The sequence below is a fragment of the Lepidochelys olivacea genome, assembly GCF_965140295.1.
Source record: "Lepidochelys olivacea isolate rLepOli2 genome assembly, chromosome: 6".
Classification (NCBI taxonomy): Eukaryota; Metazoa; Chordata; order Testudines; family Cheloniidae; genus Lepidochelys; species Lepidochelys olivacea.
The window spans coordinates 75,414,508-75,702,865 of NC_140416.1; the positions used below are offsets into that span (position 1 = coordinate 75,414,508).

Below are 288,358 nucleotides of genomic sequence, written 5' to 3' on the forward strand. Positions count from 1 at the left end.
TTTCTACCCCCATCTTAACGTGTATTGACTTAGGAAGTTGCAATCTCTCTAGCACAGTCCTGTAGAGGAGAATAGATGGTTTGTTAGATACATTTTACAGCTAAAAGAAAAGGAGTACTTGTGGCACCTTAGAGACTAACCAATTTATTTGAGCATAAGCTTTCGTGAGCTACAGCTCACTTCATCGGATGCATTCAGTGGGCTCACAAAAGCTTATGCTCAAATAAATTGGTTAGTCTCTAAGGTGCAACAAGTACTCCTTTTCTTTTTGCAAATACAGACTAACACGGCTGCTACTCTGAAACCTGTCATTATTTTTCAGCAAGTGACTCTCAGGAGTTTAGATAGATTACTCAGCAGATCATTAATATTTTGCTGTAAAGTCAGAGTAGGGAGTTGAGATCAAAGTGGACACAGCTGAAATCAAGAGCTAGTTAGTCCCTCACTGTCAATGAAATAACTAACAAGTGGGCATTTTGCTGAAGTGAATAATCTTAAACTAAGGAAAATGATTTACACTTAAGCCAATAGCAGTGATGCAGAGACTATGAGTCCTAAAGGAAATTATTTTGCCAAAAGCTCTCTCTTGAGCAAAAAAATTTTAAAAATTTATTTAATCCTTTGAATGGCTTCTCAGCCTATTCTGTGTCCTGAGTTTTAATGAAGGGAAATAAAAAAATCTTAAACGTTACTTGCAGAACAAGAAACACAGAGTTTGAACATAATGAGCATCATCCACGGAAGAGGAAGCTAAGACTTAGTGTAGCAGCACTTTAAAGGTGAAAAGCAGCATAAGGACAAGGAAGGATGAATTCCAAGCGGTCTTGTGACAAAAGGTTAGCAGTTTACAAACAAATCTGAAATGAATTCTGACAACTATTTTTATTACAGCAGCACCTAGAAGACCCAACTGACAAGGGAGTCCCAGTGTGCCAGGGCAGGGGTGAGCAAGCTTTTTGGCCTGAGGGCCACATCGAGTTTTGGAAATTGTATGGAGGACTGGTTAGGGGAGGCTGTGCCTTCCCAAACAGCCAGGCATGGCCCAGCCCCCGCCCTGCTTCTTGCCCCCGATGCCTCCCCCCAGCCTCCTGACCCATCCAACACCCCCTGTTCCCTGACAGACCCCCTGTGACCCCTATCCCATCCAACCCCCCTGCTCTCTGTCCCTGATGACCCCTGGAACCCCCACCCCGACTGCCCCCCGCCACCCCATCCAATCTTCCCTCCCCTTCCTGACTGCTCCCCCAGGAACCCCTGCCCCTATTCAACCCCCTTGATCTCCCCAACCACCTATCCACACCCCTACCCCCTGTCCACCACCCTGAACTCCCCTGCCCTCTACCCAACCCTCTCACTCCCTGCCCCCTTACCGTGCTGCCTGGAGCACCGGTGTCTGGTGGCGCTACAGCCATTCCACCCAGCTGGAGCCAGCCATGCACTGCGCAGCACCAAGCACCGGCTCAGGCCGGGCTCTGCAGCTGCGCTGCCCCAGGAGCTCGCTGCTCCGCCACCCAGAGCATTGCTCTGGCAGATCAGTGAGCTGAGACTGAAGGGGAGGGGGAGCAGCGGGGGAGGGGCCGGAAGCTAGCCTCCTGGGCCAGGAGCTCAGGGGTTGGGTAGGAGGGTCCCGCGGGCTGGATGTGGCCCACGGGCCATAGTTTGCCCACCTCTGTGCTAGGCACTTTATACACATACATATTGTAAGAGACAATCCCTGTCCTGCCCTTACAACCTAAACAGACAACACAGGCAAAGGCCAAGAGATCAGAAGTATTATGATCCCTATTTTAAAGAAGAGGCACTGCCCAAAGTCACACTAGAAGACTATGGCAGAGTCAGGAATTGAACCCAGACCTCCTGAGGCCCATTCTAGTACCTTAAGTACAAGATCACGCTAGCTCTCTATGCTACAGTCATCACAACACTGAAATAAAAGGGCAATTTTTCTGCCAAGTGAATTGACCCTCACCCACCTACTCCCAAAGTGAAGTAAGATGGAGTCTGGGAAGACCCATCATGAAATAAACCTCAACAGCCATTATAGTCTTAACAAGGCTTCTTGAAATAATCCCCATTTAACACTATTAAGCATCTACAGGTGCTGAGCCAAACTTCATTAATTAAACATACAAATGTTTCTATTATGAAAAAAATATATTTTTTCTTTAAAGCAATAATGGCCTCACACCCAGTTGCTTGCTGTTGATCTTTAGATTTAAAAGCAAAACATGGAGCTACCGCTAAGGCATGAATAAATTACACAAAAGCAGCAGACTCTCCTTTAATGGGCCCATTTATGAATAGTGCTGAAAACCTGCAGTGCTGATGGGAGTGGTGGGTGCTCAGCACCTTTTAAGATCAAGCCCTATGTCTGAGTGTATGAGCTTCATTGAATTCTTATTTTGAGGAAGAGACAGAATGGTATCTCCTTTACTTTCTCCCTGTGAACTCCTATGGACTTTAATGGGAGCATTGTGTTTAAATACCCCATATAACGACACTTTATGCTTTGAGAAAATGCAGTATTAGATTGGTACATTTTATATTTCCATTTTATATTTGAAAACTATGAAGTAGTATAAAGGCTAGTAAGTTTCTGTTACATACCTTCCCACAGTAAAGCTACCTGGCCAGCGCCATATGCTTGATTTGCTTCAAGGAGATTTGTTTCTGAATGGAGATGAAATCCACATTTACAAGTTAATCAGAGATAAAGCATGCAGTAGCATCTTTTCCATGCATTCTCTCCTGCTTTCTTTTTAAATGTACATTTAAAACTGGAATTTATCCATACAATGCCAGTGTACAGACTTTGTACCTTACACCTGTAGAGTGAAGTGCTGAACAATATGTGCATTACAGATAAAAATAAGTTCACCCACAGCATGGAGACTAAGGCTGAGATTCTGTGCTGCACTGTCAGTAGTGAGTTTGCATGAGAAGGCATAGCCCAGCGGGTAAGTGTGCACAAGCCCACCTTTGCTCCTAAAATTCCATCCTGCTCCATGGGCCAAACTAGCCCTCAGCGTAAGTTATAATGACCAGTAGCCAATGTGTATAATTTACAGCAGCCTCCCGAAGTCTGCATGTGAACTGCCCCACAGTCTAGTATGGCCAGAATCCCCATAATGCCACATGCTATGGGCCCACCCCAATCTGGCCCCTGCATGGGGAGGAAGGGGACAGCATACTCTGCATCTGTACCGAGAGGAAACCTCATCCAGATTCCTTTCACAATGTTGACAGCCCTTATACACCACTGAAGTGACATATAGTGAGCCATAGCTGTGGCAGAATCCCTCCCCATGTTCTTTCATACATTACTCTTTGTCAGTGGTGTGGTCTAGTTCAAACCAGGCAGGATCTTGCAATGGGAGAGGCATATAACTGGCAGCGTGGAATAGGTATTTCTAAGATACTTATCTCCTTGGTATCTCACACTTAATGTAACTGATTAAAAACATTCTTGCACATTAAGCCAGGTGTGATATACAGCGTTTGCCATTAAAAAGTTGTTTTCAACAATTACCTCACAGCTTTCGCCTGTTCTTAAGATATGAAATAGTTATGGGAGCTGCATAAAACATGGATTTTTTTAAAATGGCAATGCCAACAATACCAGGGCCAAACACAGTAAGAGTGATAGCAAAACAAAATGAAATAGTGCTTCAACTGTTGTGACATGGCAATTACCAAAAAAGAAAAGAAGAGAACCTGACCACTATATTTACACGCACACCCTCTTTCAACATGAGAAGGCAAAACAGTATGGCTACCCTACAAGTAGTTCCTGAGAAATGCATCTTCACAAGCTTATATCTGCAGTGATTTAAACCATCTATTTCCATAAAAGGACTGAGGCTTACTTTCTGGGCCAAGGGCCAGCTTTTTAGAAGTATTTAGGTGATGCTCTTCTCAGCGTTGTAAGGCCCAAGTCCCACTGATTTTCAGCTTTTTAAGGGTATAAAGGAACCCCACAACTGAAAGAATAACCTACTAGGATTTTCAAAATGCCTATGTTAGGGGGCTTATTCCTTCACCCACTTACTTCCCTGGTCCTTCTCGCATGAACAGAGAGCAACAATACCCGAAGTCCAAAGGTGCAAACAATTCGATGTTTATTGGGGTGAACTTCCAGCAAGCATGATTCCAGTTTCCTTCCTTAGTATCCTCCTTCCCAGCTCTGACATCACAGAGCCTTACACCTGTGTCCCTGTTCCCATTCCTACCCTTAGCCAAACGTGATTCCAACTTCCTTACTCCCATTCCCTGTTCCCATCTCCCCTTTAGCAAAACATGATTCCAATTTTCTTACCCCCATTCCCTGTTCCCATCTCCCCCTTTAGCAAAACATGATTCCAATTTCCTTACCCCCATTCCCTGCCCCCCCCCCCACACACACCCTCACTTCCTGATTGACTGCAGACTATATAGTAAAACTTGAGTTTGGCTTAGCTATACCTTAACCAATCATTTTCCTGAAATTTAACTGACCAATCCTAACATATTGTAACATGATTATGTAACCAATTATATCCCACCACCTTAATTAGTTTACACCCAGCAAAATTAATTATACAGCAGACAGGAATAATCACAGACAGAGATTATACAGACAAACAATAGCAAAGTGGGAACTAGAATGACAAAACAATACAGAAGTAAGGATTTCACATCCCAGTATTGATAAGTGAGTTCTTGCCAGACAGGATGCTATCAAACTAAGTTTCCTTTTACATCTTCTAGGCACTTCGCTTTCTCTGGAGGTGATAGGCACTATCAGGACGGGATTGTATTCCTAACAGCCCAATAGCACTTTATTTCAATGTGACTAGTTTGGAATGTGAGGATGTGACCATTCACTTCCCAGCTTATGGTTGCCTCTTGCTTAGCCAAAGGCCTTAATCTAAGAACAGGGCCTCAGACTGTCACAGTAAGAGAAGGACCTTACACTGGCAGACAGTGATTTTGATTCTTTCTTTTATACCGCTAACTAGCCAAGTGATAAGAATACACCTAAATTCTTAAAGTACAGGCCTTTGCAGACAGGCCTGATTATCTATATCCTAACTTCCATTGCTTTCAATGAGACTTAGATACCAGTATGGTTGTAATGGGACACTACCCTTGAGCTTCCCTCCTTGTGGCCCCAGCAAGCTCTGCAGATGTGTTGCCCTCAGCACCCATTTGGCATCTTTCAATCAATTACCCAAACCACATTAGCACAAAACGCATGGCCCCTTCATGAGGCTTGGTTTATTTAACCCTTTCTGCAGGGTAACTCACTTCTTTAGTTGCTTAAATTCATACCCACTCTGGATTCATATAAGAGCTATTGGAGATTTTCTTGCCTGCAGTTCAGGCATCCCCAGAGTAGGGCTTCTGAAGTCACTCTGTCTCTCCCCAAGGCAGGAGTCTCTAGCTCTCTCCCACAGCCCTGGGGTGCGCTTCCAAAAATCATTAATTCTCTCCTTAAATAAGGAGTCCCAAGACACCCCTCCTGAGTTCTGGATTATAATTTAGGCCAATTGTAGAGCCTCAGACCAATTCTCCTGCAGTTGGTCCTTTTCCTCAATCAGTCTTTTCACCCTCTGGCTAGGAAAGTTTGTCTGACAGACCTTTCACAGTGCTATCTCCCCCATCATGAGAAAGTCTCTGAGCTCCTTGCCACACCTAGCTTGCTAGAATTCCACTTCCAGTCAGCCAGCCATAAGCAACAGGTTTCCAGTCTGGGCCTCGGGATCTCTGGCTCCTGAAGTCAGGTGCTGGAGCCTCCACCAAGCATCCTTCCTCCTTGGTGGTCAGCCAAGAATGAGCTGGGCTGCTCCCTTTTATACTTGAGCAGCAGTTGGAGCATGCCCAGCATGGTCTGAGGGGTGGGACTTCCTCCCACCCATCATGTGCGATTTACCCTATCTCATCCAGTGTGGGGTATGCACACCCTGTCACACTATCCATCCCCATAATTTAGCATAACATACACAAAACACACCACAAACACTTCAGCATGTTGAATTGTGCATTAAATACACTGCATTACATTTAATACTGGGGTTTTAATTTCTCTGAAAGAAACATCATTCAAGAAAGACAAACTACAGCTAGTAGAAAGTGAGATCCTAAATTATAGTCAAGCAACATTACAGAGAAAAAGATACTTCCTTAAAATGGGGAGTTTAGAGCTCACAAATGGACAGAAGACACACCAACAGTGCCCCTGAGAAATGTGGGTCATTCGGCTGTATAAAAGCCTCTTGTTAACAAAGCCCTAGATGCTACTCCTGATTCTCAATAGGGTTGTAACATCCTGGTAAGAGTTCAGCAGTTTTTAAACTGAAAATTACACCAGCTGATGGAAATTCTGCTGAATGTGTTAAGTGGATTTTACTCACCGGTGCAGGCAACCTTTAAATACAATTAGGTATAACTGAGTTTGGAGCTACCCTCAGAAGAGAGAGGTAATTATTAGGACAGATGAGTATTGAAAGAAGGAACCCTGAGTATGCTTTGGCTGAGGAGAAGCCTTACATGGGATAAAGTAACTATGGGAGCATCCAAATCTGAAGAGAAGGTTTATGTCTACACTACAACTTATGTCAGCAAAACAGATCTCTCTCAGGGATGTGAATAAACCACCCCCTTGAGCGACAAGTTCAATCGACATAACCACCGGTGTGCACAGTACTGTGTCAGTGGGAAAGCTTCTCACATGGACATAATTTCTGCCATTCACTGAGGTGGTTTTATTAAGTCGACGGGAGAGCTCTCTCTTGACAGCATAGAGCATCTTCACCAGATGCCCTGCAGCGGTGCAACTTCATCAGTACAGTTGCACCACTGTACATGTAGACAAGCCCTTTAGACAGATTTCATAGGACTAGTTTGTCAGCATCTTGTTAATAAACAAGCCCCCAGGTGTGGGTGATATCTTATTTTGACTGTATGTGTTGCTTGCTGTGGGGATGCCATCCACTCACAGTCCCGTCTTGAAACATAACTCAAAGCCTGATGGAAATTGAGGGGTTTAATTATATAAATGAAAGATAGAGGAGGCCTATTAAGTCATCTTGTTAATCCCTGATCAACCCAGAATGTTTTCCTACAGTGTATTTTTCTAGTACTTTATCTCATCTAACTTTAAATATCTCTTGGGAAGGAGCTTCCACCGCTTTCCTGAGCCTTGAAAAATTATTTTACAGAAATTGTGAGTTAAAACAGCCATCAGAATGAAGATGTACTGCCTCCTTAAACTAAAGATAGACTGTATATTACATTCAAGTTGACACCAAAATACATTAGAATATAATGGAAAACAATAAGGCAGCAATTAATTTACTAAAACCATGTATGCTGAAGTATCTTATTCTATATGTATGTCTGGCTCATAATTACTAATGATAAAAGCATAACAGAGCGATCATACAAAATGCATAAGCAACTTTCAAATGTAGAAGAGACAGACCAAATGGCTCCCACCCTATTGCTTGTGGATGCCCTTCAACCAAACCACAACATTTACTTAACCATGAAAATTTAGAGACTGCAAATGAAATAGTCTAAATTATCAACCCCATTCCCCTTTTCTGAATTTCATCTTAATGTTCCTTTACTGTGGGGTTTTTCAAGTAGTGACGTATCTGTGTGGGTCAGTTATCTTTGTTCCCATGGACAATTAAGAATTTAGTTAAGGAAGAAGGTAACATCTATGCTGGGAATTACATAACTAGAGATGGGTGCAAGACACACAATTGAGATTTGGACCCAGATACACATTAACATTAGGGATGTTTGGATTTAAGATTTGGTTCAGGACAATATAAATATAGGATCCATTTGCAAACACAAATCTAGCACCTGATTTGGATTTCCAATCCCCACTCTCCCTGGAAAGTTTGGTGCTACATGAAGCCAGAGTTTTGATTTGATCTATACTGTCTATCTGGCAGTTCTAGAGGGTATAACATGAAAAGTACACTATTTGAGCAAGAGCAAACTAGGTTTCCATGACTTACCCACCTACGCTGAAGAAATGCATAAAAGCAGTCACTCCTCTCATGTTAAAAGCTTAAATCTAATTAACAGAGGTCTCAGACTTTCTGTTTGGTCAGAATTAAGAAGATTTCCGAGGGATTCCTTTATCTCTTTCTGAACATGAAGTGACATTGCCTTGCAGACTTTTGCTGATGAAAGGATTAACAGCAAAAGGTTTAATTTGTGATAATTGAAAAAGTTAAGGAAGAAGGCTGGATCAATACATCAGTATTTTCTTGTGTAAGAAGAGACTACTGGATTGAAGTGAGTGAATATTGTAAGGAGACACCCTTTCCTCCCCCTTTCTACTGCCACAGGAGCTTAATGAGTTCATTGGCCTAATCACAACTCTAGAATCCTAATATTCCTAATCAAATCCCTTGTTATTAGATAGCAATGACTGATACCAGAAGTGACTGAAAATTTGCTTTGTTTCCTCCCTTGCTATGCTAGAGACAATAATCTACAAGAACTGAGTCTTTAGAAAGATACATTGCCAGACAAATTGCATGGCAATGTTCATGCCACACCAAAATTGGTGGTATGATCCACAGAGCATACATGCAAGAACAAACAGGTATGGACCATTGTCAGGGATGCAGAAACTATTCTTGGTTCACAGTTCTTTCACCTCAGAAAGTATGTGTGGTCAAATAGGTTGATTCTTTACACTGATGGTTCTAAAGATCTATACAATGGAACCTATGTAAAATGGAGCCTCTATAAAATACATGTTTCTGATGGGGCTGTGAGGTGGAATGACAACAGTGGTATAGTTTGCTCACTATGGAAACAAGAGATTGTCTCTTTGGATAGTGTTAACCTTTCACTTTTAAGACACAATTAAGAACATTTTCAATTTTAATTCTTATTCTTTGCAACAACAAATTTATCTATAATGGTCTTCACTTTCCTACTGAGGTACGCAGGGAACTGGCCAACATAAGACATGATTAAGACATTTGACAATGTCAAGACAGTTGGTAAACTGTGGTCACAGCACATTACATTCATAATTATTTCACAGTTCCCTTGTGCTCCCCCTGTTGTACTCACCTACTCTCTCATTTTATGATTAGATTGTAAGCTCGTTAGGAGCTGGAGACATCCTTTATGTTATATGTTTGCACAGTGCTAGTAAAATGGGGTTGGGTACTTTGAGCATAATGGCAATACACATAATTAATTAGCTAGGAGTCTGATGTTAGAATTGGTAGCCTAAGTCATCTTCAGAGAGACCTCATAATTTAAGAGATATGCTAGTCCCTGGATCCCTAAATTGGAGAGTTTGAAGTTTGCCCCAATTGTGTCTTTTTTTTTCTTTCTTTTTTTTTTTTAACTATACCATCTCAATGGCCAACCTTTTCCTAAATGAAACCTTAAATTTTGGAGAACAAGGTGGCAGCATGTAAGAAGTTCTAGTACATTGCACTACCAGATATCAGCCCAGTCCAAACTGTACTGTACATTTACTGCCAGATATTGTATTCAAAAGCATGCAAAATGTGAAGAGTTTTACAAGCCAACATCAAAATCCAGTTATAGAAGAGGTAAAGATTGTCCTGACTTTAATTTGCTAGCAAACAAGCACCCTGGCTTGGGTGACATTCTGATATTATAAGGGAACATGGCTCCTTCTGTGGGTGATAGTTAAATCATTGATTTCTTTACATTCAAGGGATGTACAAGTACATTGTCATTACTGGTTTTCTGTTCGTTGTAATTCTTGCAGTGTAGTCTGATAGTTTAATGAACTGCTTCTGATGAGAAGTGTTTATTGAACCACTACCTTCATTTCCAAGTAAACCCTTGTAGAATAGTTCAAATCTGCTCATTATTCTTCCGTGGCTCATACCCTGATAATCACCTTCAGGTCTATTAAAAGCCATTAACTGGTGTTCTACAATGAACAGTGTCCAAGAATTATGGAAAGACACTGCAAACAGGAAAGTTGGCTGAATTGTGTAGTCTATTTCTGTCCTATATACAAAGAATGGGCAAGATTTGGGGAAGAGAGCACTGTGATGCAGTGCCCAGCTCCACAAGTGATCCCTATGCAGGAGCATGTGGCAGGGAACAGGGACTGGGGTGAAGAACTGCAGTGGCAGATCCACTACACCATAGAGCAGTGGTTTTTAAACTTTTTTTCTGGGGACCCAGTTGAAGAAAATTGTTGATGCCCACGACCCAACGGAGCTGGGGATGAGGGGTTTGGGGTGTGGGAGGGGCTTAGGGCTGGGGCAGAGGATTGGGGTGCAGGGGTGAGGGCTGCAGAATGGGGCCAGGAATGAGAGGGTCAGGGCTGGGGCAGGGGCTTGGGGTCCGGGAGGGGGTCAGGGCTCTGGGCTGGGGGTGCAGGCTCTGGAGTGGGGTCGGGAATGAGGGATTTGGGGTACAGGAAGGGGTTCCAGGTTTGGGGGGGCTCAGGGCTGGGACAGGGGATTGGGGTTCAGGGTTGGGGCACGGACTTACCTCCGGTGGCTCCCAGTCAGCGGCGCAGCCAGGGTGCAGAGGCAGGCTTCCTGCCTGTCCTGGCACCACAGACCGCGCTGTGCCCCAGAAGCGGCCAGCAACAGGTCTGGCTCCTAGGTGGAGGTGCTCAAGTGGCTTCGCGTGACTCTCATTGGCTTCCCAACCAATGACAGTGTGGAGCAGGTGCTCAGGTCGGGGGCAGCGCGTGGAGCCCTGTGGCCCCCTTGCCTAGAAGCCAGACCCGCTGCTGGCTGCTTCCGGGGTGCAGCATGGTGTCAAAACAGGTAGATACTAGCCTGCCTTAGCTGGGCAGCACCGCCAACAGGACTTTTAACGTCCCAGTCAGCGGTTCTGACCAGAGCAACCCAATGCCGACATTCTGCAAGCCAGTACTGGGTCGCAACCTGAACTTTGAAAAACACTGCCATAGAGTGTCTATTTCTACCACCAGCACAGAGGGTTTGCACTAGATGGGAGGATCCTCACTTCTCCACGGCTTTCAGGGTGCCTTTTCCACAACAGATCTCCTAGTACCCCACACAGCTACTCAGAATGGGTGTTGGGGATGGGATCTGCACCCTAGAGTAAAAACAAGTGAAACTGCTTGAACAAAATAGCAGCTTGTTCTGATTTACGCAACTCAAATTATACAAACTGTGTTGCCGATAATGTTCCAATACAAAAACCTGAAGGCCAGAAAACTTACGCTGTACCATTCAGAAACAACCAGTGAAGCTAGCTAGCCATGCCGGGATATGTGCTGTACCCTCTGAAAGGGCCTTACAATGGAAGGTTTAATTTCTTCCACAGTTTCCTCTGGGGCAGGCGAACTTTCTTTGTCCTTTGCCCCCATTGGACTGTGTCAAAATGGCATCACAGATCTCTAAGGTAACAAGTCATAAATCAGTCTGGGTAGAGCTAGATTTGGATTTCAAAAATTAAAAGCCAATGGGTCAGCCAACCTGATTACCCAAACAGCCAACAATATTTTCAAATTAGTTAACTGTGGGTAAAGAGGATTTGTCCTATTAATGAAACCTGAATTGTGAAAGCTACTCAGGCCTCGTCTACACTACTGGGGTAAGTCAACCTAAGTTATGCTATTCTAATAATGTAGCTGGAGTGACATAGCTTATGTCAACTTACTGTGGTGTCTACACCATGCTGCATCGATGGGAGACACCCTCCCATCAACTTACCTTACTCCTCTTGTTCCGGTAGAGTACCGGAGTCAACTGGAAAGCGCTCTGCAATCAATTTAGCTGTTCTTCACTAGACCTGCTAAATCGACCCCTGCTACATCAATCACAGCAGCGCCAATCCCCGGTAAGTGTAGACATGGCCACAGTTTAAGTGATATGAACAAGAAATAAGCATTGGGTAAGAAAGGAGAGAGACTTGGCAAAATACACTTTCAAAACATCCATACACGCGAATAACATCATTGTGCTATTGTCAGCATCAGTTCCCACATAACAAGCTAATAATCCTTGCAATGAAGTGGATCTCGTGGCAAAATGTTTATCAACGGGTGATGACTCATAGGTTTGAGTGTGGCCCAGATGCAGGTTACACTTTTACTTCCTAACTGAGTTTAGACAGGTTGGGTTATTCATATGAAGAAATGTCTTTCATGGAATAGCCTGCTGCAGGGGAAGTTGCATTTGTTAGAGAATTCCATGAGGGTTACATTTTGATTGCGCAGTGTTTATGGGGGAAGTGTCAGGACCAGTCAACGTTTCTGCAGTGTTTATATGGATTAAAGATCAGAGCTGTGAGACTCCCCTGTGAAAAATCTTAAAAGACAATTCTGCTTTTATAGTACACAAGCAGCAGGTGGGTTGCAAGTGATGATACTTCAACATTTTTAGAAAAAGTGTAAGAATTGTCTTGGGATTCCCCATTTATTCAAATCAACCTCATTCCATGCACTTTCAACTAATCTTATGCTCCTAACTCCATTGGGTGCTTTCGAAAATCTCCCATTACATTTTGCCTTGTGACAGGCACAGGCATGCATTTCATACACAGTACGGAACAGCATGTCTCCATTTCTATGCTAAAGATAGCAGGGACAAACTGTGGCCATTAAATACAATGTGAACTGCTCAGATACTTAGTGGGTAAAATCCATATCACATAGTGCACTCTGAAAGAATGACAGTTTAGTCCTGGTGCCATCATTCAGGGTGAGGGACTGGTAAGCCCAGTAACGGGGAAAGTGTCCAGTTATTGAAGTAAGAAGAACTCTACAGGGTGAGTACCAGGAAAGAAGAAAACAACGGAGGCCAAACAAGCCAAAAACAACCTTACATATTACTGTGCCACATGAAAATGGAGCAGACAGACAGTGAACAACTAAAGCACACATTCTCAGCGTTCTCTTTCTCCCTCTCTTTTTTTCTCCGTGTGCTAATGAAGAGTTTGCTTTATAGGAGGAAGAATTGGGAAGAGGGGAGGTTTTTAATCTAATATTTATCTAATGAGTTATGATAATTAATACTAATACTTCTGTGATGCTGTCCTCATGAAAGGATGCTAGGAGTTATGAAACTGTGGCTGGCAGATAAATGGTACCTGCCTCAGCCATCGGTCTTACAAATGATCCTGTATGTACAGCTATTATTTCCAGACAGATGCTGGCAGCTCTGCAATTGTTCACGGCTCAGTGAAGAATAGTAGCTGTCAAGAGGTTTGAGTGTGTTACAACTTTTAACAGACCTGTTTTCAGCTTGTCTGAAATGCTGAAGAATGGCACATGGAAACAACAACAGAAATGAACGCAAGGCTTATTGCTGAATAGAGATGGCATATTTACTATTTTTTGCTGTGCTGTGAATAAGTATTGCAAGGCAGGTTTCTGTGTCCTTTTGGCTGAAAACAGCATGGAAAATCAGGACAAGAATAGGGCACACGGGTGAAAAGAAGTGGTGTGTACATACGATACACACATCTCTGTGGACTAATATTTAGAGCACTTCATCCTCCCATTGTCCTAATTTACAGTAAAAGGAGATGGGATGCCTTCAGATAGCACTCTATTTTAAACCCACAAGGAGTGAACGGAACTTAATTAACCTTTAATGTGAGTTTGCGTGTAGTGGATAATAGGCCACCATCTATCACAATGGTAACATTTTAACAAATGAGCCCCATATTTTGGGTATGTGTATCTTAAAACTTACCAAAGACATGTTATAGTTAATAAAGATAAAAGATTTCTGAATGAAAAATTCTCACTGGATAATACAGTTTTGTCAAAATTGTAATTTTCTACAGGAAAGTGTCAGTTTTGAATTGTTTTCATGAAAAGAATTAAATGCAAAAATTCAAAGAGACTTAAAATTTAAAAGTTGTTTTGAAGTGTCAATTTGAATAGAAAAAAATCATTCTGACATGTTGAAACATTTGGTCAAATATGTGGAAATCTTCCATTTTGAGATTCCTGATTTGAAACTTCTCCGAATTTTCTATTTGGTGAACTTTTTTTGACATTTTGTTCAGATTTGGAATGGAAAATAATTTGCAACTGTTCAATTTTTCCTTGAAAGAAAATCCCCGTTTTCCAATAGCTCTAATATTGAATAGTGCTAATATGACCAGAGAGTTGAGCAGCTACTCTATCATTTTGTTGTTCCTTTGAAAAGCACGATGGTGAACTTTAGCCATCCATATGCAGCATATAGCTGCAGTTTCATTTTCCACTTAGAACCCTTCTCTGTCTGCCTCTCTGTATCCTCCCAGTCTCCCTTGCTAAGAGTCTCACTTTCATGGCTTTCCCACCAATATTTCAGAATTCTTGGCCTTTCCTAGCTCTAATACAGAAGACAACCATGTGACAGTTTTTCTGTGAAGCAATCCCTTTATACCTATCCAATTCAGAGTCTTATTAGTTTAGTTACTGTGCAAACATACACTAAATGACAATCCCTGCCCCAAAGAGCTTATGATCGAAAAGACAAGACATAACAGGTGGATGAAAGAAGCAGGCGGGAAGGTGCAGAGTAGTTAAAATAATAGGATGTTACTGCCTGTGTGTATGCAATTTCTAGCCAGTCAATAGCAGTTATCACAGCTCATCACAAACCTAGCCATGATCATATTAATTTGCCTATTCAAAACTGTTGCTCTTTGTGGCTACAGAGCAAGTCACAGGGTGGAAGCAGATGAAAGGAACCAATGCAATCAGAGACATGTACAGTGACACACACACACACAAATGCAGCCCTTTCAGATGATGTGTAAAATCAAAGTCCAGAGCAACTGGAGCTATTAAAGACCCAATGGAAGAGAAGGATCAGTACTTTTACTGATCTGTGATATTTCTGGGCTGGTAATTCTGTGTGTGTGTGTGTATACACACTTACTTTTCAGTTACTTATCTGAGTAGCATTATCTTACCAGGGATAAAACTTTCTTCCACCTGTGGGCAGTGGGAGCTCCACAAGAAGTTAAAACACATTGTTAGAAACTAGAGCCACAGATACCACAGGGGAGATATATTCTCCTGTCTGCATAATTATATCAGCTACATAAACAAATTAAAACTTGTAGCATTGTGGGAAAAAAAAAAGCTCTCTAATTTAATTTTTTTCACAGGGCAAGACCAGCAGAAGAGGCAGGTGGAAGAATCCACATATTATTTTGAAACAAGGATGCTCCCTACAGGATGCTGTTTTAGCTGACTAGACATTTTGTTTCTCCTTGGAACATTAATGAATATTTTCCAGATATCAAATTGGCTTCCATCAGCAAGTAGCTAAGGGGAGAGGCAGAAATAGAGAGAACAGGTTCAGAACCAAACAAAAAGGTTGATGGGAGTAACTCAGAGGAGGGAGGCTCAGAAAAGAAGAGCAAAGCAAAATGCGAGATCTAGACATAGGATTTTAGAATAAATAAACTTGTGACGGGAGGATGGATTTAATGGTTTAGGGGTGGGGGTTGAGAAAGAAAGATAAGTAGAGCAGAGCAACAATAGAGAGAACAGCAAAAAGGAATTGGAGAACACAAAGGGAAGACAAAGTATTCCTTTTAAGGAGAGCTTGAAATCTATTAAAAATAGTTTTGTTATAATTTCTAAGACACTACCTTGAAGATTTGATCCTGGCATCTAATGCTTTTGGTTTACAGTGAGAAAAGATGCAAATACATTTAAGTATAAGGTCCCATTGCAGGCTGTGGTCATTCACACCCACCCTCTGCAGGCTGAATGTAGACACTAGCCCAGTCAGAGCTGTGCCTCTCTTTCATTTTTCTTCTATTACTGCACTGACTTTTTTGTATTTCATTACCCCATTGCTCGTTTGTTAACATTACAGATAATTCTGCCCATACTCCTTAAAGCTTGGTCAATCCCTACTTCTCCACACTTGCTTCTTCAGGCATTCCATCAACTTTTCCTGGGTGTAAGCCTCAATTTTTCCCCAGCAGTCAACTGGAAATATCCACCAATCACAGGATCGGCCTAGTCTTTTGTTATTTAAATCTCTGCCCTCTCTGGGCCTATCCTCTTTCCAGAAGGGTTTTCAAGCAGCTTCCTGCTGTTCTCTTTCTGGCCCTGTCTCAGGATTCAGCTTTCCACAGAGCCTGTCCACAAGCTCAGCCCTTGCCTATGTTGCCCATCTGTAGCTTCCCCCTTTTCCTGTATACATCTCCCTACTAATCCTCTGAGTCAGGTGTGTCCTTGACCCTCATTAAAGCCAACCTCAGAGCACCTGACTGGTTATCAAGACAGCTGGATTCACTTATTTTAAAGGGGCCAGCCACCCTGTGATGGGTCCCAAAGACATATGCTCATATGGTTGTGTGATATGGCGGTTTGATTGACACCACACAATTGTATATTTTGTTTAGGCCAGAGATTTTAAAACCTTCCCCTTCTCCAAATCTGTACCTACCTCTTCCAACCTTCCAGATACAACTCTCTGTCCTGGTAGCAAGGAATTAGCCTGTGGACTGGCTCACTCAACTTCTCCCTGTAGTTTGGGAGAGATATGGGGGACACTATTGGAATTCATTTGCAAATTGGATACTATTAATTTAGGCTTAAATAGAGACTGGGAGTGGCTAAGTCATTATGCAAGGTAGCCTGTTTCCTCTTGTTTTTTCCTACCCCCCCCCCAGATGTTCTGGTTTAACTTGGATTTAAACTTGAGGAGTGGTCAGTTTGGATGAGCTATTACCAGCAGGAGAGTGAATTTGTGTGTGTATGGGGGTGGGGGGGATGTGAGAAAACCTGGATTTGTGCAGGAAGTAGCCCAACTTGATTGTCATGCACATTGTGTAAAGAGTTGTCACTTTGGATGGGCTATCACCAGCAGGAGAGTGAATTTGTGTGGGGGGGTGGAGGGTGAGAAAACCTGGATTTGTGCTGGAAATGGCCCACCTGATGATCACTTTAGATAAGCTATTACCAGCAGGACAGTGGGGTGGGAGTAGGTATTGTTTCATATTCTCTGTGTATATATAAAGCCTGCTGCAGTTTCCACGATATGCATCTGAGGAAGTGAGCTGTAGCTCACGAAAGCTTATGCTCCAATAAATTGGTTAGTATCTAAGGTGCCACAAGTACTCCTTTTCTATATTCAGACAGAGATTACTCTGGAAACATGGGCCCAGATCCTCCAGACCAGCAGAGCTATGTTTGGCATCTGACCACGGGAGGAAAAAAATCTGACTTTTAGCCACCTTTGTGGCTCCTTGATCATGGTGCAAATCCTGTCTACCCAGAGTGCCACATGGCTGATTGCACAAATTTGGATCCTGGTCACATCCCTCTTACCTTGGCCATGCTCCCTACAGCAGTAGCCGAGAAGTGAATAGCATAAGAGCCACTATTTAGACCCTGCAGCACTGGGAGAATGCCCAGGCAGCCAGTTTACAAGGTTTGAAACTTTGGGTAGCACATATACAAATGTACAAATAGTACATATGAGGTACATTAAAGGTGCATTACTTGTCTCCACATCTCATAAATTGTGTGGGCCAGGTCAGTCTTGCGAAACAGCCAGCAATCATGGGGGGTTCTCTTAATTAATAATCACAAAACAGCCAGTAACTCAGGGCTCAGGCAGAGTTATAGGCACTATATACAACTAAATGCTGCACAAATGCATGCAAACATGATTAGACATTCCCTCTTTAGACCCATTAGACTTTCACACAGATGAAACAAACATTAAAACAAACAAAATTTCAGTTTTGTGAACTTGCTCCATGAGATATGTATATATTTTCATATACAAACTAACATTGGCTCTTTGCTTACTGTTTCCAAAGGATGAGAGCTACAATAACAGCCATTAAAACCATCTCTTCCAAAAAGCAGTATACATTTTTTCCCCTCTAAATGGAGGCCCCAGTCTGGGAGGCTGTCAGAGCAGCCCTAATGTGTGTTATTTAGAAAATAGAAATGGAAAGAAAGAGGGTGGAAAAGCATTAAATGTGTTACATAATAAAATGCAAACATGAGGAAAATGGCTTCTTCAGACTTCCATGCTGTGAGGGGTTGTGCTTCATTCAGCACTTTCTGAAAATGAGTTAAATTTTTAGTGAATTTGGGGGTAGATGGGATGCTGAATTTATGGAAACTCTCAATGGACATAGTGCTCCTGTCTGTAGTTATGTCCTTATCCTGCAGGGTGCTGAGTGCTTCTTAGAGATGCTGATCCTCAGTTCCATTGACTTTAATTTGAGTTAAGGGACTCAATACCTGGCAGGATGGGATCCTTAGGATAACTGGAAGTTCATGTCTATTCTCTACTTGCCACTGTAACTTTGCAGATTTAGATTGTATCATTATTCATATTGGAACTTAATACTTAAAAGGATACTGTGAGGTTAATAAGCATGTTTAAAAAACTGCTTACCTGTCTTAACCTTAGTGATTATCAGGATCACTTCCCCCCCTCCCTTTGCTTTACTGAAAATTGGTAAAACCTAATATTTTTCCAGTCTTTTATTGCCAGTTTAGAAAATTGTTAGTGCTACAGTAAGTTTTTTTGCCGATTCCATTAACTCCCTACAAGTTTTATGTAGGTCAGTTGGGCTGCATAATGGGTTTAAGTTTTCCACATTATAAAACCTTATTAATGTATTGAAAAATATCTCGTTAGATATATTCTTTACTTCCTAATTGTATATATTTGTTTTTCTTTTACACAAATTTGAAAAAATGCATTTCAATAATCTCAACCATGTGAATAACTAATTTCATCCCTGTTTACATGTATTCATTAGCAGTTTCCTTTCTAGTACTACTTTTTCTGCTGAAAATTACACAAAAGACCTTCGTATTCCTCTTGAAAGTATCTTCCTACAAGAACTTGAACCTTGGCCCTCCAATTAAAAATTAGATGCTCTACTAACTGTGCTCCTATTAAATTATAGGTTTCAATTAAAAACTTCCATTGGATCACTACAGATGAAAATGTAATTCTCTTTTATACAGTGAAAAGCAATTAGGAAACTGACCACAAGTTTCTTCTGTCCAGTGCTTAATCATCATTATAAATGCACTAGAAGTGACTAATAAAGAATAACTAGTATATGGTACAAAGTTGATATATTTATCAATATTTACGGTATACATCAGTCACACTCCAGTATCCGGGGTACCACTGTATTTCATTCAGCAACAATTGAAATTTGGTGGCATTTGGCTGTAGGACATTTTTATGGCACAACTGCAGTGAAGAGATATACCAAAGCACGATCCATAACAAAAAGAACCACGGCTTTATTTCATAGACAATGAAATCTTTACTGAGGAAACAAAGAAAATTCTTGTCCTTATATATTTTTGAACCTTATAGGCATCATCATAATTAGTATAACAGATGAAAGAAGACACTTTTCTCAATTATATATTATAACCAGTGATTAGGAAAGGTTTTGTCTCATACAATATATTCTTTCATGAAGATCAAAGTTTCAGACAATCCGTCAACATGATGGATTTCATTTAAAATGCTTCACAGTATGCATGAGGTGCATTGCAGAATCATAAAAACAGTCTACATTTCAATAGCATAAATATATGCTCAGGATAGTAAAGATGTAATTGCATTATTAGCCAAATTAATGTAGCATAGTGCAGAATGATACCAATAATATAAAAATGCTTTCACCATCAGATGTTGCATATCCATCAGCAATCCATTTCTTCTGGTAGAAGAGAAGGTTACTTACCTATAGCTGGAGGTTCTTTGAGATGTGTGGTCCCTATTTGTATTCCAATTGTGCATGCACATGCCAGAGCCAGGTTTTTGTAGCAGCGTGTGCTGATGTGCACATGTTGTGCATCCCCTCTTACTCCCAGCCAAAGTTATAAGGGGCTGTGTGGGTCGATGCTGCTCCAGTGACCCTCTTACTGCCGAGTATGCCAGTCTGCAGCAGAGGGGATGGAGGGCAGGTATTGGAATACAAATAGGGACTATGCATCTCAAAGAACCTCTAGTTACAGGTAAGTAGCCCTCTCTTCTTCGAGTGATAGTCCCTTTATGTATTCCAATGTGCATGAATAGTGAGCAGTAATCAGCATGGAGATGGGTGCAAGGATGCAGGAGGAAATGCAGTCTGTAATATGGTGCAGCCCACGGAAGCATCTGCAGCCACCCGTTGGGTGATGGCATAATGAGAGATGAAAGTGTGAATGGAGCATCATGTCGCTGCTTGACAGGTGTCTTGCCATGAGACGTCTGCTAGGTATGCTGATGTGGTAGCTTGCACTCATGTAGAGTGCACTGGGATTGTATCTGGCAGCTGTATGTTGGAGAGAGTGTAGCATGTCCGGATGCACCCAGAGACCCATTTCGAGATCCGTTGGGAGGAGAGCGCTTTACTTTGCACTGGTCTGCAATTGATACAAACAATTTTGGTGATGCCTGAAAGGCATGGGTCTCCTGGGGATAGACGGCTAGTGCACGATGGATGTTGAAGGAGTGAAGGATCTTGTCCACATTGGAAGAGTGTGGCTCCAGACAGAAGACTAAGGGAGGCAAATGAACTGATTGAAGTGGAACTCCAACTCCACCTTCTGGAGGACCTCAGGATGCAGCCATAAGGAGACTTTGTCCTTGTAGAACATGGTTTGGGGGGGGGGGTCAGCCATCATGGCTGCCAGTTTGCTGACCTAGCTAGCGGAAGTAATGGCCACCAAGAACAGAACCTTCATAGAACGATGGGAGAAGCAGCACATTGCCAGCAGCTCAAAGGGTGGCTTCATGAGAGCAGATAGGACGAAATTAAGGTCCCACAGGGGTATGGACCAGAGTATTGGGGGAAAGGTATTGAGGAGACCTCTCATGAAGCAGATGGTGGTAGGGTGGATAAACACTGAGGTGCCATCCACTGAGTGGAGGAAGGCACTAAGTGCTGCCAGGTGGACCCAGATAAAGCTTAGGGTGAGGTTCGACATTTTGAGCTCGAGGCGGTAATTAAGGATGATGGGAATGAAAATATCACCGAGGTGAGGTGGAGGTGGTGATGGTGAGCTCGAGCAGTGAAATGTTTCCATTTAGCTTTGTAGGAGGCCCTGGTGGATGCCCTCCTGCTTTGAGTAAGGATGTGGAGCAAGCTTTGCCTACCTTCGAGTTCCATCCAAAAAATGTGAAGTGAAGCAGGCCTGGATTGGGATGCCAGACTCGTCCCCGCTGTTGCATGAGGACGTCTGGGATTATCTGAGGCAGAGAGGTGCGGAGTGTCTGAAGAGGTCTGGCAACCAAAACTGACGCGGCCAGTATGGGAACCTGGTCTCATCAAATCTTGCAGTAGACTTGTAGTAGAAAGATAAGGGGGGGGAAAAGGCATAGCAGAGGTCTCCTGTCCAGGACAGGAGAAGCACATAGTTTTGGGGGTCCTGCCTCAGGGTTTCCCTGGAGCAATAAAGAGGCAACTTGCAGTTCTTGCAAGTGGTGAAAAGATCCCAACATAGGGTGACCCAGATTCAGAAGAGGTAGCGGAAAGTGGGGTTGTGTAGTTCCCACTTGTGGTCGAGATGGAGAGCTCTACTGAGTGCATCAGCTATGGAATTTTGGGTGCCCGGTAGGTACATGGCCTGGAGTATGACACGATGGTGGATGCACTGGTTCCAAAGGTGTATGGACTCCACACAGAGAGATGGAAATTTGGTGCCCCCTTGTTTGTTGATGTAGACGACTGCTGTGATATTGTCCAAGAGGAGCTGCATGTGCTGTGATTGGATCAGATGAAGAAATGCTTGGCAGGCTAGCTGAACTGTTTGGAGCTCCAGAACACTGATGTGCAGTCTGGCCTCTCATGGCACCCTGAGTTGTGAGACTGTGTAGGTGTGCCCCCCAGTCCACAAGAGAGGCATCTGTTGTGATGGTGATGTGTGGGGTGGTGGAGATGAAAGGGTTACTGACCATAACATTGGAAGGGTGGGTCCACCAGGTGAGGGGGGCCTGAACTGTCTGGGGAATCATGACCCTGGCCATAAGATGGTCTCTGTGGGGACTGTAAACAGAAAGGAGCCAGAGCTGTAGGCAATGCGTGTGTAAATGTGCATGTGGAGTCACGAATGTGCAGGCTGCCATATGGTCAAGGAGGGAGAGGCAATGGTGGACTGTGGTGCATGCTGGAGGTTCATCATGAGGGCCATCAGCATTGTGAAGCAGTCTGGTGGGAGGTATTTAGTAGGCGGAGGTCTAGAATGGGGTGGCACCCTCTGCCCTTCTTGGAGATGAGGAAGTATGGAGAATAGAAGCCTCTGCCCACATAGGGAAGTGCCAGGGTCTCTATAGCATCCTTGGCAAGAAAAGCTTCAGCCTCTTGTTGGAGAAGGCATTGATGTGTAGGGTCCCCTGGAAATGTCTGGGAAAGGGGTGGGGAAGGGGCTGTGCAGGGGAAACTAAAGAAATTCCATGGAGTATCTGTAGTGGATGATCTCCACTACCCAATAGTGGTGATCTTGCCCCTATTGTGGGGAAACAGGGCAAGATAGCCCCCAAAGACGACATGTGGGGCCCCGGGTGGCAATGGGGAGGGTTCGCAGAGCTCCACCGACATTTCAAAACTGTGCCTTGCATTGTTGGTAGATGAGGTCAAGGAAGCGGCACAGATTGTGGGTTACTGATGCCGGGGTCTACATAGGGGTTCCTGGTGCCTGTGGTAGTACGGTGGGTAGGGCATATACAGCTGAAAGTGACATTGTTGGCGTTGTTGTTTGCGGTGTGGGGCTGGGGTATAGAAACCCCGAAAGCGCAGTGTGGCCCTCGAGTCCTTTAACAAATGACGAGACTCATCAGTCTAAGAATAAAATAATTTGTCCTTGTTAAAAGGGAGGTCCTCTATGGTCATTTGAGAGAAGCCAGAGAACTGCAGTCAGGAGTCATGGTGCATGACAATGCCCGTCACAAGTGAGCACGAGGATGTGTCATCCACATCGACTGCCACTTGGAGGCAGACCTTGGCTAGGAAGCGCCCTTCATTCACCAGTGTCTGGAAGTGTTTTAGCTGGTATGGGAGTAGCTTGTCTTTGATCTCTGCCAGCTGGATGGAAGTGTTAAAATCATATTTGACCAGCCAAGCCTGGTAGTTGGTGATGTGAAATTGCAAATTTCACCAAAAGGTGTAGCCTTTTCGCCGCCCAGTCTGTTGGTATGCCCCCTCCATGGCCATGTGCACCACCAGGGACCTGGAGGGTGGGTGGGAAAACAAAAAGTCCGCCCCTTTAGCTTGCACAAAGTAGCACCATTATGCTTGTGTTCGCGTGGGGATACAGGAGGTCGGGATGTGCCACATTGCTTGTGTGGACTGGAGGATGGCATCATTAATGGGGATTGCCATCCTTGAGGGTCCCTGGGCTGGAGGATGTTTAGCAGCTGGTGCTGTTGATCTTGCACCTCTTCTAGTGGTGGTTTGTTGCCACCCTTTGTAATAGGTCCTGTGGTCAACAGTGGGAGACATGGAGGCAGGAATAAGCACTTCATACAGAAAGCAGGAAGCGGCTGTAGGGACTGGCAGAACCAGCAGTACCAGCTTGACCTCTACCCAGTGGCATTGGAACAATTTTTATAGTGGGGGTGCTGAAAGCCGCTAAACCCTGTACATGCAAAGTACTCCACTTAGGAAGGAACAATCAGTTGCATACATACAAAATGGGAAATGACTGCCGAGGAAGGAGTATTGTGGAAAGGGATCGGGGGTCATAGTGGATCACAAGCTAAATATGAGTCAACAGTGTAACACTGTTGCAAAAAAAGCAAACATCATTCTGGGATGTATTAGCAGGAGTATTGTAAGCAAGACACGAGAAGTAATTCTTCCGCTCTGCTCCGTGCTGATTAGGCCTCAACTGGAGTATTGTGTTCAGTTCTGGGTGCCACATTTCAGGAAAGATGTGGACAAATTGGAGAAGGTACAGAGAAGAGCAACAAAAATGATTAATGGTCTAGAAAACATGACTTATGAGGGAAGATTGAAAAATTGGGTTTGTTGAGTCTGGAGAAGAGAAGACTGAGAGGGGACATGATAACAGTTTTCAAGTACATAAACTATTGTTACAAGGAGGAGGGAGAAAAAATTGTTCTTCTTAACCTCGGAGGATAGGACAAGAAGCAATGGGCTTAAATTACAGCTAGGGCGGTTTAGGTTGGACATTAGGAAAAACTTCCTAACTGTCAGAGTGGTTAAACACTGGAATAAATTGCCTAGGGAGGTTGTGGAATCTCCATCATTGGGGATTTTTAAGAGCCGGCTGGACAAACACCTGACAGGGATGGCCTAGACAATACTTAGTCCTGCCTTGAGTGCAAGGGACTGGACTAGATGACCTCTTGCGGTCGCTTCTAGTTCTATGATTCTATGATGGAAACCAATTCAAGTCAGGGGGTGCGGCAGCACCCCCAGCATCACAAGTTCCAGCACCCCTGCCTCTGCCACCTCTTAAGGGCCCGTTGGTGCCAGTGGAGGAGCTGGGAAAGACTGGTAGGAGGCCTGAAAGGGTGGGTACCGAGGGCGGTATGGGTCCCAGGATGTCCAACATGGCCAACGGGGAGGGATCTGGGGGTGCTGCGGGCCCCGGGGTATCAGTATCACACCATCAATGCCATGTTATAAGCGGCCAGATAAGGTGGGGGGAGTGGAAGTGATATTTCCGTCTGAACACAGGGGAGAAGGTGGGCTCCATTTCAGAAAACTCCTTAGAGTCCAATGATGTCTCCAGAAGCGGGGGAGCCAGCAGCACAGACCACGGTGTGCTGTTGGTATGGTCTTCTCCGGCAGGAGCAGCTCGTCTGGCAGAGTGGGGCTGGAGAGCAACAGCAAAGATGGGTAGGACAGCCCCAGTTCCTGTGTGGACAGAAGGGGCTCCAGATGGCTGGAGGGTCCAGGGAGTGTCCTTGGAGGCAGCTGAAGACCGAGGTGGAGTCCACAGAGCCGGCTGCAGCGAAGGCTGTGGAAGCAGCGGTGGGACTGGCGGTGCACATGCAGGGGATGGCACAGATCAAGCAGGAACCAGGTCCCACGATGGTGCTCTTGGATCCTTTTTCCTCTTTGCCTGAGGTACCAGTGCAGTGGTGTCAGCACGCGACATCTCACCTGACCTGAAATGGCTCAGGTAGGAAATGCTGCTCTTAGAAGCAGCCCTTGATAAGGACTTGCTTCTATGCCCATGAGAGTGCTTCCTACTCTCGTGCCTGAGCTTGTTCGGGACTGCTGGATCCGAGTTGCGGGAGGTGCTTGGAGGAGCACTCACTGCTGGCGATGGCCAGTGCACTGTCGGTTCCAATGGTCCAGGATCCGAGTGTGTGCATGGCCTCATAGCCTCCTCCTGAGGTGAAGTTCTCATGCTTCTCAAGTCCACAGTGGGAAACCTTACAGATGGCACAGTAAGCAGCGATATTGGCTTCCCTGAGGCAGCGAGACAACATTGGTGCTCATTGTTCACAGGAAATGAGTGAGAGTACGAAACACAGTACTTGAACCCAGAACTGTGGGGCATAGTCTGGGGGTGGGGGGAGGGGAAGGGAAGGAGGAGGAAAAGCAGGGGAACTGGGGAAAACTATCACTAAGTAGGTAACCTCTGGAAAGGTTCGTAATTGGTTGGCTTCTTCCTCATAGATCACTAGATTGGAATTCCCTTCCAGTAAGTATCTATGACTTTCTCAAAGGAGATGGTGTGAGTTACCCTTTCACAGTATTATCCATTTAGATACAACTTATTATTTTAAACTTCATTTTGAATGGATGTAAATTTTACTTGATTTTACTTTTCCACTGAATATAGGTATGCAGCTATATTAGCAAATAAAGAGATTTTCCTAGTTGGGTATTGATAAATGTAAAATTTTTAATTAAAAAATAAGGGGGGGGAAGGTAACTGATTCTGATACATATTGATTAATACCTTATTCCTCAAGTAGCTTCACTGAAATCAATGGAATGATTTGCATTGAGCAGTATCTTTCCCCTCAAGTGTGAGAGAAACTGGCTTTAAAGAGTGTTTATTATGTAATACAATCATACTTGTACAGTAATAGTCAGTCACGTGAAGGAGAGAGTAAATGTTCTGCAACAAAACTGAAGTGAAATAGAAACATGGACTTCTCTGAGCAGTGCAACATTTAGGCAGAAAATTATCTTACATTTGTGTTCATGTGCTCAATAGCAGTTTTTATGCAGCAGAAGAATGCTTAAGCCTAGAATGGCACAAAAATATTTTCAAATAGTTTTCACTGTTTTTTCCAGTAGACCACCATATTCTTTTGAGAGCAAACTATTGATCATAGTACAGAGAAAACTTGGATTTTTCTTTTTAATTAGTAAACAACCACCTCTTTTCTAGAAGAAAGGAGAAAAGAACAAAACAAAAACCAACCCCCCCATCTCCACTACAAAAAACAACACACCAAATAATCCAGGACATTTTTTTCTTTTGTTACAGTTAAAATGTTTAATGACAAAAGTAGGGTTTGCAACAATCAATCAACAGAGCAGGTCCCACTTTTTTCAAAATGGCACAAAATTATTTTTACATTTTTGAGAACTTCTGAGGAATTAATTACAACATATATCTGCAAGTATGGATTTTGGCATATAATAGCAAAACCTACCTTTAAGATCACTTGTTTAGAGAGCACATTTTGTTAATATTGTCACGTGAATGCACTATTTTTGCTAGCCACAAAAGTAGCCTTTAAGACAGATTTTGCAGTACACCAGTCTCAAGTCCAACAATACATGATCTTTATTCTTTGCAGAACTTTAAAAAGGTAATGTAATAAGGAAACTACTGATCTTGTTACATTTTACAAATACATTCTTTAATATGAAACATTAACCTGAATTACTGTATATTTTATGTACACAAATATCTAATACTAGTGTTGTATACTACAGCTAAGTTCCAGGAGGGAAGTGTAATGTTGTAAAGTTTATCTGCGGTATGGGATGTCAGCACACTTTCTTGAAATCTTCTTAACTGCCATTACATCTAGTAGTTTACTGAATACCAGGAATGTAACAGAATGCAAATAAATCTCTTTTCCTTTCTTGAATGCAGTGAGTTATTTAAACTCAACTATGAAAACCAGTTAATGGTACTAAAACATACATATTAAAGAACAACAGGTTAACCTGTGAAAAAGGGATCTGGAATTTAGCAGTGTGCCTGTGACCTGATCTGCCCAGGAGATGTTTAAACCTGTAGCCTCCTCAAGCACCATGGATTTTTACCTGAACTGAAATAACTCATCCTCCTCAAGTATATCTGATCTAGGGTTTAAACGTCTCTTCTAAATTATTTATAACCTTTGAGTAAAAGCTAGGTAGCAACAATTCAAATCCTATTCTCTCTCTTCTTTAGTAGAACTACTTTTATGGTTGTAGTTCTCACTACTGAATTTTCATTAGCATATGACTCGTTTTCATACTGACTACTCATGACCTCAATTTCATCAGGTAGCAAAATCCTTGAGAGTACAGTTTAAAAAAAAAAAAAAAAAAGTAAGAATAGCTGTGGGGCTATAAAATTGCAGTGTAGACATTTGGGATCAGGCTGGAGCCTAGTCTCTGGGTTCGTGCCTGCTTGTGGTGTCCCAGGGCTCAGGCTCCAGACCGAGCTTGAAAGTCTACACTGCAGCTGTATAACCCCACAACCTGAGCCCTGCAAACGTGAGTCAGCTGACATGGGCCAGCTGCAAACATTTTATTGCAGGTTAAACGTACTCTAAGAGAGGGGAATGGATAAAGACATCTGCTTTGCTGTCAGAACTGTACTGTACATCTGAAAAAGATTCTAATGACACATTTAAAAAAACCCCAGAACTAACCTTACGTTTTGTTTTGTTTAATTCCCAATATGAGACTGCTTTTTTCCTTGCTGGTCTCTAGTAAGAGCCCTATTTATTAAAATGTTTCCTATTGTGCTTGTGACGCTACAGATTCTTTCAAGGCAAGCATTAGTCATAAGTAGCTCAAGTGGTGCTTGGGGCCTCACGCTTTAGTGGCCCTGTTCTGACTTGCAGCTTATGTCTGGCCAAATTCTTTCCCAGCTGGCAGCTTGGGATGTGACAGTTCTCAAGGTTGTCCTTGATGTGATCCTACAGTGCTAAACAGATGACAAACATGCTCCCTCCTCTAAACAACTTCCACTATGCAATTAAAAAACTTCGTACAAAATAGCATAATTAAAAATATACAATTACATACTATACATTTCATTAGATGACTTCTGTAGGTTGACTTAGAATTTCTTCACAAGTAAATTCAATCCCCTTTTTGTAATATCGATATTTCCAAGAGTTATTATTTCCTTCTTAGTTACTTTTCTCTTTCTTCCCTCCACCCCACACACTACCTTATTATTAGATTCTAAGCTCTTTAAAATGTAATTAATAATGCAAAATCTTATTCTGCATTGACAATGAATACTACGGTATATTCAGATTACACTGGCTGTCTGGCCCATCAGTAAGAAGGGAACAGAAAATGTTGAAGATGCATGCAGCTTAGGACCAATGTACTACAGCTGAAGGCTGAAAGCTCAGCTAGCATTTTATGTTTGCGTACTCTTGGTAAAATCAAGTATAACTTCTTGTACTGGCTTCACATTTTAATCCTATGAATAAATAACTTGAGAATTTCTGAAGGAAAATGAGGGAAACAGATGTCTGTTAAGGAAGACAATAGATCAAAAATAGTTTAGTTAATCAATCTGCAATGGAAAGGTATTTTTCCAGGCTATTTGATGTTAACAATATTTTCTGTGTAAAGTTTATGAAAAACTGGTAGCTTGGAAAGTTTGTTTTCAAACTTTCATTTATAAAGGCCCTATTCAGAGAAATCATAGTTAAAAAGAAACCACGCAAAGACTGCTAAATTCCAGACTGTGGTAATGGGGCACAACCATTTTGTGTGTACAGATTTAAATATCAGATTTTTCTTAGATCTTAAAATCTCAAGGTTACATTCTTTATATTTTATTATACAATCCAAAAATCAATCTGGAAAGTACAACAGGATGTTTTCAAAAGGCAGCATGGATAGCAGGGTCACATCTGAAAGTCAAATGTGCACTTCTGAATGCTGGTACAAAAATTCCTACTGAGTGGCAGAAATGATCAGGTCTGCTGTTTCACATAACAAATCAGTCTGCTTTCCACTACAGGATTATCATCTGGGATGCATAATTCCAACGTTCAAATTCCACTAGCATTATACAAAAGGGAAAAAATATGTAACCATTGTTTGGGATTTTATTTCTTTACAGGAACACCTCTTGTAGCCAATTTAATACTTCTTCCTGTGTGACACCAGAAAAAATAAGATGGTGCTTATCTTGATCAGTTTCTCATTTGGTCCAGTTTCCATGTTTTTAAAAAACACCTACAATAACTTAAATACAAAATAAAGGTTGGAGATACAGCAGCATTGCTTAGTGAAATTACCATAAAAATGTGGGAATGCAACATTTTTCCTGTATGTTAACTGGTTAACGCATCTTCACTGAGTTGGAAGGATAAAGCAGGTGAAAGTTTGGATCTCAGTAAAAACTGCTGAAACCTAGCTTTTCAGTTCCTCTTGGGAAGATCTCTGTGTTAGGCAGTATCTCAACATTTGTGCTTCATGGCAAGCTGAAAAAGAACGAGAGAGAAAAAGTTACACTATTTGCAATTATAGCCATTCCTGGCTAAAGCAACTAATCTGGATTAGAGATGGGCTGTACATGGAATCCTCCAAATAAACTATTTTCCAGTGGAAAGGTTGTTGAAAGCCAGACCTGAAACGAGATCCAAGTTTTGGCCCAGATTAGCCTTTCCTTGTTCTCCATTCTCCTATTCAGTGGGGAAGGGATTTGGCTGCTTTCATAGAACCAGCTCTATGGGGGCTCCATGCATCAGTTCTCTGTGAAGGAGCAGAGACTCACTAGTCTGAGCTGGGGGTCACACACATTTCTCCTCCAATCCAATAGAGGTTTCCTGTAAAAGACCACTAAGGCCTGAGGCTTAACTAGTCAAAACAAATTAGTCTTTTGGTCAAGCTGTTTCACAGATATATGTACTCAGAGGTGAACGCAAGCTGGCAAGAGCCGGTACGCCATGCCATACCAGACCAGCTTCCCCAGGCTGGCGATTTAAAGGGCCTGGGGCTCCAGGCAGCGGCTGGAGCCCCGGGCCCTTTAAATTGCCACCACGGCCCAGCTGCAAGAGCCCCTGGGTAGCAGAGGCAGCTCGGGCGGTGATTTAAAGTGCCCACAGAGATGGAGGAGTTTTTTTTTGTTTGTTTTTAAATGAAGTAGCAATTTACTGGAAAATGTTCATAAGAAAGCAGTGTCAATGGCCACTATCTTTTCTGGAAGCATCATGAATAATCATTTAGGAGAAGTACATTTCTTTAAGTGGCTTAGATAGCAAGCTCTTGCTATCTAGTATCAATAGTTCCAGGTTCCCAACTAGACTACGGACATACGAGACGGAGCCCCGGGGGGTTTGGGGCTCACAGTATGGAAAAGGGGATCCCTTGGCATTAAAAAGGTTGAGAACCAATCAGCTAGAGCTACTTTACAGGTGAGAAACAGTAAAAAAACAAAACAAAAATCTATTAGTTCCACCAGTAATTTGTCTTCTGACATAGACTTTGAACAGGTGACTAAGCTGTACTTTAAGATTCCAGAAAGATTATTCCAATTCCTTATACCCCAATATTCACACAATCTTATTTCTTAAATTAATTTGACATGTAAGTATAATAATGATTAGTCGTATAAATATATAGCTGTGAAATACGCCAGTATGTAGTCATAGCATATTAATGGTGAAATTAATTACAAAGTTTAAAATAATACAAATATGTGAGCCATTTCTTTGAAATGGCGCCTACGCCTAGAGAATGCTGCCAGGAAAAGCATCCTAAATGGAGACTTTAATTGGCTGCAACAAATGTTTGCAAATGTTAATTTGGTGCTTGTTTCTTCTAAAGTTAATGAACAGTGATGTTCATTATCAGTATTCTGCCAAAGAAGCATTATTTTACCATTAAAACACTGCATAATTAGATTCCTACTTTTCTCATTTGTTTTGCAATACTGAAATATGCAGGAATTTAAAAAAAAATCACTTAATTCTTTATAACAATGACTCAGCCCTGTGTATTGATTGTCCAACTATTCCGAAGTGTTTAATAATTAAACATGAACAAAAAATGACAAATTTACTTCTCCATTACATAAAAGCCCATCGGAAACAAACCCAAGAACTTTTTGCCAATTAGAAAAAACCAAAGCAATCGAGCATCTACCAGCCAGTAGGTCACCTGGGTTAGCTGCTCTACACATTACCACCAGACCACGTGAAGTGATGAGATTATCTGCAGAATTTTCATAAGCATCTTTCCTGTTCTTTGTGGGGAATTTTAATTCACTCATAACCTTTACTTATTTTAAAGCAAGTTCTGCTTCAGTATAATTAATATGGAAAGAAAGCTGGTTACAGATAACTGATTTGGGTCACGCAGTGCAACTGCTATTAGAGCAGCTTGTGAGGGTGCCTTTTTCTAAGCAGGGGCATTCTCCCGTGACCAGTGGCTTTCCTTCATGCTCTCCCTCAATAGCAGCCAAGCTATTTCTTCTCGTTGCCACCCAAAATGCCAGCAGCAGATATCTATGACCCAAGATATGCTGCAGAACTGGAGGACTAATGCATTTGTCCAATACCCAAGAAAAGATTTGGGGTAGTAGTTCAGTGCCGGAGCTCTGCCCTTTACAGAAAAAGCAGAAGTGAAAAATGATCAACCCATTTTATTTAACTGAAATCACTAATTTATTCTGGGAAGAGGCTTCATTTATTTACCTTCTTGAATGTGAACCAGAAGCACTTTTTCTCTGCTTTGCCTTAATTAAAAAGAAAATAAATTCTATTGTAAATAACCCCGTCATTTATCAAGTTCGCCAACTCCCTAACCATCACCCACCAAACATCTGTGTCACTGTCAAGACATGCCACTGACAGCCAGGACATTTAGCAAAGCACAGTGGATCATATTAATTCAAGCACGAGGTCTTCCATGATGTGTATCACTCAGTAAAGCTTGAGCAGCACAAACTTTTAGCCATCTAATTCCAGCATTACTTCCAAACAGGGATCAAACAGACAGCCTTTGCAGAAGATGCATTTAGCTACAATAGTGGGTGAAAGCAAGTGAAAATGAGGATTGGAAGTTCTCCAGAATTTTTTTTTCTGGCAAAGCTTTGTGTTGTGGGTGACTTTCCCTTCTACCTCTCTCTCTCTCTCGCACAACACACACACACTCTTTCTTCTAGCTTTGAATATCATACTAGTATCTTTGAGCTGTGTAATACCAAGCATACTGTCCGCACACAAAAGAAAAATATTTAACGTGAATCTATATTGCATGTTTTAGTTCTGTGATTCCCAGAATGGGATTTTCCTTATGGGGCCTGTGGGAAACAAATACAGCTGCCTTTTTGTCCACAGTAGGTCTTCATTTGTGGATTTGACAAAGTTCTAAGCAAACAGGACACGAAATCACTTAAATTACAAGATATTGTAGTGCTTTGAGAAATATTTTTAGCTCTTTAAAATGATTGTTCACGTGTTTAGCAGACATTTTAATATTATACGTACACATACAGTCTTCATGTACTAGTGAAACCTGTTTACACCTTCATATAAGTGGACCAGAAATGTCAAGGTAGTTGTGGGTAGAAGTCAAGGGAAGGTGTAGTGGAAAGCATGTGGTGATATTTTAATGGGGGAGTGTAAGATAAGGGGTTGCTTATCAAAGAAGGCCCTTTACTGCAGGTTTTACTGTACTAAGCAAATACAACATAGACTGCAGGTGTAGCTCCTGAGAATAGTTTTGAGAGGCTAGAAATTCTACAGTATTCCTGGGCAATAAATGGTATTTTAAAAATAGAACAGTAGGAGCCACTAGGATATGACTGAGTGATATTGCCTTGCTCCTAAGCCTGACAGCTCTGTTTTTCTAATACACATTCGAATGCAAAGTGCACCATCACTCACTATAGGAACTACAGAACTGCCAGTTTCTGTTTGCTCCTTCACTTCTCCCTTGCTCAGTTCCTTGCTATTGGTCCCATTCAGCCTTTATTTTGTTTTGTTCTATTCTACAACATCCTGACAACTTTGGTTGGAGGCTGCCGTAAACATAAATGTATTAATTTTAAAATGATTAACCTATGCTATTCCAAACTCTTCCACTCCAAACACTGAAGGAAACTATGGAGATGGTGGGCTTGAAAGAAAGAAAAGCTTCTGAGAAGCTATTACAAGATTTTTTGTGACAAGAGATTTCAGACTCTCCCTTCTCTGGTTAAACCTATGCTGCTTCCTCTCCCTTGCCGCAGACAATTTTCCCTATTCAGATCAGGAATAACATTTGCAACACCAACCAGGCTATTTGAAATTCCATTATACACTTTGTATTGACTTTTTAGGCATTCATCTAATAATGTAGGCTATTCAATACTGCATCCAGTGTGCTAAAATGCTGATTAACAACTACCACAAACAACACTTGCTCAATGCATTGTCATTGAGTTGCTAAATTTAGTCTAAGAAACATGCAACTATTCATGTACAAAGACCATTAAATAATAAAACAATCCTGAACCAGGTTGCAGTGAACTAAAAAGCCCAACAATTATCAGGTCTGTATCTGATCTGAGAACATGAACTTATGGAAAAGTGAAATGCTGGAAACTTAACACTATCCGCAACAGGATTTTCATGGTATATTTTCAGGTGTCTGTGCCTTAACTCCCTTCTAAAAAAGTGAATGCTTTTTTTTTTTTTAAAATCAAGGAACTCCTTCTGGACCCAGGTTACTGTGTGCACTGGATTATTTGAGTTTATTTCCAAGAACTGAAGCCCAGAAAGCTGCAGTATATAACCAAATCATTTGACTGTGATGGGGTTTATAATGTCACTTAGTGTTACCTGTCACAATGTGTTCAAGTAAGCTTGTAGGGATATCCATCAGTTGATGAATGGCGGTAAGAGCTGCCAAGAGTTGTGGGGCCAAAAAATAGCTGTACATATCTGAAAGGGCTGATCACAATTCCTGCTTTAAGACAGTTCATATTTTAAGTTTCATAAGGAAGTGGTTGCATTTAATTTATGTTTGTATTGCACTGCATTTAATTTATGTTTGTATGTGTTTATTGTGTTTTTAACATATAACAAAGATACTTAGTTATCTGGATATGAACTTTTTATATTTTGTATACACCTACATAAACAAACAAAAAATAATGGCCCTGATTTTCTCAAATGGCTAGTGATTTTTGGTACCCAACTTCAGACCTGAAAAAGGCCTGATTTCAGAAAGTGCTGAGCACCTACCTTCTGAAAAACAAGCCACCTCTTTAAGGGGTCTCAAATTCGGCACCGCAAAATGATGAGTAAGTGAAAAATTGACTTTTTTTTTGTATTTCATTGCACACTTTCAATGAGTGATAAGGACAGATGGATACATCACTGCAGGTTCTGTGCTATTTTCATTAAAATGGGCTGCAACTGAAATCATATACTGACTTATCATATTGTTGTCCAGTTATCTGAAATAGGGTGGTAAGGACCGACAAATTCCGGGAGGGTAATCACTTTTGTTCGAGGCCACGGTGACAGTTTTAATGTGAATTGTCATGGTGAACTGTTGAAGTCTCCATTCAAAGACCATTTGTGCCCTTTAATGTAAACCATTTCCAATAATATTTTCCCCTGCTTGTTTCTCTATGTGGCAAATATCAGGGCTTCAACCCCCTCTTTCTTCCAGAGGATTTTGGGAAGACTTGCAGGAACTGGGTAGTGATGCCCTGCCTGAGAGGATGAATTCTGAACTGCAGCTCTCCATTTTCTAAGTGAGGGCTGTTGCAATTCCCTGGTGCCCACAGCTAGGGGCAGAGAAAACAGGAGCCCAGATTTCAGCCTCCTGACACACTATCATCCAGGTCACCCAAACATACGGTACATCTTAAATTCCCAGTGTCTCAATTTGACATATACGCCTACAACAAGGACAACTGCAAACACCTCATACTACTAGTGCTATAGAAATAAATAAAATAAGCAGGGGGTTGGACTAGATGACCTCCTGAGGTCCCTTCCAACCTTGATATTCTATGAAAATAACTAACAACTTCTCATAATGGGCCCCTTCTTTCCCTCCCAAATTCATCTAATTCCCCTGCTACCAAATGTCTGTTCTTCCTCCCTTTCATTCTATTTTCCTCTAAGGCTGTGTCCTACACTGTGCAATTGATGGGTTGGAGAAGAGTGTGAAGGACAGCACAGCTCCTGGCTGTTTCCTGTTCTCTTTCATCTTAGCAGTTACGCTGCTGCTGCTGCCTACCCAGACTCTACTGTTCCTACTGCCGCAATTGAATGTGAAGTACTACTGGCATCTAACCACTGCATACATAGTAGGTTTAAAAAAAAAAAAAAAAAAAAAAAAGGATATACTGTAGTACAACAAGAAAAGGAGGACTTGTGGCACCTTAGAGACTAACACATTTATTTGAGCATAAGCTTTCGTGAGCTACAGCTCACTTCATCAGCATGCTCAGTGGGCCACCATGGAGCTTGCCCTTAGGGAAGCTTCTTTTCCACCATTTTGGATTCCACATATGATGGTAAGTCTGTCGGACATCTCAGTGCGAGAGTTGAGGGATCACTGGCAAAAAAGATGGAAGTCAGGCCAAATATTTATAATATCAATCTCGATCTCTCTCTTTTTTGAAAGCATGTGAATGCATGCATTGTGGGGTGTGTGAGAGACACGGGGGGGGGGGGGGGACCAATCACACCTATTAGATCCCCTCACAGAATTCTATATGGCAGTTTGAATTGGAGTGGGCTAAGACTTACAGTAGTCACTTTCCTTTATCCGCTTCCAACACAATAAAAATGAGTAGCAGTCAGTATCTGCCAGGGGGAAGGACTGCCGCTGGTGAGTCTTGACCGCTGCCTTCAATAATGCTTGCTAACTGGCACAAAGACAAATCTATTTCTATGGAAGTGGATTCAATGTTCGTGAACTCTGCCAGCTCCTGAGCGAGCAATAAACCAATTTTAGAATTTCAAAACACAGTTCGATGCAGGCACCCGTGCAACTCAACCCTGAAAAAGCACTTGGGGGAAGGAGGGGGCTAGTAACTCCTCTTGAACAGTAGAGACTCTTCCATAAATCTAGGCCATAAATTCCATGTTTCTGAAGCATATACATGGATTTTATTCTGACAAGTAACTTACTGTATTACTCTACAGAGTATATTATTAGGTAGTATTGACATCTGGAACACAGACACCCTCCAATCCCTGTGCTTTTGGAAGGCATTTCTAAATGCAGAAAGCCTCCTTTACACTGCAGCTTAGTATCAATTTCTACCCCACTCCCTTGCAACAGTATTTCTAAGGTCGCTTTCGATTCTGGTAATGAACACACAGTAGTTACCATGCTAGTATCAATCATATGACTTCTGCACACTTTCATCCCTGGCACATAATGTACTTTGTGAGATGCTGCAGTATCTTCAGTATCAAATGCTTAGCAATGGTAGAGTAGATGCCCTGTTTAAGAGAACCAGCTCAACTACAGTCACTCTTTAAGAAAAAAAGATGAGGATGAGAATGAAATAGATTACAACATGTACACTGCAATTCAAGACACATTTTGGGACACTATGAGGAATACACATTTTCCAGAATTATGCTAATATGGCTAATGATACTCATGCACAAACAAGGAACTAAATGAAATTGGGCAAATTTGGCAACACATTTTATCATATTTAGTACAAAGGTGAACCAAAATTTGCAAAATGAAACGAGTCAAAACTGATGTGGGAGGAAAAATTCTGGGTTCCTGAAGGGTTCTTACTATACACTAATGTATAGAAATGAAAATCTAAACATCTATCTAGACAGGATAGGTGCATTTGCTTATTAAAATAAACCAACCTTCTCTTCAAACTGCAAGTTCTGTAAAAGTTTTAATTATTTTGGAAAATTACCCTCCAACATTGGATGCTGCTGCAGTCTCAGGTAGTCCCTTTCTCTTTCTCTCATGTGCCTTGGCCACTAGTTGCAGTCATATCTTACCACCCTGTGACATCCTAGAAGAACTTTTGAATGTATTTTACGCCCCGATAGCTAGATGTGAATACAACAGCTAGACCGGGAGCCGGAGAAACTGCCAGATCAGAGAATTAGACCAGAAACTGCCAGATTAACAAATGTGTACTCTTCAGCAGCGACTCTCCATCATCTACAAACAGCACAGGGTCTCTGTAGGCAGCACTATAAGAGATAAGCCCTTTCTAGTTTGCAGGGAAATCATATTTCCAGCAACAAGCAGTCATTTTTTAAAATCAGAATGAAAACTTATTCTTTTCCCATCTCAGTTTTAGACTGAAATATGAAAGAGACTAAAAGATATTGCTGAGATACCATTTGCAACTCCTCTGATGTTCACCTTATCATAAAATGGACATTGAGATTATAAAATCAGTTCCTTTTTCAATTGCTCATCAACAAAGTAACCCTCGTACTATAGCAACTAATATTGGTTACTCTCAGGATAAATCTCGGGACATCAGCTTGAAAGATGTGTGCATGGAATGGGGATGAAATAAATACTTAAACATTTTTGTTTCGATTTTGTAACATGGAAGTTACAACTAGTCAAGGGAAGCATTAGAACACCAGCTCTATTGCATAGGAGAGAGAAATTATAAACCAGAATTTCCCTGTCATTGAGGGACAGTTGTGAGACAAAGGAATTACACACTTGTGAATCTTGGTGATCAATTGAAAAGTTCCCAGCAACTTGTACCTCCTGCAGAGGAGGGTCAACAAACATGAAACACCATTTTGAGCTACTGTGATCCCCATTCCACTAAGAATCTTACCTTGTGTGCAGTTTCTGCAAACTGCTGGGCACTGTTTTTCATATCCTCTGTCTTTTCTTCTGCCCGACCTAACCTTTCGCCACGCTCATTCAAAGCCTGACTTGCCTTCTGTACTGCACTGGTCACACTGTCTGCTGCTGAATGAAGTATGCTGTTTCCTGAAATGCCAGATGTATCATTAGCAACCCAATGTTAACACACAGTGCAGAATAAAAAAAATGTGAAAACATTATCAGATTTTTCTTCTAAGTATTAAAAGAAGTTATTTACACCCCTTAATTTACTCACTCTAGAATAGCATGTCTGATAATCCATCCCAACTACATGACATCTAGTTACATGAATCCTTAGCTAATCTGGGTTTGGTTGTCTTAAACCTGACCACCAACATGATTTTGTCCTGAACCATATCATTAACAGATTATGACCAAACCACATTAAAACAATATAATTTAGGAACATAAGAAAGCGTAACTATGACTGATAGCTAAATGAACATGGTGTGCTACTGCTAGTGGCATGTTATCTTTTAAATTACGGTACTGTATGACGGTAGTTCATCTCAGGATACTACCTGACTAAGTCAATGGAACTGTTCACAGAAATTCACCACACTAATGTAACAGCTCATCTTAAAATTCTATACAATATCTCTATTATGTAAGGTTATCTAATGCTGTACTCCTTGAGAGGCTAGAGTCTTGCAACTCTGAACAACACTTCCTCCTGGATCCCCTTGTCACCATATCAAGTTTATTATATTCAGAATAATGAATTTATCATCTTTCCTCCAAATCGCTGTCTGCTTTCTCCCTTCTTTACACTCTTTGCAGCTCCATGCCTTCATTATGCCCTAGGTGCATAACCTCATTGTGATTCTTCTCTCTTTTCTTCATAGCCAGGCTTTCATTACATCCTGTTGCTTTCCCCCCTTTCTCACCACCAAGAACTGTATTCTCCCTCTTTATGCTTATTGCTAAAACCCTCAGCCAAACCTGGCCATCTGTCATCTCACCTCTCCATAGAAAATGGTGCTGCTGCAGTCATCTTTTATCTGTTTGATCATGTCTTCTTCCCACCATGTCTTATCACAGCAAATTCAAGCATCACATTTATGGTTCTGCCCAGACTCATTCCATCTGCAGTCTCTGGGCTCATTTCTTCCTCGTCCCCATCTTCTCTGATTTAGCTCTGTTTACTGCCCCCTCCCCCGTTTCCTTTCTTATGTATAACTTTTCACTCTCTCATGCGATTCCGTAATCTTGAAACAGCCTTTCATTTCTTGTCCACCTACCACCTCTATCTCCAAATCTTTAAAACTCCAGGCATTCTACCTTGGTTTCCTCAATACAGGGTTCTATGCCCTCATGAACATACTAATTGCTTGTGTTGTGTATGCATTATACTACAAATATTATCTTCCCATTTAAAGCCACAATACGATACCTGTAGATTTCATACTCTTAATAGATTGTCATAAATTCATGATTAAAAGCTAACTATTTAACTTTTTAATGTAACAAACTAATAAGGATTGGGTATTTCCCATTTCTATCTGTTGATATAATAATCTTGGTGGCTTTCATCAGAGAGACTCAAAATGTTTTAAAATCTATTTCAGAAGATAAGTAATTTGCCTAAGTCACGCAGCAAGCTGCTGACAGTCAGGAATTGAATCTAGATATAACTCCTACTTTTCTGCTTTAACCACTAGATAAGCTATCAGTCTGGTGGAAATTAACTATTTGAAAAACTGCTTGGCTAATTTCCAAAACTACCCTTTGCCCAGTAGTTTGGGAGGACAGATACATAAAGATATCTAGGGCTGGAAATTGGTAGAGGGGGAGAGAAACTGTTTTTCAGGAAGACTCCTTCAGGACATTGAGAATACTTTGGCGGTAAGAGTTATCCGATTTCACAGAGCAGTTGTTTGCTTCAATATTTCTCAGAAATTCTTGTTTAGCTGATAATTTTCTTGTGTAAAACTGATTGTATTGCTTTTTCATGAGAGCTTATTTTGGCTTTTGCTCAGGTGGCTTGTCCTATAAACACATGTACCGGGCAATATGCCAAAGGAAATAACCTCCCTTTTTACATAGGTGTGGTCAGCAGCATTCCAACCTCTTGTACTATTTAGTGTTGGTTTTTAGGATGACGTTTTCAAAAGCACTCAGTTTTGGGCTAACTCTGCTCCCACTGAAGTGAACAGTATTGACTTCAATGGGAGCAGAATTAGACTACCATGGAGTGCTTTTGAAAAATCCAAACCCTAGTGTTTGGAAATGGTTCATTAGGATGGATATTTTGCTGGTATTGTATTATTGTCAATCTAAAAATGTAGCACACCTAGAAATTCTTCAAAATATTTTCAGAGAGAGAGGTCAAAATTCCGTATTTAATACTTTTCAGCAGAGAACAATATGACTCTGATTTTGTCAGCAGGCAAAAGTAATTAGGTTATTTCTCTTCTTATGTTCTTATGGCATTGTATTGTCTCCAGGTGCTATTTTGTTACATTTTGCTGTATTCAGTGACCTGCAGAGGCAGCTATTATTTGACTGCCTTTGGTGCCTAGTTTCTGGCTATTGGTTCCATTTGAACTGCAGTTTATTTGGAAGTTTAGCATGGATCTCAAAATAAATGTATTTTAAAGCTAGTGACCAGATAGCTGAAATAGCCGATGATAATGCAGGCTCCCGTTCCCTTCATAGCAAAGGGTTATTGGAGGTGTGTGACAGGAAAGCTTTTCCGTCACACTGGCTCTAGGAGTATTAATACTCACAACTCTCTCCCCCCTCCACGTCCCACCCCAAGTATTAAAGTGCTGTTAGGAAGAAAACCAACATGATTGAAAGTCCCCATAAAATTCAGCTCCGCAATTGAGGATATGCCTGAACTGTGCATGCCCAGAGTTAATATCTAATGCTGTCAATCAGCCAGTATTTACAAGTGCTAAATAATTTTAAAAAAATAGCAAAAAAGACAGTCCATGCTTCTATTCTGTTCTCTGGGAAGAGGGTGGTCCCTTAACTTTGTCCCCACCTAGTTTTCACTGAAAGATAAAGTGGCTGAAATGTGAGCCATCTTCTCCCATTCTGTACAGAAGACTATGCAGCACTCATATTTAATCGCTCTTTTTGGCACCATTGAAAGTTATCCATTCCAAATATATAAGGCACCCTTTCATATCTTTGAAAAGCATAGCCTCAAAATCCCCACAACCGTAAGATTATCTACTCCTTTTCTTTTTTACCCCAGAGGAAAAAGCCTGCATGAATCTTGGATGTCAGCATAACCATGCACTATCAGACTAGTGCAGTGGATTAGTTGAGGTGTGTAGCTGAGGGCCTGTGACTGGGAATACCTTGCCTGCAGCTCCACGATGTTTAAATCTGAGTGCATGTGTGATCACTTTAGATAAGCTATTACCAGCAGGAGAGTGGGATGGGAGGAGGTATTGTTTCATGGTCTCTGTGTATATAATGTCTTCTGCAGTTTCCACAGTATGCATCCGATGAAGTGAGCTGTAGCTCACGAAAGCTCATGCTCAAATAAATTGGTTAGTCTCTAAGGTGCCACAAGTACTCCTTTTCTTTTTGTGTTATCACAGATGCTGCATGGTCACAACTTTCAGGTAAAACACAAAGAGGGGCAAGTTTCCATTGGGGTCCAAAACAGAGCTTTTTTTAAATAACCACCAATGTCCCATGTACCAGGTGACTAGTCTGACCTAAATTCCGCATCAAAGCTTCTAGGTTCTGTGGCCCAGTAAAACAGGTTGCTGTAGATGGAACTAGAGAATGTCTTACTAATTTTTCTTTTTAAAAAATATTACCTGTTTTACCATTCTGAGAAGGGCAGACACACAATTTTATCTAGCTCAACTGCATACTAGAAGATAAAATGAAAAAAACATGTATGTTTTTTAACTAAATTATGTCAACGAAATGTGTGTGTGTTAAACCCAATTATTTCAGCCTGAAAAACAGAAAAGGATAATGAGCTAATTCTCTTCTTCAGTTTAATTTCACTGTACATGAAAGCACAAGCAGATCCAAATTTAGTGCCTAAAAAATTACTGAAGCAAGTGGCTTAATAAGATGGCTTTTAATGAAGCTTTTCCTATTGACGATGGCCTCTCTCATTATCGCAGTTCTCTACTCACAAGAAGTCAACCTGCACTTTTACAAATAAATCAATATCCACAAATAAATTGGCAATCCAATTTGTTTAGCACAGATCTAGACATTTCATTTCTTAATTCCTTGTAGTGTGATATAAACCAGAGAAATAAAACCCCTCTCCATCCCTCAGCAACTTCTATTAGCATTTCTAAATGATATGCAAAATGTATCATGATCCTAATGAACAGCACTGGTACAAGGACACAAACCCCCCTCCCGTGTGACTGCTTTAGGCCGTTTATCAAACATAAGAAAAGTAAGCTCTTAACACATCATACACACAGAAAAATACATATACAGATGTTGTCTTCATAATGATCAGCATAGGAGTCAGTCTGTCAGATCAAGAGACTAATTGGTCTCCAGCGATATAATTTTTGCTTGTTTGCATGATCTGTTTTAACACATTCATAAAACGTTAATAACATTCTCTATTAGCCATGTCATGAAACACTTCAGTCTGACTTACCCACGGGTTTTAACTGTGTGTCAATTATATTACTTACAGGGATTGCTTTGTAAAGAATTACAGTTCATTTTTAATTGTGTGTACATTATCAAAAACATTTTAACGATTCCTGTCTGTTTTGAGGAGGAAATGTGTGCAGTTAGCTATTTAGATAGAAGAAATGACTTTGTCACACTAGTAAAACATATCTGAGTTTAAAAGAAAAGCATTTTAGGTCATTTTAAAGAGGCATTTATAGCTCCCTCTGAACCCTGTAAAACTGGACTCATGCTAATTAATAAGGCTTCTTTACAGATATAATTTACTCTTGGCTCTGCAACTCATGAATAAAGCTGCTGTTCCAAACTCTCAGAGAGAGAACATTTATACCACATCAACATATATTCCATATATATCCATCCATCTATATATTTTTAATATATATATATATACACACACACACACACCCCCTAAACATTTCTGTGTATATATATGTAATACTGGCCCCACGAAATCAAAGGGATTTCAACCTTGCATGTGTTTTTTTTTCTTGGAAATTCTGTAGTTTATAATGAGCCTGCTCCTCAGATTACTTGAAGTGACACTCAACAGTTTAAAATATAACACTATTAAGACATCAGCCGCCACATAAAACATTAAGTATCAAATGTGAAATTAAAGTGATATGGGTTGGGAAAGAAGCTGACCAATCCAAACGTGAAATATCTTTGTAGGGAAGAGGAATGTTTTCAACTGCTTTTTGTAAGTGGAAAGCATGATCTGAGGATGCAAGGAAGCCACTTCCACACACTGTAGGAATCGAGCGTTCTCCTGTCCACAAGAGGTGCAGTAGCAGGGCTCCTGCTGGAGCGTAGAAACAGTGTATTTATACATGAAGAGCAAATATTTAAGCAGTTAGAAAGGGTAGACCAAGAAAACCATAGTGTTAAATGTACAGCATGCAGAATACTTTCTCTGGGCTTCTGTTGGTACTTGGACATGATTTGATTTCAGTGATAGGACGTCAACAAGTGTGAAACTATGGCATGGATATTACTGACAATAGGTTATATTTGAGAGTATTGACCAGTGCTAAAAGTTCTTTCCAACATTTCCCAACATTCTTTGCAACTGGAACAATTTGATTTGTCTTTCTCCTATGTAGTATCTGAGGGTCTGTATTTTCACTTGACTGTTTTCCACTTCTGTAATTTGGTTCCTCTCTCGCTCTCTCACACACATACAGTAGGTTAGTCAGGTCCCATTAAAAATGCCATTAAAACTTTTGCCAGTAAAGTAATGTCAGTGAGAGGTTTGACTTTGCAAGACATTTTTAAACTGGCAAAAACCCTAGCGTAGATTCAGTTATATTGCCAAAAATAGTGCTTGTGTCAGTATAAACCAGTATATATTGTTAATTTGGGGAACGGGTATAAGCTATACTGGCAGAAAAACTCTTTTGCCGGCATAAACTGTGTCTACACAAGGAGGATGCGTCAGTATAGCTATATCAGCAAACCTTTTCTAGGATTAACTAGGCCAAAAAGACCAAAATGTAGTTAAAATAAATGACTCATAAAAATTATATTTCTTCACCTTCTGTTGTCTACATAACATTCTGGAAATATGCAATGAGAAAAAGCTTTGGTCTCCATGAGTAAGAGTCTATTGTGTGGAAAGACTTGTGACTAAATGAAGAACCACATAACATGTAAAGGAATGCATTGCCAACAGAAAAAAAACCAAACAGCTACCACTTAGAAGTCAGTAGCTAAAGTTGTTCAAGACACACAAAACTTCTGATAACTAAATGTTCTTTCAGGTTTAAGCTCTTAAAGGGCGATAGGATCAACATATATTATATCGGCAAATTTGGCCAAACTCACTGTACTCATTTACACTGGTAAAACCCAGGTTGAGAATATGTTGGTTTGTAGTTCAGACAAGTCCAAACCTTCCTATGGGTGCTTATTAATGCAACTAATAGTGGTGGTGGTGGTGGTGGTGGTAACAAGTAAATCAATTTGGAAAAATTTGCAACATGGTGCATCTCCAAATTTCAACTTTAGAGCTGTAGAAATATTTGCTCTTGTGAAAGAATTTTTTTAAAGCAGTTTCAAAAACACCGTCAAAAAGTTCTGGCTTTTCAATGAAAAACATATGTTTTCCTAAGGAAGAAGCAAAGTCAAAGGTTGTTTTCCATAAACCAAAAGTCATCTGAGAGCTTTTCCTCTTTTCAGTCTCAGAATTGACCTCTCAAATCTTAAGCCAAAAAATATTGCACATGTTGCAGGGGCAAGGGAGGAGAGAGGATTTTTTTTGGCACTATTTTCACAAAATTTCACTTCTCTAGCTCTATGACCTAGAAAACACCCATGAAACAAAACTGTACCTATTATACAAAAGTATACACACACTTTGGACAAAGACTAATGAGAGAAATGAAAGATAAAGTGAAGCAAAATAATAGAACCAATCTTATGATCAGTTTCAATACAAATGCTTTTATAATATAATAAACTGAATGTGTCAATCAGTGGATTTTTAAAAAAAATGGCCGCCATATAGCACAGGTATTGAAAGTAAGAAGTCTACGTTAGTATTGAATATGTTGATAATTAAGGTGTCAGGCCCATAAAAGGGTCTAATTGTCAAGTGTCTCATTCACTATTTTCCCTTGCTTGTAGAACTATTTTATACAATAAATTTAGTGTTGTTCAGCACAACTGCAAGACAAAGTTAATTGTCTCATCACGACACACACATTCATTCTGGCTGTCTTTTCATAGTACACTAGATCACAAGGGCATAGAAATATAAAACAAGCAACTACCTATGTTTAAGGCAACTTATGTCACATTGACAACTCCATGCCGATGGTCTTGGTACAGCAATAGGTGATAACTAATCAAACTCTCAGTAGATCAGATTATTTTTCATTTAGTGACTACTCTTATGTCAATGCACCAGAGAATTATGTAACAACAGTTCAGTACGGTTAATAGCAGAGCTAGGCAAATAAGTGATTTTTCATTTTGGTAGGTGATCAGGAAAAAAATAAAATAAAATTCATTTGGGGTTGACCAGAAATAATATTTTTGATTTTTCTTGCCAAAACAAAATACTTAACACATTGTTGAGGATGAAATGATGTCTTTCTTTCAACCAGAAATGAAACATTGTTCAGGTGTGTTTTTTTTTTTTTTTTTTTATGTTTTTAACTTCAGTACCGGGCAAAATGGTTGAAACTGTACTAAAGAACAGAATTGTCAGATGCATAGATGAAAATGATTGATTGGGGAAGAGTCAACATGGTTTTTGTAAAGGGAAATCATGCTTCACCAATCTACTAGAATTCTTTGAGGGTGTCAATAAACATGTGAACAAAGGTGATCCAGTGGATATAGTGTACTTAGATTTTCAGAAAGCCTTTGACGAGGTCCCTCACCAAAGGCTCTTAAGCAAAGTAAGATGTCATGGGATAAGAGGGAAGGTCCATTCATGGATCAGTAACTGGTTAAAAGACAGGAAACAAAGGGTAGGAATAAATGGTCAGTTTTCAGAATGGAGAGATGAAAATAGTGGAGTCCCCCAGGGGTCTGTACTGGGACCAGTCCTATTCAACATATTCATAAATGTCTGGAAAAAGAGGTAAACAGTGAGGTGGCAAAATCTGCAGAGGATACAAAACTTCTCAAGATTGCAGTTTGCTTTGTACTAAACTAAGGGTTACACAGGGATCTCACAAAACTGGGTAAGTGGGTGACTGGGCAACAAAATGGCAGATGAAATTCAGTGTTGATAAATGCAAAATAATGCACATTGGAAAATATAATCCCAACTACACCTATAAAATGCTGGGGTCAAAATGAGCTGTTCCCACTCAAGAAAGATCTTGGAGTCACTGTGGACAGTTCTCTGCAACCATCCACTGCATGTGCAGTGGCAAGAAAGTGAACAGAATGCAGGGAACCATTAAGAAAAGGGATAGATAATAGGACAGAGAATATCATATTGTCTCTCTATAAATCCATGGCACGCCCACACCTTGAATACTGCGTGCAGATGTGGTCGCCCCATCTCAAAAAAGATATATTGGAATTGGAAAACGTTCAGCAAAGGGCAACAACAATGATTAGGACTATGGAACAGCTTTTGTATGAGAAGAAATTAATAAGACTGGGACTTTTCAGCTTGGAAAAGAGACGACTAAGGGAGGATAGGAGAAGGGTCTATAAAATCATGATGGGTGTGAAGAAAGTAAATAAGGAAGTGTTATTTACTCCTTCTGAGAACACAAGAACTTGGGATCACCAAATGAAATTTAATAGGCAGCAGATTTAAAACAAACATAAAGAAGTATTTCCTCACACGGCGCACAGTCAACCTGTGGAACTCTTTGCCAGAGGATGTTGTGAAGGCCAAGACTATAAAAGGGTTAAAAGAAGAACTAGATAAATTCATGGAGGATAGCCTCTGCTTGCCAGAAGCTGGGAATGGGTGACAGGGGATGGAACACTTGATAATTACCTGTTCTGTTTTTTCCCTCTGAAACATCGGGCATTGGCCACTGTCAGAAGACAGGATACCGACCCAGTATGACTGTTCATATGTTCTTAAGTTAAATCTAGCTAAACTTCAAACAGCATTTCAAAAGAAAAAGTTTAAATCTTTTGTTTTGAAAATATTGAAATGAAACATTTTGACTTTTTCAGAATTCCCTCCTCCTTTTTTTGGGCCAAAATTATTTGCTATATTCAGAGTCAACACCAAACTACATTTTCTGGCCAATTAACTATTTGCCCACAAAAATGAGACCAGCTTTCTTTTAATAGAAGTACTGCATATAAATCCTCACAGTTATAGATCAAAATTCTGATTATAAACAGTAGCTATTACAAACATAAAAATATCAGAGGAGTTTGGAACCAGTATAATAATTTAGAGTGAAAAATCTATATTTAAGGCCTCTGCTACAGAGGGGAAGGTTGGTCATTTGTGGTAAAGTCACTGAACTGGGACTCAGGAGATCTACGTTCAGTTTCCAGCTCTGTCATAGATTTCCTAATTAAACTGTAACCTCATTCAGTCAGGGACTATTTATTATGATGTATTTGTATGGTGCCTAGCAAAATGGGGCCTTGTACTTAGTGGGTGGTCTCTAGTCTCTAACAGAATGCAAATAATTAAAGGAGCCAAAAAAAACTGAGGGAAAAGAATAAAAGGTAGGATGATAGTTCTGAATGTGTTCTGGAGGCATGATCTTGTAATTACTCATGTGCAACTAACTCATGCCACAAATGTAGATTTGTGGCATGAGTTAGTTGCACGTGAGTAATTACAAGTTAGTTGCATGTGAGTAATTACTCCGCAGGTTTTAACTGAAGGAACTTGAGCTAGGCCAGATGATATTATTGCTGGAATATGAATAGCTCAGGAAAATAGAAACTGAATTCAGAAAGTTACTGGACTATTATAATATACAAATTCTCATGTTTCACAATTTGAAAGGCCCTTTCAAAATAAAGAATATACCAGTGTGTTTTAATAATTGTATACCGATTCCAAGAGGGAGTTAATTGGTTTGGAAATAATTGTGCTGCCTAACTGCTTTTGAAGCTTTAACCAGCTTGTCTGGTTAATAGAAACTCTGCAGGAATTTGACCTGGTGGTATACGGTGAAAGTTCACATTTTCTTACAATATCTAAAAGGTGACAATTTCATATTCAATTCAATCAGTCATTTTATGAAAAACAAAAAAAGTACAATTTCACAGCAGTTCTAAGAGTTCTGACTTATTAATGGGTCATTTGTGAAGAGGTGCCTGGTATTTCTGAATGCTAAGCCAAAGAAAAAAGTTTGATTATAATATTTACATAGGGTCTGATTTCTTCTCCCATTTATACCAATATGAATCAGGCATAACAGCACTGAAGTTAGTCAGGTTACATAGGGTATACAATCATAAGAGAGAAAGATCTGGCTCATATTATTTATATATTTGAATATCATCTACCACTTGGCACCTTTCTCTGTTACAACTGTGATTCCATTTACTGTCATATTTAAAGTTTAGATGTTTAAGCTGAGCTCTGCATATGATAGAACTTAAACACCTGTACTTCAAGACAGCCCTCCATGCCCGTGGAGCAGAAGCCAGCATCTACCCTATAGAACATCCAAAATGTCTTTGAATATAGTGGCAAACCTGCTATTTCTCTACTTTTGGTTGCGACTGCTAGGCTGGGTAAAGGAAAGAATTAATATTAGCTTTATATTTCAGTAGAATTTATTAATGTAAACAGTTAAATTTATATGTCCACATTATCATTTAATAATTCAGTTTCAATTTAATTAATCTAGCTGAAGACTGTATCTAGAGAGGTAACACAGTACTGAACAGGTAGAATTTGGAAAGAAGCCCATTGTTTGATCGCTTTGGGACACTCTGCATTAACCTGATAATTTTTTTAAAAATCAGATTATGACTTTTTTTTTTAAAAGGTTTTTCCAGTTTTCTTGCTTCTGTGTTATCCAATTTAAAAAGAAAGAGCTTTGATGTATCGCCAACAAAATTAAATACACTGTGAATTCATTTGGTCTTTACAAATCTTCTTTGGCAAAAGATTTGGAACTGTAGTCATATTTTCTTTTAATGTCTTTGATAGAGTGGTGTCATTTGAGACTTTATTTGCCATTCATCAAAACTGTATGCTTCATTTCTGAAGAACTCATGTCAACGGCTACATTTTAGACAAAGATGCCTCCTTCTGTGGGCAGCAAACTAATTCTATTTTGAATGGGGAACAGTTTATTTTTTGGTACAAGTATTGGAAATGCCATCTTGTTAACTAAAGGCTAGTCCACACTAGAAGCAGTATATCAGCGCTGTAGTACATCTGGTGAAGATGCTCTATGCCAACAGGAGAGAGCTCTCCCGTCGGCATTATAACTCCACCGCTGTGAGAAGCGGTGGCTATGTCGGTGGTAGAAGCTTAGGTCGGTGTAACTTACGTCGCTTGGGCAGAGGGGTTTCCACAACTCTTAGCGACGTATATTATATCGACATAAATGGTAGTGTAGACAAGCCCTGAGTATCAGCAAACATTTTAAAGAAAAACATGGTAGATTTCATATAACCCTACTACCCTTCCTAAAAGGTACGTGCTCCCACTTGTCAAACAGTATGCAGTCTAGGAATCTTCCTGGACTACTCTCACACCTTCACTCAAATTGTAATGGCAGTAAACCCCACCTTTAGCTGACTAAGGAGACTATATCCCATACTATCAGATAAACACACTTGAGCATAGTAGTCCATGGGTTAATGGGAAATAAGGATCCAAATCCCCTAATGTGGCTTGGAAAACTCAACTTTTAGACTTGAAAATCAAGACTATGAGCTGGCCCAAATACTAACTCAAAGACAGTCTCTCCTCTTATGACTTAGACTTCTGAGACAACTGCTATCTTGGGGGATGCTGAAACACTCAACAGAAGGATTAGACTATGAGGAGCTGAAGACAGAGTCTTTTCAATGGACTACAATTGGCTAGGGAATCCTTTTTACTAGAGCTGAGGATGACCAGACATTCAGGCAAAATGCAGAGTGCTACTGCCTTCCCATAATGCTATACTGACATTAAAAAAATTACTTATTTGTCTGCTTTCTGAATAGGGATGAAAAGAGTAAAAGTGGAAGAACAAGATCTGTGAAGTCCCTAAGAAGTCATCTTTGCTAGTGAAAAGATAGAGAAAATTGGAATACCGCCTCACTGGGATTCAGGCAGCGTTGCAAGTTCTTCAAGTGTAGTATCAACTACTGCACAATTCCAAATTACTTAAAGTAGGTAAATTTCTAAACATGCTAAAGTGGATGCATTTAAAATACAAAATGTTTGTGGTAACTGGATGTTGTATTTTTAGTTCAACAGCATTGTGACTGCTGGAGGAAAGTCACGTAGTTAAGGTTTGAGTTAATATACTTTCCATTGCACTGCTAAAATCACATCCACAGGTAGTTTAGTAAGACAGCAGATAGGAAAGGGGAGAAAGAAAAGATCACATCAAGATTTTCTGCATACAAAATCTGAGGAAGGAAGTAATATGAGAGAGAGAGAGATGCAAAGACAGTATATATTGTGGATGTTCTCTAATGCTGTCTACATGAATCTTTGTGAAGAGACTGATTCATTTGACCAGTTTAAAGTCATTTCAAATGTTGAAAAAACAGATTCAATGCATACCTGACGCTTCCTTTCTGAACACTGTATTCTGCTGCCCACGTACCACAGATGTATACCTGTATGCATTACTCCTATTTAAGTATTTCCATTTTAACTCACTTGACATCAGACTGTTCCATGAAATCTGAAAGAGTTCTGTAGGTATCATTGTGCCAAATTTCAAACACTTCCCTAATGTTCACATAAAAACCCCAACTATAAAGAACAAATTAATCTTCATTATTATTATTTGAATTGTGGTACTAACCCAAGGCACCAGACAGGATTGCAATCCCACTTTATTAGATGCAATACAAATATGTAAGAATACACACCTCTTATTACAATCTAAAGGCTGTTCCTGCAAAGATTTATACCCATGCTTACCTCTATGCCCTGCAGGTAGTTCCTTTAACTTTTGGATCTATGCAGCACCAGGGCCTAATTTGTTCAGTTAAAAATGAATTTTCCTTGGTGATGATTTAGGCTTTACTGCACAGCTGAATATTGTGGTATTTACCAATAAAGAGCTGCACTATGAATTGGAGGGAGTCTCACCTCTCTGAACCTGTCCTGAAATCATATGAAACTATTTAACAATTGTAATTATTAATTACATTATTGTAATTAAAGTTAATAAAGATGCATATTTGCAACGTGGTTCAAAGAACTAAAGCTGGGCAGAGAATAGTAATTTTGTTTCAGTGAGGATATTGAGATTTCAAAATTTGGTTCGGTTCCACTTCAGAATGAATCCCTAACACCTGAAATTCTCTGCAATATGTAATTACTATTCTCCACTCTCTCTATTGGAGCCCAGACTCTGAGGCAGTTTGCCTGGTGGGCTTCCCTAGAGCTGAGTATGATCTATGATTCTATGAGTACCCTGGAAGGCCTGGGAGTCTGGCCGCTGAGGAGCTAGAAGCCCAGAATACTGGGGTGCTGAGGAGGGAGGTGGGCAAGCTGGCAGGAAATCACACACCACTGGTTTCTGGTGGAATTTCACAGACACATGACACCATGAAACATTTCAATTTCAACAAATCGGCAAATCCCAACGATCAAATGCGTAATCAAAAATGTTATGACGAATTCTGACAAACAATTTTAACTTTTGCGTTTCCTGAGTACTAAACCATGCAACTATAACATTCTGTTACTATAGTGTTTGTATGGAATTGTATGGGAGAGGACAGAAGGATTGGCGTAAAGCAAGGAATTACTAAAACTAGATGTTTCATAGATAAAAGTGAAAATTTACATGAGTGTAATTAAGCCTTTTTACTGCCAAGATGTGCCTTTCTCAGGCATATGCACTTCCAGCTGCCAGCACTATACATTTCATCATGACAGGTTTCAGAGGAGCAGCCGTGTTAGTCTGTATTCGCAAAAAGAAAAGGAGGACTTGTGGCACCTTAGAGACTAACCAGTTTATTTGAGCATATGCTTTCGTGAGCTAAGGTGCCACTAGTACTACATTTCATCATGTCATCAGCCTATTGGCATTAGCTTTAAAAAATGGTGTGATCGCTTCACCTTGTAGATATTTTAAATCCTCTAGCTCATGAACATTTGAACTAATATGTTAGTTACAGTAGTTATGCTGGTATGTTTGATTTAGTAATTTTCTATTTTTTTGGTAATCCAATGTTTTATTTATATTGAAGTTGTAGAAGAACATCTATGACGAAAGCAGATAACTGAAGGGACACAACTGAAGGATTGATTTTATTTGCAATGGGACTTTTGTTCCCACTTACTTAATTTTGAAAATCCTAACCAATATGTATTTGAAAACAAACAAGTTGGGATAACTTTAGACTCTTCATTTGCATTTATTCTTGGGAAATAGTAAAAGGTTATAACTAAGTACAGCCTAAACTGTCAGGAACAGATTTATACCTTTACTTATTCCCAATCCAACATTTACATTTTTTAGATGCATCTAACCATCATGTTTGGTTAAGAAATAAGAGCTAACTACTATAAGTGCAAAGAGCAAAAACAATCCAGACTATCAGATCTAGATTTCCCCCCATCTGACGGCCTATATAATTATTCTTTCATCATCACTGGTAAGCTGTATTACTTACTGTATATAATTTTAAATTAGTTAACCAGGTTAGTGAAAGCAGATGATACAGTTCTAGCAAAGTCAGCTCCAAGGACTGGACATTATTTATTTATATGCTGTAAATATTTACACTTACACACACGTATTTATCCAGAAACACAGCCAGATATATGTTCAACCTCTGAATATGAAGATAAGGTACATGTATAAATCACTAGACACAAGCTTCAGAAAGAAGGAAATTGCAACATTCAGGGCCACTTTGCAATTCCACTGAAATAATAATAGCCACTGTAGAAGAGTCAGTCTTTGCTACCATACCAGAAATGCATCACTCCACAAAATCAAACCAGTCTTGTGACCACTTGTGACAGGAACAGAAACAAGATCTGCTGACATATTCTTGACCAGAGGCCAACCTGAAGGCAGCTTTGGTAATTTCCCAGGAGCCTGAGTTCTGTACCTAATTTGTACAAAATGCAATATCCCACAGCTGCCTAAAAGGGAGATTTTAAAGGGTAAAAGGTCAGTGAGGTGCCCAACTCCCACTGAAAGCAGTGCAGCTATATGCTCTTGCCTTTGAAAGTCTCCCTCAGCATCTTAATTCCAGAACGATGATCCACAGACTACAGGCCTCAGCGAGTAATGCTGAATTTTGTTCTGAGCAAAAAATATATGTCAAAGAAAGGTAGAGCAGTATCACATCACCTCTGCAATGCAGTGAACTCTAGAAAGGCTGGTAGTAGCAGGCAGACAGACAGTTTACAGTACACTACTCAACAGCAGGCAAAATAGAAGCTTGCTACAGGACACTCAGGCAAATCCTCCTCTTGTGAAAAGTGTCATGGAATTGTTGATGTCCACAAAGCGCCAGTTTCGTCTCAGTTTTTAATGACTCATTAGAAAGCCCTCACGCACATTAATTTCATAGACCTCAATGGAATGATAAAGGGCCGATTAAATCCTAGGATTCTAACCTATGATTGCAGGAAGATTAGGTATTTCAAAACAGACATACACAGATTAATTATTAACATTACAAACAAATATTTCCAACCTCCGTAAGTCAACCCTCCCTCTTACAAAGGAGTGCTGCGCTTGTATTTCTTCTTGAAATGGTCGTTACCTGAGTTATGTTTTCTAGATTGCTACATCCCTTTTACTCAAGACTTTTCACTTCCAATACAATGTAACTGTTAGTGACAACACTTGACAAGGACTAAGTTCTCCAAATGCTAGTTGGATGGTGGTGGTTTGTTTTTTTAAACATTCAGCTGTCACGTGTCATCTTAGGTCTATTTGCTGCATTTCACCAGCTTATGTGATATTTTTCAATAAATAATAAAATTACTGACATAATGAAGCAGTAGCAAAGGGCTTGTGAGCTTATGTGCATCACTTATTGAAGTCCTTTATTTAAAAAAAGTATAGGTGTCAAACAGAATCTTAGAGAAATATTATTTCTATTCATGCAAATTTTATATGCTAATTCTCTCCTGTGGTATTAATGAAGAATTCTAATATGACATTTAGATAGTGTGCTTGCAAACAAAACATTTCCAGTATGCCAATTCTCAGTTGGAAGGAATGCTGAAGGGATGTTTCAGTGCTCTAATTATTGGTTTGAAATACTCAGCCTCCCTCAAGCCATACATTTGAATCTGAGCATTATTGACTCATCTCTTCATCCATGCAAGATGCATAAATTAAGTTCCATGCAGTTTATTGTGAGGTTCCTTAATAATGGAGCACTATTATCTCTGCCATTAAATATCCCATAGGCATTTCAAAAGTAGAGGTATGCCCCGGGATAGTCAACAATTTACCTCACACGGTCTCACTCTTGAGCAGTGTTAACCTGGCTGCTGCCCTACACTCCAGAACGGATTCATACCATTAACACTTCCCCACTACGGCTCAGCAAAAACATCTGAATTTCCAGTAGGTGGGATCACTTGGAGGGAGCACTTGAAAAATGAAAGGAAAGGAGGAAAAAAAGGCCAGCAAATGAAACGTGTCCTGACCTAGGATTTCTGATTCTGATGCACTTCTGATTCTGTGACAGATAGGAGGCATTATCTCCAGAAGAGCCAGTTCTACGTTGGGAAGTGCCACAAGTGTCATAGTAAGTTGAATCACCTGACAAAGTAATAGTAATTAAACCCAACCACACCTTTTTGAGTTAGGTGAGGCATGTTCCCCCCACCACAAATAGTATCCATTTTGAAGTGGATCATAGCTCCTATTTAATAGCACCTAGCAATTCTGACTACAACAGAGAAAAATGTAGCACAGGAAACGAAGAAAAATATTGTACCCAATTGTAACTCTAGGGGAATTTTAGACAGACAGAATGTAATAACCTATGTTGATATTTAGCCCAACACTTGTGGAAAAAGAAAGAAAAGAGTTGGAGTATTATAGTCCCTTAAAACGTGATCCCCTACCTTTCACAATTCATTCCCTCAATGTTATAATTTTTACCTGTTTTGGCTGAATCCTATAATAATAAAATATTAATTTCAGGAATTTAGAAGCTTTTAATGCTGTAACAGCAAGTTTTACACAGTCCAATTTGCCATTTCATTGTTTTGGACTCCATTAAATTTAGATTTACATAAGACTTCCTTTTATATCTGTAATCCTCCACTTAAAACCAAAAATGCTAGGTTTACGGCATTTACAAGCAATTTAAGGTTGCTTGTCTTCACAGGAGATAATAGTTTATTTGATCTCTGCTGGTGGATAATAATTTTCACATCCTCAATAGATTAAAACTATCAAAATTGTCAGGATTAAAAATCTAACCTCCTGAATCACAACAATTCTATTAAAAAATAAAAGCCCTACTGTACCATGAATAAGGGTTGCAGCACTGATAACATCCCAGTTTCTCAGCTGGGCAACATCATCAGCAAACAACCCAGGGAAATGAGGCTCACTGATTGCCAGCAAACTTCAGTGCTGCTGTCTGCTTTGTTGTTGTTTTGTTCTATAAATATAGAGCTGCTAGCCATGGCAGCTTCCTTTAAAAAGGAATTTGTGTTTAGGCACTAATTTGTGATTTCCTCCACTATGACAGCCTGATGGGGAGTACACTCCATTTCCTCAATACTTGTTTTAGTCTAATATTCAGCCAAATTTCCAGACCAAATTAAAATTAAAGACAAGATTTACAAAACACATTATTGTGCCTATAATCACCAATAACCATGATTCCAGCACTCAGAGTTACACTGATGGGACACATACACAAACATTCTTCACTCTTGATACCAGTTCCTTAAAACCATACAGATAAGGTGGCAGTCCCTCACTGCATTGGCTATGTGTAATACAGTACCAGGGAGATACTGATCATACTGTTCTTTCCACCTCACTGTATTACATCCACAGGAAGGGAGGTACAGTAAGTACCAGAGTGACATAGAGGGTACATGTGTACACTGTAGCTGGAGGTGTAATTTCAATCTTGGGTAGATATACATGTGCTAGCTTTGACTGAGTTAGCATGCAAAAAACAGCAGTAAAGCCACAGCGGTCTGGGCAGCTACATGGGCTAGACACCCAAGACAATCCATCTGGCACCCTAGGTATCTACTCAGGAGGTTATCCCATCTCACCACCTATGCCACAGCCTCTACACTGCTATTTTTAATGCACTAGTTCAGTCAAAGACAGTGCATGCACGACTACCCAAACTGGAAATTATACCTCCAGCTGCAGCGTAGATGTACTCTGAGGTCAATGTAGCAGTGATTGAGCAGAAACTGAGTTAAATCAACACTTGAGAGAACTTTGGGTAGGAAGATGCAGAAAACAAACACACCAACCATCTTTTAAAAGGCATAGTTTTAGTACTTCCCCTTTTTTAAAAAAGTAGAGAACATCAATTACACGGGTGGACAAAAAAACTGAGTAGAAATGCTCTACAGAAGAAACAAGCAACAACAAAAAGGTTTTGCCAAAGGTAAGTAATAAAAAAGCCAGGAAGTTATTTCAGGCCAGATCCTTGTTCTGAATCCATCTAATTTGCACTAATCTGACACGAGAAAGGTGATGGCACAGCACAATCCACAATGGGTTGTAAAATTGATATAGCTGGCTTACACCAGCACAGAGTATGTGTCGGGGAGGTTGTGACCCCAAGAGTACCCAAATGACAAATGGGACACTGTCATATTTACCCGCAAAGGTGGCATGTAATATATTCCTGGAGAACTAACAATGCACTGACCATTACTATTTTGGCAGGATGTACATAACCCATGAAGACCTTTATAGATGTGCTGGAAATAGGTGACTAAAATGCATTTAAACCAGGCAGGTCAGGGGGAGTTGGTCAACAGGTTTTCTCCAGACAAAAGAATGAGGCCAACCCCTCAGAGTAGGAGTGGCCGAATTCAGTGGGTTACTTATTTGAATTGGAGGTTGCAGGAAGAGATAATTTACATCATAAAAGTTACCACTGGGGGAGGAACCAGCATGGGGAAAAGGAACTTTCCACACCCAGCTGGGGAAAAGGAACTTTAATTGGGGAGAATACATTTCTAACGGTTTACTGGACAATAAAGAAAAGGGGAGTGAACTCCTAAGATATTCAACACTTGAGGGAAAAAAGGAACTAGCATTTTAATTCTGCAAAGGTGGATCTTCACTGGAACAGCCAGTCACAATGCAGAAGTTGCTGTAAGTAGGGAAACCTTCTTGAACAAGAACCATAGCTGCTTAAGTTAAGTTTTAGCCTTATAAATTGTTTTACTTGTTATTTGTAACCATTTTTATCTTTATTTTTCTTACTTGGTGTTACTTAAACCTATGGCCATTTTTGTTAAGAAACTTGTTTTACTTTTACCATAAAGCAACTCATTGCTTTGTTTGAAGTGGAGAGTTTGTCACCCGCCAGTTGGATTAATATGTGGCTGGGTATTGTCTCTTTAAAGGAGCAGGCAACTTAACAACCTCTGAGTGTGTTCAGGGACAGGGCTGGACACTGTAGAGAGATGTGTCTGAGGAACTCGGGAGTTGGAGTTCACTGATTGTTACCTGCTTCTGGACAGGCAGAGTTTAATGGCAAGTCAGAAAAGCTGGTGTGTCAGGGAGCTGAGGCATAATTTAGCATCAGCAATGCTCCACTTGCTGAGGCTGAAAGGGATAAACACGGTGGCTCACAATTCTGGGAAGCCCATCAGGTTGTCACTGATGTGTCTGGGTCAGCTGAATGGCCTAGATAGGCCTGTTACTGCTGGCATAAGTTAAACATGATTTAAGGCTGCTCTAATTTACATTAGGGCTGAACTGGCCAGGGGCTCCCTGTAGGACTGGGGAGCAGAAAGGTGGCAGAAATCCTCCCATACCCCTCTCTCTAAGGGTGTGTTGAGTGATGCTAAGATGCACCTGAGGATCTACTACTTTATCTTGAAGCTTTTAAGTATTACATACAAGGGAGAACAATAAAACCAGAGAAACCTAAAACATCACACAGTGCCCTTAGAAATGCCCTATCATGCAATCGAGAATATATTAGTTTAAAAGTTATACTGTCCCAAGTCACCGGAATATCACCTTTTCAAAATCACAACTTTTAATCAGGAAAGTAATTCTGTAATTGGAAAAAAGTATAATACAAGCAACAGGCAACGTGCTGGACAGTGCTGGAGAAGAGTATGCAGTACATGCTGCTTCTTCCTGTTACTGAAGGACACTACCCTCATCAAATAAAGGAGCATCCAGATATACGTAGCTCAAGGTCTTACAAGCAGTAACCTCTCTATGTTGTTAACATACTCTTTTTGCATCTTACCTTTCAAAAGAAATGTTAACGTATCATCTTATTAGTGTAGACACCCTCAGAAGCGCAAGTTTACTGTAATGGAAACACAACACAAGGCAGACAACACCAGCAATGGTAAATTGTAAAAGGCTGTGAGGACAAAGCATGAAAATCATTAGGATGGAGCTAGGAAGCTGGTTCTGCTAGAGAATGCATAATATGCAGAAATGTACAAGATCAAGGGTTTCGATTCCATGTAATTGTGGTTTTTTAAACATAAAGCTTGTGTATTATTGTGTGGATGTTATTAACGTGCGTCAAGCAGAGCCAAATGAGGAACCAGAGCACGAGGTGGTATTTAGCCACTTGCTATAATGGGCGTAATGACTCAAGGAGACATGGCTTTGCAATGCAAATCTATTTGTGCTCTAATTCAATGGAGGTGAACGGGCCTTATTTTACAATGCTGTCCCATTGCCCACAATCCCTTGGCTTGTTAGACACACACAAATTGACCCATTTAGATCATCCTGACTGTCCTCCCAACTCACTTAACTTTGAGACTAATGGAGTCAATTGACAAGTCTTATACAGTAGCTGCATCCCCTCCTCATTAATTCTCCACTTGGAATCAAGTTCACCAACTTAAGCAATACTAGCAAAAAGGCTGTGAAGTTGCTTTTATTTCTCCATCACAGTACTCATCTATCACAGATAATGAAGCACAAAAGCCAGTTAACAACATGCCCAATAAAACAGGAGATCAGATTGATTGGAGGCGACATCTTAGCCATGAGGCTGATTCAGGCTTTGTAAAAATGGAACAGGGATAGCTTTAAAAAAAGCCCTAAGTACTGGAAGTCATTAGTCCAGAAACATCACTTGTAGTCAAATCTACTTTCTAGGGCGTATTCACTCTTTCCATTAATTTGCATTTTCGTTAAATACATTTGGTATTAGTCAGGGGATCCTATGTTGTCCACTCAACCCAACTTGCCTTTCATTTTATGCACCTTGAGGGTAAGTGCTCAGTGCTCAATAGTCTGACTCAACATGTGGGAAAGTCACAATGGGGCAGATCATGAAGATTCCATCCTCCCTTTTATTAAGGGTACTAAGCATTTGCTATGGTCAGATCAACAAGGACTGCCTGTTCAAATCCGGTAACTCCGAAGCCACTGGCAAACCATCACACTTGTGAGATGCTACCTTTTGGAGCTAGAGAATAACTTCAAAGTGTCCATGCTATTGAATACTTAATTTTCAATTCTGCAGCGTTTACTGATAGAATATTGAATTAGCTGGCACTCGTCCAATTTTCTTTTGTTGAACATTAAATTTTTTGAACAATTTCCAATGTTTAAATACTGGTCTTCCAACTCACTTCTGGGAACGGCTGATGGTATATGCAAGCTAGCAAGAAGAGAAACTCAAAGGGCAAGCAGCTGGGATACAAAGCAGAAGGGAAAGTGAAGCTTAACAGAGACCATTTCTGTCCCTTGGAATGTTTATTCTGAATTGGGTGTTTTAAGATATCAAGGTAACATATCTGTTTTTGAGTCTTCTACCTCAATTACCACAGAGATAATTTTGCTTGTGAAAGGAATTGTAAAATATCCATCTTTTATGACTGACTCTGTTTACATAAACAAATTATGTATTAATGGTGATTTATTATTTCTTTTCAACTCCTGTTCAATAGGTCAGTGACATACACTGACAGCATGATCAACAGTTCACAAAGCATTATGAGAATACGAAATTCAGGTCATGCAGCTTAATTACTCAAGTAATTAAAACAGAGCTAGCCAATACATACAATAAGTTACTTAAAATGTAATAACTTGTGGGCTACAAAATCCACAAGGACTGCAAGTTGTAATATGTAATTAGGAACACCAATAAATACACTATCCAAAAGAAATAAATTATCATTCATATATAATTTTTTTGCATAAACGTAGAGTCCATTCGTAAAAGATGGATATTTTACTATTCCTTTCAAAAGAAAAAATATCTATATGGCAATGAAGGCAGAAAGACTAAAAAAGCCATCACTGTGGCACCAGATGGTAGAATTATAGATAGTGAATCATTTTTATGCATGTCAAAATGGAAAATGTCACCACTGATTAATTTCTTTTCATTATACAAAAAGAAAAGGAGTCCTCGTGGCACCTTAGAGACTAACCAATTTATTTGAGCATAAGCTTTCATGAGCTACAGCTCACTTCATCGGATGTATACTGCAGAAGTGAAGAAACAGACCGATAGAGCCAGAAGAGTTCCCAGAAGTCACCCACTACAGGACAGGCACAACAAAGAAAACAACTTCGTTGGGCCTGTCCTGTAGTGGGTGACAAAAAAAAAAAAAAAAAAGGGCGTTCTGTTTTCTTTGTTGAGCCTGTCCTGTAGTGGGTGACTTCTGGGAACCCTTCTGGCTCTATCAGTCTGTTTCTTCACTTCTGCAGTATGCATCCGATGAAGTGAGCTGTAGCTCATGAAAGCTTATGCTCAAATAAATTGGTTAGTCTCTAAGGTGCCACAAGTACTCTTTTTCTTTTTGCAAATACAGACTAACACGGCTGTTACTCTGAAACCTTTTCATTATACAGTGAGGACTTGGAGTCCAATACACTGAAACTAGAACTCATCCTTTGGAAATGCAACAGTTACAAGACCACAGGCAATTCAAACTCAGTGGTCACCGTACTTCAGTCAGAAATATAAAAGGGACAAATATGTTTACCACCTTCAACCCTCACTACTTCTAAAGTGACTACTCACATATATAAGGAAAGCAGGATTTGGCTTGAAGTTTGAAATGATAGTTCTGGAGACAGACTGTGATTACTCTGAATGGAACTGAAGTGACTGAATACTTAGCGTGACGCACACAAGACATCTTGGTGACAATACACCTGACAGTCTTCAGCAATGCATTTCAAATGAGCTATGCACTGTATAATTTTCTAACAAGATGAACCTGTAGTACAGGCTTTTCCAACATCCATTGCTAATTAACACTTTACTCTAGTGGCCTTGTTTCAAGCAATTCAGAAACAGACAAAGAAAGGGCTTTTGATACAGAAAGGCTGGGTTTAAACTGACTCAGGGACTTCTTTCTGATACAGCAAATAGGCAGGACCATCTGTCCAAAGGTGTGTGCGCGCGAGGGTGTGGGAGGGAGGAAGTGGAAGGGTTGGACAGTTTGATTAGGGCCCCGTAAGACTGATGGGTGACCTCTGATGAGCCTTACCATGTGTACAGGAGCTTTTATTGTTTGCTCTGTAATACCTTTACTTTAACAATAAATGTGCTTTCTTAGAAAGAGCTGTGTGGTAGCTTGTAACTACCAGCAATACACTATATGTAGCCACTGAAGAGAAAACAAAGAACAGGTGCTGGCCTTCAGGCAGACTGGCTTGCTGGGGATATCACAGCATAAGGCAGTGAGCTGTAGAGCCTTAAAAACATCTGGTCAGAACGGAATGGGACAAGAGTCCCTGCCCAGAGACAGGTGGCAGCTGGAGACCTGACTGGACACTCCTGTAATGGACCATGGAGGGGGAAATACAGGTTCAATTGCCTCTGCCACCGTTTCAGAGTAACAAAAACCCCACAAATGGAAAAAGGAACCTATGGGATAGGGAATGGTGTTACTGAGAGAGAGGTGTTTAGCCTTTGGGTACAACTGAGCATCCAGATGATGAAGATTTCCCAGATAAAGATTTTGATTGTTCCCCTGCTATCCCGTCCATGCCTTTTGCTTACCCCTTTTGTCACCGTCCAGAAGTAAGTAACTTTAATTCTGACAGTGCTGTAGTGAATTTGAACTTTCAAAGCTATAATACAGTGGATTAGACAGCAATAAGTAGATTACAAAAAGCTTTATGGAGGACCAGACTGTGGCTGGTCCTCTACGGCTACACACACCAAGGGGCCATTGGAACAGAGTCTTCACAAGGTGGCTGGGTAGCAGCACAGGCCTCCCAGACAACAGTTTCATACCCTGTTAATTTAAAAAGCACACTACTTCATTTTCCATTATTTTGAAATGTTCCATAAATGTTAGTGTGTGTGTAATTTCCTGTTTTTAAAAAAGTGAACTCCTCCCCCACCCCCAAATTCCACCATATGGCATCATATTGACACCCACATGGTTCATCAGCAGGGTTGGAACCTTTTCTTCCCCGTTTCTTCTGACCAGTTTATACCCCAATCCTGTCTCTTTACCACCTGTGGCTCCTTGTCCCTCTGTACTCACCTAGCCAGTTGCAGTCTCTACACCTCAGGCTTCTCCTTCCAGTCCCAGCCTCCTTGCTCAGCAAGTCCTAGTCTCACTGCTCCAGACTCCTCATCCCAGTACCAGTCTTACAGGAGGCTTCCAGTCTCCTTGTCCACCCACTCCCAGGTCCTTATCCCCAGTCTCCTTGCCCAACCCGTCCCAATTCTCCCTCCACATCTAGACGCTTCATCAGGTCAGTCTGCCCCCCCTTCATCTCCTTTCCCCCATCCTGCCCGTTCTCATTCCCAGCATCCGTGCCCAACTGTAATTCAGAATTCAAAGATTTGATGCAGAGCTATCCAAGGTCAGGGAATACAGTTAGTGTCTCATTTCCTGGTTATTGTCTTCAAAGAAAATACTCTAATCCTACAAAAGTTCAGGTGCCAGATGAAAGGAAAGATTAAGGAATCGGAATTGGTGTATCCAAGTTCCTATAAAATCAGAAGGGTCTCAGGGCCACTATGCTGGAGGAGATTCTGCCTGACTCAGTCAAAACTCCTGCTGGGCTTCCCTTGGAGCATGACCTCTCTGTGCTCCTCCAGTGCAGGGCCATAAGGACACAATTTATTCTGCAAGTTAAAATTTTGCTAGAGGAGAAGTGGAAATGGGATTTCAGGGTAAACACTAACTCCTCAATCAGCTGTTTTCTTTTCACTTTACAACTTTCTAGTCAACAGAATAAATAAATATCTTTTTCCTCACACTACATGAATCGTGAGTTGTCACCTCCATTGCAGAAATACTGACATTTCTCTCCTGTTTTAGTACATTCAACTCAAACAATGTTCAGTAGGCATATCAGACTATCCACTTGTATTATGCACTAGATTAACACTGAGTAATAAACTCAAAGTACTGCACACTGTGCAATTAACTCTGACTAATAAACTGCTGGTGGCTGCACTATTGAGAAGAGAGATGTGAGGCTTATACACTCTGCCACAGGGATGAATACCACTTTCAGGAAAGGAAAATTCAGTATCCATAATACTTCAGAGCTGTTAGAGGAAGCCATGAATAAATACCTGTCCCCCTGTGCAGAATGCACCTTGGCACTCATCAGCTAAGTTTTACAAATCTGAGTATGTGAATAAAATAAATAACTTGCCCTGTTCAGACTCACTCTAGTACACAGTAACAATTAGGTGAAGAATTTATTTTTTCTTGGCTAAACTGGCAGCAATTTCTATTTGGTAAAGCCAAACAGAACATCAGCTACCAATGAGGAAGATTTAAAAGATTTTTTCAAATCTCAAAACACACACTAAGGCGTGACTGAGTCAGGGCAGTCATATTTTCACTTTTTTCAGTCACCCACCACTATTTTTAATATAATACACTTTTAGCACTGTTATAATGATTACTGGATCCATAAATGTTTGTTGCTCCTGTTTTCATCAGAATATACTGCAAATATGATTAACTTTATGCTTTTGCCTAGGACCATGGACTGGCTGATAGCTTACAAACTGGCTTCTAGCTCATGTTTATTTTTCTAGGCTGTTCACCGATTTCTCTCACAATAGATGACAAAAGCATCTCTTCAAACAAGGACTTTGTTATACACCAAAACCTACACGACTGCCACTTATTACATCATAATCAACAACATAATTCAACTTCAACTCATATTTCTAGAAAGATAGTTAGAAGGAAACACACAGTGAAACAAAATACACAGCAGTATATGTCAAAGGTTTCCTAATTCCCATATCCAGTACAGACTGAACAAGAGCTCAGGGGCAAAACCTAACAAAATAATTATGGAATTTATTTATTATTTTAAAGGGAAATGAGTCAACAGGAACGTAGGAATTGCCAAAATGGATCAGAGTAGAGGTCTATCTAGTCCTGTAGTCTGTGTCTTATAGTCAGCAGTACCAGCTGTTTCACAGGAAGAAATGCTGCAGTAGACAGTCATGGAATAACCTGTCCCAAAGACAGTTACCTGAGAAACCCTAATAGTTTCTTTATGCCCTGAAACACAAGGGTTTATATCCCTTCCAAAGGTTTAGTTTATATTTTATATAGTTATTATTTCACCTCTGGATATTCTTGTTATCCATATAATTCTCGAATCCTTTTTGAATCCTCTTTTCCTCCATGATATATTGTTGCAACGAGTTCCACAGTCCACCCGTACGTTGTGTAAACAATTTTTTCTTATTAATTTTTACAATGCTGCATTTCTAGTTAATTGAATGTACCCTTGTTTTTTGCATTAACAAGTACATATCATGCTTAAAAAATGGAATATGGGACATTAGTTTTTTGGGGGGTTTTTTGGGTTGGTTACAGATGTCTATGTTCTTCATAGGGTGCTCCTCCATTCACCAGTACAAGCAATATAAACATTAAAATATACATACATTTAACAGACATTTATTATATAGTTCTACCCTTCTAAAGGTTTATGAAAGTTAACTTTTTATCCAGAAAAAAAAAAAAAAGTGCCTTGGCTAAGTTAGCAAGAATGAAGAGGCATATTGTTAACCCTCATCAAAACATCATTCAGGAAACTGCTCTGCTATTAAGCCCAGAGATCAGACCCCAAGTCAAAACGACAGGTTAAACTAGGATGTGGGCAATAAACATAACTATGGAAACAGCCAATCTTTTTTTGCTCCCCTCCATTCCACTTGTTTTTAAATACTGAGACTGATCAGAGAACATGCTGACCACGCAACTGCCTCCAATGTCACTAGGGGCTTGACTACACAGCAAGTTACTGTGCTGCAAGCCAGAGCTTGAATCTACAGTGCATCAGTTTGTTGTGCAATAATGTCCTGTGTGGACATTGTTACAATGAGTGGAAGGCACAGCGTGCTTACAGAGTTGGTCCAATAAAAGATATTACCTTACCTGTTTTGTCACTCTAACTTTGCCATGCATTGCTATTTACAATCTGATACAAATTGTGCTCTGTGCACATCAAAACAAAGAGCAATTTTGTAAGTCATGAAGGTGACACCCCACTGATTTATTGTTACCAAGACACCGTTACAAAATTATGGGATAATATTATGGAACTATCTGTTTTATGGCTTAAATTCTGTATATATTAAAGCAGTTTACCTTCCTCTCTTTCATTATGAATGTCCCTTTTGACTTAATCTTTTTCTACAATTTTTACAAGAACAAACATACTGTTTAATTGATTGCCCTAGCATGTGTTTGTTTTAGGAAGGCAATTCTGAGATTTGATTATGTTCACCACTTTCCAGGAGAAAGCTTGGTCCCACTCTCATGCATTTGATCTCAGCACATGAGCCATCGGCTTCAGAAAAATAAAACCCAGCAAATTTTGAAAAGTTTTATCTGTTGATTTATATGAGGTCCTTAAATCAAAGAATGGTGAAGTTGATTTATCTTGACATGCATAGGTAGTGAAGAAAAATCACCATATTTTAAAAAAATGCTCTTTGGCAATACACCTTCTATTGCTTTTTGTTTCCATCTCAACTTTCACAGTAGTCATTATTATCCCCAGAGTAAGCAACTGCAACTCATGGCACAAAAAAGCACTTCTGAAAAGTACTCAAATTACTTCTTGCTCACAACACTGCACTCTAGGTAGCAGAAATGGAAATAAATTCAAAGAATTTGGCAGCTTTATATTACTTGCCTATTTATCACTGCATCAAGGGTAACACACTATTGATAAAAGAAGTACTTAGAGACTAACAAATTTATTTGAGCATAAGCTTTTGTGAGCTACAGCTCACTTCACTGCATCCGATTAATTAAGGTGCCACAACTACTCCTTTTCTTTTTGCGGATACAGACTAACACGGCTGCTACTCTGAAACCTGACACTATTGATAGTTTTTCCATTAGGATAAAAACCTCATACCACCATTTTAAAATCTGAATTAATTATCCAGATTTATGGTGTTTCAACTTTATTCTCCTTCTTTTCCTTGCTATTAATGGACATTTAAGTTTCCTCTAAGATCAAACCATTTATTTTAATTGTTCTCTTTTGTTTTAGGAAGATTCATGCTTACTTTCACTGTATATAAGTATAGCACTAAAGCAGTTATCTTAAGAATTACTTGTTGAATAATACTATCACTATCTTTATCCTATTTTCGATATATTAAGTTCATTAATGTGAGAGTATGTTCTTATATGCACCACAACTGCTGTGACAAAAGGACGGAGATATTATGTCCAGTAAAAATTAGTTTTCTGTTTATTTTATCTTTTAGCTTGAGAACGCCTGGAAGCTAGCAATAATCAAATCTTAAGAATAGAATAGTTCAAATTCGTTATTTAAAATGCAGTCATTGTGTAGTTTTATTCTTAAAAATGACTTTGTAAAACATTTGAGAGACAAGGTGGGTGAGGTAATATCTTTTATTGGACCAACTTCTGTTGGTGAGAGAGACAAAGCTTTTGAGCGTACACAGAGCTCTTCTTCAGGTCTGGGAAACATACTCAGGGCTTGGCTACACTTGCACATGTAGAGTGCTGGGAGTTAAACCAGCCTTTGGAGTGCTGCAAGCGCACTGACATGTGACACTGACACCGGGGTGTTTCAGCCAAGGTGCAGCAAACTTTATGCTTCTCCTGGAGGTGGATTACCAAGAGCGCTCCAGCTGCAGAATCCAGGCGCTCTACGTGCCTTGCCAGTGTGGACATCTCAGGAGCTAGGGCACCTGGGGCTGCTTTAATGCGCTCTAACTTGAAAGTGTAGCCAAGCCCTCAGTGTCACCTGAAATGTGTTAACTACTTTTGCTAAACAAACAATCTCTTTCATCTTGACTCTGCAGCTGGAGTGCTCCTGGTAATCCACTTCCCGCTGAGCCCCTCTAATTGTCCTGGTATCTAGCTGCTCAAAATCAGCAGCCGTATGATCTGCCTCAGCATACTACCCCTGGGAAAACTTTTCCTCCTTTGCTTCACAGATATTATGTGGAGCACAATAGGCTGTTATGAGCATCATAATATTTTCCTCTAGATCTACCCTGCCAAAAAGACAGCACCAGCTACCTTTTAATCTGCCAAAGGTACATTCAATGGTCACTCGTCACCTGCTGAGCCTGTTGTTGAAACACTGCTTGCTGCTGTCTAGGTTCTCAGTTTTCAGAGTAGCAGCCGTGTTAGTCTGTATTTGCAAAAAGAAAAGGAGTACAAGTGGCATCCGATGAAGTGAGCTGTAGCTCACGAAAGCTTATGCTCAAATAAATGGGTTAGTCTCTAAGGTGCTACTAGTACTCTTTTTCTTTCTAGGTTCTCAGTGTAAGGCTTCATAAGCCACAGGAACAAGAGGTGGGGGGGGGGGTCTCCTAGGATCACTATGGGCCTTTGTACATCCCCCAGTGGAATCTTCTGGAAGTCCCAGCATGCAGCTTTCTATAAAGTCCAGTGTTCCATCATGAACTTCCCCTGACCAACCCACACTGATGTCAGTGAAATGGCCCAGGAGATCCACCAGAGCCTGTAAGACCATGGAGAAGTAGCCCTTTTGGTTGATGTACTCCGTCGCAAGATGATCTGGGGCCAAAATTGGGGCGTGTGCGCCAGCTATCACCTCGCTGCATTTAGGGAATCACATTGCTGCAAAGTCATCAGTTATTTCCTGCACATTACCGAGAGTCATAGTCCTTCGTAGCAGGAGGCGATTAATGACCCTGGACAGTTGCATCACCACTTTCCAACTCCAAAGTGATTCACGACTGACCGGTAGCAGTCTGGATTTGCCAGCTACCACATAGCAATTGTCAGTAGCTTTTCCACTGTGAGGGCAGCTCTCATTCTGGTGTCCTTGCACCGTAGTGCTGGGGTGAGGTCCACGCACAATTCTAGGAAGATGGCTTTGCACATCCAGAAGTTCTGCAGCCACTGCTCATCATCCCATACCTGCATCACAATCTGATTCCACCTCTCAATGCTCGTTTCCCAAGCCTTGTATCGATGGTCCACTATATGCAGCTGCTTCATGAATGCCAACAGCAATATTGAATTGTTTCTTTCCATTGCACACAGCAGGGCAGGCTGCAGAGATTCATTTTGTTTTCCAGCTCCTGAAATACTGCAGAGTCAGCTGAACTGTGTTCATAATGCTCATCACCAGACTAGTCAGCAGTTCAGGATCCATGCTTTCAGGCAGAGATGGCAGGCACACAGTTTACAAAGGGCTGTTAAAAACTATACGAAAAGAAGTTGGAAGGCCATGGAATGATGGGATAGAAAGAACTGCATCATGGGACAGTGAGCATGCTGCCATGATGCACTGCGATTCATTTCCAGTGGCAGAGGGTGGTAAGTTGCATAGTGGGATAGCTACCCATGACGCAACGCTCTCTCTGTCAATGCAAGAGCACCGACTGAGGAAGTGCTCCGCTGACACAATGAGCATTGTGCACAACCGATGTAATTAAAGAGGCATATGGTTGTTGATGTAACTTAAATCGACTTTAGTATGTAGTGTAGACAAGGCCTTAGTTTCCCAGACCTGAAGAAAAGAGCTCTGTGCAAGCTTGAAAGCTTTTCTCGCTAACAGAAGTTGGTCCAATAAAAGATATTACCTCACCCACATTGTCTCTGTAATACCTTGGACACAGCTACAACAACTTTGTAAAATAGGTTATTGGGAAGCCCTATGTATATCTTGTCTAAATCATTCCTGCATCAAATTTGGTTATTTTACAAGTAAAAATGGGTTATTATTTTCTAATTGCCAGGCCTGCAAACTCAGCCTGTGCTATAATGGTCAAGCTGCTGTTCTTGGCTCTCATCCCACCATTATCACTTATGCAGCTGGAACTTGAGGCCTGATCCAAAGCCCATCAGTGTCAACGGAGAGACTCTTACTGCCATTTGTTAACAATTCCACTGAAAATACTTTAGCAAAACTAGAATCCAGCTCACTCTCCCATGGCTGCTAGAGAATTAAACTCTCGGATAAGGTGCCATTTTTACAATCGCTCTTCTGACCATAACTACATTTTAAAGTGAAGGTATTTTTGATGTACTTCTACCTAGAGACCATGCTACTCCTATTTTGTTATAAATTGGTAATAAATAAAATCTTAATGGAATGCGTCCATCACATATAAAGGTGTGGAGTTTCCTTCTTATTAGTATTAAGCTCCAACTGTAGCAAGATACCAAACTATAGTTATTAATATTTGTATACCTTTTTGTAAGAGTTCACTTATGAGTGGAAATCCACAAACAATTAAATATGGGCTGTGTCTTAAAGTCAGGAAAATAGCATGCAAGGAAGATGCAACGTTAAACACAAATCAAGTATTTTAGGGAGAGAGGATATTGAGGAAATCATATTGCTTAATGCCATCAAAAAACATTATTGACTAAAGGGGGAGGGGGGAGGGAATCGTCAGGCTTATGCACTAATGCAAAAGAGCCCATTATTTTTTCCTACCCCCTATTCTGTAACTTCTAGTTCTTTCCCCTTCATTCCCTCAGGAGTGCCTCTGGTAGCAGCTGAATAGGAAAGATTTAGAAAGAAGAATTACTGAGAATTTTTGCTTTAAAGTAATATGACAGGAATTACATTTTAGTATTATATTGTCAACTGCTAGCAATACTGCTGGGCAAACATTTTATCTTGCATGCAAGGTTTGTTTCCCCAACATACAGCCTCAAGACGGCAAAGCCAAAGGTAAATGTTCACAGCGTTGCTTGTGTTTTCAAATAAGACCCAACTGGCTCACGTTTAAATGTCACAATGAACCTGAAGGCAGACCAGTTTTTACATATAAATATGTTTAAGATTAGCCCACAAGACTAGCAGAAGCACCATATTGTGCTATTTGTGCATAGCTAATCTGAGACAATATATAGCTGATGAAAATCAAAGGACTCATTATCACTATTACAGTGGCAAATTATTCTCTGAGGAGAAAGAACTGGATATTCCATAAGTAACTCCTGCCAGCTGTCCTGGAGCAAAGGTTATAGAAGCCAAAGATGCAATATTTTGTAAGAATAAAGGTAACAGCTGAGCTGGTGAAGCTGCTTTTTTAATTCAGCTGGCAGAGAGATTGCTTTGAGACCACAGTGTGTAGCATGCAGGCTGCAGTAGAAAGTCCCAGATCATCATCAGTACCATGTATCAGGGGGAGGGATAGCTCAGTGGTTTGAGCATTGGTAAACCCAGGGTTGTGAGTTCAATCCTTGAGGGGGCCATTTAGGGATCTGGGGCAAAAATTGGGAATTGGTCCTGCTTTGAGCAGGGGGTTGGACTAGATGACCTCCTGAGGTCCCTTCCAACCCTGATATTCTATGATTCCATCATCACTCTGCTGTCACTGGAATTACTATATTTTGCAGTTCTCATATTTATCCACAGGTGGCAGCAACTGTTTGCTCTTAGAAGGGCAGTTGCAGTCTTGATTGAAATAGTTCAAATCTAACAGGGAGCTCTCAAAAATATAGCCAAGAATCATAAGGGTCAAATTTGTTTCTAATGTAAGCCCAATGTTTATAGGAATTAATTTGGCCTAATGTGTTCGCCAATAATTTAGATCATAATAGCACTGTGAATGAAGATACCAGACTTTGCCTTTAAAGGAAACATATGTTGGGCTTGATTCTGATCTCACAGCGGTTTTTTTGTTTTTGTATTTGTATTTATTTAGGAAGTTTTAACAAGTTTACAAACCCTTTGCATGTAAATATCAGAAACAAGACAATCATTACAGCTGTTTTTGTTTAAAGAACAAATGAAGTAAAAATCTTAAATGAACCAAACTGTGCCATAGAATCTCTATGGATAGTAATTCCAAGCTTGAATAATAAGAATATAGCAGTAGGGATATGTTACTGACCACCTGACCAGGATGGTGATAGTGACTGTGAAATGCTCAGGGAGATTAGAGAGGCTATTAAAATAAAAAAAAAAACCCTCAATAATAATGGAGGATTTCAACTATTGTCTGGGTATATATCACCTCAGGACAGGATGCAGAGATAAAGTTTCTTGAAACTTAAATGACTGCTTCTTGGAGCAGCTAGTCCTGGAACCCACAAGAGGAGAGGTATTTTTTTATTTAGTCCTCAGTGGAGCACAGGATCAGATCCAAGAGGTGAATATAGCTGTACTGCTTGGTAATAGTGACCATAATATAATTAAATTTAACATCCCTGTGAGGGGGAAAACACCCAACACCATAGCATTTAATTTCAGAAAGGGGAATTACATAAAAATGAGGAGGTTAGTTAAAGAGAAATAAAAAGGTACAGCATCAAAAGTAAAATACCTGCAAGCTGCATGGAAACTTTTTAAAGACACCATAATAGATGCTCAACTTAAATGTATATCCCAAATTAAAAAAACATAGTAAGAGAACCAAAAAAGAGCCACCATGGCTAAACAACAAAGTAAAAAGCACTGAGAGGCAAAAAGGCATCCTTTAAAAAGTGGAAGTTAAATCTTAGTGAGGAAAATAGAAAGGAGCATAAACTCTGGCAAATGAAATGTAAAAATATAATGAGGAAGGCCAAAAAAGAATTTGAAGAAAGCTAGCCAAAGACTCAAAAAGTAATAGTAAAAAAAATTTTAAGCACATCAGAAGAAAGAAGCCTGCTAAACAACCATTGGGGCCACTGGATGACTGAAATGCTAAAGGAACACGCAAGGATGATAAGGCCATTGCAGAGAAACTAAAATAATTCTTTGAATCGGTCTTCACGGTTGAGGATGTGAGGGAGATTCCCAAACCTGAGCCATTCTTTTTAGGTGATAAATCTGAGGAACTGTCCCAGATTGAGGTATCATTAGAGGTGGTTTTGGAACAAACTGATAAACTAAACGATAAAAAGTCACGAGGACCAGATAGTATTCACCCAAGAGTTCTGAAGGAACTCAAATACAGGGGTGAAAGTAACTTAACAGACTTACCGGTACACAGGGTAGCCGGGGTCCTGGGCTAGGTGGTGGGGTGGGGGTGGCTCTGGGCCCCTGGATGGGGGAGGGGTCGAGTGCCTCGGGCATAAGGGGGAGGGGCCAGACTCTTCCAGCCAGCTCTTCAGCGCTGCCTGGCCCGCACCACTCGGGGATCCGGCGGCAATTTAAAGGGCTCAGGGTGCCGGCTGCTGCCAGGAGCCCTGGGCCCTTTTAAATCACCGAGCCTTGGGGCAGCTTCCCTTTTGCTCCCGTACCCCACCTCCACCCATCAGGCGCCCTGCCAGTACGGTCGACTGTATACTGGCAGCCACTTTCTTACTGGTATGCTGGGCTGGACTGCACCAGCTTACTTTCATCTCTGCTCAAATGTGAAATAGCAGGACTACTAACTGTAGTCTGTAACCTATCATTTAAATCAGCTTCTGTACCAAATGACTACAATGTGACACCAATACTTAAAAAGGGCTCCAGACGTGACCCCGGCAATTACAGGCCAGTAAGCCTGACATCAGTACCAGGCAAACTGGTTGAAACTATAGTAAAGAACAAAATTGTCAGACACATAGGTGAACATAATTTGTTGGGGAATAGTCAACATGGTTTTTGTAAAGGGAAATCATGCCTCACCAATCTACTAGAATTCTTTGAGGGGGTCAACAAACATGTGGACAAGTCTATTTAGATTTTCAGAAAGCCTTTGACAAGGTCCCTCACCAAAGGCTCTTAAGCAAAGTAAGGAGTCATGGGATAAGAGGGACGGTCCACTCATGGATCAGTAACTGGTAAAAAGACGAAGTGTTGGAATAAATGGTCAGTTTTCAGAATGGAGACAGGTAAATAGTAGTGTCCCCCAGGGGTCTGTACTGGGCCCAGTCCTATTTAATATTCATAAATGATCTGGAAAAAGGGGTAAACAGTGAGGTGGCAAAATTTGCAGATGATACTCAAGGTAGTTAAGTCCGAGGCAGACTGTGAAGAGCTACAAAGAATCTCTCAAAAACTGGGTGACTGGGCAATAAAATGGCAGATGAAATTCAATGTTGAAAAATGCAAAGTAATGCACACTGGAGAATATAATCTCAACTATACATATAAAATGATGGGATCTAAATTAGCTGTTACCACTCAAGAAAGATCTTGGAGTCATTGTGGACAGTTCTTTGAAAACATCCACTCAACGTGCAGAAAAAGTTCAGAAAAGGGCAACAAAAAAGATTAGGAGTATGGAATGGCTTCTGTATGAGGACAGATTTATAAACTGTGACTTTTCAGCTTGGAAAAGAGACGAATAAGGGGGGATATGATAGAGGTCTATAAAATCATGACTGGTGTGGAGAAAGTAAATAAGGAAATGTTATTTATTACTTCTCATAACACAAGAACAAGGGGCCCCCAAATGAAATTAATAGGCAGCAGGTTTAAAAACAAACAAAAGGAAGTATTTCTTCACACAACACACATTCAAACTGTGGAACTCCTTGCCAGGGGATGTTGTGAAGGCCAAGACCATAACAGGATTCAAAAAAGAACTTGATATATTCATGGAGAATAGGTCCATCAATGGCTATTAGCCAAGATGGACAGGGATGGTGTCCCTAGGCTCTGTTTGCGAGAAACTGGGAATAGGTGACAGGGGATGGATTACTTGATGATTACCTATTCTGTTCATTCCCTCTTGGGCACCTGGCATTGGCCACTGTCAGAAGACAGGATGCTGGGCTAGATGGACTTTTGGTCTGACCCTGTATGGCTTTTCTTTTTTTTTTTTTTTTTTTTTTAAACAAAGACATTATATGGGAATATAGTCATCAGATCTTTATATTTAACATGGGTTATTACACCTATAATTTGTCATTTCTTGGCAGGTGGTCAACGAAGAGTCTGGGTTAGAGTGCCACTCTGCTTTGAGCTGACTGGCTTGATAATACAAATAGGGTGGAAAGCCAGTCCATCCTATTTGATTGATCTGTACAAAGTATTCACATTCACTCTTGGTCTTTTCTAATCCCATATAAATTCCAACATCATCCTCATTATTCCTGCTAGGTTTTTATCTAAGATAATCACAGAAATATCATACCAAGATGGGAGGGGTTGCAAGTGATTTGGAGCATAGGATTAAAATTCAAAATGATATGGACAAACTGGAAAAACGGTTTGAAATAAATAGGAAGAAATTCAATGACAAATGGAAAGTACTCCATTCAGGAAGGAGCAATCAGTTGCACATATACAAAATGGGAAATGACTGCCTAGGAAGGAGTACTGTGGAAAGTGGTCTTAATGGGTCATAAAAGGGTCATAGTAGATCACAAGCTAAATGAGAGTCAACAGAGTAACACTGTTGCAAAAACAAAAGCAAACATCATTCTGGGATGTATTAGCAGGAGTGTTTTAAGCAAGACATAAGAATTAATTCTTCCTCTCTACTCCACACTGATTAGGCCTCAACTGTAGTATCTTGTGCAGTTCTGGAAGTCACATTTCAGGAAAGATGTGGACAAACTGGAGAAAGTCCAGAGAAGAGCAACAGAAACGATTAAAGTCTAGAAACAATGACGTATGAGGAAAGACAGGAAAAAATTGGCTTTGTTTAGTCTGGAAAAGAGAAGACTGAAGGGGGACATAACAGCTTTCATAGAATCATAGAATCTCAGGATTGGAAGGGACCTCAGGAGGTCATCTAGTCCAACCCCCTGCTCAAAGCAGGACCAATCCCCAATTTATGCCACAAATCCCTAAATGGCCCCCTCAAGGATTGAACTCACAACCCTGGGTTTAGCAGGCCAATGCTCAAACCACTGAGCTATCCCTCCCCCCTTCAAGTACATAAAAGGTTGTTACAAGGAGGAGAGAGAAAAAATGTTCTCCTTAACCTCTGAGGATAGGACAAGAAGCAATTGGCTTAAATTGCAGCACGGGCAATTCAGGTTGGACATAGGATTTTTTCCCTAAACTGTCAGGGTAGTTAAGCGGTGGAATAAATTGTCTAGGGAGGTTGTGGAATCTCTGCCATTGGAGATTTTTAAGAGCAGGTTAGACAAACACCTGTCAGGGATTGTTTAGATGAATGGTGGGCAACCTGCGGGCCTCACACGGTCCATCAGGGTAATCTGATGCCGGGCTGCCAGACAGTTTGTTTACATTTGCATGGACACCCGCAGCTCCCAGCATGTCCCTGCAGCCCATGCCACTTCCCACAGCTCCCATTGGCTGGGAATGGTGAACCACGGCCACTGGGAGCTGCAGGAGGACATTTATGTACAAATGTAAACAGATGGTCTGGCAGCCTGCCAATGGACTACCCTGATGGGCCGCGTGCTGCCCACAGGCCGCCCACCACTGGTCTAGATAATACTTAGTGCTGCCTTGAGTGCAAAGGGTCTAGACTAGAGGACCTCTCAAGGTCCCTTCCAGTCCTATGATTTTGAAACAAAAGAGATATCCTTGGTAGAATGTTCATGGTGACTGTGGATATTCTTCCCAGTCAAGAAATTGCATATTTCCCACAGCACTACAGATCTTTTTTCATTTGCTGAAGTAGTAGTTTGACATTTAAGTCAGAGAGCTCTTCTAGGGTGTTTGAGATTTGAACTTCCAGGTATCTTCTAGAATTTGTTGCCCATTTGGAGTGAATTTTCAGAGTCAGGCAAATATATAGCTAGCATTTCAGATTTGGCACAATTTTACATTAAATGCAGACATCTGCCCAAAGATCAGGATTTCTTTACAGACTAACTTTAGGGAAATATTTGGTTTAGATAAAAATAATATTACAGCATCTGCATATAATGCTGTTTTCTGATGTGTTCCTGAGATGAATCCATTGTTCCTTATACTCTGTGCAAAAGGTTTCAAAACTAGTGCAAAAAGGTAAAGGAGACATTGGACATCCCTGCTTAGTCCCTCTGTGTAATTCAAACAGGAGAGATTAACCCCATTAACTTGCACAGCTTTGTGTCTAGTGATGACAAAAGAAATTGATCTTTTTATGATCTGGCATTATGAATGATTCCAAGTACTCTCTGAATATTGGCTGATATTTTTCCATCAGTGAATCCAGTTTGATCTAGAATTACATAAGCTGAGAGCATAGACTGCAATTGGCTAGCTAATATTTTTGCTAAAATCTTTGTCCTGATTCAGCAGTGATTATGGGTCTATAGGAACTGCAAAGTAAGGTCTTTTCCATGTTTAGGGAGACAATCACAGTAGCTTCTTTCATAGGTTGTGGAAGTTCCTCCCCTCACAGGATAGTGTTGAAGATACCTCTCAAGGGATCCACTCATAATTCCTTAAAAAGAAAAGGAGTACTTGTGGCACCTTAGAGAGACTAAGGAATTTATTTGAGGATAAGCTTTCGTGAGCTACAGCTCACTTCATCAGATGCATACTGTGGAAAATACAGAAGATGTTTGTTTTTATACACACAAATCATGAAAATATGGGTGTTTATCACTACAAAAGGCTTTCTCTCCCCCCACCCCACTCTCCTGCTGGTAATAGCTTATGTAAAGTGATCACTCTCCTTACAATGTATATGATAATCAAGGTGGGCCATCTCCAGCACAAATCCAGGTTTACTACTCTCCCCCCCCACCCAGGAATCTATCCTTGCAACAAAGCCCGTTGCCAACTCTGCCCACATATCTATTCAGGGGACACCATCACAGGGCCTAATCACATCAGCCACACTATCAGAGGCTCGTTCACCTGCACATCTACCAATGTGATATATGCCATCATGTGCCAGCAATGCCCCTCTGCCACGTACATTGGGCAAACTGGACAGTCTCTACGTAAAAGAATAAATGGACACAAATCAGATGTCAAGAATTATAACATTCATAAACCAGTCGGAGAACACTTCAATCTCTCTGGTCACGCGATTACAGACATGAAAGTTGCGATATTACAACAGAAAAACTTCATATCCAGACTCCAGCAAGAGACTGCTGAATTGGAATTCATTTGCAAATTGGATACAATTAACTTAGGCTTGATTAGAGACTGGGAGTGGCTAAGTCATTATGCAAGATAACCTATTTCCCATTGTTTTCCTAACTCCTCCCCCCCCCCCCAAGACGTTCTTGTTAAACCCTGGATTTGTGCTGGAAATGGCCCACCTTGATTATCATACACATTGTAAGGAGAGTGATCACTTTAGATAAGCTATTACCAACAGGAGAGTGGGTTTGTTTGGGGGGCGGGGGAGAAAACCTGGATTTGTGCTGTAAATGGCCCACCTTGATTACAATACACATTGTAAGGAGAGTGATCACTTTACATAAGCTATTACAAGCAGGAGAGTGGGGTGGGGGGAGAGAAAACCTTTTGTAGTGATAAACATCCATTTTTTCATGGTCTGTGTGTATAAAAACATCTTCTATATTTTCCACAGTATGCATCCAATGAAGTGAGCTGTAGCTCACGAAAGCTTATGCTTAAATAAATTGGTTAGTCTCTAAGGTGCCACAAGTACTCCTTTTCTTTTTGTGAATACAGACTAACACGGCTGTTACTCTCAAACCTGTCATAATTCCTTGAATACCTTGTCAAATTCATCAGGAAAGCTGTCAGGTCCTGCAGTTTTACCACTTTTCATACTTGCTATTGCCTCTAGGATTTCTAGTTCTCATAGAATCATAGAATATCAGGGTTGGAAGGGACCTCAGGAGGTCATCTAGTCCAACCCCCTGCTCAAAGCAGGACCGATCCCCAATTAAATCATCCCCACCAGGGCTTTGTCAAGCCTGACCTTAAAAACTTCTAAGGAAGGAGATTCTACCACCTCCCTAAGTAACGCATTCCAGTGTTTCACCACCCTCTTAGTGAAAAAGTTTTTCCTAATATCCAACCTAAACCTCCCCCACTGCAACTTGAGACCATTACTCCTTGTCCTGTCCTCTTCTACCACTGAGAATAGTCTAGAACCATCCTCTCTGGAACCACCTCTCAGGTAGTTGAAAGCAGCTATCAAATCCCCCCTCATTCTTCTCTTCTGCAGACTAAACAATCCCAGTTCCCTCAGCCTCTCCTCATAAGTCATGTGTTCCAGACCCCTAATCATTTTTGTTGCCCTTCGCTGGACTCTCTCCAATTTTTCCACATCTTTCTTGTAATGTGGGGCCCAAAACTGGACACAGTACTCTAGATGAGGCCTCACCAATGTCGAATAGAGGGGAACGATCACATCCCTCGATCTGCTGGCTATGCCCCTACTTATACATCCCAAAATGCCACTGGCCTTCTTGGCAACAAGGGCACACTGTTGACTCATAGCCAGCTTCTCGTCCACTGTCACCCCTAGGTCCTTTTCCGCAGAACTGCTGCCTAGCCATTCGGTCCCTAGTCTGTAGCGGTGCATTCGATTCTTCCGTCCTAAGTGCAGGACCCTGCACTTATCCTTGTTTGAACCTCATCAGATTCCTTTTGGCCCAATCCTCCCATTTGTCTAGGTCCCTCTGTATCCTATCCCTACCTGCCACCGTATCTACCACTCCTCCTAGTTTAGTATCATCCGCAAATTTGCTGAGAGTGCAATCCACACCATCCTCCAGATCATTTATGAAGATATTAACAAAACCGGTCTCAGGACTGAGCCTTGGGGCACTCCACTTGATACCGGCTGCCATCTAGACATGGAGCCATTGATCACTACCCGTTGAGTCCGACAATCTAGCCAACTTTCTACCCACCTTATAGTGCATTCATCCAGCCCATACTTCTGTTCTGTTATTTCTTTATCTAAAGTTTCTTTATCAAGTTTACTTATCTCTGGCCAGCCTGCTACTTCCAGATATTTTGAATAACTTCAGAGCTTGGAATGTCTAAGTTATAAAAGTTGTTATAATACACAGCAAAAGTAGCACATATTTCATAAGGGTGTGTAACTATCTTTTGTGCTGACTGTTCCTAACTGGTGGAATAATCTCACAGCAGTTTTACAGAGCCACAGCAAAAAGATGGAGCTCACTGATCTACAAGATAAGTTTGGAAGAAAATTTGTTTATTTTAAAAAATGACATTAACAAAACTACTATTTTCTTCCATAGCAAAATATTGATAACAAATGTTTAACCACACACTTTTTTCAAGATCCTGCACCAAATGACAGATTATTAGAATTGCAGACTTTGCTAGGTAGAAGTGGGCAAAATCAATATTTTTGTGAGGTGTCAGAACACATTATAGGACTATATAGTCTCTTCTGCTGTTAACTCCCAACAAAACTGCATAATTATTGCCTTCAGAGACACTAAGAACCAGCTTAATGAAAAATCTATCTTCCTAAGAAAAGGATTGTTTGAAATCACTCAGCTGGGAATATTTAAATGACTGCTACAAGGTTGCTTGGAATTTAATGCAATACATATTGTGATGGTGTTACTTAAGATAAGCTTCTGCAGATATGCAAAAGATGAATTTTGACACCAAACACCTATTTTCTTCCTTGCTAACACAATGTAGGTCATAGGTAAAATCTGATGTACCATCAGCAAATGTAGACTCAAGATATCACTGCAGGGAGAGGGGAACAACCAAATTCACTCTATCGGCAAAATAGCTAATGGCACAAGTGCCTGCGTCAATTGCGGTTCGCAGCTTTCTCTGGAAAGAACAGAATGAAGTGACACATTTTTTGTCCATTTCATTTCTGCCCACCTGGTACAGACTAGCAGTGGCAACACTTGCCTTAATTTTGTTTAATTCTCCTCAGCTGCTACTTGGCAAGGCTATAACCAGCAGCAAAGGCACTGGAGCTATCCGAAGACTGCAGATTCAGAAAAACGGTATTGCACTGGTTCAGTCACACTGGTAAATGGAATGTTCAAGCCTACTGTGATGACCTTTGTCCTCTCTCATTCTTAACAGCTCAAGTGAGGGGGAGACTATTTCACAGTTTAAATGACCATATCATTTGCAGAACATTGTCAGTTAGCAATACAGAAATAATGCCACCTTCTTTGTTACCTTCACCATTAAATCAACATCAACATCTGTTACAAAATGGAAGGAGTACTACCCCTGTTTAAAGCAGGGGTGGAGGTGTCCCCCCTCAACCAATTGGCGCCTTTTAACCTGTTGCATCAATGTCTGAATACATGGGAAGGGTCTGTGGTCTGTGATTCAGGCCCCAGCCCTAGTGATCAGGGTGACCAGAGATGGGGTGGAAGGGTCAGTTTGCTCCAGGCCTGCCGTTTCAGCGGGCCCCCAAACTGAGTGGCATTGTGACCCAGCATGTAGGGTTACAGTGCCACTCAAGGTTGGTGGTCCCTCTGTTGTGTTCTGGTGTGTCGTAACTCTCTGTTGTGACAGAGGGGCCATAGGGGCAAATATGAGTGGCACTGCAACCCTGTATGCCAGGTTGCAATGTCCGGAGAGGAGAGCTGGGCCAAGCCCCATAGAACAGGAGCCAAGCCACCACTACAGGGTGATTACAGTGGAGGTTTGTTCTCCAACTCCCAGCCCTGGGCCACCCTTACTTGTGGATGCATGGGGAGGGGGCCTCATTTTCAGATTTTGCCCCAGGCCCCACAAAACTTCTGTGCGGCTCTGCTAGCAATGCCAACTGACTCTGCCTGCCTCAAAAACTTGTTCAGTAACATGTGGATGGTGCTGCTGCAGTCTGAGAGAGAGAGAAAGTGGGTTTTTTGAGGTGAGGGCATTTTTGTGTGCAAAATATACACATCTCTTTCACCAGCTCTACTTAACATATTTACACCAGATACTAATGAGACACTTGCATTTCATCTTCAATTGTTCTTGTTATTTGATAAAATGTATGTTAATACATATTTCTAATGTAATCAAATGAAAAAAAAAATAACCAGCCAGCATTAGACTTTAAACAACAGACTTTATCCCTGAAGGAACCGTATACTCCATACAGTAAGCCAAAAATCCCCAATTTTATATGACAGCTTTCTACCAGTTAAGCCAAAACTCATCTGTGCCCTTTTCCTAATAATACCGACTTCATTTAGGTTTTCATAAAGATCTCGGCACTTGTGGTAAAACTGTGCTTTTAAAACTTCAGTAGATTAAGATGTACCTTTATGTATACATACACAAACTACAATTTTGTAATTATACTGTATATTGTTTTATATATAAATTGTTAATGTTACATTAAGGTTATGGAACTGAATGCTCAAACTCAGGAAATACAGATGCTAAATTTGAAAATTTAATTACCTTCCCATCCAGTGGTGCTTACATATTACATATGGCCCCTAATTATGAGATTTGATGGTATTTTAAAAATATTTCCCAACAGTCCTACAATAATAATGGATACAGTTTGTTGGTGAGGGATTGGCACAGGATTTCCTATTGTCAGGTGGTGTTGAGAGGCAATGATCATTTGGGTTTTTTAGCCACACTGTTAGCATAGTTGTTATTATTATGTGTTTCTGGTAGCAACTACAACTTGTTAGGCACGGTACAAACACAAAAAGGAGGTACAGCCTTGCCACAAAGAGCTCGTACTCTAAAATGAGAAAGCGCTGATAAGGGAAAAGGGAACAACAGGTAATCAGGTCGAGAGATTTGCCAGTCCTGGGGCTGACTGAGAGCGGGAGCCTCTCCATGTAGGGGCCCCCTGAGGAAGGGCTCAGAATGTCATCCTTGGGTGGCTGACAGTGGGAGCGCTGAGCAGGGCTGGCTGACAGCAGGAACCTCTCCTCGTGATGGCCGTGGCTCCTGCTGTCAGCCCTGGGGTGGCAGCAGGAGGCATAGCCACCTGGGGCTGATAGCAGGAACCCTGGGAATCACTGACAGCAGGCACCACAGCTGCCACAGCGATTTCTAAGTAAAATTAATCCTGATTCATGATCTAGGGATAGAACTTTCAAATGTGAGTTGTCAGGATTAATTTTACTTCGAAATCACATCTCTCACGATTAATTCGCGAGAGTTGGCACGTCTGCATTCAGGAACAGATGTCACAACAGGCTGTTATGTGGGGTTGGACGAAGTGAAACAGCTCAGAAGACAGAGAGATGTGAGTCATCGGCAGAGAACTGGCAGTTGAAGCCACGTGAGCCCATGAGATTGCTTTACGAAAGGGCATAAAGGAAGAAGAGCAACAGAAATGAAAATCACCTCCAAATAGTAGAAGAAAAGCAGAGGGAGAACCCATCAACAGACACACACAAGAAAATGTCAGAGGTAGAAGGAAAATAAGGAGAGAATGGTATAATGAAAACTCAGGGAGGATAAGGTGCTAAGAAGACGGAATGATCATCTGGAGACGATAAGATTAAATTAGCAAAGAATTTGAGACCACAGGTGGGAAAGGAGTGTTCAGTGAATTTAGAGGTGAAGGGGAATAAGATTCACTGGGAAAGGCAGGTGGGAGTCAAGCAATGGCTTTGAGGATGAACGATGATAAGAATATGCTCTGCTTGTATGTGGAAGGAGACAAAGGCCAGTGAGGAGGTGGCAGTAAGAATGTAACAAGATAGTATTTGGGATCTGGTTGAGAACATCTGTGTCTGTTTACCTTCCTGGGGGAGGTATAAATCAGGTTATGCCTTTGTTTCACAGTTTGGAAGACTCAGCAAGAAAGAGATCAGAAGAGTTAATCACTCAGGAAACAGACTGAATAGCTTAATTAGACTTAATTTGAGTGACAAGTAAATTTTCCTTAATTTCTTCAAGCAAAAGCACATTAGAGAATTGCTGCAGAGACTTATAAAACAAAGTGCTGCAGAACGAACATAAGAAATTCCAGCCTGTAGGATTAGATAAAACCAAACCTGTCAGAGGATTCTGATAGTTCCCCAGGTTTCCACCCGTAGAATCTTAAGTGGAAGAACTGGGAATCTTCCCATCAAATGCTCTTTCCACTGTTTGGACAAAGGGAAGAGTAGACAAACCCATATAAGGTTTCAGTAGATGTTTTATAGGCAATGAATGATTCCGAGTTCATAGTTACTTTAAGCAACACACTTTAATAGTATTATATAGGAATTATGGGAGGTAGCATGAAATGGAGTAAGATGTTGGACTGATTTTCAGAATGGACTTCTGAAAGACAAGACCCAATTTCAGAATGCCTACTTGGAAACTGAGTAGAATAAGCATTTGTGATATAAGCAGCTTTTGGAAAAGCTTTTGGAGGTAATACAGAGAGTAGACTTTCTACTGGCACTTTATGAATGGCTAAAAAAGTTTCTGAGGGAGGTGACCCAGATGGCTGAACTGGATGAATAAAAGTGGAAAGACAAATTAGGCATTAATGTTCTTTTAGTTAACCAGTCTTCGCAAGAAGAGCTCCAAGTGTTGTGTCCAAGAGCTACTCACCATCAAAACAAATAGTTGGAAGACTGTTGTGGCTCTTGACAGAGAAGTATCGTAAGGCTTTTGAAGATGGGAGCTTCATTTAACTTCCAATCTTGGCACATTCAGATCCATTACTTCCAAAGAATTAATGTGTGGACAAAAGTACAGTTGGACACATACCAACTCAAAGAGTTAAACATTTGTCAGGTGCAGTGAATACCTGTGTTAATACCTGTGAACACCTGTGTTATTAGCTGGTGAAAAATGAGACATTGCTTGGCAAACTCACACTTCATCATCTTTTCTGATCTCACCTCTATGCACTGGGTCTTTTCTACTACTAAAAAGTATTGCAGAATTATTCATCATGTACTCAATCTTCAAGCAATTATTTTTGTGTGTGGAAACTAAAAGAAAGAATTTGGATTGTTTTGAGATAGTCAGGAATCCATCTGCCAGATCCATTGGGTAATACCCAGAAACTCTGTAAAGTAAGACGTGTACAGAGTCCTGGGAGAAGTAATGTCTCAGTCTTGTGCTAAGAAAAGTGACAAGGAGAAGAGGAGGCCTCAAACCTTTCAGACATAGTGCTCCTTTGATTCAGGTGTATTGCTTGTGAAAAATCTAGAATTGGCAAGAATCCTGTTGTGTATACTGAAGCCACCAGGAAACACTCATGAGTGAGTGAACACTAATGGAAACAAATTTGTGCTAAAAAGAATGAACCTTGGCAAATGAAATTCAGCAATGCCAAACAGAACCATCATATTGAGAGGTCACTCAAGAAATGACTTCATCTGTTCCTATGGACATGTTACCATTAAAAAAATTGCCTACTTATTAGTATTATGGGCAACTTTTTTGGATATCGGTGACATATAAATCAATGTGCAATGGCAGGCAAACATATAAAGTTTTCATTGAATGAATGTATCAAGGATATGCAGTATGACCTGAAATACTATCGGAGCCCAGAATTCTCGATCTGAATCACACATGAAGACAATCCACTTATATTATGGATATTCTGCCACTTTCATTACAGATTCTGCTGATGAACAAAAAAAAGTGTGTCTATGCTTCAGGAATGTGTAAAAGATGCCAAACATGAAGAAGTGAAAACTCAATTATTGGAATTGTATGTAACACTAAGGAGGAAGCAAAGGATTCACTGAATACAAAATTGAGACTGGATGAGACTCTGTAGTTGTCCCTAAAAAATACAAGGGATAATTAAGACCCTAGAGCAAGAGATGTTAGATAAGACAGTAACTGAGCCATCTCAGTTACTATATCCAACAGTCATGTTAGGCCCAACGTTTTTAACTATAAGCAACATTTTTGTATTCTCAGAAGCTCAATTTATGTACTAAAAGAGATGCAACAGATTCTTGAATCTCTGAAATGAGTTTGACTGTTTGGTACCTTAGATCTGACATTAGTACACGTGCAAATTGAAACAGATCAGAAAAGTAAGGTGGAGACTGTATTTACCATGTGACAATTTTTCTAATCCCCAAAAAGCACCTTTAGGACTGGAGAATGCACTTAGCAGATATCAGAGGGTCAGGGATGAAGTAGTAGTGGAGGTGAAGGAAAAAAGTACTGTATTAATATGTATATCTAGATCAGTGGTTCTCAAAGCCAGTCTGCCACTTGTTCAGGGAAAGCCCCTGGTGGGCCGGGCCGGCTTGTTTACCTGCTGCATCCGCAGGTTCGGCTGATTGCGGCTCCCACTGGCCGCGGTTTGCCTCTCCAGGCCAATGCGGGCTGCGGGAAGGGTGGCCAGCACATCCCTCGGCCTGCGCCACCTCCCACAGCCCCCATTGGCCTGCAGCGGCGAACTGCGGCCAGTGGGAGCTGCGATCGGCCGAACCTGCGGACATGGCAGGTAAACAAACCGGCCTGCCAGGGGCTTTCCCTGAAGAAGCGGCGGACCGGCTTTGAGAACCACTGATCTAGATGACAGTTCACTCATCTACCATGGCACAACACTTGTAGGCTATACAGATGATTTTTAGCAAGTTAAAAGAGATGTATTTGACCCTTCATGCCACACAAATGTAAGTTTCTTCACTGGAAAATAAAGTCCTTGGGACACTAGTAGTGGGAGCCTTACTTTAGAAAAAGCTCCACATACCTGTCATCATTTTAACACACAATTTTGAACAACACTTTTTTGAGCAGGTCAAAATGACATGTTGTGATAAACAATTCTGCCCTAGATTATATTAGCACTCTCAACATTGCTACCACTGCTGGATCAGCATCAGGGTTAGCAGCAGTAAAAAGTTTTGCAAAAGAACAAACACTAGTGCAGAAAATGCCATTGTGAGTCAACAAGGTTTGTAGTGGATATTGAAAAGATACTGGTGTCGGGAGTCCCTGGGTAGTCTGAAGCTGGCACAGCCAGCCTTATGCCACCCTCTCCCATCACCAGCATAAAAGAGGCATAAAGAAAGGGGGGAGGCATGGCCAAAGCATAATGCATGGCAGTGATCTCCAGGCACTGCAATGATCCCTTGGGCAATTAGTTAAAAAAGCTCTGGGTTTGCTCTTGCCACAGTTAAATGCAGCAGCCTTGTGGACCAGAGATGTGGAATAAACCCACCTCCCTGTATAACTTGGGTTTCACACCTAACACAACTCAGTCAGACCAGAGGACTGGGGCTCCAATATTTTGTCTTATACTTTCCAGTGATCTATGCAATTTTTTTGAGAGATCAAATATATGCTTATATAGTTGCCATAAGAAATTACAAAAAAAGAGCCAGCAATTATTGGGAGAGCTTTCTGCTCTCTGAAGCAGCAATTCTCTAACACGTCTTAGAAAGGTGCTAACATTAATAATGCTGGTGCACAAACAGAGATTTTTGGCATTATAGAGTACTGAATGGGAGTGGTTATTGTTTAACAACAGTTATTCTAATTTAGCTCTTTCAGAAGGGGGGGGGGAAATCAATGTTTGCTAAATGGAAAAGAACAAAATCAGTGCGGAAAGGAATTACTTTTTCAAGCTTTTAAGTTGGTATTTTGAAGAACTGAGACAAAATGGGGAAAAATGGGACAGTGTTCTTACATCTCACGCATCTTAAAGCGAAATAAATTAAAACCTTGGGGGGTGGGGATGGGCAGGAAGGTTTTTCCAATAAAGTTACAACTCCACTTCCTTAGAGACCAAACTACTCAGTGCCACAGTTGAATGGTTGTCTATTCTACTGAGCAAACCAGCTCTTTAGGATGACTGATGTCAGCTCATAACCCAGTGAGTAGTGTTATGAGTAATTCCATCAGAAAGAACATTTCTATGGCAACTAGACATGGTTCTCTCTCTTTTGTGCAAATATATGCAACAGTTTTTACTTACAGAATCCAAAAAAAACCCACTTAGACATCACTTCGTATGTTCAAAACAATGCAGACACATTAACACAACCGTGTATTCAGTCTACATTATAAAAACAATATAAAACAGATTGAAATACTTCTGGGGATTGAACATAAATTAATCTCCCTTTACTTACCTCCCATAATTTTAGACTGGCAGTTGATAAATTCTGGCTTCTTGTCTGTAAGGTAACGCTGACAAGTGTGGTGAAGAATCTGAAAGAATGTGGATTTTTCGGAAGCCGTGCTTGCTACCCATTGGTCAAAAGCATTTTCAAATAGTAAATCAAATTCTGGAGAATCCTAGAAGAAAAATAACATTTGAATCACTGGTACTATATTTTAAAACTGATTAAAAAGGTACAGTGACTCGAGTGAAATCCCTGCAAGTTGCATGGACACTTTTCAAAGACACCATAATAGAGGCCCAACTTAAATGTATACCCCAAATTAAAAAAACATAGTAAAAGAACTAAAAAAGAGCCACCGTGGCTTAACAATCATGTAAAAGGAGTGAGAGATAAAAAGGCATCTTTTAAAAAGCAGAAGTCAAATTCTAGTGAGGTAAATAGAAAGGAGCATAAACATTCCCAAATCAAATGTAAAAATGTAATAAGAAAAGCGAAAAAGGAGTTTGAAGACTAGCTAGCCAAAAACTCAAAAGGTAATAACAAAATGTGTTTTAAGTACAACAGAAGCAGGAAGCCTGCTAAACAACCAGTGGGGCCCCTGGACAATCGAGATTCAAAAGGAGCACTTAAAGATGATAAAGTCATCGTGGAGAAACTAAATGAATTTTTGCTTCAGTCTTCACAGCTGAGGATGTTAGGGAGATTCCCAAACCTGAGCTGTCCTTTGTAGGGGACAAATCTTTGCAGGTTACAAATTGTCACAGATTGAAGTGTCCTTAGAGGAGGTTTTGGAATTAATTGATAAATTTAAGAGTAACAAATCTCCGGGACGAGATGGCATTCAACCAAGAGTTCTGAAAGAACTCAAATGTGAAATTGTGGAACTATTAACTATGGTTTGTAACCTATCCTTTAAATCAACTTCTGTGTCCAATGACTGGAAGATAGCTAATGTAACGCCAACATTTAAAAAGGGCTCTAGAGGTGATCCCACCAATTCTAGACCGGCAAGTCTAACGTCAGTACCATGCAAATTAGTTGAAACAATAGCAAAGAATAAAATTGTCAGACACATAGAAGAACATAAATTGTTGGACAAAAGTCAACATGGTTTCTGTAAAGGGAAATCATGTCTTACTAATCTATTAGAGTTCTTTGAAGGGGTCAACAAACATGTGGATAAGGGGGATTCAGTGGACATAGGGTAGATTTCCAGAAAGCCTTTGACAAGGTCCCTCACCAAAGGCTCTTACGTAAATTAAGTTGTCATGGAATAAGAGGGAAGATCCTTCCATGGATTGAGAACTGGTTAAAAGACAGGGAACAAAGGGTAGGAATAAATGGTAAATTTTCAGAATGGAGAGGGGTAACTAGTCGTGTTCCCCAAGGGTCAGTGCAAGGACCAGTCCTATTCAACTTATTCATAAATGATCTGGAGAAAGGGGTAAACAGTGAGGTGGCAAATTTTGCAGACAGTACTAAACTGCTCAAGATAGTTAAGACCATAGCAGACTGTGAAGAACTTCAAAAAGATCTCACAAAACTAAGTGATTGGGCAACAAAATGCAAATGAAATTTAATGTGGATAAATGTAAAGTAATGCACATTGGAAAAAATAACCCCAACTATACATACAATATGATGCGGGCTAATTTAGCTACAACTAATCAGGAAAGAGATCTTCGAGTCATCGTGGATAGTTCTCTGGAGACATCCATGCAGTGTGAAGCGGTTTAAAAGAGAACTAGTTAAATTCATGGAGGTTAAGTCCATTAATGGCTATTAGCCAGGATGCGTAAGGAATGGTGTCCCTAGTCTCTGTTTGTCAGAGGGTGGAGATGGATGGCAGGAGAGAGATCACTTGATCATTACCTATTAGGTTCACGCCCTCTAGGGCACCTTGCATTGGCCACTGTCGGCAGACAGGATACTGGGCTGATGGACCTTTGGTCGGACCCAGTATGGCCATTCTTATGTTCTTATGAAGATTACTTGTAGCAATGCACAGTTTTAATAAAGCTATGTAAAATAAATTAATTTAAATGACAGACATCCACTTTTATAGCTGGTCTGAAATTCTTTTTTCCTGAAGAAATTTTTGATGAAAATGAAAAGAATGTTTCTTAACGGAAATTGCAGGGGTATAGTCAAGTTTTCAATAAAAACTCAAAACTGAAACATTTCAGCGAAAAATTAGAGTTGTAATTCCTCATGGGTGTCTAGTGTGCTCTTTCTCCTCTATGAGTGGACTACAGTATACCACCCATAATGCAACACACTCCCCTTTTCGGAAGGGGGAGCTGGCAACATGGATTCTCTGGTTGTGATGCATTATGGGAGATTACTCCAAATGGACATTCTAAGCCATTGAGGAGAATAGGGACACAAGAAGCAAACTACAAGTCATAGTTTGGGTAGGTTGTCATGTTTCCTAAGAGGCTGCAGGGCTGATTCAACTTTGGCAGCGGGCAGTCAGTGAACAAAATACAGCCACATTCCAAACAAACACTGAGCCAACTGCAAAAAGAAACAGACTCTGATCATGTGATTTGCTTCCTTCATCTGACAATCTAGGACAATCCATCCATATCAAAGACAGGATATCATATATGCACTGATGTACAGCAATGAGCTACAACAGGACATGTGTTAGGCCATTGGTACAGGCTTCAGCTATGTTTAGTCTTTTGCCTACAAAGTGCTCCAGTAATTTAATAATGCATGCCCTGGCACGTCTTATTATTAGAGCATGTCTGATTATATTGAAAATTAAATAGAGAAGTTTATTGCACTTAGGATGACCAGATAGCAAGTGTGAAAAATCAGGACAGAGGGTGGGGGGTAATAGGCACCTATGTAAGAAAAAAGCCCCAATTATCTGGACTGTCCCTATAAAATCGAGTCATCTGGTCATCCTCATTGAACTGCATTCTTCCACTAAGAAAAACAGTTCCTGGTAGAAGGAAAAGAGAAAATGGTATTGTGTTTTCCATCCTTGTCAGAATATATTTAACAGTAAGGTTCCGAGTGGTTAAATGTTTCCAGACTGCTGCTGACAGGACAGCTTAGCACTTTTGGGCAGGGGCGGTCTGTTTCAAATGGACTTTTCCCTCTCCTTCCCCCTTATATTCTCTCCATACATCACCCCTACAATGAAACAGCAGCCTCCATTATCTTTTCCCTCTCCACGCACTTAGTAGAACGGGTGTATGGATTTTTTTTTTAATTTTCTTTTTCAGTAATGAGGTCCCAGATGTGCACTGAAAGGAACTGGTACACAGGTGCATCATCATTAAAAAAGATCATATGACCAATCAGAATGTGACATTAGACAATCTAGGAACTTAGCCATACTCAATGAGCATGTTTCATTGTATAATGAATTTGTTTTACTTTATACTACATAATGTTTATGACCACAAGATGTGATTTAAATCCCCAACTCCTAATGCTGCATACGTTAATTTCTAGCTGGTGCTTAAAAAGGTTTTATCTTTAACTAGCTTGTCCTTTGCAAATCTGTCTGGTGCACTTAACACAGATAGAAATTCTGAAAGAAGAAAGACCCAGATAATAAAAAAAACAGTGTTATGTTGAATTACATTCATGTACCACTTTAAAGACTGCATCTTTGCTCTTTGGGACTGTGACATTACCTGATTAAAATATAACCGTATAGATCATTGTTGCAACCACTGTTATATATTTGCAGCAAATCTTGAACAAAGGTTGTCAAACGAGGTGTCTATGAAAAGGTTATGATTTGCTGGTTATGATTATGCTATCTATATGCTTGTATCATTTTTGTATTTGAAGTTATAATTATTGGCTCTATACCTGGATTTCAAATATTTGCTCCTGGGGTAATGCCCAGCACATCTTGGAGGGACTATTCAAATTGAGTGGCTCATCGAAAGAATGTTTAACTGACAGTGGACCATGGGAGACGTCTATCTACACTTAATGGAGTTTCCTGCTGTGACTAGGCAAAATTCATGGACATGTGACTTGCCCATGTGACTCCAACCTCCATTTTATTGCTGTAATTTTCCACAGTAAGAACAATGGAAGGCCCTCCACATGGGAAAAGCTATAAAAGGCCCTGACAACACCTGTTCTGTCTTCAGAACTGCTTCTTATCTCTGGAGGAACTTTGCTATAAACTGAAGCTCTGAACAAAGGACTGAATGACCCATCAAAGCTGTGGATGTACTCCAGAGACTTGACTTAAGCCAGCAGTTTATACCATCACTGCTACAAGCCTGAACCAAGAACTTTGCCATTACTGTATGTAATTGATTCCTTAAACCAATTTTAACTCTCACCTTTCTTTCTTTTTATAAATAAACCTTTAGATTTTAGATACTAAAGGATTGGCATCAGTGTAATTTTTGGGTAAGATCTAAGTTATATATTAACCTTGGTGTGTGGCTGGTCCTTTGGGATCGGAAGAACCTATTATTTGATGAGATTGTAATGAACCACTCATCTAAATCCAGTGTTTTTGGTGGTGATATAAGAACTGGAATGCCTGAGGAAACTGCCTTAATGTTTTCTTGTTAGTTAGTGTGGTGAAACAGAAGTTTACTTTTGTGGCTGGTTTGGTATATCTTATAAAATAACCACCACTGGTTTTGGGTTGTGTTTGCCCTATTTTTCAGCAGTTCGTCCTAAATTTAGCATCCTCAGTTGTGACCCATTAAGGCACGGTTTCAGGGACAATGGACAGTCTACAGAGATTGCAAATTTGTTGGATTAAGGGGGAGCCCGTAAGGAAGCATTGTACCAGGAAAGAGAGAAAGGTCTGTGACCTCTGCAAGGAAGAGATTCAGTTGGCATTTATAGGCATAGCCAGTTCCAGGAACCCTCCTTCCATACTCTCTCCACAGGTATTGGTCTATTTTATTGGAGGAAGCATCTAGGGATAGATTTTCAGGTTCTATATTGGATGCAGCTCCATGATGGACTGAAGGCCACCAAGAGTAGGCTGAGAAATGTGTTCTTCATAGGGGTAAGAACAAAGGGGCTCTTCTTTCCTTTTGAAAAAGGGGAAGAGAGAAGAGGAGAAAGACAGGACCAGATATGTAGGAGTGAAGGAACGCAACAGGAGTGAGCTTATTCTGCTCAATCTTCACCTTAAAATCGGGAGAAAACATATACTGCTCCATAGGATAGTCAAGAGTTAGCACTTAAACCTGGGCACTTGAGAATACTTGCTTATACATCAGCATGCAAAGCTGGAAACTGTCCAAGATTTTTTGTGAGGAAGAACCCAGGAAGAAGGGGTAACAGTCATGATAGGGCCCCTTCCACCTGCAATTCGGATAGCAGTAGAATGGCCTTGATCCTCAACAATAGAAGCAAAAATCCTAACAAAGTTACTTTCTCCTGAAGTACAACATACTCACCCGATTAGAGTCTATGCCATTAACCTGGCAAAGCTGCTCAAGCATCCACTGTGATCTCCTTACAAAAGACGTGGAACCTTCGAACTGTTTGACTTTTGTAATAGACGCCTGGGAGGGTTTCTTGTTTGTCACTGAACACATAAAAGAAAGCAAAAAAGTATAAATACACACATGCGTGCACGTGCACACGCACACACACACACCCCCCCCACACAAAAACACATTTATGTACGGCATAGCATTAGCAAAGAAGCGTCATTTACAGAACTTAGGATAAAACAACTCAACACTACCTCAATGCTACCTGTCAGGAAGGCACTACTTTCCACAGCCTCAAGTATAAGGGAGGAAAAGGATAACCACAAGGACTGTAAAGCACTTTGCGATCCACTGATGAAAAGTACTATATATCAAAATATTAACCAGAAATCATCATTTTGGAGCAAGCACACAAAGTAACAGTGACCTGGCATATTAATAAAAAAGCAATGGATGCCTTACAACTAAAACAACAGGAAATGAAAAATAAATTTTGAGAAAAAGGGAGTGTGCAGAATGCCAGGAAACACAGAGACAACCTAGAAAAGCACACAGCAGAATGACATGGAAAACTTGGATCACCATGTCTGTGCAAAGACCAGGAGAAAATGTGAGTGAGTGGTTCTGAGTGAATGTGCTTCACTTGTGGCATAGAAACTGCGCTGAGGATGGAGAATGTAAGTTTTCTTCTTTTCAAAAAATAAATATGACTTGTATATTTGATTCAAAAACTGTTCCCTTTGTTGTAAGTAACCTTTAATGTATGTGCATTTACATTTACTTACTACAATTACAGCATTTTAAAGTTATTAATTAATTACTGCCTCACAGTCTTCCTATACATTAGCTAATCTACTGTTAAGATTACTAATGGTAGATCATTAGTATAACTTAAAGATGGGGCTTAAATACTACCTGCCTTATTCACTGATGGATTTTGCACATTAGTAAAGCCAGCACGATTTGGCCCTCAATACTGAACTTTGTATATGTTAAATGATAAAAAAAACCTCCTTTTGAAATTCAAGATGAGAAAATTTGCATTCATATTACAACACCGCAAGCTTTAGATTATACGTTGGTCCTTCTGAGCATACATCCCCAGACATTCAAAACTCACCAAGTCGGGCCTTGAAATATTATGAGATAGACTTAAAAATCATCAGATTAGAAAGACAGACAGACAGACAGAAAGAAAGATTTTAGGTTCCTTGCACTGTATTTGCCTTCTCGTATCGAAGACTTTAGGGCACATTTGCTTCATATTTGCGTGCTTTTCTACAGAACCATAAGAGCCAGACTACTATTTTTTTTTTAAAGTGAAAGCTGAGCTTCTCATGAAATAACATGACTCCTAGAGCTGACACTTAAAGACAGACACCAAATATAGTTTGGTTTTGTATTAAAAATATCATATACTATAGTTTCATGAACTGCAAGTTTTTTATTTTCTGGTTCCCTATAGTACTTAAGGGATGCTGGTCATTGAAGTCCACATGCCCTTGGTACCTGCCAATCAATGTCAGCTTTCCCTGGTTAGGGGGCTTCAGCTGGTGAATCTCAGCACTTCTAATAAGCACTGGGATAGGAAAGTGGGCAATGGGGAAGCATTCATGGAAGGCAGAGATGTACAGAAGCAGAAATCTTTCTTTTCCACCCACCAAGAGTCCAAAACTTAAAAGATTGTTCAAGACAAAAACTGCCTAAACCTTATTAACAGATATGAAATTTCATTGTTCAACACCATATACTCCTGTAAGCAAATTCTCTTGCTCTAGCATATCACATTAGCTCCTGTAATGGAAATATTCAAAATCTCCAAAGAGATGGGGACAAAGTTATTTCTATTCCAGTGTATCCTTGTTACAATGTTCTGTGACACCACAGTGATAAATTTACTTCCTTGAGTCTCTAAACATAAATATCAAACAGTGTGCTCTACAGGAGATGGACAGCAAGCCAAAACCTTGCCATATACATAACCTATTTCCAGTCTTCAATTTTAACCAATAAATTGGACAAGCAACAAAATTTAGCATGCTAGAAAGGGAACTATGAGTATTTGATTGGCATTTTTATTAACTGTGTTCCCAACATTTACACATCGTTCTTTACTTTTTAACTCCTGTGCCATGGGCTATATTTCCATCCAGGATCTTCACCTGCTTTAGGCTCTGGCTTTCACACTGGTATACAGAATATGCCAGTGAACATCTGTAAAATTGTCTCTAATTCATTGCATTACTGGCTGGTCTTTTGGTGATTTTTCCTGAGTGAACTCCAAGTGGAAATTACAGAGACCCTCTTTTGAGATACATATGATGTGACAAAAATCATTGTTTCCTCTCTGATGCCATGTCAGGATACATATTCCTTATTGGTAAAACAAGTACGATACTTCTCAGGTCCAGAGGCATTACGAAGTTTCTTATAAGCCTTTATGCTGTTAAATGCTTCCGAAAACACAACCAAAAAGTTATAGATCTGTGTCCTTGTTACCAGTTAAATATTCTTATTCCTATACCCTTTCACTGGCTTGTTGCCCATGCCTTGGCCTATACACTCATTCATTTCTTCCTCCTCTTGTATTTTTGAGACAGTGAAGCAGCAAGATTGTAAATTCTTCAAATAGCCATGTGCTGTTTGCCCACCTTCACTTGTCCTTTAATGTTACTGTGGACTTTCATGTCAGTGATTGATACACAACCCTACAGAGTCTGCCAGTAGTCCCTAACATAACAACCTACACTGATTTAATATGCTCAACATTTAAAAAGTTTAGTTACTTATTTACAGTATATAGTCAAAACACATAGTAAACTATATATAATAATGACAGGTTTCAGAGTAGCAGCCGTGTTAGTCTGTATTCAGAAAAAGAAAAGGCGTACTTGTGGCACCTTAGAAACTAACAAATTTATTTGAGCATAAGCTTTTGTGAGCTACAGCTCACTTCATGGGATGAATGCATCAGATGAAGTGAGCTGTAGCTCATGAAAGCTCATGCTCAAATAAATTGGTTAGTCTCTAAGGTGCCACAAGTACTCCTTTTCTTTTTGTGTATACATAATAATGACAGCACTGTCCATTTCCCTGGATATTTCATAAACTTAATTGAATTTTGCACTAAAAAAAGGAAGTAATACAGGCAAAATACAGTTTGATATTTATTCTAGCACAGAACTCCCTAAATTCTCTCGCTTGTTCAAATAAATAGGTTCCATATACTTCAGAATAAAACAGAGATCATGTAAATAAAAACCAAGCTCAACTGTAACAAACAATATACTGACTATACTCCAAAAACATTAAGAGTGGTGGGAACATACCACATTAGACTGCCGTTGCACTTAAAAAATATAGAAAACCATGCAACTTAAACAAACACACTATCCTCAGTGTTTTGAAATGTGCTTAAAAGATTAAAGCTAACTTTCAAAAACAGGAAAAAAGGCTTCCTGTATTAGACTCACTCCCTAAACACATAAAGGAGATGTCTTTTTTGTTGATGTAGATCATATATATTTTTGACCTCTCAATAAGAAATTTAGGAACCATCTTACAGTTTTTAAATAACTATATGAATACTTTGTTATATCTTATTCCTGTCTTCTACTTCATATTTCTGTTGCCTTATGTTGTCTTCACTCACTTGAAAGTGCATTATATTATTATCCCTGCATTTCTCACAACGCTATTTTGTAAATTCACTGTGCTGGACAATCTGGTTATTTAATAACACTGTGTTATTACTGTTTTCCCCTTGTCCTCTGGATTACCTATATTTCTAAAATCCTTTTACCCCCTAGTGTGCCTGAAGCAGAAACTGTGAAGTTTAGGGAGACTTGCTGTGTTTTTTGCTTTCAGATGTTGACATTTAAATCTCTCACTTTTTGATACAGTATATAAAGCAGCATGTGAAATTGCAGAAGTATGCATTTTAAATCAGATCTTCTATAAACATACTACTGAATAACTGAACAATACCAAAAAGTTTTGTAAAGAACCAAAGCTTTGGTCAGGCAGTTTCTACTAGTACACAATACTTAAAAAACAAAAAACAAAAAAAACCCAATACCCCAAACCCTGTCTTCCACTGCCTCCACAACCATCAGATAAAGGGTTTACATCTACATTCATTAGTTGTTAGGGAAAAAAATAAAGTCATTTACCTTTACTATAACATTGTCACAAATCAATGTATCTGGTTATAAAAAGACATGGCTTTGCTGGTGCATTTGAGTAACAAATGAAGACCTTTATCATATGAAAAGTTCTAGTCTTTTGTGTAAATCTCAGATTTACACACACACACACACACACACACCCCTATTGTTTCCTAGTTACAGGAGAGATTCAGTACAATAACAGAAAATCCATTTCTACGAGAATAAGGACAGGCCAAAACCCCACCACCTATATGCTTCCCAAGGCATACAGACAAGGAAACCCAGGCAGACCCATCATATCTGGCCACGGTACTCTTATTAAAGTAATATCAGGACCCACAGAAACCATTCTCAAACTGCTCACCACACAAAGGACCAACTTCTTCTAAGACAAAACTGGTTTCCTCCACAAACTCTGCAACATTGACAATCTACCTCAAAACACCATTCTTGCCACCGTGAATGTCACTATCCTATACACCAACATCTCTCACAATGACAACATGGCTACCTGCTTCAAATATTTACAAGACAATGGACAGACAACTTAAACTCCCTCATAGACTTCCACCACTTCCACTGCAACAACCACCACCCATCCATTAAATTCCCTCTAGAACACTTCCACACTAGCATCAACTTCCTGAACACCATGATCAGCTTCAGCAATCAGCTTACAGACAACTACATACAAGAAACCCATGGATCACCACACCTATCTTCATAGATCCAATAACCACCCCAAACACACCAAGAAATCGGTTATCTATGGCCAGGCACTCAGATACCACAGAATATTCTCCGAGGAGAACATAGAGGATACACACGTTAACACCACTAAAAACCACCTTCCCCAAACAAGGATGCTCCACCAGAGAAGTAGATGGCATCATGGAATGGGCCACCCAAATACCCTGAGAAAACCTGCTTCAGCACAGAAATAAACCCCCCTCTGATCACACACCCCTAGTTGTTACCTACCGCACCACACTGGAATCCATAAAGGGTATCAAACAACTACAACCCATACTCATCCTGAAAGAAATCTTTCCTGAACCCCCTCTTCTGGCCTTCAAACAAGCCCCGAACCTCTCTAAGCTCATTATCAGAAGCAAGCTCCCCCAGACTAGGGGACACCAACTCAAAAGTGGCACCAGACCCTGCCAGAACAACAGATGCAAAACCTGCAGACACCTCTCCACTGCTCCAATGATTAACACCCCCCACAACATACCTTTCAAGATCTATGGCTCCTACACTTGCCTAACACAACATATGGTGTACCTCATCCAGTGCACTAACTGCCCCAATAACAAGGAGGTTGGTGAAGCCAGAAAATCACTACAACAATCCAGAATGAACACACACAGGACAAAAGACAAAAACATCATGTCACCTATAGGTGTACACTTTTCACAAAGTGATCATTCTCTATCTGATCTATCAGTCCTCATGCTCAAAGGAAACCTGCACAACACATTCATGAGCCAGAGAGCTTAAAATTCATAACTTTGCTAGGCCCTAAAAATCATGGTCTTAAGAAATAGACAGGATTTATGTCTTATTATAACAATCTGTGACCTATTAACTTACCTTCTTTTCCTATGACAACAGGGGTGTTAACTGACCACTTCACCTTGAATGGTCCCTTATAAGTCGTTAGCGCATATTCTATTAAACTTATCTGTCCAATCTTGTATTTAGCTATGACACCGAGTAAGTTTCCCAGACTTGAAGAACTCTGTGTAGCTTGAAACCTTGTCTCTCTCACCAACAGAATTCCGTCCAATAAAAAGATATTACCTCATCCACCTTATCTCTATAATATACACACACACACACACAGACATCACTTTTCCTTAAGGTATAGTAAGGCCCAGATTTAGCATTATATTTAAGCACTATGGTCCACTTTTGAAGAGCAGCACTTCTACTTCCATAGATCAGAGCCTTAGTACATGAACACTATTCTAAATCCTCATTCACAATATGAGCCAAAAGCTGTCATGGTACATCAACCGTAAAAACAATGTTCCATAAAAAACATTAGACTCTTTTAAAATCTGATGACAGACTACTTTGATTTATATTCATTTAAAAAAAAAAACCAAAACAAAAAACGTGTTGCCTGAATCAACAAAAAAAGATAGTTGGCATAACACTGGAATCTTGTTGATGCTGTTCATTCAGCTGATGTAAGCCAATATTAAATATTAGAAAAAATGAAATCCTTGGAAACAGTTCAGGACAGAAGTAGTGATACTAAACATCCATTCTGAAGTGCTGATGTTACAGGTGATACAGTACTGTATGAAAGAGGGAGATTATTTGATCTACTACTACCCTAGATGGGGTTTCCAGCTCAGACGAGAAAAAAAAGTTTGGAAAGTGTGTTCCATAGGTCAGTAACACATGCGATTGACAAACGAGTCATTTGAAGTTCATCAGTATGAAACAACTTCAGTAAGCTGAGCCTCTGCAGAAGAAAGGGGACAAAACAAACCTCCATAGGACAGTCCTAGATTCAGGAGAACATTTCTATACCAATTTAGCAGAGCATTCATATCACTCCATTCATAAGGTTGTGGATTGATGGATTCATGGTCATTAAACGTAGAGTAATCAAAAAGACAGGTTCCAAACATCGATATTTGGGCAGGTCTTGCTAGTAGGAAACAAGATCTATAAGTGGTGGGAAAACCCACCAAAAAATTCCATGCCAGCTCCTTACCCTTCTCATGTTGGTTGATCTCTTCAATCAACCTCTTTACACCACTTTTTGTAGTAGGCTATGCTGTGGAGACATGAGTGTTCGAAGATACAGCTCATTAATGTTAGTTACTCTTTGTTTAAAAACCCTTTATTTCGTAGAAATTCAATTTTATCTTAATTGGCATGATACTCTTGGAATACTAGCTGTTCTCTCTTTGGGTCCCATTGACCTTGAACTGTCACATTTGATTGAACAGATCTAGTTATTATTTCTCCTTGCGTGTGTTAGCAGTTAAGACAAATTCTAAGCTAGAACTTCCAGAATGCCCAAAAACAATCTTCCTGTCTCCCACCAAATGTATTTAAAAACAACTTGAAAATTTCCTTTAGAGCATGACAGCTTGACAGTGTTATGACAGACATTACACAAACGTATTGGCAGATAGGAGTGGCATGCTGACTACCTACTCATTACGTTGTTTTGCAAACTAGAGCATAAGAACGGCCATACTGGGTCAGACCAAAGGTCCATCGAGCCCAGGATCCTGTCTTCTGACTGTGGCCAATGCCAGGTGCCCCAGAGGGAATGAACAGAACAAGTTTTCATCAAGAGATCCATCCCCTGTCGCCCATTCCCAGCTTCTGGCAAACAGAGGGCAGGGACACCATACAGAGGCTAGGGACACTAGCAGAGCTTTCACACAAGCTACAGAGTGGGTATGAACTTCGCCAGCATCCTGTAAGTCTTGGTTTTTTTTAAAATCAGTAAAAATAAGTAAAAAATCATTTTGTTTCTGTTCCTTGCTCAGACAGATACAAATAAATATATTAACTCATTTTGTCCTTATTTCTCTAAGCATGTCCAATGCTTTCTGTAGTTTAAACATCAGCATTCTATGCTATGGCATGAGAAGTTTGGGCTGAGGGTAACCTCAAGGAATGGTGACATGCTATGGAACTCTGAACTAGGTTAATATACATCACGAAATAGCAGAAATGTATTATGGAAAGGCGACAGTCATTCCATAGTTAAAGACTGTGCTAGCTTCTTGGCATTAGCCTGAATTTCGGCATCAATCACATGATGAAAAATAAGCCACAGTATCAAATGTAAGAAGGTTGCATAGGTTTAAGAGACTTGCATCCAAGAAAAATATTGTTTCAAAACCAGATCAGAGACAGCGGTAGAAATATATAGATCAGATCTAGCTTCTTCATATTGTGCCAAAGTCTTGTAAATTGTTATGACAATTTGACACAAACTGAAACAGAAACCTCTTCTAATTCTGGCTCTGAAGCTGTAAATGCAAACCTCCTCGCCACACACAAAATTAAAGTGGTGCAGATATGAGGCTCCAGTTTTGACCCATGTGTCATTTAGAACAATTTTATTTATTTCTTCTGTTTTCTGAACTGTAACTGCCTGATTTGAAGCTGCTTGTAATAATTTATGAATAATACAGTCTGTTTGAGGTATTGTGTTGTTTACTGTATGCACAAATTGAGTTAATTCACTAACACGTTTGTCAGGAAATGCACCCAGAAATGCGGGGGAGGAGGGGAGGAGAAGAGAGATCCTGGTATTCACTTCTCTACAATCACTTCAGGGAAAATACAGAGCTATCACTTTTAAAGTTCACCTTGACACCCTGCTGAGCCACCCAAACCAGTGTAACAAGACTCAGGAGACACAGGAGATGACAAAGGACTTTGGATAAAAAGGCAAGCCCCCGCAAGGACAGGAGCAGAGACACTATTGGGGAACCGACTGACATCCAGACCCCAGATGTCAGGGTAAAACATATCTGCCTAAGTCTTTAGGAAAGACAGACACACATATAGACTGTTTAATGTTTTATAAACCTCTTATGCCTTGCCTTGTTCCGACTGTTAAGATTAAATGACGCTTTGTTTTAAGGAAGACTGGTGTCACTCTATTCACAAGCTCCTGAAGGGAAGAACGCAATGGAATCTGCTAGGTAAGCATGGCTGGCACACATTGTAACGTAGCACCCAGTCTGAGAGTGGGAGAATAGCGGGATTCCACCGTATGGAGATAAAGGCAAGAGGCCTCATACTTGAAGGGGTATACTCAGATCTGAGACAAGCAAACAATGATGCAACTAGCCCTGTATAAGCACCTATTTCCCAAATTGGAACCACAAAATAATGCAAAAGCACTACTCCATGAATATATCTATCTATCTCAGACTACCCCCACCACAGCAGCCTTAGAAAAAAAAAGAGAAAATTGGGTTCATTAAATCCTGGCTCTGGGGGACCAAACATTTTTTAACTGGACCAATTTTGAAATACAGGTTGTTGTTGTGGAGGTTTTTATATTTTTATTTTTTTAAAATCTGCTTTTGAGGTCTTGATTTAGGATTGATGCATTTAGCTATGTAAGTCTTTACTTTGGAATAACAGATCTTCATTTAAAATTCATTTTATTTTTTATTCAAAATACACTGTATGTAAAGTTCAAATGTACTGACTGCTGAAGATTAACAGCAGGCAGTATGAAACTCTAAAATCCTTTAGCTAATCAGAAATTCTATAACAAATGGCTTGATTGCCTCATCGCAATACAACTGGAAATTCTATGCATTTATAAAATGCTGAATACATCAAATAACTGCTGATGCAAGGAATTAGTGTATAAAGCCTTGGAGCAGTTATAAAGGAAGTGATTGCTACAATTGTTTATATTTTAACAAAAAAGAATTTTAGCTTTAACTGTGAATGCAGGAAAAGTTGCCCACACTGCTTAGACTGGTTTCGGAGTAACAGCCGTGTTAGTCTGTATTCGCAGAAAGAAAAGGAGGGAGTACTTGTGGCACCTTAGAGACTAACCAATTTATTTGAGCATAAGCTTTCGTGAGCTACAGCTTATGCTCAAATAAATTGGTTAGTCTCTAAGGTGCCACAAGTACTCCTTTTCTTACTGCTTAGACTATTTTTTATTTTATTTTTAAATCTAGAAGATTTTTTTTTAAAAAACCCTATACTGAAAACAATGGGGATGGATGCCACTACAAGAAATAAAACAGACTTTAAATTAGTTTTATGAAAATTATGTTAAAAGTGACTGAAGATGGGAAATTTGTCACTGTCCACGGAAATGTACTGCGTGGTTGTTAAGAGTGTGGTTAAAAGAATACCACTAACTTGGCATTTCCTTGCTTTTAAGGTTTTTAGCTGGGGTAGCGTCACGCCTAGCCAACCTTAATTCCTTGTAAAAGCTTATTTATGGAATCACAGACAGGTTAGAATAGCAATTTTGTCTAAAGAAAGAAGAGACATGAGCAATGAGTGGTTACTGTAGGAGAGTTATAAAACCTTATGTACTATAATTCACTGTGGAGATATGTACAGTATTTAAAACATGTTTAATAATTATGAAAATCGAAGTGTACATTCTTAATATGGATTTTTTTTTCAGTTGGACACCTTAATTTCCCCTCACAAAATGAAATGAATTAGGGTTGACTTTTCTTTGATTTATGAGTATACAAAGCATCAAATATAAAAAAAGGTAAACATTTAAATTCTGATATTTTAGGGAGAACATTTGTAAAATATACAAGTAAATTTCCTTTCATTTTAACAATAGGGGATTTTTATGGCTCAGTATAAAAAAAAGAATCACACACCGGAAACAGATTGACAATAGACAGGCTGATAACTTTAGTTTTCACATTATAGAATCCCTCTATAATTCTTTCTTAATTGTAAGAGTGCTGCTCCTTACAAATATCATTAAATAAACTAGGAAGACAATACTCCTACAGGCTTTCAGGTCCCACCATGTGTAGCACAAGTACATAATACAGATTCCAGTCCCAAATTTTATTTATCCTTACTTGCCTCCCTCTCTTTCCCAACCCCTCGAAAAGAAAATAGATAATTTAAAGAGAGGTGTGAATTTCTGTGTGTCCTAAATGTTGATGATCCAGGTTCTAGTGAAATTCGTAGTCCAAAAATGGTTAGCAGTATCCTGGATATATATGTGTATCTTCAGTTCATAGTCAGAATTAACACATCAGGCTTCATAACACGGTGTTTAATACCTGATACAGTCTGTATCTGGGAGCTATATCTTGCAATGGTGGTAGCAGCAGGGGAGAAAAAAATATTTTTCTAATAGGCTTTTTTAATCTCTGATTTGAAGATTTAAATTAAATCACTGATGTTATGAATGGGTGCTGGAAGACTTAAACTGCAGCTTTGTATCCTTAAATACAAGGGAACTCAGTACTCAAAAGCTGCCTTTTCCACTCCCTTTCCCCAAACTTTTATGTCAATGCAACCAATTCAAATGAAGTCGGGTCCAATCCCAGAGGAATATATAATATTTTACAAACTTTCAAAGACAATGCATCAATTGAAATGCTAACTTTCAAGTTCTCAAAACGTATGGGATGAATTATATATACACAATATTGCCATTCACTAAAGGGAGCTGTGGTTTTTGACCTTCAAACAAAGTATCTTTTTTGTTCGGCTGTCCAATTTCCACTCAATTCCACACCACTTTCTGAGTCCACTTTTATATTCAGAAGGAGAAAATGGAAAAAAAGTGACCATGCTGAAATGGTACAGAAGTTTCAGAGACCCTATGACAAATCCTTTCTTGTAAAGATTATAAAGTACACAGTCTGTAAGAAGAAAAGATGCCCCCGACAGGGATTTCATAAAGGTTTCAATTCTTCTTTGAGATTCTTAAATCATTTTTAGTACATGAACTCTCAGAAAAGAGATGCACCTTTATTCCTCTAAAAGGGAGGAAGAACTCTCCTGTCTTCTCTCAGTTATATAGCTATCCTGGAGCAGCGTTTCCCAAACTTTCAAAAGCTAAGTCACCCTAATTCAGGAAAATAAAACCTCCTTCAAACTGCATAATACTAGCAAGGCAGCATGGGACAACTTGCAGCGTCACTGCCCAAAGGGGCCATGTGAAGGGTTCGGTCACAGAGACCCCCTTGGGACTGTCACCTGATGTGCTGAGACTACCTCTGAGCCCATTTTCTCTGCCAGTTTGGGGCTCCAGAACCCTGCCTTGTTGAGCCAGACACTCAAGCCTGCTGCAACACAGACCCAGGGTCTGAACCACACCCCCAAAGCTGCAGATTTAACTGGGAGGACGGGAGGGGGTAGTGTGGATGCTACTTTTCCTACTCTGAACTATGCTATACCAGGTACCTATCAGAAGGTCGCAGTACCAACACAGGGTCAGCATCATCCAACCAAGGCTTGCTGATGCAAATATGGTCACATTAAAATCTAGGTATCATTACCTTGATGCAGTTCTACATTAAATCCATAATCTTCATATAACCAAAAGACTTGAACAGACTTTGACTTTGGTTTCCAGGTAGTATTGGTTATCTTTAGCCCCAGTCCTGAAGTCAAGGGTTTGCCATGGAGGCCCAACAGCCAAACCATGTGTTGTAAGTTCCAGGATCAGAGCCTCAATCAATACTGATTTAGCACGTCAGAATATATTGCCAGAACAATGCCAACTGGTCTGCAGAAGATTTTTTTTCAGCTTCCAGAATTGTATAGGTTAAAGTTTTAAGAAACAAAGGACTAAAACATAATCTTCTGTCATACGGATGAGTGATAATCAACAAAGGAATGAAAGCTACCCCACAGATGCATACTTAATCACAGTACTGTTCAAACAATCACAGTACAATTCAAACAATAGATTAAACTCCCCTCCAAACACAGCTGGACAAGCTCCTTTTATTTATATATAAAAAGAGGAAGGATATTCTAGAAATAAAATCTGAACATTATTCTTTAGAAGGAACACTAAAAACAGAAAACCATGAATACAGAGTAGTAGATTGCAATATGGGATTCAAATTATGCAACCTTATTTTCTTCTTTTCTCTTTCTAATTCTGCAGCTTTTACAATAGTGGACTATGTATGAATCAATAAAAGATGTTTTCTTAAAAAACCCCCACACATGAACTAAGACCAATAGTGAGAGCTACACCACCAGATTAGTTCAAGGAAAGTAATGAAGCATTCTCTTCTGACATTAGGAACTAGGATTTTCTCTCACACACACTTACACACAATGTAGCAGTATATTAAGTAAAAAGTTCAAGACTATTAGCAATGTGGGTAATTGGCTAGGAGGGAGGGAAAGCACAATTACATTTTTGAACTCTTCTAAATTTGAATGTCACAGAGTAGCAAACACTGAAGTGCATCTGGGAAAAGACTCCTCTTACAAGGTTCACTATTCTACTGAAAACAGTTAAGCTCCCTGTGTAAACTAGCCATGAATAGGACAGAAGTAAAAGCCTGCAAATTTCAGTAGTGTTAACACAATTTTAATTATAGTATTACTCATGCCTAAACATCTGATCTTCTGCTCCTTCATCATCTTCTTTCCAGACATACTAAACCCATAAAAAAATGCAGAAATTGGGCTAGTTTTTGGCTTGTTGCTTCTTTATTTTGATCAGCTCCCGACAAGCAAGGGCAAGGGGGGAGAGAGTCAGGGGTGCACAGAAGGCCCACCACAATCCCAGACTGCACGCCTGGGGAATCTAGTCATATAAAGTGTTAGGGTTTAGGGATTGGCTTGTTTTGAAATGGGATTAGATTGATTTTTGTTTTATTGTGAAAGTCGGGGTGCTTATTTACCGTGAAATCTGGCAACTGTGCTTCTTTCCCAAATACCTAATTTAAGTAATTTTAAATTTAGTTTTAGAGTGGTTCACACATACATCCCTTTCTTTCATGCATTTTGTCTGGAAATTTTACGTGTATGTGGAGATGATCTGTCCCAAAAAGCTACCAGTCTGGTGAATTACTCTCTTTCATGCACAGAAACTACAATTCTGTAATGCATGAACTAATGACATATTATATCAATCATAGTATTAGCATATACAACAAAAAGCATGCACATAACACACAAAGATGAAGAACAGTCCAATCACTGGGACATGAGCATGGCACTTGGGAAATTAGTTTCCCTCCCCCACCACCAGCTTCCAGTGGAGCCTTGAGTAGGATGCCGAGTTTCTCTGTGCCTCATTCCCCCCCGCACCCCATATCTGTAAAATGGGAATAGTAGTACTACCCTACCTCCCAGGATGTTAAAAGTATAAATATATTAATGATTGTGAAGCACTCAGGCTATGGTAGTGGGGGCTCTATTATAGGTGGCACAGGTAGTAATACCTATATTTAAGTTTGCCCAATACTTTCTATTATTAGATCCTTGAAGTGGGGTAGCTGCTCCACTCTGGCATGGAATGGCTTAAAGCAAGCCAAAGAGGCTCCACAGAGCCCCAGCCAATCCTGGAAAGGCTTACTGGGAGCCAATCAAGTGGAGGCTTGAAAGCAGCGAATCAGGGCCAGGCTGCTCCCTATAAGAAGGCTGCAGGGCAGAGAGGAGTGGAGTCTCTCCCTGGAGGGCAAAGGTAGAAGAACTGGTTCTTAGATAGAGAAGCACCTAAGACAGAGCAGGGCTGGGCAGGGTCAGTAGAGGCTGGAAGAGCCCTAGGCTGATGACTTCAAGACTGGGGCCCTGACACAAGGGGACAGAGAAGGTGCTGTGGCTATGGGAAAGTGCCCTAGGGAAGCAGGCAGTAGAGGAGAGTTGGAGGAGGACAGTAAGTGGCTGCTGCTAGAGGGTCCCTGGGTTGGGGCCCAGAGTAGCAGGTGGGCCCCCCTGACTTTTCTTTCCCCCTCGGGGCCTAGAGTAGTAGGTGGGCCCCCCCCCCACTTTTCTTTCTCCCCCCGCCAGTGATGAGAATAAGTGAATAAGCCAGGCTGCAGTCTGCCCTAGGAGGAAGGGGCTAGACTGAGGCCTGCAGTGAGCCACTGAGATGAGTAATAGAACCAGAAGCTGCCGGTCCCCTGGAATGGGGGGAGAGCCAGCAGAGCAGGCACAGCTGGAGGGCAGTGTCCAGAAGCGGACGCCGTGGTCTGGAAGTGACGTGGGTCCGACTGTGACGACGGTAGAGCCCAAGTGAGTAATGGTGGGCGAGACACCAATAGCGAAGGCGCGCCTATTTTCAGTTCTTTATAAAAGTTTGTGAATAACCACGTGGGATGAAAGTAAAGAGAAATGGTTTTCAGACCCAAAATGTAATAATTAGCTTAACTGTTTACATACCAGAAACACTCTAACTGTTCTACCGCTGATGATGAATATCTCCTAAACACAGCTCATGATGGGAAAAGGAAAATTAAATAAATTGTGGCACAACTTTAAATGTAAAAGAAACAAAATAGAAATTGCTGAACTCACTTGCAGATTGGATGCATGAAATTAAAGCATCCTGTATCTCCAGTGAAGTCTCATGACTATGGTGGGATCTTGGAGACACGTCAGCATTCAAAAAGCAGAATGACTTTGTTTTTCACCACTACCAGAATGTGAGCACAAGACTCAATTATGCAACCCATTGTTTTCTTTTTTTGTTTTAATTCTGCTATTGCTATGAGAAGTACAAAACTTAAGTAACTGTTTACAGATAGAACTCTGCATTTCAGTTTAAGAATAAATTAAGTTCGTTTTATTGGCAGAGTGAAAGTTTGACAATTAAACAGAGCCACATTCCTAATTGAACTTGGCAGGTCATTTTGTGTTGTGTTTAAACAGAATAGCTGAGGTAATTAAAATGAGTTTTTATGAAACTACTTGTAGTCATTTATTTGAATGAATTGTTAAATTGCTAAAAAACATCAATATTAATGACAGGTTTCAGAGTAGCAGCCATGTTAGTCTGTATTCACAAAAAGAAAAGGCGTACTTGTGGCACCTTAGAGACTAAGAGCTGTAGCTCACGAAAGCTTATGCTCAAATAGATTTGTTAGTCTCTAAGGTGCCACAAGTACTCCTTTTCTTTTATCAATATTAATGTTAGTTAATATTTGTGCTAATATTTTAATACTTTGTTGTAGTTTTGTATTTTAAAACACTGGTTTTACAGCATCATGTATATATGTTTATATGTCCTTAGAATGCCTCTCTACTATGCTAATTCTTAGTCATTTTTGGGAATGTAGCTTCCTGTTCTCACAGAGCTATTAACGAGGTCCAAAAAAAAAAAAAAAAGTGAAATTTGGTATCCTATGCATCAAAACAGTTTTATTCAGCATTCCATAGCTGAGCATTCTAGGCCCCACTGTTCATTTAGGAAATGCTATTGTACATTATTATTTTTCTATTTTGCAAGATTTTGTGGGTTTTTTCTTTTTACAGGAGTATTGTCAACAAGACATCTACTCATTTGTAAATAGTTCATAAAAAGATACTTGCCATTCTACACTTACTTCTGAATCTCCATTACAATTTTGTTTTGTGGTAAAAGCAGTTTCTATGTTTAAAAGACCCACAGAAACAAGAAAGGAATATTGTGAAACTGACTGGCGTGTAAAGTGGCCTCCCGAGTCCAGCAAACAGATATCCACTGTGGAGATATCAGTGTGTTCATCAGTCCAGGCAACAGGTACAACAGGCATGAGGATCACCCAAGTCTCTGAATGTGACCAGAAGACCCAGCATAAAGGAAATAGACAGATATTCTGTGGCTGCCCTGATAGCAGACTCTAGTTTTATGATCATTTTCTGGAATAGAAAGTCTCTTCTCTCTGGTATTGACATTTGCCCCCAGGACAATCAGTCTCCGTTGTGATTATAATATCAGGAAGCTCTTTTCCCTATTCATGATCAGCCCCAAGGTTTGGATCAACTGCACGTGACTGCTCTGGAAGTTTCCTGGAAGGTTTTTGTTCAGATGAGCCAGTTGGCCAGGTAGACCACATGAATTCCAAAGAGCTACTATCATGTACCAACATCCTCCTGGCATTTATATAGGACACTACTGTAGCCTTCCTTTTCCTGGGTTTATCAGCTTGTAAAGCCGAATATTTACAGTAGTCTTCAATAAATAGCGGTAGATCTACTATACATGCAGCTTAAAATAAAATCTTGTCAATAGCTTCACTTCTTGGTTTGCTGGGTTGGTTTTATTATTAACCTGCAAAGATCTCATTGAATAGGTCTTAAAACAGATTTATTTAGTAGAAAAGCTTTGATGGTTTTACTACGAAGTACAGATTTCTTCCCCACACCAACCCCAATCCCCACCCCAACCCCCCTGCCCAGTTTTCTCCTTATGCTTTTCAACTTGCTAGGTTCACTACTTCCTACTGGGTAAAATCGAGAGCCAGCTGTTTATATAATAAAAGAATGTACGTTAACCAAGCAGTTTGTCCCCACCCTAGATTCCCCTCCTTCCCCAAGTTGTTTTTTTAAAATCTGGTTTAGCTCAGGATATTTGAGCAAAGTAACAGAACACACAGTTTTTATCAATAGCCTTTCTAGAATATTCTGGGGGCTCTGTCATTTTGGAGTAATTGCAGTATGTACAATATGGTTTAATGTCACCAAAAACCTCTTTCCCTTTCTTCCATCCGGAGTATATTTTACAACTGATGGGGAAAAATTGTATAAAAGAATTGAGGGCAGTTTCCAGACACAACGCACACAAGCTGCATCTGCCAAAATCTAAACATTCTCTCCACATCCCTTCCCAAGAGTTCAAATAATAAACATCCCACCACAATGGTATCTGTCTGATTTGGCACCTACTGTATCTGTACCATTAAGCTAGGCATGTCAATCTTTCATTCCCATTTCCATAACCCTTCCAGATAAAGTATGAGATTAGCATAAATGTATATTCCCAAACTAAGATTTGCTTAGCTTTTCTTTGATCTACAGTGATTTTTTAAATATTTTTTGGGGTGGGGGGCGGGGAGACAAGAATTCTTCTCGTTTCCTGTAACATTCCTCTTATGCCTTATATAATCAAAAACACCATGCTATAAATCAAATCTTGTTTCCTTTTTAGCTAGGCCTCAAAGTTAAAAACTGTGGTTAGTCATCAGATCAAAATCACATGCTATTTTCCTGAAAGGAAAAGCTGAATAAAGCAGTTTTCACTGGCCTTCGTAACAAGAGAGTTGGTTTTGCTCAGAATGCTATTTACAAATATCGATGCAAGAAAAATGTAAAAAAAACCCCTGAGATTACTGATTATGAAAATCAGCATGTGAAATGTCTCTCACTCTTAAAATGTGCATGTATCATACTGTTGGGCTTCTTTGAAAACTATCACAAAGCACACACAGAATGTGACCTATTTTTCTTCTGCAGATTTTCCTTCCCTTAATAATTGTTCTGAAAACAGACACTTCTGAACCCAATCTCACAAGGACCTTAGTACCTTGCAGAATCAGGCAGTATGAACTCTCAAAGGTAGGCAACAACTAGTCCTTGTGGAGCTATTTGAATAAATTTATGACATCCAGTGTGCCATACATATTCTAGTCTTTCCAGATTATTGACAAATAACTCAACTTATTATATTAATTTTCTAAAATGCTTGAAGGGGGAAAATATATCAAAGTATTACAAACTCACAGATGGTATAAATTATTTCACACACATTATATTGCTCTTATATGTATTATACTAATTGCACTGCAATTAAAAGATCATGGGGGGAAATCCATACATTGCTAATTTACTTCGTTTACCATTTTTCTGCATAGCTACATAACTGACACAGATAAAAAAACAGATATTGAAATGGAAGACTTGAAGCAGTCTGATAAAACTAGCTTTGTCATTAACCTTTAATAGATTAGTGTGGCCTTTCCAAAACAGCTTATTTCCTAGTCGCCACCTCCTTCTTCTATGCCGACATCCAAGCTCAATGTCCAGGTTCCGTAACCAGAGAATGGCCTCTGTTTCAAGGCATTGTAAATCGCCCTCCAGCTGTCGAGGGCTCTCTTCTACCACATGAGTTATCTGCAACGCTACCCCACAGTCACAGCATGCACAGGAAACTATGTCAATCTGGTGTTTAGTTGTCGCAACTCTGGACCAGCCGAAGTGTGGCCTGTTGAGCCTGTCTAGGATCTATGATCAAGTGGACAAGGAGGCAGTGCAGTGATGGACTCCTGAATTTACGTAGTGCGTTAGACTCTCTTTCCCACCGATGCATCCATTGTATAAGAAAGTAGTTTTAAACTCTCTGGAAGTGCTGACCATCTATGCATGGTAAAAGGCCAGCAGCGCTCTTGTCCAGGATTGCATGAGCTGCCATACCAAAGGAGTGTCGAGAGATCAGCCTGGGAATGGGCGACAGGGGATGGATCACTTGATGATTACCTGTTTTGTTGATCCCCTCTGGGGCACCTGGCATTGGCCACTGTTGGAAGACAGGATACTGGGCTAGACGGACCTTTGGTCTGACCCAGTATGGCTGTTATGTTCTCTCCAACTTGTAGGATGAGGTTTCAGTTACTAATAATTTCCTGGATGAACCAAACCACACCATTGGCCTACAAGGAATAACTTGCAGCAGCTTGGCAATTAGTCTGATGAGCCACACAGTGTTATGGGCTGCCATCAATAAGGACTGCACCAAATTTATTTCCTAGCAATTCCCCTTGGATGCTACTTGCACACAATTGCAAATGCTTGGAGGGACATTCAAAATCTCACATTCAATCGAATATACAACTACCCTTTCATAAGATAAATATGATTTTCTACAACTTGTCACAAAAAAATTACTCAAGATCTTGGTGCTTAGATGCATTTCGACTGAAGTCCCAATAAAACTCTCATTCCCAGACCAACAGTCTGCCTCTAACCTGTTGTGTCTCTCTGTCCTGTTATTTTGATCTCAAAACTGTATACCCCCCTCTCCCCCACCAACCCCATTCAGCATTTGCCACTTGCTTATTTACTCAAGGATAACAAACTTGCTAGATTAGTTTCTTCACATTCATACAACAAAAAAGTCTTTTGCCTTTGAGTAGAAAAGCTAAACTCTCTGCGGCTTACAAATATTGTGCTTTACTCTCTGCACTTCTAAAACAGAGACAGCGTCTTAATGAGCAACATCTCACAGCTTTTGCTGAACAGTAAAAATATTTAATAAAAATAATTAAGACTAGCATTTAGTCATGTATAGTTAAAATAATCCCATTTCAAGCTAATTTAGAGTTTAAGGCTTAATATTCATGACATCCAGTGGACTCCTAGGAGGCTAGCTTAAAGATGTTTTTTTTTTTTCTTAATCATATATCAACATCAGAAGTTTTGCCTATGGAAAACTGTTTAAAATTTATACCAGGAAGATCTCTACAGATTACAAGTGGAATTTGGCAAAAATCCTATACCAGTCAAACAGATGTGCCTCCTTAAGCACACAGGACGCTAAGACCTATCTCACCAGCACTGTGAAAACAATCCTTGACCTTTATAGCAGCAAGAGGTCTCAGGGCAGGAAGAGACTAAGGAAAATAAGCTAGATGCTCCAGTTAATTAGGCAATGCATCACATTAAAAGTACTAGCATTGGGTGAATAATGGAGTTTTTGGTTCACTACTAGCACAGCCATTCTGACAAAAAAAAAAAATTAATTTCAGGTCACACAGAATCCAAAAATTCTGAAAATAATTCAGTGAATTGAAGAAGTCAGCAATAATTTTGTATTGGGTTGACTGCAACATTTAATTCGACACAAAACTAATGGTTTGGTTTCTACGCTCTTTTTAACACAATGGTCTTCTGCAATGAAGGGATATTTGAATCTGGGTCTCCCACATGCCAAGGCAGTGCCCTAATCACAGGGCTAACAACTGAAAGATGACAGGTTTCAGAGTAGCAGCCGTGTTAGTCTCTATTCTCAAAAAGCAAAGGTGGACTTGTGGCACCTTTAGAGACTAACCTCTTTATTTGAGTATGAGCTTTCGTGAGCTACAGCTCACTTCATCGGATACATCCGATGAAGTGAGCTGTAGCTCACGAAAGCTCATGCTCAAATAAATTGGTTAGTCTCTAAGGTGCCACAAGTCCTCCTTTGCTTTTAACTGAAAGATGGGAAACCCTTCCCCTCTTCCCTGTTTTGTGAGCGTCGCCTAAGGGCTTGTCTACATAGTGGGGTAATGTGCTCTATGGGGGTATGATTCCTAAAGCACACTAACATGTTGCACATTAACTGGTCCACGTAGACCCTGCTGGTAAGCATTAAACGTTCCCCAGTATGCTTTAACTTAGTACTCTCTCAAACAACACTATGTTAAAGCACATCAGCAGGTTCTCTACAGACCAATTAATGTGCAACAAGTTAGTGTACTTGAGAAATAACACTCCTATAGAGTGCATTATCACAACATGTAGACAAGCCATAAGTCCCCGAAAAATCTGCTTTACCAAAACTATTACAAGAATTAGTGTTAAAATTGTGAATAGTTTTGGGTTGACTGAAACTACATTCTTCAGTGAATAAACTATTCATTTAAAAATTTTTGCCCAGCTCTAAAAGGTAGTGCATTAGGACACTCTGATGGTGTCCGATCCTGTTCTGTTGAAGTCAATGGAAGCTTTACCGCTGAATACATTGGGCCCTGGGACCAAACCTGTGAAGATCTTTACTGACTACAAATGTGTAGGAAGATGGTTTTATGAATTACCAGACAGGCAGCACTTTCAGCAATAGATCCTAGGGCACTGGATCTGTAGAAATGGTGCTATCTCTTGAACTGCCAAAATAACTCCCTACAGCACTTAATGCCAGTGTTTCATGGAGGTCTCCTATCCAAGCACTGGCCTGGCTTGATCATAATTAACTAGTAATGTCTAATAATCTCAATTCAAGGCTGAATTGCTGCAACTTTATACCATGTAATTAAAACTGTAAGTTGGGTATAGAGGTTAGGGGTCTTGGTCAGGAATGGGTGGGTGAGGTTCTGTGGCCTGCAATGTTCAGGTGGTCAGACTAGATCATCACAATGGTCCCTTCTGACCTTAAAGTCTATGAATCTATATTTGAGAGAAATTTTATTTCATTTGTAATTTTAGACGATAAAGATGGGCCACAGTGGATCAGATGTCAAGATTTTATCTTTCAAAAAGATCTTATCCTTCAGAATGTCATCTCACAACATTTGAAGTACATCTAGTAGTATTATAGTATACGTACCTTTTTTTGAAAACATACATTTAACATAATGGTCAGTCCCAAATATAACACACCTCTCTTCCATGTGCACCATGGTATAACAGTGCAGTTTAGATTCAGATCATAGTCTGTCTCTGAGAGACAGAAAGAATTTAAATAAATAAATAGGCCAGTTAAAATAACGCACTGTGGCATAGTGTAACTAAGAATTGTAGGGGATGGCTCGGTCACTGAGTTGGCCTTTCCTTTTTTATGCCCTCTTCCATCCAACAATCTATGGTCTCTTTCCTTCTCCTTCCCTCTGTTCGTCCTCTGATTTTTAGCTCCTCATTTCAAGCTCCTCATTATTCCTTCATTCATCCCCTTTCCCTCAGGTTACTTATACACTCTACTCCTTATCCCTAGATCAGGCATCATCTCCTCATCCTTCATCTGTCAACCCTCCTTCAGATTCATGATTTGTTCAGCCAGTTCTTCCCCCCCTCTTGTAAATGGTTTCCCCCTTCTATTTGTTTGGTTGCTCATCTTTTCTCCCTTCTCCTGGTATACTTCAGTTTAAGGCCTGTCTTCTATTCACAGTGTGGAAACATAGCTCTTATAACTCTCATTCTGTTAAAGCTGCTTCTCAGCATCTTAGGTACTTAAGTCCTTCCAACTGCCAAATGGCAATATGACAAGAGGAGAGTACTAATTGGAACTTCTGCAAGAATGGACACATTGTCTGGGACCTGGAAGCATAGTGCTTCCACACCAAATAATGGAGGTACAGTTTTTGTGGTTTTGTATGGCAAGAAGTGAGGAATAGCATGCTTATTTAAACTTCAAGAGAATTTTAGGCAGGTAGAATACAAAAATAGACTCTCTGTCTAGCTTAATGTCTAACTCAACAAGTGCCGCTGGATCTTTGGTGAACATAAGTGCTCAAGTGGTGAGGGATCTGTCTTGCATCTCTGCATCTCATAGGAAAAACAGTCACTAGCAGCACAGTGCCGCCTCATAACAATGCAATCTAGAGAATCATTCGCACAACTTCCAAGAGCATGGTCAAAGTATTGACCAGGCCAGATTCTGCTTAGATTGTACATAAGAACATAGGATCTGAAAAGGTCACAGTCTAGACCATACCACAGTATTAAGACCACCAAATTATCTGACCAACAGTTTAGATGGAAAGCGGATTATTTTAGCTTTATATATTCTCTACCTACCGTAACACAAGACTGCCTGTGAAAATTAATGTAAGCAAACTTCAATATCGCTGGATGAAAGACAGTATATAAGGACTACTTACGTAAAAGTAAATCAAGAGCCTAACGTGGTAACATGAAAGAAAGTAATACCATGATTAAGTCCCTGATTGAGCAAGACACCTAAGCACATGCCTACCTCTAAGCATGTGAGTAAATGTGTTGCACGTGGCTAAGTATCTTGCTGAAGAGGGACCTAAATAATCAACTGGGAAAATGTAAATAATATAGCCAGGTATAAAACTTTTGTTCTTTTCACGGATACATAGTCAGTTAATTAGAGATTTCAGTTTTCAAAAAGCAACTGCTCATATTTTGAAGGAATGAGAAATTATTCATGTAGTTTAATACATTGGGCCTATATAAACTAAATTTCAATTTATGCCATTTGACAGTGTCTATTTAAAATTACCTGGCTTGAATATTTAGTTTGTATTTCTTTGCATTACTTCCCTAACTCATCATTCAACTGTATAAGAGTGATGTTTCTAAACGTGCTTCCCCCTGCCCATAATTGATTTATTACCATCACACAACACTGACCTTGTTTAACTTCATCTGAAAAAGATGCAGATATTTAGAGTAACTAGAATTTGATTTAGCCTTCTTCTCTACAGAGTAATATCAGTATATACTTAAGTATTCTACCAATCCTCTTTCATACACTAAAAACAACAAAAAGCTGTACCACACAATATCTAGCATGACAGAGTGTAACACCAACAGAGCCTGTCATGGGCGGGATCAAACCTGGGACCTCTGGAGCTTAGTGCATGAGCCTCTACTGCATGATCTAAAAGCCAACTGGCTGTTAGCTAAGGCTGTAGAGCAGACTCAATCTCTCTCTCTTTCTACGTGGTCTTGGTGTGATGGGTTACAAGAGCACACTCAGATATTTGAGGTTTGGAGGAAAACACATTTTAAACTATTGAATGCTATTTGTTTTAAGTAAAATGTTGGCTAAACTAGGATAGTCACTAAACATCCTATTTTATTTTTTAAAATGTTTAATTTAAAAAAAACCAACATCTAATCACAAAACAGATTACGTTTGATTTCTGTAAATTTACACTACAACCTGGTTTTGTTCCTACTCTTCTGATTTATTAAAATGGAAAATCCATACTGTTTAACAGCCCTGTGATGGGATCCCTCAGGCCTTCTATGCTCCCCTCCTTAAGGAAACCCACTGAGGTGAGGCTACCAAGAAGATTAGGTTATGTCTACACTTGAGCTGAAATTTATACCTTCTGCTTGAAGTGTAGGTACACCCTTAGTCTTCCAGAGGCCTAGAATGGCCAGGAGAAGACACTGACTAATTGACAGACAGCAGGCTAGTTAGTTATGAAGGCTTGCCTGCTTCCTCTGAGGGGGAGCTCGGGGAAAGCTGGGGCAGGACAGGAGCTCCTCAATGCCAGCCCACAACCAGGGACTGGTTAGGGACTCATCTTAAAGTCCCGTGAGCAAGAAGGTGAGTCTAGACTAGATGCGATAAATCGATCCCCACTGAATTGATCGCTGCCCGCTGATCTGGTGGGTAGTGAAGATATACCCTAACTCTGCTGCAGGCCCTGATTCCTGACAGTGCAACATCTAGTTGCAGAGCTGCCCATAGTGTAGCCTATTTTGCATCCCACCTTCCAAATTTTAATCAGTACATTAATCAGTGTAGTTATAATGGACTCTTATTTTGGTACAGTAAGACATTAGCTTACTTATTTTGGCACTATAAGCCAACACATGTGCCACCAATGGCAGATGTATCATAGTTTCAGAAACAGTATTGCAAACAAATAATCCAAACCTACTGTCAATATGGAATCTGGGTGTGGACCAAGAACCCCGCACCCAACTGGAAACAAAATTGTTGATGCAAATTCATTCTGTTTATGTAGACTTTAACCCTGTTATCTAAGAGTTTCAAGTAGACATTCTGCACTGCAGCATGTGTTGTGTAGACCCAGGGAAGCTTCACGGTGCGTTAGGACATTACTGGTGAACCAGATACAGTGTGAGCTAACTTTGGTTTATGTTGTGATTTAACCTGCTTTTAAATTTCCCCAATAAACTCAACCGCTTAAAGCTCATTTCTTCTAAGAGTATCTTCCTGACACATTTAAAAAGAATTCCATCACTAGAAGATTTGGTTTATATCATCCCTTAAAATAGACAAAGATATGGGGAATGCTTATATTCCAGTTTTTGCTAAGTTTAGTAAACAAACTTGTAGTTTATAGGGGTTGGGAGAAGGGAAGGGGATGAGGAAGAACTGTGACCTCAACCACCAACTTGTTTGAAAAATGTGTCTTCATATCAATTAAGACAAATCATCTAAGACATTCTTATTTTTCAGCAACTAGATTAACACAACATATGGTTGTTAACCTTGCTGCTTTTTAGAAAGCAATACAATGCATGATACTGTACTTTCAGGAGTGTAATTCACATGACAAGTCTAACCTGAAAGAGCCTGGTAACTTTTATAAAACTAACTCCATGCATTTTAACTCCATGAAAATTTGAAAGTCGTGTCCACTGGCCTCTGCATGTGCCCTGCCTCACTCTGTTCTTCTGTCTGAGGCAATAAAGGGCAGGGAGGACGGACCATGTCTTCAGTTCCTTCTCTACCATGAATTCACCAATCCACAGCAGAGAGAAAGGCGGGTGGAAAGTGGAATATAGACAGGGATCACATATCTAAAAGAACCTCCAGTTACAGGTAAGTAACCTCCCCTTCTTCTTTGAGTGATGGTCCCTATTGTATTCCACTGATGGTGATTGACAAACAGTACTTAAGTTGGAGGAGAGTGTGAGGATGAGGATGGAATGGTTGTGAGGAGAGCTGCCGTACCAAAGGAGGCATCTGCCGCAAAGGCCTGCACTACCGTGTACCGAACTCCTTGTGGCCACTCTACATACGTCTACAAGTGGAACATCCTGAAGGGAGGCTATGATTGAAGCCTGAGCTCTCGTGGAATGAGCCGACACTCTTGTTGGGCGAGGCAGTCCTGACAGTTGGTAGCAAAGTTTAATGCAACCATAAATCCATTTGGAGATTTTCTGGGTGGAGATGGCTTGTCCCCCGAGTCTCTCCACTATGACAGAATAGTCTAGGGCACTGCCTGAGTGGTTTCGTTCTGTGCAGGTAGAAGTCCGGAACTCGCCATACATTGAGGGAATGGAGTCTACGTTCTTCTGCAAAAGTGTGTGGTTTGCGGGGGGAAAAAAACAGGTAAGTGAATGGATTGATGGATGTGAAACTGGGAGACCACCTTTGGCAAAATTTTGGGGTGTAGACATAGGGAGACTATCCATGTGGAAAACCGTGAAAGGTGGGTCTGCCATCATAGCTCCAAGCTCGCCAACCTGTCTCGCAGCAGTAACTGCAACCAGGAAGGCAACTTTCAGGGAAAAGAAGGAGCAGGAAGCTAATGGAACAAAGGGTGACCTTGTCAGCATAGAGACAACTAGAATCAGGTCTCGTTGTCCGGTGGAAGGGTCCCCTCATGCATTGGGAAGGTTCTGAGTGACAGCATTGTGCCCAGGGTCTCAATGTGGCCAATAGGTCAGATCCGACAGAGATTGTGGGAGGTCCCCATGGCATAGAGTACCATTGACTTTGTGGTGGTTTGGGCACAGACAGAGGGGTTTCCATGGTGCATAAGAGTGCTAAGCCAAAGCTGGTTCTTCTCCCGGTTCTGAGTTGTCAGAGAAGAAGGTAGATCCTGTTTCTAATGGTGGTACCACCACAGCCGGTGGAAGAGAGTGTAGATTATCAGTGTGGAAGGTGAAAGGCCCCGTCCATTGGTGGAGATATAATCTCTCTAGAAGTGAAAGGGCTCAATGCAGCTGGGGGAGAGAATCTGGCTCTGGGAAGGCAAAGACCTCATGGGGAGCAGGTATGGCTCTTGATCCTTCCAGTAAGAGAGCACTCTCTCCCTGCCGGTCATATGAACAGGCACCAGGGTCTTTCCTGGTGCAGGAGAGTCCCGAGCCTTGTGGGGTGCCGGAGATGGTAGTACTGATGGATGAGTGCCCAGAACCACTGGATCCCATTGTTTGAGTGTCTTTTTCTCATTCCTGAGAGACTTAGATCATGCTTCGACCCCTTGGGCCGAGATGTTGGAAGTAGAGTTAAACTTTTTGATCTGGAGGAAGACTTAGTCCCGTGCTTATGGGAGTTCTTCCTTACCTTCCAACTAGGCCCTGTGGGGTCATTCCACCAGCACCGGAATCAGATGTAGTAGCAGAAGGCATGCTCCTCGTGGAATCAGGCCAATGTACGGGGGGCAGCGGGAGGATGTCCCTGGCCTGGGTCTGATATGGTCACATGGAGAGTTCCATGAGATGTTTCCAGAGATGAAATGCCTGGTCTTCTTGGGTGTGGCAGGGGAAGAACTGACAACTACTGTACTGTGCTGAGATGTAAGCTTCTCCCAGGCAATAGAGGCAGCATCAGTGGTCATCACTGATTAAGAAGAATCATGGGCAGGAGGCACAGAGTTTGAAGCCTGGAGTCCTGGGCTTAGTCCAGTACCTGCACATGGGTACCAGGGGAAGGGAGGGTGAAACCCCCCAAGTCTATCTAAAACAACCGAGGCTAGTAACTATTAAGAACTTCTTAAAAATAAAAAGTAATAAACTTGTAAACTACTGTAAAAACTGTTTAAAAACTATGTACATTTATCGTTTCTAGAAGGTGCAAGGCGAGATCCGGACCATGTGGCAGTGAGAAGGAATTGAAGATGCGGTTGGTCCGTCCTGCCCTTTATTGCCTCAGACGGAAGCACAAGGTGAGCCACGGTGCATGTGCAGACCAATGGACACTACTTTCAAATTTTCCAACTCCAGATGCATGGCACACATGCATAACCCTCAGTAAAATACAACAGGGACCATCACTTAAAGAAGAATGACTGCTTATGACAAAACACTGCATGTTGATGAAGGTACTTGGTAGGTATCAATACATGTACAAATCTCTACAGTCTGAACTTCTGCCTACACAGTGGAATGACAAAACATTGTTTTTGAGAAATAGTCCATTCCTACCTTTAAAAAAAAACAAAAAAACAAACCCAACCCTCCCCCTTTTCCTTTAATCTAAACTGCTTATTTATTGTAGATTTAGCATTCAGTGGTTTGAAACATTAATGGGTTTATACTTCAAGTTATTACAATTCTTTTTTCTTTCCTCATTCAGCAAACAGAGCTTATTAAATCATTGCTGGAGGCACTTGACATGAGACTGGAGAACAGTGAAAATTTGCTCATGCGAAAAGTTTTACTGAACCCAAATTGTTTCTGATTTGCCACTGCTTTCTGGCAGTAATGGTTGAAAAAGCACACTACTGGGATGATGAATCTAAATTCAGTTTACCAGATTTTGTTTTTGTGTGACTTGAACTCACAGGCTGGGGGTAGCCCAGCTTTAAAAATTAGCCATTTCGTTCCTCTTGTAATAATAAAGTAAGCTATCAAGAGCTACTGCTTTCATCTGAATTATCGATGAATGTGAAGCATAGATTTTAGAACAGTACATAATGTACATATTTCCCTGCCCTCACGTTCTGTTCTTTCCAGCTTACGAGCAAAGTGGTGAAAGAATTGCTGAAAGTTAAAAGAATTAAACTAGATCATGCTATTCTGATGATATTGTTATAGGAGGTTGTCTATTCACAGCTACCATGAAACATTCACAGCTACCACGAAACCCACCATGAACAAATTTGTCAAACAACATACAGTGGATACATGTTTAAAACTATCATCAGGAGGACAACACATCATCACTGCCATCTCCACACACTACTGTTTATAAAGGTAGTCACATGCTAGCCAAGTCACAGAGTACTCCTCATATTAAACATGGATAGCTTTGTGTTTAAAAAAAGAGAGAAAAAGGAAAAAAAAAAAGCCTTTTTCAAAGGGATGTTAGTATTAAGATAGCGGTTCCCAGAACTGAGGCAAAAAATGATTTTTATATAAACCACTGTGAAAGCCTGTAAATTTCATTTTAAAAAACACTCTAGGAACTTAAATCCTTTTAAGAAAAGCTGCTTTTACTGTCAATATAAAAGCACTGAAGACTGGTTATTTTTCCACGCTGTTGAGAGAAAAAATGTACTATAAAGCCCATATTGCAGATTCCCACGAGCAATATAGGGAGCTTCTCCTAGAACATCTCTGCTTCTGATTATCTTAACTAAATATAAACTTGCTAAAACTTTTAACTCAGAGTAAGTCTGGAGATACATTGAACGTGGCCTCGAAGGGCTCCCCCAGAACCTGCAGGTTACAGGGGCTGAAAACCATCTCCTCCTAACTGGAGGTTAAAAACAGATTAGACAAACACCTGACAGGGATGGTCTAGGTTTACTTGGTCTTGTCACAGCATGGGGGGCTGGGTTAGATGACCTCTGGATACCCCCTCCAGCCATACATTTCTATGATTCTATGAACCTCAATCCCTCCTTATAAGAGTAATCTGCAGGAAAATGCTGGAAGATTCACTTCTAAATTCTCCCTCTGCCCGCAGAGCACCACAATTAGGTTTTTCATTGCAGTTACATAGGTGGCTTAAATGAACTCATTTCTGTGTTTTCCTATTACCTTTCCTATTTAAAAAATAAAAGAAAAAAAGTGAGTCAGTATGCAGACTCCCACACTACAATACTGTAGTCATGTCCCTGTTAGCGAATTCCATGTGTTCTGATGTATCTATTTATTTTACTATGGTCACACCCACTTTTCACCAATCCTGGTTTCCTTTCGTAAGAATTGAAATTAAGGCATTATTGCTTGTACGGAGGAGCTCCTTCCTCTTAGTGCACATTCTTGAAGAGTGGTGGGCTTGGAAGGGCACATGTTCATCCTTAGGACTGCAGATGTACTATGTGAGGACCAACATGAAATCTGGGGCATGTCGGCAATCAAATGGACCTTTTTCGAGGGAATGAAAATAGGAATTTAAAAAGATATATACCGAATAGCTGAAGTGAAAATGAAAAACCTGTACCCTCCTGTGACGCTGGCAGACCAGGTGTAGACCCAGGCTAGTTTATTTATGTATTAGTATAGATCAAAGTGATTGTTAAATTTTTAAAAGTTTATTTGGTGTTTAAACTTCAAGAAAACTAGTGGGATGTTACTTGCATTGTTTTCACTTATCTGTATCCCATTATAATGTAGTAGCAAACGTTTAAATTGTGTATATCCCTGTAACTAAATAACCCATCAAACAGGAAAGAAGACTTCTGGAATGCAAATGAAGAACTTTAACAGAAAAGTTCTAAATTTCAAAGCAAGCAGTTATTGTGTGTGAGGATCAGATGCAATCTTCATTCTCTGTCATCAAGGGAAAATCCCCTGTAAGTAGTGACACTGTCAGCATGCCTTCTGTGAGACAAAGCAGTGGTGAGCTGGAGCCGGTTTGCTAGAACCGGTTGTTAAATTTAGAAGCCCTTTTAGAACTGGTTGTTCCACGAGGGACAAGTGGTTCTAAAAGGGCTTCTAAATGTAACCGGCCAAAAGTGGCGCCTTAGGCACCGACTCCATATGTGCTCCAGCCCTGGAGAACCCAAGGGGAAAATTTGGTGGGTGCAGAGCACCCACGGACAGCTCCCCCCCCACGCCCCACCCCCGGCCCCAGCTCACCTCCGCTCCGCCTCCTCCCCTGAACGTGCCGCCCCGCTCTGCTTCTCTGCCCCCACAGGCTTCCCGTGAATCAGCTGTTCACGCGGGAAGCCGGGGCAGGCTGAGAAGCAGGCGGCGGCTTCCCACTCAGTCCCAGGGAGGTGGAGGTGAGCTGGGGCTGGGGGGCGCAAGGAGGGTCGCCCACGCCGCAACAGGTAACCCGACGGGGGGGGGGGGCGGCAGGGGAACCGCTCCCCGCCCCAGCTTACCTCCGCCACCCTCAGCCTGAGTGGGAAGCCGCGGCCTTCTGCTCAGCCCTCCAGGCTTCCCGCCGAACAGCTGATTCGTGGGAAGCTGGGGGGGGGGGGGGCACGGAGAAGCAGAGCAGGGCAGCACATTCAGCGGAGGAGGAGGAGCGGAGTGGAGGTGAGCTGGGGCTGGGGAGCTGCCGAAATTTTACCTGTGGATGCTCCAGCCCCAGAGCACCCAGGGAGTCAGCGCCTAAGGCGCCACGTTTGATGTGATCAGTGGGGGAGCAGCTGCTCCTCCCAGCTATGCTCCCCTACCCCTAGGAGCCAGAGGGACCTGCCAGATGCTTCCTGGGAGCTGCCCCAGGTAAGCACCACTGGGACTCCCCACCTCACCCTCCGGCAGGTGGCTCTTAGGGGTGGGTACCCACTACGGTCCGGTCCGCCAGGGGCTTTCCCTGAACAAGCAGTGGACCGGCTTTGAGAACCACTGCCCTAGACCATTCCTGACAGGTGTTTGTCTAACCTGTCCTTAAAAGTCTCTAATTCGGGGCTGGGGAGTTGCCGAAATTTTACCTGTGTGGTGCTCCAGCCCCAGAGCACCCAGGGAGTCAGCGCCTAAGGCGCCACGTTTGATGTGATCAGTGGGGGAGCAGCTGCTCCTCCCAGCTATGCTCCCCTACCCCTAGGAGCCAGAGGGACCTGCCAGAAATTTTACCTGTGTGGTGCTCCAGCCCCAGAGCACCCAGGGAGTCAGCGCCTAAGGCGCCACGTTTGATGTGATCAGTGGGGGAGCAGCTGCTCCTCCCAGCTATGCTCCCCTACCCCTAGGAGCCAGAGGGACCTGCCAGATGCTTCCTGGGAGCTGCCCCAGGTAAGCACCACCGGGACTCCCCACCTCACCCTCCGGCAGGTGGCTCTTAGGGGTGGGTACCCACTACGGTCCGGCCCGCCAGGGGCTTTCCCTGAACAAGTGGTGGACCGGCTTTGAGAACCACTGCCCTAGACCATTCCTGACAGGTGTTTGTCTAACCTGTCCTTAAAAGTCTCTAATTATGGGGATTCCACAACACCCTGGGTAATCCACCCACTTTCCAAGCAATTTCCTACTTATAAGAAAAAATACCCAGGAGTCTAATCAGCTCTTTAAGAGGAGGAAGAGGAGGTTGGAGACACAGGATGGGGCAAGAGTATAAGAATAGTGCAGGAAAATATAACTGTACATAAGTTCCCAGTGAGTAATTTTTGCTTGTTATAATTTTGCTTCTCTCCAATTTACTCATTCTCTTCAAAGTGAGGACACCTAAAGGAGGTGGGATACCTCCTTACATAGCAATTTTGCCACTATCCCTCTTGTGGCGACTATACCATTTAGCCCAGGAATGGTCCTTCACAAAAGTTACACAGTTTGTAATTCCACAGCAACCAGGATGTCAATGCAAACAGCAGGGCCACTTTTGATAGTAGTGGGCTACAATCCTCATTTGTTTGACATACACCACTGCTCCATAGCTATTGTGGAACTATGATGTGAAGGCCACAGAGGAAGGATTTCCAAGATGCAGCTCTACATGAATCAGCATGAGTTCCAAAAGGCAGATACAGAGACAGGAAACATTCCACTCCACTGTACCATCCATGAAAAGTGCTTTCTACCATCTGCTGGTCAGGAGACTCTGTCTCACCCTGGTGCATGACAACATGGCTTTATTTATTTGTGCCTTCACCATCTCATAGTTGACTACAGCAATACAATATACCTGGTAAAAAGCCTTCAACATTTAGAAAACTCCAGTGGGTACAGAATGCTGTAACATGTCTCCTCATATCTCCTCAGCAACATAGGCTACCTCAGACACATCACACCTCTCCTCTGCTCCCTACACTGGCTTCTCATCAAACAACTAATCAAGTTGAAGGTCCAGGTCTTATCTTGAAGGTGCTCAATGTATCTAAAAGATTGACTAAAGGTCTAGGATGAAGACCATGGCTGGCAGCTTCGCTCCTCTGGAACAATGGAACTCTCTCAATAAGGATAAAGTTTATCTGTATGAGAGACAGAGCTTCCTCAGGGGCTAGTCTGAGACTGTAGAAAGAACTCCCCCTGGAACAAAGGACCCTCACAAACCTCACCACCCCCCACTCCAAGTGCAAGAATTTATTTGAACTTGCCTTTTCTTATATATATATATATACACACACACACACACACACACACACACACACAGGGTAGTAACCCCAGGACGAACAGCTACAAAAAGGGAGGGGTAGTAATTAGTCCCAGGGGATTAAAAGGCCTCTCCCTGTCCACCCAGGAGAACCATGGGGAAATAAGTTTCAGCTGGAAAGGGGGTTGTTAGGGAGCTAATTAGGTTCAGCTGGCTCAAACTGCTGGAGACCTTTTTAAACCCTCCCGGCGTGGTGGTGGGGGGGGTTATAGAGTGAGAGAAGAAGGGAAGCTGCCAGTAGGCTAAGGGCAGCAAGACACCAAACCCTTCCAGGAAGGGAGGCTGCACTCCCTCCCCAGAAGGGAAGGAAAGCAAGCACAAGGGACTGATCAGGGAAAGGAATAACCGGACCCTGTGCTACCTGTAAGGATTTGCCTTGCCCAAGCCAGTGTCTCCAAGGCTAAAAGGTACTGAGTCTGCTGAGGAGAACAAGGTACTTTGCCACAATAGCAACATGTATATACAAAAAAATAGTACCAAAACAAGACACTTTACTGCACACACTTCTCCCTCAGAGTGTGCAGAGATATGACTGTACACACAGACAATAGGCATACACCACGGGCTTGCTACAAAATGTCCCCTACATTTCATTTTTATCCTTATTTTTCTTCCAAAGAAAATCTAGTGCTTCACTTGTTTCTCCTAAATGAAATGACAGCCAATCACCTCTGCCTTCACTAGCATACTGTGCACTCTATACAGGTCCAAAATCTGTAGGAAGGCATGATATAGCAGGCTCTCCTCCTCTTTTGCCCCCTGCCAACAGCTGCTCTGGCTCTGCAGTGGTCTGCCTCGGCTCATGACTCAGCCCTCCAGCCAGGTCATGCTCAGTCCCACCCCTTCTGGGGTAACAAAGTCTAACAAAAACAAAATGTCTGAGCCCTCCAATCGGTGACCACCCTGGATTCTGGGCCTACTGGTCTACATACCCTTTTCTCAGGGGTTCTAGTAGTCTATATACCCTTCTCAGAGGCTTCATACAATCTTACCAGTGGCTCATTGGGGAAACTCAGGCCCACCCTCTACACTAGTTTTCAGAACTTGGACCCTAGGGCAGGCAGTCATGGTTGACTCCACCAGACTTCTTGCTGCCACCTCCCTGGATTTCCTCCTAGCTAGCATTTCCTGGGCTTTCTACTTGCACTGTAAGAGACTTCCTGTTCCTTATAGGTTTCTTCGCTTCCTCCTACCAGGAGACTGACTACAGAGTTTCCCCCTCTCTCCCTACAGCCCCCTTCTGCTCCAAACATTCTGTTTATAGCACCAGCCAGTCCCTCCCGAGCCAGCTTTCATTTATTAGGGCTGGCCCACCTCCCAGTGCAACCAGGTGGGCTGAGTCCTCTGACTCCTGTTAACCCCTTTGTTCACCTATGAAAAGAATAGCGAGGTATGGAATGAGAGGACTTTCAGAATCTTAAGTGTATGGGCACTAGTAATTTGCATTCTTGTTTTTTTGGACTAAAACAAAAAACTCAGAAAACATACAATAAAACACACATCAAACCAATCACTAGAACCTCAAAAGGTGGGATGTTCAAGTATGGGCAACTTGAACAATAAAATTAGCTTATAAGAACATAAGAATGTCCATATTGGGTCAGACCAACGGTCCATCTAGCCCAATATCCTGTCTACCGACAGTGGCCAATGCCAGGTACCCCAGAGGGAGTGAACCTAACAGGTAATGATCTACTGATCTGTCATAAATACAAAGGGAAGGGTAAACACCTTTAAATCTCTCCTGGCCAGAGGAAAAACCCTTTCACCTGTAAAGGGTTAAGAAGCTAGGATAACCTCGCTGGCACCTGACCAAAATGACCAATGAGGAGACAAGATATTTTCAAAGCTGGAGCTGGGGGGAGAAACAAAGGCTCTCTCGGTCTGTCTGTGTTGCTTTTGCCGGGACCAGAGCAGGAATGCAGGTGAGAACTCCTGTAAAGGGCTAATAAGCAATCTAGTTAGATGTGCGTTAGATTCTCTTTTGTTTAATGGCTGATAAAATAAGTTGCGCTGAATGGAATGTATATTCCTGTTTTTGTGACTTTTTGTAACTTAAGGTTTTGCCTAGAGGGATTCTCTATGTGTAATGTAATGGTCTCAAGTTGCAGTGGGGGAGGTTTAGGTTGGATATTAGGAAAAAAACTTTTTCACTAGGAGGGCGGTGAAACACTGGAATGTGTTACCTAGGGAGGTGGTAGAATCTCCTTCCTTAGAAGTTTTTAAGGTCAGGCTTGACTAAGCCCTGGCTGGGATGATTTAATTGAGGATTGGGTCCTGCTTTGAGCAGGGGGTTGGACTAGATGACCTCCTGAGGTCCCTTCCAACCTTGATATTCTATGATTCTATGTTTTGAATCTGATAACCCTGTAAGGTATTTACCATCCTGATTTTACAGAGGTGATTCTTTTACTTTTTCTTCAATTAAAATTCTTCTTTTAAGAACCTGATTGCTTTTTCATTGTTCTTAAGATCCAAGGGTTTGGGTCTGTGTTCACCTATGCAAATTGGTGAGGATTTTTATCAAGCCTTCCCCAGGAAAGGAAGTGTAGGGTTTGGGAGGATTTTGGGGGGGCGGGAAAGACGTTTCCAAGTGGGCTCTTTCCCTATTATATATTTGTTAGACGCTTGGTGGTGTCAGCAATAAAGTCCAAGGGCAAAAGGTAAAATAGTTTCTACCTTGGGGAAGTTTTACCCTAAGCTGGTAAAAAATAAGCTTAGGGGGTTTTTCATGCAGGTCCCCACACCTGTACCCTAGAGTTCAGAGTGGGGAAGGAACCTTGACATGATCTCTCTCCTGCCATCCATCTCCACCCTCTGACAAACAGAGGCTAGGGACACCATTTCTTACTCATCCTGGCTAATAGCTATTAATGGACTTAACCTCCATGAATTTATCCAGTTCTCTTTTAAACCCTGTTATAGTCCTAGCCTTCACAACCTCCTCAGGCAAGGAGTTCCACAGGTTGACTGTGCGCTGAGTGAAGAAGAACTTCCTTTTATTTGTTCTAAACCTGCTGCCCATCAATTTAATTTGGTGGCCCCCTACTTATATTATGGGAACAAGTAAATAACTTTTCCTTATTCACTTTCTCCACACCAATCATTATTTTATATACCTCTGTCATACTCTCCCCCCGTCTCCTCTTTTCCAAGGTGAAAAGTCCTAGCCTCTTTAATCTCTCATCATATGGGACCCGTTCCAAACCCCTAATCATTTCAGTTGCTCTTCTCTGAACCTTTTCAAATGTCAATATATCTTTTTTGAGATGAGGGGGACCGCATCTGTACGCAGTATTCAAGATGTGGGAGTACCATGGATTTATATAAGGACAGTAAGATATTCTCCGTCTTTTTTAATGATTCCTAACATCCTGTTTGCTTTTTTGACTGCCGCTGCACACTGCGTGAATGTCTTCAGAGAACTATCTACGATGACTCCAAGATCTTCCTCCTGATTAGTTGTAGTTAAATTAGCCCCCATCATATTGTATGTATAATTGGGGTTATTTTTTCCAATGTGCATTACTTTACATTTATCCACATTAAATTTCATTTGCCATTTTGTTGCCCAATCACTTAGTTTTGTGAGATCTTTTTGAAGTTCTTCACAGTCTGCTTTGGTCTTAACTATCTTGAGCAGTTTAGTATCATCTGCAAACTTTGCCACCATGCTGTTTACCTCTTTCTCCAGATCATTTATGAATAAGTTGAATAGGACTGGTCCTAGGACTTACCCTTGGGGAATACCACTAGTTACCCCTCTCCATTCTGAAAATTTACCATTTATTTCTATCCTTTGTTCCCTGTCTTTTTACCAGTTCTCAATCCATGGAAGGATCTTCCCTCTTATCCCATGACAACTTAATTTACATAAGAGCCTTTGATGAGGGCCTTGTCAAAGATTTCTGGAAATCTAAGTACACTATGTCCTCTGGATCCCCCTTGTCCACATGTTTGTTGACCCCTTCAAAGAACTCTACTAGATTAGTAAGACATGATCTCCCGTTACAGAAACCATGTTGACTTTTGCCCAACAATTTATGTTCTTCTATGTGTCTGACAATTTTATTCTTTACTATTGTTTCAACTAATTTGCCTGGTACAGACGTTAGACTTACTGGTCTGTAATTGCCGGATCACCTCTAGATCCCTTCTTAAATATTGGTGTTACATTAGCTATCTTCTAGTCATTGGGTACAGTAGCTGATTTAAAGGACAGGTTACAAACTATAGTTAAGAGTTCCGCAGTTTCGCAATTATCTTTTTGATATCACTGTCAACTTAAGGGAAATAAGTCTATTGTTCTGTTTCTAATACCACTATAAATTAAATAATTACTTATGCTGTTTTCCCTTGAATATCCCCTGGTCTGAAGAATGAAAATCAAGTTTCATCTTTAATATATTTCACTTTCAGGTTTCTCTGGACTGCAACGTTTGTGCTACAAACACTACAAAATATTTCTGTTTAAAATTATTTCCACTGAGATTATTTTATTTTAAAAATAATGTATGGACACCTTCATTGATCTTCAGTTTATTTTAAAAAAATTCTAAATTTGGGGGCAAATTTTTGTTAGCTGTGTCCCTTTAAAGATATAAAAAGAAGAGAAAACTTAAAAAGGCCAATCTAAACTTTATTCCTGGAAATGACTTGGTATGTTGACTCATTCTTAACTAAAATAGGGGGTTGGACTAGATGACCAATACACTACAGAAACGGGGGCATCTCATAAAAATACTTGTGTTGATTTGAGATATGTCTGGAAATAGCCACAACCGTTTAAAAATGAAAATTAAGTTAGATTTTTAAAAATCTTTCAATAATTATGTTAAGATAACTTTAGCTAAAGAAAATTGTTCATTTGCAGGAATAATTTAAGTTGACTCTGTCCTTTCAAAGACACAAAGTATATTTACCTTTTAAAATGATCCTATATTTGAACATACCCCCTTTCAATCCTGGTGATGTATTTTTCTTTTGAGGTAACTTATTTTAAACTAAAATAAGTTACTAGGATATGTTTCTCTGCATTTACACGACTTCTTCTCCACTCCACTGAAGGACTGTTCAGATACTTTCCTTTGTTTATTCATTCTCAGGTGGTGTAAATATATTTATTTGTTTTCTTTTTTGTAATTCACTTATAGGTGATTTATACTGAAAGGCTACATTACTGTAGCTAAAATCATAACTGAAAACAATGGGCTACAATCGAGAGAGAAAACTGATATGGCAGCCAGTAAACACATTTTTAGAAGTCTCATTAGTGCATCCCACCCAAAATGAGATGCAGAGTACAAAAGATCAACTGAAAAAAAAAAAAAAGCAGCATCTGTCTGGTTTGTACAGAGTTTAACTTATTGTGATGCTTCCCCCAGGTGTACCCAGGGTTGTGTGGCAGCTCAGCACCACATACCCTTAGCATGAAGCAGTTTTGTTTATGACTGTTGTGGATCAGCTCCCTTAAACCACCAGCCTCTGGCAACACAAGCACTGCCTTCCTGGCCCCTGCAGGCCTTGCGTCCTCTGTGTAGGTTAGTGATAAGCATACACCAACCCCCAAGCTCTCAGAGTGTTCCCATGTAGTGTTCATCCCCTTATCCACTGAGCACTCTACAGAGTTACCAGGCCTCCTGTTTCCAAAGGAACTTCAGCTTGTAAGATTCAACTCAGGAGCACCACTTTGCTTAACACCGCAATGCTTAGATTATATATATACATACACACACGTTTATTATCAAAGAACAAAGATACAGGTGATAAGAATATTGGAAACAAATGTTCACATATGAAACAAAACTAACACATGTTTTTTAGAGACTAAACTTTACTAACAAGTTACCCAGATGAGACTGTATTCAGAAAAAAGAAAAGGAGTACTTGTGGCACCTTAGAGACTAATTTCAGGTTTCAGAGTAGCAGCCGCGTTAGTCTGTATGTGCAAAAAGAACAGGAGTACTTGTGGCACCTTAGAGACTAACCAATTTATTTGAGCATAAGCTTTTGTGAGCTACAGCTCACTTCATCAGATGTATGCAGTGGAAAATACAGTGGGGAGATTTTATATACACAGAGAACATGAAACAATGGGTATTACCATACCTGATCACTCTCCTCACAGTGTGTAAAGTGAACTATTACCAGCAGGAGAGAAAAAAAAAAAAACCTTTTGTAGTGATAATCAAGGTGGGCCATTTCCAGCAGTTGACAAGAACGTGTGAGGAACAGTGGGGGGCGGGGGGGGGGAGAATAAACATGGGGAAATAGTTTTACTTTGTGTAATGACACATCCACTCCCAGTCTTTATTCAAGTCTAATTTAATGGTGTCCAGTTTGCAAATTCATTCCAATTCAGCAGTCTCTTGTTGGAGTCTGTTTTTGAAGTATTGAAGAATTGCAACTTTTAAGTCTATAATTGAGTGACCAGATAGATTGAAGTGTTCTCCGACTGGGTTTTTGAATGTTATAATTCTTGACTGAAACCTGTATTCAGATAGTAACATCGTACACATCTGAGGAAAGCTACTCCCCACAAAAAAATATACACACGCAAAAAACCCCAAAAACCAAACTCACACTCCAGGTTGCAAGAAAATGGACAGATATAACAGCATTTTGTTAAGAATGCTGACACAATTTTCTATAGCAGTCAGATATCAGATCAATAGATACCTTAGAATGATATAAAAGCTCAAAGACAACTATCCTATAGCGACAGATACATCTGTATGTGTGTATACTGAGAGACTGATCAATTTAGTATCTGCGACACAGGAACACATTTTCCCCCCTACTGAACACTACATCTCCCATGGTGGCTGATAGGAGACATAATGTGGGGACACTATGTCTGGTCTCCACAATTCAAGAAATATGTTGATAAACTGGAGAGGGTTCAGAGAAGAACGAAATGAATGATTCAAGGATTAGAAGGACCCAAGGAGCTCACTCTATTTAGCTGAACAAAGAAAAGGTTATGGGATGGCATGATCACAGTCTATAAGTACCAACATGGAGAACAAAACTTGAGCATGGGCTCTTCAGTCCAGCAGAGAAAGCTATAACATGATCCAATGGCTAGAAAACTAGACAAATTCAGACTGGAAACAAGTTGCAAACTTTTAACAATAAAAGTAATTAACCATTGGAACAATTTACCAATTAATCGGCAATTTTTAAATCGAGATTGGATGTTCTTCTAAAAGATACATTCTAGGAATTATTTTGGGGAAGTTCTATGGCCTGTGTTACACAGGAGGTCAGATTAGATTACCACAATGGTTCCTGGTTTTGGAATTAATGAATATAAAGGGAAGGTGACAGCACACACAAGATAATACAAATGAAACACATCTCTCTCTCTCACACACACACACACTGTACAGCATGTTCTTTGGACAGTAGTATTCACAACATTCCTAGACTCACTACATTAATATCAGCAACTGGAAAAAAAAACAATTATTTTGTTTAGCAATCTGTGCACAAGTTATGCATTTATGAATTAATTTAAAACAGGTGACGGAAAGAATGGTTTCTCAGATCCTGATTTCATTAACCTTTAAAGGTTAATAGCTAGAGATTTTTTTAAAGCAGATATATAAACACAACTGGAGGTTGGGAAGAAGAAGAAAACAGAGAAGCAACAAGGAGTTTTTAAGGTGCCACCACACTAACAGATTTATCTGGGCATATTATTTTGCCCAAATAAATCGGTTAGTCTCTAAGGTGCCACCGGACGCTTTGTTGCTTTTGTGGATACAGACTAACATAGCTACCCCCTATACTTGAAAACAGAGAAGGTTGAGGAAGGAGGCAAGAATGGAATAGAAAAGGGATTGGAGAAACAAGAAACAAGGGATTCATTACAGGTAACCAAAATCGTTACCCAGTTCCTCTAGTAACCACTATACAATCAGGACTCTCAGCCAGCTGAGCACTTCTGTCAGGAGGCAGTAGTCCCATAGCTGGGAATCACACTGACAGTTTGGTATTAAAGATTCCTTAAAGGAGTGGAGCTACCTGCTGTCTGAGCCAGCTTCAAAAAAGGTGTCTGTAAGGAGGGCAGCCATCCTATTGCATCAAAAAGGCCATCCACACAAACAGGTCTTGCACTTAAGGAAAGTGGACAAATTTAAAAATAAAAAGTTACAAAGCTGCACAATACAAAAACAAAAATTGTATTGTACAGTTTAAGAAGCAGAAAGCCCTAATGAAAGCTAGTACCATACTTGGGATTACAAGATCTCGGAGCTGATTAAGATCAGCATATGTTTCAGATCACATTAAACTAGAAAAAAGGTTAAAAAATCTGGGGACAAGAAGCAGGGAACAGAAAGCCTGAATATTTGCAAATAGAAAGCAAAGTGCCTGAAATAAAAGGAAATTGGTATTTTATATTTTGCTGGAATACCTTGTAGATTTCTACTATCACTTTAAATACTCATTACACAAGCCAATTAGAGAGCATCTTTATCATATGAGCAGCTCATTAAAGCCCTCCATACTTCATTCTTCAATCTACATACTGATTTATAGCTGCCTTATTTTAAAAAACGGACAAAGGTGTAGTATTAAGTGGAAGCTGGCAGTCAGCAGCAACATTGGTAAGATGTGACAAGTTAAAAAGGGGTTTTGAAATGCATATTTTTAAAATTCTGGTGTTTAAATATAGCCACCTCTAACAAGGCAGATGTGCAGACTGAAAACTTGAATCTTTAAATTCTGCAGTGCAGCTTGCTTGGCTCATGACATGGAATAAAAGTTGTATTTGAACTGGGTGCAATTATGGGTGGCACATGGACACTTTCTCCCCAATAATTCTGACCAGAAAATAATATTCTGAAAGTATGCTGATTTACTGCTTTTCTTATGAAAATAAATTTGTACAAAGAAAAGGAGTACTTGTGGCACCTTAGAGACTAACAAATTTATTAGAGAATAAGCTTTCGTGAGCTACAGGTCACTTCATCAGATGCATACAGTGGAAAATATAACATAACATTCAAAAACCAGTCGGAGAACACTTCAATCTCTTTGGTCACTCTATTACAGACCTAAAAGTGGCAATTCTTCAACAAAAAAACTTCACAAACAGACTCCAATGAGAGACTGCTGAATTGGAATTAATTTGCAAAGTGGATACAATTAACTTAGGCTTGAATAAAGACTGGGAGTGGATGTTTCATTACACAAAGTAAAACTATTTCCCCTTGTTTATTTCCCCTCCTACTGCTCTTGTAAAGTTCTCGAAATGGCCCACCTTGATCATCACTACAAAAGGTTCCCTCCCGCCCCCGCTCTCCTTCTGGTAATAGCTCACCTTTCTTGATCACTCTTGTTACAGTCTGTATGGTAACACTCATTGCTTCATATTCTGTGTATATAAAATCTCTCCACTATATTTTCCACTGTATGCATCTGATGAAGTGAGCTGTAGCTCACAAAAGCTTATGCTCTAATAAATTTGTTAGTCTCTAAGGTGCCACAAGTACTCCTTTTCTTTTTACAGATACAGACTAACACAGCTGCTACTCTGAAACCTAAATTTGTGCAGGTTCAGGAATGCACTGCAAAACCAAAACTCCAAGTGCTCAAATTAAAATAATTATCAGGCTTTATTCCAATGAAAAATCCATCAATGGGAAGTAAACACAGATTCCAGGCATACACATGTGCCGATCACTGTAGTTAAACTTGATTAATCTTTGAGTGGTAGGGAATGAGTAAAGAACATGTTTATCCCATTAATACAGGACGGGTTTTGCTGGAAGTATTAGTTTAAAAACACAGGTGACTGTTATAAAATCAGTAACCTCTGTTGTGTATTGTGAAAAGCAAACAAGTATAATCTCTCCCCTTTTGTCAGTTGGGAATGAGCAAGAGCAGCTTTCCACTCTCATCACTTTCAAAGTCTTGATCTTCTGCTTTCAAATAGCTAAACATGTCACTCAGCGTCAGAATCTCTCAGTAACTGGAGAGGGACTCAGTAGGATTCCTGATAAAGTCATGAATAATAACCTATAGTCACAGGAAGAATACAAACAATGACCTCTAGGAGTTAAGCAAAAAAATGCAGCAATAAAAAACTACTGTGGAATTTTCACTGGGAAGGAAAGTTAATCTATCAAAGAAAGTGAAGGCAAATTATATTTAGTGCTTGGCAGAGTGATCCCTTGTTACAGTCCTCTCTGTTTTATCTCACTGCTCAGTCTGAAATGGACAGAAGGTAGTGTGACAAAGTTCCTCCTCTACCTTGGTGGGTCTTGCACTTATTGGCAGATTTGCTCGCCTTGGAACTTCATGGTAGCCCTCAGTTTGGCCGTTTTCGTGAACCCACAGTACAGGTCAACTCCTCCTGTGTCTGACCAGGAGTTGGGAGGTTTGGGGGGGAACCCAGGCCCGCCCTCTACTCCGGGTTCCAGCCCAGGGCCCTATGGAATGCAGCTGTCTAGAGTGCCTCCTGGAACAGCTGTGCGACAGCTACAACTCCCTGGGCTACTTCCCTAGGGCCTCCTCCCAACACATTCTTTATCCTCACCATAGGACCTTCCTCCTGGTGTCGGAGGACTGAGGAGTACAAGCATTATCAATCAGTCAGAGTTCTCACTCCCAGCTCCTTGCGCCTCTTGCTCCCAGCTCCTTACATGCGCACCAGAAACTGAAGTGAGCTCCTTTTTAAACCCAGGTGCCCTGCCTGTCTTAATTGATTCTAGCAGCTTCTTGATTGGCTGCAAGTGTTCTAATCAGCCTGTTGTCTTAATTGTCTCCAGAAGGTTCCTGATTGTTCTGGAACCTTCCCTGTTACCTTACCCAGGGAAAAGGGACCTACTTAACCTGGGGCTAATATATCTGCCTTCTGTTACTCTCCTGTAGCCATCCGTCCCAACCCTGTCACAGTAGACTGAACGAAGAGGCAGTTTTGCTGTCCATTGCTATGTACGGAGGGCCTTAGTGTCCACCTCCTTTCAGTTCCAATGAGCTGATAGAGTTGAAGGTTCTATCAAGGTCTTATATTTGCCAATAAGCTGTTCCTCCTGCAATGTAGCAGCTACTGCAACCCACACCTTGAGAAAGATTAGCTAAGGGCCTGATCCTGTCTGTAAACTCAACCTTCAGAAACTAAGCATGGAATCCTGGCCCCATTTAAGTCAACAGGAGTTTAATATGGCAAAGATTTCCCCTTGAATGTTTATAAAACAAAGTCAACCCGGACTTCATGTTTGCCTTCTTTCCCAGTACACTATTTCTTTTAGTAAATTTCTTAAATTCCATTATGAAGCTTTAAAGGACCTCCCCTGGTATCTAACATTCATGTTTCTTGTGTTTAAAACCCTTGCAGGCTGTCCACAAGTTACATAATACATTAGGGGGTGGGTGATTCGTAATTTTGTGTGGTTGTTTCAGGATTACAAAGTGTTACTGGTGGGGTGAGGTCTATTTAAAAAAAAATACACCAACATGTGTGTTACGTAATTTAGGAACAGCCCTTTGTGTTCAAAAACAATTTCAAAATTAGTGCAACATTTATAGAACAGCTCCTTTTGGAACTGACTGGAAGTAATATCTAAATTATTTTCTTAAACATTTCTATTTTCATTTGCTGCCACATTGTCATTTTTACAATTACTACACTTTTATATAGATATTGTGTGGTGCTAGATTCATGTGGAACTTTGTGGGGTCCATCATAAGAATCACTATATTGATGTTAGTGCAGTAAATCCGACGAGCGACCTACAAGTTTTCAAGTCTTTTGGTACCTAAATAAGTTATTTGATATCCACTGGTGCTGAGTTTTTAACTCGTTTAACGTTAATGGGAGTTTCAGGAGCTTAAAGTTGCCTGATTGTCGGGTGGCCAAATACGTGGGTATGTACCCGGGTGTCTAACTTTAAGGAGACAAGTTTGAAAATTTTCATTTAAGGAATATTCAGAAAAACCAGGAGTTAAAGTGACCAATGCTTAGCTACAATCATTACTCAGTGAAATCCTCATTTGCAAATAAAGAGATGATAGAATTTTTTGAGAAAAAAAGACTAAGATCACAAATGTTTTAGTATACATTGTGCACTGATCATGAAATTAAAAAAAACTGGAATGACAACAATTAATGTTTGCACATAATTTTAAATAGAAGGGATTCATAATTTTATCGTCTGGTTTTGAAGTTTTATTAGCACACTTAAGATGGCTGCTTTAGTCATGGGTAATGAGTTCACAAGTGATTTACATAAGCCATTCCAACACAGCATCAAGTCTTTACACAAGACTATATGCCATCAGAATTTTTTTTTGTGCCACACAGATTACAGAGAAACTATTTTAGATGAAATCTCAAAAGATTTTTTTTTAATTTTTGATACTATTTTTCACATCCCTATGTAAAAGTTGGAGTGAGTAAAACAAATTTTAGATCTAAAATAAATGTTCTATACATAGCAATACAAAGTTAATTGTGATACTTCCTCCACTAGTGTTGGAAGCAAATGCATATTTATTATAGAAACTAAGGAGACTTGCCATGGTTAAAAAAAGGGAGGGGGTCAGTTTTGTGACAAGAGTGAGAATTTGAAGCTTACGAAGGAAAAAGTCATACTTCACAATATTTAAATTAGTATCAAGTTTGTCATGGAACACCACGACTAGTTAAACAAATGTGTTATTTTACAATATAAATTGGTTAACATTTAATAGTATTTAGCTAATAGTTTAAAATTATTTAAAAACCTATAATATTCAATTACATTTTCCATGTGTACAGTCTAATTTTTAAAAGTACATGGAGGAATTTTCTTCAGTGGTGGACTGACCACAATGACAATGACCACATCTTTTTACTTGGGGGAGATAGAGCTACTCTCAAAGTGCTTCTTTTTGTCACTGGACTCATGGCTGTGACAATTTTATCTAGGGACATACATGTTGTTTACAGAAGTGGCTCTCAACCTTTCCAGATTGCCGTACCCCTTTCAGGAGTCTGATTTGTCTTGACCCACTTAAAAACTACTTGCTTACAAAATCAGACATAAAATACAGACGTGTCACAGCACACTGTTACTGAAAAATTGCTTGCTTTCTCATTTTTACCATATAAGAAATCAACTATTATTAATACTGTACTTACATTTCAATGTATAGTAAATACAGCAGTATAAACAAGTAATTGTCTGTCTGAAATTTTAGTTTGTACTGACTTTGCTAGTGTTTTTTATGTAGCCTGTTGTAAAACTAGGCAAATATCTATGAGTCAACAGTGTGCCCTTGTTGCCAACAAGGCCAATGGCATTTTGGGATGTATAAGTAGGGGCATTGCCAGCAGATCGAGGGATGTGATTGTTCCCCTCTATTCGACACTGGTGAGGACTCATCTGGAGTACTGTGTCCAGTTTTGGGCCCCACACTACAAGAAGGATGTGGAAAAATTGGAAAGAGTCCAGCGGAGGGCAACAAAAATGATTAGGGGACTGGAACACGTGACATATGAGGAGAGGCTGAGGGAACTGGGGATGTTTAGTCTACGGAAGAGAAGAATGAGGGGGGATTTGATAGCTGCTTTCAACTACCTGAAAGGGGGCTCCAAAGAGGATGGCTCTAGACTGTTCTCAGTGGTAGCAGATGACAGAACAAGGACTAATGGTCTCAAGTTGCAGTGGGGGAGATTTAGGTTGGATATTAGGAAAAACTTTTTCACTAAGAGGGTGGTGAAACTCTGGAATGCGTTACCTAGGGAGGTGGTGGAATCTCCTTCCTCAGAAGTTTTTAAGGTCAGACTTGATAAAGCCCTGGCTGGGATGATTTAATTGGGGGTCGGTCCTGCTTTGAGTATGGGGTTGGACTAGATGACCTCCTGAGGTCCCTTTCAACCCTGATATTTTATGATTTTATGATGAGCTGATGTATCCCTAGACAATCTCTGCATACCCCCAGAAGTATGCATACCCCTGGTTTACAGTACCAACACACTGATTAAATGGACAATTGTTTGCAGTATTGTAGCTGTGTTGGTCCCAGGATACGAGAGAGACAAGATAGGTGAGATAATATCTCAACTTCTGCTGGTGGAAGGGATAAGATTTTGAGCTTCATGGAACTCTGTCGGGTCTGGGAAAGGCAACCAGTGTCTCTAAACTAAATCTGTCCCAACTTCTATTTAGCTTAGACAGTCTGCTTACCTTCCACAGACCTGAAGATCTCTGTAAGATCAAAAACTTGTCCCTTCCACAAACAGAAGTTGGTCCAAAAAAGATATTACCTCACCTATCTTGTCTCTTTAATGGACAACATTTTCTCGAGTTAGAACTCTGCCAAATTATTTTTAAACTATGTTTAAGGTGTAATCTTGATCATTAAGCACATTTTCATTTTTTAATTAAAATAAAGGTAAAAAGGAAAAACAAAAAGGTATGCACAATTCCATTTTAAACACAACCATGAGGGTACAGCTCTCTCCATGGCCGACACAAGTTTTGACAAATTATAAGCTATAGTAAATTCTGCAGCCTGCCCCAGGGGTTGTCAAAAGAGGAGTTTCCCCCCTTGATAAAGTAAATCTGAATTTGTGAGGCTGTTTTCTGGTCTCAGTTGTGACTTAGAGAGAGGGAGAAAGAATGCTTTTTCAACATCAGATTTCATCATTGTGCTAACTTCCATAAACTAGAAACTTACTGGTAAATAACAGGGGTCCTCTGTTGATATCTCCACATCAAGTCACATTACAGCTTGTGGTCACTGGAAAAAACATATCTTGACCAGTTTTCAGAGTAGCAGCCGTGTTAGTCTGTATTCACAAAAAGAAAAGGAGTACTTGTGGCACCTTAGAGACTAACAAATTTATTAAATTTATTTGTTAGTCTCTAAGGTGCCACAAGTACTCCTTTTCTTATCTTGATCAATTATTGTTCAGCCAGACCATTAGTCCTACTTATGTTTCACTGATTTTGAAACATGGGAAAAAAATCTGAAATGTTACCATTTCTGTGATGGTCTTTTACTATAATCCCTACCGATCTAAATCACATCACCACCACAACTAAAACCTGTAGTGCTATTTGTCTGTTTTGATAGATTGGCTATATTATACAATATTGATCCACAGATCTAACTGGGAGATCATTTTAATTCTTGTACCTTCTCAAAAGTCTCTCTTTTTTTTTTTTAAGTGCTGAATTTGTGGCTGTTGTCTGTAAACACTCACTTCATTGCATTAAAATCACTGTTGAACAAGTGTCACAGCTGATATACAGCAAAAAAGTCTATGCTAAAGTAAAAGCCAAGTAGTGATGCTGGTTTATGCCAATTAATGTTTTCAAGCTGTCTAGTGACACAAAGAAAAATAAACCTTGTGATTAGTTCTTAAATCCGAGATTTGTGCTTTTGTGTTAAAAACACAGAGACTGAAACTTGGTAAATAGTGATAAATTACAAAAAGTACTAAATTGTATTTGGACACACTTCCAGAGAAAGCAGAATTTGAGCATTTTAAATACAAATGTATATTTTTAAACAGCTTACGATCACCAGACCAGTTTATCATCCAAAAAATGATTTTCTTTACTGCCAGAAAGAAGTCTGTGGAATAGCCTGCAAATTAGAAGAATTTCTAGATTATATGAAGTGTTACCAAGTGAAAGTCTCTCATTAGTATTAGAACTTCTTTAACACACTGATGGGGCTTACACTGTCCAGTTTCAGGGGCTGGGGATGAGAAGCACGGGACTAGACCAATTTATCACTGTTTGTCAGGATTTAACCAAATTGCACATATGTATTACATGCCACTGCTGTCTATAGGTCAGACTTGAAATTTTTCTTTCCTATCAGAGTCCTGCACCAATGGCATGACAACGTTCTATGTCAAGATAAGAGGAATACAAGCCAAGCAATCTTGGCATAATTTGTTTTTCCTTAATGGCCCTCTTCTGCATGATTTAGCAGTCAGCCATCAATAGCTATCTTTGTTTGAACTTTGTGCCTTCAGATGCTAGTTTATGGGGGGAGGAAATACATTTTCCAGAAACAGTGTTATGTAGTTAGCCTAAGGCGAATACCTTTTGTTCACCATTCTATGCTGAATAAAATTCCTGGCACTAGTTAGTCTGAACCTCAATATTACTGAATTGCTTTAATTTGCTGCATCTGTCAAAGACACTCCTGCACTGAGCATTGAGGATTAGAAACTTTCTGATTATTAAAACCTATGATTTGCTGCCTAATGCCAGGAATGAAATTTTATGCAAACAGCTTTTAAACACTGCTAAAAAAAAACAAAAACAAAAAAAACAAAACCCCACACCTGGCACTTCCCACAGATGGGCAAACCTCGTGTATAGACAGAGATACCTAAACCAAGCCAGACGAGGTACAACCAGACTCAAAAGAAAGTCACAGGGGATCAATCCCATGCAGACTTTTTTCCTAGAATGGGTAAAGTATAGGTATCTTTCATTTCAAAAGAACCAAGCAAAACAAAATGATTTTGCAGAACTTTCATTATGGACAACACTCCTGTATTTTTCTCTTTTTTTAAAAAAAAATCACTGAATCAAAATGTTGCATAATGTATTTCCTCAGATCAGCACTAAAACTGTATCACTTCCTTCAACACAAGTTTTTAAAATTACAAACTGTATTAAAGATAAACCATTGACTTTATAAACCAAAGCTTTTTAACATGTACTGCTCTGAGCCAAAAAACAAACTCGTGCAAATTAACAAACCTCGGTACTAAAGGTTCTTCAGAACGCTCATTACATCTTTTTAGCTCCATGGGAAAATATCTATCATACTGTAAAATCCATATCATGGAGATTTCACTTTTGATGACACTATAGTAATGTTTAATTTGCAGCAGGTATGGAAACTTCTGCATGTCTATCTTTACCCCTAACTAGCATGGAGCTGGAAACCCCCTTCACCACCAGTCCAAGTGAAGAGTGAAGGAGATGGGAATGAAGAAATAAGGCCTTTGGAATACTTAAATCTATCCAGCTAGAGATCAGAGCCAGTGGAAGAAATATAAATCCTCAGTGGACAATGTGTATTTTAAAAGTTCATCAACACTTGCTTAGCTAAATTATACATTAATAGCAGCAGTTAGATATGGGACCTTAGAGGAAAACCAAATGATGACTCTTCATGCAAATCCTCTCAAATGAGCAGACTTTCATAGAATCATAGAATATCAGGGTTGGAAGGGACCCCAGAAGGTCATCTAGTCCAACCCCCTGCTCAAAGCAGGACCAATTCCCAGTTAAATCATCCCAGCCAGGGCTTTGTCAAGCCTGACCTTAAAAACCTCTAAGGAAGGAGATTCTACCACCTCCCTAGGTAACGCATTCCAGTGTTTCACCACCCTCTTAGTGAAAAAGTTTTTCCTAATATCCAATCTAAACCTCCCCCACTGCAACTTGAGACCATTACTCCTCATTCTGTCATCTGCTACCATTGAGAACAGTCTAGAGCCATCCTCTTTGGAACCCCCTTTCAGGTAGTTGAAAGCAGCTATCAAATCCCCCCTCATTCTTCTCTTCTGCAGGCTAAACAATCCCAGCTCCCTCAGCCTCTCCTCATAACTCATGTGTTCCAGTCCCCTAATCATTTTTGTTGCCCTTCGCTGGACTCTCTCCAATTTATCCACATCCTTCTTGAAGTGTGGGGCCCAAAACTGGACACAGTACTCCAGATGAGGCCTCACCAATGTCGAATAGAGGGGAACGATCACGTCCCTCGATCTGCTCGCTATGCCCCTACTTATACATCCCAAAATGCCATTGGCCTTCTTGGCAACAAGGGCACACTGCTGACTCATATCCAGCTTCTCGTCCACTGTCACCCCTAGGTCCTTTTCCGCAGAACTGCTGCCTAGCCATTCGGTCCCTAGTCTGTAGCTGTGCATTGGGTTCTTCCGTCCTAAGTGCAGGACCCTGCACTTATCCTTATTGAACCTCATCAGATTCCTTTTGGCCCAATCTTCCAATTGGTCTAGGTCCTTCTGTATCCTATCCCTCCCCTCCAGCGTATCTACCACTCCTCCCAGTTTAGTATCATCCGCAAATTTGCTGAGAGTGCAATCCACACCATCCTCCAGATCATTTATGAAGATATTGAATAAAACCGGCCCCAGGACTGACCCTTGGGGCACTCCACTTGATACCGGCTGCCAACTAGACATGGAGCCATTGATCACTACCCGTTGAGCCCGACAATTTAGCCAGCTTTCTACCCACCTTATAGTGCATTCATCCAGCCCATACTTCCTTAACTTGCTGACAAGAATACTATGGGAGACCGTGTCAAAAAGCTTTGCTAAAGTCAAGAAACAATACATCCACTGCTTTCCCTTCATCCACAGAACCAGTAATCTCATCATAAAAGGCGATTAGATTAGTCAGGCATGACCTTCCCTTGGTGAATCCATGCTGGCTGTTCCTGATCACTTTCCTCTCATGCAAGTGCTTCAGGATTGATTCTTTGAGGACCTGCTCCATGATTTTTCCAGGGACTGAGGTGAGGCTGACTGGCCTGTAGTTCCCAGGATCTTCCTTCTTCCCTTTTTTAAAGATTGGCACTACATTAGCCTTTTTCCAGTCATCCGGGACTTCCCCGGTTCGCCATTCTTGTTTCACTCTTGCTGCCTTGTCTCTGTGGAGCACTTCACATCCACTAGTTTGTTAGGAATCATTAGAGCTCTCTCATTTGAGAGACTGCTCAGAAAAGAAACCTTCTGCTGAAAGCAAACAGCAGCAGAACAAGTGTAGCTGCATCTCTGGGCAACGCTGCAGTGTGATGCTGAATGGAGAACACCTGAAATGCATCCAACAAAGGACTCGGCAGTAGCGACCCTTTCCATACCAGGCCTTTAAAATAAATTATTTTTTTGGAAGGCAACTCTTCACAGGATGCAATAAAAAAAACATTTTACAAAATTAAATTGAAAAAAACAAAATCAAAGAAACGTTAACCTAATTGGTGTTCTTTTCCCTAAAGTCTTTGTCGTCTCCCCTGCCACCCATTTCTTATGGAAGAAGCCACTTTCTGTTGAACGTTCAGTTCTCTCTTCATGAAATGATAAATGTGATGCTAGAATGTCAGACAAATGAAGTGGTACATCAATGAATGGGATGGCACAGCATATGTGCATCCGTTCACCATTACCATGACAGCTAGTTTTAAGATTTGTCAAAAAATAGGGATAGCCTGTTTTGTTTCTGAATGACAGTTGTTGACCTTAGTATTACTCCCAACCCTACCAAGAATGAACTTACAGAGCATTACAGCCAGCAACTTCCCAGTGAACCTAAAAATCAAGGCTTCACTAACAAAAAATACCTAAACTGGCAACTTGTCAAATCATTTGGACCAGAGGTTCCTGAACCGGGGCCTGTGCACAGCACTTCCAGGTGATTCAGAGACCTGCTTCCATCCAAACTAGTGAAGCATATGCCCCCCTGTCCTAGAAAGTTTCAATTGCACAGGCATCAGTGTTCAAGCACTTTCCTCTTTGTCACTTGCCAGAGCTCCCCTGCATGCTTGTTCCTGTTAGAATGCTTGTACAGGAACTGAAGTATATTAATGGGTTGATCAAGCGTTGCTTGGGCATCAATTTAACTATCTCCAAAGTTTTTACTGAACATAACAAAATCATAATAGTAGCCAACACAGGAAGACCAAACCAATCTTCACAGTGATCTGGAAGGATTAGAGCTATTGGGAATGCAGGCAACCACTGTTAGTGTCCTACAGTAGGGGAAGGAAAGTAAAAAGCACAAAGACAAAGAGTAGAAAGTATCCAAGCAGCGATACACATTCATAGAATCATAGAATATCAAGGTTGGAAGGGACCTCAGGAGGTCAGCTAGTCCAACCCCATGCTCAAAGCAGGACCAACCCCAACTAAATCATCCCAGCCAGGGCTTTGTCAAGCCTGACCTTAAAAATATTTAAGGAAGGAGATTCCACCACCTCCCTAGGTAACGCATTCCAGTGTTTCACCATCCTCTTAGTGAAAAAGTTTTTCCTAATATCCAACCTAAATCTCCCCCACTGCAACTTGAGACCATTAGTCCTTGTTCTGTCATCAGCTACCACTGAGAATAGTCTAGATCCATCCTCTTTGGAACCCCCTTTCAGGTAGTTGAAAGCAGCTATCAAACTTTCTGTGAGAAAGTTTATTTTTATCTTTTCTCCTTCATACTGTCCTATTAATATTTCATACAGCCAAATACTAAAGCTGCCACAAGGAAGGTATGGGATCAGGAGTGGTAGGTGAAGTTTCCATTAACAGACTTACATAAAAGGAGTGGCCCACAGTACAAGAAAAACAGTCCAGGTATTCTCAGGCTTACAGTCTTTTTAAGGGCCAGATTCTGCCACTTTTCTGGCTGTTGATTTAGACTGGACTACTCTACTACTAGAGTAAGGCACTACACAATGAGTAATTGGGGGGGGGGGAAATCTGGGCCCCATATTCTTTATGCTTACAATACCGTAACTAAATTGTACCTGTGTCAATGTAGCAGCCGTGTTAGTCTGTATCCACAAAAAGAAAAGGAGTACTCGTGGCACCTTAGAGACTAACAAATTTATTTGAGCATAAGCTTTCGTGAGCTACAGCATTCACAAAAGCTTATGCTCAAATAAATTGGTTAGTCTCTAAGGTGCCACAAGTACTCCTTTTCTAAATTGTACTTGTTGATTTCTCCTGAGTGGAGCTGCAGTGGATTATTAGCCAGCAGGTGTTTTTCAGCAACTTAAGTCACACATAATACATGTTTAAGAGTGACAAAAGAGGAGACAGCTTTCTCACCACTTCACTTTTGTCAAACTCTGCCCATACAGAAGAGGCTTAAATTTGTTTTTAACCAGCCAGCTGCCTTGAGGGAAGGTTTTAGTCTCCTGTGAGAGATAATAAGCACCTTCAAGCTATGGAGCTAAATTCACATAGCAACAAACGTGATATTTTCACCCGCAAAAGCAATTGGATCTTTCCTTCTAAATGCCACCATGGCAATTTTCTAGCTGGTGGGCCCCCTGCGCTAGGGGTTGGAACCTTGTCCTGAGCTGTTGCCCAAAGCACTTTCCCTGCTCCCAGTCACATGGGTCTACAGGAAGGTGATATCAATGTGTCCTTGGTTTGATTGTTCCACTTACTCCCTTCCCAGAGGGACTAGGGAAGGGGCGTGTCTGGGTGTGAATATCAGAGTCTGTGTAGCTTTGGTTAATTTTAACTCCTTTAAGTACTGCAGAGTTCTGGAAGAATGACTGGATCAGCTGGCACCAGGCACAGAAGTATGAAGCATAACCCTTCTGCATCTTCTTCCCTACTTAAAGGCAGATTTTAAGTTCAGCAAATCAAAGAATCAACTACAAGTTATCAGTGGATGAATTAGCATAATTACTGGAACATTACTGATATTGGAATAGAATAGGTTTATTGCATTATAACCAGTCTGATTTAGCTCTGTGCAAATACCCTCTTTACAGTACATCCAGATTTAACTGTCAGTACAATAAGGACAACTAAAACCATAATAAAGATCAGAAAATGTATGGTGCAAATAACGCTTTCAACTTAACTTTACCATACAAGTGAGAAAGGGACTAACAGTGTTTGAGCAGTAGTTTCTTAATTTCTCTTCACTTGCATTCCAATTCAATAGACTTGACAGAATGCATTATGATGTTATTAGACGTGAGACCAAAACAGAATAAGACCTAGCAGTATTACTCACAAATGTTATGGTACATCATCTAAAACTGCAGAACTCCAGTATACAGTATCTCATTTGGGGATCTTAGAGAGCTTTTTAAAATCTGTGAAACTATCATCTTATACATGGAGAAGGAATGTGCATTATAAACCAATATAATTAGATACAAGTGACAATTTTCAAAGGCACAAAGATTCATTTTAGGGTTAAGTCTGAAAAAAGTTTAAACACAAAAACCAAACTTGATTTATATTCCCAAATTATAAATTATAATTATTCCCCCCCCCCTTTTTTTTTAAATAATTTTTTAAAAGCTTCCCCACATGACTATCTGACACATAACCCAGGCTGTTGACTTATCAGGTTATATTATAGACTTATCAGAAGACTAGTGGCTCAACTTTTTGCGCTTTTGTTTATTTTTTGTTTTACCAGGTTAACTTTCAAAAACAAAGTCATAGGCCTTCAACTGGCCACTGAATCCCCAGACCAGCCCCAAATTCCACTTGAGTGCCCATCACTATAGCAAATAAAGAGCCATTTGAGATGTGCCACACCACTATTATATGTAAACATGGTTTGAAATGTATTGTAGAATCTGAATGAGATCAATTTGCTGGAACAATTGGACTAGAGGTAATTAATAAATCATGTTGACTTGTTTAAAAATATTTTTTATTTCTGTAGCTTCTTGGAGAAACAAACAAGTTCTGCACAAGATTAACTGGATTTCTTAACCTTCCATGCACTTTACATAACCCAACATTTTCATGAAGACACTTGGGTAGGCTGGGGATTCATAGCAAGTGGGGCTGGAACTTGCAAGATTATATAGATAAGGTCTTAAAAGATGAATGAGCTTTTTGTCTAATTGGTGTTTTTTGTGTGAGAGCCTATAAATTGGAAAGATGCATCAATATTATACTGAAAAATGGTTATATTTTTGTCAAGGTTCCTCCCCCACTCTGAACTCTAGGGTACAGATGTGGGGACCTGCATGAAAACCTCCTAAGCTTACTTTTACCAGCTTAGGTTAAAACTTCCCCAAGGTACAAATTAATTTTATCCTTTGTCCTTGGAATATCCACTGCCACCACCAAACTCTAACTGGGTTTACTGGGAAACGCAGTTTGGACAAGTCTTTCCCCCCAAAATCCTCCCATCCCTTGCACCCCACTTCCTGGGAAAGGTTTGGTAAAAATCCTCACCAATTTGCATAGGTGACCACAGACCCAAATCCTTGGATCTGAGAACAATGAAAAAGCATTCAGTTTTCTTACAAGAAGACTTTTAATAGAAATAGAAGTAGATAGAAGTAAAGGAATCACCCCTGTAAAATCAGGATGGTAGATACCTTACAGGGTAATTAGATTCAAAACATAGAGAATCCCTCTAGGCAAAACCTTAAGTTACAAAAAAGATACACAGACAGAAATAATTATTCTATTCAGCACAATTCTTTTCTCAGCCATTTAAAGAAATCATAATCTAACACATACCTAGCTAGATTACTTACTAAAAGTTTTAAGACTCCATTCCTGTTCTATCCCCGGCAAAAGCAGCATACCGACAGACACACAGACCCTCTGTTTTTCTCCCTCCTCCCAGCTTTTGAAAGTATCTTGTCTCCTCATTGGTCATTTGGTCAGGTGCCAGCGAGGTTACCTTTAGCTTCTTAACCCTTTACAGGTGAGAGGATTTTTTCTCTGGCCAGGAGGGATTTTAAAGGGGTTTACCCTTCCCTTTATATTTATGACAATTTTCTAATAGTCTGTTTTAAATTTTGGGAGGCAGTCAATGCTCTGAGTAGGAGCTAGGGGAAAAAGGATAATCTGCAGATTAATGGTTGGAAAAGTATGTTTTTCTTCCTGGTCTTCTGTGGCTCTCTGGTGCCCTTAGTCTCATATCTTTTGAATTTCCAGTTCATTGTTGATGTTCGGAAAAATACATCCACCACCCTAGTTTGCCTGTGTTCAATATAAAGGGAAGGGTAAACACCTTTAAAATCCCTCCTAGCCAGAGGAAAAACCCTTTCACCTGTAAGGGGTTAAGAAGCTAGGATAACCTCGCTGGCAACTGACCAAAATGACCAATGAGGAGACAAGATACTTTCAAAAGCTGTGGGGAGGGAGAAACAAAGCCTCTCTCTCTCTCTCTCTCTCCGTGTGATGCTTTTGCCGGGAACAGAACAGGAATGGAGTCTTAGAATTTAGTAAGTAATCTAGCTAGATATGCGTTAGATTCTGATTTCTTTAAAATGGCTGAGAAAATAAGCTGTGCTGAATGGAATGTAGATTCCTGGTTTTGTGTCTTTTTGTAACTTAAGGTTTTGCCTAGAGGGATTCTCTATGTTTTGAATCTAATTACCCTGTAAAGTATTTACCATCCTGATTTTACAGAGGTGATTCTTTTTTACTTTTTCTTCTATTAAAATTCTTCTTTTAAGAATCTGATTGCTTTTTCATTGTTCTTAAGATCCAAGGGTTTGGGTCTGTGTTCACCTATGCAAACTGGTAAGGATTTTTATCAAGCCTTCCCCAGGAAAGGGGGTGTAAGGGTTGGGAGGATTTTGGGGGGGAAAGACGTTTCCAAACGGACTCTTTCCCAGTAATATACTGGTTAGACGTTTGGTGGTGGCAGTGATAGAGTCCAAGGGCAAAAGGTTAAATAGTTTGTACCTTGGGGAAGTTTTAACCTAAGCTGGTAAAAGTAAGCTTAGGAGGTTTTCATGCAGGTCCCCACATCTGTACCATGGAGTTCAGAGTGGGGAAGGAACCTTGACAGCCTGTGAGAGAACTTCCTCCTTCTGCAGTTCATTACTTTAATCTTTTTGACACATGCAGATCCTGGAGCAGCTCCTACTGTGTTGGGTTCTGTCACCAGATTAACACTACTCTTAACTGGATCTCTTTTGCTGATTTGGTGCCCTAGCCAGGTTTCTTTAACAGGGAGCGTGTCCCCTTTCTAATCCAGGCAACAGATAAGCATAATCATCCTTACTCTTTTATTCCCCATTATCTACTGATTTTAGCATCTTGCATTCCAGGCAATTACCAATCCCTCCTTAGAGACAGCTTGTCAGTCATGTGAGCTTTCTCTCCAGCTCCTAATAATGGTGCAGGAATTAGTTTAGCTAATGGGATGAAAACCAACTAATAGCGAGGCCAGAAAAGAAATTGTGATGTAAGAACAGTTGAATTAACTTGAGAAACTACTGACAGGAAATACAATGGTTAAAACATTTGCTTCCTGTTGTGTTTTCCCACATATTTGTGCCATAATTGCTTTATGCCTGGAAGGTGCTCCATCTCACAGTAATCTCTCTACAGTGGCCTATGGGCTGCATTGCCAGACTATCCATAGGACGAAGTGCTACAGCTCCTATTCTGGTTTGCACTAGGCATGAAATTTGCTGGCCTGAGTATACCACCTCCCCATTTCCCTCCCCACTCATACCCTGTCAGGGTTTGCAAGGATCAGTAGCACAGGGCCACTAATGAGAGCTCTACAGTATTCCTGCTGTGCCTCTGGTAAGCCAAGGGCTAGCTCTGGCCAAAGCCTAGGCGTCAGCTGAGAACAGACAAACTCATAGCTGGAAGTCAGGCCAATTCACTTATGTACTAGTACAGATCAAAATGATTGTTAAACGTATAATAATGTATTTGGTGTTTAAACTTCATGAAAACTAATGGGGTGCTGAATGTATTGTTTTCACTTATCTGTATCCTCTTATAAGGTAATAACAAACATTTACAGTGTATATACCCTGTAACTAAATAACCCATAAAACCCATATAGAAAGAAGCCTTATGTAATAAAAACGAAGAGCTTTAGCAGGAAAGTACTAATTCTTGTGCATGTGAAGGAAATTGGTCATTGTATATGATGATCAGAGATCAAAGACTAACTGTATTCCTCTCCCTCTGCCCATCAAAGAAAGATGGGTGGGAACCCTGTCAGCTTGTTTTCTATGACAAGATGCTATCAGTATGAACACAAGGGAAAACTCCTCATCTCTGGACTGTTTGGATTCTAACAAGGCATAATAACTGAACGAGAAAATGGAGATCCCAGAGTTATTCCGTGTAGCCCAGAGTGACTTGGAGAAACTGACCAATTACTACATCTCTGCTACCATTTGGAATTATGGACAATTATGGACATATGGAATTATGACACCTGTGCATATATTTTTATGCAACGCATCTCAGTAACTCTCATTCCTTTTTCTTATCTAATAACCTTTAGTTGGTTTACTATAGAATTGGCTACTGATGTTGTCTTTGGTCTAAGATCTAGGATAAAAACAGACCTGGGTGAGTGACTAGTCTCATGGGACTGGATGTTATCTGAATAGGTTGATCACTTACACCAAAAATCACATCTATCACATAGACTGGAGTGTCTAAGGCAGTGATACTCAGACTGAGGCTCACAAGCCACAAGTGGCTCTTTGCAGCACATGATATTAAAATACTGTGTGATTTAATTATTAGCCAATCACAGTTATTAACCAATCAGGATGCTTTTACTATGTTATTAGCCAATGGTAGTTGATAAAATAATAATACTTGGTCAATCATTTTGCTGAGAGAATATTATATATATATTTCCCTATCATACTGTTTAAATATGAACATACTGTATAGTACTATATTAAATGAAACAATGAATTCACAGTGCTGTGACTCTTTTGGGTAATGTTGATCACTAATTCTGCTCCTGAACCACTGATGTCTAAGTATCTCTAGTCTAAGGGGACTGTCTGTGATTCCATTACAAGACTACTATAGTACTTTATATGCCTGAGGGAATTCTGTGCCAAAAAATTAAAAATTCTGCACACGATCTTTTAAAATTCTGCAAATTATATTTGTCAATAAATAAATGTGGCTCCAGCATGGCAGTGAGGAGCACAGGCCAATGGCTGCATTGAGGTGGGAGATCACCCTGAAGCCCCCAGCTGCTCCAGTACAGGGACTCGATAGTGAGGCTGCACGTGACCCTGATACAGTGCAAGGACTGGGCCTGCCCCAGAAACACCTTGGGGCCCTGCCCCTCTGTGGCAGATGCACCAGTTGTGGGTAGACAGGCTCAGCCCAGCAGGATCCAAATGTGGAGGGGCTTAGTGTGTGTGTGGGGGGGGAATCCAGGTATGTGGTGAGAGGTTTCTGTGTGGGGTAATCTGGGTGTGGGCAGCTCAGTGGGAGATCTGGATGCACAGGGGCTCGTTGGGGGTTCCCGGTGCAGAGGCAATGGGACTCTGCAGGGGATCCAGGTGATGATGGTTGGGCTCAGCAGGGAAGAGGGGGGAGTGGGAGGGGAGATGGGGCTTGTCGGCAGCTGTCTGTGTGGTGGGGGCTTGTCGGAGGGTCCAGGTGTAGAGGGGTAGGGCTTGTCTGGGTTTGATGGGCCTGCTTAACAGGGGAGCCCCAGCTGCTGCCAAGGGGATGCCGCATGCCAAGCTCCCACTTCCCCCTCTGATTCCCCATCCCCTTTTTTCTCCTTCTCCCTACCCTCACTCCCACATTCCACCCCCCTTCCTTAAGTGACCACCTATAAAACAGGTGTGATGATACCTACCTCCTTTGTAAAGTACTTTGAGCACTATAGATGAAAAGTATTACATAAGAACATTTGTAGGATGTCACTGCCTTCCCTGCAGCTCTGGGACACTCAATGCTATGCTGTTGTGGCTCAGAGCCCTGATACCAACAGCCAGCACACAAGCATGCAGGTCCCACCCTAGCTTCCACCACACAATGATTTTCGGTACCAGCATGTTACCAGTTTGTATATGATACATGACACCTTTTAGATACAGATTATGATAACATCACATAAGGGGTCTGTCAGTCCTGACAAGAGTTGTGAACACAAAGTAGCGAAACACGAGTGGGCCTCTGTGTCACATACAAACACTTAGTAATAATTCCAAACTGTTCATATAACATCTTTTAAGTATTTTCCTTTTAAGCAGCCCTGTAGTTGCTTAAACTGTAGCTCAGCCAGTTTAGAATAATTAGTATTTGTTTTCTCACCACTATATTTGTAAAGGCAGGTCTAATTCCCCTTAAAGCTGTATGACTAGCATTAACTCATTTCTGTGGAAAATATATTTTCCCTTCAGAACTATTTTATCAATATATATTATCTGAATATAATAAAATAGTTTTTGTACTTGTACTTATAAGAACAAACTTTGGTTGTTTTTTTCCTCCAATTGCCAGGTTAGAAATATGATCAGCCAGAGATTTAGTTCACATTAATCTCAGTTTACTGAATGGATGGCCCATACGATACAGAGCCTAGTTCAGTATTTTCCATAATCATGCCATAATTGGGTAAATCTGTTTTACTATCACTAGGAAAAACTGCACTGGGTTTAATTCTGGAAGGGGTAAAGCAAAGTGGGGTATATTCTGAGGGAAAATGTACATTGTTAATATCGCTGAAATTTAAAGCCAAATACAAAATGACACACACAATCAACAAAAACTGTGCTGGCAGTGGTTTAATCTTTCATTGAGTTTGTATATATTAATTTCCATCCTCACTAACTTTTACATTTGTCAGTCTTTCAAAACAACATCCTTTGCTATTTTCTATGCTCTCTCTTCGAGTACTTATTAAGCCATATATTATGTCACTGATTTGTGATGTTAATAGTGTGTCAAATTCATAAAGCTGTTATTTCTTCTGCTACCAATCTGCTACCAATCTATTCGTCTTGTAACAGTCCTGTACTGTTAAGAATTGGAAAAGCACAAGGTTCTCAGCCTTTGACACCAATCTTCCAGCTCTTTGTCAATTTTACAATATTGAAGGACTCATACCTATCCTACTTGAAATAATTTTGTAATTTAACAATCTAAGAAAAAACCTGTAGTAGATATCCCCAGAGATTCCAAGTTGTACAGTTCTGTGGCAACTGGAACTATCATATTCAATCACTGTTCTTTCTGATCCGCTATTGCAAAGGTCCTTCAGACTCAGTACCTCAGCAGCTTAAAAACATTAAGCAGAGAAGCACGGGATATCCATCCTCAGAAATAGGTTTCCTCTCCATTGTTATTTTATCAGTAAACTATAGCACATAAAGAGTGCATCTAATGAAGAGAATACAATAGAATGTGAAGCAATGGAATCTCTGATCCACAAAACCTATTACAGTGTAGGCTGGTGCTCTGAAGAGTGCCGGATAGTGTACATGTTATTCAATTTTGTGGTGAATATGAGTATTCTCCAAGGATGTTTACAATGTAATCACAGATAATTCCAAATAGCTAAGAAATCCATCATGTTACAGAGAAGAAACATATTGTGTTTACAACAGTGCTATTCTTTAAAGTTTATAAATACATCATATTAAATTTTGTTACTACTTCTACAAATGAAAAACTCTATCTATTTTGGAACATTTGGGTTGATCTTGTCTCTCCATTTAAGCTGCTCAAGAACTTTTCCACAAGACTCCTTCATTCTCTACTGAAAAAGGTGTGACATTATAAAGTGAGAAAAGAGAGGAAAGAATCAAATACATGTGATGTCATAAGTGTCTGCGGCTGGTGTACTTTGTTCTGTTCCTCATGCTACCAGGAATTTCACCCAACTGAATTTCAGAAAAACAGACTAGACAAGTTCACACAGCCTACTGCAGCATTAATCAGAAAGGCAATTCTACCAACTAGAGAATCTAGGCCATGCTGGGTTTTACTGGGTCCAGCAGAGAGACAACCTTTGAAAAATAAATCTCTCTTAAGAGATCATTATTTCCCTTATCATCTGAATCTATTGAACCGAGCCTTTTTGGAATATTACAATATGCAAAACAACTCTGTAAATTGAGGTTACTTTGAAGATCATGTAAGTTCTCCCTGATGTAGGGCCTAGGACTGATAGAGCCATGGATGTACTATTGTCATCAGACATGGATCTTCAAAAGAAGGGTTAATATTTTTTTTAAAAGGGCTTATATAAAATCCTAGATGGAGTTCTCAAAACTAGTCTCTCAAACAACAAAAACAAAAACCAGATGTTTTTATCATTTCACCCATTGAAGGGTATTAAGCTTCCAAATTCTTGGGCACTTCCAGCTCCCCAAAAGGCATTTCCACACGGTATTTCAGAAAACACTGAATATCTAAACACTCAAATGAGGCAGGGCCCAAATACCTTGTGGACCCAGCAGATGCCACATGGGAAAAGGAAGTTTCCATTCTCGGAGTGCAGTGCATGAAAAATCAACCTGACCAAAACCTGGAAGACACTCAGCACAATGATTTATTTTAAAAATCATTTTAAAAGGTACTGCTACTTCGGTATCCTACCACTCTGCTCTAATACAAATACCAGACATCTCAGATACCAAAGGTGCTGTGTCATTCTTTAACTATGTCCTGAGCAAGTCCAGACACCCTACATTAGATATAAAATAAAATAACATACAGAGATTTACTGGAACTGTGTCTGGTATTAATATTAATTTAATTTTATAGATTAGTTGGTCTGGCAGCAGAAAGCCGAGACTGCAGATTCTAAATATAACTGCTCTCTCTCTTTCACCACTCCCCCCAACTGCTTAATGCTTTCTGACACCCCTACCAATCCCCCTAGAAAGTGAATTTTCAAATGGCTGACACAGAGGCTGGAAGAAAATAGCGTGAAATTCTAAGGTCCCCTCAGAAAGCAATGGTATTACTGTCATCAGTTGAAAGCTAGAAATCCAACAAAAACTCAAGGGAAAATGCAGGATAATTTTAGAACACACCACACATTTCAAACAAAGAAAGAATGCTGGATGAGTTCGAATACAAGGGGAAAGACATAGATTACGTCTGCTGAACATTAAGTTACAAAATGCACTGGCCTTTTTTTTTTAAAAAAAGACATCCATTTAACAGCTTGCTACTCTCCCCAAACATTAGGCTGAGGGAACTGGGATTGTTTAGTCTGCAGAAGAGAAGAATGAGGGGGGATTTGATAGCTGCTTTCAACTACCTGAGAGGTGGTTCCAGAGAGGATGGTTCTAGACTATTCTCAGTGGTAGAAGAGGACAGGACAAGGACTAATGGTCTCAAGTTGCAGTGGGAGAGGTTTAGGTTGGATATTAGGAAAACCTTTTTCACTAAGAGGGTGGTGAAACACTGGAATGTGTTACCTAGGGAGGTGGTAGAATCTCCTTCCTTAGAAGTTTTTAAGGTCAGGCTTGACAAAGCCCTGGCTGGGATGATTTAATTGGGGATTGGTCCTGCTTTGAGCAGGGGGTTGGACTAGATGACCTCCTGAGGTCCCTTCCAAACCTGATATTCTATGATTCTATGATTATGGTACCTCTCCAGACACCAACTGCTACCACCACCAACAGATTTACATGTTTTTAGATGCAATTATAAACTAAATCCATCCCACCTCTTTACCTCTCACTTCTTATCAGTCAGCTTCCTTGACCTGCCTATTCAACCCATTACTTCCCAAAATTAAATGAAAAGCATCCTGCTTCATCACTTCTATTACTCTTTTATCCATTCCTCTGCCAAATATAATTAGGACAGTTTTTAAAAAAAGGTCACAAGATGCCCAATACTATTTCAAATGTTCAGAAATATTGTCCATTCACTGCTGCTTTATAGGATCTAGACTTTGGGATCCTGCAGAAGTCATCAGTTGCAATACCGACAAGTCTCCATTTCCTTTGTGGGTTATTTTTAGCTCCTCGTCCTTCATCCCAAATTCAAAATCACAAGAGACACCATAAGAGTTGCTTCGATAAGAACTTCTTGAAAATAAGGAAAAATACCTCCAATGTTTTAAGCATCATTTTTCCTCTGGTTTTTGAAAATATAGTTAAATAAAGCACAAAGGGGCTGAATTAAGGTTGACCAGGAAACCTTGTTTCTGGTATTTCCTAAGTTCTGAGTCCTTGCCTTTGCAACCTTAAAGTTTTGTTAAGGCGGGTTTTGTGTGTCTCCATTAAAACCTAATATCCCTTTACTATCCTATGTGCTTCTAGATAGAATTCAGCTTTTAAACTTTACATCTTTGACAGGTCTGCCTTCATCTGCTATAAAAAAGTTCATTTACAATCAACAGCAAAATACAAGGAAAAAAAGGGGTGAAACATTAATAACCCTTCATACTGCATGGCACAAGCCAATTTATTATGGTGTTAGGAAACAGCATTTCCTATGAGCAGGGTATACCATAATTGGCCACTTCAAGATTCTTGCACCTTGCTCTGAAATATCATTTACTAGTCATTGTCAAACAGGATACTCTACTAAATGAGCCACCATTCTCCTCCAATATGGCAATTCCTATGTGAGCTGCATCAACAGAGGCACTTACCAATAGAGCATGTTGCCTTCAAAAACAAAAAAATAAGATACTCCTTGAAGCATGACATTCTCCTATTTCCTTGAAGAGTATACCAATTTGCTAGCGGATCCTGGTAAAATGCAATTTTACACAGAATACCAGTAGGAATCTGTCAAGAGGCAGCCCCCTACCAAGGTTTACAGTCACACAAGGAATTCGGTGATAATTACCTTTTTTGGTCAAAATAGAATGAAAATATTTTTTGTCAAGATATAGACGTGCTGAAAATAGTGTGAACATTCAGAAAAAAGCACTTTTTTTTTTTTAAAGTTAGTTGGGTCTAGTACAGTAAGTTCTAGTTGCACTTTCAAATTACGTGCTATATATAATGCATGTAAGCGATATTGGAATGCTCGGGACTATGTCACTTTGTTACCCCTGCCCCCCAGCAAGAGAGAGATTTGCTGGTGCTTAACTGAGTGTCCATTCCCTAACACCACCAGCCTGTTAACCACCCAAACAAACTCCTCTCAGCTATGCCGGCCCTTACCGTGCTTTGCAGGTTAATACATGCTCCCCAGTCCCCAAGCCCCTCTGAAGCTTCCCCCTGTAGTATTCAGTCCCTTATCCACTGAACATTCACATTAATACCAACAATGGAATACTATTCACACCAGCCTGATTGACTCAACTCAAGATCAATTCCTTGTACAGTACTGCAGTACGAAGATACATGTATAGTGAAAACAATCAAGTTTATTGTCAGCTATCAAGATTTAAGAGATAGTGAGTAAGGCCACTACCATCATGGCAAATCCCAAAGGGTAATAGCCTCCTCGCAGGTCAAGCACTACTTGGATCATCTCTAGATTGGTCCTTAAGATGGCCTGAGTGGATGTTCTGTCTGCAGCCATCTATAGCAATTTTATTGTGCCAATTAAACTTCTGGCAACCACATGATTATGGCAACCGAGTAGCATTTTGTCAAAGACATATTTATTGTTAAAATTTCCAAAATCTTTTGAACACCAACTGATTCTAGCCAAATTCCTGGGTTATTTGCAACTGCATTGGATTTAAAAACATTACATCTTCAGAAAAATAATTTCTCAGTATTTTAATCAGTTTAAATGCCTGTTACACCTAAGGAAGAAATTACCTTTGCATGGTGACGCAGTGCCTTTTAAATGCCTGGAAAATTCATATTTCTTTTAGTCTGAATCCTGTGCTTTCCGATTACTGTCAGGAGTGTATCACTATAATATGGCACATTACCAAATGAAGAGCTAAGGCAGTTGAGGGATGGGGGGCAAAGAGGAGATAAACCACCATGTTATATGGTTTGTTACTTGTAATCTTTAAAAGACAGGTTATTCCACACAACTGATACCACAAACACAGAAACAAGGAGAGATGCAGCTATAGTACCAGATCTAGATTTACATATGGAGGGCAGGAAAATAGCTGAAAACATCTTGAAGTGGTCCAAATTGCATCAGGAGGGAATTTAACCTGAATAGTATAATCCTTCTTCCTCTGTTGTCCGCTGAAGCCTCCATATGTACTTCAGGCTCTACAGAATGCATTAACATGGCTGCATAAAGAAGGGAAGGAGCCTATAACGTACCACCACCAATAGTTTTCTTCCTTAGATCTCAGTGGGAATGATGCCATAGGCTCTCCGTAGAGGAAAGCTGCAATGGCTCCGGCTGCTCCACAAGCCTCAAAGCCAGGCATTGCGATCAAGCAGCCAAAGGGAGAGGACTACAACTGCCTCCAGCGCTCTGTCCCCACAGGTAGGTGTCCCAGTGAACACACCTTTACAACCAACCAGCAGATCTGCAGAGTTGCCTAAGTCGCCACTGATTCTGTTGTTACCCTATGTACTTTCCCACTATCCCCTAAGGTATTTTTAACCAACCCCACAGCTACGCACACACCCAGGGGATGTCTACACTTGAAGCTGGGGGCATGATTCCAGCTTGTGTATACATACACACGCTAGCTCTCACTTAGTGAAAGGGCTAAACACAGTAGCATAGTGTGACAAAGTTCCTCCTTTGCTTTGGTGGGTCCCGCACTTATTGGCGGATTTGCTCACCTCAGAGACTCACGGCAGCCCTCAGTTTGGCCACTTTTGCTAGTGGCTCAAACCTGCCATTCACTCAGCTAACGTCATCACTGGCCAGCATGGGGAAAGGGAGGAGAACAATCTCTGCAGTCTCTGCTGACTCACCTAGTGGTCAGGGGATAGGCCAGGGACCTTCCTCTCTGGTGGGACTCACAGTCCAGGTCAGCACCTCTTGTATCAAATAGAAAGTTGAGGGGGATAGGGGAAACCTGGGCCCTAAGCCCTCTACTCCGGGTTCCAGCCCAGGCCCAGGGCCCAGCTACAGTGTCTCTTGTAACAGCTGCATGACAGCTACAACTCCCTGGGCTACTTCCCCGTGGCCTCCTCCCAACACCTTCTTTATCCTCACCACAGGACCTTCTTCCTGATGTCTGGTAACGCTTGTACTTCACAGTCCTCCAGCAATACGACTACTCACTCTCAGCTTCTTGTGCCTCTTGCTCCCAGCTCCTCACACGCACATCACTAATTGAAGTGAGGTCCTTTTTAAAACCAGGCCCTGATTAGTCTGCCTGTCCTAATGGATTCTGGTAGCTTCTTAATTGGCTCCATGTGTCCTAATTAGCATGCCTTAATTGGTTCCAGCAACTTCCTGATTGTTCTGGAACAGCCTATTATCTTACTCAGGGGAAAGGGACCTGCTTAATCTGGGGCTAAAATATCTACCTTCTATCACTCTCCTGTAGCCATCTGGCCTGACCCTGTCACAATAGCTACAGTTACATGGGCAGCAGCACAGGCTACTCAGGGTGAATACAAACTCACCTGACTGTATAGGTATGTATTTGGGGTGACTAGCCCATGCCACCATTCACTGCTGCCTAGCTACACTACTATTTTTAGCACGCTAGCTTGATGACAGCTAACATGACTGTGATGCTGGCAGTTCAGATGCCAGCTCTTGCCCTGGCTGCAGGCACTACCTAAGAATGCACAGCCTTGTAGCTGGAGACCAGACCAGGCCGCCCCTATGTTAGTTTTGCTCAAAATAGGTATTAGTCTTATAAGGATGTATTTAGGGTGTAGATTCTATGAAATGTTTGTATGTTGCTGCACATACTAATCTCACTTACAATATCTATAGCCCATGTTATAAGGTAATATATAAGTGTTTGCTCTGAAACTGTAATGGAACCTTCCCCCCACCCCCAGTCAGGAGAGAAATACTACCAAGTGTGAAATACTAGTTTGTCAAAGGTGGTTATCTTCTTCCCCCCAAAAGAAGGCCATAGATACCACACAAACCATTATGGAACATCAGAGGACAAAAATTTTGATTCAGAAAAGGTTCAGAAAATGATTAGGGGTATGGAACAGCTTCCATATGAGGAGTGATTAATAATACTGGGCCTTTTCGCTTGGAAAAGAGATGACTCAGGAGGGATATGATAGAGGTCTATAAAATCATGACTGGTGTGGAAAAAGTAAATAAATAAGGAAGTGTTATTTACTCACTCATTCTCATAACATAAAAACTAGGGGTCACCAAATGAAATTAATAGGCAGCAGGTTTAAAACAAACAAAAGGAAATATTTCTTAACACAATGCACAGTCAGCCTGTGGAACTCTTTGCCAGAGGATGTTGTGAAGGCCAAGACCATAACAGGGTTCAAAAAAGAACTAGATAAATTCATAAAGGATAGGTCCATCAATGGCTATTAGCCAGGATGGGCAGAGATGGTGCCTCTGTTTGCCAGAAGCTGGGAATGGGTGACAGAGGATGGATCACTTGATGATTACCTGTTCTGTTTGGCATTGGCCACTGTCGGAAGATAGGATGGTCTAGCTGGACCTTTGGTCTGACCCAGTATAGACATTCTTATGTTATGTTTTTATAGTTTATTATAGGATTGGGCATGGGCATTGTCTTTGGTGTAAGATCTAGGATACCAATTGATCTTGGGTAAGCAATTGGTCTCTTGGGATTGGCAGCAACCTGAATGTGGTGTAATTTTTCGTGTCAGTGACCATTTATCACCAAGTCCAATTTATCCGGATTGCAAGATAGACTAGAGAGTCTAAGGGGACTGTCTATGACCCCATGGGAAGATTGTTATAGGGATCCAGCAGTTCACATTTGTTACTGGCTTAGTGAAATCTAATTACAGAACACACCATCAGCTTGGGGTGTCTGCCCTGCTTTTGACAGTCTGCCCTGAGATAGACACAGAGTCATGAGTTACTCTAGACAACTTGACAGTGACTATGTCTACACAATCACACCCCTAGCTCATGGTATAGACATAATCTTTCCCTCCCCTGCCACAAAGTCAGGAACTCAAGTTTCATTGCCTTTCTACAGGATTTTTCTCCCCAAGGATTTTTGGACCCAAGGTTGTTTTAAGCAAAGCAATATAACTTGCTATGCAATGGCGCACCAAAAATGTGCAACCTATATGTAATATAGAAGTATATACCTTTAATATGTAATGAAGAAGTGGCAGGGTGAACACATTAAGCAAAATTAATTAAATTGGTACTGTACAAACTCTTCTGCTGCCACTGTTATTTATTGCTTACATGAACACTTAATGATGTTGAACAAATCTCTCCTGAATAATGCATATCAGTGCTAAATTCCAATATGAGAAACAGCTGATACTCTTCTACTACAGTCTTAATGATTCACTGTCATGCCATTTCTCTGCTTGGAACCTAGTTGAAGTAGAATCGTCCAAAGGTGATAACTGGTTTTTAAGACCATTTTAAAACTTTTCTTTGAACATATCAACAGTCTAACTATTTTCATTTTAACATCCTGGGATTTATGTTATCACACCTTCAATCAAGCAATATCCAGAAATTCTGCAAAAACTCAAATAATTCATGAACCTCTTCCTTGAGAAAAAATGAAGACAGCAATGCTCTGAATGCCAGCAAGGCCACGCAATCTACTGAAGCAGAAAAGTTACATTTGGATACTGAAGCAAAAAGAATCTGATGCTTCTTAGATCTACTCTTTTTCTCACACCCTAATATTAAAAATATGTATTTATTACTTGTCACCAAGGACAGAACCTGGCAGGACATCAGAAACACCAGGGACAGGTTAGGAGGAGTAAGTCTGCTAGGTACAGCCAACATGAGGGTACATGCTCATGGAATCCAAAGAGAAGAGCAAGCAAGGAAGAAGGAGATGGTAATCAATTGTGTTAAAGTTATCTTAGCTTAGAAGTCCGAGGTGAGAAATGATGCCAGGTGGGAGGGAATCAAAGAGAGCTGCAGAAGTACAGGCAGCTTGAGTTGACAGCATACCCTAGGATTCTGGAAACAAGTAGGAGGAGAAAATAATGATAACTGAAGCGCCAAAAGGGACTTTGAAGTTAGGCGGTAAAAAATGTGCTTGTAGGCAAGAGGGAAGGGCCAGAGGATAGAGGGCCATTAAAAAATAAGGGAGGAAAAAAAGGCTGAAAAAGGAAGCAACAAAGGTAAAAAGGATTGGAATCCTGAGGGAAAACTGAAAGGAGATACTTGACAGTGTCGGAGAAAGGACTGAAAGAGGAGAGGTTGGGATTATCTGTGGAAGAAGAGGAGAAAGGAGGCATTGGAGAATATTAAGTTTTATTTTTAAAAACATTTGGCAAGTTCTTGTACAGAGGCAGGGGAGGATGGAAAATAGGTTAAGAAGTAGGTCAATGAAGAGAAGAGTTGGCAGCAGATGGTTACCAGTGAACAGTCAAATTTAGGAAGGAAGAGAGCAAAGTTGAATGAGCTTGATGTATAGTCACAAGATTTTATCCAAAATTGCACTGCTGCTGCCCGAGAACTAACATGGAAGCAGAAAATGTGGAGAAGACTGACTGAGACATTAGAGGGGATGGCACAATGGTGGGAAAGGGAAGCAAAATGAGTCATGTGTAAAGAAAAGGCCTGAGTTGAAAGTAGCAATGAAGTAAAGCAAGGGTTGTTTTGTGGATACCTCCCCTGCCCACTGCAATCCCTCACATCTTTGTAGCAACTACTTACACTGAAAAGTAATATAGGGAGAACAGTTCATATATTTTTAGCTGTCTGCAAACAAAGATAAGACAGTGCCACATGATCAGACAGCTCTCCTCAGATCACAGTTTAGGAGCCTCTGAAGTGGACTCAGGTAGGTCTATGCTAAAATGTTAGGTCGACCTAGCTACATTGATCGGAGACGTGAAAAATCCACACCCCGAGTTACATGGTTAAGCCAAGCTAGCCTCCAGTGTAGACCAACTGCAGTGCTGCAACTGTGCCGCTGTCGTGGTTTAAGTGTAGATGTAGCCTCGAAGGAGGGAAGTAAAGGAGCTGAGAAGCTGACGGAGTGTAGGCTGCAACAACAGTGAGGGGAAAGAGGACAAAAAACATGTGATAGGCAAAGAAGGAATTCAGAATTACATGGAGAAGAATGAGTAAAGGTCATGTCCAAAAGTGAAGCTTAAGGTTGGAGGCTGTCAAAAGAAAAACAGTAAATGTGAATTTTGTAAATATTAGAAACCTTTTAATAAATCCACATCACTTTTCAGTCTGCTCCTGAACACGGATACATTTTATGAAATGTGTATATTTGGATAAATGTCTTAGGCCTGCACTGATCATCTGCTTTCAGCTTTTCTGATGCAGGAAGCCCTTAAGTGACCTTTCTGATAAACCAGCTGCTTGCAAATTGATAAATAATGAAGGTCTATTTTTGTCCTTGTGAATGTCAGCTGTTGATTGACCTGGTTTCAAAGGGTTTCTGAAATCAATTGTTTCTTCTGTGTACTTCTTCCCCTCCAAGAGGTCATAATGTAGCTTAGCACTTGCGTGGAGAATGCTGTTTTCATGTGTTCTGAATTACTGGTCAGAGGGTTAGAATCGACAGTATCAAAACACTGTGTACTCATTCTCTTCTACCTTCTCCCTGAATAGTCTCACCTGATACAGTACATGCTGTCAATTGTGTTCCAATAATTGACCATTAGAAAGAGGAACTAAAGCACATATTAAAGGCGTGTGGGTTTAATTTGCCCTAAAATTTAAAATAGTATAGTGATTTCAGAATTCAAGGTTGTATGAAAAGTATCACTTTCTTCTGCTGGGATGAGATTGCGTGAAATTGATGACTTCTCCAAGTAATAACATTTTTAAAATGTTACTTACTCCAGTTAGTTAAACAGCCTTAAAGAGCTATTTAATGAACAGTCATCATCATTTGCTCCACTGAAAGACTATCTACCCTTAACATTTTTAAATATGGCACAGGGTGCCCTGACAATTCCTCTGATGACAGCAAAACCTGAGCGGTCAACTGAAGACTGTTTATTTGCAAGATGGCCAACATTCAGGACTGAAATTCAAGCTATTAGTGTTTTAATGCTCAAGGACTCAGACTCCATGTCAGCAGCTAACAGCACAGGAAAGATCCCAGGTGGAAACAGCAGGAACATTTTGAATATATATATAATATAATTTTTTAACTAGGACTTTAACCTGAAATTTGGATTTGTGCAGGATACAATAAAAAGAAGTTATTTTCCCCCCTTACATGAGAGTTTTTATTGCATGGCAGAATGCAGCACACAGACTCCACCTCACTGCTGTCTATAGGCAGAAAATCATATTGCAGATTTTTGTTCCCTCCAATTGGTCTCCTTTAGGATGCCTACCACTTTCTCTAAACTAATCCCTTCATCTGTGGCTTTTCTTTGAAAAGATATGTCCTGGATAGTGCAGGCACTCGTTCAGCTGAGCCAGGAAAAACAAATATGCATAAAAGATGAAAAATAGGAATTTACCATGGCTTGTTTTTCTCCAGCAGAGACTATGGGATACAGTACAGCAGTTGTTTCAGCTTTCTTAGTCCTCCCCTCACCAAAGAAAACCATCGGGATAAAAACTTTCCAGATCCAAGACAACTGAGGGTAAGGAGGGAAGATTTGGGGAAAGATCAGATATACTGAAAGCACTGGGCTTGATTCACCAAAGCAATATTCTAGTTTTGTTCTGATTAAATTCTATTTAAATAATTGGGGCTAATATGTTGTAAAATGGGAGTGACCCAATGGTGAACCAAGCCCACCATGTCCCATTTTCTCTCCTTCAATTGGCTATTCTGCTGTGGCTAATTCTTCTAAGCACCAAATTACCAACACTGCATCAGCAGATGTCTGAATAATCAGATAGTACTGTGTCTCAGAAGCCCAATAGTGTTAACTGGCAAAGGGTTCACTACTGTTTACAAGTTACTCCTGTCTCATACCTGACAAACTCACTACAGCTGATAAGCACCATGAAAGTAGTGTATCTATAAAGAGTAACATGTAAGGTCACCACTGAAAGCAGGTAACTTATCAATTCTCAAATCATTATGAGTTGTGTGTGTGGGTAATATTTAAGGAATAATATAACTAGATTGACAATTAAGCCCTTATGGTCCTGGAGTGAAAGTGAGTCACCACGGAACAACATATCTGGCTGATGGCCCATTCAAGTGGCAGGGAGTTGTCACCCCACCCTGGCTAGCTGATTATGTAATGCATTTTGCAGTTGTCTACCTTTGCACCAACCCAGAAAAATCCATGGAAAACCATCAAAGCTGTGCGACAAACATGGAGACCACTTGGAAGTGAAAAGGAATGATATGACAGCAAAGGGATTACCCAGTCTATGAATAAAGACAAAATACTGATTCAGTATGTCATAGTGTGGATCCATTCACCGAGCAGGTTTCTTGAAACATCAGGGTGCTTCATGAAAGATTAGGTCCTGGATACTTGGGGCCAGCAAACACTACAAAAGACTGAACTTTGGGGGTGATAATCTACTTTATTACATAGGAAAGCTAACTATTAATAGAATTCAATTTTTTCCTGGTGTGATTATGAAATATTCCTGTACATGCCCACTGGAAATTAACTTCTCTTTCCAAAGTAGACTGAATTGGTCTGAGTATGCATGCATAAGTCAGAATGAAAACTCCTCTTAAAATTTAAGTTCTCAAAGATGTGCATTTCAGGACAGATTGGTTACTGATATTCATACAACTCTAATCTCTTAGTTGTCAGGATGTGTGAAAAACAAACTCAGCATATACTCTAGTATGCTGGACTAAGATTCAGTAGGGGTTGTGAAGGTGTAAGTGGTGGGAGAAAGTAATATCTATAAAATCCCACAATATGTACTTTAGAGAAAACCCACCTGTCAAAACAAGAGAAAAATGTTTGGTTTACAAGTCCCTCCACTCCTCACCACTACCTAATTAAAAATGGATCTCACTGTATCATAAAAACCAAATCCATCTCCAAGATAGCAACACATAAAAGTGCCATTTCACTAAGGTTTTATCTCACCTTGCAGTCACCTTAACTGATATGATGCACATAAATACCTCTAGAAAAGAAAACACGATTGTTCAATTCCTCATACACACACTAAGAATATCTAAAATAAGCATTCCACTTGCTCTTTTTTCCCCTGGTGTCTCACATCATAGAACAAAATCTTAACACAACTTTTTGGATAAATTTTGAGAAATGAGAAACTACTATTTCGGATGCATATTATCCTCTATTCCCCCAAACCTTTTAGTCACTCAGACATAGTAACCAGCTCAGGCTCAGCTTCATGGTGGCGAGGGAGGTGTGGGGAGAGGCGGGGCAGGGGAGAAGCCATCCATCATAAACCAATCTTGACTCACGCTAAACATGATCTTTCAGTTTAGCAGCTTCCTGGCTCCTGCACTTGGCAAAAATTTACAATATTCACATATTCCTGAAACTCAATCTTCTGAAAAATTCTGTTGCCCATGTAGACTCAGATTTTTCTAATGAGCAACTGTACAGATCATGAGTATCTAAGGATTTTATCTGAACACAATTGTGTTTGAGATAGGGTAAAAGGGCAAGGGTGAGGAACACCATAAAATTGCTTGTTGAAATGAAACCATTGACAGAAGCTCTGAACTTCACCATTTCCATCCTGCATTGTCCTTTATCCACTGGCCCTTCAAATGCTATAAAAATCTACCAGTTGAACCATGTCCAAAATACAGGAATATTGTTAGCAACAAGATAATACAGCATCATTTGTTCAAGTTCTGCAAAATTTCTCCCAAGTCCTTTATTACATGGATTTCTCCTTGGTTTCAGATCTAAAGTTATATGAAGCATACAACTCTGACAATTCCAATCCGTATGGGGCTCAGATCTCCAAATGAAGCTAGGCTGCTACAGTTCTTGACCATAATTTACACTGTTGATCTGAATAATCCTGGTAGACTGCCTGGGATTTAATATAGCCACAAGGTCTCATTTGACACTAAATTTATGGACAGCCTGTTATTTCCTATTGTTACCGAAAAACTCACATGTAAACAATTATCTAAATAACGTAAATTAGGGAGAACTCCATACTTACCATTTTGGAGGTTATCTTTAAAAGGCAAGTAAAGCCTTATAGAACTCAGAGTAACAGCCGTGTTAGTCTGTATTCGCAAAAAGAAAAGGAGTACTTGTGGCACCTTAGAGACTAACCAATTTATTTGAGCATGAGCTTTCGTGTGCTACAGCTCACTTCATCCGATGCAGTGAGCTGTAGCTCACGAAAGCTAATGCTCAAATAAATTGGTTAGTCTCTAAGGTGCCACAAGTACTCCTTTTGTTTTTCCTTATAGAACTGTTGTACTTTTTTTTTATTATTATTATTGTTATAATTACCAGTTTTTAACTAGAAAACTATTTTGACAGGCTGTTACACTGGGAGTGAGGGAGAATTCACTGAAGTTACACAAGTTGAGACTTATCTGGATTGATTTCCAATTTTCCCCACCTTCCTAATGTTAGAAGTCTTCCTTTATTCCCACTCTGCCATACCCACATCACACTTCCCTCGCCATTAGTTATCAACAGGGGATCAACAAGCATTCCCTATTGGAAACCGGAGTCAATCTGGAGTTGGCTGAGAGCAGGAATACAGAAAGAGAGAAGGAGAGAGAGAATTGGAAGAACAGATCAATCTGTAGTTCTGCTTCACAGAGTTGTGGTTAACAGCTGAGGGAAAATAAGGCAGGCAAGAGTGTCTTCAGTGTTGGGAAATAAAAGAGATGGAAGTGGAGCATGACTATAGTTTGGACGCAGTGGGAAGGGGAAGGAGTTGAAAATAAGAACTCTTCTGTAATTCCTCAGTGCATAAAAATGCCACACAAAAAACAAAAAAGTGAGTCATACTTGTCTTTAGTGGTTTGAGGTTTAAATGGATAAAAAGCTATCTGATGATGAATTTCTTCTGATCTTTTTACTGCAGCCTATAGCTTAGAACTCAGAAAAAGAACTAACATTATCATCTAAAAAAATGGGTTAATGCATTCATTCATGCTGAGTTAATCTGTGGCTTGTTTTGTGGCGAGGGAACTTACATGTTTCTTAAAAAAAAAGTTGTCATAATTCTTACACAGCCATTAAGACCAAAATGAAAGGAGCTCTAATTCTATGTAGCCAGAAATAGATGTCTGCTTATTGGTTGTGTGTTGTTTTGCCCCTCCTCTTCCAATCTGTATATGCGTGCACCCAGGAAAATGAAAACTGTATTTTAAATATCTGCCCGGGAAAATTCTTCTGTTGAATCCAACAGTGTGAACCTCATACAAAACTTGGGCTCTTAAATGCAGGGAAATAAGTGATATAGAACACTAATCATGGCACATCTGTGTTTTTCTTCATCCGATGAAGTGAGCTGTAGCTCACGAAAGCTTATGCTCAAATAAATTGGTTAGTCTTTAAGGTGCCACAAGTACTCCTTTTCTTTTTGCGAATACAGACTAACACGGCTGTTACTCTGAAACCTAAAACCTGAAGATTACATCAATCAAAATAAAATGGTGATATCAAAATACACTTTTCCTGGAAACAAACAAAAAAACAAACAAAAAACAAAACAACAAAACCCATAAAATAGACTTGAAACAGTCAAAAATATTGACAAGCACTATTATATTCAGACTAAAACCAGTGGTTAATTAAGATTAAAAAGGATCCAGAGCCAGTTCAACCAAAGGGCCTCTTACAAAAATTTTGAGGCAGTTTGCCTATCAGCTCAGCCAACGTCCTGTACCCTCTGCTCCAGTCCCCGTGGCAGATCACATCACTCTCTGGCAGTCAATCTGATACAAAAGACCACCTTCCACTTTAAGCATAGCCAAGGTTTACAATAAGACTGTTTTTGGCTGTAGGTGGAGATAGGGTGACCAGACAACAAATGTGAAAAATCGGGACGGGCTGAGGAGTAATAGGAGCCTATATAAGAAAAAGACCCAAAAATCGGGACTGTCCCTATAAAATCGGGACATCTGGTCACCCTAGGTGGAGAAAACTTCTGATAGGCAAAAAAAAAAAAAAAAAGCCAAGGCATTGAAGACAAGTTTTAGGAGACACTATGCATAGCACAGACATTACATAATAGGAAGTTTCCATAAGTGAACTGGCTACATTTACTTTTGAGATCTGAATGGTAAAAAGTATTACAGCACAGCTCACTAATAGAAGACAGCAGGTATCCTCACGTCACCTGCAAAACCCCATTTTCACTGTACAGTAATGAACACATTAACCTTAGCAGACTGACAAGTTTAATTTTGACCTCAATTTTCTTTACTTAGCCTTACCACATTAATTCAAGGTATTGGAGGTTTAAGTCTACTTGTCCTTGCTTTCATGTTTGCTTGATATGGAATCTTTTAATGCAGTCCCTGTTACCTGGATTTTAAAACATGTTCATGTTAATTGCTTTCATCAGAACTTTGAAATCTGTGGAAGTCTCTGATAAACTGAAGTAACAAATTATTAATATATTCATCTTGCAAACAATTTGTTTGCAAACATCCATCCATGCTTTCTGGAAGGCAATGGAAGGTTTTGCTTTCCATCACAGAGAGAATTTGGTTTACCCTTGTGATATAGATATCTCCTGGGCAACAATGATTTCATTTCCTATACTAAGAGATCACGTGAATTGATTTTTTTCAAGCCCTTATTCCTATAAAGCTCCCCTCTCTGGTGGTCATTACGACAAGCTTTTAAAGGGCACCTATCATTGCAGTAACTGGAACTTTTTAATACATTTTGAGACAAGGCATAAGTGATTTTAATGAGATACACAAGCACGCACACAAAAAATAAAAGAAAACATGCTGCCGACAGACTTTAATATGACCTAATCTGCTAAAGAATTAATTATTCAGGAAGGTCTGGATAATGAGGTAAATCTTGCAAGGAAAAATTCTAGCTTTTATTTGCATCTGGTAGGGAAGCAAATCCAGAGACTTGAGACTGTTACGGATGGTGCCCAGCCTCCAGCACCCACAACCTTCACCCTTTGGAATAATGTTTGACTATTCTGGATGAGCATAGAGTGTGCAGTGATCTGGAAATGGTAAAAAAATCCTTAAAGAAATATGATGCTAGTTCATTTAGGGGTTGGCATGTAGTAACTGTCATATGAAAATCAACTGGTGATAACTGGCAGGCAGTCGCTTCATGAAATACCATATTATACAGCTCTTAAAATAAACTGTATTTTAAATCTAACCTTATTCCTGAAGAACAGCACAGAATGAGAGGGAGAAACAGAAAAACGGTTAGGTTCCACACCATGACCATTTCTGAAACACCTACTTAACAGCAAGCTATTGGATTCATTCACTTTGTTAGCATCATTTATCAACTCTCACAACTTGGTATTTTCACTAATATAGCACCTAAAATACCTATGACCAATAGTATAAACAAGACATGGTGTTATGCAATATCAGGCTACATTAATACTGCAAAGTTAATTACTAATACAGAGTTCCTTTTTAAAAAAGATAATATCACTCCTACACTGAAATTATCGAGGACTAAGTGTTAGGGGATGTCTACACAGCAATCAAAGGTGTGGCTGCAGCTCTCGTAGGCATACCTGCCATAGCTTTGATCTAGTTAGCAGGGCTAAAAATAGCAGTGAAGATGTGACGGCACAGACGTTAGTGCAGACTAGCAATATGAGTACATATCCGGGATACTGCGTGGTCCACACTGAAGCCTGTGCTGCTACATCTTTATTGCTATTTTTAGCTCTGTTAGGTAAAGTAAAGCTAGCATGGGTAAGCCTACACAAGCTGCAATCACACCTTCAACTGCAGTGTAGACATACCCATAGACTACGGGAACATATGTCTGCTATGTTACCAGTATAGAGTTAATAGAGAAGATGCAAAGTGATATTTATCCACAGGATCATAGACAAACTTTATAAGAGGTTAATGACTAAATAAGAGTGCCATGGTCCTCAAGATATCAAATTATGCATGGTTATGATCTTTAGGCAGCATTTTTGAATGGCAACATTAACTTTTTCTTAACTGTATTTTACGCATGAGCACAAGAGGATTATGTTATTATACAGCCTTGTATTGTTATATAGATTGATTCTGCCCCTCTACCGAACTCCCTGGCCACTCTCACCTTCAGGAATCTCAGTCAGACTTGCACTAATGACTAATAGCTTATTGGGTTGCATCAGTTTCCTGCTAGAAAACAAACATTGGCTTGATAAACATAAAAGTCTACAGCCTCCTGCCACACAAAAGCATGAATCCTTATTTCAGCCCATGGTTCAGTACATCCTAAGGTAAAGAGTAATATCTCAATTCTTTTGGATTTAAGAGAGGTCTTTGCAGAAAATGTTTGACCACCACATGTAGTTCATTTAGTTTACAAATAAACTTTCTAGAACTGCATTTCAGACTCTAGTGGAGACAAAATCACAGTGCTTTTTGGAGACATTACTATTCAGCAAGTATAGCAATCTACCTACAAACTTTCCAGCTCTATAATCCAAACTTTCCCATTCCCTTGCAGGATTTCATAGACTCCACACCCTTCAACGCCAGGAGCTCTAGACGACTGGAACGTTTTTTCAACTTATTCCTGTTGAATCAGGATTTAGTAGTGCACAGATGCCAATGTTAACATTTTTCAATAAAGAGTCCTCCAACTACACAAAGTGGTTGGGGCTGCTTTGGCTAGAGGGTTTGTGCACATTTTGGCAAAATGTAGGGTTGTTGTAGTTGTTTTTTGTATTTATAACCTTTTTACAAGTGGGTCTAAACCTTTTTCACGTGGGATCCCAAACTGGACTATTTATCACCACAACCTAAAATATCTAGAAAGGAGTAGGTTCAAGGAGCTGCAGTGTGGTTTTGGGGGGCAAAGGGGAAGAAAGAGGGGTGAAGAAAAGGCAGCAGCAAGAGAAAAGCTTCATTTTTCCTTTCACTGCCACTGGATCTAAAGACTCATTGTATTTTGCTGCTATGTGTTCGTTTTCTGAATCCTTACATGCCACTCAGTGGGCACCACTCACAATCCAACAATTAAATGTGCTCACAGGTTATGAAACTGTGCTCTACACTGCATACTGTAGCATTGCAACTGTGAGATAAAGATGTTTGCCACAATGCCTCAATATTGCAAAAATACAACGTGAAAGCATGTGAAATCCCACCATAATGTTGAATGTAAGTGTATAAGTAAGAGCAGAGTTGGGAAAGCTCCTAAAAGGTTCAGAGATTAGGATGTTAATCAAACCTTAGACTTGTTAACCAGACTGATCTAATCCTAGAAATTTTCACTCCTACATAGCCTGCCTCCTCACAGCAGTCTTCACAGGACATCTTCCTTCTCTCAATCTGTTCCCAGGCCCATGCCACCGAGAGCTCCCACTGGGGTCCTTTTTGTTCCCCCATGCCACTTGAAGTTAGGTCATATCCCAACCACCTCTCCTATTCAGCCTTCTCCCAGTTTAAGATGTGGAAACTGGATGCTGCTCAAATGAATAAATAGGAAATGTATTACTTAATATTTTTGTACCTTTTAAAGTATTGGAATTTACCTAATATAATGGTGAAAGCTCCTAGAATATAGATTCATGATGTTAATTAGCAGATCCTTTGTCTGAAACTATGCCAGCAAACTGCCTTCCTAAGAAAATAGCGGAAAATGCTTTCTCTTTTTAAGAAAGACACCAGGACCATCATCAGTTATGTTTATATTAAAATACTGCTGCTAATTAAACGTTTGGTTTTTTTCATTAAATAACCCTGACTTTTCAATGAGAGAGTGTACACACACACTTCAATTTCAGCTGCTGATTTAAAGTTGCTTCTACAGTTTTCCTTTAAGTAGGTTTAACAAATTTCAGCTGCCAAAAATCTGCAGCTAAAGATCCATCACGTGCTATTTTGCACAATTAATTTTAGATATGCAGGTTATTAACCCCAGGCATTAGGGTTTTCTAAATTTCTTTGTATGAATATCATAATTCTGGATGAACAATCATAAATAATGCTTGGGAGTTGAAAGCCTTTGGCTATTTAAGCTTTTTAAATCTATCGTTTCAATCTGTCTCAGAAAGGGTATACTGTATAAACAGTTCTTTCATTTGAGGACATCCTTGTGACAAAATTGAAAAGCTTAGTTCTCAAACAATTCATTAGTCCGCTCATGGAAATCAGCTCTTACCATGATTATGTGGTTCTAGATACAGAGGCAAAGGTGAGACAATGAAAAAACAGAATACGATAGAGTTCTATTATACCAAAACTATTACCCATGGAAAGTATTTAATATTTACTTCATCTGGTAAAAAAGTCTATGTTATAACTTCCCTTCCATCTGGTACTGCCTCCAGTAAGGCAAAATTTGAGAAGACAGGACTAACATACATGACTAAATTCTTAATAAGTTTTTCTAATATTCATCTAGACTCAAGAGATGAAACTGCCTTAGGAATCTTATGTGACCAAAATATCTCAAGACATACTGTAATTTCTCCCTCTCTTCAATGTCTCAGAATGTTAAGACAATCACTCACATATACAAACTGAAAATATACTCATGTTTAGTCTAATCAAGCCCTTTCACTCTTTCCTTATTCCAAAGTTTAGGGTAACTTGTACTAAGTGACCACTCAAGAGATACAAAATATATTGATTTTTTTAAAAAAGAGGACTTCTAAGTAAGATTGAACATGAACTTGTTAGATTTTGGAGATACTTTTGGGCACTTTCTTAAGACAGGACAAGCCTGTGAAGTAAGGGCAGACTCTTGTGCAGGTTTACTGTACTTCATCTGTCCAAGAGGAAGTTGGTTACAAAAAGGTGATCTGCTAATCTGGTATATGATTTCAACTGGGAAAAGTTACTTAGGTGTGATAACTTGGGCTTCGGCTTTGGCCCCGGGCCCCAGCAAGTCTAACACCAACCTTGGCAACCCCATTAAAATGGAGTTATGCCCCACTTTGAGTCCTGACCCAGTTTGAGAACCGTTGCACTAAAGCAAGAGCTCACAGGTCTCTTTGCTCAAGAGAGGTCAAGGATAGAATAGTAGAATGAATATAGGGAGAATGGTGGCAACACTTACTAAATATGTATCCACCCTAGGCATTAGGCTGAGACAAAGGCTATTAGGATCTCACTTATGAGCACAAGGTGCATTTAAAGGATGTTGAAAAGTATGCATAGTTTGTATCTTTATCCACTTTGTCAGCAGAGGATCTAATGCCTCCTACAGTTAAATATATTCAGATTCATTATTGTAAGGCCAAAACACGAGGGGAAAGGAGGAGACACTGTCTGGTAGTTAAGGCACTAGACTGGGACTCAGCAGATCTGGGTTCAATTCCTGGCTCGTCCACAGTCTTCCTGTGTGAACTGATCTCAGTCAGGCTACTTAATCTCTCTGTTGCTCAGACCCTGTCATAATATGAACTGTCTGCTTAAGCTCTGGTGTTGCTGCTGGGGTTTGGAGCCTCTCTTTGTCCTTTATGTCAGCAGGTGATTTCAGCCCAGAGACTTCCTACTGAATGCTTCCCTCAGTCCTTTTCCTCAAAGGAAACCAGCACAACACCTTGAAAATACACTCCGGGGAGCTTAAACTCTGCTAGACACTAAAAAGCATGAATTTAATAAAGACACTTATTGCAATAATCTGTATTAATAATAAATAAATAACTCCCCTGTCTGTCCTACTGCAGAGGTGTTAATGGGCCACTTCACCTTGAATGGTCTCTTACAATATGTGATAATTACTTATGCTAAACAATCTGTTCACCTTGTATTTCAGGAATGGCCAACCAGAGCCTGAGAAGGAGCCAGAATTTACCAATGTTCATTGCAAAAGAGCCACAGTAATACATCAGGAGCATCCTCTCCCTCCAACAGCTCCCCCCCTGCTCCCAGCGCCTCCCACCCACCTGCAGCCCCACCGATCAGCACCTCCCCCTCCCTCCCCACAACTCCTGATCAGCTGTTTCGTCAGGTACAGGAGGCGGGGGGGCGGGGAAACGAGGGCACGACAAGCTCAGGGGAGGGGGCGGGAAGGGGAGGAGTGGGGGCAGGGCCTGTGGCAGAGCCAGGGGTTGAGCAGTGAGCGCCCCCTGGCACATGGGAAAGTTGGCGCCTGTAGCTCCAGCCCCGGAGTCGGTGCCTACACAAGGAGCCGCATATTAAACTTCTGAAGAGCCGCATGCGGCTCCAGAGCCACAGGTTGGCCACCCGTTGTATTTAGTTGTGACACCCTGAGTACCTTTCCCAGACCTGAAGAAGAGCTCTGTGTAAACTTTTTCCTTTGACCAACAGAAGTTAGGTTGGATATTAGGAAAAACTTTTTCACTAAGAGGGTGGTGAAACACTGGAATGCGTTACCTAGGGAGGTGGTAGAATCTCCTTCCTTAGAGGTTTTTAAGGTCAGGCTTGACAAAGCCCTGGCTGGGATGATTTAACTGGGAATTGGTCCTGCTTTGAGCAGGGGGTTGGACTAGATGACCTTCTGGGGTCCCTTCCAACCCTGATATTCTATGATTCTAAGTTGGTGAAATAAAAGGTATTATCTCACCCCCTTGTCTCTCTTAATTAGGAAAGAGACACAATTTTTCCCCAAACACTTGTTTGTGGTTCCTCCATGAACCCTTTGTTGCTTCCTAAGGGAACCATTGCTCATAGTTTGGGAAGCACAGCCCAATACAAATAGGTTTTTAAAAGGTGAAGCAATGCACAACTCCAATCTGACCCTTTTTTGATGGAAAGTTGGAGGAGTGGAGGACAGAGAATCATCATCTGCAGAAGGAAATTGAGTAATGTAATCCTGTCTTGTTCCTTCACTATTGAATTGACTTGCAAAAGATATTAGATACTGTTTGTCACACAGAGATTTTCCAAGTTCAAGAGTGCACTATTAATTTTTAAGGCAACAACAAAAAGTAATCTAGCAGATGAAAATACTGTATATAGCATTCTAATTTGACTAGGCATTCCTTTGCCATATAATTTTTCCTATTTGCTGTTCTGTATTCAAGACTACTCATTAATGCAAAGCTCAAAAGAGCATGTGTGTGACAGAAGCTTGTTTCTCTTAGTTTCTTTAACATACAGCTTGATATAAGGTAAAAATATAAAGGTCTAAAATGAAGTCTATCAGCTAGAAAATACTACGAAAGAGGGAAAAAAGGCAACAGACAAACAGGTTCAAAAGCCTATTTTTAAATAATAATTTTTCCTATTTAATAATGTAACAATACAGTATCTGAGAGACAACCATCTTCTACAGTGCAGCTGCAAGGAAACAATACAAAGTTATTCATCTGATAAAGATTAGGTTTGAAGTTCAAAAATTTGTGACACCACGTGTCCAGTATTGCAAATAGAGCTCCCACCATCTGGAAAGCTTGATTACAGGAGACACTGCCTCAGCAAAAGTGTTACCACAATGCATAATTGGGTCTTGTATCTATTTCCTATAGCTTTTAAACACTACAGTAAACACAATTTCGTAGCAGAAAGTTAGGCATCAAAACAGGTGATTTTATTCTCCTCCCCATCTTTTTGTGTATGGTTCCTACACTCTACTTTAACCCCAAATTTTATTTGGAAGTTTCTCTCTCTTGGCACACTGCCATAGTTTTGCCACACAGAAGGCAAAACACCAACCTGCCAATAACTAGCTTGATGAATTAACAGCTCCCAAAGATAGCATTCAACACTTAAACCTGACATTAAACTCCACATTGGTGTCTGCTTTATTTGAGAAGGATGTAACCACAGCTCTACTCCAGTAGAATGGATTCTACTTAACCCCAAAATTTTCTGCAAACATGTAGTCCCTGAGCCTACCCAGCAAACAACTCCAAACTGCACTATGAGATGGCCGTGCAGTCTCCATCATCTGGTGGACTGAAGGATGGACTGGAAAGGAATTTCCAACACCCATTCCAGTGACAACTCCCAGTTGTGTTGAGATAACCCTCCATACTGGTGTTCAGCTCCCTTATACTGATATAGAGGATCTTCCTCTCCTGGACATTGGCCTAGCAAAGTAGTCAGGAGAAAACACGGGAGAACAGCTGAGCCAGTGACTTAGATTCTACCTCGGGAGAGTCCCAGGGGCATGCGAGTAAAAGTTTTATTATCCGGCATGTTGGGGGAATCAGGGATACCGGTTAACCAAAAATTCTGGTTAACTAAGAGTTATACTTACCAATGGAATAACAATTTCAAAGAATTAATACACAATAAAATGAATACAATATAAAATAGTATACAGGTACTCAACAATCCTGTAGTAGTGCTGCACTGCCGAGTAGTTGGTTTCTTGAAGCACTTAGGTGTATACAAGTAAAGTTTTCTATATAGTAGGTTCTCTTATGACACTACATATCACTATGGGCAGTGCCTGGCATACACCCAGATCACTAAAAATACACTTAACACTAAAACAATACTGACCATAATTTAATCTGTCTTTGATGATTCAGAAAGCACTTCAGGATCTTGCAGTGCTTCAGGGTCATCATTATCAACATCAATTATCACTGTAGATGTAGAAGATGCAGGAGATTGGGCTGAATCTGTAATGACCCTATGACATACCCTGGAAGCTGCTTTTTTGAATAAATCCCTGAAGTCTACTTGTTTACTTGTCTTCTGCCTCTTTTGCATAAAAATAGATTGCAGAATTTGTAATTGCATAATCTCCTGGGCAGTATACTAGCATTACTGGATTGAAGATTTGTATTGGGAGATATCAGAAATGCCGGTTAATGGAGCTTTCTGGTTGATAACGTGCCGAATAACACAGGCTTTTACTGTATTAATGCTTCATGTTTCAAAACAATACCATGTACTATCTGACTGTCGGGGACAAAAAACACCCCTCAGATGAATCTAGGAGTCTGGAACTCCCTTTACATAAGTGATTATTTTTGAAAAAAGTCAAAAGTCTTGTTCCTTCACTATTGAACAATACAATTCAATAATATTTCTGAATCCAGTATTTAGATTTTGAAATGTTCTGTTGCACTGAAGAATACTTGATGAGTTTAGTAAGACTTAAATTGTAATCACAATCCAAGTTGAAAGAGTGGTCAGGAACCGAAAAAGCTGTTTTCCTGAATAATAATTTCCTCAATTAGAAACAAATGAATGTGTAAGCCAAGGTATCTTTCATACCTTGGACAAAGAAGGAACAGGATTATATAAATTAGCTACTAACACCAACTTCTTCAAACCTATATTGGCACCAAAATCCAGTTAGTCACCTAAATAAATGACCTGTTTTTCCAGAGGTGCTGAGCAACACAGCTTTCATTACACTTAATGAAAGCTGCAGGTGTTGAGCACCTCTAGGAAACAGGCCACATATCTAAGTGATGTAACTCAGGCATCCAATTTTGATCTAAACTCATGTGAATTTGGGGGGGGGGGGGAGGAGGGGAAAGAAGAGGGAAATATATGGTATAAAGCAATTACAGACTATCCTTGGGGAAGGATGTAAAACCTTTGTGAAGAGAAAAAATATACTAATATCAATAGCACTGGATCAAACACACACACACCCCACCAGAGGGAATTTACTGTTTCAACGTAAATTACATGCGTTTTTTTTCAGGACAGTATCAATACGTGTAGCCTGCTAAAAAGAAATTCAATTTTAACTATATAAAAAAAATGGAAAAAAAGATCAATATGGAGGTCAAAAAAGACAAGTCATACTGCAAACAAAAAGCAACCACACCTCCTACAACCACAAATGGACTATGTGCAAAGTTTTCAAAAAGTATTTAAGTGACTGAGGTCTGGTTTACACTAGAAAATTAGCTCGGCATAACTACGTTGCTCAGGGGTATAAAAAAAAAATCCATAATCCTGAGGGTTATAGAATCACAGAATCATAGAATATCAGGGTTGGAAGGGACCTCAGGAAGTCATCTAGTCCAACCCCCTGCTCAAAGCAGGACCGATCCCCAATTAAATCATCCCAGCCAGGGCTTTGTCAAGCCTGACCTTAAAAACTTCTGAGGAAGGAGATTCCACCACCTCCCTAGGTAATGCATTCCAGTGTTTCACCACCCTCCTAGTGAAAAAGGTTTTCCTAATATCCATCCTAAATCTCCCCCAAAGCAACTTGAGACCATTAGTCCTTGTTCTGTCATCTGCTACCACTGAGAACAGTCTAGAGCCATCCTCTTTGGAACCCCCTTTCAGGTAGTTGAAAGCAGCTATCAAATCCCCCCTCATTCTTCTCTTCCGTAGACTAAACATCCCCAGTTCCCTCAGCCTCTCCTCATAAGTCACGTGTTCCAGTCCCCTAATCATTTTTGTTGCCCTCCGCTGGACTCTTTCCAAATTTTTCCACATCCTTCTTGTAGTGTGGGGCCCAAAACTGGACACAGTACTCCAGATGAGGCCTCATCAGTGTCTAATAGAGGGGAACAATCACGTCCCTCGATCTGCTGGCAGTGCCCCTACTTATACATCCCAAAATGTCATTGGCCTTCTTGGCAACAAGGGCACACTGTTGACTCATAGCCAGGATCTCGTCCACTGTAACCCCGAAGTCCTTTTCTGCAGAACTGCTGAGAAGCCATTCGGTCCATAGTCTGTAGCGGTGCATTGGATTCTTCTGTCTTAAGTGCAGGACTCTGCACTTGTCCTTGTTGACCCTCATCAGATTTCTTTTGTCCCAATCCTCCAATTTGTCTGGGGCCCTCTGCATCCTATCCCTACCCTCCAGCATATCTACCTCTCCTCCTAGTTTAGTGTCACCTGCAAACTTGCTGAGGGTGCAATCCACACCATCCTCCAGATCATTTATGAAGATATTGAACAAGACCAGCCCCAGGACCGACCCTTGGGGCACTCCGCTTGATACTGGCTGCCAAGTAAACATGGAGCCGTTGATCACTACCCATTGAGCCTGACAATCTAGCCAGCTTTCTATCCACCTTATAGTCCATTCATCCAGCCCATACTTCTTTAACTTGCTGGCAAGAATACTGTGGGAGACAGTGTCAAAAGCTTTGCTAAAGTCAAGGAACAACACATCCACTGCTTTCCCTTCATCCACAGAACCAGTTCTCGTATTAGAAGGCAATTAGATTAGTCAGGCATGACTTGCCCTTGGTGAATCCATGCTGACTATTCCTGATCACTTTCCTCTCCTTTAAGTGCTTCAGAATTGATTCCTTGAGGACCTGCTTCATGACTTTTCCAGGGACTGAGGTGAGGCTGACTGACCTGTCATTCTCAGGATCATCCTCCTTCCCTTTTTTAAAGATGGGCACTACATTAGCCTTTTTCCAGTCGTCTGGGACTTCCCCGATTGCCATGAGTTTTCAAAGATAATGGCCAATGGCTCTGCAATCACATCCACCATCTCCTTTAGCACTCTTGGATACAACACATCCAGCCCCATGGACTTGTGCTCGTCCAGCTTTTCTAAATAGTACCGAACCACTTCTTTCTCCACAGAGGGCTGGTCACCTCCTCCTCATGCTGTGCTGCCCAGTGAAGCAGTCTGGGAGCTGACCTTGTTCGTGAAGACAGAGGGGAAAAAAAGCACCGAGTACATTAGCTTTTTCCACATCCTCTGTCACTAGGTTGCCTCCCTCATTCAGTAAGGGGCCCTCACTTTCCTTGACTTTCTTCTTGTTGCCAACATACCTGAAGAAACCCTTCTTGTTACTCTTAACATCTCTTGCTAGCTGCAACTCCAGGTGTTATTTGGCCTTCCTGATTTCATTCCTGCATGCCCAAGCAATATTTTTATACTCATCCCTGGTCATTTGTCCAATCTTCCACTTCTTGTAAGCCTCTTTTTTGTATTTAAGATCAGCAAGGATTTCACTGTTAAGCCAAGCTGGTCGCCTGCCATATTTACTATTCTTTCTACACATCAGGATGGTTTGTCCCTACAACCTCAATAAGGATTCTTTAAAATACAGCCAGCTCTTCTGGACTCCTTATCCCCTCATGTTATTCTCCCAGGGGATCTTGCCCATCAGTTCCCTGAGGGAGTCACAGTCTGCTTTTCGGAAGTCCAGGGTCCATATTCTGCTGCTTTCCTTTCTTCCTTGTGTCAGGATCCTGAACTCGACCATCTCATGGTCACTGCCTCCCAGGTTCCCATCCATTTTTGCTTCCCCTACTAATTCTTCCCGGTTTGTGAGCAGCAGGTCAAGAAGAGCTCTGTACCTAGTTGGTTCCTCCAGCACTTGCACCAGGAAATTGTTCCCTACATTTTCCAAAAACTTCCTGGATTGTCTGTGCACCGCTGTATTGCTCTCCCAGCAGATATCAGGGTAACTGAAGTCTCCCATGAGAACCAGGGCCTGCGATCTAGTAACTTCTGCGAGTTGCCGGAAGAAAGCCTCGTCCACCTCATCCCCCGGTCCGGTGGTCTATAGTAGACTTCCACCACGACATCACCCTTGTTGCTCACACTTCTAAACTTAATCCAGAGACTCTCAGGTTTTTCTGCAGTTTCATACTTGAGCTCTGAGCAGTCATACTGCTCCCTTACATACAGTGCAACTCCCCCACCTTTTCTGCCCTGTCTGTCCTTCCTGAACAGCTTAAAGTTATAGTTAAGCAGACCTAAATCCCCATGTAGGCAGCACTAGGTCAAAGGAAGAATTCTTCTGCCGACCTAACTACTGGCTCTTGGAGAGTGGATAACCTATGCCAGTGGGAGAATCCCTCCCATCAACATACGTAGTGTCTACACTGAAGCACCGCAGCTGTGTTGTTGTCACCGTTTAAATGTAGACAAGCCAATAGACTTCAAAGTCACATTTTCAAAAGGGATTTAGGATCTTAAATCCCATTAGACCTCTAATTAGCATTGGAAGTCAACTTCTTTCAGAAATGGGATTTAGGTACTTTTGAAAATGTTACCCTATATCAAACAGTGAAAACTAAGCCACACATGTAAAGAAAGAGATTTGGTTAAGAATTTTATTGAAGAACCAAAACAAAAAAAGAGTACGTATGGTAATAGGTGGATGAAGAAATGATTTAATTACATTTAGAGGACTTAAAATAAGTAACAATCTCAACAAGATTAACACAGAAGCTAAATTCTCAGAGCTGTGATGTGACAGCAAAATTAGCTGTGAAGAGAACATTATTCATGTCACTGCTATCCATCTTCCAAACCACAATGTGGTGTATGTTTCTGCATAGCAAGTTACATTAGCAGCTGCTTCAGTTTCACCTAGCTCTGAGGCAGGGGTGACTTGGAGGACTGATAATGGGATATGGAGCCTCTCATAGTCGGGCAAGTGGTATGAAACCACCCATGTTAAGTAGTGACCTGAAAAAAATTGCTGCTCTCTGATGCTCATTTAGATGAGCTATGTGAAGCAAGTCAGTATTACTCCGGTTTCTCGTGTATACATAGCCACATCATACACATGTAGCCATCATTTTTGGTATTCTTGCTGGTAGGATCTTAAGAACCAAGGAGCAGGTTGGACATGGAAACTGACCTGCCCTCCAAGCCCTAGTAGTAGCCTCCTTAAGAGCATTTGACACAATTGAGACAAAGATGGTAAACTTGTCTGCATTGTGACTGCCATATTTATTTGCTCCCTATAAAAAATAAAAACCATCCGTTTTCAGTGCTGCCACAAAAGAGCATCTTTCAGAAGCAACAAAAGCATGGAAATATTTAAAACAATTCCACTAAGTTCTTCAGCAGCTACATGGATAAGGATTAATCAAAAGGAGAATACCATCCGTGAGTTTATATTAAATTAACAACTTAAAGGATTAGTAAGGACAAATCTCAGTCATTAGCACAATAAATTTTAAATGTATTCTCCTTACATTTACATTGCATCAGTTTTAAGCGTCAATTCACTTCACACATGAAAGTGAAAGTAAATATCTGAAGCACAGGAATAGGACAAACTTTGCACAGTCTTACAGCACGGGAAAGTTGGCAAAGTTCATTGTCTGGAGAGGAAATGCTATTCACACACATGCTGCAAAAACAACAGGGGGTAGGAATGGACTAAAGAGCATGGAACACACCTGCTAGCAAATGTTTCTCTCCTAGGGTTTCTGAACATCTCCTCATCCACTGCAAGGAAGTATAGTGCTTATTCAAGTCCTGTGCAGTCTCCCTCAGCTTCAAAAAGTAAGACATTGGCAATGGATCTAACAGACATTGATCCTGGAACCTACAAAGAGCCTATTTTCAACACATAAACTGAAACTTCACAACTGTCCCTTCACCTAGCTGTAAGAATCCTATGACATCATTTCCTTGACTTTGATTAACTTTAAATATTTCAGAATGTTTTCCTTGAGGAAGTTTTATGGAAAACAATGTCTCAGGAAACTAACACAGACACCCTAAGACACAATGATGATCAGGAAGGCTAAAACTGAAACATTTAAGTGTGTATTCTTCACCTGCAAATTCCAGTTATTTGTATTTTGATAGTGGCTAGATGCCCTCAGTCAGGATACAGACCCCTTTGGGCTGGGTGCCATTTTGACACACAGGAAGAAGAGAGAATCCCTGCCCAGAGTAGCTTGCAATCTAAAGAGACAAGCAACAGAAACGAAGGTGGGGAGCTGCATAGGGGAGCAAAATGTAGCAAAGTGGGCAGAGACTAATTTTTTTTACCCAAGACAAACAACATATGAAGATTAAGGGAGGGCAGAGGTTATATGTATATACCATATATCTCTAGTTACCATATATCTCTAGTTATGCTGGTAGGTGTAAATGGCAGCCATTAATCACAAACCTGGTAAAAGTCTCTGGGCATACTAGGCTCGCTTCATTCAGGCGAACAGAGGGAGCAATTAAATGTGCCTTTGTTTAGTGATAGCTGAAACAGTAGAGGCCACCAACCAAGGCACAGGCCAGCATTCCAAGGACTGAGCAGAAGCTAACCATGTGGACCAAGGGATTTCCCTGAAGACTGAAAGCAACTCAAGGGGCTATGGAATTGTTTGGTTGCAGCTGTGTGTGAGTGAGGAGGAGAAAGGAACCAGAAAATGAAGAGAAAACCAGCAGGCACTGAGAGCAGCAGTGATGTGTGGCCCTGGGAGACAGAATCCAAGAGACAAAAGCTTCAACAAAGCATAGTACTCTCTGAAAAGGCAGACTTGGATTTCTGAACAAGGAGACTGCCTCATGGATTTGTGTAAATTCTCTGTAAACAAAACAGGTGTGCACCAAAGAAATACCGGGCTCTTATAATCAAATTCTCCTCCAAATGGAAACAACGCCCCAAGCCCGCATACTGGCTAACCAGTCAGCCTACAAGAGGCATTTTATTATATATCTTGTAGCACATACACAAACGAATTTAACATAACTATATCAATCTACCTATTAAAGGCTGGCCAATTTCTGGCAGCTACCTCAGCAGAGGTGGGTTTTCAGACAGTTGTCACCTTATGATTGGTTAAGGGCGGAGATTTCATTCCATAAGCAAGAAACAGTATGGAAGGAAGAACAGAAATATCTATGGGAGAAGTGAAGCAAATAAGTGGTCAAGATGGGTGTCATTGGTAGTGGAAGTGAATGAAATGTGATGTTTATGCTGGTACTGTAACTGAATGGAGAGGGTCAGTGATAGTTATTGCAATTTGTAATTTAAAGTCCTCTCAAGTGAATGATATAGAAGTTTCAGAGTAGCAGCTGTGTTAGCCTGTATCCGCAAAAAGGAGGACTTGTGGCACCTTAGAGACTAACAAATTTATTTGAGCATAAGCTTTTGTGAGCTACAGCTTATGCATCCGATGAAGTGAGCTGTAGCTCACGAAAGCTCATGCTCAAATAAATTGGTTAGTCTCTAAGGTACCACAAGTCCTCCTTTTCTTTTTGATAGAGAAGTGTAACTGAATGTTATAGTTATTATTTCCACACATTTAAGATTATAGTGTTTTTTTTTGTTTTGTTTTGCTTTGCTTAGTTTTTTTAATGGCAAAAACCTAAGTATTTTGCATACAGATTATATACCACAGCAATCCTTAACTTCAAAGTATTCCTTCCAGCAATGCTGTTCCACAACCATGAGTGGTATTTGTGGTACTTGAAACATTTCAAGGGAAATGGAAGTCACATTCAATAACTTTGTATGGGGAGCAGCAGCAAATTAAACTGCACCTTAAAAAAAAGTTGCATGGAGAACAGGAGGACAAAAACAAAGCTTAACCTAAGAAATTCACATTTATACTTCAAAAAGTTGTTTAATGAGTTTAAAATGGTCTAGTACGAGAGCAATCCTATTATTAAAATAAAGTTAAGCACATAGCATAATGGTCCTGGTCTCTGCAAGCTTTGGGGCAGAGGTTAGTAACCTGTGGCATTTGAAGCTGTTTGTTCCTTCCCCTGTGAAGAAGTCTCTGAGAGAAAGTTGCCTCAACACTTCACTTAGGGTGAGGAGTTTATTCCTGGGGGGGGGGGGGGGACGACGACGACGACTCTGAGTGATTGCGCGCTCGCAGAAAACACTCCCCCCCACAGAATTCCTGTGTTTCCCTGCAGAAAACAGCAAGGAAGCCAAGAGAAGCCACACAGTGGTGGGGGAAGCACGAACATGGGTGCAGTTTTGAAAGGAGACTGCCCCCCAAAAAACAGAGGCGAGGCATGGGGGGGTGCACATGGGGTTATGTGCCACTGCTCCCCCCTCATTTCTGCAAGCGCAGAGTTGCCCAGATGAAGGAAGGAGGCTGCATCTCAGGCTCTGCTGATTCTGAAACTGAACACCGCCTCCTGGGTCCTAGTGCCAGTCATGCTCCCCTTCTGTGTGCTGGGAGCCTTCCTGTTTTCTGTGCATCAGTGAGTGCCCGTGGTGGGGCTGGGTAAGGCAGGTGTTGGAAATGAGGGAAGGGGGGTAGCGGGAAGAGGCAGTGGGGAAGGAAGGGGAGTGCAACAGGATGGCGGAGAGGAATGTGGGAGTGAGGAGAGAGAGAGAAAAGGGGAATCGCGGGGGGAAGCGGGAGCTCGGCATGTGCTGTCCCCTTGGTGGCAGCTGGGGCTCCCTCGATAAGCAGGCCCATAGAACCCTCACCCTTACAAGCCCTACCCCCCTACACCTGGACCCCTCCAAGGAGCCTCCCCAGCACCCAGACCCCCACCCCACTGAGCCCCAACCAGCTGCACCTGGACCCCCACCCCATCAAGCCCCACTCTCCCAGCACCCGGACCCCCACACTGAGTGCCCCACACCCAGACCCCCTGCCGAGCCCCATCTCCCTAGACCCCCTGCTCCGCTGAGCCCCAACCACCTCCACCTGGATCCCTTGCAGAGTGTCCTGCACCTGGAACCCCACAACGAGCCCCTGTGCACCCAGATCTCCCACTGAACCACCCACACCCAGATTGCCCCACACGGAAACCTCTCACCCCACACCTGGATCCCCCACACTAAGCCCCTCCACACTTGGATCCTGCTGGGCTGAGCCTGCCCAACTCTCACCAGGTGTGCCTGGCACAGAGAGGCAGGGACCCAGGGTCTTTCTGGGGCAGGCCCAGGCCTTGCACTATGTCAGCATCAGGTGCAGCCTCATCGTCGAGTCCCTGAACTGGCTGAGGTGGAGGCTGCAGCGTGATTTCCCACCTCAGTGCAGCCAGTGGCCTGTGCTCCCCACTGCCATGCTGGAGCCACATTTATTTATTGACAAATAAAATTTGCAGAATTTTAAAACGTTGTGAGCATAATTTTTTGGCGCAGAATTCCCTCAGGAGTAGGAGTTGCTCCGAGATAGAAAAAATTGGAAAGAGTCCAGAGGAGGGCAACAAAAATGATTAGGGGACTGGAACACATGACTTATGAGCAGAGGCTGAGGGAACTGGGATTGCTTAGTCTGCGGAAGAGAAGAATGAGGGGGGATTTGATAGCTGCTTTCAACTTCCTGAAAGGGAGTTCCAAAGAGGATGGATCTAGACTGTTCTCAGTGGTAGCAGGTGACAGAACAAGGAGTAATGGTCTCAAGTTGCAGTGGGGGAGATTTAGGATGGATATTAGGAAAACCTTTTTCACTAGGAGGGTGGTGAAACACTGGAATGCGTTACCTAGAGAGGTGGTGGAATCTCCTTCCTTAGGAATTTTTAAGGTCAGGCCTGACAAAGCCCTGGCTGGGATGATTTAGTTGGGGATTGGTCCTGCTTTGAGCAGGGGGTTGGAGTAGATGACCTCCTGAGGTCCCTTCCAACCCTGATATTCTATGATTGTAACGGTAGGGAAAGAAAAAGGGATAGTGTGTGACAGAGACAGAGAATTCTTACTATTCCTTTGGTCTTCTGTTGATTTCTCTTAGCGCTTGGAAGATCTGTTTTTTTTCTTTGGCAATTTTAAAATGGAAATTTTCAGCTTTAGATAAAAGCCATATGAAAAAGTAGGATGTTGTCACATTCAGCATTTTTCAGTGCACTATTATACGATGAGGAGGAAGGAAAGTCTAGAGAAGGCCTCGTCTAGAGAAGAAAATTGTATTGGTTTAACTTAAAGTGAGTTTTTATGTCCACTTGGTATAATCGGTGCAAACTCCTTTGAACACTTAGCATTGGCAATACAGTTAAGCACCATGTTTTATGAAACATGATTTCTTAAAGTATACAGAGCTTATTCCACACACTCAGAATTTTATTCACACATTTCTTTAACAATAAGGCCAAACAAAAAAAATCTTTTTAAAAGAACTTTTGTTTAAGGTTATATAAGACGAAGTCCACAAGACTCAAAGTTAAGTCTGACTCACTTAACATCTTGTCATTCTGTCTGGTGGTGTGAACGAGGCGGTAAAGTAATACAGATGGAATATCTGTTTTTAACTTTGAATTTACTAACTTTATGTCAAATCCTTTCCAACTCTTTTTATAAGAGACAGCCCCGTTTTCATCCTCTGTTTGTACTATCTGCAGTCACTGCTTTTCTCCATTTCCCCTGTCTACTGCTTGCTTGTTTTCTTCTCCATCTCCACAGTTAAATGGTATATGGCTCCTCCATGCTTGTCCGTCCTACTTTATCACTGCAGTATAATAGAAGGCTTCGTGTAGGCAAACAATAGGGTTTCTTCCCCCCCTTTGACCTATTATTCCACAGTCTAATAGACTGTGAGGCTATGTGTACACTACAAATTACTTCGGTATAACTTAGGGCATGTCTTCACTAGCAACATTAAAGCGCTGGCCACAGCAGTGCTTTAACATGGATATGTAGTCGCGGCATAACGCTGGGAGAGCTCTCTCTCAGCGCTCTTAAAAAAAAACCTCCACGAGGGGAACAGCTACCAGTTCCCAATGCTGGTGCACTGTCTACACTGGGGAAACTTGCAGCGCTCGGGGGCTGGGGGGGAGAGAGAGGTGTTTTCACACCCCTGAGCGAGAAAGTTGCAACGCTGTAAAGTGCCAGTGTAGACAAGCCCTTAATTTGGCATAATCAACACCTCCGATCAACGTAAGTTATACTGACCTAACCACCGGTGTGGACCATGCTATATCAGTGGGACAGCTTCTCCCACCAACACAGCTACCATCGCTTGAAGAGGCAGCAGTTATTAAGCTGATGGGAAAGCTCTCTCCTGTCGGATTAAAGTGTCTTCACCAGATGTGCGGCATTGGTGCAGCTGCGCCGCTATAATGTAGACATAGACTAAGGCAGCTTTGTAACACTGTTCCTAAATTACCTTTCAATTAGTTTCAATCCATTACAACTCCTTATACCATCATAAACAATTCTTTCTAGCCTTAGATCCCAATACAGCAAAGCATTCAAGCATGCAGTTAAGCATGTACTTAAATTTTAAAGAGTAATTTCTTGCTCCCTCTCCTTCAGCTTGTAATGTTTAACAGTTAACCTTCTCACCTGTCCTTCTCTTAGGAACCTATAGACATGGAGCAGAGAGGTTCTTTACAGAGATCTTTAGGTCCTTAGTAGTTTTGTACAATACATACTGAATTTACATTTGGAATGACAAATATGTTTACCTGATTTTTAAACACATCATATAACTCACAAGCTACAACCTGAACAGTGAATATAGTATAAACATTACCATAATTGAGTTTCAGGTTTCTGTACATATAAGAACCTAGATTCCAACACTAGGACTTAGCAGGGACTTCTTGTACATGGAATATTTACCACCATCATTTAAAAAGTCACTTCATGTGGGCTGATTGTTTCAGTTTGCAAGTTAAGCTCTCATTAAAAACGAGTTATCAAAATTACTTTAGTACAGCACAAAGTAAACTAGTCAGTGGAAATTAGACCCACAAAAGCAGTAAGACACCTCAGTCCTTATACATTCCACTATAATTTTAACATCCTTAGTTTTTATATAAACAAACATCAATAAAAGCCAATCCAATGAATGAGAAGAACAAAATTAATAAAATACAAGTACACTAGAGTGTGGTAAACTTCACAGTGAATTTAAGTTTACTTCCCTGGCTAGTTAGGTTTTGCTGACAATACAAATAATCCTAGTTTTCAACTTTTCCACCAGGATCCTGTCCAATACAAGCAAATTCTTCTACAGCCAATGTCTTCTACATATCGTGGGGGAGGAGTGGCTTCGCAGAATTCACTATTTTTAAAAATAATTTTGATGTATATCTACATTCATTTTTAAGTGTTTTTAATTTATCCATTTAAATTTTCACAGTTGCAGGAAATTGGGGAACTCAGGCAGTACAGGGGAGTCATACAATTATTTAATGTATGACTCCCCTGTAGACATTGATATTCAAAAAGTTAAACCGTTATAACCCTTAAAAAGACAAAAATTGTCAATATTGCATGTAAAAATATATAAAATACCTAACCTTAAACTCTAATAAGTTCTTAACCAGCATTGCTCTTACTTTGCCTGTCTGTAAATTTCTATTATTAATTGATGGAAATATTTTATCGTCGTTTGTGTGTTTACATTGAAATCAATGTTTACCAACATTTACCGACTAAAATCTGATCCTTCCAAACCTAAATACATAGTGACTTTTTTTGATGTCTGGTTGGCCCTTATGTGTACATACATAAGCACATTATATATTTGATATACACGTTAACATATATACATGTATATTATGCATATATGCGCTAAAAGGAGAGTTATTAATAAGTTTTGCCTTTTTATACTTTGGTAATTTAAGTTAAGTTGTATTGGAAAGAAATTATTCTGGAAAAAAACATCAAGAAAAGCAGACTTCTCTGGACACACTTCAAGTCTGACGCTTGTTTACTGAGAAATTCCAATGGTAGTTTCCCAATATGAACACTGGTATTACTCCAGGTCCTGACAACTTCACGAAAACTCAGAGCTTGCATGTAGGGTTAGACCACAGGAAACTCAGGCCTGAAAACTTCTTCTCCAGTCAAACCAAATAACTGAAACTAATTTTAAACCGTACTTCAAAGTGTTTACACAACTATATTCCTAATTCATCTGCATATGTATTTCACTCTGATAATCCTAAAGTATTCAGCATAAAAGTGCAATTCCTTCAACCCTTTAAAGATTGCAGTAGAAAGGCGATGGAGGAAAAATGAAAATGAAAACTAAGATCCTATGATACTAACAGCTGAAAAGAAAACGTTACAGAGTCCACAATTCAGACTTAAATCTCATATTCATATTTCAGGGTTTCTCTTTCTTTGGCTGTCAGCCATATCATTTTAGCCAGAAGGTGGTATCAGTTCACCATGAGTTTGAAAACAAACAGTTTAAAAGTGTGCGTTAAGGGAAAATAATATGAAATCAGAATATTAAACAGATATGTTCTTGCTATATTTGTTGTTCAAACGGAGATATAAATAGTAAGAATAGATGCTTGGGCAAGAGACATCAATCTGACTGACATCTCCAAGCAGCTCGCAGTTTCCCCCAGCTGCTCCTGATTTTATAGTGATACACTAAAAACAGTTACAGAAAAACTGTTTGCAACACAGCCTGAAAAGTAAGAGGACATTATTACCCAAGACATACTCAAGAGTTTCTGGGCAACTATTAGGTTATCTATTACTGCAATGCCTACAGTGCACAAGTATTATAATTTTTTTCTAAGGTATTGAATACATAAATGGCAGTTCCACTTCAAAAAACTAAAACACTTTTTATTTTAAACCAATCACTTTAGATCAAAGAATGTTCATAAAAAGGCAACAGCAAAAACAAAAATCCACTCTATTTCATACCTTTCTATTTAAAGGGTGTCGACTTAGTTATGTCAGAGACAAAAGGTTAAAGGAAATCCAATGTACTGTTACTATACATCTGGCTTAGTTTTTGCATTGTTTGCAACAGGAACAATGAAAAAAAATCAATGAATCACTTCTTTGCTCTTTAACATGCTGCTGGGGAATATTTGTTAAAAAGTAAAATAAATGAAAATGGTATTTTTTAAATTGTGGAATCATTTCTATTGGTCTTCAGTTTTATGAAAGCTTGTTTGGTTTTGTTTATTTGTGTCAAGGCTTATTCCCCACTCTGGCACTTCAAATTTAGAAGGTGGGGGCCCGCAAGGATTCTAAAAATTTAGAATCTCTCCACTCAGGTTTTTATTAAACTCCCAAGGTTTTAGCTTTTCTCTGACCTTGGATTGGTAGATGCTGCCACCACCCAAGTGCAGAACCCCCTTGAGAACCCAGGAAGGCGCACTTGGGAATTCCTTCTTTTGGAGTACCCTCGAGCCCTTTCACACACACACACATCCCCGCCCGGGGAAGAGCTGAGGGGGGAGGGGGGCGGAAGAAATCAGCTGTTGCCACCAGCTAGTTAAACAACATGTGCACTCTTAAGACACAAAAATCCAGTTCTGTTCTTAAAAAAAAGTAAATTTTATTTATAATAAAAAAAGAAAATACATCTGGGAACTTAGGCTTTTGCTAGATTTAAAACAAAAAACAAAAAAACCTCACAACTACAAGGATTAAGCATCAAGAATAGCTCTCTTGAAGTCCAGCTTAAAGGTTACAAGCAAAACAAAAGCGTTGGGGTTAGCATGGAGGAATCCACAAGCCAGAGAGAAATAAAAGGGATAAACCTAATCTCGTCTTCCTAGACATTTCCTGATCTACTTACATATCTGTGGTTTTAGATGAGTAGTTTCTAGGTATCTACTGACGATTTCTCATACCTGATCCAAGCTTCTCACAGCATAACTGCCTCTCCCTGAGAGCAGACAAAAGGGAGTCTTTGTTCAATTTTTAGAAGTTCTAGCCTTCCCATTAGCTCTTTTGGCCAGGCCCACTCACTTCCTTTTACCTATGCATAGAATTGAGACTTTTTAACCGTTTACAGATAGAGCAATTAGATAACAGCTACTAAGAGGGATTTTATAGCAATGGCTGGCTGGGTGTCCATAAAAGGTAGCTCCCCCACCCCCGCCTTCATTTATCATAATTTGTTTTAACAAAATTCAAATGTGGACAGAAATTTAAAGTGTTCCTTCAGGGATTTACAAATAGTTTAATAACTCTTTTTTATCTCCATACAAAGAAGTCTGTCTTCTTTTGGTAGTTGAAATTATATTTATTTATGCTCTAACACATATATAGCATCTCAGTGCTTAAAAACAAAACAAAAGACCCGTCAATCCGAGGAAAGCAATTAAATTGTGGCATACATATTATGCTGTCACAGAATTGAGTTCACTCTCACAATCTGAGTGAGCAAAAAGGGCACTATATAATACTTATGCTTTAACATCAGGGTAGGAAGAAAAGAATATACAAATTTAAAATAGCAGAAAACATCAAGGCCATGTTATCATATTACCCTTGGCCCAAACTCAAATTTGCAGTTTTTTTGCTAGCTACTTGGTAGAATCCTAATGAGATACTGCAATGCATACTAAAAACATGCCTAAACACATCAGCAACAAGGAGACCATCCTTCTCCCTTCTACATGACGACCTCAAAGAGATTTTTATGTTCTTTCTTCCCATCCTCACCCATCCTTCCCATCCTCACCCAAAACAGTAGTAATACTTCTGTTTTTCATCCCCTTTTTAAATTAGGTGACAGTGACATTCTTCACAGAGCTGAAAACAGCTAAGTTGCCATGGTCCCAATGACGTAATCATACACAGAGGGGATCTTTGAAAGGAACAGGGGAGTGTATTAGTTTCAGACAATTGAAGGAAATACAGGAGAAGCAGGTACAATATAAAGTTCATCCCTTAGAGGAATAGCTGAATCAGATTAACAAAGACCTAATATTTCCAAGTATACTAACTACAGGATAAGTTCATACTGTGCAACTATGCCACCAACAGTTTTAATAATAACTGTGAAACCTTCGACTAAATCAGCAATATCTGTCAGCTATATCATATGACAAACCACACACTTCCTGCATTCAAACTTATAAACATTAAAGATGTAACCATCATAGTTCATCCACTTGCATTATTAAAATGCAAGTCACACTGTTCCTTATAGCAACAGATGATAGCCAATCCGTTAATCAAACTTCAAAGATAAACCAAAAGGATGGCTAGATGTCAAAATTATTTATCTTACCTGACAAGCAGATGTAGGTTAAATATTCACCCTGGCCCCCAGTTGCTAGGAAAGGGATCTTTTTCTTCGTTCTCCTTTTCACTTGGACAGCTCCCAGCATCCTTTCATCGTGTGGGGCGAAAATTTCTTTGTTGATAGCAGCTTTGGCACTCATCGTAGATCAGAGATGGAAGAGGCTGCTGTCTTCTCTAAAATAAAATAATCAATCAAAAATTTAAAATGAAATGCTAAGTTACAAGAGACTATGGTTGACTTTCATGTAGATCAATTATTCTGGACTTCAAATTAAGTCTTGAATGACTTGAAAGGCTTTGCACAATAATTTCACCTCTTGTCATCTAGAGGTGGGATTTTCAAAAGCACCTAAAGGTATGTTTTCACTGCAGAGTTAAATCAAATTTACCTACAGACAAGTTACTCCTCTCGAGTTAGCCTTGCTCAAGTAAGAGCAGCCACACTGCAAAAGATTTGCAGTGTCTGTACTGGTGCTGTATTCATTCATGTGTAGCATATCTCATGGTTCTCAGTGCTGCAGTAATCCAAACTGTTCTATGAATTCTTTACCCGTGAATTGTGCGAAACCACATCTGTCCTTCTCAAGTGCAGAGAGAGACTTGTGGGAAGGCATTGAAGGACTAGCAGCATGTGAACATGCACCAGAACTGGCTTCATCCAGGCCCTAAAGGTGCTCAACCACCCGCTCCACCCCAGGACCCACCCCCACCCGATCCCTTCCCCTAATTCCCCACCTCTGCCCACACCCACTCCGCCCCCACAGCCAGCCCGATCCCACCCTTTTTCCCAAGCCCCCATTCCACCCCATCTCTCCCCACACAGTTCTGCCTCCTCCCCCCCCAGCACACCACGGGACAGCTGATCGCAGCAGGTGGGAGGCGCTGGGAGGGAGAGAGAGGGAGGAGTTAACTGGCAGGGCCACCAGTGGACAGGAGGCGCTGGCTGACGGTGGGTGCTAAGCATCCACTATTTTTTTCTGTGGGTGCTCCAGGGATTTGGTACCTACGCAGACATGTCCTCATTACAGAGTGGTCGTGTTAGTAACAGATGAATCATGTTCACTTGACTTACAGGTAGAGGTCACTCAAGATATAGGTAACTTATACTCTCTCTTGAGCGAACAAGTAGAGTTAAAAGCACCTCCACAATGTAGTTAAGAGTGTTTCTATGTGAACAGGAATCAAGTCAGGAGCAATTCTCAAGTTGTAACTCCAATTAACTCATCATTGAGTGACTCCACTAGGTCTTAAGAGACTATATGGCAGCTAGTTATGAGGAAGAGTGCCTCTGTCACCACAAAGATTGGACTCCTCACCCTCTTTCTGTCACTGACCCCAGCCCTGTTTTCTCTGGAGACTTCCAAATAAATTAGATGACCTTCCGTTTGACTCCTTCAAATAGTTTAAACTTATTTCTCCCTTGGGAGCCACTCCCTTGATACCAGCCTATAGGGCAGGGGTGGGCAAACTACGGCACATCTGGCCCTCCAGGCATTTTAATCTGTCCCTTGAGCTCCCGCTGGGGAGTGAGGTCCAGGGCTTGCCTCCCTCCAGCCAGGAGCAGGGTCGCAGGCTTGCCCCACTCTGCGCAGCTCCCAGAAGCACCAGCATGTCCCTCCTCCTGCTCCTATGCATAGGGGCAGCCAGGAGGCTCCGCACACTGCCCCCACCTCAAGCGCCACCTCCGCAGCTCCCATTGTCCATGGTTCCTGGCCAGTGGGAGCTGCAGGGGTGGTGTCTGTGGACAGGGCAGCATGCAGAGCCGGCTGGCTGTGCCTCCACGTAGGAGTTGAAGGGGGGACATGCTGCTGCTTCTTCTGGGAGCTGCTTGTGGTAAGCACCCCCCAGAACATGCATCCCTGACCCACTCCTGTACTCCAACCCCCTGTACCACCCCGATCCCCTTCCCACCCTCCAAACCCCTCAGTCCGGAGCACCATCCTGCACCCCCAACCCCTCATCCTCAGTACCACCCCAGAACCCTCACCTCCCCCCCCCCCGCACCCCAACCCCCTGCCCCTCTCGCATCCTGAACTCCTAATTTCTGGCCCCACCCCAGAGTCCACACCCCCAGCCGAAGCCCTCACCCCCTCCCACATCCCAACCCCCAATTTCGTGAGCATTCACGGCCCACCATACGGTTTCCATATCCAGATGTGGCCCTCGGGCCAAAAAGTTTGCCTTCCCCTGCTTTAGAGTATGTCTACACTGCAAAATTAAGTCGACATATAGCCACCACAGTAATTAAATCACTTTTGCATGTCTGCACTACACTCCTTGTATCAATTGTCTGCACCCTTTCCAGGAAAGCTTGCACCAATTTAACTGTTAGTATGGGGCATTGTGGAAAGGCTTCTGAAAGGCAGCAACAGTTGATGCAAGTAATGCAGTGTCTACACTGACACTGCGGTGACCTAATTACATCACCTTAAACACTACGCCTCTCGCATATGTGCAGTTATTAAGTTGGTGTAGTGGGTGAGTTACATCGGTGGGAAATACTTTTTAGTGTGAATTAGGTTGATGTAAACTGCCTTATGTCAACCTAACTCTGTAGTGTAGACCAGGGCTTGCTTATTTAGTACCTAGAAAGAATGAAGAGTCTTAGTCCAATTCAGCATCACTCCTTTCCTTTGAATTTTAAACTTAATTGATTTTCAAACAGATTCTGTATCCAAGTTCATTTGTAAGTTAATGAAATGCCTGCTCCCCCCCCCACACCACCATTCAGCCTCTCTATCTCCACTATATCTAGAATATTTAACATAAGACTCAAAAAGAAAAAGGGCAGGACCTCTGAATTTGCAGGAGGAATTGATGAAGAATCTCTTAGTTCTATTCAATATTATTTAAATGACTCAACCCAGCTCTTTATTCATCCAGCTATCTAAGACAAAGACAATGGTTAACCCTTGTTTGCCTAGTTTCAAGCTCATAAGCAAAGCAGGTCAAAACTTAGTTGAAATAACAACTGCCCCCCCCCCGATGTCTAGGCCCCGATGTGCAAACCATTACACAGGTGCTAAACTTTATGCATGTCAGGAATCCAGATGAGGTTAGTGTTATTCATCCATGTATTCAAGTCTGCAGGACCAGGCCCTTTTTCTCCCAAAAAAACCACGTCTTGGATTTTTTTTTGAAATTTTTCAATTTTAAAAATTTACTCTGTTCTTCATAATGTACTACCAATTTAGATTGGTCAGGTTAGTCAAACAATGGGGATTTTTTCTTCAAAATCAAATTTATTTTTGAATAGCTATTTTGAAAATTTTAAAATGTGCTTTTGAAAAGGAAAAAAAATCTATAAAAATACTATACAAATTTTCAGTCACACAAATTAATCACTTTTGTAAACGAATGCAAGGCTTTTAAGATTTTCACTTTTAAACAAATTTTCCAACCAGCTCTACACAAACAAGACAGGAATTTAAAATTAGGCCATGTCAATATGTACAGCACTGCAGCATCGCAGATGTACTGATACAGCAGCAGTGGTGCGGCACATCTATGAAGACGCTCTATATCGATGGGAGAAAGCTCTCCTGCCCACATAAAAAAAACCCACTGCCGCGAGCGGCAGAAACTGTGTCAGCAGGAGAAGCTCTCCCGTCGACATAGTGTTGTGCAAATGAGCGCTTACATCAGTGTAACTTATGTCACTCAGGGGAGTGGAATATTCACACCCTTGAGTGACATGAATTTTATCCACACAGGCTGTAGTGTCAACATATTTGTTAGCAGTGGCAATTGTGCAATTTGATGGCTGGGTTAAAATCCTGCACCCAATTTAAATTGCAACTATAATTCAGAGGGGTGGGGTTTTTGTTTGTTTGTTTTTAATTAAAGTTGGCTCCCTTTGTAGGGAATTTTACTCAAGGTAAACTAAAGGCTACTTTGAAGAAGTCTACAGTGAGCCAGCAATATGTGACATCTTACTGGTATCCTGTCTAGTTGCCCTCTTCCCCTCCCCCCGCCAGCCTGCACCCTTTTCACAGCACCTTTTCGTTCGGTGTATCGTTGCATAGTGCACAACTAAACTCCATAACTCCAGTCATAAAGGCATTCAAGCACTATCTATACTGGGGGGTTAGGTCATCTTAACTATGTCCGCTCACGGGGGTTTTGGTGTAGACCTGGCTAAGACTGAAAAATTTTAGAAGTTGGTCCAATAACAAATATTAGAGAGGTGTGGTCAGATGGTTACCTCTTCCGCCTCATCCGGAAGAGCCCATCACAACAACAAATCTATGAGCAGCAAGAGCCAAGCCGCTAGAGTGGGGAGCTGGGCCCAGTCCTACAGGACAGGAGCCATATTCTGCACCAGGCCAGGATAGAAACAGTGACACCCCCTCACGCGTGCACACCAGAAAGTGGGGCCTGACAGTTTTACTCAGCTCCACTCCGCCCAAAAGAATATCTTCACCAGTTGCCTATACAATGAACGAATTACTGTATATTGACCTACGCTTTATTTCATGGATGTCTGAGGCAGAGGGATGGAGGCATGCAGACAGGTAGTATTATCTGAAATGCATTGAACTGGAGCAGGAAAGAAGGATAATTAAACACAAAGGGAGCCTGGGTTGAGTTTCAGTTTCTGACTAACAACTCACTCACTCACTCCCAAGTGCCACAAGCAATCAGACTGTTAGCCAGAGAAATATAATTTCAACCCTAAAACTAAGCAATTTGCTGTTATTGTTTCATCTCTCTCCTTTCTGGTTTGTGTGTTTGTTTCCATCTCCTTTTGCTCCTAGATCCCTATTTGCCTCTGCTGACCAACCCTCAACCACATGAAACTAACTTTCAGCTACCAACATATGATGTGCAGCGCTACAGAAGGAGGAAGAGAAAGTACACTGTGATCTTCGGTCATGGTTCTGCTGCTCCAGTTAGGGAAGTATCCTTTACAGAAGCAACATACACAAGTGAATGGAAGCAATTCTCCATTGAAGTTGGAAGGGAGAGAATCTCTCATGTAAGCGTTTCAAGGTGGGCAGAGGTGTTGATAGAGGGTGGAAATGCAGGATCCGCTTGGAAAAAATAGCTCCCTGTTCACATACCTACTGAAAGCACCTCCACGTTGTTGACAACTCATGATTTTGTGGTCTCATCATATCTGGCTTTTATTTAAAAGCCCCACCTCTTGAATGTATATGATTGACAATCAGCTTTCACTTAAAAAGAAGTTATTCACCCTCATGGTTGCAGAAAGGTTGAAGATGTGGACCATAAATGCCCAAGAACCAGAAGGTAAATAAGAGCCACCAAAAAAATAAAATAAAAATGATTATCTTGCAACCCACTCAATTTTTTAATATGTGGGGAAGGCAATACTGCTAGTAAGATAGAATTCTAAAAGAAAAAATAAAGCCTCACTGTTTTTAGCTCCTACCTGCCGCAAACTTTATGTTTTTTCCTCAAATTGTCTTTGAAAAATCTGCTTCATCTCACTATTACAACATATAAAAATGCTATGGTTCCAATTTCAGAAATTGAAAATAGTTGGGTACATGGCTAGTTATTGTCTTTGGAACTGCTCTCTTCAGCCACAGTACAAAATACTACCAGGTGCCAGCAATCTGAGTAATCAGAGCCCAATTAAAATCTACTCAGCTGCCTGATTTTCACCCACAGCTGAGAAGCATCTCATTTTGTAAATGAAATAGCTATAGGTTCATTAGAGGCTTGTTACTAGGTGCTTAACTCTTATCACATGCAGAAATGTGTTCTACCCTGAAAGCCAGAAACAGCTTGGTGGAAACAGCATTTCACATCATGCAATATGCCTGGATTCAGATGCCAATCCACAAAGGATTTACAAGCTCTCATATTTAACAGTTTTGTACTGCCACCCATCACTATGTATGAGCCTCTTCCATGTAAAAATTCAGATTTCCAATCTATGTCCATAATGGATTTCATAGAGATCCTAGTTCATCAGGAGTTATGGGAGCTCTGCTTATGGTATGGTCCATATTTTTAATTTTTTATAGTCTAGGCATAACTTTTCTAAAGTGATTAGCAATTTTGGTGGCCTAAATGTTTGGTGACAAACATGATACCTTAAAAGGTGCCTGCAGTTTTCAGATAGTGCTGAGCACCTTCCTGCTGAAAATAGGCCCTTTTAGAGGTCTCAAGATAGGCAATTCAAAAAATCTCTGGACACTTTTGAAAATGTAAGCCCTTGGTTTTATCATTTGTCACAGGTAGTCTCCGAAGAGTTGATGGTACCAGCTAAGGCAAAGCATTTGACCTTTACCTTTCATCAATATTTTATATCCATTGCTGCCTCAAGTAAAACAGTTAACAAAAAGTGTTTTGAGGAGTATACTGCCATTCTGAAGCCAAGAACTGAAGGGATAAAAGACCTGCTCCCCTCCTGATCAGGCTTGGGGCACATACTTGAGCCATATGGTCTTTCACATTTGAGTATCCTGCCTCCAGTAGCAGCAGCCAAGCTAGATGGCTCAAAGGAAGATGAGCCATCCTCCTCTCCCCCTCAATGAATCCACTCCTGCTAGACAAGAAGTTAAATGTTTTGCTCAAGGTCACACAAAATTGTGACAGAGTTGGGAGAAGAACCCAAATGTCCTGACTGACTTTTTTGCTTTAAGCAATTAATCTCATTCATATTACTGTAATGATAATCTTGGAGGTATTGAGAAATTGCTTTACCCCCATGCAGATTTTCACTCTAGCCATGTTACAGTTTTATGGATATTACAGCATTTACACTCCAGAACGTAGACCAAACTGAAACACACAAAGAAAACTTCTCCTGTCTATTTAAGCAAATATGAATCATGTGCAGCATCACACAAATCCTTCCATGCTAAAATCTTTCTAAATGAAATCTATGCCAAGTAGCAGCTTGCAGTTAGACAGCTCACCCATTATTCAGTGATACAAGAAAAAAAAATCAATTAAGCAAATTTACAATAGTTCTAAAATTAATAAACTACTTATGATCAAGCAGATCTGTCCGAGTGAAGCCCAAAAGAAGTCAAACAGTGAGCCACTCGGAAAGTTTGCTGGAAGTCTCAGAAGAGCTGACATATCACATGGAGTTGTCTTGTCCTTGCTTGCAGTTGCTTTTAGTGGATTGTGGAAGCAAGAGGATCCAGCCAATGTCTTCATTAGGGCTCCTGCTACATAGGAGGGGTTAAGGAAACCTGACCTACAGGGAACAGAATTATAGTAGTAGAACTGGAGCTGCTAGTTGGAAAGGTTTCAGAGTGGTAGCCATGTTAGTCGGTATCAGCAAAAACAACAAAGAGTCCTTGTGGCACCTTAGAGACTAACAAATTTATTTGGGCATAAGCTTTCGTGGGCTAGAACCCACCCAAATAAATTTGTTAGTCCCCAGTTGGAAAGGAATGTCCAGTGGAATCAACACAACTCAAAATGCTGTGCAAGATGAGGAAAAGGACCAGATGCCCAGGAGAACGGCAGAAAAGGAGGCAAGAAGCATGCTCAGAGAAGCAAGAGGACAAACATTGGGAGGGGAAAATGAAATGACAAAAGGAGAAAGTGTAATTCATCTATTTGCCAGCAAGGGGAAAACACTCATATTAAACACAGTTACAAATTAATGTAAAAAGAAAAGGAGTACTTGTAGCACCTTAGAGACTAACATTTCTTTGAGCATAAGCTTCTCGCTATTACTTTTCAATGTATGAGACTGCTGTATTCACTAGGATAGTACTCAGGCATAAACAGGATTGTGTCAGGAAGACAGCCTCTCTATTAAGTTATGGTGCATACTATGGAAGTGTTGAGTAACTAACTGTTGCTGAAATCACCAAGAGCTATGAGACAGTGCTTAAATCAACTTCAGTCAATGGTAGTGTCATTGTAAAACACGACTGTTCATAAGAATAGCTTCTGCTGCTTTATGGATGTAGGGGCAAGGTTGCGGAAGATTGGCGAGGAGCTAAGTGGTGGACTGAGTATGTGACTGGATGTAAGCAGAGGATGCAGGCAGTTTCAATGAACTTTGTCTGACAGACCCTGCCAAAAGACATTGTAGCATAGCTCAGCATATTTTTGCCTGTAAACGAGTCAGTAATAAGCATAAATCATACATACAAGACTGTAGCCAGCTGTTGACCCCATGTAACCCCTAGATAAGCGCGGCGTATATAGCATTGCAGAGGACTTCCTCGCCCCCACCAGCGGAGTCCTGCCTGGTCAGCTGTCCCGAATGGCCAGAGTCCCCTGCAGCCCCTCCGCGCGTCCTAGGGGCTCCCCCGCGCAGATTGGAGCGTAAGTTCTTCCTTCCATAAAGCATAGTTTACTATTCTTAGGTCTGAGTGTCCTCCTTTCGCTGGTATCTCTCCCCCCTCCCCCCCAGCCCTTGTGGGCACAATGGATCTTGATTTTCCCCTGGATATTTGCTTGCTATAAATGCTAAGGCAAAGCATTTGACCTTTATCTTTCATCAATATTTTATATCCATTGCTGCCTCAAGTAAAACAGTTAACAAAAAGTGTTTTGAGGAGTATACTGCCATTCTGAACACAGAGGTAATCTAACTTTTCAAAATCCAAACTTTAAGACACCCAATTTCTAGACTTGATCCCAGAAGAGGTTTCGGACTTAAGTTTATCCTTAAAATGTAATTAAAGAATTTAAATTAGCTCTGCATACAAGGATTAAACTAAATAGGTCAACTTCACTTACAGAGCCAAGGTGAAATCCTGAAAAGGCTGTTAGTTTAGTAGGTAGGTATTCCGATCATGCTATTCTGTACCATTCTTTCAGTCTGTTAGTTGTTATTCTTCAAAATAAATAAAAGTAAGAAAGTGTCTTTTCTCAAAAGATTCAGGTACTGCTTAAAAGGATAGAAGCCACTGCCCATATTGCAAAATGTCTATTACAAACCTATTTACATACACTCACAACTTTCCAAAATCATCAATAAACTATTAAAGGAAATATTCAGCTCCAATGGAGGAATTGTCTTAACAGCTGAATTTTCAAATAGACTTTCCCACCCCACTTCACAAGCACATGGTCAGTGATGAGTGGTTTACAAAAAATGTTTTTAAAATATAAAAGTCATAAATTTGTGAAAGCACAGCATAGTGTGTGTGAATTTTAATTTTAAGTGGTGATTTTAAACATACATGTGGTATGGTTTTTTGCACATTTACTTAGTTGCACACCAAAATGTTGAGTGAACCTGCAGGGACTTCTAAAAGTGGCAAGAGAAGGTGATGGCAGTGGTGAACTGAAGCCAGTTTGCACCGGTTCGCTAGAACCGGTTGTTAAATTTAGAAGCCCTTTCAGAACCGGTTGTTCTGCAAGGGACAACCAGTTCTAAAAGGGCTTCTAAATTTAACCGGCCCAAAGTGGCGCCTTTGGCGCCGACTCCACAGGTGCTCCAGCCCTGGAGCACCCAAGGGGAAAATTTGGTGGGTGCAGAGCACCCACCGGCAGCTCCCTGTCCCACCCCCAGCCCCAGCTCACCTCACCTCCGCTTCATCTCTGCCTCCTCCCCTGAACACGCCGCCCCGCTCCGCTTCTCCACCCCCCCAGGCTTCCCACGAATCAGCTGTTCGCGCAGGAAGACAGGGCGGGATGAGAAGAAAGCGGCGGCTTCCTGCTCAGGCCCAGGGAGGCAGAGCGGAGGTGAGCTCCGGTGGGGGGGCGGGGGGGGGCGAGGAGGGCCACCTGCGCTGCAGCAGGTAACGGGGGGGGGGCGCACAGGGGAACCGCTCCCTGCCCCAGCTCACCTCCGCCACCCTCAGCCGGAGTGGGAAGCTGCGGCCTGCTTCTCAGCCCTCCCAGGCTTCCCTCCGAACAGCTGATTCGCAGGAAACAGGGGGGAGGGGAATGCGGAGAAGCAGAGCGAGGCGGTGCGTTCAGGGGAGGAGGCGGAGGCAGAGCGGAGGTGAGCTGGGGCCGGGCGCAGCACCGGGCATTCTGCCCCCACCAATTTTCCCCGTGGGTGCTCCAGCCTAAGCCTAAGCTTAGTCCCGCCTAAGGCGCCACTTTTGATGTGATCAGTGGGGGAAGCGGCCGCTCCTCCTGCTCCCCCCCAGCTACGCTCCCCCACCCCGAGGGGCCAGAGGGATCTGCCGGATGCTTCCTGGGAGCTGCCCTAGGTAAGCACCGCCAGGACTCCCCACCTTGCCCCCCGGCAGGTGCCTCGGGCTCTTAGGGGTGGGGTGGGCAGCCGCTATGGTGGCCCACGAGGCCCTCCAGCCTGGTTCTGGGGGCAGTCAGGGGATGGGGGTGTCCAACGACCCCCTTGTGGGGTGAGGAGGGAACTCGTTAAAATTTCGGCAGCTTATCACTGGGTGATGGTGTAAGTCCATACAGCCAAGAGACAGCATGACAGGGCTGGAAAGCTTCCTAGATTTCTTCCTACATCTGCCACTCAGTGGCAATAAAAATTTTGCATTTTGTCCAGCACCGTTTGCTTGTCTCCAGCTTATCAAGTGATCTAGATAGCTCTCTACCAATGACCTGTCCTCTCCATTATTTACCACTCCCACAATTTGTGTGTCACCTGAAAACTTTACCAGTAAAGGTTTTGTTTTCTTCCAGGTCACTGATAATAATGTTGAACAGCGTAGGATCAAGATAAGAACGAATCCCTACAGGGTCTCACTAGAAACACCTGTCTGATGGTGATTCCCTGTTTACATTTTGAGATCTATCAGTTAACCAGCTTTTAATCCACTCCATGTTTTATATCGCTCTAGTTTTTTTACTCAAAATGTCATGCAATACCAAGTCAAACACCTAACAGAAGTTTTAGTATAATGAATCAACACTATTATCTTTATCAAAGCCAACTTGCAATCTCAAAAAAAACCTGATACCAAGTTTGACAGGATCTATTTTCCATAAACCCATGTTGATTGGCATTAATTACATTACCCTCTTTTAATTCTTTATTGAGTCCCATATCACCCACTCCATTATCTGGCCCAGAATTGAAGTCCGGCTGTTCCTATAGATTTTTTTCGGACAAGACCTTAAATGCCATTAAGTGTATAAGACACTAAAGAGCCTCTGACTTTTTAAAGCAATAAAAACGGATAGAGGTTTGCGCCAGCATCCAACAAATTCTCCTCCCTCTGTTGTTGTGCAGTGCATTACTTTGGCCAAGGCACTACACATCAGAAGCAACTTACGAACTGTTATGAACAAATGTGTTCACAGTATTCTCTGCTTAAGTGGAACGCAGTAAGTCAGGGTTGCTTTAGTGAGGTGTCCCACAGTAAAATGATTTTGCCTAATGACCATGAATGGTAATCACTGCTGCTCAACAGGGACTAACTCAGCACATGCTAAGTAACAACACAGTGAATAACAAGCTGTTAAACAGGGATGGCCTGGTAGTCTTGAAGTACACGGGTGTCCAAAGCGTCATGACCCACAGGTCGACCGGGTTACTGGGGGGTCATCACATTCCAATTCTCCACCCAGTAATCTACTGGCATCAGCTTGAACTGGGATTCCTTGTAGTCCAGCTCAGACTCCAACTGGTAGAACACCAGAGTTTCTGACTGGCCCGCTCCCACTACATAAGCCAGAAAAAGGAACAGCAAGTCACCATACAACTGGGTTCCACCCTGCTTTGGACTGTTCAGCCAGTTCTACCTGGTCCTGTCTCCTGATCCTGACCTCCTGATTTGGCCTGATTCCTGGTACCTGACTCTTGGTTCCTGACCTCAGCTCCTGGTTCAGAATCCCAGTTGATGTGGGAACCCAGCCCTCCACTCTACACTAACCACTAGGCATAGCCACCTACATCCCAGCCCTGACACAAAGAAAGCAGCATGGAAGTTGAACAAGTCAAGAAATAACAGAGAGTTAGGATTAAAGTTCGACTACAATATTGCTCCCTAGGGCTTATTTCTTAAAATGGGTCTCCAGCCAATAGATCATTATACACTGTTCCATCAGGAGGTCTTGTAAAGTATATCCTGAGTTCATCCTCCCCAAGCCAATGGTGCTAGCAGCAATACATCTCCTGCTGTGTCTGTACCAACAAAAATCTATGAGCACTAATGTACTGAGGAGAAGCAGGGAGCAGAATGCAGGTTTCTGACGCTGAAGAGGAGGGCCGAGAACCCAACAGCAGCCCCCAGCACCCAGGTCTGGGGAGGGAGCGAAGCACGCTCTGTGACTAAGTTCACCACCCTTCACCACTCAATTTCTGAGGGTAAGAGGGGACAGAGACTCAGAATGCAGTGAAATTACAGATGATGCATGCATAGATTAACGTATCCAGAAGACACCAAATTTATGTCTGCTACATGAGTAATAAATTGAGAAACAGTAGCTTTCACCATTCACTGTGACAATTCCTTCAGCCATTCTGAACACTCAAGGTGTGTCAGATTTCCATTTTCTGACTATTTCATATTTTTCTAATAAATGACATAAGCCCCCATTTCTTGGTGTCCATTGGAAGTTTTAATCAATTCCACCATACAGATTTTTAGCGAGATGGAGATATCTTTGTATCTATGGAAAGATCTTGGGATAGATTACTCCAATATTTTTGTACTTGGAGACAAGCAAGAACTATGTGGGACAGAAACTCTCTGTTGGCAGCATCTTGCGTATTTGCTGTGGTTAGCTAAACATGCTTTCTGTAGCCATTATTCTATCTAGAAAAAGTCTGCATCGGATTTTATTTCTGGTAAATGATAGATAAACTGGAAGTATTGCTGACAGACTACCTACTTCCAAGTCATCTTCTGACAATAAGTGTCACCCATTTCAATGTCCCCTTGATGAACTTGATGCGGCCTATTGCACAGTGAAATGGCTCAGAAAGCAGTTTTGCAGACATTTCTTTTCCAATATTCCCTGAAATATTTTGAATAAGTAGTAAGAAATAGGACAAGTTCTGCCAAATAGAGTACACAAGTTTTGGGCCCCTATTACATGACGTGAATGCTATGTTCAATACCCAATACCCAAACTGGTGGGAATGCCAATCAAATGCAGAAGAGAAGCAGAATTTCACTTAGGCTTGTACCAACTGCTGCAGTTTTTCTTCCAAGCACTAAAGCCATGGATTGAAGGAATGGGGGTAGGAAGAAGACAACTACTAAATGATCAGACCTAAGCAAAAGCATTATTTTACTTGGTCATGCTGTGCAGACATGTCCACTAATACTGATATTTTAAGAAAGCTCGAAGACATGGGCAAGTGTTTGACAAAACCATTGCCCTCAACTCCTAGTTCTTCGCATTAAGCATGACACTTCCAAAGAAATAACAAATGTGAGTCAGCAGACATACTCCCAGTTGGAATATGCAGTTCAGCTACATCAGAGAACCTGGTTCAGTGGCAGCTTCCTTCTACAGTTCCCATGATTACATGAACACAGATTACACGGTAAATGGCAACTTCATCACAGAACTTTTTTCTTTATGTTATCAGCATAAAACACGTTTTGTTGTGCCAACCGAGAAAGACTGAAGCTGAAAGTGTTAATAATTTGAATGAACAGCACACAGGAAAGAAGCCAACCATTTTTACTGAACTGAGGAATTTTGGCGTATCACAAGATACTTGTACTTATTCTTCAACACTAAGCAAGCAGACAAAGCTTCCAATTAACCTGCTATGCTAATACAATGCCCTAACAGACAGTGGAAACAATGTGTGGAGGAAGAGAGAGGGAGAAAAGGGAGTTGGAGATGATCCTCCATCAACTGAGGTTGACAACTAGCTATTTCTAAATGTTTAAAATCATAGGTTTATACCTCTAAAAATGATTACAAAATTTTAATGAACCTTTAGATTGGAATAACATCAATCTGTTCTTTGTAAATACATGACAAATTAAATTTGACAGCATTTCTACAGTCTATCCAGCTTTCAACATGCTTCTGAAACAAAGCTGAAGTAGCATTCCTAAGAGATTCATTTTACTTTTGCTCTGTTCCACTAAATGTGCAGATAGAAAAAGGATAACTGAAGTAATCCTGTTAACAATGATGTCAGGTTAGCAAAAACCCATCCCACACTTCAGTAGTAATTTAAGAGAAGAAAATTCACAAGCTCCAGGAACTATTTGCACAAGGATGATGTATATAAAAGGTGTCCACTGCAAACATCCTGAGCAAATATTTTACTGTGTATCAGGTTCTAACATCTCTGTTTATTATTTCATTTGTTTGTCATAATTTGAGGTCAGTGTGTGCCTTCTCATTTTTGATTGGGGGAAAGGAGGATGAAGGAGAAGACAATGAGGCAATGACAAAATTGTTCTTTATTTACTTTATGGGAATTTTTACACCACTACAGACCAAGGAGAAGAGAAGAGAAAAGGACTACTTCAGCAGCTATAGCCTCACCATGATAAACCAATGAAAGCAGGGGAGAAGGGTGGAAAAGAAAATAGCCTTCCACTCATACGCTACAAAATGAGAATGGCAGTACGTCATACCCACCATGTGCAATTGTAAGTGACTATGCAGGGAGCAAGCTAGAGAAAATCATGGCCTCAGTGTCCAAATACTGCATCAGTTGATATGAACACCTGGAGTCTGTAGTGCATAGTAAAGGTGAACAAGGGCTGCAGAATAGCTGTCATAGTTCTTTACCAGGGAGAGAATAGTTAGAGGTCTGTCAGAAGACATGACCCTTATGATGTGGGCTTTGATCTTGAGAAGACATGGGGTTTGTTCTACTCTGGCTTCTTCTTGGATATGCATAGGGTGACCAGACAGCAAATGTGAAAAATCGGGACAGAGGGTGGGGGGTAATAGGAATCTATATAAGAAAAAGACCCCAAAATCGGGACTGTCCCTATAAAATCGGGACATCTGGTCACCCTAGATATGAACTTCAATCTGTTTAAAAATTGCTAACCCCAAAGCACTGCAAAACATAATAATGGGGTTTGCAGAAACTCCCAAGGTTACTGTGCTTTAAGGAGTCTCAATTGTTCTGCTGTAAAATTCTTCATCTCGAGAGCTAGGACAGAAATAAATAGGAGAATCCTAGTCTAAATGGGCATGTGTGGGAGAAACTACCTCCAATAAGACTGGCAAGTGCAGAAACCCAAATTAAATGTGAGGATAGTACAAGTCGAGTGTACCTCCCTTCTTTTGGCCAAGGTGATGAAAGGGACAATTATCCTAAGTGAGGCTCAGCAATTCTATCATCTCACGCACTGCTTTGTTGTGCATCCCCAAGTAAATAGGCCCAGATCAATTAGTAAACGTACATAATGAAAGAGTCTTTCCTGTTTGAAAGCAAAGGGATGGGTACAATATAAATAGGGGGATGGACGTGGTGTAAGAAACTGGAGAGACTGCCACAATGCATTTCAGTCTCATCAGCGCCCTTTGGATCTACAGCAGTTGAGAGACTGAGAAGGAGAAGCACTGGATAGGCCAGAAAAATGTTTTTTACAAGGAATTGCCTTACAACTTCCCTGAGTTCAAGATAATTAAGTAACTGCAAGGTTGCTGGATAAAAGGGGAGGATCTAATCCAGAAGGTATGAGGGAGTGGGAAGAACAATTTAACTCCATGGACTTGCATTTTGTGACTTAGTTACCACCAGCTAACTTTTATTTTACACCTGGAGGAAGAATTAAGTGAGGCCGTATAATTAGCATAATCAGATTTTTAAAGCAATTTATTTGTACAGATGATACCTAGAAAAGAGATCTTGAAGCAGCTTTATAGCCTGTCAATAAATTTAACTATCCACAAGACACAGAGTACACATAGTTTAATACTTTAACATAAAAAAGTAGATTTATAAGTTTTATTGTGATAGTTCCTGTTCTCATACACATAACTGTAATAGTTTAACTGTTCTTAAAATTTCCACAGGCTACCAATTGATTAACTCTGCCTAACCACTGTAGTTTTGCTCGGTTCGGGAATATTTCCATAAAGAGTAGAACTGTTACTAAGCATTTCTCAGCACAGCTGCTTGAAACTGTAAGAATACATTTTGCAATGATCTGTGATGAAATTAGAAATTTCATTATTTCCTCCCACTTCTCTCCTCGCTCATATTGTACTATTGATTTTAAAGCATGACTCCCAACAGTAAAAAACTAATGGCACAATATGGCCCACTGCTTGCAATGCTAAATTTCTTATGTCAGCTTTCCCATAATATGGATTAGTCCTTTGTGAAACAAAGAGGGCTACTGAGGAGTTGAGATTCCCAACCGAGTGTAAGACCGCACTTAGGGCTTGTCTTCGCTACCAGGTCAACACTGCTGTAATCGATGCAACAGGTGTCAATTTAACGGGTCTAGTGAAGACCCGCTAAATGGACGGCAGTGTGCTCTCTGGCCGATTCTGTTACTCCAGCTCACCAAGAAAAGTAAGGTAAGTCGACCGAGAGCCTCTCCCATCAACGCAGCACAGTGAAGACTCCCTAGTAAATCGACCTAATCTACATCTGCTCCAGCTATGTTATTCATGTAGCATAATTTAGGTTGACTTACCCTGGCAGTGTAGACAAGGCCTTAGCTAATGACCAGAGACAAAGGGCACCAAAGAAATTTTCAAGATTTACCTGTTGCTGTTATCTTCTTGTTTGACATAGTACATATCCTTTTCTCTCGGCAGGTGAAACTTTAAGTACAGAATGTATACTATGTGAAAAATCACTTCCTTAATGTCATTAACAAAAACAATGGTTTCCACAATGCCAAGGAATAGAGCAGAATTCATATAAAAACCATGTGTCTAACAGAAGAAATAGAACAATGAAACAAAAAATAGACACATTAAGATCAACACTTAAAACAAATCATAGAGGCATACAAATAAGCCACCAACGTGTTAAGATATTCACAGTCCTTGATCATTTAAAGTCCATACAAGTTCCTTAGAGACCTGTTTACTAACAGTAGATAATCCACACAATTCCTTCAGACAAAACATACTGAAACAATATTTTTGGGAAGAGTTCCAAAAAATCAAACCAAAAAAAAAAAACCCCAACCACACAATCTTAACTCTTATCCCATCATATTTAGTTAAAAAGTTCATCCTGATACAAGTGGATAGTGCCTAACGTGTTACTATTATGGAACACACGCACTGTTATGAAACTAGCCCAAATAATTCAATAGCTGAATAATTTACATAGAGTACCAACACATTCAGTGTTCTTTGATCAAATGAGAAAAAGACCATCTGCCCTGTGCAGTAAAATGTGGTCACCCATACAGCTTTTAGGATGCTTTGAAATGTGAAGAACCACTAATTTGAAAATGTACACAATGTGGGTTATAGCGTCAACTTAATTTATAGCAATTCTGACAGGGACGACAGCCTGCTCACAGAAGGTTGCTAAAGGTGATAGGAAGTGCATGACAACACATGTTAAAATATAAAAGTGTACATAAAATGGACTGGTCAAAGAAAAAATAGATTATTATTTGCATTACAGTAGCACCTAGTAGCCCCAGTGATGGACCAGAGCTCCATTGTGCCAAGTGCCTACAGACACAGAATCCTAACCTAGACAAGCCCCAAGACACTTTTTACACCACCTCAATAAAGCCGTCCATCCACAGTGTGATGATGAAGTGAGTTCTCAGACCTCTCTGTTCAGGACATGATTAATCATGTAATCAAACATTTATAGTACAAGTAAGGCTGAGGTATATATTGTGCCAAAAAGAGATAATTTGCATTACTTACTTACATCTGTCAGATATGACCAGTGGGCTGTGGTGTTGTAGCCATGTTGGTCCCAAGATATTAGAGAGAGAGGCGGTGGGTGAGGTAATATCTTTTATTAGACAAACCTCTCTTGGTGAAAGAGATAAGCTTTCAAGTTTACACAGAAAAGAAGAGCTCTAAGTGTGAAAGCTTATCTCTCTCTCACCAAGAGAAGTTTAATCCAATAAAAGATATATAATTCAGCCACCTTGTCTCTCAGATATGAACAGTGTATTTATGTCCTGTTTACACCACACCCAAACTTCTCCATCAAGTATCTCAAGTATTCTTCTATTACATCAACATTCCTTGTATCACACAAGAGGCCTGTGCAATGCGTGCTTCTGGCACATTGCACCAGGAAGTAATTGCAATGCTTGTACCTAGGATGAATGTATCCAACAGTTTCAGAAGTCACGTGTAGCGGAGCCTGAATAACTGAGCACATTAACAGCAGTAGACAGTGCACTGTATCACTTATAAAAGGTGATGCTGGCAAGTGTCACACAAGATGACAAGACTCCTTCTGAATGCTATAGTGATACTGTCACTGCAAATCAGTTGAGTTGTTGTGATGTTATTGAAATTGGTGATATCACAGTGTGGTAATGTGGCAATTTATGCAAATCAATAAATATGCTGGACAAACTTTTCAAACTCAGGTGCCTACGTTTTCGGTTACATATTAGGAGGAACTTTCTAACTCTAAGGATAGTTAAGCACTGGAACAGGTTACCTATAGAGGTTGTGGAATCTCTGTCAGTGGAGGTTTTTAATAACAAGTTACACAAAAACCTGTCATGGATGCTCTGGGTATACTTAATCCTGCCTCATCATAGGGGAATGGACTAAATGACCTCTTGACGTTCCTTCCAGCCCTACATTTCTATGAGTCTATGAAATCTGAATAATTTGAAAGCTGGAAATACATTTTGCATACATTGTCACTTACAGCTGAACTAAAAAAATCTAATTAAGACAAATGACACACATGACATGTATGCTGGCGTAGGACAGGAGTTCTGGGTAAAGAGCTGAATTAGAACATTAAATGGATTTGGTCACTCTTCAGGAACTCCAGAAATCAACTGAGAAATCCATGATCCCTATTTCTAGTCAAGTTTTTTTTTTTTTTTTAAATTAAGCGTATGCCTTGAGCTACATGAGTTTTTTCCCTGTAATAAGTGAGTTCCAGGGACACAGATAATCACCAATTCTTCTTAGTCTCCAAAAATAGGTTCAGAATGAGCAGTTTCTGGGATGATTAAACACACTTTTGACAGAACTTCATAATCTAGAAAAATAGCCATGTAAAACTCTGGATGGTTTCCAACCTGTTTCTTACACTGCCAGCGTACAGTATGATGCACTGCATGAATCAGTTGCCAGGAAGAACTGCAAATGAAATTCATTAAAGTATCCTTAGAGAGGAGCTCTCTTGCAGTATACAGCAGTATCTACTGTCCTGTAGCACAATAATTTAAAGGAAGATAATCTAAAACAAACAAAAAATACCGGTGACAGTGAAGCAAACATTTGCTGCTTTTTAAACAAATGTATAAAAAAAATTAAATTTCCATCTGAATAGTCAAATCCAGACTGAGTGCTGGACAAGTAGGTGCATGTCCAGTGGCCCAAAAAGCCAGTTTCTCACAACCCCAAACAGCGTGTTTAGTAGCATCTTGAGTAGCTGAGTACATAGACACTGGACCTCAGATCATGGTCTCCCACACTAGTGTGAACTGGTGACAGAACAGAGTACACACTCCTAGTGATCTGGTCACTCCAAAGTGATGATTTAGCTTTCCCTACTGTAGGACATGTAAGGGAGATCAAATATTCCCACCAGTTCTAAATCCGTATTCTCTTCAACCTCAGAAAAGAAGAGTTAAAATCTACTATATCTGATCCAAATATGTCTCCCCAGGTGAAATGTCTAAATGGTGCAGGCTGCTAAGTTTCTTATCCAGAGGGAAAGGGAGGCTGGAGAAACTGTTCATGGGTATGAGGAGAAGAACAGAAAGAGGATGGCGGGTGAGGGAAAGAACACAAAGGGAAAAGGATCAATCACATCCTTGAACACAAGAGTAGAAAATGAAGTGTCATAAGAGTAAACAAGCATGTTATTCAGATATATAAAACTTAATATTTAAAGTAAAATGCTTTTGAAAATGCCCAGCTATTAGAAACCCCCATCAACAGAATACATGTAAACACTTATAAGTATAGGTCCAAATTCTTAGTCACACAAACAGTCCCGCTAACGGCAGCGTGGCTACTTGTAGGATTACAAATGTAGCTCAGAAACATTCTGAACCAAAGTCATTTCAAGTCTGGTCCTCGACTTCTCTGTCAGGGTCAGAGTTCTGACTGTATTTTTCCACCTTAGACCGTTGCTACACCTGATGCCAACCCCTAACACCAAGAATACAACTCCTATTCCAGTTTATAACCTATGATACCAACAACGACAGGGGAAATGGGGCACTAAGGCTCATCTCAGCAGGTAGCCTCCTTGGATTCATCTGCACCACAGCTAGAATGTGCTTTCCCTCTCAGATCAACTGACACGCACTAGTTCGCCAAGGGTAGCAAAAGCAATGGCTGCGGTTAGCTGCCCAAGTACTTATTCAAGGGGTCCAGGTGGGTTTGTACTCAGGTGGGTAGCCCAAGCTGCCACCTGTGCTGTCCCTAGTTACTGTGCACTTTTTAGTATGTTGCCTCACACATAGGGTTGCCAACTATCTAATTGCACAAAACCAAACACCCTTACCCGGCCCTGAGGCCCCACCCACTCCATTCCTCCTCCCTCCATCGCTTACTCTCCCCTACCCTCACTCACTTTCGCCAGGCTAGGGCAGGGGGTTGGGGTGCAGGAAGAGGTGAGGGCTCCAACTCGAGGTGCAGGCTCTGGGGTGGGGCCAGAAATGAGGGGTTCAGGGTGCGGGAGGGAGCTCCAGGCTAGGGAAAGAGGTTGGTGTGCAGAAGGGGGTGAGGGCTTCGGCTGGGGCTGCGGGGTGAGGCCAGGGATGAGAGGTTTAGAGTGAAGTAGGGGGCTCCGGGCTGGAGCTGAGGGGTTTGGAGTGCAGAAGGGGGCTCAGGGCTGCGGTGTGGGAAGAGGGGAGGGCTCCAGCTGGGTGTGTGGGCTCTGGGAGGTAGTTTGGGTGCAGGAGGGGGTTCTGACCAAGACAGGGGATTCGGGTGTGGGAGAGAGTGTGAGCATCAGGAGGGAGAAAGTGGTTCTAGTCTGGGGTGTGGAGTTGGGGTGTGGAAGGAGGTTCAGGGTGCGGGCTCCGGCCAGGCAGCGCTTACTTCAGGTGGCTGCCAGAAGCGACTGGCATGTCCAGCTCCTAAGCAGCCAGGGAGCTCTGCGTGCTGCCTGCCCCCACAGCTCCCATTGGCGCGGAGTCCCCATGGCCACTTCTGGGAGCCATGCAGAGCAAGGGTAGGCAGGAAGCCTGCCTTAGCCCCGTTGCACCACTGATCTGACTTTTAGCGGTCCAGTCAGTAGTGCTGACCCAAGCCACCAGGATCCCTTTTCGACTGAGCATTCCAGTCAAAAACCAGATGCCTGGTAACTATATTCAGGCAGAGCTTGTGTGTGTCTGTCTCGCCACACTCGGAAGAACGCTCCCAGCTGCAGTGCATATGTACCCTTAGTTTACTAATTAAGGGTCCAACATCAGACTCCTCAGAATTAATAGGAGTTTTGCATTTTTGAGTGTGAGAAACCTGACCCCAAAGTCCATAAATGTTCCATAAGCAACTTAGAATTTCATGTAGTGTTAAATCTATAATACCATTTCCATTCATATTTATTAACATTAATTTTTGATAACATTATAGTAGAGCACATAGGCTTTGAGACAACTGCATATGTAAAACAGAGGTCATACACAAAGTGACCAGGATCCTTTGAGAGACACTGATTATGCTTGATAGAAAAAAAACACGAACGAAAAACTGACATTTTACACATAGGTTCACTTCTGATATAAACATTCCCTTTATTAAAATAACTATCTACAGTAAAACTGAAGCAGCATGCTAATAACTGATATTGTGATGTTTAACCATAAAAGACCCCTGAAATGTCAGTGAACAGACCTTGAAACATATTTTTTACCACCAATATTGTGAATTTCAAGCTTTGGAAAGTCTTATCAGTCAAGATATCCCTATGGTAATTAACTCTACAAATTGTTACATTTAATAAATTAGTAATTTGTAATATTCCAACTACACTGTATGAAAGAGTTGAGACAAATGATTTAACACGGGTTGCAGTAGTGTCCATCATCATATTACCACCTTCAAGTTATGCACGTACTGTATGCAGATGACAATGCTAGTAGGATTTTTTTCCTCCAAAACCATAAATGGTTCATGAGGGGGAAAACAATAAACTAAATCTTAAAATCTAGTATAACCAATCTGCTCACAGGGATACATCCCACCCCAGAAATCTTACCTGCTTAAGTAAGGAACATAATCCCATTTTTAATTTACATAATCCCCCATTTTCTGGGCCAGCAACATGGAGCTATCTTTAACTGCAAGCAGGTGTGATTCAAGACAGACAGACCCTCTTGGAATATAGAACAGCAGGGGATTCATTTTATTAGTTAGCCTAGTTGGATCTGTCTTATTTCCTGCTCCCCCATCCCCCAATAGATCATTCCCCCCAGACACACACACAAACACACTTTTTATCTTTTTATCAGTCAGACAGATATAAGAGAGAGTTGCGGGGGGGGGGGGGTAGAAGGAAGAGGGAAGGTGATTTGAAATATTTAGCATCCATATGTACATCTATTAGATCAGGCAGTCTAATCAAATAAAAATCCATATATGACACAAACTTAGAAGCATACAAAGGGCCATACTCCCAGGTCTGGCTGAGCTGTGCTTATTAGAAGACCCGAGGTTGAGGAGGAGACATTCTCCTCTCCCCAATCCTCAGCCCAAACTCTGGTGTAATTTAGAACACCACAAGGGTTGTTTTAAGTTTTCCCTAATACAACAGTCCCCTTGAGACTACTGTGACATCCTTTTCATGCCATAGGAGTAGCATGACAGAGACACGGGTTGGGATTTGACTCCAGGTTCTCTCTTCTATAACTGGCCGAAAATGCTAGACAGAAAAATAAGCTCAGGATTTAATCTGATTTATGGAAGGAGCCTGCATAGCAAGAAATATTTAGGCTCTAACGTGATTGTATTAGTTATGCGTAGTTATTTAAAATCTTAGGATGTAATAGGCAATCTTGAATCCTAATCATGTTCTCATTGGAGCTCGATTGACTCTTACTGATTTACAGGATCAAACGACCAAAAAAATTGCTTGCATTAAGGCTCAAGAGATTTTGATGTCATCCCTCAGCCTCTTCATAAGAACAGAAAAGTCATATCAAGACAGGTTAACAGACTGCTTTAATAGATGACATTTGTAGACTAATATTTCCCTCTTGATTCATAAACAATCAATGAAAGGTCACAAAAAACTCCTTTGTAAAAAAAAAAAAAAAATTCACTACAATATAGCTCTTCAATGGCACTGCAGGCTTTGCCACCATGAGCTGGCCTACTGATTTATTATCTTAGAAGGGATAATAATAAAAAAACAATACTGAAATTTGTAGTTAAGAAGTGGAAAAAAAATTTGTCTTCTTGTTGAGAAGACAATAAATGCTATCATCCATATCTATCTGTACAGATTTCCAATCATTGCAGTATTAAGACATAATACAAATACAATCTATCAAATTCTGTTCATTAAAACACCTCAACTCTCCACCTCTACGTCCCTCTAGTTACAGGTACTGTCCCCACCAATACCACTTAGATGGCTGTCTTCCAAGAGACCATCACAAGGAAAGCCTGAGCAAAGAAATGGCCTTGCAACATGACTTCCAAGTATCAAGACTAGGCCTCATGTTCATTAGCTGAAAGGGAATTTCTCAGCAGAAGGCCTTTCTTGAAAAATGACCTGCACACCATGCTCTACCCACTTGTCACCCAAAGGTTTCATGCTATGACCTACCTAAGAAACTGCCTCCCAGAAGGTACTCAGTCCACGCCAACTTTCAACTAAGTGAATTACTTTTAAAAATGCTAAAAACAAAACAAAATGACTAGAATTTTTCAAGCGAAAAAAATGCTTGTGACGAAGCGGGAATGTTCTTAATGTTTTTTCTGAATACTGTGTGGGTGCCTCTGTTTCCCCTATGCAGTTCTTAAGTATCTAGGTGGTGGGACAAGGGTGTGTGATTGTTGCAGAGCCCTAGAAGGGCTGCACAGAGAATGGCCGAGACCCTGTCTCCTGGCAACTGATGGCCTGGGCCCCTCTCCTCTGCAAAGGTGCTAACTGAAGGTGTTGGAGAACAAAGAGATCAGGTGACCTCCTGGCTTGGGAAAGTGACAGACTGGAGGAGGAGCTGGGGGAGACTGCTGGAGAGGGTTTCAGTTTTGGAGCTGGCTGGGAAAATGGAGGGAGGGTCAGATGGGGCTCTGGCTTCCCTGCCCCCCACAGATAGACCTGACTGAGGCAGCCTGGTCTCTGTACCCTCAAGCTCCTTTTTAGACAATGTTCCTGTCGTCTAATAATCCTTCTGTTTTACTGGCTGGCTGAGAGTCATGTCTGACTGTGGAATCAGGGTGCAGGGCCCTCTGGCCTCCCCAGGATCCCCATCTGTGCAGACTCGCTGTGGGGAGCGCACGGTGTGGAAGGGGATGCTGAATGCTCCCAGGTCAGACCCAGGAAGGTCAAAGCTGGGTAAGCTTCTTGCCCTGGAGACAGTATGCTCACAGAGAGGAGGCTTCCCCAGAGTCCTGACTGGCTTCGTAGGGAGTAGTTCCGAGCATTGCCCAGTGACTCCGTGACAATGCTCAATACCCCTCAGGTCAAATATTGCTGAAGGGCTTCTGCTCAAATAAAAAAACAAACAAAAACAAAAACAAAAAACACCTCTCTTCTCAAAATCTGAAGTTATCCAGGATGGGAAAACCATCAGGTTCAAAGTTGAAAATTCTGCAAAGTTGTTAACACATGAAAACAGGACAGTGGTTTTAAGAGAAAATGTTATACAACCATAACCATGGCAATTGTTAGCAACTGATGCCCCGATGCTTATATGTACTTTTTTTTTGGGGGGTGTGGTAAAAATGTACTTCCAGCATCAAAGTGAAACGTGAGACAGAGTTCCTGGCTTCAGCCAAGTCCTAACAACTATATCATATAGTGTAGGTTTACATTAGATTTTTGTACCTCAAGTTTATTGATGATCAGTTAATAAGATGTAGTTAACACATCAATAGAGACAAGCATAGACATTCCCGGCATGTTTGTTCTAAGCTACAAATGTTTGTTCTTTATCCTAGGCCTAGTCTACGCACAATCTGTGAACAGAAAAGTCTCTTTCAAGAAGGGGGTGGGATTTTTTTTTGGGGGGGGGGGTTGTTTTGTTTTTTTAAATATTAAAAGAGTTACACCGGTAAAACTCCTTGTGCAAACACAGTTATACCAGTACAGCACCATGAACTCCAGAAGCTAAAAAAACACTAGTGTTTATTTGTTTTTGTTTTTTAATTGATTTTGTGCTTTTTGGTCCATCATGATTTTTGATCCTCCCCTCAAGAAGAGCAAGACTGCGAGTATGTGACAATTAGTTTTGTCAACTGCCTCAAATCCACTGAGAGAGATGATTCTGGCCCCTGCTGCTGGAGCTCTTCCAGGCTGCCTGATAGCAGGAAGCTTCCAGGACTCTCGCCTGGACCCCAAAAAGCTAATTAACTGTGTCCCACAGAACTGCCCATACCCCCGCCCAGCAATACATATGCATGCCCCACCCCCATACCAGTTGTATCCTTGAAAGTTTTTCCCCTCATCTGCCACCTATCATCTCCACAGCCCCAATCTGGTCCTGCAGCTCCAAAGGTTTCTCCCATCCCTCTCACAGGCCTAAGGAATGGGGAATGCAGTCTTCGTCTCCCCCTTGTCAGGCCTGGATTTGCAGGGATGGAGAAGGGAGTGGAAGAAGCAGAAAGCAGACTGACCCATTTTTCACAAGGCAGGGTAGAGGAGGGAGCAGAACCACTGTGACCTGCTGGGCTCTTTCTGCTCCCTCTTGGGTGAGAATGGCATCTGCTGCTCCCTCTCATGGATCCCCAGCCCAAATGCTCCTCTCTAGAGATAGGAAAGTGGGGAAGACACCTAACTGGTATGGCGGCGGGTATCAGAGAGAGGTTCCCCCAGCACCCGTGAAATTCACGAGAGCTGGAGCTTCTCATGTCATTGAGAAATTGATTCCAGCCCCAGCCAAAACTGTGTTACTCCTGAGGAAATCATGAGAGTTGGCAACACTGGGGTGTAAGGGACCTGTATACAGATAAATGTGTCCACCCTAAGTGGATTTTAAGATTTTTCCTGCACTAGAATAACGAAAACGGTACAACTTTTGTGTTTAGACAAGTCCCTAGGGATCATCCTATGTTTAAGGACAAACATTTGTAGCCTTGCTCAAATGTGTGCAGAGGGCCCATACTAGTCTTTACAAACATTTAAACTATCTAGTTATTTGGCAAATGACTCAACATACAGAAATTTAGCGAAGCCCTTAGAAATTGGAACTGCCATTCCCCATCTCCCTGTCTGGAAGAGCAAGGCAAGAACTTCCTTGTGATTATCATGTGGCTCCTGATCTAGCATGCTGCCAACACATTACAGCGTGGTTGGTTAAACAAACTACATACATTAAAACAAACATCCAAGCCCATAACGTTTATTGTTCTTTAGCTTTCTTTTGTGTAGTAGCAAAGACATTGCTTACTACCCCACAACCTTCCCTCAACCATAATAAGAACAAGGCAGATTAAGTATAACCTGGATTCAATTCTACAGCTGAAGTGGATTAATTCCAAATCCCCTCCTACCCCCCACCCAACCCTCTCCTCAAAAATTATTGTTTTCTTAATTCAACACTTCTGAACCTATTCCAATATAGTGGAAAGTGCGAATACCACTTAGCATGTGTGGGAAGAATATAAATTGGGATCAAAAGGAGAGCACTGGTAATTTAAAAGAAAGTCACTTTTCATTAATAAAATCTTGTTCTACTATTGTTAAAACATACTGCAGTTATTTTATCACCCTCATTCTTCAATTTAATTCAGATCATGTCCTGTACTGAGTTTAACATCCAGTTCTAGTACATTCTACTGGATTGCTAAGCAGCCTAATACCATTTTCACCCCTCAAAGTCTTCACTATTCCTTTCAGGTAACTTTATACACACAAACTTCATTTACATATGTCCACACACACACAAAACTAAGAACAATTTCTCCTGCAACTTTATACCAATAGGAGCAAAGGTGCAAATCCTACCCAACTTTCACTCTCATTCACCTCTGATAGAGGCTAAGTCTATTACGCAAGTGTTCTTTAATAGAATGAATGCTCTTTACAGTGGGTGGAAATGACCCCGAGATTATCGCCTGCCCCCTGGCAGAGAGCCTCCCTAGCTGGTGTAGAATGGATGTAAGAGCTATACACTAGCCTTGTACTCATGCCTGAGCATAGGGAATGAGGTTGGGGGGCTGTGGTCAGAGTGCACTATGCCTATTCTCTGCTTGGTAGGGCCCAGGAGAAATAGGGTGTATGTCAGAGCAGCCATTTGGCAGGTATGAGACTCCACATAATATCACATCAGCTAACTACTACTGGACTCATATTTTGGCACTATTTTTAATTATTGCCAGTATAATTACAAGCTCTCAGGGCTTAAAATTCCAGCTTGAGAGATTCCTCAGGTTACGTGTTTCAAAGACTTTCCCAATGATGCATCTACTGGGTGGTGGGGAGAGACGGAGGGGAGAGACTCCAAAAGATCTGCTCGTACTACCACTCAAGTCCTTTTTTTAAAAAAGGGATGTTTCACCCTTAAAAAAAACATTTATAGCCATCTGTTTCAGTGATAGTGGCACTACTGTACTTTAGGCCTTTTGCTCTCACCAACCCTGGTTTCTCTGTAGCTAACTAAAATGTTGACCCATTGGCTCCCTTTCTGGAAAGGAATGATGAGGTAGAAAGCAGATGACCTGCTTTTGAAGATGGGGGGGGGGGGGGGAGTTCGGGAGCAGAGTATCTGGAGCCACTACATTTTTCATAGAAAAAGATTGAAAGAAGCTGCTGTGCTCCCTATTTCCCACTGGAAGAGCGGGAGTGAGGATCTGAGCCTTCCATGTACCTTGGGCTGGGCAGCTGCAGGAGTGTCATCCTGCTGATCGCTAATGGTCAACAATGCCATATGTCCAGTACCATCAAGAACTAGAGAAATTCCAGTGGGAGATCTTCAAAGTTTCAATAGATATTTGGAAACCTTGTAGAAAAATAAAATCTTAAACTGAGAATAGTACAATTAACAGGTTCAGCCAATGAGAGATCCCATTATGCAAGGAAGGCTTCATCCATAGGGATAAGATATATTTACACTCTTGCCATTATTTTTCACCCCTACAATAGTGGAGAAACCAATTCTGTCAGTGTTTGTGTCTTGATGTCCCACAAATGCAAAGAGTCAATAAGCATTAGAAAAGATTGACTCCTCAAGTTAAATCCTTTGAGCATTTTACATGTGCCTGCATGTGTTTTTGATATCACCAACTCCCTAATGTAAAGTGGAAGCTGCATTCCTTACAGTACTTTAGTTGTTACCTATTTGACCAACTGTAGGAAGAGAAAATAGAAGACTGAAAGTCCGATCTTATAACTTGGCAGGTAGGTGAAGGCAGAATGGATTTTAAACAAGTATTTATTTGTAACTTAAGTACACAACTGTACACAGTTAGTGATCTGGAATCCTAAAACAAATTAGTATTTTTAATAGGCTGCATCCAATATTGCAGCAAACTTGTGGCCAAAGTAGTGGAATCACAATGCCTATTGATGCAATCTCAACTGGGATAATGCTGAACATAAATGTTGGACCATATTAAAGAAGTTCTGTACTAAAATCACAAATGAGTTTGATTCCCCATAGTTTAAATTCCAGGATATTACTAATTAAGAGGTCTCTTGATTTTTGGTACTGTTTCTCTCCCTCTATGTGTGAAACTTGCAAGCTGCTAATTGCGTTAGTGCATTCTAAGACAGAGTCTGTTCTCAAAGCAATTCACACAGAGAGAGACTCAAAGCAATACTCTGTAGCAAGAGAAACAGCACCCAGAGACTCCCCACCCTTTTGCTGTATTAACAATTGTGATTAAAATAGAGATAGAGGATGTATGTGGATAATAACTGAATGATCAGGGAGGTGCCAGCCTAAGAATCCAGTGTCCATCGGCTGAAGAAGGCGTCAAGTGGAAATAACCAGAAGACCCTCGGAGGGCAGACTGGAATCCACCCAACAGCCTCAAGGATGGGAGAACCAAAGAACAAGATAACATCTAGCAGCACGGAGCTGTCAGGAATGTGCTATCTGCAGATTGATTCAGCAACAGCATGATGAAGCAATTCCCATAGACTGACATAGGAAGAAATTCCTATAAAAATGGACTCTAGAAAGTGAGAACTTTGGGGGGTCTGATTTTGCAAACCAACTTCCAGATGCATCAGATGAGCATCTGACAAGGCCCTGCTCCCTCCTCATGCCCAGGCCACCTGGCCAGTGGCTTGGCATGAGCAACTCTAAGGCTGGTAACTATGATAAAAACCTTGCAAAACGTGTGTGTGTGTGTGTGTGTGTGTGTGTGTGTGTGTGTGTGTGTATGTGTGAGAGAGAGAGAGAATGTGTGAATAAATATGAGATTGAATGGAATGTGATAGCTATAACTAACTGCTTACTATGATTCTTTCTGTATTCACAATAAATGTGGTATTTTGCCTTTTTTCCCTTTAATAAGATCCTGCTGGTTTTTAGTTTATTGGTATAACATAAATATTACAGGGGCATGTCTGGCATATGGAAACACCTGCTTTAATCTTTCTTTTTGTCCTTCATTCAAGCTGCTGCAAAGGCAGGATTCAGATGCTGGAAAGGATTCTCCCAGCACTATATGCTTTAGAGAGGTGGGGCACTACTTTAGTAAGTTTTCTTCTTTTTTTTTTTCTTTTACTTTCATGTTTATATTTTAGGCTGTTTTAAAAAAAAATGAACAGGCTGAACACTGAACTTGCATACTGTTTTTTAAAAAAGAAAACCTAGTTTGGCCCAAGTAGAAACTGAGCTCCTCTCCTCTCTCAATGCAATAGATACTCCTTGGGACCATAGTAGCATTTAGTAATCCTCCATCACCACAGGATTTCATATGGAATAGCAGGAAGTGACTAAACAGAGCATCAGAGCAGACATATGGATGCAGCTGCAGAGAGGGGCAGTGCTGTACCAGTGATCTCACAAGCAAGACTCATGCTCACAGGCAGACAATAAGGGTAGGTCTACACTACCGGTAAAGTCGATCTAACTTATACTGCTCCCCCTCCCTGAGCCATTCAAGTGTTATTCAAGTGACCGGTGATACGTCAGCAGGATGCACTGTGCTGATGGGAGAGTGTATCTTCACCGGAAGCAGTACAGTGGCGCAGCTACGCCAATGGAGCGCTGTAGCGTAGACTTTCCTTAAAATACTAGTTTTGCTCTTATAGTATTTACTTGGATTTCTTTTTTTAAAGAAAGAGACTTTCCTTTCAGCTTTCGAGGAGCTTTAGTCAACTTTTCAAACAATTTTTTTCTTCAACATTTTACCCACTATAGTCACAAACACCACCTAAGATTAGGTGTTTTCAAGTTTACTCCATGCAGTTGACAGCAGTGTATAGAAGTCTCACTGTCCCTGAAAACAGGAGTCAGTTCCCCCTTCAAGAGTCATTCACATAGCAACAGGCAAGAATTTTTTTTTTTTTAAACAGGATTGAAAAAACCACATCTAACGGAGATGTAGTACCTGAAACTACTTGCAACTCATTTTTTAAACTGACTTGATTTCAGATTGACAAAATCCCTTTAGCAACAGGGTTATTCAGCCACCAGCAGTGCAGAATATGGCAGCAACATGTGCTTTCTAAGAGTAATTTCAATGAAAACTCCAAGGGGATCTTCAGTTATGCAGAAAGCAATTACACAGTTGGAAATAGGCCAGGAGACTGGGGTTAATAAACCTACTCTTCCAAAAAGTACCTTAGTTTTATGTTTAATCGGGGTGGGGGGGGGCAGATTGTATCACCACAGCAACCCAATCAATAAGTCATTTACTAGCATTTACATTATTAACCCAACACACAATATCACTCAAGCCACTAACCCTCAACTGTGAGGTCTCATACAGTGGAAAGACAATTTTAAAAGGTCCAGAAAGATCAGTTTGGTTTATTCAGCTCTCCAATCTTTATACAAACATGAGATCTATGCAAATACTTTAGTTAGGGAAATTTGTATTTGATTTAAGTTCTGCTTTTCAAAATAAACATCCTCAAATCAAAGGAAATGAACCAGTTCAATTATTCTGTATGTCAAGAAAAGAGGGCATCTGTAAATTGGAAAAGAAACAGAGCATCAGATAAATGTTAATTAAATTAGGGATAGCATATTTGGAATTAGTGAAGGAGATGACAGACACTTTTAAGGAAGTTTGTCAAAATTCCACTTCTGAGTTTTCTACTATAGATATTATTTAGCTGTATATTCAAGCGAGCAGTTCAAGCACTTTGGGACTAGAATGCAGTTTACCTGAACAACAGGGACACCATGCGAGTGAAGAGAACTGTGCCCTCAGGAAAATAAAAGACCTGTGCTGGACACAAACCATCACCACAGTCTCACCAGATAAGAAGTTCAGTTCTTGCCTGCAGTATGCAGCAATGTTCATAGAGTTTAAGGCCAAAAGGGACAGTTGTCTGGAACCACTGCAGCACAAAGCATGGCAATGAATGGTCCTGGGCTTTGGTCGCATTCAAGCAACATTTGGTCTTTATCTTTCTGTGTTAGCGTCAAGAGAGTGATATCATTCATGATCACCAGGTTGAAATAGGAGAATTTTTATAAGGGAACAGTAAAAGGACCCCGTTTCATGCTGGGTTGCTTGAGCTTGGCTAAAAGGGATCATCCTGGAGAACAGCCACACGGCTGGGGGTGGGGTGTGCTGCACATCCACCCGAAAACCGCAGCCCTTCCTTTTAAATGTGAAACCCAACCGGCATTGCTTGCTAAGGGAAAGGATGGCGCTGCAGTTTGAAACCATTCCCACATGTTATGAAGGCAGAAAAAGCCAACCCGGTATACCAAAAGGATTACCATGGCTGTCTGGAACCCAAATTCTGTTGCCCAGCCGTTTGTGATGTGTCACCATACCGGCAGGCACACAGTATAAAAGGCAAAATGTGATCTTGTACCTAAACCACATGTGCTGCCTGCTGTGAATTGCTTGATTCACTGTGAAAGAATCTCCCTTTTGTTCTCAGAAACGTATCATCTTAAATTTTACTCTCCCTTTTTATCTCCCCTCTTTATCTGTGCAAATGTTTCTATGCTCCCCCTCTCATCTCTGTCCCCGAGGTTAGCGCAGATTAGAAGTCGAAAAAAACCACACTTGCGATTACATGTTTTCCGAGCTCAAGCAGTCCTCCCACACAGCTTAGTGCATGGACGCATTCAGTGGCAGAGGTCAGGAAAGTATTAAGTGAGCGCGAAGAGTAGAGGCAGGAGGCGATGCTGAGGCTAATGGGGGAAGGAAACTGACATGATGAAGCATCTGTTGGAGATGCAGAAAAGCCAACAAGAGCACAGACCCCCGCTGCATCCATTGTATAACCGCCTGCCCTCCTCCCCTAATTCCATATCCTCCTCACCCAGTTGCCGAAGAACACTGGGGGGGGCTCCAGGCACCCAGCCACTCCACTCCAGAGGATGGCCCAAGCAACAGAAGGCTGTCATTCAAACAGTTTTGTTTTGCAGTGTGGCTACAATAAGCAATGTGGTCTTGTCCTTCCCTCCTCCTGCACCACATCCCACCTGAGCTACCTTGTCAGTTATCTCACTTTTTTGAGAGAAAGAAAGAAAGCATGGTTTCAAAACAATAGTTACTTTATTTCCTTTGCCAGTTGTGATTAAATGGGGGAGGGTAGTTGGCTTACAGGGAATTAAAATCAACAAAGGGGGCAGGTTTTCAGCAAGGAGCAACACATACAACTGTCACACTGTAGCCTGGCCAGTCATGAAACTGGTTGTCAAAGCCTCTCTGATGTGCAGCTGTGCTCTTTTAATCACCCTGGTATCTGGCTGCTCAAAATCGGTCACCAGACGATTTGCCTCAACCTCCCACCCTGCCATAAATGTCTCCCCTTACTCTCACAGACATTATGGAGCACACGGCAAGCAGCAATAACAATGGGAATGCTGGTTGTGCTGAGGTCTAACCTAGTCAGCAAACGGCACTAGAGAGCTTTTAAATGTCCAAAGGCACATTCTACCACCATTCTGCACTTGCTCAGCCTATAGTTGAACTGCTCCTGACTACTGTCCAGGCTGCCTGTGTATGGCTTCATAATGCCCAAGGACTTAACTATTGGCATTTCAATATCCCCAGTGGTAATTTTCTAGTCTAGGAAGCAAGTCCCTTCTTGCAACTGCTCGAACAGCCCGGAGTTCCTAAAGATGTGAGTCATGCACCTTTCCCAGCCATCCCACGTTGATGTTGGTGAAACGTCCCTTGTGATCCACCAGTGCTTGCAGCACCATTGAGAAGTACCACTTGCGGTTTACGTATTGGTTGGCAAGGTCGTCCGGTGCCCAGATAGGGTTACGTGTTCCGTTTATCACCCCACTACAGATAGGGAACCCCACTGCTGCTGCAAAGCCATCCAGTATGACCTGCACATTTCCTAGACTTACTATCCATGATAGCAGAACATCAGTGACTGCATTGGCTACTTGGATCACAGCAGTCCCCACAGTAGACTTGCCCACTCCAAATTGATTCCTGACTGATGGGTAGCAGTCAGGCGCTGCAAGCTTCCACAGGGCTATTTGTCAGGGGAGCTCTCATCTTGGTATTCCTGCGCTTCAGGGCGGTGGAAGGCAACTCACAAAGTCAAGGAAAGTGGCCTTACGCATGCGAAAGTTTCGCAGCCACTGTGAATCACCCCATACCTGCAACACTATGTGGTCCCACCAGTCTGTGCTTGTTTGCCGGGCCCAGAATCGGCATCCACTGTATCAATCAGCCCCACGGCCGCCATGATGTCCCAATCGCCACAGCCCTTGCTTTCAGGAACGTCTGTGTCCATGTCCTCATCACAATCGTCCTCGTGCTGGCATCTCTGAGCCTGGTTCTGCACGTACTCCAGGATAATGCGCGAGATGTTTACAATGTTCACAATAGCAGCAGTGAGCTGAGCGGGCTCCATGCTTGCAGCGGTATGGCGTCTGCACAGGTAACCCAGGAAAAAAGGCGCAAAATGATTGTCTGCTGTTGCTTTCACGGAGGCAGGGAGGGAAGGAGGGGTGACTGACGACAAGTACCAAAACCACCCTCAATAATGTTTTTGCCCCATCAGGCATTGGGAGTTTAACCCAGAATTCCAATGGGCTGTGAAGACTGTGGAAACTGTGGAATAGCTACCCACAGTGCACCCCTCCATAAGTTGATGCTAGCCACAGTATTGAGGACACACTCGGCCGACTTAATGCAATTAGTGGGCACATACACAATCAACTGTATAAAATCGATTTCTAAAAATTGACTTCTACAAAATCAACCTAATTTCATAGTGTAGACATACCCTTAGCCTCACAGCATCAGAAGGTTGGGACTTATGGGTTATATGTATAGGATACATTAGAAGGGGAACTTTCTTTCCTGGAAGTTGCTAAAGACCACAAAAGATACAGAAATTCATCAAGTGTGCATGAAAGCAAATGAAGCACCCCGTTTCAGCCTTAAGTTCCAGTTTTCCAAGAATAGTTTTGAAGTTGTAATTAGATTCTTCCCAAGTACTGAGAACGCAGCATACATCAAACCCATAACTATAATGCTCAGTTCCTGCCTTAGTTTAATATATATTTCATTGGGTTCTGTCATCCCTACAGTTTAGAAGGAGAAAAAACACATGGCAGAGCAATGGGAGCCAGTCCATCCAACTTTCATTGACGGCAACTGGAGTCCTTCCATTAACTTCAAAAAGAGTCAAGTAAGTCAATGCATGTTTTTAAAGTTTCAAATCATGAATCTGTATGTGCATATTTTAGACTCTGGTAAATTGAAAGTGATAATCCTCAGGCAGCTTTCTGAGGTATTCAAACTGGTTTGTGAAGCAGGAAGTAATTTCTAAGACATTTATACATTCAGTCTCAGGTGCCTATTTCAAATACAAATCTTGTTTTTTTACTAGGGTCTTGGAAAGTAAGTACCACTTTACAAATTCTTTTATTGGGATAAACTAGTCTTCACCCTGTGATGTGCATTAAAAAAAATCAACAGCTGCCAATGTGTGTTGAACCTGGCAGAATAGAAAATTTAAATACACAAATATTGAACTTACACATTCATTTTTAAATTGGTGTGTTTTAGAAAAGGAGAAAATTGGAACCTAATAAAATAGTCAGAAGCAAAAAAAAAAAAAAAAAAAGATTATTTTATTACGGAATTTAATTTCTGTCCTGAATAAGAAAAATAAAACACCCGGAGAGTTTTCAAAATGTTCAAGCCACTCATGCTTTTGAAACCTCCAGCAATCACATTTATAAATAGAGTTCTGGTACAGCAATTCCCAGTACTGGTATTACAAAGCTATTGTTAATCCTAGATTTCTATCAGTTATCACAAAGGAGCTAGGATATCAATATCAGACCAGAGCAAAGTATTAGGGTCACAGACAAAAAGCAGAAATGGGGGAAGACAAGCCTGTGCTCTTGAAAACCTCACAGCTCCTGTAATAACCCTGTGATAAGAGATGCTGCCTACAAAACAGTAGGGGATGCCAGTTTTACCTACCATATATTCTCGTTCATAAGCCAATTTTTTTTAGTAAAAAAAGGGGTCGGCTTATGAACCGGTATAGAGCAGGAGAGGTGGGACACAGCCCCTCCCCGCAACAGAGGGGGCAAAGAGAGGCAGTACAGCCAGCAGAGCCAGAAGGAAAGAGGCGGGGCCAAAGACTCTCAGCTTCTGGCCACGCTGCTCTCCCCCCAGCCTCTGAAGCAGTGGCCCGGCCCCACCCACCGGAGTAGGCTGCGGCCAAGCCACCTGGCCTGCTGAAGCAGCTCCAGCCAGGCAAGAGACATCCTCCCCTGACCCACCCCAGCTAAGTTGGGAAGGGATGGGATCAATGTGGGGATCCCGGGCTAAGGGTAGGGTCATGTGTGGGGGTGATCACAGGGGTTACTCCCCTGACCCTCAGCTTCTCCCACCACCACCAAAAAATTTCCCCACCAGTTGCTGTCCCAGCCCGTCAGGGTAAGCAGCTGGTGGGCCGGGACAGTTTGTTTACTTAGGTTTACCTCCGTGCCTGCGGACGCTCAAGGTAAACAAACCATCTCTGCCTGCCAGCAGCTTATCCTGATGGCCCAGGAGCCAAAGTTTGTTGCCCCCTGAATTAGAGAGTCGGCTTATGAATGGGTCATAAAAAAATTTCCATTTTTACTTATCCATCTTGGGGGGGGTCGGCTTATAAACAAACCAGCTTACGATCAAATATATACAGTAATTTGGCAAAAGTATAATTTCAGGCTCCTTACTTTGAAAGGACCACTTCCCAATTTGCATCTCAAGAACACAGGAGTCAAAATGCAGAAGAGTGCCTTTTCTTTTATTTCATTTTTTAAATACCATGTTTGTTTTGCTGTTAAAGGACCCAGATGCTTCAGCAATGGATGCATGCATGTATATAAAGAAATGTATAGCCATTTTAAAAAAATACTTCCTTTACACACAGAGTCAAGATCATGTCATTACCAAGTGTCAGAAAATTCAATGTAAAGTTGACACCCATGCCAGTGTGAGTTTAAGGGGTATTAGCATCCACGCCAGAATTTCACTGCTTTAACACAGAAGTGTTTATATATTTTTTTTTAAAATATTTATAAAAAAAGCTTTGTAATCTAAACATTATCCTCTAGGGCCTAGCAAGTGCAAATAAATATTCATAACCTACACCAAGGGTAATCAGTAGGCAGCCTGCAGACCAAATCTGGACCGCCAGACACTTTTGAATGGACCCTGAAATCTTTTTATTTACTTATTATCATTATTGGGGGGCTTTATTATTTTCTCTGAAGTCTGGGCCTTGACTATACCTTGACAAAGAAACTGGAACCTTGACAAAAAATGATTGACTACCCTTACCAACAGCATTACAAAGCCAAACAGACCAGTACTGTGCTAACGAATAAAAGCCAGACAACAAGACTAACGTAGTTTCATCATGTAAACTGAAGACTAAACACAGAAAAGCAAGAGTAAAAAATAATACCCAAAAAGAGAATTTCCTTCCTTTATTACTAATTTTTAAAACTCAGTGCAATTGTCACCAAAGGATGTGAAATCTTATGCAACATGCTGGACCTGTTGAACAAATATTACATAATGGAATTTCTGAAATTCCTTTCTGACCCTTCTTGTTTATAACCCAAAACGTGAAAATAATAGTCCTCATTTTTTCATCCTAGTTAACGTCATGCAGATATTCTTGTTCGGGTATCAAATCCCTTTTTGAATCCTAGAATTTGTCTTAATATCCTTTTTAAAAAAGCTAAATATAGGAGACCTGTAAATAAGCTGAGAATATACTTATCTCAGGAATCTATCTACTCTTCTCATGGCTTTGGATATTAGAAAGATGCTATAAAATGCAGTCTCATAATTCCATATTTGCCTATTTAGATATTAGTATAATTTGTTGTACTGTATTTAAGTTTACAGTGTTCCTTTTTTTAAAATTAAAAAAAAAATTAGACATGACAGGCCAGATTCTCTCTTGCAGCTGCGCTCTTCTTGGTGCAGGAATGAGTTCAAAGGGTCCAGAGCCAGTAACGGCTTCCCAATTTTGAGGGCCAGTCTTCACCAGCCCTGGAGATCCATAGAACAGCCCCTCAGCATGCAGAGTAGCACTGTTTCAGTGTCATTTTTAACTCAGTTGGTTTAACTCCTGGGTGGACAATCTGATTCTGGTTTGAACCAGGCTTGTTTAGGTTTAGTTCCACACAGTTAGAACAAGTATAAATTAAACAGCCATAAATCAAGCAAACTGAAGTAAGTATCAGCAAAGGTGTTTGCACCATTTCAACTAGACAGGTTTTAACAAAAACTGCAAGTTTGTTTGTGAACTAGACCTATGATAAACTTCTCTAGATGTGTTTCAGAGTAGCAGCCGTGTTAGTCTGTATCCGCAAAAAGAAAAGGAGTACGTGTGGCACCTGAAAGACTAACGAATTTATTTGAGCATAAGCTTTCGTGAGCTACTGCTCACATTTGCTCCAACCCCTCAGACAGAGACAAGCACCTACAAGATCTCTACCAAGTGTTCTTACAACTACAATACCCACCTGCTGAAGTGAAGAAACAGATTGACAGAGCCAGAAGAGTACCCAGAAGTTACCTACTACAGGACACGCACAACAAAGAAAATAACAGAACGTCACTAGCTGTCACCTTCAGCCCCCAACTAAAACCTCTCCAGCGCATCATCAAGGATCTACAACCTATCCTGGAGGACGATCCATCACTCTCACAGATCTTGGGAGACAAGCCAGTCCTTGCTTACAGACAGCCCCCCAACCTGAATTGGAATTAATTTGCAAAATGGATACAATTAACTTAGGCTTGAACAGAGACTGGGAGTGGATAGGTCATTACACAAAGTAAAACTATTTCCCCATGTTTATTCCCCCCCTCGACCCCCTACTGTTCCTCACATGTTCTTGTCAACTGCTGGAAATGGCCCACCTTGATTATCACTACAAAAGGTTTTTTTTCCTTCTCCTGCTGGTAATAGCTCACCTTACCTGATCACTCTCATTACAGTGTGTATGGTAACACCCATTGTTTCATGTTCTCTGTGTATATAAAATCCCCCTACTGTATTTTCCACTGCATGCATCCAATGAAGTGAGCTGTAGCTCACGAAAGCTTATGCTCAAATAAATTTGTTAGTCTCTAACATGCCTCAAGTCCTCCTTTTCTTTTTGCAGATACAGATTAGCATGGCTACTACTCTGAAACCGTAATTACAGTTATTCTATCTAGATTCAGCAATGAACAGGCTTTTATTTATTTCACAGTAGAAGAGAACATGTACATAACATGTAGAAAATGGACCTGGCATGTTTGTTTGTGTGAGGGGGTTGATGAAAGACAGGGACAAAGTACACCCCCGCCCCTTATTTGTTTCTGAATGTTATAGTGTAACCTATTGAACACAACACACACAATGGAAAATTCATGCACTTCTCAGGGAACATTTCTCTTTCAAAAGTTCAACTGGACAAAATATATAAAGTTTGAAGTGTCATGGGATATTACAAAGAACACCAAAAAAAAAAAATCAATCACACAAGAACTCCCTAAACAACTAATTATTTTCAACCCATTGTCTGCATTCAAATCAAAATGTACTGCTGAAAAATCATGAACCTCCTCACAGGAAAATAAGTTGAATTGAGTCTGAGCTACAAGAAAAATCTATTTATCTTAGGGCCTTTTTCAGAACACATCATCATGTTATCTCTAAATGCAACACTGTAAGTGCATCAAACTTTCATTTTACTGATCAGGATCTTTACCCCAGAAGGCAAACTGACTACCAACAACTCCAGGAAGTTTGTTTGCAGGACTAATTCTTAGAGATAATGGCTTCCACATTCCCCCCATCACATTCCTCCCTTGGCTGAAGGAGCTGTTAAATTATCCAGTCTTGGCAAAGTGAGGAAAAAAAGCTTCCTATTTGAACATCGATATGGTTAAACCATCACAGGGGTTTCTTTTCTGTTTTCTCCTTCAAGGGGAATTTATTTTCTTTTGGTGATGGTGGTTAAATGACATTAGAATAGCTACCTACACCTACAAAGAGCACTGCTATTAAGAGGACACAGGAAAATTAGAGATATGGAGGATGGGGGAAACTGCCTCTTGCTAAATGTCCAGTGCTGTTTAGTCATCCAATTTAACCAATGCTATGTCTGTTCCTTTTCTGTCACCTTAAGGAGAGAAGAAGAGACACAGCAGGTTTGAGTGACCTCCTCCATAGAAGTGTGCTGCAGCCTTGATTAGATATACCTAGCTGAGGAGACTCAGAGTAGTGCACTGCCCATCCTCCAGTTTCAGTAAGGGGAGATGGAAGAGTCTATTCTTCCTTGTGAATAGGAACAGCAGAATATCTGAGGAGGTACCAGCACTCTTCTTGTCAGATGACCTGGGAGGAGAGAGTCTTTTAAGAATTTCTCTGTTAAATTGCAGAGTACTGATTTTGTTAATTTCTTTGTTAAATTGCAGAGTGTTGATAACATCAACTCTGCCTCACAATAAAGTTAGACAAAGGATAAAATGAAGGCATTCCTGAGAGATAATTCACTTGAGCTGAGATGGAGGTTAAAAGGGGACATTCAGGTGACTAACTTAAACCATAAAATGTAGACACTGGAGGAACAGAATGACAGAAGTGAGCTCAATTTTTTTGTTTTTTTTAATGCAAAAGATTCCATCGCAGCGTGTTGGATCTTAACAGCACCACTGAATGAGGCTTACAAATCTAGTGGCACTGTCCACACTAGATGAAATGGAAAACAGTAAACAGACAACATAATTGTGAGCAAAAGTACCTTGACAATCAAGTGTCTTGTTTAAACGTGTTTTATAAGTAACACATATAAAACAGTTTAAAACATTATACACTTATTTTTATCCTGATCTTTATCCCTTTAAGAATCTCACCAGTAGGAAATAAAGGAAAATGACCATTTCTAGACTGCCTAATCTTTTCTGGAAGAATTCCCTACCTCCAAGTTTAACAGCCCTTCTCTGCTATAGGAGAAGCATATTTAGCTAGTGAGCAGAAAGATCCCAAGGAAGGAGGACGACGAAGACCACAGGAGCCTTCTCTTCTGCTCTTCTTCTTGGTCCCTCCGCTTTCAAAGCCTTAGAGTGTAAAGGTCAAGGGTAGACAGGCTGAGTCACACTCTGATCTTAGTTACACCAAGAGCTCCAGGGACGCTGTCCTGATTTCTACAGAAAATGCCGCCAACTCCAAACTCTGAGCGGGGGTGCCCACCCCCACGCAAAAATCTCACCCTACCCCAGCCCCCACGCAAAAATCTCACCCCCACCCCGTGAAACCACCAAACAAACACGTAGCAAGAAAAACAAAAGCCACAGTCAGCCACTAGAAACCCAAACGATCCGCCTGTAAATATTTAACTTTTGCTACTGTAACTACCAACACAGGAGTGCCGTCAGGAACTGGGAACTGTGCCACTGACATCAATGGGAGCAGGATCTGGCCCTTAAAAACGCACTATCCCAGGCTGATCTCTCCGCGCCAGAGGCTGATCGCAGCACGTAACAATGTGCTTCTCCTAGAAGGAAAGCCGGGCTGGGTTTACACTGGGATGACGAGCCCCAGCCCTTCCACGACTGGCACATGTGGGCTTCCAGAGGCGGCTTAATCCTTCACTCTCGGGGCTGCTACTTCTTCATACTTCGCGGGAGAACATCGCCCGGCAGCGTCCAAACCCCGCACACCCAGCAAGAAGCGAAACCAACGGGGCAGCCGCTCACCGGAGCCTCTGCACCACAAGAACTTCAGGGCAGCTCAGCTGACTGACACACGCTGCCGCTACTACCCGCAAGTTACACTGGAAAAAGCAAAGCCTCCCCCGCCCTCCAGTAACTACTGCAGCAGCCACAGCCCTGCCACGCCGCCCTGCCCGCGTGTAACTCCCGGCTGCAGCGGGGCAAAGCAGCAGTGGCCGCGGGCAGACCTACCTTCGTGCCCGGATCCTGCCGCTGCTCTGCCCGCGCTCCGCCTGCCAGCCGAGGGCTCTAGCGCGCCGCTCTAGTACTCGCCGCCGCCGCCTGCCCCGCCAGCCTCCCGCACTCACTCAGCCACACGGAGCCTCAGCCGCCACGCAGCTGTCAGCCCAGAGGCGTGAGTGCAGCCTCACGTGCAGATGCTGAGCCAATCCAGAGCGCTAGACTGCCCTCCCGCCCATGTGAATTGTGATCGCTCCAGGAGCTTACTTCAGGTTTGGGACTTTCCAGAGGCGGGAGAAGGCGCAGGATCCCAAGTGAGCAGGGTTTTGATCCTGCTCTGCATCCTCCTCCCCACCAATGTCCAGTGCAGGCTGGGGGCCAGCAGTTCCCTCTGAAGCAAGAGAGATCGTGTAAAATAAAATATAATAATAACTAATGACCAGGCTTGAAAGCATGGACAGAAGGAGAAAGAGAATGTAAGGGGGAGTGGGGACAGAAATCTTGGAAAGAAGGAACCAGGGAAACCTTCGAGAGAATTCAGAGTAGCAGCCGTGTTAGTCTGTATTCACAAAAAGAAAAGGAGTACTTGTGGCACCTTAGAGACTAACCAATTTATTTGAGCATAAGTTTTCCTGAGCTACAGCTCACTTCATCGGATGCATAAAGTGGAAAGTACAGTGGGAAGATTTTATACATACACACAGACCATTAAAAAATATACATTGTAAGGAGCATGATCACTTAAGATGAGCTGTTATCAGCAGGAGAGTGGGGTGGGGGGAGAGAAAACCTTTTGAAGTGATAATCAAGGTGGGCCATTTCAAGAGAAGAAAGTGCTGATCATTCAATGGTTTTCCTTCAGGGTTTGAACACTGATGGATATGCAAAAGTGTGTTACATCAATTCTAAGGTATCAAGACTGTCCATTTAACACAAACAACGACAAATCCTAAACTAAAAGCAAGTTAGTGAGAAAAGCTAAAGGAAGAGTAATTGCCCTGAAAGGGGTTTATTTCTCAGTCACTCCTTGAAATCAACAAAGGGAAATCAATGGGAGTTAGGTGGCTAAATACCTTTCAGGATCTGGGCCTTAAACTCAGTAACGCTGTGGTTAAAAACTGAAGCTGGCCAAAAAAAAATCTATCAAAGCTTCTTTTTCCCCAGAAAATGGCTATTTTGACAAAACAGAAATTTTCACAAAAAATGTCCATTTTTGTAAAAGAAAAGTCACAGGTTTTTAGTAAAAAAAGATATAATAGTTTGTTTTTTCAACAGAAACACATTTTAAACAAAAATATTTTTGCTTTAGACAACATTTCACAATCTGCACTATAGTAGTAGCAGGGTGGCTTTTATTGACTTCCTAGAAAGGGAGGCTTATTGCTACAGGAGCAGCTTAGAGGAATCATAGAATCATAGAATATCAGGGTTGGAAGGGACCTCAGGAGGTCATCTAGTCCAACCCCCTGCTCAAAACAGGACCAATCCCCAGTTTTTGCCCCAGTTCCCTAAATGGCCCCCTCAAGGATTGAACTCACAACCCTGGGTTTAGCAGGCCAATGCTCAAACCACTGAGCTAAAGCAAACACATATGAACGTGAGTGGCTTCACAAATGAGTTGTATTCAGGGAGGCAACTGGCATGTTTGCAGGGCTGGATCTTAAATATAGAATTAAAAGAATTTTGAAGAGGTAGGAAATCCAAACAACATGGAATTCATTTAGAAAATGTAATTCTAGTTTTCTGTATCATAAACTTCACAATACTAAATTTGCTCAGAAAAGCTGACATTATATCTACCTAGTGACAGAATACAAATCAATATGGGAAGGAATTTTTGCCTTATTGAATGAATTCAGGGACTGAATCTTAAACAGCAATGGATAATGTTATGGTAGGAAGACACAGTAACTACCAACATAGGCCTCAATCTTGCAATCTTTTCTGTCTGCATGGAACCTCTGTTCTAAGGTCCACCTGCATGGAACAACTTGCAGGATCAAGACCATATTTTGCTACAGTACTTGTCAAATTACTTTGATTATTAAATGAAAAGATTTGTCCTACTTTTGGGTTGTCCCATGTGACATGACTTTAGCATACGATGTCACCGTGACATCAGTGTCAATTCAATGTTTAAAAACAGGTAAACCAGCTAGAATGAAAATCCTCTTGATCTGTTTTCATGTCTATAATGTTAAGAGGGTATTTTGTAATGTTTTCAGTTGCATCTTTTTTCATTTTTTACAGCATTTGAGGAGAGCCAGTATTTAATTATACAGTTTTAGTCAAGAGTTTTATATTTACAATCATTTTATCTAACACTGCAGACTAACAGTTCACTAGCCACTTAGTTCAGTTTTGTTTCTTAAACTACTACATTTCCCACTAAAGTTAAGTGAAGTGTAATCATCGATCATTAGAGGGCACGACTGGGCCCTGTATCATTACAATCTGTTAAATTTTAATTAATTTAGGACTCAATCCAACATCCAGGGAATCTATGGAATGACTCCCATAAATTTCAGAGTGTTGGATGGGGGCTGTGGAAAACATCTAGCTGACTCTGTGTTAGACTCTGTAGCAGAACCTCCTCCAGGTGTCTGACCTTCTCCCTTTTTGTACTGAAGACCTGTTATTTTTCATTTGTCCAGCACTGACCTTCCGTTTTCTCTGTAGTGTGAGGTTAAACTCTCAAATCAGGTCCTTTCTTTCTGAGACTCTCATTGCCAATACAGCCAGATGTTTCCAGCACTCACAGATTTTTATCTAATGCACAGCTTTGGAAGGAAGCCAAGGGCAACTGGCCAGGACTTCCAAAAGGGTAAAGCCACATGCAAAGCCAGACAAAGCCAGACAAAGCAGCTAGCCTTCGTCACATTGCTATAAAATGCAGTATTGTTGACACCAAGAAATCACAAGTCAGGCCTAAAAAAAAAATGAGATTTTTCAAAATACTAGATGATGTATACTTTTTTATTTGCTTTCTGGTTTTCTAAGCCTTGAAGGTATACCTGGGTCACATTTTCAGACTGTTCTCTTCAACGAGTGCTAGAAATTTGAAAGTGAGGAGTATAAATACCTTTGAGGGTCTAGACCTTGCTTCTTCTTAAAACTGAACGCTAAGATTTCAAGTAATTTCATCATTTCAGGAGCAGAGGAGAAAAACATCAAATATCATGAGAAATGACAGTATTGAAAATGGCAATTTTCAGCCCTATTTTACCAGCTCTCTTCTTTTTTCTTCCTTCATTTCTAGTTCTTTTCCTCATGGGTTCTCTTTACAATTTTTTTATGCCACACCTAGGGAGGTGAGTGTTACATTTTATGCTTAAAAGCTGCATCCCAAGTCCAGCTGCTACTCTTCTCACCCGCAGTCTTACTGCCAGCTGTTACCCATATCTTTCAAATGTCCTTCAATTTTACCTTCATCGTCTATTGGCCTTATGGTATCTCACATTCATTAGTTAATTATTGATATCAGAAATGTTGAATCATGAAGCTGAAGTAGTAAGGTCTAGTGCAATGGGAGGAAGTAGGAGATCCCTAGGAAGAAGAGGAAAGATGCATCACTAAGAAGCAATTCGTATTACATAAGTAGCACTGTGGAGACTCTGTGTGCCATTGCACAGCCCAAATAATAGTAGATAAGCAATCTTGTAAAACAAGTCTGCTGTTCCATCAAGGGAATCTGGTGTGGCAGCATCCTAAAACAGAAGAGAGATGCTTCAATATTTTTAATATCAACAAGAATCTAACATGCAGACAACAGCATTGTTATCCATGATAGTTTTCCCCTGGCACATGATTTTTAAAATCCATATTGTGCAAAATGAAACATTTTCAACATTTAGAATAATCTTTGTCATCTTTTTGTTCCTTCTATCTCCTCACTTTTACCTCCTTCTGCTTACTCTTTCCCCATTTGTATTCTAACTGATGTCCCTAACTGAAAGTTCAGGTATATCCTAACTCGTACCTCCAACTGAACATCAAAAGTGTAACTAAATCCAAGTATTTTCCAAAACAATGGGCCTGATTCTCCTCTCACAACATTGTTATTGATATAATGCCATTTACCCTTCTGGAGTAACTCTGGATTTTGGATAGTATTAAGAGGAAGAGTATGACCCTAAACTTTTCATTATGAAAATCGAACAAGGAATGTGATTTGGGTATGAATACGAGCTATGGAAAGCTCTGACTGGCTACCGGTTATAGGTTTTAGAAAATGGAAACATTTTATTGATTCTGATTGGCTCAGCTGTTAATTGCAGGGCTTGCTTTACCAACTGATGGGTCTAGGTATAACATTTCTGATTGACAGGGAAGTTTATTATGCATGGCTGTTGTTAGGGAGTTTATTCCTTCACCCACTTACTTCCCTGGTCCTTCTCGCATGAACAGAGAGCACAATACCCGAAGTCCAAAGGTGCAAACAATTAGATGTTTATTGGGGTGAACTTCCAGCAAGCATGATTCCAGTTTCCTTCCTTAGTATCCTCCTTCCCAGCTCTGACACCACAGAGCCTTACACCTGTGTCCCTGTTCCCATTCTTACCCTTAGCCAAACATGATTCCAACTTCCTTACTCCCATTCCCTGTTCCCATTTCCCCCTTTAGCAAAACATGATTCCAATTTTCTTACCCCCATTCCCTGTTCCCATCTCCTCCACCCACCCACCCCCTCCCACCGACACCCACTCACTTCCTCATTGACTACAGATTATATAGTAAAACTTGAGTTCTGCTTAGCTATACCTTAACCAATCATTTTCCTGAAATTTAACTAACCAATCCTAACATATTGTAACATGATTATGTAACCAATTATATCCCACCACCTTAATTAGTTTACACCCAGCAAAATTAATTATACAGCAGACAGGAACAATCACAGAACCAGACAGAGATTATACAGACAAACAACAGCAAAGTGGGAACTATAATGACAAGACAATACAGAAGTCAGGATTTCACATCCCAGCTATTGATAAGTGAGTTCTTGCCAGACAGGATGCTATCAAACTAAGTTTCCTTTTACATTTTCTAGGCACTTCCCTTTCTCTGGAGGTGATAGGAATACAATCCTGTCCGGATAGTGCCTAACTGCCCAATAGCACCTTATTTCAGTGTGACTAGGTTGGAATGTGAGGATGTGACTGTTCGCTTCCTCTAGCTTATGGCTGTCTCTGCTGCTTAGCCAAAGGCCTTAGCCTAAGAACAGGGCCTCAGACTGTCACAGTAAGAGAAGACCCTTACATCAGCAGACAGTGATTTTGATTCTTTCTTTTGTACCTCTAGAACTAGCCAAGTGATAAGAATACACCTAAATTCTTAAAGTACAGGCCTTTGCAGACAGGCCTGAATATCTTTATCCTAACAGCTGTGATGTCACGTGCCTTCTTGACTGATACCTTAACAACGCTTATAATTTGCCACACAAATTCTAATATGATTTGTAATAAGGCAAGATGAATACCACATAAAATTATATACCATTTGCATGGCACGCCTTTCTGTTAATCATTACTAAATGCTTATTGTCATAGCCATGTGGAGACACTAGTTATGTATCACTGGTAGAATCTAAATAAGGACTTAGACACATGTTGTCATAACAGTTTGTTGCACTTTTATGTTTTGGTTTTTTTGGCTGATGGTATGGGGGTGTCAGAGTCTGTATCTCAAATACTTATAACCTAATCATTTGAATTCATTAAAAAAAAACCCCTTCCTATCAGTACAGAGTGGAGGAAAAAGCAGACATTGATAGACAGATTACTGTAGAGGATGTATTAAATATATGTATAATGTTTCATTGGCTCTGGGGTATCCTTTTTTAAATTGTTTTCCAGTTTAACTAATATAAACATATTCCTTTTCTCAGAGGGAGCTGTCTTGTCCAATTGAAAATATGGCTTTGAAGTGAAAGAACACTAAGAGTCTGATGGGTATCAGAATTTTTTTGACTCCTTTCAAAAACCTCCTGATTTGTTTCTCATTGTTGTAATGATTGGTCTTCCTTAACTTTTTTGTATTTTTTTTTCATAAAAATTGCAAAGGAGGTTTGAAAGAGCATGGCTTTTATGAGGAAGAAGGGGCTGAAAATCCAGCTGATATTAGAAAACATATGGGATATCATAAATACTTGAAAGAAGGGAGAGAGTGTTGAAGTAGCTTTCTTAAATTCGGTAGCCACATTTTATTGGTATGACAGTAGTGCCTTCCACATTGCTTCTGAAGAGCCAAGTTTCACTTTGACCTCAATTTTCACAGGTGCAAATGACAACATTAAGATGTCTAACTACCTTTACAGCAGCATATGACAGAAGTCTCAGTGTTACCAGTTGTGCCGACAGCTAGTTGCAGGCCTTAGTGGACATTCTTCCAAAAAAAAGTTCCTATTTTCTAAAAAGCATTTATAAGCCAGAGTCTTACATATAGTCTTGTGAGAAAAAGAAATCCACAGAGAATCATGCTGGAAATGTAATGTTTTAAAGCAAGCTATTAATGCCACCGAAACAATCTTTTATAACCAGTTATATCTGGACAGATCATATCAAAAATCCATAAATGGGACATCATTGCAAGAATAATTCCTGTTGATATCAGTGGGAGTTCTGGATGTGAACTGAGGGCAATATGTTGCCCTAAGTATTAAAGCGATAGTCATGTACACTATATGAAATTCCTTTAATGGAAAGCTTGATTGGCAGTTTAAATTCATAATCAAGTCAAATAAAATCTTATCACTTTACTCCTTCTAATCACTGTACAAACTTCAGCAATTTAATTCTCACAACATGCTGTGAAATCAGTATTATCGTCTGAATTTTATAGATGGGAAAGTGAGGTATAGAGATGTTAACAACCACCACAGAATATACCAAGTGAGGTATCTTACGCATGGTGCCACCGAGTGGCTAAACTGTATAATACAGTTTAGCATTTAGTTATTGCGCAAGACAGGGCCAATGCTACTCCCTGCTGCACTGCTAGTTTTAGCCCACTCGCTCAAGCGGCGCTAGACGTTTGTCTATCTACTAGCACTGGGAAGCACATTCTCAGCTGCAGTGTAGACCTACAGTAAGTAGCATTAGAATCAGGGAAATGGAATTGGTTCCCTGACATCACACCATCCCCACACCCATGCGAAGCAGATCCATGATACAGGAGAGAATAAGCCTCAAATTGCCATTCAAAATTTTGTAAGAAACTAATATTATACAATAGCTTGTTTTAATTCATTATCATACTGTATTTTTTAAACTGCAACTAAAGAAACAGAAAAGGTGCAAAGAGGCATTTTATTGTAGATCAGCCATTTAAACACTGTTGAGGATTCTGAGTTGTGTGTTAGTAATCCATCTCAGCCAGGAGACACTCATGCTTTTGATGCTGATATTGGAACTCTAAAATATCACTCTGACCAAAACATTCCAGCTCATCTCCATCTCTCAAAAGGATTCTGGAATTAAAACTTTTATCCAATTACACAGAGCAGCTCAGCCTGCATCAACCAGAAATCAGAAAATAAAAGCTAACAACATGCAGGAATTCATAAGAAGCTTCAAGATCCTGCCAAACTCCACTCTCTGGGACTAAATATTATTATTTTAATGATTATGTTTACCTATGTTTCCACAGCTAGTTTTGACAAAGATACAAGAAGACAGTTAAGAAAAACTGTCCCAGAAACAGTTGTGCACAGCTACTTCCTGAATTATTTTGTTACCTTCATTATGTCTAAAAATACTTTTAAAATAGTTTAGACATGGACTATTCACTTTTTTTTCCCCCTTTCTTTTTCTATCAACGTCCAACTCCATGCCCTTTGTGAGGACATGTCCAGCTGAAAAATCTCAGTATCAGATCTCACCAAGCTTGTTGTTATACCTGTAACTAGATTCAGCACTGCTGCTGTGGGAAAGTCAACCCAGAGTGGGTTGCAGCAGTGTAAAATGTCCACAGACTTCCCTCTGCTGGGGACTTGCAGCCAGATATAAATTACACTGGCTAGTGAAGATGCATTGCCAGGATGTCTGGGCAACGCATTTGTTTAGCATGAACCCCCAGCAAAGCTTCGGCTGGTGGAACCCCAGTCCCAGCTTAAAGCTGTCTTCCCTCAGGGAAACACTTGAGGGAAATTGGGTCGTACAAACTCCCCTAGATGCAGAGGGACTGTTAGCTGAGGGAACCGCAAGTAATACACCTCAAGGCAAATTCACTTTGAGTTCATAGATAGAAAGGATCAAATAGTTGCTTCTTTTTCAAGAAGTCCATAGGTTATTAGTGTGCATGTTTTCCAATTTTATTTGCGCACACTAGGTTAGAACTCTGTGCACACAGAAGAATGTGCACATGTGCAAACTGAGTAACTGCAACTTACTACCCAATTTGAATACTCACAGTGTGGGTTTGGATGTATGGAATATGGCAGTCCTCTGAAAATTTGTCCATTAAAGGTGAAACTACCTTGTGCAGTGAGGCCTCAACAATCCATGTTTCTTTCTAACCAGAGACCCCAAATTATCAGCTAACTACACACATATGTCAGGAATAATATAAATCACAACTTTTGGCTTCAAAGAGAAAGAACACAGAGACAGCTCAGTTAGATCAAGCAGCAGAAACGTATAAACCCCTTAAAAGGCTTGTTAGTTTCAGCAGAGAACAGCAATACACATATACCCATAACAGTTCCTTAGTTACAATATGCATCAAAATCATATATTAAATTACAATAGAATATCAACACATACATGGTCCAATGCACAACATGTCCAAAGCATTTTAAAATCAATCAGCTGAAGTATTCCTCTTCACGGTTTTTGGCATTTACTTCAACTTCTGGCAGATAAATTATTAGGGTATGTTTTGCACTCTTGGTTACTCCACATTCCCTGAAGGACCTAACCAAACCAGAATTGTGAAAATAAGCAGATATGGCGGGGGGGGGGGGTGTGTGTGAGAGAGAGAGAGAGCGCCAATAGACACATAATCTTTTCCAAGTTTAAAAAAACAATCACCACATTTTATCAGAACAGTAGGTTTAGTCTTTTATTCATTGGCTGAATGATTTCAGCTTATAGCACCTTCGTACAATTTTGTTCCATAGGATTTCTTAGGTACAACAAAAGTCAGTGCATTAAGTGGCCATAGCAAATGTTGAGAATCATGGAAGTGACTCTAGACAATTCAGAACAAGACCATTATACTTGGTATACATACAAGACTGCATTTGAAAGAGTTTAACATGTGCAACAAAATATATTTTTACAAACTTTGCTTTATAAATTACTAGAGCTACCATCTAAAGGAAGGCTGTGGAATCCAAGGGAGGTTGTACCATAATTGGAGGTTTTTAATTTGGTCCTGCCTTAACACAGGCATCTGGGCTTATGACCTCTTGAGGTCTCCTCCAGCCCTACAGTTCTATAATTCTATGACAATACAAAATTGCCTGTGACCGTTCAAATTTGAAAGTCAATTTCAATATAATGTTCATGGTCTATGATATTTGCTTTTGGCAACATTTAAGAACTTGACTATTGCTACAATGTATAATCAATGAAAGCTAATATTTAAAGTGGGGTTCTAGTCTGAAAAGTTGCTCTGTAAATAATGGCATCATTATTCTTTCCATCACTGCCAATAATAAAGGTTCCACAGGCCAACCTAGGCCCTCACTGACACATGTTCATTGTTTTCGTTGGGTTTAATTAGGTGGCACTGGTTGGAACTGTGATGCTGTGTATAAGAAAGGTGACCATTTACATCACTGTTGTTACCACTGTTACACAATTTCCATAAGTCTGTACAAAGTATGTTATGTAAGGCACCAATGGAAAAGTTATGATTTGGCAGATGGAAGATCCTTCCATGGATTGAGAACTGGTTAAAAGACAGGGAACAAAGGGTAGGAATAAATGGTAAATTTTCAGAATGGAGAGGGGTAATTAGTGGTGTTCCCCAAGGGCCAGTGCTAGACCAATCCTATTCAACTTATTCATAAATGATCTGGAGAAAGGGGTAAAGGTTCAGGTGGCAAAGTTTGCAGATGATACTAAACTGCTCAAGATAGTTAAGACCATAGCAGACTGTGAAGAACTTCAAAAAGATCTCACAAAATTAAGTGATTGGGCAACAAAATGGCAAATGAAATGTAATGTGGACAAATGTAAAGTAATGCACATTGGAAAAAATAACCCCAACTATACATACAATATGATGCAGGCTAATTTAGCTACAACTAATCAGGAAAGAGATCTTGGAGTCGTTGTGGATAGTTCTCTGAAGACGTCCACGCAGTATGCAGTGGCCGTCAAAAAAGCAAACTGGATGTTAGGAATCATTAAAAAGGGTTAGAGAATAAGACAGAGAATATCTTATTGCCCTTATATAAATCCATGGTACGCCCACATCTTGAATACTGCATACAGATGTGGTCCCCTCATCTCAAAAAAGATATACTGGCATTAGAAAAGGTTCAGAAAAGGGCAAATAAAATGATTAGGGGTTTGGAACGGGTCCCATATGAGGAGAGATTAAAGAGTGTAGGACTTTTCCGCTTGGAAAAGAGGAGACTAAGGGGGGATATGATAGAGGAATATAAAATCATGAGTAGTGTGGAGAAAGCGAATAAGGAAAAGTTATTTACTTGTTCCCATAATATAAGAACTAGGGGCCACCAAATGAAATTAATGGGTAGCAGGTTTAAAACAAATAAAAGGGAGTTCTTCTTCACTTAGCACACAGTCAACCTGTGGAACTCCTTGCCTGAGGAGGTTGTGAAGGCGAAGACTATAACAGGGTTTAAGAGAACTGGATAAATTCATGGAGGTGAAATCCATGAATGGCTATTAGCCAGGATGGGTAAGGAATGGTGTCCCTAGCCTCTGTTTCTCAGAGGGTGAAGATGGATGGCAGGAGGGAGATCACTTTATCATTACCTGTTAGGTTCACTCTCTCTAGGGCACCTGGCATTGGCCACTGTCGGTAGACAGGATACTGGGCTGGATTGACCTTTGGTCTGACCCCATATGGTCGTTCTTATGTTCTTATTATTTTATTAATAAATCTTTAGTTAGTTTACTAATGATTTGCTGACAGCATGATATTTGGATAAGATCTGAGATACATATTGATGTGGGGTATCTGATCCTTTGGGATTAGTAAGAACCTCACATATGGCAAATAGAGTTTCCAGTAACCTCTCACTACATTAGACCTGTTTGTCTAGATTGGCGCCAAGGACTGGAATGCCTAAAGGGGACTGTGTTTGGCTTCTGGTTAACCAGCGTGCAGAAGCTCTTTTGTTACTGGCTTGGTGAATCTAGTTATAGAATAAACCTTCAGTTTTGAGCGATTGTCTGCCCTATTTCTGGCAGCCTGCCCTGAGTGTGGCATTATCACTGTGGTCCCTCCCAGGCACCTGGTCACAGGAACATCAAACACGATTCTGACAGAAATTCACAATAAGGAATTGGATACCAAATCATGCCCTCTTTACTATGTTGGCACTTCAAGGATAAAGTTTTCAGGTTGTAAAAAGGAACAGATCTGTTCAATAAGAAGGTCACTTTTCAGAGCAGATCAGCAATTCTAGTAGAAATGTTGTAAAATTAGATGGAAAAGATTACCAAAATATTACAAATGAATATGTTTCAGATTTGGATTGTGTTGGTTAGTTTCATAACTAATCCAGTCAGGGAACAGAAATAATACCACTTGACTTAATATGACCAATCAAAACAGTGCAATTTTTGAATATTTGCAAGACTTCTTAAAGAGAATAATGAACAGGGAAAAAAACTGAATATTTTTCATGCTATGAATTATTCTCTCTACTTGCAAATTGATGTTGTAGCACAGACATAACTGGTATGTATAGCAAATGAGAACACATGAAAAGAAGTTATTTTATATATTTTAATTCATTATTCATCCCTGCTCCATTTGTAGCACAATTGTCTCCTAGTCACTTTGTTTTAGTCTAGTTACATAATTTTTACTTCACTATCAGCAATTTTTAACTTGGATAGTTAGGGTAAAGTGATGGAATAACATATCTTTCCATTGCAAAAAGCACTTTACTGTCAAAGTCGAGACACGCAATATTTTGAGATCAACTTTCATGGGCTCTCTATGTCAGACACAATCAGCGTTGGAGATATTTGCTATATATTGTGACTAAAGATAGAGTCTGCTTTGATTTTGTATTTGAAAAAAGAAAAAATATTCATACAGCTTTTTATTTTAAATCTTAATCCTTCTCCCATTCACTTCAGTGGGATTATATTCAGGCAGTCAATGAAGTATAATAAAAACTATTGTATATCAAATGAAACATGAAGAAGAATACCATCTCTGTAGCTTAAGTAGGGTGACATCTTGTGACCCTCCTTTTCCCCTCAAACAGAATCTTTATAGTTATTTCCTCTTTAAGTAAATGCTTTTTCACTGGTCGATATGAGTGAAGAAATTACTTCCTAAAGACAGGAATATGAAATGTGTGTTCATGTAACAGTTTTCATTTAAACACAGCCCCACAAAATACTGCACAGCTATGCGCCAAATCCCAAGGACCTTGTTCTGCTTCTTCTCTGTCATCTTATCTGAATATTTGTAAATTGTCCCATTGTGAAGCAATAAAAAATTGCAATGAATAATCCGAAGAGATAATAAAGGGCATATGGGAATGCCACATATTACAAATTCCAGATAATCACTTTCTGTGTGCCAAGAAGTTAACACAGTTCAAACTAATAAAGTGAAAAATTGTCCAATTTCTGCAGCTTGCACAGACTAAGATAATCTTCTGAATACTCAGTAGTTTAGGAATCATCCTTGACAGCCAATATGTTTTCTATGGCTAAAATGTTTTACCCTTTTTAGAATTGAAAAAAAATAGTTTTTATTTAATATTTACTCATACTTTAGTTAGGAAGAGAGTAAACAGAGTTTGCTTGAGCAAGAATGTAATAAAAATTGAGAAAGGAACTCCTAAGCCAGTGGTGGGCAACCTGCAGCCTGTCGGTCGCACACAGCCTGTCAGGGTAATTCGCTGGCGGGCTGCAAGACAGTTCGTTTGCATTGACCATCCACAGGCATGGCTGCTTGCAGCTCCCAGTGGCCATGGTTCTCCATTCCTTCCTAATGGGAGTTGTGGGAAGTGGTAGCCAGCACATCCCTGAAGCCTGCGCTGCTTTCCGCAGCTCCCATTGGCCAGGAATGGCAAACCGTGGCCACTGGGAGCTGCGGGCAGTCATGCCTGCAGATGGTCAGTGTAAACAAACTGTCTCACGACCCTCCAGAGGATTAGCATGTGTGGCCCACAGGCTTCAGGTTGCCCACCACTGCGAGTTTAGCTCTTCTTCCTTTTCAGAGTAAAACCTCTACTTGGGATATTTGTTTGATTGTGGTTGGTCAGTTTACTTGTTCATTACAGAGTTTTATTTTATTTTATTTACCTTTGAGTAGGAGTGAAGTCTTTGTGAGTGTTATTCTTGATATGGTGGGGAAAAAATTGGCTTGGTTTGGTTTGATTTTTTGAAGTGGATTCACCTAATCTTCTCTGGAAACAGAGCCAGTGCTACCAGGGTGCAAAGAAGATGACATTCCACACACACCCACCCACCCCGGTGATCTTCAGTGGGCCTCAAGTCACAGGCGCCAGAGGGGCATTACACTTCCACCTTTTAAAATCTAAATTTGAGGTCCTGACTCCTGAATGACTGGGTTGGGGGACACCATGGCCTGGCCAGCACCTGGCCATACGGCACCCCATATGCAGCGTAGCAGCTGGATCCTGCTCTGTGTGTCACATGCTGCCAGGCCTTTACCTGTCACTGACTGCTGAAACTCCAGTAAGGACTCCTTTTTTGGCAGTAGGGACCGGCTGGGTCCAGGAAGTAAGACAGACCCATCTACTGAGGGCATTCGGCTTGCCAGCAGGGAGGATACGTTTAAGGAGTGGAGGAGAAGTCAGAGGCTCTGGGAGACTTGGGCTGGTGGGGCAGTAGGGGATCCTGGAGTGGGGCAGAGGCTCTGGGAGACTTGGGCTTGTGGGGGCAGGGAGAGGCCAGGGTGCTGGGAGATCTGGGCTGAAGTTTTGATAAAAATAACAGAAGGGACTAAGATCATGATGGGGCCATGATGCTATGCTGTAGCTCTCAGTGCTAGGTTCTTGCTCCTACCACTCATACTCCTGACCCTGCCATGGTGACAGCCCATAGTTCTAATGAAATAGTGAAGAGATTCCTTTTGGTTCAGCTGGAGGGGAAGATTTCAAAAACCATCATGGTGCCATGACTGGGATTAGTGACTACAACTGCTTTTAATTGCCTTGGAGTTCTCTCTCCATGAGCTTTAAAACGGCACATTTCTTCCCCCTCCCGCAAAATTGACTCTCTCCCCATCCCTGTTTCAGTGACATTGCAGCAGTAGAGGTTTTCTACTTTTGTGTGGGGAGTTTGAGAGCAAGGAGAAGTATGGCGAGGAGAAAGTATTTCCCTTGCTCTCCCCTCTCTCCCAAATATGAAGTTGCTTCAGGGAGGGTCTCTATTACATTGGGCTGCAATGGTGGGAGGCCTATTCGACATTGGTGAGGCCTCATCTGGAGTACTGTGTCCAGTTTTGGGCCCCACACTTCAAGAAGGATGTGGATAAATTGGAGAGAGTCCAGCGAAGGGCAACAAAAATGATTAGGGGACTGGAACACATGAGTTATGAGGAGAGGCTGAGGGAGCTGGGATTGTTTAGCCTGCAGAAGAGAAGAATGAGGGGGGATTTGATAGCTGCTTTCAACTACCTGAAAGGGGGTTCCAAAGAGGATGGCTCTAGACTGTTCTCAATGGTAGCAGATGACAGAACGAGGAGTAATGGTCTCAAGTTGCAGTGGGGGAGGTTTAGATTGGATATTAGGAAAAACTTTTTCACTAAGAGGGTGGTGAAACACTGGAATGCGTTACCTAGGGAGGTGGTAGAATCTCCTTCCTTAGAGGTTTTTAAGGTCAGGCTTGACAAAGCCCTGGCTGGGATGATTTAACTGGGAATTGGTCCTGCTTTGAGCAGGGGGTTGGACTAGATGACCTTCTGGGGTCCCTTCCAACCCTGATATTCTATGATTCTATGATTCTATGAGGCAGGGGCGGAGAGTCAGGATGATGGGGGAGGCAGGGGCAGGAACTGGTGAAGTTGTGAAAACTGTCAGATCAGGGAGAGGGTAGTAAAGTGACATTTTCTAATCATGACACAGGGCTGGTAAAATAGCAGTTTGAGGTGCATGTGCAGTAGAGAGCCATGAAACAGACACAGGCTAAACAGCCTTTGGAATAAGAAATGAGGTAAACAGTTCTTAAATAACATGGATTGGTCATATCTATTCTATCAAGGAAGAGGGGCCAAATAAATTGAAAAGATGACGGAGTAAATGTGACTCTCACATCCATTATATCCCTTATTACCTGAAGAACCCCACAGATTATCCTGTTCTTAAGGAGAGGTGAACTAGTTCTGATTTGGACTGATATGTGTTTGAGGCAGGGAGGAGTCATCTGAGAATAGAAGATGAGAGTTGGGCGGTGGGGGAGGGGAAAGGTGTTCCTTTTAAGGCCCAGAGAAGAAGCTGTTTTGGTTGCTTGTTTTTGAAGCACTTCATTTTACTGATTGACTTATTTTGTGAATGTGTGTCTTCCTAACTGCTGAGTAGGTCTTAGCAGAGATTTTACTGTTTCAAGTTTTTCTGGAGCACTGGCTTAAAATTAAAATACTGGTGTTTTGTTTGCTATATAAGCAGATTCCATCTGGAGGCTCTTCACAATAAGAAGAGTATAATTTAGCATATCTTGATAACTTGCTTTAAACTGAGCATTTGCATTTGGGGTTATCAGCAGAAATAATCCATAAATAATTCATAAATTAGGTAAAAAGTATGAACTGTATCTCCCTTGCCTTTATGGTATATAGAAAGCAGCACTTTGACAATGTCAATATTTCATTTAATTCAATTTTCATTTTGGGAGTTTATTGGGTTTTTTTTCCTCGTGAGTCTGACAGGGAGAATTATGCTCAAAACAGCAGCAGATTGGAGAGTCTTCATCCTTTATGTAAATTATACATTACAGCAAAATACTGACACCAAATTTTCAGTAGCCAAATTTTTCTTTCTGTAAACTCTTAAAATCCAAGATTTTCCACGGATCTAACTTGCCCCTGGACTTCTGGAAGATTTGTATCTTTAATAGGTCCAGCCAGGGGCCCCCAAATACTCATTGGCCGGGAACGGCGAACCAGGGACACTGGGAGCTGCGGGCAGCCATGCCTGTGGATGGTCAATGTAAACAAACTGTCTCACGGTCCATCAGCAGATTACCCTGATTGGCCGTCTGAGGCCTGTGGGCCTCAGGTTGCCCACCACTAAGCTAGAAACTCTTTGAAGCGCACTAGAGATTTTGCCATTACAATTGATTTTACATAGTATCTGGATGCCTTTTATGGTGCAGGACAGCCATATAAAACCCTAAAAATAAATTGCTTAACCAGTAAGTGAGATCTCTGATGTAATAATACATTCAATATTGAATTGAATAATACATTCAATATGTAACAATGACTGCATGCTGTTACATGGCAAAAACAGTATTACAGGTAATAAAAATGTGATACACAGAGTGCTGCTATAAGACTGGTCTTCGCTTACTGGCCCCAGACAAATGGGTCAGAGTGACAAAATAGTTATACTTCTGTCACATCATGGCAGGGGTCAGTACTGACTGACTTCAGAGGCTAAGTTTACATGGCATTCAAAAATCCCTGGTAAAAAAGTTAAAGACCTGATGTAAACCAAATCTAAACAAGGGCAGAAATAAGGCTGATTTATCATCCTTGTGTTACCTAGCTGTGCATGAACATCAAAACATAACGAACACCTTGTGTACTGCAATGCAGACCATACCTAACCATATCTGGGTGAATTAAGGATGGGGTAGTAATTCAAGTTCCCGACTTCCAGTGGTATAGAAGTTAACAACAAGATATTTTACATTACTTTTAAATCTTGGACAATTGCATCCTGAGTGCAAAAAAATGGAAAGTACTTTGAATTGGAAATACACCAATACTGTTATTATAGTTGAAAATCATTAAAAGCCTTCCTTGAAGAATAATCAGTAGTTCTTACTTATTTTATACGGACACCACTTAACCTCATTACATCTGTGTTAGGTGGTGGGAAGTAGCGAACAACCCGGGGTAAAATAGGGCTCTGAGGTGTGCCTCCTTCTTCCTTTATCTCCGTAGTTACAACTACTGAAGAGTGTATGTTAGCCAAGTGTATAATGCATTATACTGCTTTCCTTCCCAAGGGCTCCATAAGAAGGAGAGCCTAAGGGTGAAATGCTGGCCCCATTGAGGTCCATGGCAGAACTACCAGGATTTCACTTTAATGCTTCATCATAATATTTATTCCTTGGTGAACTAATTAAAGTAAGGAAGAAAGCTAAAGGTTAGCCATGACAATATAGGCTATGGTACAAGTATGAGACATGGTAGCATATAGAAAGATTTTTATCCAGAACTTGATGTAATAAACCTGAAAGCAACTCTTCATCCTATACTTTGGAAGCTCAAAAGCCACCACATTAAATCTGAACATATGCTTCACACTAGGGTGATCATATGTCCCATTTTGGCTGGGACAGTCTCTTTCTTAAGCCCTGTCTCAGCCGTTTCAACTTTTTTGGCAAAAAACTTTTACTCAGTTGCCAAGGGTAAATAGGAAAAATGCCCACTTCTATCCAAAAATTGGGGTGCAGAGGAATGTGTGTGTGGGGGGTAAGCCCATGCAGGGGGGAGGCAGGACTTGGGCAGGGGGCAGGCAGGTCTCCAGCAAGCAGCGACACCAGCCCTGCAGAGGAAGGGGGGTGCAAGGGTCAGACTAGTGGCTTGGGACAGCCCCATGTGGGAGTGGAGGCTCGGGCAAGTTGCTCAGGCCAGCCATGCATGGGAGAAGGGGGTGGAGGGCTCTGGCTAACCCCACAAAGTGTCCTATTTTCCCTTTGGGAAATATGGTCAACCTACCAGTGTGATATATGCCATCGTGTGCAGGCAATGCCTCTCTGCCATTGTACATTGGCCAAACTGGACAGTCTCTATGCAAAAGAATAAATGGACACAGACATCAAGAACTGTAATATTCAAAAACCAGTAAGAGAGCACTTCAATCTCCTTGGATACTCAATAACAGACTTAAAAGTGGCAATTCTTCAACAAAAAAACTTCAAAAACAGACTCCAACGAGAAACTGCAGAACTGGAATTAATTTGCAAACTGGACAACATCAAATTAGGCCTGGATAAAGACTGGGAGTGGATAGGTCACTACAAAAAGTAATTTTCCCTCTGCTGATACTCACACCTTGTCAACTGTTGGAAATGGGCCACCTTGACTGCACTGGCCTCGTTAGCACTACAAAAGTAATTTTCCCTCCCTTGGTATTCACCCCTTCTTGTCAACTGCTGAGAATAGAAAAGGAGTACTTGTGGCACCTTACAGACTAACAAATTTATTTGAGCATAAGCTTTCATGAGCTAGAGCTCACTTCATCAGATGCATGCAGTGGAAAATACAGTGGGGAGATTTTATATACACAGAGAACATGAAACAATGGGCGTTACCATACACACTGTAACAAGAGTGATCAGGTAAGGTGAGCTATTATCAGCAGGAGAGAAAAAAACCACCTTTTGTAGTAACACTTCCACCTTAATTGAATTGGCTCGTTAGTACTGACCCCCCCCCCCACTTGGTATGGCAACTCCCATATTTTCATGTGCTATAATATATATTCTGCTTACTGTATTTTTCACCCCATGCATCTGATGAAGTGGGTTTTAGCCCATGAAAGCTTATGCCCAAATAAATTTGTTAGGTTTAAGGTGCCACAAGGAATCCTTGTTGTTTCTACTTCACACACTCTCTTTGTAAGACCTAAATGAACCAGTGGAGCTCAGTAGACTCCCAGCTTCTCAAACACCAATTTCAGCAGGCTGAATTTAGAGGGCCCTTTTAAAACTTTCATGTCTGCTGCAGCAAAGAATGCTAGAATTTCCAACAGTTCACTCACCACAGATGTTCCTGATATTCCTGATCATGAGACCATTAACCTAAAGCCAAGTCCTGCATAGTAATTGGTTTTAAAGCCTTCCCAGCATAGGTCTTTGCTGCCCATGGGGGAGACATCCTGCAGGAGATAAATTAATGAAGTATCCTGGAGGGAGGGAGAATTGAAGCCGTCTGATAGTTCTTATTAGGTACCTTTGGCACACACTCTGGCCTTGAATTTGGGAAAAGGACTCCACAGGCTGCAGTTTTCACAATTGATAAAGGTGCTTTGCATTTCTATAGTATGTTCACTAAGGATTGCAAAAAGTATGTCAAAAATATAAATCTCCACAGCACCCTTTTGAGATACGTAGTGAAGGTAAAGAGGATAGCTGTTCCCTAAGTTGGCAAATTGAGGCACAAAGATGTTAAATGGAAACCAGTAAGCCTGACCAGCCCCTGTGGTCAACCACCAGGCTACCCTCCCTCCCCTTCATACACTCTCTGAAGAGAACTCAATAAAATGTGAAGCATTAACGTAAAAGGCATTTTTGCCTTCTGAATCTCAGCAACTTGGAGTCAGAATCTGAAGGGTTTATGGTGCAGAGCAAATCACAAATATTCCTCTACAATCTCTAAAAGCATTTATTGCAATAGTTACCCATGGGAGAGGCAGGAACTTTATTTGCAGATGGTACACATTTCCCACTGAAGATCTCTACAAGTTTTATTTTCCTCTGTCAGTACAAAAGGGTCAGAGTCCATTCTAAATGCAAACTGCAGGTATATAGCCTTTTGAAATACACATTCTTTTAGCAGCAGACTCACACATCCCTTGCTTCCTGAAAGCACTTGCCCTTCTGCAATCCAGAATCAACCCATTTGTTGCCAGATGAAACACCTTGTTGTTCTTCAGACTCACTATGGACCACCAGCAAGCACTGTGCAGTCCACATTGAGGACTAAGGCTCTGTAGGGCTCCTCTCCAAAGAGTCCATCATGCTCCTGCAGAAGGTAGTAGCACAGCTCTGCTTAACATCATTGGGAGTAGGCTCCACATAGTGATCAACCCGAACCCTATTTAGTTTAGGAGATTTAATCCCACAGTGATATAGCCACAGACATGGATGGACCAATATTGTGCATCATTTACATTTTTAGTTTAGAATAAACCTGCTTCTGGGCTGTGAACTTTCGCTTGGCTCAACATTTCATATCTAGGCCTATTTCCCCCCTCATCTAAGAAGTTGTAAACACCTGAGAGGTAAGCCTTATAGTGGATATTTTGTCAATTTCTATGACTGCCCAGCAATGCTGCTACATCTCATACTAAACTTTCTCTGGAATATGTTATATGACCCCTAAAGTATCATCATGAGATGTTTACTTGACTAAAGTTCCTAAGTGAATGGCATATTACTCTTTTGTGTCCCATCAATCTCCTTTATTACTGGACTTAAACATCTATCAGTTATATATATTCTGGTGTCTACTGCCATGAGCCAAGGTAATGCAGACTAATGTATTAATAATGAGATCAAACCTCAGGGTGGCATGGCTGCAAGTGAGAGGGGCATAGGAGATAGGATTTAATCTCTTGTACTCATTAGGGGCCAAATTGCAGCTGACCCTGCACAGCTATGCATGGAGTAGGGGGAAGGCCACAAGGAATCTTCCCCCTTGCACATCTGCACAAATGGCCGGCACACTCGCAGGCCTAGTGCACTTGTGCAAGGGTGGGACGGTGTAGTGCTCACCAGCAGTGCTGTATTCCCAGGCAGGGTTGGGGCCTGGTTCCTGCTCTCCTTTATGCACCAGCAGTTAGAAAACAGCAGAAGCAGAAGCAGAAACATACACTGTATTCTTCCAAAGGATGCTGCAGTTGTCTCTATGAGTGCACTCACTAACCCATTCCCAGTCATTCTGCTGACTCAGTACAAACACAGGCGGAACCCCCTCGGTGGCCTGCCACTGGTACAGAGATCTTTCCCCTTTCCTGTACAGCTGTGACATTGAAAACCACAGAAGATCTATAGGACTGGTTCATGTGGTTTAATTTGTCCAGTGTATTCCCTGTTAAATGTCAGAGAAAGACTTTCAATCCAATTCAGTTGGTGCTTGAAGGGACTTTTGTACAAACCAACATTAGGACTGGGCAAATGGTTCAGACAGAAAACTGAACTGACTAAATACATTTTGACTCTACTAAGACGAACCTAAGCATTGCAAGGTCAGTTTGGAAGACACGGAAATAAGCTTTTTCATCTTGAGTCTTCTTCCTACTAGTTTGTCAGAATATCTCACAACTAGGAACTGGTGGTGGTGGTGGTGGTGGTACCTAAATATCATATATTAGGTAGATGAGGTCAAATAATTTATTTTTATTCACTGCAAATTCATTGTTCACCTAGCTCTAGTAGTGGGGATACCTGAGGCGGTAAAGAGCGTAGGTATTTCTATACTTGTGTATCCCACATACAAACATCCTTTGAGAAGACTAAAAAGTGCTTTCTGTAAAGATAGACCTGGTCAGATTCGGATATCTACACATTTTGGAAGACAGAAGAATTCAGGGGGATCAATGCATGCTTAAGGTGGCTGGTTCCAGTCCATTACTCATTTAACATATTACAAGGATTGAATTATTCACTGGGATCCGATTTCAACCCAAGTCTCATCAGGACAGACTATATTCAGTTTTCTCCAGCCAATAAACACCTTGCTTTTTATTCATTCAAAGGCCTGGCAGCTAGTTTGATAGTAGAAGTCATTCAGTATCCGAGGGTCTTTTGACTTTGAGCCTAAACCAGAAAGATGTTGAAGAGGAATCTCTGCTGGTAAAGAAATTAAATTGTGGATGTCTTCAGGCATTTAAGAAATTGTACATTAAGTTTCTGTGTAAGAACAGACATAAAATGTAGCAACTGAGTCTAATAATAAAATGAGTCCTGGCTGCTTTTTTTGGAAACTTTTCTTAAAATAGAGGATTGAGGCTAAACTTCATCTAAAATCCTAAGATTTTATCCACGGTAGCAAAATAGGATTAGGATTAGTTTTGATTTTTCTTAAACGCATGTTAAATACAATGGATGTAGAGCATAATGCATTTTTATCTGATTTCATATTCCTTTCAAATTGCTAAGTGCCACACCAGTGCTTAAGAGTGGCATTGCAAATATTCAAGCTAAAGAAATAAAGCTAAAGAAAGCTAAAGAAACAAACCTTAGTTTGTTTTAATAAAGTTAGAGTTCCTGTCCTTCAGCTCCCAATTCAGTGATAATCCTTTCTAAGACACATATGGCTGTAACACAGATATGATTGGCTCCCCAAACAGAACTAAAGACGTAGTACTGTAACTAGTTCCTTCTTATATGAAGTTTTTGTGTATTTATATTACAACACAAACACACACTTTTGGCAGAAGACCAGGAGATTTGACAGAGATTAGCTGGTTTACCTGAACCGTCATTTCCTTTGCAAATATCACATTTTCATACTTTTGGATTATTTTCTCCAACCAACTTTCTTCAAACAGGGTGAGATTTTCTAAAGTGCCAAAGTGAATTAGGAGCACAAATTCCATTGAAAGTTGAATGGGACTTGTTCTAAAATCACTTTTGGCCCTTTTTAAATAGCTATCCACAGTATCTAGGTTAATCTGGTATTGATCTGATTCAGTCTTCAAGGGTGTCTCAGAAGTATATTTGTATCTTTGTTTTATATTATACTCAACACCAAAGTATCTGAACATCTAAAGGAGATTAACAGCTATGTGGATGTCTATAAACAAACCCTACGGCAAATATGGAAGTGTGCAGTCCTCGTATTTGCAAGTACTCGAGCTCTCAGACAATCTGACTGAATAGTAAAGCAAGGGGTTGCTGAGAGCAGTAGTGTAGTCAAGGGTAAACACTGGTAAATGGAGTTTGCAGACTTCTCATTTGGGGAATATGGAGTTTAGGTTAGTTTACCCCCCTTTTTAAAACCACTATGTCACTGGTGGAAAGTTTCCATCCACACCACAATGGAGCCAAAGGGGTGAGGGAGATTCTCTCAAAGAATTTCACACCCTATCCATTGTCCATCCACTCATTGGTCTTCCTCTATAGGGACCACAAATGACCTGTAATTGCGTGTGAAGTGGGGAGGGAGGAGAAAGACAAAATCAAACCTCCAGTAGGAAGCTCTGACAAAACCTCCCTCCTCCCCAAAGCACATGCACGTATGCACACACAGAGAAAATTAGATATTGGATGATATCTGAAGAGCTCTGTTTTTTTTCATGGGGAATCTTCTAGCCAGATGGGTTCCTCATTCCTGATCTTTTTCTTTCATATAGGATGGCCGCACAGATGCTAAATCATTTTTGGGGTACAACTGGGTGGCCACAGAAGGGCTCTGCTACTTGATCAGTCTCGACTTAGGATGGTATGTGCAAAAGAAGCATTCCAAACTACAGAAAAGGAGGATTTCTAGAGTGTCTGAAACCACAAGTCTGCACACTGGTCTGACAGGGAATCTGACTAACTTGGAGCAGGCAAATGTCAGACGATAAATTTTGCAGAGATAAATTGCTGTCAATCTCAGAATGTAGGATATACCTGGTTTCATATTGTCCTTTCAGACAAAGATTCACTTAAAGGCAAAGACATGGTGAATAAGTAAAATTAAGGTAATTTATACTGGTGTGGAAGGACTCTGAAAGGAAAATAAGGGATGATTTCCTGATAAACCAAATCAGCATTGAATCAAATGAAAGTAGGAGAAACCAAAGATGAAGTTTCAGTTAAAATGACTACTTCCACTAGGCACTGGACAGCAGGAATTTTTATTGTACCATTGGAGTTGATACAGGTAGAAGATAAATCTTCAGCAGAAAATGTGATCTTTCAGAAAATAAAAACCAGGCAATTTCCCTTTAAATATACACAGTGGCCTGTATTTGGTAGCTAAATACAGCAGCAGAGCAAATTGGCCTCATTATATGTTATTCTAGTTTCTTTGCCTGCCTGAAATATGTCAGGGCAAAAATTACCATAAGATTGTTGCCTGCTCAACAGTCCTGTAGGAACTAAGAGAAAGTAAGCTTTAGTTTTCATTTGAATTAAATATACATTACTGAAAATAAATCTCAGACAGCTGATTTTAAAACTTATATTGCCAAATTCAGAGCTAATGTGTAAGGATGTGTATGTTTTGCATCAATAAGTGGATGTACATCGGTCTAAGGGAGTCTAAGTTTTGGTAACTTACACACTGCAGGGATAGTAAAAGATAACCTCAGATCAATTTATCAGAATGTAACTTATAACCCTATACATATCACCTCTGAATTTGGCTCACTGAGTCTGATGGAGTCTATAATGATTTACTCACATGCTAAGGGGAAAAAAAGGGTATAGCAGGAAAATCAGGTCAAAGGTAACGTAAGGTAAGCCACATTCAATATTAATGACCCTCATCTGGCTCTTAGGCATATGTCAGTAAATTACATCAGTTTACACTCAGGACTTTCATACATCCACTCAGAATTTGGCCTTGCATCTCTGAAAAATTGTCAGCTACTTATCCATAAAATGCTGCTTCAGTTTGCTTTTTGCTGCAGTAAATTTTTAGTTACTGCTTTGTCAACTTGCTACTAGATGAAAATAAGGGAAATTAATGGATTAGGCACTAAATAGATTGGTCCAATTCCACATTCATCTTGTAATACAATGCAATGACTATCATGTCATCAGTGAAAACAGCTGCTTACCATAACATGTTTCCACCCTACTTAACAAATAGTTACCTGTCATTCTACTTCTAGGACTTCTTCTTCCCTCTTTGAATAGAAACCTTGCTATCAGAATGGGACATATTAATTTGTATTTCATCAGACCGTAACTGTTTCAATGGTATACGGTCGATTATCTTCTGTTCCATTCAGACACTCACTCATCAACTCTTTTCATGGTTTCTGCTCTTTCAGCAACATTATCTCCCTTTAACTCTTGAACAGCTTTTGAAGCTCCCCATCTCCTGTTTTTCTTGAAGTTTCAAAATGTCCACATATCTTAGTACAGCCAGTACAAAAAACCCCTCAGCAGTTATCACTCTAAAGCAATTGTGTTGCCAACTCCAAGCTTTCAAAAATCATGAGATTAGCTTAACAACCATGATGTTATGTGCATATATAAATAAATGTAAATGAAAGGGTCTCTATTTTTCTTTTATTTAAGCCATTAGGGGATCACTTTTCCAAGCCCCTCTCTACAACTGTGAGAGCTAGAAATTGGCATTTAATTTAAAAAAAAAAAAAAAAAGCTCAGATTTTCAGGTTATCACATGATACTAGCAGCTGGGACTTTAAGAAAGACTGCCCACTAAATATCATGAGGTTCAAGATAAAAAATCATGACAGTTGGCTATACTGTGGTTTCATATTATCTCCTTCTCAAAATATGGATAGATAGTAAGTGCACGTACTTGGGGCAGTGAACACTGGGATTCAAATAGTACCTGGTTCTCGATATCTCACAGCTTTGCTTTCTCAACATACAGTGGCCATTTGCTGTGGTTACTTATCTGCCCATTGGAGGGACAAGGTATGATTATGTAGTTCAGACCCAGTACTTAAATTCAGGGGACTCCAAATAGTTGTTTTGATACAGAACCACAATAGTCCAGCTAACTTCCCAAAGATTTTGGCTTATTTTTCTCAAAGACATACTTATGTGAAAACAAGACACTATTTAATTCCCGAGGTCAGGGTAACATGATAGTTAGAAAAAAATACAGGAGAGCATGTTTAAAACAAAATGCAAAATGTGCTAATATCTGTTCACCTTGCAGAACAGTCAGAGGTTTCCCTTGGAACTCCGGTTCACTTTTCCCTTCCCACTACCTCATTTTACCCCTCTACAAAAGATATACAAAGGCAAGTGCCTCGCTACAATTTCTTTACTAGTCCAATTTACCTATTCATTGATTTGTGTCCTTTAATACCAGACACATAGCACAGATAAATCATATGGAGAAAACTATGTTCCCCAGTACAGAATGCTAAAAAAGGGACAGCAGCAGTTTTTATTTTTGGCCATAGGCACAACTATTGGGTCAGGAAGAAGGGGCACAAGTGACCCCTAAACCTTTTACTATCCTATTAGATTTAATCTACTTTCACTACTTGTGGTACCACTCCCAAGTCTTTAATGCAGTTACACCTTTTATAGATAGTTACACCCCACTATCTATACATTTTTGGAGGCAACTGCACACATACTGTTCCAGATAATGTTTCATATCTGGAAAAAAATCCTGTAAATAAGCTTAAAGTTTAAGGCCAGATCTCACCTGGAGTAAATTGATACACCTCCATTAAAGTCAATGGAGCTATGCCAAGTTATGTCAGCTAAGGATCTTTTAAACTTTGAACATTTGTGTTGATCTCTATGTGGCCAGCATATCCAAGATACCATAATTATGCTTTTGTGAACTCAGGACAGGGATTGAATATACACTTTGCAACCTTTTATGCAGTTGTATCCGTGGGTAAAACCCCCACCCATTACAGGTCCTTAAAATATTGTTTGAGGTAAAATTTTCATGGCATTGCATAAAAAGTTGGAAGCACTAAGGTAGTGGTTCCCAAACTTGTTCCGCCGCTTGTGCAGGGAAAGCCTGTGGCAGGTCGGGCCAGTTTGTTTACCTGCCGCGTCTGCAGGTTTGGCCGATCGCAGCTCCCAGTGACTGCGGTTTGCTGCTCCAGGCCAATGGGAGCTGCTGGAAGCGGTGTGAGCTATTGCAGTATTGCTAAGTGAATTTTTTGCAGTTTGCCATACTTGATTTACTGGCATTCTAACTCATTTGATCAATAAGCTGAAATTGGAACAAAAGACATCACCTAAGGTTTTGAGGAATGTTGGGCATTTCTATCATGTCATCACAATCTTCAGTAGGCAACATGGTGGTAGAAAATGAAAGGAAAGTGTTAGTTATTGGTCCTATGTTATTAAGATTGTTATGATAAGCATCACTAGGTGATGAGTTTGCTCTGTTTTGGTCTCTGATTAAAGACAATACTTGAAGCAGATATGCTCTCTGGGAACTGGACATTGATGTTAGGCTGAGATACTTGAAAGAGAGGATTGTGTATGGCCACCTTTGTTCCAAGACTGTTGTATATATATAAATAAAACAAGTTACACTTAGAATATACCTAGACTCCACCTCTGATTCCTCCTCCACTGGGAGAGTGATCTGTAAGGCACCAGACATCTGCTACCAATCAATAGAGGGAGGACAATGGTGTCAGAGCAGGACATGATATTAGAAGAAGGGGCAACAATGTTATTAAAATATCTTAAGAACATATTAGATATAGAAAAATTAACTGCATTTCAATCTGCCCCCACCCCTTATCATATTACTAAGGCAGTATGTGTAATGAATAGATCACTGGACTATGGCTCACAATACCTAAGTTCTATTCCCAGCTCTGCCAGTGGCCTGCTGGATAGTCACTGTTAGGGGGCTTATTCCTTCACCCACTTACTTCCCTGGTCGTTCTCACATGAACAGAGAGCAACTATACCCGAAGTCCAAAGGTGTAAACAATTCGATGTTTATTGGGGTGAACTTCCAGCAAGCATGATTCCAGTTTCCTTCCTTAGTGTCCCCCTTCCCAGCTCTGACACCACAGAGCCTTACCTGTGTCCCTGTTCCCATTCCTGCCCTTAGCTAAACATGATTCCAATTTCCCCACCCCCATTCCCTGTTCCCATTTCCCTATCCTCCCACCCCCCCCACACTTCCTGATTGACTGCAAAGTATATATAGTAAAACTTGAGTAACTATAACTAGCAGGACAGTGGGGTGGGAATAGGTATTGTTTCATATTCTCTGTGTATATATAAAGCCTGCTGCAGTCTCCACGATATGCATCTGAGGAAGTGAGCTGTAGCTCACGAAAGCTTATGCTCTAATAAATTGGTTAGTCTCTAAGGTGCCACAAGTCCTCCTTTTCTTATAACTATAGTAAAACTATAGTAAAACTTGAGTTCTGCTTAGCTATTCCTTAACCAATCATTTTACTGAAATTTAACTAACCAATCCTAACGTATTGAAACATGATTATTTAACCAATTATATCCCACTGCCTTAATTAGTTTACACCCAGCAAAATTAATTATACAGCAGACAGAAACAATCACAGGACCAGACACAGATTATACAGACAAACAATAGGGAAATGGGGACTACAGTAATAGAACAACAAAGAAATGAGGATTTCACATCCCAGCTATTGATAAGTGAGTTCTTGCCAGACAGGATGCTATCAAACTAAGTTTCCTTTTACATCTTCTAGGCACTTCCCTTTCTCTGGAGGCGATAGGCATTATCAGGACAGGATTGTATTCCTAACAGCCCAATAGCACCTTATTTCAATGTGACTAGGTTGGAATGTGAGGATGTGACTGTTCGCTTCCTCTAGCTTATGGCTGTCTCTGCTGCTTAGCCAAAGGCCTTAGCCTAAGAACAGGGCCTCAGACTGTCACAGTAAGAGAAGGACCTTACATTGGCAGACAGTGATTTTGATTCTTTCTTTTATACCTCTATAACTGGCCAAGTGATAAGAATACACCCAAATTCTTAGAGTATAGGCCTTTACAGACAGGCCTGAATATCTATATCCTAACAGTCACCTTGGCCAAGTCACTTCATTTCTCTGTTCCTCAGTTTCCTCATCTATAAAATGGGGATAATGGTACTTACTTCTCTCAATTGAAAAGTATTTTGAGATCTACTGATGAAAACAGCCAGGCATTATTACTGTTATTTTAAACTTTACCATTAACAATAATGCAAAACTTGAAGTGTGTTGCAGTTGAATGATATTACTTCACCCACCATGTCCCTTCAATAGACTGTACAGTTGAAACATGGGGTAGGCAAAGTAAAGTTCAGTGTTGTTCTTTAGTATAATTCTTTTCTATTTACCTATTTTAGACAATAAAAAACCACCCATGTAAAGAAGCAAAATATTAAAGCAAGCTTTTCTTTTATCTGTTTCGAGGTATTGTACATCCTGGGTTCCTCCAACCCCTATGAAGAAGTCTAAACATTTGGATGGAAAGTATCTATTCTAGAAAGTTTACAAATTAGATTGATCAGAAAGTTATTGTGTTAAACAAATAAGATCAAAAGAGAGAAGAATGTTGAAGTAATGTTGACCAGAAATCTTGCAATAATAACTGTAGGGGTTTCCTACACCAGTGATCTCACTTAGCCACTCATAAATTTGATTATTTTTAGTTCTTATGAAGGTGAGAGACTGAAAATCACTGGTTTGATTTAGGCACGATGCTTGCAAGTGTTACATAAACCTCTCTCTATTGTTCTGACATAGCATCTTAATCTATAAAACCTTGTTCCAGTCATGTCTATTAAAGTAGATATGGAGGCTGATGTCAAATTGTGTAGTTTTGTAATGTGAATAAACTTTCATTAGGAAACAGCTCAAGGGAAATAGAGTCATTTGAAATGTAATTAAATCTATTTGTCCTAAAGGCAAACAGTGACCATCCCTTTGGTACCACCTAATCCTGCCCATTTACTTACAGCAGTTCCACATTTTGTTTCAAGAGGTAAAAAACTGGAAATCAGCCAATAGGAGAAGCACCACTCACATTAAGCTCAGGGTGAACTATATCTGTTCTTTGCCAATAACCATTAAAGTGTCTTAGATTTCAATCATTGCTTTTGCATGCTATGTAATAAGGACTCAGGAAGTAATTTTACTACTCTATTCAGCACTGTTGAAGACTCAGCTGGAGGACTGTGTCCAGTTTTGGGCACCACACTTTAGGAAAGATATGGACAAACTGGAGAGAGTCCAAAGGAGAGCAACACAAATGCTAAAAGGTTTAGAAAACCTGAGCTATGAGGAAAGGTTAAAAAAATGTGGACATGTTTAGTTTTGAGAAAGAGGATTGAGGGAGGAACTTAAAACGGTCTTAATATGTTAAGGGTTGTTATAATGAGCACTGTGATCAATTGTTCTTCATGTCCACTGAAGGTAGGATGAGTAGTAATGGGCTTAAGCTGCAGCAAGAGAGATTTAGGTTAGATATTAGGAGAAACTTTCTAACTATAAGGACAGTTAAGCAGTGGAATAGATTTCCAAGGTAGGTTGTGGAATCCCCATCATTGGAGATTTGTAAGAAGAGGCTGGACAAACACCTATAAGGGATTGTCCAGTTATACTTAGTCCTGTATCAGCCAACGGGATGGACTAGTTGACAGTTGTAGGGCACTTCTGCCCTATAGTGCCCCCTGCTGAGTTAATGTGGTGCTCTGCATATTCCCTGCCTCAGTTTCCCTTCTCAGGAAGTCAATCACTTAATTTCAGGCACATTTGACACTTGACTCAATACCGTCCTTGTTAGAGCTTGTTTATTACAAAGCCTCATACAAAAAGAACCATAAAAATAAGTCCCAAATAAACAAAACATGCTTCTGGCTTACATGATTGCCTGAAGACTGCCATCTAAGGTCTGTTCCCAGTCCCCACAGGGCTCAATCTCACTCTCTCTCCCCACTTATGGGAAGAGTCTCAGCCCTCCTTCTGGAGCTTGGGTAGTTCAGGCAACTGTTGTCCTTCTCTTCACCAGATATACCCAGCTTGACTCCTGGAGGTAGGTGGCAATTCATCTCTCTCAGCTGGCCGCATTCAGTCCTCAGACTCAGAGGGTTTGTCAGGCTTCTCCTACAGGTGTCTGCTCCCTGCTAACCCAGGGCCCTGCAGGAGCCTTCTTACTCCCTGAACTGTCTACGAGCATCTCCCTTCTATGAAGGAGGAGGTGGTATTTATGCTCGCCTCTTCTCCCAGCTTATTCCTTTTTGGCTGGGTGAAAGGGGAGTCCTGTCCCCACCCTCTCTGCAAGGCTCCATGTCCCAGGTCCTTAAAGATACAATAACAGGATTATTTCTAAATGGACTTCTTCCTGGGACCCCTTCCTCTATCCCCATGTCACCTTGGGCTTTGTGTATCAGACCATCCAAAATTCTTTAAGGGCCATACCTTGTGACAGGTAGGGCTGACCGGTAGGCAGCACAGCCCATAAGGGGAAAACTACCCTGTCACAATGACCTTTTGAAGTTCCCTTCCAGCCCTACATTTCTATGATTTTGTGTCCTCTGATTATGCTGAGAACTTTAGTTCCAAGCACGTTCAATTTCTGTTGACAGGATAAGTCCTTTTCAACACTAACAGATTTTCCTTTCTTCTCTCAGTCATTAGTTTCAGCAGTAACAACTAAACTCAGTCTTACAACCCTTTAACCTTGTTTGTTTAATTTGCATTAAGGGCACTGAACCTGTCTCACCTCACTAGTGTCTATGGACAAGTTATGTAAGACATATGAGATGGTTCCTGAAAATGCACATACATTTTCATTACAATAGACTATAGTCTGTACACTCAACCTTAGAAGAGTTCATACCCCAGTGTTTGCTCCTTTTGAGCAGCCTGGAAATTATACAATTTCTAGTATGCTTTTCAGTATAAAAGACAGTTCTGGCAGCTAGGGTCCATAATTTAAGTTTGTAAAATGGGTTTGTGAACTTGTTTGCCCTAATTTTGAACATTTGTGCTCAAAAGTTCAGTTCTGACTTGAACATTATTGGGTTCAATTCTCTTTAAGAGACTATGGAAAAGGGACTGAACTAGAAGAGGAGGGGCAGAAAGAAAAATAGATTATGAAAAAAAATGGAATCAAGAGGGTAAGAGAAAAGTTTCTAATAAAACTAGATACTCTGTGTGTTTCTGTATACTAAATAGACTTTATGTACTATAAAGGCTTTATATACTACATACACTTTATGTATGTGTTTGTATATACCTTATACACTATATGTTCCACTTACGGGGTTTCTGGGGGTGAGGGATTTCCCATCCAATTCATAGTACAGTTTTCCCTTGGGCTATGAAAACTTGTTTTTTTAATTGAATTACTTAAAAGTTGTATGTCTACAATACAGGAATATGAGGTTTGTGAACTGGACCTAGTTTTGCATACCATGTGAACATAAAATATGGTTCAAGTGGTTTGCAAAACCTTCAAGTCTCTGAGGTTCACTCATCCCTAGTTTGCATTGAACAGAGCATGTCCTGTTTTATTTCTCTGGTGTGAAAGGAAAACTAACAAAGTGGTTACATTAATTGTGTAAAATTAAGTTTAGCAATTACCAAGATGTTCAGAAGTCTTGGAGGCCAAAGCATTTAGTACTAAATTTTACTGAGGAGTAATTACACACACACATATATATATATAGGAAACTTAATTAGATGCACTGCCTTTGAGCAATTGCGACATGAAAGGGTATGTTTAAACAGAAATGTTTCATAGACTTTTAATAACCAAAATAAATGAAACTACAGATTTTACTGCCACAAATTCCTCCCAAATAGACACAGAAGAATAGTTTGAGAATTCCAAACTCACTTGTAGCTTTTCCAAATTCAAAAGTTAATTTTGCACAAACATCTGAGACAGTCTGGCTTCTATTTCAATCAGTGGGACTTATGCCATGAATTGCAATAGGAGCAGAAGTGAGATATGTTTTAAAATTAATTCTGAAGGTAGTGGTGTATTTGGAATTATATTTGCACATTGTTATGTTATGCCTCTTAGCCCAAAACAACACCTATACAGTCAATTCATGAGTATCTTCCACTGTACAATTCATGGATCCTTCAGATGTTCTATTAGTGAAACTCATCACAGTTGAATTAATATGAAATATAAAATGTCTTCTCCATTCTCTACAATAATCAAAATAAGAAATTCCTGTCTGAGTTTTATGTAAAACCTTGACTGAAGTGAAAAAGCAGTTTCTGAGGCCAAGTTTAGGAAATGTCATTTTATCCACAGAGAGCTAGATTTTGCTCAACCTCTATTGTAGTTTGCAGGAGCAGGGGCTTAAAGATGATGGAGATGAGCTGATTTGGACCAGATTCTCAGATGGTAAGTCAGCACATTATACCAGAAGATAGTTAGCTATATTAGTACCCAGATCCTCTTCTAGCATAAACTATAAACTTCGATAGAGATTTTGAAGTGTGTATGCACCTGCACTTACAACATTTACTCTCTGGGGAAAGAATGAATTTTCAGGCATGTTAGAAGTAAATCTGTTCAGTAGTTTAGGAGTTAGAAGCAGTTAAAAATGACTCATTTCTGAAATTCAGACTGGCAAGCTTACTTTTCCCCTGGATCCATCTAACTAATAGATGGTTGGGCTGTAACTCTTAGAGCTAGACGGAACTAAACTCAAAAACTAAATCTCACACTTAGGCTGGTTTAATTTTTTACATGTACAATTTACTAGCATATGTATATAAATGGGCACGTGCACACACACACACACACAAACACAAAACCCTATCCCTTTTTCCTTGGTAAACTATTTCATAAAAACAAAACAAAGATAAAGTCAGTCAAAGATCCTACTTCAGGGCATAAACTTATCATTGCAGTCTGGAAGAAACTTTTCCCCCATGTGCATTTATAGTGTATTTATAATAACTAAGAATATAATATCCTGGCTGTAAAAGAGTTCTCTTACAATAACATATTATATCTTAGCACGAGTAACTACAAATGTTGTTTCTGGTCGCAACATTCTCACTTTTAGCTCCTGAAAGAAAAAATAACAATTGCACATGTGTGCGTGTGCACACACAAGGATAAAAAATCCCTCAGGACTACTGACTGAAAATTGGCCTTGTAAAAACAAGTGACCAACTCAACCTAAAAATATTTGAGCTGGTTGTTTAGAAGGATTGTGCTGAGGTTAAGAAAACAATATTAGAACTTCTCTTAGATCTGTACCAAATAAAAAAGATCTCCCAGATGGGCTTCATGATAAATTTGTTTTCCAGTGGCGATACCATATGCTTCTTTGAATTCAGACTAAAGAAGCCATGCTAAAAGCTTTTTTATATAAAGAGCATAATCATAAGAGGCATCTTGTGGAAAACAAAATCATAGGCTGAGAAAAAGAAGGTTCTTGAAAGAATGGAAATGAATGAAAGTTTTGACCTCTTTTGGATTCAGTAAAGTATTGAATTTATTTTGAAAAATATAAGCATAGAAACTGCAGCCTTAAGGTGAGAAAGCACCACAAGTCTCAAGTGGCCATTTAAAGTAAGGCTTGCTTATTTTATCTAACAATCTTTCAGGTACAAAGATCACCTCAAAATATGCAGTAGCTGTTCTTGAAATAGCAATGTCACTGGTAAGTAGACTCAAAACGGCAGGTTTTTTCCTTATCCAAGCAATAAAGATTTTGCTGCAGACAAATGTATTCCTGCAATAAACATCAAGCCCAATGCTGTGTTCACAGTCAAGCAAGACTCCCACTGAGATCAACATATTTGGTCAGTCAATAGCAGTTTGGCCTGAGTAAAGACTTCAGGTTTTGGCTCAAAATTAGTCCAAGGGCAAAATGAAAAGGTCAGCATGGATGTAGAAGGTCTGGCTACGTGGGAAGCATCTCTCTTTCTACATTCTGAAGACAGGCTGTATACTTCACTGCATGCAAATGCACTGCAGTGCCTGCACGGAGCTCCCTGAAGTTAAGGGGGCCTCTGTGCTGGCACAGTGAATTGCAAAAATAGAGCCTAAGGGTGAATATCACTTCACCCCCATAAAGCTGAAATAATTAAAATCAGTTAGGGTATGTCTACACTGCAATTAGACCCCCGTGGCTGGCCCATGCCAGCTGACTTGAGTTTGCAGGGCTCGGGTAAGGGGCTGTTTAACTGTGGTGTAGATGTTCACGTCTGAGGTGGGAGGGTCCCAAAGCTTGGGCTGCAACCTGAACGTCTAGACGCCATTAAACAGTCCCTTAGCCCAGTCAGCCACAAGCTTTTTAATTGCAGTGGAGACCTACTTAGTGGCCTACAGGAGAAACCCAGAGCTACGACGGTAGGTGTTAGTGGTTAAAAACTTTCAGTTTACTTTTAAATTCAGAGAGGATGAAATTCACCCAAATGCCTGTGCCAAGTCTCCCGCACCAGTCCAGGTTTTTACTTCAAGATTTAAGGGGTGTAAGTGCCTTGCACGTATTCTTTGCACTGTGGTAAATTTCAACCATAATGATTTAAGACCTAACAGGTGCATTTTTACATTAATTAAAAAAACTCTATTTCAGTTCACTTTATCTGCCTTGAATGCAACTGACATTCCCCAAACATCTCGCGTTTGTGTATTCTGGGTTATTTGGGATTCTGAGAATACTTCAGACTAGTTTGTTTCAACAATTTACATAACTAAAGAGCCCAGTATTTCACTAATGAACTGTATAGAATTTCCCAGACAACAAGCTTCTCATACAGAATTAAGGTTGCAAATATGTATCAATTACTTATGAGAACACAGGGTAATTGATAAGTGAATGAAATAAAGTAATAATCCATGCAGTATTTATGCATATTACAATGGTAATAGCACTATTGATTCAGGGCTCTTTATATGCCAATTAAGATGTTAATTCAGTTAATCAGGATATTAGAATGTAATCATATAGAAAATGTGGATTTAAAACAGTATTAGAAAGATCAGACAGAAGCTCAAATTCCATTCACTTAGATACCATGGTGAAGGTGCAGTACAAAAACGTAGATTAAATTGGATAGATGTATAAAAATAGAGAGTGAGAAAGTATTTAGCTTGAGGCCCACAAGCAGTAAGATAGGCAAACCGGTAATAATTAGTGAGGGACAGATTCTGCTCTAATATACACCTGTGCAAACTTGATGTAATTCCAGTGAGTACTCTCAATTTACACTGGCTGTACTGAGAGCAGACTTTGATCCATGGTAGTGTTTTATTTAAATGAAATAAAAATCTAATAAAAAAAGTAAAAAAATCATTAGATGCATTATGTTTGTTTTCTAAATATAAGTAAAAGGTGGCATATGTTCTTAGATATGCAGTATGTGTGGGGATGGTATGATTTGTTTAAAGAGTTAAGAGATTTCCAGATGTTACATCTGAAGGCAAGGAACTGCATCTCAAAAGGACAACATTTCCCATCCAGCAGCCCTTCATCCTCAGAGTCTTATTGAAGGCAGTGGGCTTCTCACATGGGCTGCAGGATCAGTGCCAATATCAGCAGAGACATTTGGCACAGATGACCTCTTTTGAAAAAGGAACCTAACCGGAGTTAATAGTTTTCTTGATAACAGGAATAAATAAAAGAAACTGAACTGTGGTGCTGGGTGGAAGTGGTTATCAGTAATCCATGTTTCCATCCTGTAAATCCTGGCTCTGTGTTATGTGACAATAAAGCAGCATAAACTACTGCCATCACTGCCAACGACTGAGGGACTAGAAGTTGATAATTACAGATAGGAATGAAGAGAAACAGTCAAGCAAAAAAAAGTCCCATTCAATTACATCACATGAAGACAGACAATTAATTATTGACAAATTTTAAAAGTGCTTGTATTCAAATGCTAGAAGTCTAAATACTAAGATGGATGAACTTGAGTGCCTGATATTAATGACAGGTTTCAGAGTAGCAGCCGTGTTAGTCTGTATTCGCAAAAAGAAAAAGGAGTACTTGTGGCACCTTAGAGACTAACCAATTTATTTGAGCATAAGCTTTCGTGAGCTACAGCTCACTTCATCTGCTGCATTCAGTGGAGGATATTGACAAAATAGGAATCACAGAAACTTGGTGGAATGATGATAATCAGTGGGACATGGTAATACCAGGGTACAAAATCTATAGGAATGACAGAGTAGGTTGCACTGGTGGGGGACTGGCAGTATATGTGAAAGAAAGCATAGAGTCAAATTAATACAAAATCTTAAATAAATCATACTGTACCACAGAATCTCTGTGGATGGAAATCCCATGCTTGAACAATAAGAGTTTAGCAGTAGGAATATACTACCAACCACTTGACCAGGATGATGATGGTGACTGAAATGCTCCAGGATATTAGAAAGGCTACAGAAACAAAAAACCCAATAATGATGAGAGATTTCAACTATCCCCATACTGACTAGGTACATCACCTCAGGATGGGATGCAGAGATAAAATTTCTGGACACCATTAATGACTGTTTCTTGGAGCAGCTGGTCCTGGAATCCCTAGAAGGGGACAGGTAACTCTTGATTTAGTTCTAAATGGAGCACAGGATCTGGTCCAAGAGGTGAATACAGATGAACTGCTCAGTGCTAGCGACCATAATATAATTAAAATTAATATCCTAGTAAGGGGGAAAATATCAAAGAAACCCAACATCATAGCATTTAACTTCACAAAGGGGAACTATACAAAAATGAGGAAGCTAGTTAGAGAGAAATTAAAAGGAACATTCAGAAAGGTGAAATGCCTGAAAACTGCATGGAGAGTATTAATAAACACCATAAAAGAGACTCAAACTAAATTTATACACCCACCCTCACTTCCCCTCCACCCCAAGAAAAACAGCAAGAGGACCAAAAAATGCCATCATGGCTAAATGACAGAGTAAGAGAGGCAGTTAAAGACAAAAATACGTCTTTTAAAAATTGGAAGTCAAATCCTACTGAGGAAAATAGAAAGGAGCATAAACTCTGGCAGTTCACATGAAAAAGTATAATTAGGCAGGCCCAAAAAGTATTTGAAGAGCAGCTAGCAAAAGAGAAGAACTAACAGCAATTTTTTAAAGTACATAAGAAGCAGGAAGCCTGCCAAACAGTCAGTGGGCTCACTGGACAATCAAGGTGCTAAAGAAGCACTCAAGGAATACGAAACAGTTGCGGAAAAGCTAAGTGAATTCTTTGCACCAGTTGACTGTGGAGGATGTGAGGGAGATTTGCACAAGGAGCCATTTTTTTTACGTGACAAATCTGAGGAATTGTCCCAGATTAAGGTGTTAATAGAGAAGGTTTTGGAACAAAATTGATACAATTGTTAAGAGTAATACATTAGCAGGACCAGCTGGTATTCACCCGAGAGTTATGAAGGAACTCAGCTATGAAATTGCACAACTACCAACTGTGGTATGTAACCTATCACTTAAATCGTCCTCTGTACCAGATGACCTGAGGATAGCTAATGTGACTCTGATTTTTTAAAAAAAGGCACAAGTGGCAATCCTGGTAATTAAAGGCCAGTAAGCATAATTTCAGTACCAGGCAAATTAATTGACACTACAGTAAAGAACTGAATGATCACACACATAGATGAACACAATATGTTGGGAAAGAGTCAACACGGCTTTTTTTTAAAAAGGCAAATCATATCTCGCTAATCTATGAGAATTCTTTGAGGGTGTCAGCAAGCATGTGGACCATGGTGATCGTAGATATAGTGTATTTAGACTTTCAGAAAGCCTTTCACAAGGTCCCTCATCAAAGGCTCTTAAGCACTATGGGATAACAGGGAAAGTCCTTTCATGGATCAGTAACTTGTTAAAAGATAGAAAACAAAAGGTCAGTTTTCACAGTGGAGAGAGGTAAATAGTGGGCTCTTCCAAGGATCTGTACTGGGGACCAATGCTGTTCAACATATTCAGAAATGATCTGGAGAAAGGGGTAAGCAGTGAGATGGCAAAGTTTTCAGACGATATAAAATTACTCATGATAGTTAAGTCTAAAGCAGACTGCCAAGAGTGACAAAGGGATTTCACAAAACTGTGTGACTGGGCAACAAAATGACAGATGAAATTCAGTGCTGAAATATGCAAAGTAATGCATGTTGGAAAATATAATCCCAACTATGCAAACAAAATGCTGGGATCTGAATTCGATGTTATCCCTGAAGAAAAGAGATCTTGGATTCATCCTGATATAGCTCAGCTCTCTGAAAACATCTGCTCACTGTGTAGTAGCAATCAAAAAAAGCCAATGGAATGTTAGGAACCATTAGGAAAGGGACAGATAATAGGACAATAACTATCATAAAGCCACTATATAAATCCATGGTACGTCCACACCTTGAATACTGAGTGAATTTCTGGTCTCCCCATCTCAAAAAAGATATATTAGAATTGAGAAGGTACAGAGAAAGGCAACAAAAAAAAAAGGGGGGGGGTATGGAGCAGCTTCTATACTAGAAGAGATTAAAAAGTTTGGGACTGCTCAGCTTTGAACCATGCTCTAGGTGTCCCTGAACCTCTGACTTCCAGAAGCTGGAACTGGACAACACAGGATGGATCATTTACTGATTGCCTTGTTCTGTCTATTCCCTCTGAATCACTGGTACTAGCCACTGTCGGAAGACAGGCTATTGAGTTAGATGGACCATTGTTCTAACCCAGTATGATCATTCTTATGTTCTACTACACAGTGGCCTCAGAGATGAGGTTTAAGACAGTGGGGTTGCCCAGGTATAGCCAAAGGCAGAGTTCACCCTGGCAGGCTTTCTTAGTGTCCAGTACATTCTTCCATACACCTGAGATTTTGTGTATTTGCTGAAATTGGTACCTATTTCAGAAACAACTTACAATGGGCAGGGGCAAGTTTTCACATCTGTGTTTAAGTGGAGCACTCACGGAAGAAAGGGCAACATTTTTAGTCTCATACTGTGTTCATAGAAAGGGTTAACCTATTACTTGCTATCCCATATCAGTGAGAGTGAAGAAAAATGTGTCTTGCTTGTCTTTAAGTGAGTATTATTGAATCACTGCCACTGACATCAATTTTCACACAGACTAATCATGAAACTTTTCAGTGTGGTCTGATGTAGATCATCAACAAAAATAATGTGAAAGGAAATGGTTACATGATTTTTCAAGTGTTTGCTACTGTGTATTGATTTTTGTGGGCAATTTGCAATGACGTAACTATTTGCTAGAGGGTGTCGGACAACACTGTTTCTTATGTCCATTTTTCACCTTACCCATTCCCCTCCCTTTCCCCCGCTCCAACTTGATCTTTAGACTATTTTCTTTAACCAATGAGGGGATCCAGAAAATAAGTTTTAAATTAGTGTACCTGCTGTTTGGACTGATACATACAAAAAAAACTTTTAGTGTTTTAATGATAAATCTTTGATTTTAGGGAATAGCTCAGGGGAAAATATTCACAGATTACTAGCTTGCAAACTATCCCATGTAAAATGCGTTTGGTGGTTTTAGTCCATTTCCCAGTATACAAGTGTCCATTTTACCAAAAAAAAAGTGTGCCGACAAAAGCATTGCTAGTGCCACCCAAGAGAGGCCAAGAACTGAATGGGCACAAGGATGCAACTCTTCTCTGACCTATTCTCCCCATAATCTCTCCCTGTTGATGGGGAAGGACAGTCTTGCAGTTCAGGCAATTGGCAGAGATTAAGGAGATGTGGATTAAATTTCCAGCTCTGCCACAGACTTCCTGTATGATCATGGGAAAGTCACTTAGGGCAAAATTTTCTGAAGTGCATAAGTGACTTAGGAGCCCAAGTCCTATTAAATGATAATGGGATTTAGGAGCCTAAATCACATAGATGCTTTAGAAAATTTTGTCCTTACTCTCTTTGCCTCAATCTCCCTAGTGTAAAAATGGGAATAATACTTCTATACTTCAGGGATGTTATGAGATTTGGGAGAAAGTCAGCCACTAGAGCAAGTGCTTCCATACAAGAATGACAACATAAATGGGAGGACTGATGCATTTGGTGAATTAGTCTGGAGTAGTTCACACTGCTGCCTGTGCTTTATTATCTCTTCCATGCCTTTAGATACTTCATCCAGGCTGTCAATATGGACGGTTCATAAACACTAAAATTTATACAAAAATATTAATCATACTTTAAAAAGACAGAAACCAAACCAACCAGAACAAACCATAAACTCAAAAGAGAAATGCCCCTTTAACTGAAAACTAGAAGGTTTACTATTTAAAAAAAAGTGACAGAAGCTCTTTAATTTTAACTGTGAATCAGAAAAGAGACAATTTTCTCTTTGTGACAGCTGCTATAAGAGACGCCTATTCATGGTAGTGACACGCTTCAGTTTCATTACCTTTGGTCTCGTAACTGTCAGCTAATGACAACAAACGACATTTGTTTGAGGCTTTTCATATAACCATCTCTCCCAAATTACTTTATAATTTCTTACATATCCTGAAAAAGATGCAATGCTATTAGCATTCTGTGCTGTTCTACTGCAATAAGACAGTAATATTGTTTCTTAACAGGCATCACAGAACTGAATAATGGAAGTATCAGCGGGGTTAGAAGTTCACAGACAGGTGTGAAAAATGCACTGAAGATATGTTTGATCTCTCTGTTAACTAGTGAGTCAGCAGGGAGAACATACACATTGTTGTGTCTGTTCACATAAACCAGATGGAAGCAAAAGACAGCAAAGGATGTTCAAACTGAGATCAATCCCATAAACAGGACTTTGTCACAGCAAATGCAATGGATTACAAATGGGTGAAAAATACAGATAAAAAAAAAGTGTAGTATGTCTATGCTAAAAGTTACTTTGCAAATGTGGAAGAGAAACTGGCTAACATGTATCTACTATGGCCAAATTGTTCAAGAATCCATGTTAAGGCACCAAAATAAGATTGGTCTTATTTTCAAAGGTGCTGAGCACATGCAGATCAGTGTTTTTCTTGGAAGAAAGGATACTTAATTAGGTGCCTAAATATAGATTTAGGAGTCTCATTTTAAAACCCAAAAGTTTCAAAGGTAGGTGCCTAGAAACATATAGGCCAACATGTTCAGCACCTCAGAACTCAGTTCATTTTTCAGTTTTCCCAGAGAGAGGATGAGATTGGGTCTCCTTGACACCTGGACAAAATGCTAGCTTTAGATGGTTGTCGTCGGAGGCAAGTCTCCTAGCCATGTTGTAGTTTTCAGGAATTTTGCACTTGAAGTATTCCAAAATTTAAAGAATAAGGGCAGGATCATGGTTGTAATGCACTGCCTGCATTAGGAGATAGGTATGTGAGCACTAGCCACTGCTCCCAACTGTTCCCTCTACTGCTATTCCAGGATGAGATTCAAACCAAGATGGTGCTGTTGGAATACAAAGCTGTACTTTTTTTTTTTTAAACACAGGGTGCAGAGTATATTTCTCTCATGCTGGCCCAGTGCTCTTAAACATCTGCTTTGCTCAATCTCTTTTGGGATATCTAACACTACTATCAGTGCTGGAGTCCCCTGCTTGTCTTTGCCTGTCAACTGTGCAAGCACTGGAATTGAGCCTGGCCCATTAGCTAAGGTGAAAGGTTCTCTTCACCTTCGCCTCCTCAGCACTACATACCAGCATGGGACTAAATACCATCTTAATCTATGCGTGCAACTAAAGTTAGGATTAGAGACAGGCAGGAAACAATTTTTCTGTCCCACAAAACTTTTCAAGATTTCAAAAATCTTCCAATTCCACATCATGGAAAAAAACGAGACCTGCCCCAAGTCAGGCAGAGCAGGGACTTAAACCTGGGTTTTCCCCATCATAGGTGAGTGCCCAGTGGGCTTTCAGCTAATGGCTATTCTAGAGTGAGGTCTCTCTCTCTCTCTCAAATTCCACCCTGGATCTGAGAAACATTTCCAACAAAAAGTTTTGTTGAAGCTGGTACATTCCCACTAAAAAATTCAGTTTTCATTAATTTGCATTTTCTAGAAAAAAAAACTCCCAACCAACTCTATCGAAGATGAATGATAAATTCAGTCCCCAACTTCACATTAACCACCAGTGTCTGATGCCTGATAGACATGTGCAATTCTCATTGGCTTCAGGGGGAGGTGAAAGTGTACCATTGAGTGCAAAAATTGGCCCTAAATGTGTATTCTTTGAACATGTTGTGATTCCTACATGGTAAGACATGTCTTCAAAGGGATGAAAGAGCACTATAGCTTTTGTCCATCTCTAAGGCTAGACCACAGAATGGGTTATGAGTTTGCTTGTACCTTACAGTTAATGGACGTGGCCCTTTAATAAACAGTGCATGCTTTGAGATCCCGAGGTCCTGGCTCCAAACATCCAGAGGCACCAATACAAGTAGTGACCCATAAGGGATTTGAATTACGATGCACTTCTGAAGCTTGGGATAATCTTTCCCAGTCAGGTAACTCTTGCTAATACAATGTGGCTCTTTGTCCCCCTCTATTGGCTAAATAGTGAATATAGGTTTATGGATCTGCTACCAAATTAAAACTAGCAGATACAAACCTTTATCTTAAACAACAGAAGCTTATGCCTTTAGATTCAGAGGTCTTGAGTTCAAGCCATGCAGATGATGTAATAAGAGGAATGATTACACTTGTAAAAACAAACCTGATGTTTTCCATTAGGTCATGTAATATTCTCCATATGCTAACACCTAAATCTGAACTATAATACCCAGTCTGTTCCACCCTGCACCATTACAAATCTACTGGAGGAACAAAATTCAAATACTATTGAGGGAGATTAGGTGCAGTCATAGTCCCTAGACAGTCACATCCGATGAAGTGAGCTGTAGCTCATGAAAGCTTATGCTCAAATAAATTTGTTAGACTCTAAGGTGCCACAAGTACTCCTTTTCTTTTTGCAAATACAGACTAACACGGCTGCTACTCTGAAACCTAGAAAGAAGATATTTCATGTACAGTGGCCTGTATTTGAGAGCATTTCTTTTTATTCTTACTTTTCTTCTCTAGTTGCCTTAAAGCAAGGACATGTTTCATTTTTATCTGATGAGTCATTCAAATCATGTAACCAAAATTATATTTTCATTGACACTTATTAATAGTACTTCACAGTATATTTCCTTTCAAGGGGCCGGATGATTGGCAATTATGCAAATATTCTTTAGCTTTCCCCTTTCACATTAGTTACACCAGTAACTCTCTGGCTTATACTAGTGGGAGAACAACATTTATGCTTACAATAATTCATCTACCTTTTCAGAGATGTGTGTTAGTATGAGATTATATATGTATCTTGCCCTTTGGTATCTACAAATTCTATACTACTACATAGGACTCATATTGCTTTCCTCCTTCAAAGTGCTGCACCAGCATTAGCTAATAAATTTTCACAATACCCGTATGTATTGGTTCGTGAATATCTGTATTCTCATTTTCCATATGGAGAAACTGAAGCAGAAAAGTTAAGAAACTTGCTCAGGACCACAGAGTGAACGTGTGTTCAGCCCAATCTTTATAACACACGATATGCAGACATCTTTTTCTGACTAGTAAACATAAAAGATTATCCACCCAAGTGGAAAATATACTAGATCAGTCACCTTATTTCCTATATTAGACTTGGTTTGTAACACTAAGTATTATGCAGCCAAGTCTGGTTTTTAAGTGTCCCATCTGAATTGCATTTTAGTGAATTTAGTGGTTGTGGAAATTGCCATATTTGTGATCTTCCTTGGGGAATGAATTCTTCAATACCATTCTGTCATTGACCTTTCTACTGAGATTATCAATATGTTTGTGTGATATGGACATATCTCCTTTGAATTGGACTGGGGCCACTAATTAATTTTATATAGATCACCAAACCATCATAGAAGAATAATGGTGACCTTTTGTTACCACTGACTGAGCCAGATTTCGCGAAACAACCATGAGGTAAAAGGTTCCGTATCTTAATGAAAATGTCTTGAGGGATCTAGTCCTCCTTTGCCCTTACTCTTATTTAAAAAGTCTTTATGAATACTTCTTTTGTAGTCTCTTCTGAGTGTTTGTTTCTGTACTTTCCAATGAGAATATTTACAAGTTATACATTAGAACTTCTCATTCCTATGGCTTTTCTTCAGAGGACAAAATATGTTAGTAAACAGATGTTTGCAATTTTTTTTTAGATAGTTTAGTAACAGACAAATAGAAATAAAACAAAAAAGAATTATCCTCAAAAGCACATTAAGGTTGTGGTACTGAAAAAAGCCCAAGATACTGTATAAAAGTGATGCTCTGTCAGAGATTAAAAGCATTACACCATTAAACAGTTAGCAGTATAGTTCTCTGTGGAGGATCATAAACATGGACACTGTAGATTTTATGCAACAGACCATAACAACTTGGATAGATTTCCACATTTGCTTCCCTTAGGGGAAATTAATTAAGAAATATACTGTTTGACAATATAAGAATAAATGAGTATAACCTACATAACAAATACAATATTATCACAATTTCCAAAAAGAAACTTTGGATAATTTCTCCTCTTCTGAAGCCTAGCCCTTCTCCTATTGAAGTCAATAGCAACACTCAGTTTGACTTCAATGGGAGCAAAATAATAGTAATAACTACCTGGCATTTATATAGCAGTTTTCATCCATAGGTTCTCATAGCACTTTACAAAGGTGATGGACTGGGTGCTTAATTTGCTGTCCCAAGTCTTTCTTGACAACCAGAGGAGTCTGTGAACAAAGTACTCACCTGAATGGAAGTGAATGGAATCACCTGCAAGTGCAGTGGCTCTTAAGCTATGACTATGGAGATCTGCAGAGAAACCAAGCAGAGTGAGGAGGGACTGTTAGAAAGTGGGGCGAGGATACAGCCCATGAGTGTGTCTTCTTCTTACCACCTGGTTGGTAGAACAGAAGTTAGAGAACCACTGATTTGTTCCTTAACTTGTTGATCAACTGGATGGCTCTAGATTTCAGAAGCAAATTAATACAATAATGCAAGTGTACAGAGTCAGTGCTAACTCTCAGTCAATATACAATTAAGCTTCACTACGATGTGATGTCACAAGACTATGGTTTAGCACTGATCTTTAAGCAAGCACTCTGTTATGTAAATAGGTAATGGTAAAAGCTTCCCATAGCACAAAGCAAGAAAGTAATAAAACATTTTAAGTAGCATTTGAAACCCATGTATTCTAACAGGGCGATTGCTGTTTCAGTGGCCAACAGCACAGATTGGACCTAGCCTTTGCTAAGCGGCTGGGTCTTCACATCAATGGTCAGTGCCATGTACACCTACTGTCTAAGGCTTCCTATGAGAATGATTAAACAGCATTATTTAAAAACCACAGATGCCAGGTAGGGCATGTGCGGTCATGGGAAATTGCTGCTTCTTAGTGTATGTCTTCTTTGCACAGTTTGGCAGGGCTCTTTCCCATGTGTTGCCCCAACCTTCCTCCCATCCACATGGGACCCTTAGAAACATGACAGATTGGGAAGCCCAAAAGTGGCTTGGATTTTTTTTTTTAAAACTACATACTTAATTTCCGTAGGAATCACAGATTTTAATATATATAGTAAAATAAATTCTACTTGGTAAATGCGGCACTTGATTCATTATTATATTTTTATATTTTGACTATACTGTGATTCTGCATGGAAGTTCCCACTGAACTCTTGGCTGTTAAAATTTATAAAATTATTAATATTTTGGGGCAAATTCATCCCTGGGATGACTTCACAGATTTCAATAAATTTGGATCAAGGATGAATTTGACCCATTCTTAATTCTGACCAACAGTGAACAGTCTAATCACATCAGATACTTATATTGGAGGTGATGCATGGTTCCACCATTTCGGGCATCAGTAGGCCTAAACCAGAGGGGAGAATTCTACCATCAGTAAGATTTCCCTCTGCTTCAGTTCACATAACTTCTGTAAGTAAATACAATAATTTACTTTACTTTACAATAATTTACTACATGATATGAAATTCTTAGCATCTGAAGACTGATCTGTGTGGTCTGTGCTCCCTCCTTCCTTTTTTAAATACTTACGAATCAATAGAACTCTTTCCTATCAAAGCCCCACACAAGGCAATAAAGGACCTCCCACAGATGTGATGAACAATGACTATGAGAAGCTTTAAAGAGATGGATACTGCAGTAAGTAGTATGTGGACTATATAAGGCACCAAGGTGTTCACTTAAACACAGTTGACAGAAAATTAAGACAGCCATTAGGCCCTCTTAGGAAATGATCTGTGAAGAGTGATATATAATTCTTGCAAGCTGATGAGCACCACCCATTGAATTCATTTGGGAGCTAAAAGTACTTGTTAACTTATAGGATAAGGTTCCAAGGCCCCTATCCATCAATGGGGCTTTGCCCTGCCAGAATTGGGACCTAGGCTTGCAGTTCTGAAACACGGCTAGCACAGTTCAAACACATTGTCTGTGAGTAAGAAAAGCCAATTCCTTATATCTGACAGATATGAGTTAACGAAAATGAAAACGTACCTGCCAGGAAAAGTTCTGTAAGCCGCTCCTCTGATGTAACTTTGTTAGGATGAGTGATATACATTTCTATAGAAAATGATTGGCTACATCTGCATTTTCCTGTTCAGATAAACATCTGAAGATCAATTTACTTGCACCTGGAAGTTTTTACTTTGACCAGTTAGCAAGATTCCAAGGATCTAAAGAATTAAACATGAAGCAGAGATAACAGTATTACCAGTTGGACAAAGAATAGAGCATGAAATTGGTTAAAAACATGACAGTGCAGTTAATTAAAACAGAAGTTATTATGACAATACTTTTCTTATCATCAGAAATTGTCACCATATACCACCAGATTAGATTTCAGGATGGCACTAGAGAGGTTAGCCTTATGTGGACTTCAGTGCTGCCAAAAATTAGGTAGAGTGTGAAGACATGTGGTAGATTGTCATTTTCTGCCCTGAAAGAATTCTGTCAAGAAAAGGCCTCAGCTGTGTAACATTAGAGAGGCAGAGCTGGCCACAGAAGAGTAGCTGTATACATGTGGGATCCAGACTTGCCCAAGGACTCAGCAAAAAAATTAACATTAATTTAATAAACAACCAACCCTCTCCTGGTAATCTGCGGTCAGAATTTTCCACTTGAAAGAGGCAAAGAGACAGGATGAACAACCTCTGCCCAAGAGGCAATATTGAACTGTGATGCATCAGGGTGAAGTTTTACTTTTGGCAGTTCTACGGTCAGGACCAAGACTGGAACCTCACTAGGTTTGCACAGAAAGGATCCTCTCACAGAACTGCAATCTTGAGGCCTTGCTGACTCTTCAAACACATTTTGATCTTTTATGATCTGCAAGGACGACACATTTTGGAATCACAAAGAAAACTAGACCTACAGGTTTCTTTGCTGACATGAGAGAGTCTAACACACAGAGAAACAGATTTTTGAACCGGGAAACCCAAATACACTAATTTAGGTAGTCAAATTGGTAGCAAGATTGAGTTTTAAGGTTCAGATCTCCTTACCCTTTCTTAGCCCAAGTAGTCAGGTGGCATACTGGACTGAGGCATGTCAGGCAGCGGTTAGGGAGGAATACTTGCTTCCAGCCCAGCAAGTGGCTGCAGATTCAATGAATAGAGGTTACCTCAAGTGGTAGAAGCAGCCCTCTGTGCCCGTCATGGGGCAGAGGACGGGAGAACACATGCAGTGATGGATCATCTGGATCCTGTCCCATCCACTATGCTACTACACAGGGAGCACACATGGAGTGGGGTTCCCAATATCCTCCCAAAATCTCCCCACAAGCTTGTGCAGAAGAATCACAGCAATTTCACTGTTGGGTAATCCTCTGGTCACAGACGTGTGGGCACTTTTTGTCCCCTAAGTGCCAACTTGATAGTCCAAATGCAGAATGGGGCAATCTAATTTCGACACAATTGAAAACTGGGCCCTGTGCATTAATATTAGGATCAGTCAGTTAGCATCTCATTTGGGCCCTCTGGTTATCAAAGTCTGTCTCGCACTGCTTTCATTTTTCCAGTACATTTCATGCACTATGTGTTGGTTTCTGCTCTTGGGCATCGTTCAGAGCCAGGTCTGCCAATATAGCTTCTCTACTATTCCAAAAGAAAAATCAGGGTCCATTGTAGTATTTTTCTTCCTGTGTTATGATGGGTGTAAAGATGATTCTGTACATTTGAAAGGTGCTTATAGAAATATATATAATTCTACTGAGCATAAGCAGCATAACACCTTTAAATCTCAGTATCTTTCCGACTTCATGTTATGGGTGTTTTTGGAAAGAGAATTAATATACATTAATGTAAAAAATTTCCATTTGACTCGGTATTTAAACTTTTGGAAACATTTTCTGAACTTGAAAGCCAAACATCTTTCTTTTAAACTTCAATTCCAGTTTACACTCTATTTAAAAAGTGCCCAAATTTTATTATTTAACAATTGGATCACAAACTGGCAATTTATAAATCAGATTTAATCTTCAGTCAATTTTTAAAGCGGCATTATAAATTCTTTAAATCTGCTTTTCATACTCTTATTTCATCTTATCTGTAATAGCAAGAACAGCACAGCTACAGTGTATTGTATAGACTGAGAACAGAGGGCCCAGTTCTCCTTTCACATACATTGGTGCAAAAGCAGTGTCACTCCATTCAGGGGAATTCACCCTTGAGCTGTGGCTCCTTTGTACCAGCTAAACAGTGTGAAAAATCCACAAAGGGGCTCCAGACTTTTCCAGGGAATAACCCTTGCACAGGGAGTCACAGAAATGATTCTCCCAGCTCCACATTCTGCCATTGAATGTCCCCTGCATCAAGGCCTTCTTGGGCAGGAGTGTGTGTCTGGTAGGGTGGGGAGGCAGGGAGAGTGGTAGTGGCCAGGTTAGTTCTATGCCACGGTGAGTATGCTGCCAACACAGGCCTCTGCTTATCAGCAATGTTTCTTTGTACTCCCCACTTGTCTGTATCCATCTGTTATCTTATTCTTGGATTGTAAATCCCTTGGGGGCAGGCACTGTATTTTTGGTCTGTGTTTGTACATCACCTAGTATAATGGGGATCTCCTAGTTGCTATGATAAATAATTCTCCACTACTCCAATGAGTCATAGATGGACTTCCATAATTTGCAATGTGCTGAACTGGCTTCCAGCAATCTCTGAAGAGCGAAGTCAAAAGCTGCTTGTCTTCTGCCCTAGCACCATCACTCCCATTGGTGCAGGGATGAATCTTGTCCGTTGTTGTCAGGTTTCTCCTGATTTACACCAGCATAAGTGAAGGGAAACTCAGAGCCAGAGTTTTAAAACTTTTGTGTTTCATTAGAAAGTTGTTATATGTAGAGAGAAGTGGTCAGATGTGCACTTTAAAGATTATGATGGGTGTTTGGTTGTTGGTTCATTTCTATTGACTATTTTTCTTATAGCTCAAGCTGGGAATAATGCCACTGTATAACAAATCTGTTCCAGAAAAGAGAATTAAGAAAACAATATTCAAGAGAACTTCTCCCTTATCAGAGACTCTGCTGTACTTTAGCTCCCTTGACTAAAGGGGAAGCTGGCTCCTGTTATTTTTCTGCTGCTGTTGCTGTTTCTCAAATTAGGCTGACAGCTTGGTTGCCACAATGTGGATCTTTTCATGAGGCGAAGCTCAGTTTAATCATCCACAGACTGAACTGCCTGTGGAACGGATCAAACATTATCTGTAACTGTTTGATCCTAAAAACCTGAAGAGGATGGAATGTCGGATGTGATACCACACCCCATCAACGTATTGGAGAACTGACAGGTAATCAGTAGGACATGGAAGAAAAATCCAAAAATAATCATTGGAGATTTCATGGATTATACCCAATCTTTATTAATAAACCAAGGTCTTTGGATGAAGCCAAAAAGTGATCACGCACTTGAGGCTAGGATTGTTCTGTGCTGTCTCCTGTGAAATTCAGGACTCTGCTTTGTGGTAGAATCATAGACTATCAAGGTTGGAAGGGACCTCAGGATGTCATCTAGTCCAACCTGCTGCTCAAAGCAGGACCAATCCCCAATTTTTGTTCCAGATCCCTAAATGGCCCCCTCAAGGATTGAACTCACAACCCTGGGTTTAGCAGGGCAAAGCTCAAACCACTGAGCTATCCCTCCCCTGGTAGCACTTTCTTCTTCTCCAATGTTTTCTGTAGAAGGGGAAATCTGCAATATCCCACACTGTCTCTACTATCCAATGCTGAGGTTTTCATTGAAGGCCTTATTATAAGACCTACCAAGATGCCAGCTCTGCCAGTGATGCCCACCTTCTTCAACCATTTGTTAGATTTTCCAATACTCACTTTCATGCTTTCTCCTATGCGTCCCCTTCATACATACTAAGAGCTCTCTGTAAATCTACATTGAGTAAGCATCTAATTTTCCTTTTTCAAACCCCTCCTTAAAATTCTCCTTAGTTGTGGTGTTTCCAAAGAAACCCCCAAACAACAGTTCGGCAGCTGACGTGCTGATACTAATACTTAACACGACAACCAGCATTGTCTCATTGTTTCCCTATGTTCCCCACTCTCCATCCACCTGTTGTTTCTTGTTTTATACTTAGACTGGAAGCTCAGACAGAGGCCATCTTTTTGTTCTGTGTTTGTACAGTGCATAACACACTGGAATCCTGATCTATGATTGAGGATATGAGGTGCTACCACAATACAAAGAAACAAACAA

The 288,358-nt window shown here is 40.7% G+C and overlaps 1 protein-coding gene across 5 annotated transcripts; it reads right to left on the reverse strand.

Annotated features, from left to right (window-relative positions):
* Window positions 1-26,437: 26,437 nt before the first annotated feature.
* STXBP6 (syntaxin binding protein 6) lies at window positions 26,438-237,100 on the reverse strand. 5 transcript variants are annotated; one of them, XM_084631309.1, is made up of 6 exons: window positions 236,939-237,100; window positions 195,273-195,460; window positions 93,001-93,131; window positions 87,599-87,764; window positions 37,913-38,070; window positions 26,438-29,597 (listed from the first exon to the last, which is right to left on the reverse strand). In XM_084631309.1, exons 2-6 carry the CDS (start codon window positions 195,424-195,426, stop codon window positions 29,574-29,576), a joined length of 633 nt encoding a protein of 210 aa, XP_084487435.1. In that variant the 5' UTR covers window positions 195,427-195,460; window positions 236,939-237,100; the 3' UTR covers window positions 26,438-29,573. The 5 variants fall into 5 exon arrangements, with proteins under 5 accessions (XP_084487435.1, XP_084487438.1, XP_084487436.1 ...); XM_084631312.1 differs by lacking the exon at window positions 236,939-237,100 and adding an exon at window positions 236,391-236,803; XM_084631310.1 differs by lacking the exon at window positions 236,939-237,100 and adding an exon at window positions 235,954-236,060.
* Between the last annotated feature and the right edge of the window lie 51,258 nt (window positions 237,101-288,358).

Coding starts and splice junctions, on each gene's coding strand:
- STXBP6 (XM_084631309.1), bottom strand. CDS start 195,426: ATGAGTGCCAAAGCTGCTATCAACAAAGAAATTTTCGCCCCACACGAT. Junction 93,132..195,272: donor AACCTACATCTGCTTGTCAG/GTAAGATAAATA, acceptor TTATGTGTTCAG/TGACAAACAAGAAACCCTCC. Junction 29,598..37,912: donor TTGCAGAAACTGCACACAAG/GTAAGATTCTTA, acceptor GTTCTTTTTCAG/CTTGCCATGAAGCACAAATG.